Source organism: Gorilla gorilla, chromosome 3 (assembly GCF_029281585.2).
Source record: "Gorilla gorilla gorilla isolate KB3781 chromosome 3, NHGRI_mGorGor1-v2.1_pri, whole genome shotgun sequence".
NCBI classification, from domain to species: Eukaryota; Metazoa; Chordata; class Mammalia; order Primates; family Hominidae; genus Gorilla; species Gorilla gorilla.
In genome coordinates this window covers 151,971,639-152,259,996 of record NC_073227.2, presented here as the reverse complement: position 1 = coordinate 152,259,996, position 288,358 = coordinate 151,971,639, and the positions used below count along the sequence as shown (strand labels likewise).

Here is a 288,358-nt window from a genome sequence, read left to right as displayed (position 1 = left end):
TCCGGAGACCGTCCTGGTAACTGCCCTGGCCAGGACTGGTCTCAGCCCCGACTCTGACGCACGATCACACAGGGCTCCTACTTCGCCAAGTCTCAGGGACCCATCCCCGGGAAACGGTGGCGGTCACTGTGACCCAAGCGGCGGCTGGGGCCTCGCGCATGCGCACTGGCGAGGCCGACTCACCCGCCGCACCCCCCTTGCTTGGCAGAGTCAGGCTGCGGACCCTTTAAAAAATGGCAGCGACACGGCGGCTGCGGGGACTGAGGCGGCGGTGATGGAGGTTGCGGCGGCGGCGGCTGCGGCGCAGCCCCAGACGGCGGGAGGGAAGAGGACAACCAGAGGGGCCTGCGGGAGACCCAGGGTCAGACCCGTAGGAGTCCTGTCGTCAGGACCTCCTTGATCGTTCTTCTGCTTCGGTTCCCGGGGAAGGAGGAGCTTCGGGGTGCCGGCTGGGCTGCGCGGACTCCTCTTGGCATCCGATGATGGATCCCACCGGGCGATCGGCAATGGGGTCACAATGCAGTGAGGCGGAAAGAGTCTCGCCGGGGCACAGAAAGATCCCCAGGGCTGCAAGGTGTGCTGTCGCCTCCAAAGGCACTGACCCATGAGCCCACTGCCTCCCTCCTTCCTGGGTGGAGCAGGGGCCTGCCTTCATCTCCAAGGCCCGGGGGCTCCGGCATCCCGACGCGGCTTCCGGCGACACGGGCAAACAGAGACGGAGGCGAGTCCGAGCTGCAGCCGCTGCGACCACACGTGGCACTGACGTCCCCCAAGAGCACAGGCAGTGAGCGTGTCTTTGAGGCCACAGGGGGCGACGACCAGATGGACAGGGATTTCCAGGAGTGCGCCCGGGAGCCACTGGAGACCTGCCCCACAAAGCGGAGGAAAAGCCAAGCGCTCCTGAAAACCTGCGAGGCAGGGCCTGTGCGCGAGTCCAGGCCACATTCAGGGAGGCGCGTCAGAGGAGCCGAGAGCTTTGGACAAATTACACCCCACCCCGGGGCCGCCACCTCCTAGGTACCCCTGACACAACCTCCCCTGCACCCAGCCAAAACCCAGTCCCGTTGGCTCCCTGACATCTGTGGCAGCCAAAAGATTCACTGCTAGAAGGCACTTTCCCCAGGAGCGGAGGAACCGGTTGGCCCTCAAGGGTCAGACAGGAAGTGCAGGTGGGATGCAACACCGCCTTTCCTAGAAGGCCAATGTCGGGAACGGTGGGCTTGCCTCCCCCTCTTCCTGGACCGAGCGCGCAGCCATCACTTGGGCCATGGAGACCAAGAGAGCTTCCCTGTCCCACACTGGTATGGAAGCCCAGAGATCCAGGATCACCACACCTGCCCAATCATCCAGAAAGAGGTGTGGAGAGGGAGACGATCCCGACACGGACCCCCACGAGGTTTCTCCCTGACGGACTGGGAAGTCTTCTTTGTTGGAGACATTGAGCCAGACTAAGAAACCGCCAGGCTTCTCAGAGACGGGGCAGACACAGCAAGAGGGAGGACAGAGCAGAGGCCAGAGCCCAGGCAGGATATGGGGCCATGCCACCACCACGGGCATCAGGGGAGGAGTGTCAAACGGGTGACTCGGCCACGAACGCCAGCATTTGAGTGACAGGTGCTTGCCCCATCCCCTTGCCGGCTTCCTTCTCTGTTTCTGCGTCGAGCTGTGGCTAGATTTCTCGATGAGGGCAGAGGGCGAGAGGCGTGAGAACCATCTACTTAAAGGTCTGCGGGCACCCTCCTGCGGGTGGACAATGAGCGCCTGGGAGGCCGTTGTCCCTGGTTGGGGAGCGGTCGTCTGGATCTAGCCTAGCAAAGAGGCTGCTCCGGATGGGGAGGGGATGAAAAGCCCTGCGGCTCCGACGCAGATGCCCACGTTGCCCAGGCCTTCACAGACCCCCAAACCGGAACCGCCGGGAAAACGACTGCCAACCGGCCACACGACCCAGGCAGAGACGCGGGGAGAGGCTGACCAGAAGAAAGGCCGACGTGCAAGAAACCCACCATCCGGCGCACAGGGCACACGTGTCCCAAGGCACACGCACACACAGACCGACAGAGAGAGAAAGAGAGTGCGACGGAAAGAGCGAGAAGGGAGAGAGAGAGAGAGAGAGAGAGACGTAAGAGAGAGACAGAAGTGGGCACACAGACACGCACGCGCGGACGCGCACACACACACACAAACACACACGCACACACCCATGACGCACACAGACATACAGCAGGTAACACCCACCCCCAGGCAGCTCCTGAAGTTGCGGGGTTCTGCTCTCCGCGACTATGAGCCACCGCTGAGAGAGCAGCCCACGGGCACACAGGCAGACCTGTCCCCCACATCACAAGGGTGCCACTTTTGGGGAGACTCACCCGCACACCGTCCGCGCACGCCTGAGGCTGGGATCCCGCGCTGCCTCCCCGGCGATCTGTTTGAGGTTTCTTCCTCCTGTGGTTTCTTCCTGCTTGTGGAGCCTCCGCGAATCCCGGCCTCCGGAGACCGTCCTGGTAACTGCCCTGGCCAGGACTGGTCTCAGCCCCGACTCTGACGCACGATCACACAGGGCTCCTACTTCGCCAAGTCTCAGGGACCCATCCCCGGGAAACGGTGGCGGTCACTGTGACCCAAGCGGCGGCTGGGGCCTCGCGCATGCGCACTGGCGAGGCCGACTCACCCGCCGCACCCCCCTTGCTTGGCAGAGTCAGGCTGCGGACCCTTTAAAAAATGGCGGCGACACGGCGGCTGCGGGGACTGAGGCGGCGGTGATGGAGGTTGCGGCGGCGGCGGCTGCGGCGCAGCCCCAGACGGCGGGAGGGAAGAGGACAACCAGAGGGGCCTGCGGGAGACCCAGGGTCGGACCCGTAGGAGTCCTGTCGTCAGGACCTCCTTGATCGTTCTTCTGCTTCGGTTCCCGGGGAAGGAGGAGCTTCGGGGTGCCGGCTGGGCTGCGCGGACTCCTCTTGGCATCCGATGATGGATCCCACCGGGCGATCGGCAATGGGGTCACAATGCAGTGAGGCGGAAAGGGTCTCGCCGGGGCACAGAAAGATCCCCAGGGCCGCAAGGCGTGCTGTCGGCTGCAAAGGCACTGACCCACGAGCCCACTGCCTCCCTCCTTCCTGGGTGGAGCAGGGGCCTGCCTTCATCTCCAAGGCCCGGGGGCTCCGGCATCCCGACGCGGCTTCCGGCGACACGGGCAAAGAGAGACGGAGGCGAGTCCGAGCTGGAGCCGGTGTGTCCACACGTGGCACTGACGTCCCCCAAGAGCACAGACAGTAAGCGTGTGTCTTTGAGGCCATAGGGGGCGACGACGAGACGGACAGGGATTTCCAGGCGTGCGCCCGGTGGCCACTGGAGACCTGCCCCACAAAGCAGAGGAAAAGCCAAGCGCTCCTGAAAACCTGCAAGGGAGGGCCGGTGCGCGAATCCAGGCCACATTCAGGGAGGCCCGCCAGAGGAGCCGAGAGCTTTGGACAAAGTACACCCCACCCCGACGCCGCCACCTCCCAGGTACCCCTGACGCAACCTCCCCTGCACCCAGCCAAACCCAGTCCCGTTGGCTCCCTGACATCTGTGGCAGCCAAAACATTCACTGCTAGAAGCCGCTTTCCCCAGGAGCGGAGGAACCGGTTGGCCCTCAGGGATCAGACAGGAAGTGCAGGTGGGAAGCAACACCGCCTTTCCTAGAAGGCCAATGTCGGGAACGGTGGGCTTGCCTCCCCCTCTTCCTGGACCGAGCGCGCAGCCATCACTTGGGCCATGGAGACCAAGAGAGCTTCCCTGTCCCACACTGGTATGGAAGCCCAGAGATCCAGGATCACCACACCTGCCCAATCATCCAGAAAGAGGTGTGGAGAGGGAGACGATCCTGACACGGACCCCCACGAGGGTGCTCCCTGATGGACTGGGAAGTCTTCTTTGTTGGAGACATTGAGCCAGACTAAGAAACCGCCAGGCTTCTCAGAGGCGGGGCAGACACAGCAAGAGGGAGGACAGAGCAGAGGCCAGAGCCCAGGCAGGATACGGCGCCATGCCACCACCACGGGCATCAGGGGAGGAGTGTCAAACGGGTGACTCGGCCACGAACGCCAGCATTTGAGTGACAGATGCTTGCCCCATCCCCTTGCCGGCTTTCTTCTCCGTTGCTGCGTCGAGCTGTGGCTAGATTTCTCGATGAGGGCAGAGGGCGAGAGGCGTGAGAACCATCTACTTAAAGGTCTGCGGGCACCCTCCTGCGGGTGGACAATGAGCGCCTGGGAGGCCATTGTCCCTGGTTGGGGAGCGGTCGTCTGGATCTAGCCTAGCAAAGAGGCTGCTCCGGATGGGGAGGGGATGAAGAGCCCTGCGGCTCCGACGCAGATGCCCACGTTGCCCAGGCCTTCACAGACCCCCAAACCGGAACCGCCGGGAAAACGACTGCCAACCGGCCACACGACCCAGGCAGAGACGCGGGGAGAGGCTGACCAGAAGAAAGGCCGACGTGCAAGAAGCCCACCCTCCGGCGCACAGGGCACACGTGTCCCAAGGCACACGCACACACAGACCGACAGAAAGAGAAAGAGAGGGCGAAGGAAAGAGTGAGAACGGAGAGAGAGAGAGAGAGAGAGAGAGAGAGAGAGAGAGAGAGACGTAAGAGAGAGACAGAAGTGGGCACACAGACACGCACGCACGGACGCGCACACACACACACACACACACACACACCCATGACGCACACAGACATACAGCAGGTAACACCCACCCCCAGGCAGCTCCTGAAGTTGCGGGGTTCTGCTCTCCGCGACTACGAGCTACCGCTGAGAGAGCAGCCCACGGGCACACAGGCAGACCTGTCCCCCACATCACAAGGGCGCCACTTTTGGGGAGACTCACCCGCACACCGTCCGCGCACGCCTGAGGCTGGGATCCCGCGCTGCCTCCCCGGCGATCTGTCTGAGGTTTTTTCCTCCTGGGGTTTCTTCCTGCTGGTGGAGCCTCCGCGAATCCCGGCCTCCGGAGACCGTCCTGGTAACTGCCCTGGCCAGGACTGGTCTCAGCCCCGACTCTGACGCACGATCACACAGGGCTCCTACTTCGCCAAGTCTCAGGGACCCATCCCCGGGAAACGGTGGCGGTCACTGTGACCCAAGCGGCGGCTGGGGCCTCGCGCATGCGCACTGGCGAGGCCGACTCACCCGCCGCACCCCCCTTGCTTGGCAGAGTCAGGCTGCGGACCCTTTAAAAAATGGCAGCGACACGGCGGCTGCGGGGACTGAGGCGGCGGTGATGGAGGTTGCGGCGGCGGCGGCTGCGGCGCAGCCCCAGACGGCGGGAGGGAAGAGGACAACCAGAGGGGCCTGCGGGAGACCCAGGGTCAGACCCGTAGGAGTCCTGTCGTCAGGACCTCCTTGATCGTTCTTCTGCTTCGGTTCCCGGGGAAGGAGGAGCTTCGGGGTGCCGGCTGGGCTGCGCGGACTCCTCTTGGCATCCGATGATGGATCCCACCGGGCGATCGGCAATGGGGTCACAATGCAGTGAGGCGGAAAGAGTCTCGCCGGGGCACAGAAAGATCCCCAGGGCTGCAAGGTGTGCTGTCGCCTCCAAAGGCACTGACCCATGAGCCCACTGCCTCCCTCCTTCCTGGGTGGAGCAGGGGCCTGCCTTCATCTCCAAGGCCCGGGGGCTCCGGCATCCCGACGCGGCTTCCGGCGACACGGGCAAACAGAGACGGAGGCGAGTCCGAGCTGCAGCCGCTGCGACCACACGTGGCACTGACGTCCCCCAAGAGCACAGGCAGTGAGCGTGTCTTTGAGGCCACAGGGGGCGACGACCAGATGGACAGGGATTTCCAGGAGTGCGCCCGGGAGCCACTGGAGACCTGCCCCACAAAGCGGAGGAAAAGCCAAGCGCTCCTGAAAACCTGCGAGGCAGGGCCTGTGCGCGAGTCCAGGCCACATTCAGGGAGGCGCGTCAGAGGAGCCGAGAGCTTTGGACAAATTACACCCCACCCCGGGGCCGCCACCTCCTAGGTACCCCTGACACAACCTCCCCTGCACCCAGCCAAAACCCAGTCCCGTTGGCTCCCTGACATCTGTGGCAGCCAAAAGATTCACTGCTAGAAGGCACTTTCCCCAGGAGCGGAGGAACCGGTTGGCCCTCAAGGGTCAGACAGGAAGTGCAGGTGGGATGCAACACCGCCTTTCCTAGAAGGCCAATGTCGGGAACGGTGGGCTTGCCTCCCCCTCTTCCTGGACCGAGCGCGCAGCCATCACTTGGGCCATGGAGACCAAGAGAGCTTCCCTGTCCCACACTGGTATGGAAGCCCAGAGATCCAGGATCACCACACCTGCCCAATCATCCAGAAAGAGGTGTGGAGAGGGAGACGATCCCGACACGGACCCCCACGAGGTTTCTCCCTGACGGACTGGGAAGTCTTCTTTGTTGGAGACATTGAGCCAGACTAAGAAACCGCCAGGCTTCTCAGAGACGGGGCAGACACAGCAAGAGGGAGGACAGAGCAGAGGCCAGAGCCCAGGCAGGATATGGGGCCATGCCACCACCACGGGCATCAGGGGAGGAGTGTCAAACGGGTGACTCGGCCACGAACGCCAGCATTTGAGTGACAGGTGCTTGCCCCATCCCCTTGCCGGCTTCCTTCTCTGTTTCTGCGTCGAGCTGTGGCTAGATTTCTCGATGAGGGCAGAGGGCGAGAGGCGTGAGAACCATCTACTTAAAGGTCTGCGGGCACCCTCCTGCGGGTGGACAATGAGCGCCTGGGAGGCCGTTGTCCCTGGTTGGGGAGCGGTCGTCTGGATCTAGCCTAGCAAAGAGGCTGCTCCGGATGGGGAGGGGATGAAAAGCCCTGCGGCTCCGACGCAGATGCCCACGTTGCCCAGGCCTTCACAGACCCCCAAACCGGAACCGCCGGGAAAACGACTGCCAACCGGCCACACGACCCAGGCAGAGACGCGGGGAGAGGCTGACCAGAAGAAAGGCCGACGTGCAAGAAACCCACCATCCGGCGCACAGGGCACACGTGTCCCAAGGCACACGCACACACAGACCGACAGAGAGAGAAAGAGAGTGCGACGGAAAGAGCGAGAAGGGAGAGAGAGAGAGAGAGAGAGAGACGTAAGAGAGAGACAGAAGTGGCCACACAGACACGCACGCGCGGACGTGCACACACACACACAAACACACACGCACACACCCATGACGCACACAGACATACAGCAGGTAACACCCACCCCCAGGCAGCTCCTGAAGTTGCGGGGTTCTGCTCTCCGCGACTACGAGCTACCGCTGAGAGAGCAGCCCACGGGCACACAGGCAGACCTGTCCCCCACATCACAAGGGCGCCACTTTTGGGGAGACTCACCCGCACACCGTCCGCGCACGCCTGAGGCTGGGATCCCGCGCTGCCTCCCCGGCGATCTGTCTGAGGTTTTTTCCTCCGGGGGTTTCTTCCTGCTGGTGGAGCCTCCGTGAATCCCGGCCTCCGGAGACCGTCCTGGTAACTGCCCTGGCCAGGACTGGTCTCAGCCCCGACTCTGACGCACGATCACACAGGGCTCCTACTTCGCCAAGTCTCAGGGACCCATCCCCGGGAAACGGTGGCGGTCACTGTGACCCAAGCGGCGGCTGGGGCCTCGCGCATGCGCACTGGCGAGGCCGACTCACCCGCCGCACCCCCCTTGCTTGGCAGAGTCAGGCTGCGGACCCTTTAAAAAATGGCGGCGACACGGCGGCTGCGGGGACTGAGGCGGCGGTGATGGAGGTTGCGGCGGCGGCGGCTGCGGCGCAGCCCCAGACGGCGGGAGGGAAGAGGACAACCAGAGGGGCCTGCGGGAGACCCAGGGTCGGACCCGTAGGAGTCCTGTCGTCAGGACCTCCTTGATCGTTCTTCTGCTTCGGTTCCCGGGGAAGGAGGAGCTTCGGGGTGCTGGCTGGGCTGCGCGGACTCCTCTTGGCATCCGATGATGGATCCCACCGGGCGATCGGCAATGGGGTCACAATGCAGTGAGGCGGAAAGAGTCTCGCCGGGGCACAGAAAGATCCCCAGGGCTGCAAGGCGTGCTGTCGCCTCCAAAGGCACTGACCCATGAGCCCACTGCCTCCCTCCTTCCTGGGTGGAGCAGGGGCCTGCCTTCATCTCCAAGGCCCGGGAGCTCCGGCATCCCGACACGGCTTCCGGCGACACGGGCAAACAGAGACGGAGGCGAGTCCGAGCTGCAGCCGCTGCGACCACACGTGGCACTGACGTCCCCCAAGAGCACAGGCAGTGAGCGTGTCTTTGAGGCCACAGGGGGCGACGACCAGATGGACAGGGATTTCCAGGCGTGTGCCCGGGAGCCACTGGAAACCTGCCCCACAAAGCGGAGGAAAAGCCAAGCGCTCCTGAAAACCTGCGACGCAGGGCCTGTGCGCGAGTCCAGGCCACATTCAGATAGGCGCGCCAGAGGAGCCGAGAGCTTTGGACAAATTACACCCCACCCCGACGCCGCCACCTCCCAGGTACCCCTGACGCAACCTCCCCTGCACCCAGCCAAACCCAGTCCCGTTGGCTCCCTGACATCTGTGGCAGCCAAAACATTCACTGCTAGAAGCCGCTTTCCCCAGGAGCGGAGGAACCGGTTGGCCCTCAGGGATCAGACAGGAAGTGCAGGTGGGAAGCAACACCGCCTTTCCTAGAAGGCCAATGTCGGGAACGGTGGGCTTGCCTCCCCCTCTTCCTGGACCGAGTGCGCAGCCATCACTTGGGCCATGGAGACCAAGAGAGCTTCCCTGTCCCACACTGGTATGGAAGCCCAGAGATCCAGGATCACCACACCTGCCCAATCATCCAGAAAGAGGTGTGGAGAGGGAGACGATCCTGACACGGACCCCCACGAGGGTGCTCCCTGATGGACTGGGAAGTCTTCTTTGTTGGAGACATTGAGCCAGACTAAGAAACCGCCAGGCTTCTCAGAGGCGGGGCAGACACAGCAAGAGGGAGGACAGAGCAGAGGCCAGAGCCCAGGCAGGATACGGTGCCATGCCACCACCACGGGCATCAGGGGAGGAGTGTCAAACGGGTGACTCGGCCAGGAACGCCAGCATTTGAGTGACAGGTGCTTGCCCCATCCCCTTGCCGGCTTCCTTCTCCGTTCCTGCGTCGAGCTGTGGCTAGATTTCTCGATGAGGGCAGAGGGCGAGAGGCGTGAGAACCATCTACTTAAAGGTCTGCGGGCACCCTCCTGCGGGTGGACAATGAGCGCCTGGGAGGCCGTTGTCCCTGGTTGGGGAGCGGTCGTCTGGATCTAGCCTAGCAAAGAGGCTGCTCCGGATGGGGAGGGGATGAAAAGCCCTGCGGCTCCGACGCAGATGCCCACGTTGCCCAGGCCTTCACAGGCCCCCAAACCGGAACCGCCGGGAAAACGACTGCCAACCGGCCACACGACCCAGGCAGAGACGCGGGGAGAGGCTGACCAGAAGAAAGGCCGACGTGCAAGAAGCCCACCCTCCGGCGCACAGGGCACACGTGTCCCAAGGCACACGCACACACAGACCGTCAGAGAGAGAAAGAGAGGGCGAAGGAAAGAGTGAGAAGGGAGAGAGAGAGAGAGAGAGAGAGAGAGAGAGAGAGACGTAAGAGAGAGACAGAAGTGGGCACACAGACACGCACACGCGGACGCGCACCCACACACACAAACACACACACACACCCATGACGCACACAGACATACAGCAGGTAACACCCACCCCCAGGCAGCTCCTGAAGTTGCGGGGTTCTGCTCTCCGCGACTACGAGCTACCGCTGAGAGAGCAGCCCACGGGCACACAGGCAGACCTGTCCCCCACATCACAAGGGCGCCACTTTTGGGGAGACTCACCCGCACACCGTCCGCGCACGCCTGAAGCTGGGATCCCGCGCTGCCTCCCCGGCGATCTGTCTGAGGTTTCTTCCTCCTGGGGTTTCTTCCTGCTGGTGGAGCCTCCGCGAATCCCGGCCTCCGGAGACCGTCCTGGTAACTGCCCTGGCCAGGACTGGTCTCAGCCCCGACTCTGACGCACGATCACACAGGGCTCCTACTTCGCCAAGTCTCAGGGACCCATCCCCGGGAAACGGTGGCGGTCACTGTGACCCACGCGGCGGCTGGGGCCTCGCGCATGCGCACTGGCGAGGCCGACTCACCCGCCGCACCCCCCTTGCTTGGCAGAGTCAGGCTGCGGACCCTTTAAAAAATGGCGGCGACACGGCGGCTGCGGGGACTGAGGCGGCGGTGATGGAGGTTGCGGCGGCGGCGGCTGCGGCGCAGCCCCAGACGGCGGGTGGGAAGAGGACTACCAGAGGGGCCTGCGGGAGACCCAGGGTCGGACCCGTAGGAGTCCTGTCGTCAGGACCTCCTTGATCGTTCTTCTGCTTTGGTTCCCGGGGAAGGAGGAGCTTCGGGGTGCCGGCTGGGCTGCGCGGACTCCTCTTGGCATCCGATGATGGATCCCACCGTGCGATCGGCAACGGGGTCACAATGCAGTGAGGCGGAAAGGGTCTCGCCGGGGCACAGACAGATCCCCAGGGCCGCAAGGCGTGCTGTCGGCTGCAAAGGCACTGACCCATGAGCCCACTGCCTCCCTCCTTCCTGGGTGGAGCAGGGGCCTGCCTTCATCTCCAAGGCCCGGGGGCTCCGGCATCCCGACGCGGCTTCCGGCGACACGGGCAAAGAGAGACGGAGGCGAGACCGAGCTGGAGCCGGTGTGTCCACACGTGGCACTGACGTCCCCCAAGAGCACAGACAGTGAGCGTGTGTCTTTGAGGCCATAGGGGGCGACGACGAGACGGACAGGGATTTCCAGGCGTGCGCCCGGTGGCCACTGGAGACCTGCCCCACAAAGCAGAGGAAAAGCCAAGCGCTCCTGAAAACCTGCAAGGCAGGGCCGGTGCGCGAATCCAGGCCACATTCAGGGAGGCCCGCCAGAGGAGCTGAGAGCTTTGGACAAAGTACACCCCACCCCGACGCCGCCACCTCCTAGGTACCCCTGACGCAACCTCCCCTACACCCAGCCAAAACCCAGTCCCGTTGGCTCCCTGACATCTGTGGCAGCCAAAACATTCACTGCTAGAAGCCGCTTTCCCCAGGAGCGGAGGAACCGGTTGGCCCTCAAGGGTCAGACAGGAAGTGCAGGTGGGATGCAACACCGCCTTTCCTAGAAGGCCAATGTCGGGAACGGTGGGCTTGCCTCCCCCTCTTCCTGGACCGAGCGCGCAGCCATCACTTGGGCCATGGGGACCAAGAGAGCTTCCCTGTCCCACACTGGTATGGAAGCCCAGAGCTCCAGGATCACCACACCTGCCCAATCATCCAGAAAGAGGTGTGGAGAGGGAGACGATCCTGACACGGACCCCCACGAGGTTTCTCCCTGATGGACTGGGAAGTCTTCTTTGTTGGAGACATTGAGCCAGACTAAGAAACCGCCAGGCTTCTCAGAGGCGGGGCAGACACAGCAAGAGGGAGGACAGAGCAGAGGCCAGAGCCCAGGCAGGATATGGGGCCTTGCCACCACCACGGGCATCAGGGGAGGAGTGTCAAACGGGTGACTCGGCCAGGAACGCCAGCATTTGAGTGACAGGTGCTTGCCCCATCCCCTTGCCGGCTTCCTTCTCTGTTCCTGCGTCGAGCTGTGGCTAGATTTCTCGATGAGGGCAGAGGGCGAGAGGCGTGAGAACCATCTACTTAAAGGTCTGCGGGCTCCCTCCTGCGGGTGGACAATGAGCGCCTGGGAGGCCGTTGTCCCTGGTTGGGGAGCGGTCGTCTGGATCTAGCCTAGCAAAGAGGCTGCTCCGGTTGGGGAGGGGATGAAAAGCCCTGCGGCTCCGACCAAGATGCCCACGTTGCCCAGGCCTTCACAGACCCCCAAACCGGAACCGCCGGGAAAAAGACTGCCAACCGGCCACACGACCCAGGCAGAGACGCGGGGAGAGGCTGACCATAAGAAAGGCCGACGTGCAAGAAGCCCACCCTCCGGCGCACAGGGCACACGTGTCCCAAGGCACACGCACACACAGACCGACAGAGAGAGAAAGAGAGGGCGAAGGAAAGAGTGAGAAGGGAGAGAGCGAGAGAGAGAGAGAGAGAGAGACGTAAGAGAGAGACAGAAGTGGGCACACAGACACGCACGCGCGGACGCGCACACACACACACACACCCATGACGCACACAGACATACAGCAGGTAACACCCACCCCCAGGCAGCTCCTGAAGTTGCGGGGTTCTGCTCTCCGCGACTATGAGCCACCGCTGAGAGAGCAGCCCACGGGCACACAGGCAGACCTGTCCCCCACATCACAAGGGCGCCACTTTTGGGGAGACTCACCCGCACACCGTCCGCGCACGCCTGAGGCTGGGATCCCGCGTTGCCTCCCCGGCGATCTGTCTGAGGTTTCTTCCTCCTGGGGTTTCTTCCTGCTGGTGGAGCCTCCGCGAATCCCGGCCTCCGGAGACCGTCCTGGTAACTGCCCTGGCCAGGACTGGTCTCAGCCCCGACTCTGACGCACGATCACACAGGGCTCCTACTTCGCCAAGTCTCAGGGACCGATCCCCGGGCAACGGTGGCGGCCACTGTGACCCAAGCGGCGGCTGGGGCCTCGCGCATGCGTACTGGCGAGGCCGACTCACCCGCCGCACCCCCCTTGCTTGGCAGAGTCAGGCTGCGGACCCTTTAAAAAATGGCGGCGACACGGCGGCTGCGGGGACTGGGGCGGCGGTGATGGAGGTTGCCGCGGCGGCGGCTGCGGCGCAGCCCCAGACGGCAGGAGGGAAGAGGACAACCTGAGGGGCCTGGGGGAGACCCAGGGTCGGACCCGTAGGAGTCCGGTCGTCAGGACCTCCTTGATCGTTCTTCTGCTTCGGTTCCCGGGGAAGGAGGAGCTTCGGGGTGCCGGCTGGGCTGCGCGGACTCCTCTTGGCATCCGATGATGGATCCCACCAGGCGATCGGCAATGGGGTCACAATGCAGTGAGGCGGAAAGGGTCTCGCCGGGGCACAGACAGATCCCCAGGGCCGCAAGGCGTGCTGCCGGCTGCAAAGGCACTGACCCATGAGCCCACTGCCTCCCTCCTTCCTGGGTGGAGCAGGGGCCTGCCTTCATCTCCAAGGCCCGGGGGCTCCGGCATCCCGACGCGGCTTCCGGCGACACGGGCAAACGTGTCGGAGAGACCGAGGCGAGTCCGAGCTGCAGCCGCTGTGACCACACGTGGCACTGACGTCCCCCAAGAGCACAGACAGTGAGCGTCTCTTTGAGGCCACAGGGGGCGACGACCAGATGGACAGGGATTTCCAGGCGTGCGCCCGGGAGCCACTGGAGACCTGCCCCACAAAGCGGAGGAAAAGCCAAGCGCTCCTGAAAACCTGCGACGCAGGGCCTGTGCGCGAGTCCAGGCCACATTCAGGGAGGCGCGCCAGAGGAGCCGAGAGCTTTGGACAAATTACTCCCCACCCCGGGGCCGCCACCTCCTAGGTACCCCTGACACAACCTCCCCTGCACCCAGCCAAAACCCAGTCCCGTTGGCTCCCTGACATCCGTGGCAGCCAAAAGATTCACTGCTAGAAGGCACTTTCCCCAGGAGCGGAGGAACCGGTTGGCCCTCAAGGGTCAGACAGGAAGTGCAGGTGGGATGCAACACCGCCTTTCCTAGAAGGCCAATGTCGGGAACGGTGGGCTTGCCTCCCCTTCTTCCTGGACCGAGCGCGCAGCCCTCACTTGGGCCATGGAGACCAAGAGAGCTTCCCTGTCCCACACTGGTATGGAAGCCCAGAGCTCCAGGATCACCACACCTGCCCAATCATCCAGAAAGAGGTGTGGAGAGGGAGACGATCCTGACACGGACCCCCACGAGGGTGCTCCCTGATGGACTGGGAAGTCTTCTTTGTTGGAGACATTGAGCCAGACTAAGAAGCCGCCAGGCTTCTCAGAGGCGGGGCAGACACAGCAAGAGGGAGGACAGAGCAGAGGCCAGAGCCCAGGCAGGATACGGCGCATGCCACAACCACGGGCATCAGGGGAGGAGTGTCAAACGGGTGACTCGGCCACGAACGCCAGCATTTGAGTGACTGATGCTTGCCCCATCCCCTTGCCGGCTTCCTTCTCCGTTGCTGCGTCGAGCTGTGGCTAGATTTCTCGATGAGCGCAGAGGGTGAGAGGCGTGAGAACCATCTACTTAAAGGTCTGCGGGCACCCTCCTGCGGGTGGACAATGAGCGCCTGGGAGGCTGTTGTCCCTTTTTGGGGAGCGGTCGTCTGGATCTAGCCTAGCAAAGAGGCTGCTCCGGATGGGGAGGGGATGAAAAGCCCTGCGGCTCCGACGCAGATGCCCACGTTGCCCAGGCCTTCACAGACCCCCAAACCAGAACCGCCGGGAAAACGACTGCCAACCGGCCACACGACCCAGGCAGAGACGCGGGGAGAGGCTGACCAGAAGAAAGGCCGACGTGCAAGAAACCCACCCTCCGGCGCACAGGGCACACGTGTCCCAAGGCACACGCACACACAGACCGACAGAGAGAGAAAGAGAGTGCGACGGAAAGAGCGAGAAGGGAGAGAGAGAGAGAGAGAGAGACGTAAGAAAGAGACAGAAGTGGGCACACAGACACGCACGCGCGGACGCGCACACACACACACACCCATGACGCACACAGACATACAGCAGGTAACACCCACCCCCAGGCAGCTCCTGAAGTTGCGGGGTTCTGCTCTCCGCGACTACGAGCTACCGCTGAGAGAGCAGCCCACGGGCACACAGGCAGACCTGTCCTCCACATCACAAGGGCGCCACTTTTGGGGAGACTCACCCGCACACCGTCCGCGCACGCCTGAGGCTGGGATCCCGCGCTGCCTCCCCGGCGATCTGTCTGAGGTTTCTTCCTCCTGGGGTTTCTTCCTGCTGGTGGAGCCTCCGCGAATCCCGGCCTCCGGAGACCGTCCTGGTAACTGCCCTGGCCAGGACTGGTCTCAGCCCCGACTCTGACGCACGATCACACAGGGCTCCTACTTCGCCAAGTCTCAGGGACCCATCCCCGGGAAACGGTGGCGGTCACTGTGACCCAAGCGGCGGCTGCGGCCTCGCGCATGCGCACTGGCGAGGCCGACTCACCCGCCGCACCCCCCTTGCTTGGCAGAGTCAGGCTGCGGACCCTTTAAAAAATGGCGGCGACACGGCGGCTGCGGGGACTGAGGCGGCGGTGATGGAGGTTGCGGCGGCGGCGGCTGCGGCGCAGCCCCAGACGGCGGGTGGGAAGAGGACTACCAGAGGGGCCTGCGGGAGACCCAGGGTCGGACCCGTAGGAGTCCTGTCGTCAGGACCTCCTTGATCGTTCTTCTGCTTCGGTTCCCGGGGAAGGAGGAGCTTCGGGGTGCCGGCTGGGCTGCGCGGACTCCTCTTGGCATCCGCTGATGGATCCCACCGTGCGATCGGCAATGGGGTCACAATGCAGTGAGGCGGAAAGGGTCTCGCCGGGGCACAGACAGATCCCCAGGGCCGCAAGGCGTGCTGTCGGCTGCAAAGGCACTGACCCATGAGCCTACTGCCTCCCTCCTTCCTGGGTGGAGCAGGGGCCTGCCTTCATCTCCAAGGCCCGGGGGCTCCGGCATCCCGACGCGGCTTCCGGCGACACGGGCAAAGAGAGACGGAGGCGAGTCCGAGCTGGAGCCGGTGTGTCCACACGTGGCACTGACGTCCCCCAAGAGCACAGACAGTGAGCGTGTGTCTTTGAGGCCATAGGGGGCGACGACGAGACGGACAGGGATTTCCTGGCGTGCGCCCGGTGGCCACTGGAGACCTGCCCCACAAAGCAGAGGAAAAGCCAAGCGCTCCTGAAAACCTGCAAGGCAGGGCCGGTGCGCGAATCCAGGCCACATTCAGGGAGGCCCGCCAGAAGAGCTGAGAGCTTTGGACAAAGTACACCCCACCCCGACGCCGCCACCTCCTAGGTACCCCTGACGCAACCTCCCCTGCACCCAGCCAAAACCCAGTCCCGTTGGCTCCCTGACATCTGTGGCAGCCAAAACATTCACTGCTAGAAGCCGCTTTCCCCAGGAGCGGAGGAACCGGTTGGCCCTCAAGGGTCAGACAGGAAGTGCAGGTGGGATGCAACACCGCCTTTCCTAGAAGGCCAATGTCGGGAACGGGCTTGCCTCCCCTTCTTCCTGGACCGAGCGCGCAGCCCTCACTTGGGCCATGGAGACCAAGAGAGCTTCCCTGTCCCACACTGGTATGGAAGCCCAGAGCTCCAGGATCACCACACCTGCCCAATCATCCAGAAAGAGGTGTGGAGAGGGAGACGATCCTGACACGGACCCCCACGAGGGTGCTCCCTGATGGACTGGGAAGTCTTCTTTGTTGGAGACATTGAGCCAGACTAAGAAGCCGCCAGGCTTCTCAGAGGCGGGGCAGACACAGCAAGAGGGAGGACAGAGCAGAGGCCAGAGCCCAGGCAGGATACGGCGCCATGCCACCACCACGGGCATCAGGGGAGGAGTGTCAAACGGGTGACTCGGCCACGAACGCCAGCATTTGAGTGACTGATGCTTGCCCCATCCCCTTGCCGGCTTCCTTCTCCGTTCCTGCGTCGAGCTGTGGCTAGGTTTCTCGATGAGGGCAGAGGGCGATAGGCGTGAGAACCATCTACTTAAAGGTCTGCGGGCACCCTCCTGCGGGTGGACAATGAGCGCCTGGGAGGCTGTTGTCCCTTTTTGGGGAGCGGTCGTCTGGATCTAGCCTAGCAAAGAGGCTGCTCCGGATGGGGAGGGGAAGAAAAGCCCTGCGGCTCCGACTCAGATGCCCACGTTGCCCAGGCCTTCACAGACCCCCAAACCGGAACCGCCGGGAAAACGACTGCCAACCGGCCACACGACCCAGGCAGAGACACGGGGAGAGGCTGACCAGAAGAAAGGCCGACGTGCAAGAAACCCACCCTCCGGCGCACAGGGCACACGTGTCCCAAGGCACATGCACACACAGACGGACAGAGAGAGAAAGAGAGTGCGACGGAAAGAGCGAGAAGGGAGAGAGAGAGAGAGAGAGAGACATAAGAGAGAGACAGAAGTGGGCACACAGACACGCACGCGCGGACGCGCACACACACACACAAACACACACACACACACCCATGACGCACACAGACATGCAGCAGGTAACACCCACCCCCAGGCAGCTCCTGAAGTTGCGGGGTTCTGCTCTCCGCGACTACGAGCTACCGCTGAGAGAGCAGCCCACGGGCACACAGGCAGACCTGTCCTCCACATCACAAGGGCGCCACTTTTGGGGAGACTCACCCGCACACCGTCCGCGCACGCCTGAGGCTGGGATCCCGCGCTGCCTCCCCGGAGATCTGTCTGAGGTGTTTTCCTCCGGGGATTTCTTCCTGCTGGTGGACCCTCCGCAAATCCCGGCCTCCGGAGACCGTTCTGATAACTGCCCTGGCCAGGACTGGTCTCAACCCTGACTCTTAAATATAAGACCTGAAATGACAAAAAAATCTAGAAAAAAATCTAGGAACAGCTCTTCAGGACATTGACATAGGCAGAAAATTGCTGAGTAAAACTGCAAAAGGAAATGCAGCAAAAACAAAAATAGACAAATGGGACTTAAGTAGACTAAAAAGCTTCTGTACAACCAAGTAAATAATCAACAGCATAAATAGATAAATTACATCTATGGTAGAAAGTATTTGCAAACTCTATATCTGACAAAGGACCAATATGCAGAATATAAAAGAAATCAAGCAACTAAAGAAGAAAAACTGAGTAAGTTTACTAAAAAGTAGGCAATGGACATGAACAGAAACTTTTCATAAGAAGACATTCAGGTGACAATAAATATGAAAAAAATGATTAACATCACTAATCAAGAGGAAAATGCAAATTAAAACCACAATAAGATGCGATCTCATACCAGTACAAATGGGTATTAGAAAGTCAAAAAAACTACAGATGTTGCTGAGTATGTGGAGCAAAGAAAATACTTTTTCACCGTGAGTGGGAATGTAAATTAGTATAAACTCTAAAGAAAACAATATGGAGATTTCTCAAAGGGCTAAAAATAGAAATACCATTTCATCCAACAATCCCAGTAGTGTGTATCTACCCACAGGAAAGCAAATCATTACATAAAAAAGACACCTGCACCTGTATGTTTATCACAGTACTATTCATGGTAGCAAAGTCATGGAATCAACCTAAGCGTCCATTAATGGATGACTGAATAAAGAAAATATGTTACATATATGTGTGTGTGTGTGTGTATATATAATATAAAAATATATATTTATTTATGTAAAATAAATATATATTTATTTTTATATTTTATATATAATATAAAAATATACATATATTTTTTCTGTGGAATACTATTCACCTGTAAAAAAGAATGAAATCATGTTTCTTGCAGCAACATTGATAGAACCGGTGGCCATTATCCTAAATAAAATAACTTAGAAGATGAAAAACAAATACTGCATGTCCTCATGAGTGGGAGCTAAACAATGTGGATACATGGGCATACAGAGTAGAACAATAAAAACTGGGCCAGGTGCAGCAACTCATGCCTATGATCTCAGCACTTTGGGAGGCCAAGGTGGGTGGATCACTTGAGGTCAGAAGTTGAAGACCAGCCTGGCCAACATGGTGAAACCCCGTCTCTACTAAAAATACAAAAGTTATCTTGGTGTGGTGGCACATGCCTGTAGTCCCAGCAACTTGGGAGGCTGAGGCACGAGAATCACTTGAACCTGGGAGGTGGAGGTTGCAGTGAGATGAGATCTTGCCACTGCACTTCAGCTGGGCCACAGAGTGAGACACTGTCTTAAAACAAAAAACAAAACAAAACAACAACAACAAATCCTGAAGACTCCAAAACATGGGAGGGTGTAAGAGGAGTGAGGGACGAAAACTCACTTACTGGGTCCAATGTACACTGTTCAGGTAATAAGTACACCAAAAGCCCAGACTTCACTACTAAGCAATATATCTATGTAAGAAAGCTGCACTTTTACCCCCTAAAAGTATAAAAATGAAAAAAGTGTATTTTGTAATTTCTAAATATCTGCGCTTTTCCGATGCTGTCTACTATGGATTTATAGCTTCATTATAATGAATATGATTAGAAATCTCACTGTGTATATTCATGTTTTGAAATTTATTGAGAAATGCAGGTTATTTACCGTGAATTTTGTTTGTAAATATTATGTAATTAGATTTTACCTTTTAATTCAGAATAATAATTCTCACTCTTTAATCTTTAATTGCTTTTTATTTTAATTACAGATATAGGTACATTAAATTTATCTTGCATTTTTTCATATTTTTATCTCATCTAGCTCGTCTATGTCTTTCCTTTCTTGTATTCATTTACATAAGTTTTTAATCAGCAATATTTTTCCTATTCTGATTCAAAAAATAAATGTTTATTTTTTAGTATTTACCCTTGAAACTACAACAAACTTTAAAATTATAATTATCTGAAGTTAATTTTTATTTGTACTATTCTTCAGAATAATCCAGGTGTTTTACAATTCCACATAGGTGATTGTTGATTTATATCTTAATTGTATTTTGTATTTTATTTTGTACCTACAAGATATCATTAATTTTTTATAATTGATCATCATATATATTAGTACATCTTCTTACCATTTTTATACTTGTCAGTTTTGCAATTTCTTTATAAGGTTTTTATATACATTAAAATTTGCTAATACTTCAATGCAAACTTTCAAATTAATACAGTTTTCATTCACTTTTTGAGCATTATAAAACTGAGAACATTGACTTCACTCGGCAAATTTTACTTATTCTTCAGTTGCACATTTCATCTATGCGTCTCTTTCTCTCTCTTCTGGAACACCAAGCATGCAGGACTATTAATTTGAATGTCTATTCTTCATAAACATAAGTGTTTTTTTCCCTATTTTTCATCTGTGTCACTTATTAGCTATCTATGCATATATGTATTTAGATATTTTTGTTTCTATCTAGACATTATCACTTTGTTTTACCAATTTACAAATTCATGGGTAATTTTTTTTTCAACAAAGAATTCATGTGAATCGATTTTATTTTTTACAAGAGCAAACTTTTTAAAGTAGCTAAAATATCCTATTGTTTCTCTTTCCTTATGTTAATTATATTTATTCTATAATTTTATTTTTCATCTATTTTTATAACTTTGTTCTTTCCAGTGTTAGTTATTTGCTTCATCACACTAGGCTGTTCTATTTTGTCTTGTTGGTTTTATGTTGCTGGTTTTTTCAAGGATTTGTTTCCTATTCTGTCACTCCAATTATTGATCATTGAAGGGACTATCCATTCTGAAAAACTTTGCAGAAAAACAAAAATGAAAGACGAATAGTTTAGGGCAAATGTCAGTGTATTTGGAAGCTATCTGTCATAGTTTTAGCATAAATTGTGGCCATTATTTTCATATCTTTGTGAGCCTCTCCCTAACATTGATTTCCCCACCAAATCAGGAAAGATAAACTGAATAAACTTCATTACAGAATTTTTGTACAAACTTTTGTTCTTTAGCAAATTCGATCATTTATAATATGAGTTTAAAACTAGTAACATTTTTCTCTCTCTCTTTTCTTTCTCTTATGTCCTATTGGTCAGTCTATATCTATTTAACTATCTACTCATCTACATATAAATATGTATAGTTTCTAATGTTGAAATCATAAAGATTATTGTTACTTTTGAAAGTATTTTCTAAGATTTGAGAATAAGGCAATGTCCATTTACCTTGCAAAGGTATATTTAGTATGTATTATCATTTATCGCTCATTTTACTATAACGATTATTTTTACTATTTATTCATTTTATGCTCTACCTTTTAATTCATTTATTTATTTTAATTGAAGAAATTCAATAGTTTTAGGAATACCAGTGGTTTGGGGTTACATGGAATAACTGTACATTGATGGAGTCTGGAATTTTAGTGTACCCATCACCCAAATGGTATACATAGAACCAAGAAGGTAATTTTTCATCCCTCAACCTCTTCCCACCCTCCCCACTTCTGAGTCTCCAGTGTTCATTTTATCACTCTGTATGCCTTTGCATACTCATAGATTATCTTCCATTTATAATTGAGAACACATGCAGACCATAATAATTTGTTTTCATATATATCTAGAAGACAGGGCTTAAAGCACCTGTATTTTTAACACCTGGAACAGCCTAATACAAAATACTTTTTGAACTAATCATCCTGTATGCACAGACATTGCTCTTTCTTGCATCCACTGCTATTTCTGTAACCCTCTTGCTATCAGACATTAAATAAGTTAACTAAGCTCTGAACCTTAATTTTTTCATCAATAAGATGGTGATGACAATACATACCCAATTCACTTATTTGAATGTTAAGCAGATAACATTTGCAAAAGAGCATAATAAATGACATAATATAAACATTGGTAAGACATCTTCGTTGTAACAGAAAGAGTGCTGGTAGCAACCTAAGAAGTATTTTTAATTATTTGACAAACATATGCATGTGTACACATATATAGATAACATGTGTAAGTCCAGTATGTGTATATGTATACTAAAACATGTAACTATATAATGGGTGTATGATTAGTACTAGAGTCGGCACTATTTATATTATCTTAAAAATTAATTTACACTCTACTTCAAAAATGAGTTAAAATATAGAGAAAATTACAGATAAACTGAATCAGAAATTATATTAGTTTAATTAAGAGTAGCTTTTTCAAAAAGTACTCAGTGTATGCTACTAGAATATATAGATATATTCTGCCTGGAGTTTACTAAAGATGGGTGAAAACAGATTGAATTGACTAACACTTTGAGTCCTATAACTTGTGTGAAAATTTTCCTCAGAATTATATTTTATATTGTATGTCTATGTAAACTTTATTTTCAGATTTTTACTTTTAATATATAATTTATTTAATATTTCTTTAATTTATAAAGCTACCTGAGACTACAGTTAAAAATATCAGTGAGAAAATTAATTTTTTAAATTTCCAATATATTTACCAATATGACATTATATTAGAAGCTCATCACTATCTTTTTCTTTTTAAGCTGTAGTATTTAACAAAATAAAATGTTAGGCTGTGTATTTTAGAAAATAAAATCAATTAAAGTAAACCATTAATTAAATTCAGTAGATGTGAAATTAGAAATAATAATATGAAGTATTCAGGTGTTGCATGCCCATAGCAGTAATTTGATCTCTTATGAAATTAAATTTATTTAACCAAAAGACCATAGTTAACCATACCACATGATGAAATCAAGAATGAAATTCTAGGCTATTAATAATGAAATGCATGCAATTAAATTTTATTTATTACTGTTATAAAGTTTCAAATTAACCTATTAACCTTTCTTTTATTCATGCCTAATGCATTACTTCAATTATATAAAACAAAACACATTATTGATATTATATTTTGAAATGTATTGCTTGTATGTAAGAAAAGGATTGAACAATTACATTTTAAAACTACTATATAATAATTATTTGTATAATGTCTCTAGGAACACGTAGCAGTGTATCACAAACTGTGGTGGAATTATGATTTCAAAACAAGGGTATTCATTAGAGGGAAATTAAATAGTTGAATGTCGAAAGAAGCAAGAGAAACTCTGTTGAAATGTGCAATATCTACAATGCAGAAAAATTTAAGAAACACTTAATCTCCCTTATCATATGTATGGAAGATGCTGCTACTCAACTGTGGTTTGATGTAATGAAAGGACTTGACCTCACAAGCATCACCTGGTAGAAGTACTAAGACTAGACACAGTAAGAGAGTAATACTATCTTAGTCAAGAACTGTAAAAACTCTGAAATTTTACCCTAATTATAAGCTACCTGCTAGCCTGCCACCATTTTATAAATGCTGAAAGAAGACACAAGATTTCCGAATCAGAGACAAAGGACTTTATAACTCACAAATCAGCGGACAGTACATGTTTTAGGATTTCACTGGCTCCCCTTCACTCTGAAGATTATCCAGGATTATGCAGAGTGGCCCAGTTAGATGCTGGACACACAGTAGGTCTGTGTCTCTGCTGAAGAATCTCTTATAAAGAGGTTGCTAGTGCTCTTTTTGCCTTATACAAAGCCATTATCTTCATTATCCTGATCAGAAAACACAGCTTCCTCTTGCCCTGATATAAGACACTCTTGCTGTCTTCCAAGATTGTTTGCTATACAAACATTCTTAAAAAGATTGTCCGGACCTAAGGCTGTTTATTCCTTAGTGGACATGAAGAAATGCAAAATACCCATGGAGAATTATCTCCCAAGAGCATCCAAGAGCAGGCTGCTCATCAATATATCAAAAAGATGTTTAAATTTCTTCAAGATTTACTAACAGTTTGAAAAAAATAATAAAACAAGTTTACTTATCTTTTGTTTTTATTTTTCAAAAATTATGTTTTATTTTTCTTTCATGTGCTAAAATATTTCCTAAAACAGCAACCTATACTAAAAACAACAAATAGCCATAATTCTATTTGTATTTAGTATTTACATTGTGCCTGTAGTTTTTTTATCTTTTGCAGATCACAGAATATTTTTAAAATTAATACATTTTAATTTTAGAGCAGTTTCATGTTCACAGCAAAATTGAGCAATAAGTACAGAGAGTTCCCATACACCCTCAGACCTAACACACACACAAAACCTTCCCCATTATCAACGTCCCCAACAAGAGGGGTACATTTGTTACAATCTGTGACCCAGCACTGACACTTTATTGTCAACCAAAATCCATAGATTACTACAGGGTCCACTTTTGTATATTCTATGGATTTTGACAATGTATCAATGACATGTATCTACCAAGATATCATAATACAGAATAGTTTCACTGTCAAGCACTCATCTTTTTACTATCTCCATGGTTTTGTCTTTCAGATTGTCATATAGTTGTAATAACATAGGGTGTAGCCTTTTCAGTTTGGTTTCTTTCAATTAGTAATAGGCATTTACAGTTCCTCTATATATTTTCATGGCTTGTTAGCTCATTTATTTTTAGGGCTGAATAATATTCAGTCCTATGAATGTACCAAAGTCGTCGTATGTATTCATTATCGAAAGACAAAACATTTATATACATGTTTGTGTATTTTAGAGAGTCATAGACACAAAATGTATTTCACGCTATCGTTTTTGTAACCACTACCTTCTATCAGTTATTTGAAATAATTTATTCATTAACAGAAGGGAAAAATGAAGAGAATAAAATAATCAAGTCAAAAATAAAGGCTGGAATGAACCCCTTTTGAAAGCAGGGTTTTTACTCGGTTTTTCATTGTTACATCCCACATGCTACAACAGCATCTGAGACATTTTAGGTTCATGCATGCATGCATTTTAGTGAATTGAATTTATTTTCTTAGAATAAAAGAAAGGCATAAGATTAAAATATACAAGTTTCAATGGGACTATGGGAAGCAATGAAGACCTTTTTTCTTTTTTTTTTTGAATGACCTTGCCTGGATATATCCTAAAAAAAAATTCATAATGTTGACGGAAAATAAATAAATATTAAAAGCTTTCAAAAAATTAAAAACAATGTACCACAGAAAAATAAAAAGTGCATTAGCACCAGATATTGTGTCTCAGTGAATAAAATTTCCGTCTAAATATATATTAAGCATTTGTGAAACTGATCACATCGCAAGTGACAAAAATTGTAATAAATTTGATAAAGTAGTGTCTCACACCTGTAATCCCATCACTTTGGGAGACCAAGGCGGGCAGATCACTTGAGGTCAGGAGTTTAAAACCAGCCTGGTCAACATGGTGAAGTCTTGTTTCTACCAAAAAAATACAAAAATTAGCTGGGTGTGGTGGTGCATGCCTGTAGTCCCAGCTAGTTGGGCAGCTGACGTGGGAGAACTGCTTGAACTTGGGAGGCAGAGGCTACAAGTAAGCTGAGAGCACACCACTGCACTCCAGCCTGGGCCACAGAGTGAGATCCTGTCTTAAAAAAAATAAATAAATAAAGTTGATAAAGACAGATTATCTGACTTTATTTAAAAATATATACCTGACACATATGCTAAGCATCATTTCTACCTGACAGATAATTAATAAATAAAAATGTATATATTGCCTTTATCTCATATCTTTCATAGTTGGTTTCTTAAGAAAAATATTCCAAAATTTAAAATTTTATTTTTATTTAAATCATAAAACAGACATTCATTTGCATTCTTTTAATAAACAGCCAAGACATTTCCTTTCAATACAGATGTGCTGAACAGTGCCACATCATCTTACTTCCATCAACAAAACCCATGGAGTTTTACCATTGATTTCTAGCTACAGCTATCATAGGGTGCAACTAGTCATTAATGATACACTTGAAATAATCTTAAGGTAAACATTTAAAAAAATAGATTTTTAACTTACATCTCTTATTCATATTCTAACATTTCGCTGCATCCATTTTACCAAGTTAACTTTCTTGTTTCCAAACTTTTTAATTATCTTTATCACAGAAACAATAACTCTTTTAGTTTTTATATTCATGCAACTCATTGTCTATTGTCCAGCTATTCTCCAGCTTCCTGGGGTCAGATACAATGGCAGATTAGTTCAGTGTTCTATATCCAGTGATTAGCAAAATTATCTTACATAATTAATTCCAAAAATATGTGTTGAATAAATTAATTAGTAAATGTATATATGGCACAAAAAGAACTAGGTTAGAAAAAACCCACCAAACTATTTCTTAAAGAAGAAATAGAACTGAGATTAGTAGAGCTCACAGGAACTTGGAAAGGATCATGAAGCTGTGTAATGCTGTTTAAGAAATGAGGACTCAGAGTCTCACTGATTATATTTGAATTTAGGAACTTCCACCATACTGGAGTTATCTTTTGCAAGCACTCTAACCACATTAGACCCCATTTTCTAATCTATACAGTGGGAATAGTAATAATAGCTAACACATTGAGGTATCTTTTTGGATTAACTGAATGGATTCACTTAAAGAACTAAGTCATGTCTAATGCAGAGTTAAGCACTAAAAATGTTCGCTATTTCTATTTTAAAATTTTCTTTATGTATCTTAATCTTTTAACTAATTTACTTTTATCAGCTTAAAAACATATGACTTGCCAAAAAAGTAAGTGTAAACAAAGAAACTATAGCGTTCTCCAGATTCTATTAGCTAAACGAAATAACTTTAGTTTTATCTATTGTTTTAATAGATTTGCATTTCCTTTAATGATTTTGGATTGCCGAGTGTTTGACATCTATAATTTCCTGTGTTTTGTTTGATTGCTTATTTACATAGATAAGATCCAATATACTTTTTACATATTTTGAGTTTACGTACTCTTTGTACAGAATAAATTAACAACTGTGCCCTCTCTACTTCTTAACTGAGACTACCTTGAGAGAGAAGCATTGTCATGTGTTTCTCCAGCACTTTTCTTTGCTTCTCTAAGGCAGAGGAGACAGCAGACTAGTACAGTGAAGTCCCGTTGATGCTTTTTCTTCAGAACTCTTTAAGGAATATATGCTGATACAAGCATTTTAGGGTAGGTGTTTAGAAAGCTGCTCTACCTTTATTCAACAGAGATAAAAAGTTATCTCAATGTTCCTTAATTAGATAAAAAAAGAAATATTATTTATGCTTTCTCTTTTTATAATATATGGTATAAAAAATTGAGTAGAAACATGTTAGATGGTTTCAGAGTCCATATTCTTCACATATAAGATCATAATCATACAATACTAAACACATGTGAAATTAATTAGAAAATTAACAAATTAAATATATACATAAATATCCAAAGTTTGGGGAATTTAAAAACTATGTCTTATGAACACAGTTTTAGCTCAGACAGTGAGGAGAAAACAAAATAAAAAAAAATTTGTTGTAATGAATATTGGCCTAGATGACATTTTAATAAAAAACTGGCTGCTGGTCAATAGAAAAAATTGGTAACTTTCTCTGCTTGTGGTTGCCAACTGACTCTAACTATGATCTACTTTTGGAAGATTTAAAACATTATAGTATCACTTATAAGAGATCTTTTCAGAGAGTTGATGACATATTTTTATTACACACACTCTTACAGCTTACCAGATATGGCCTGTTCTGCAGTCCTCTGTCATTTCCATATGTTGGCAGGCAAAATGGAAATGAATTTGAACTTTTGTAGTTTTTATGTAGATGAATTGATTGTTTATTTTTTATTTGAGCCATGTTTTTAATTTCAAAATACATTTTCTCATAAAAAATACTTAATGTTTCTCTGAAAACTAGAACATAGAAAGCAGTCAGTAAACATAATAAACCAAAAATGTTTAAACTTCACATTAACATCCCAGGCTAAGAAGTACCAAAATACAGATGCACATGTTAATAGACAAAACACTTGAGGGCAATACAGGATAACATTACATAGAAAGAATATATAATATTTTAAAAGTGTTTACAATGTCTAAGCATGTCTTATACTTATGAAGGATTATAAATGCAATGTTGTTTTTCTCTTATTTCTTCACTCAATGTAGATGTAGACTAAAGATGCACAGTGCAATAGAATAAAATTTCTTATTTTTCATTATATTGTCTTCCCATAATCAGAAGGAATATATATTGTCAGTTAACTGTGGTCAATCAGGTTTCAATAAATATTATGTTATTTAGGGAATTTAACAAGATTGGTAGAATTAAGTTAAATAATAGGAATAACACAATATATACCATGGCCCAGGCGCAATAGCACGCCAGCTAATATAGAGCACTCTAGCACTCTAGTAGTGCTCTATGAATTGGTGCTGTCCAATACAGTATCCATTAGCTACAAGTGGTTACTTACATTTAAATATAAATTAATTATAAATAAATAGCATTTAAAGTTCAGTTTTTTAATAGTTGTAGCCACATTTAAGTGTTTAATAAACACTAGACAGTTCTACATAACAATGCTGGTCTGGATCTTTACCAAAAATCAAACAGTGTGTCTTAATAAAACAATTATTACGTGTTTAATGTTCAAGCTAAAGTAAGTCTAATCAAAGTCCAAAAGGCTTTCTACTGATAAAGCTTTGTCTTCTACTGATAAAGTTGCAACCCTGTTATATTTTAAAAACTAGCATTAACCAAAAAAATTTTGTGAAAGTAGTCAGATAGCTAGACATGAGCAGGAGGGGGATCCTCTGAAAAAAGGGTCTGGAGAATCTCATACGCCTGAGACCACCCAAATCATACATGCTACATATGAGCAGAGATAAGGGGAAATACCTATGCAGAAAGAAACGCCCCTAAGACACCCAGTAATCGCTCACTCTGCAGTTAACCTGTCAGAATATAGCTAGCTACATGCTGATAAGAAGGGAAGAGGGCAAAGGAAAAATGTCTAAGAGATACACAAGTATAATAAGTACAGATTTGACTGCTATTAAACCTACCTGGGAGGGAAGTAATGATCAATGCAGCCATTATGTAGAATTCATATGGGACACCAGGCCCACGCATGTGAACCAACAAATATTAAGAGAGGGGCCCACAAGCCTGGGTGGAAACTAGGCAGGGACTTAGAGCAGAAGCAGAAAAACTAGACAAAGAAAGAAGGCAGAGACTTAAAACAGAGGCAGAACTTCAAGAAAAAAATCCAACGTCATAAAAACCAATGCAGAACTCTCAGGGCTGCTGCTGGGTCATTCTCTCTTTCGACCAGCCTGCTCTGACTGGTCTTTAAGAGTTACTGTCTTTTAAAATAAACCCTGGTAATGCTATTTTTCCAGCTGGGCCAGTTTGGAGCTGTTTTCCAACCAGGTCAGCCTGCTCCTCTCTTGGAGTCTACCCTTAGCTCCTTCATAAACACTTTGCATACATTACTAATTGTCTCTTGGCCAAATCTTTGTCCCAAGTTAGAGAAGAACCGAGGATTCCCACACTTCACAGTAACAGTTTGATTATTGTTTGATTTATAAAATACCCAATATCATGCCAAAAATTTTATCATGTATAAGATTTAAATGGAGTTTTAAATGGGATGCAGTTTTGAATTACACAAAAGAGAAAACCAGCATCTGCATGATAATATATGATATGTTATTTGAAGTCTACCTCTGCTAAGAGCAGACTGTTGAATTTGCCCATAATTATCCAGTGTCTTGTGCTCTTATAATAACTCATGTCATAATATAAAAAATGGAAAGTGAACTACAGTACATTGCATCACCTCACTCATCTCTTGTGCCTCAAGGGGTAGCACCAGAATTAATCATGCTTGGAAAAACAACCACCAGATATTTGGTGAAATATTATTCTGGGTATGCCTGTGATCGTGGTTTTGGATACTATTAACATTTGAATTGGTAGATTGAGTAAAGCAAGTTACCCTTCCTAATGTGAGTGGCTGTCATCCACTCAGTTGAAGGCTTGGATAGAAAAAAAAAAGTTAACCTTTTAAGTTAGAGGAAATTTTCATGCCTACTGAGATGGATCCTTAGTCTTTTCTTGTCTTTGAACTAGAACTAAAACATCAGCTCTTCTTACGTCTTGAGACTATTGGCTTTTCTACTGGAATTTACACTGTCAATTCTCCTGGTTCTAAAGCCTTTGGACTCGGACTGGAACTACACAATAAGTTCTTCTGAGTAATCGGTTTCCTAACTTCAGATCTTAGAACTTCTCAGCCTCCATAAACTTGTGAACCGATTCTTTATGTTGATTCTGTTTCTCTGGAGAACTTTGACTAATATATCCATACTGAGTATTAGGCTTTATTCCATCTGAAAGATAGGTAAGATGTGGAGTTTCTTTAATGGATGTTGTTCTCCTTTCCCATCCAGGCCAGGAGTTGGGGGAAGACTTCCCGGCACTTTCCCTAGTCTTCCCTATAGGTGCTCAGAGAGTTTCTTGGAAGAAAAGACTTTAAGAGGGTATGAACAATCAATATCTTCAGTCCTTAGTGGCCTCACCCTCCCATGGTGGACTACTGTTGACCTTTACTCAATCATTTAAAATTCTAGCTTCATCTTCTTATTGGAATTTATGTCATTTGCCAGTGTCTGTTGCAGTTAAACAATTGTTTGGGTTATGTTACTCTTCTTGAATATTTCATGGACACATCAAATATAATGTGTCCACATGAAAACTATTATTATTTTTTCTATATCCCCACAAATCTCTTCTCAGACTGCTCGTCTCTATCTATGTAAATGTCATCACCCTCACACTTAGGTTCAAATTAAAAATATAAAAATATTCAAGTACTCATGTTTGATGCTTCTCTTTCCTTTAATCCTGTGTTCAAACTCATTGAAAAACATTGTTTTTACTCCAAAATAATTCCATAATCCATCTTATTTCTTTCTTTGGTTTACTCTCCTAGCTTCATTAGTCATCATCCCTTTCCTCCTAAGTCCTCCTTACTTTTGCCTTTATCTGTTAAAATCCTTTCTGCTCTTCAAAACCTGTTATGACATTTCATACCTCTGTCTAGAACTTTTCAAGGACTTTGTCTTGCACTTAAAATAAAATCCAAGTTTTTTATGACGGTCAATTACTACTAAGTCATTTCACATATTTGATCTCTTCTCAACTTATTCTCTTCCACATACCATAAACCATAACTTCTGGCATCTCAGTTTTCTACTTTCCTGCAAGATATCAATAGGATTTCTATTTCTGGGCATTTGCATTTATGTTTCATCTTTTTATCTTTATAAAATCATTTACCCGTATTGTTGGATCTCAAATCAGGTATCTCTTTCAGAAGGTCTTTACTGATAACCATATCGAGTGTTTTGCTTAAATCACAGTTATCTTTTATTATATAATCTATATCTTCATAGCATATGATCCAGTTAAATATCAATATACATTTGCATTTTGTTGTGGTGGTTGTTGTTGTGTTTCTACCTCTGAAACATAGGCTTCATGAAGGAAGGGAATACTGTGTTGCTCTCAAACTGCATTAGCCAATTGATAAATACAGATTAAAGGCATAGAACCGAGTATTGGAAATTAAGTATTCTTTAATACATAATTAGAATATAAAAGAAAATGCAGTATGAGACTCTTCTAAATGCACTTACATTGGCTACTCTGACTACAAGCTAAACATGGAGACATCAAAGGGCCATGTTTTCTGAAGGGAGTTGCAAACAATTGAAGTGTAGACTCCCAGCCACCAATTCAACTTCTCCATTTCCTCACACCTGACTGAAAAGCAGAAAAAAAGAAAAACTGGAGAAGAATTTGAAAATGATATACCAGCACAATGAAGAAGCTTCAATGTAGTTATTTAGAGAAATTGGAGTGCTTGGACAAAGGACAGCCTCACACTCTCAGACTTATAGACTGCTTATGTTAATGATAAGTGAAAGAAAGTGATGACGATGACTATTCGAGCATACAGAAAAAAAGGCTGGGGAAGTAAGTTTGGGAAGATTAATATTTCAAAAGTGGGGAATCATGCATTCCTCCTATTTGGTTTGGCAAGGATGAATAAATTTTCTGGGAATAACCTGACATTCAATGGTGTTTGAGCTCTTAGACACATTCTCCATCCCCCCAAGATGATGTACAAAGAAATTTGTGAGGTGTACTTTTGCAATTGGAGCTAAGAGAGGAGGGGAAGGGCAAGAAGGCATTGAATCAAAGCAGACATTCTTTATTGAGAGACTCTGCCACAAAGAGGTCCCCTTCACAATCCTCTGGAAACTTTATACTTGTAGTACACAAAGCCATCTGGCACACAGCGGGCACCTGACAGAGGTCAGTCTTACATATATAACCAGTGATTGCCATGGGAAAGATTTTTTTTTTTTTAAGCAAGGGGTGCTTTCTTTTTTCCCTTGGCTCCCAACACACTAGAGATGAAATAGGCCAATGGAGTGGGGAGGAACCAATTGCATTAGATCTCCCTACAGTTACTTTGGGGTAATAGCACTAATGCTAATAAAGGAGGGGGATTATTTAATTGAGCATGAGATGGAAGGTTTAATATGACTTTGTTTGATTTATGTACTTGACAGTGGCTTAAAATTATGGAATTTGCTACCCAAGATGATATGAAGGACCGGCAAAGAAAATGTGTTGGAAGGTGTATAAAAACTTAAGTTGGGAAATAATCTAGCCAATTCCCATATGTAGCATAAATCAGCTGTTAAATATAATGATATTTGTACTTAGAATTAAACAAAAATACATATTACATGTAATTAATGGGTCACATCTCTTTATTATTGACTGAATTATTGATTCTGCAAGATTTTGCCACCCTAAAACTGAGGCAATATGATTCCTACTTGTAAGCCCAGCCCTCCTTTTAGCTTCAAGATAAATCCTGATTTTAAGCTGAGATTTTAAAAATGTAACAATTTTGTCACCTACTCTATTTGATAGCTAAGACTTGTCATCTTATGAGACTGAGTCTCTGATTTTGTATTGTTATTTTGTAGTGAGATTATCAGAATCCTTTATTCATATCAAAACCATGCCCTTTTCTTTATCTATTCAAGGCCTTGCATTTGTGATTATTTTAGGAAGAAATATTTGCTTCAATTAAACTCAACTAAAATATCACCTCCTCTTGCTATGCATTAGTTAAAGCTTAGAATAAGAGCACATTCTACTTATTTACCTAGCACTAAGTTTTCACCCCAGGCCACTCCCCAGGGCTCCTATGCATTGTTATGTAGGTTGTATACTGTACAAATATGCTTCCTCTAAGGTTTTTGTCTCTTTATTATACACAATAAAGATCTTATTTTTTTTGAAATTACTTTCCTTGTATTATTGTACTTTAAGTGACTAAATATGGACAAATTTTTTAGACATTATAATATGTTTCTAGCAGTTAGTGGTTCAGTGCCTTATCTGAACAAAATCAATATTTTACAATAATTTTCTATTCGATGAAAATCAAATGTGTTGTTCTAAGAGGGCATGGTTTTGATATGAAAAAGAGATTCTAGTCATCTCACTTTATCTACTTCTTTATCAGCTGAGTAGATAAAGAAGTAGATAAAAACACATCATAATATCAATATATTATTCTACTGTATTGACTTACAAAGGAGGAACAAATTCAAAATCAAGCCCGCAAGTCGATCTAATAATATGTTAAGTAAAATTCTGCTTTTTCAACTGGTATATTGACTGGAAAGTATTTGAAAAAATTGTTTAACTTTTATTTGTCTCCTATAAATTAGATATTTATTTTTATTTATTTATTTTAACTGTTTTTTGGGAAAAGGTGGTTTTTGGTTACATAGACTAAGTTCTCTAGTGGTAATTACTAAGATTTTGGTCCACACATCACCCAGGAAGTGTACACTGTATTGAATACTTATTATTTTATCCTTTGCCCCCCTCCCCCAGATTCTCCCTGCGTCTCCAAAGTCCATTATTCTTATACCTTTGCATTCTCATTGCTTAGCTCCCACTTATAAGTGAGAACATAAGATGTTTGGTTTTCCATTCCTGAGTTACTTAATTTAGAACAATCTCTCTAATTCCTTCCAGGTTGTTGCGGATGTCATGATTGCACTCCTTTTTACAGCTGCATAATGTTTTATGTTGTATATATGCTACATTTTCTTTATCCACTTGGTGGTAGATAGGCATTTAGGCTGGTTCCTGTAAATTGTGCTGCTATTAACATGGGTGTACAAGTGTCTTTTTCATGCAATGACTTCTTTTCTTCTGGGTAGATAGATACCCAGTAATGGGATTGCTGAGTCAAATAGTAGTTCCACTTTTAGTTATTTAAGGAATCTCCATACTGTTTTCCATAGTGGTGTACTAGTTTACATTCCCACCAGCAGTGTAAAAGAAAAAAGTAAATATTATAAAGATCTAATCAGAGATTACTATGTTGTGAATTATTGATCATAACAAATGTACATTTGCTGCTATGAAAATTTTGACAGTACAAAAATTAACTGCTGCTAAAATTTAGTACACTATTACATTATTTATATATTTTAAAGTATAAAATTAAAAACTAAGCTGGTATTTTATTTATCCCCCAAAGTTAGAATTTATCTGAATAAGAAAAAAGAATGGAAAAAGACATTCGAGATGAAAATTAAAGAACAGTATATATCTGCAAGTGTATATTCATTGTAGCACTAGTCACAATAGCAAAGACATGGAATCAACTCAAATGCCCATCAATGATAGACTGGATAAAGAAAATGTGGTATATAAACCATGGAATACTACACAGCAATAAAAAGTATAAGATCATGTTCTTTGCAGAGACATGGATGGAGCTGGAAGCCATTATCCTCACCAAACTAACACAGGAACACGAAAACAAACACTGCATATTCTCACTTATAATTGGGAGCAGAATGATGAAAACATATGGACACAGGGAGGAGAACAACATACACTGGGGCCTGTCGGGGAGGTGAGGGAGGCCATCAGGATAAACAGCTAATGCATGTGGGGGCTTAATACCTAAGTGATGGGTTGATAGGTGCAGCAAACCACCATGGCACACGTTTACCTATGTAACAATCCAGCATGTCCTGCACATATATCCCAGAACTTAAAATAAAATAAAACAAAATTTAAAAAGAATAGTATGTATCATTGAAAACATATTTTAGAGAGAAAATAATATAGTATCAGATGGAGTGGCGGAAAAGACTTTAGAATTAAGATTTTCACCTGATTCTTACAGAAAAATTTTGTTCTCTATCTACTATAATAGGTTTTGAGAAAAACTGGAAGATTTTTAAAAGCGCTAAAAAAAACTTTAAAATAAAACATTGTGGCTGCAAACAATTATTTATTTTTTACAATTTGTCATTTGGATAGTTCTTTGCTCTGCTCCACGTGATGTTAGGGTAGTTCTCCGGGAGCTAGGAAATTCATTTCCAAGATGACTCACTCACATGGCCAGCAGTTGTGCTGAGTGGCTGGACTTAGATGGGACTGTCAATTGAATCATTTACGCAGGGGCTGTGCTTCTCACAGCTTGGTGTCATGGTTGTGAAAGGGAACATCTCAAGGGCAAGCATTTTAAGAAAGAGAAACCAGGTTGGCAAGGTCTAATAAGAGCAAGGACCTGAACTGGCACTCAAGGAAAGTGCTGGTTCCTTGCATTCCATCAGTTGAAATAGCTAATACCAACCTACCATCAATATAGGGAGAGATAAACCCCATCTTTCCATAGGGAGAGTAACAAAGAATGTTTGGTCATTTTTTATTCCTCTGCACTTACTATAATTCCATATATGGTCTAAAATTATATTTCAACATCATTGTTTCCTATATTACTTGAATCAATGCTACCTTTAAAGATAGGTTTAAAAAAATAAAATAATATCATTGTTTTAAATGACTTTTGTAATTTAAAAAACTAATAAATGTCAAAAACAGTAGCTTGTAAAAACTTTTTAAAGTTGAAGGTGACTCAAACATAAGGGATATGAAATTGATGGGGCATCAACATACAAGTAATTCAAAACATTGAGTTTATTTTTCCTAAAATCTAGTATAAGTCTCTTAAAGCATTGCAGCTTATTTTATGTGGTTATTTACTAATCACACTTTTGTAGATTTTATATCATTTCCACTAATCAGTTGCAAGAAGATGTCAATTTAAAATTAATAATGTTTAAATACCATTTAAGTTCTATGATTTCATTCAAAATATAAAATGTAGCTATCGTTTTTATGAAAATTGAAAAAAGAACAAGCAGTCATAACAGATAATTTTCATAAAAGTGTGATATTGATTGGCTTTATAACAAATTAGGATTTTCTAGTAAATTTCAGTTACTAATTAATTTGATTGATACTGGTCTATTATGGTAATACTGATAATGGTCTATTATGGTAAATTCACTAAATGGGTTTGTATACTATACAATGAGTTAGTGGTTGAGGTTATTGTTATTGAGAAGCTAAGTCATATACTTACATTTTTTCTAATTTTATAAAGTATTGTTTTTGTCTAAGTCACACAAACATAGCTTGGTGTTCATATTGCCTTGTTAATCTGCTTTGTTCAACTACATTTATTCATGTTCAATCATTCTTTGAAGAAAAATGAAGCAATACTATTTTTTAACAATAAATTTTTAATGCTAGATGTATTGCAGAGTTGACTGACATGAATATCAACTCCATAAACAATAAAAATGCACAAGAATACACACATTGAAACCACATTATCAGTTTCTATATGACCCATTGGCAAAGCAAATAAAAAAGGTGGTTTCCAATAAAAATGAGGATGGTCACCTTTTTGCATTGTTTACCAAGATGAGTGGCATCAGGAAAGTAATTAGTAAATAGTGGGAATAATTATATCAACCAGCTCAAGGAAGGCAACCTAGGACTAAATTCACTATGGGTGAAAAGGATTATTTAAAAAGTAGTTAACCATCACCTTTATCCTTAACACCTCTAATAGATGTTTGTTTTAGAGGACAACATTTACATTTTCTAGGCTTGTCTGTCTTCATTTCAAACATAAAGGCATTGCTAAGACCTAAGTTGTATCTAAGGCTATGTAAGTGCACAAAATCTATGTTTTTTTAAAAAAAGGAGGAAGGAGGAAGTACACTTATTTAATTCATTTGTTAAACAAAAAGCAAACGAAAAATAGAAAAGACCTAGAGTAGTGTCATGGATTATTCCCTTCAGATAAAGTTTATTTCTCTTTTGTCTCTTTTTAATAGTGGTTGTATGTATTAGTTGTTTCTCATTCTTTTCAACATTTTTATTTTCAGAAACAAATGATCTATCAAATATTAAGTTAAGATTGTAATTCTACTTAATCTTTTGCTCAAGGAAGTGAGCTAGATTATAGTAAAACAATCTCACAGATACATCAGAATTGTATCTTTCCAAATTCATTTTGAAATGTGTTATTTTTAATTAACTGGATATAATATGAAACGAAAGTAAATGTTGTAGAAATACAAGAAAATTATCAGAGAAAAACAACAAATTATGCTGGGGTGATTTTATTTAAGTATATTAAATGAATGACAACACTTATTTGAGGATATTTGAGCTTGGTAGTAACTTAACCATCCTTATCAGAGCCTTCATAGAGACAGCATTGAGATAAATAAGATTTTCAACATAAGAAAAATGGTGTAAATACCAGTCTAGATTTTATGTGCCTTAGATACCGAAATCTTGTTAGCCAAAACAATCTGGTAGTAACAATTAATGAATTCTAAAAAAAGGGAATCCTAGAAAGTTTGACGCCAGAAAATGCTTACTGTGAGCCTCCACTTTTGCTTCTGCCAAGTAATTGGCAAGCTAAACTCTAAACCTTGTCTACAATTAATTATAAGCAATCAAAGTCAGTTTGAATATGACTTTAGTATCATGTAATTTATTGTTGTTACAAATATTTACACTGTATTGTTGTAGTTACATTCAAATAATTTATCTTTTTTATTTAAAAATGTAGAATTATTTTCACAGTGAAACATTTTTCTTCTAATTTGGCTTGATACAAGAAAAATTATGTGCAAGTATCAAGTTTTTTTAAATGAAATTTAAAAATAGGTTACCTATGTTAATTTCTAAAAGTTGTCCCTTCGTTTGAATTTAAATGAACACTGTTTACATGAAATGTTTTCTAAGAAAACATTTCTCTATTGTGGCCATTTTTTTATGTTCATGAGGATGAACGGGAACTTATTATTATAATTTGCACTCCTACCTCTGAGTCACTTTTTGTTACTATGAGAAAACACTTCTGACAGTGGTTCAAAACATTGCTGAGGTATTCAATTATTTCTCTATTGCTCAACATAAAAATGTAGAAAGAATATTCAGGAAAATACATTTTCTGTATTTAATATAAATATACATGTATATATATATTTCTATATTTCTTCTTTTACATAAAGGCAGTTTCAATATTTTCTTTCAGTATTAAATTTTTGGCAGAAACAAATCATCGATTAAATATTTTACTTAACAAATGACAACAATGCAATGTTGATATTAACCTCCAAATAAGCTACTCAACTGATAGACTTTAAATATGTTTTATACTTCAGTATACCAATGCCTTTCCTATATGGGCAGGCATAGATATTATGAAATATGAAGGAAGAATTATCTTATTTATATTACTTGGGATAGTATAGTGCCTTTGGTTCTTCACAACTGTTTACAGAACATGAATAACCTTATACATACACCACTTCTTGTTTCAAATTTGTATAATAGAGGGTCAGATTGCATTGATCCTTTGAAGTTCTCATAGCAGAATTGAGTAAACACTGAGAAAAATCTATTTAAACTTACTAGATATATATTTGATACTTCTGTTTGAATTCCTGACTCTTTTAAATCACAGCTAAAATATGATATTTCATGAAGCTTCCTTAGACTATGCTCTCTGAAGTGGTCTGTCTCTTCCCTGACACCTTTTGGCCCTTATTTTTGGTATTACTTACTTAGAACAGGTTATGTTCAATATAGAATATAATTTATCTATACAACCTTATGAACTCTTTAAGTATCAGAGTTATGATTTATAGTTTCTGTGTGCATGTGTGTGTGTATGTTTGTGTGTGTATTTGCCCTGGCAAGATAGTTACCCCAAAAATGACCACTTCTCTTTTTAGTCTCATTTCAACGCTGTCTTTTACAGGGACTAAAACTTATCAGAATCCTGCAACAGTGGTCCCAAGAAATCCAGAAAAGTTTTATGCTTTTCAAAAAAAATCAAAGAGCATAAAAAGAGCAGAAAAACTGTCCTAAAATGTAGAAGAAATCATTTGAAATAGTAGCGTTATTTATTATTTTTAAATATGTTTCACTGAGGAGAGGTCTGACTTCTCAAGACTGAGGGGGCGGGCATAATTAAAGATAAGGGAATTTGTTCCATCAGGATTTACTATGGTCTGAATATTTGTGTCACCCCAAATTTATTTGTTGAAACCTAATCATCCAGATGATGATATGTGAGGTGAGGCTTTTGGGCGGTGACTAGATCCTGAGTGCAGAGCCCTCATAAATAGAATTAGTAACCATATAAAAGATGTTCCAGAGAGTTGCCTTTCCCCTTTCACCATGTAAGGACACAGACAGAAGTTGCCATGAACCAGGAAGAGGGCTCTCTCATCAGATATTAAATCTGCCTGCATCTTGTTCTTGGATCTCCCGAGTCCAGAACAGTGAGATGTGTATTTAAATAAAAAGATGTAAGGTAAATACTGGCTTAAGGTAGTTTTGTTAGAGCAGCTCAAACGGACTAAGACAGGTGTCTTCGAATACCACCATTTGCTGATATTAAAGGTCATAGGAGGAGACAATTTTCTCCTCTACACTGACTTAAATTTAGAAGAAAGTGTTTTTCTTCTTGTAAAACTAAAAAATGCGTTTTCTATTTAATGTATCATTTATTTATTTGTTTATTTATATTTATTGAGACAGAGTCTCACTGTGTCTCCCAGTCTGGAGTACAGTGGCGTGACCTTGGCTTACTGCAGCCTTGACCTCCCTGGCTCAAGCAATTGTCCTACCTCAGCCTTCCAAGTAGCTGGGACTACAGGTGCACCTCAGCTTGCTGGGCTAATTTTTGTGGTTTTTGTAGAGACTGTGGTCTCACCATATTGCCGAGGCCGGTCTTTAACTCCTAGGCTCAAGCGGTCTTCCTGCCTCGGTCTCCCAAAGTCCTGGGATTATAGGCATGAGCCACCATGCCTGGCCCAATTATTTTACAAAGAAAATGAATTAAGAATATGGTAAGTAGACAGCCGGGTGCAGTGGCTCACGCATGTAATGCCAGCACTTTGGGTGGCCGAGGCGGGTGGATCACGAGGTCAGGAGATCAAGACCATCCTGGCTAACACGGTGAAACCCCATCTCTACTAAAAATACAAAAAATTAGCTGGGCGTGGTGGCGGGCGCCTGTAATCCCAGCTACTCAGGAGACTGAGGCAGGAGAATGGCGTGAACCTGGGAGGCGGAGTTGCAGTGAGCCGAGATCGCGCCACTGCACTCCACCCTCGGGGACAGAGTGAGACACTGCCTCAAAAAAAAAGAATATGGTAAGTACAACAGTAGAAGCACAGGTGATGGCTGACCCGATAAACAATAAATTGTTAAACTGGATTTCTAAATTGGCGTGATACACCAGAACAACCAATTTCTAAAACAACCTAGTCACATTTTCCCCCATTTTATTTTCTTAGGCTTCATTAAACATTAGCAGCTTTTCATGGCTACTGTTGGCAATGCCCTGTTCCAAAAACACTGCCTGTAAGAGATATTACTAGTCGTTATGACGACATAATGTATCCTTGAAAAACAATAACAGAGTGAATGGATGTTAAGTGTTCTCACCACAAAAATGATAACTATGTGAGGTGATGCATTTGTGAATCAGCTGGATTTATTCATTCCACAGTATATGCATACTTCAAACAGTATGCTGTACACAATAAATACATACAATGTTACCTGCCAATTAAAACATTTAAAAATCTTGACACTGTGATAGTCTCTGAGACATGTTATTATTTTTTGCTTGTTTTCACCAAGGTAAACTTTCCTTTACCCAAAACTGTATCCTGGAAATACTACGGAACCAGATCTGAGCTCAAATACTGTTTCTACTTTGTGCTAGTAATTGCTTCTCTCACTTGCCTTTCTTCAAAAAATACAGTATTTATGTGTTAATTATTTATTAAATATTGATTCAACTTATATATAGTAGGCATTTTTTTAATAGGCACCTGGCATTAAAGAAGCTGTACAAATCCCTTATTCTCATGGTACTTAAATTTTAATGAGAGGATAAAAATAAACAAGTAAAGAAAATACACATTTTTTCTCCTACATTCATTTATTCAAAAATTAATTATATTTCTACTCTTTTCCAAGTGCTTCTGGCATTAAAAAACACAGCATACACACAATTACTGCTCTTTAGTGTAAAGACAGAGACAGAGAGACATAAATAAACAATATTCTAGATAATAGTATATGTCGTGAAGAATCATAAAGTTTTGCCAACAACATAGAGAATGGCAAAATTTCTAGGTCAATTGTATCTTTGAAAATCAAGGTTTTAATATTTTACAATATTTAAAATGTTCATTTCAATAAGTTAATCTTTGTACATATGTCATTTCAAGGAGGAGGCTTACAAATGTCTGGAGAAAGTGTTCTAAGCAAAGAAAACAGATACTGAGGCAAGAACAATCTTGTGTTTGTGGAACAGCAGCACACCAGGAAAAAGGTAAAATAAAACTAACACTGGATGGTTCAAAACCACATGCAATGATATTCTGTGTTTTAATATGATCATCAAACTGTTGTATGCACATTGGGATGGCTCTGTGTAAAAGGGTGGAGCATGTGGATTCATCTCAAATGAAATAATAATATGTGAAAGATGGTATGAATCCAATGGCTGAATTTGAATTCTGGCTCTACTATTTACTAGCTGTTTGACCTCTTTAGGCAAGTTACTTAACCTCTCTGTGTCCAAATCCCTCATGTGTAAAATGGGGTAAACAAATACACTTATTTTATCTCAGAAGGTCGTAAGGAGTAGAAAAGATAATACATGTAACATTAATTAGTACAGGGTCTGCCATGGAGTAACTACTCAATAATGATTACTTATTATTAGGATATTAATAGCAGCATAATGATAGTAGGACCCTATACACATTTTTATCCTATATATTTTGTTGTTTTATATTTTTAAAAAATCCAGTTGCTTGGGCTGATTCTGTCCTTTAATGATGTTGCGTTTCTTTATCATCTTCCTAATAAAATACAGTAGGCTGAATGCTTACACAGCAGAAATGTATTTTCTCACAGTTCTGAAGGCTAGAAGTCCAAGATAAGAGTGCCAGCATGGTTCTGGTGAGGGCTCTCTTCCAGGTGTATAGAACCTTACCTTCTCACTGTGTCCACAAGGAAGAGAAAGAGAGAGGGAGAGAAAGAGAGAGACAGAGCAAGAGAGAGAGAGAGAGAGAGAGAGTGATCTGATGTCTTTTCTTATGAGGTCCCCAATGCTATCATGATGGTCTTTCTCAATGCATTTGTGCTGCTATAACAGAATACCTAAGACTGAGTAACTTATAAAGAAAAGAACATTATTTTCCTATTTTCCACAGTGCTGGAGGCTAGGAGGTTCAAGATCAGAGTGCCAGCAGATTCAGTGTCTGGTGAGGGCTGCTGTCTGCTTCCAAGATGGGGCTTGTTGATGCATCCTCTGAAGCTGATTAATGCTGTGTCTTCATATGACAGAAGGAACAGAAGGGGTGATTTTTTTCCCTCAAGTACTTTTACAAGACACTAATCCATTCATGGCTTAATCACCTCCTAAAGGCCTCACTTCTGAATACTCTTGCATTAGGGATTAAGATTCAGCATGAGTCTTGAAGGAAACACAAACATTCAGGTCATAGCAGGGCATCACCCTCCTGACCTCATTTAAATTTAATTACCTCTTAAAAGTCACTTCTGCAAATCCTATGGCATAGGTGTTTAGGACTACAGCCTATATGAATTTGGGGACACAATTTGGTCCATAGCAATTATAAATGTGTTAAAATGAATTATAGGCCCCAATACTGGTTTCTTTGTAATATTATGCATCAACACCCAATGCTCTTCCTTGTTTATTGACTTTGAGCTTGACCACATAAACAACTTTGAACAATACAATTGAGATGATGTTAGTCCAGTAATGCTAGTAAAGATATTGCTGAGAAATGTGACAGAAGATATAAAAATAAATTTAAATCATAGGGCATATTAAGCATATGAGTTCTTCTAAACCAATTAAATGATTTTTTCATTAAAACAATCATCAGTATGATTTATCAGAGTCATTCTAAGAACTGTTGGTGATATGGAAGAAGGATGTGAAAGCAGACTGGGAAACGAGTTCCATTGCAGGGGCATAGATGTAGGAAACATGTATTCTAGGTGTAGATCAGAAAAAAATGGTAAATAGAGAGATTTCAGTAGATGGCTTGGATGGTTTAGTGATTAACCTTTTTTTTGGAAAGGGAGAAGAAGATAATGCAAAAAATTCTCACAAGAATAACTTAATAATAATGTTGTTATTAAAGAAATAGGAGTCAGAAAAAAAGGGCTAGGTTGTGGATATGCAAAATTGTGGCAGAAATGACTGACTTTAAAATTTATATTAGACTATTAATACTGACCAGTATTAAAATATGTCTTAAAATTATAATGTCAAAATAAAATATCATAACACTTCTAATGCACTTAAAAATATTATCCACATAATACAGGAGTCTTTTACAGATGAGAATGCCTAGAAATGTTGTCACTGGGAATAGTCATTAAACTGTTATAAAGGATGGCTGGTCAGGCTCGGTGGTTCATGCCTGCAATCCCAGCACTTTGGGAGGCCAAAATGGGAAGATTGCTTTAGGCCAGGAGCTGGAGATCAGCTGGCAATGTAGTTAAACAGCAATGTGTTGAAGCCCTGTCTACCAAAGCAAAGAAACCGGGGCAAGGTAGTGTAAGCCTATAGTCCTAGCTACTTAGGAGGCTGAGAGGGAAGGATCTCTGGACTCCAGAAATTCAAGATGTACCATTAGCTATGATCATGCCACTGCACTCCAGCCTGGGTGACACAGTGAGAACCTGGATCAAAAAAGAAAAAAAAAGTTGGTGACACAGTTCTAAATTAGACCAGGGGATTAGAAATGTTATTTTGTTACTTAGTGAATTAAGAATAAAGTCTTTAATGATCAAGGTCAATAAATTAAAATAAATAAACAATTATTTCTATATTTCTAGCATGGCTATGTTGCAAGGATTTACAGCTTTAGAATTTGTATGCTTATTTTCATAAGAGTGTCATCGATGGCTTACAGCCTGGAGGATCAGGCCTCTAAAAGCTCAAATCTGGCTTCACTACATACAGATTTTAATTGTTTGGCAAAGAAAAAGGTAATACACACTTCACATATTGTTTGAAGCTAAATTTAGTCTTCACAGGTTTAGAACATTGCATTAGCTCAATAAACTTGAATCAACAATTCATAGTTTTCAATGAAGGCTAAACTACTTGCTCAGAAATCAACATTCCTGGGTAGTTTAATTCTGGATGTGTTTCACTAGTGTTTCTCAAAATATTCATGGGAAAGAGGGGCACAAAAATCATCTAAGCTCCTGAACTGGATACTGCAAAACAAATGAGAATTTTACGTACTACAGGAAGCAATATACTGTGTTACATAAAGTATGAATTTGATAATAATCATAGCTATAGATTTAAAATAGACATGTATTGAACAATTTTACAATGATAGGTAATATGCTAAGCACTTTATTGAAGCACTATTTACTATAGTAAAGACTTGGAACCAACCCAAATACCCATCAATGATAGACTGTATAAAGAAAATGTGGCACATATAAGGCCATGGAATACTATGCAGCCACAAAAAGGAATGAATTCATGTCCTTTGCAGGGACATGGGTGAAGCTGGAAGCCATCATTATCAGCAAACTAACACAGGAACAGAAAATCAAATACTGCATGTTCTCACTCATAAATGGGAGTTGAACAATGACAACACATGGACACAGGGAGGGGAACATCACACACCAGGCCCTCTTGGGGGTGGGAGGCAAGGGGAGGGAGAGCATTAGGATAAATACCTAATGCATGCAGGGCTTAAAACCTAGATGACGTGTTGATAGGTGCAGCAAACCACCATGGAACATGTATTCCTATGTAACAAATCTGCACGTTCTGCACATGTATCCCAGAACTTAAAGTAAAAATAATAATAATAATAAAATTTAAAAATATATATAAACCTAATTTTTATTTTTATTTTATATCTCAAAATGTAAATACTGCTTTTTGCTCCTGTTATAGGGAAACTGAAGCAAACTAAGGCAAGTAACTTGACTGAGGAAGCAGGGGAAAGTGGCAGAGGCAGACATTAACTCAAAAGCTCTGGTTTTATTGTAGTTTTTTTTTTCTCTTTTGAAGGACTACATTGTAGTCATTCTTAACCACTATTCTGTATTGCTATATGTACCTAAATATGACAATTATATGAATAAAATAATTACTTCATTATTTGGTCAGTATATAGAGCTTTAGGAGAGATTTTCTAGGGAAAACCTAAAGCAAATCATTAAAAGAAGAAATAAAATCTTTATTAATTTTATATTGCTTGTTAACTTCAACAATAAATGCTGTGCTATTGAAAGGCAGCAAATGGAAAATGGTGATGCTTCTATTCTAATTTGAAAAGCAATGTACAATGAAAGGCTAATGCAGGCTTTTAAATGATTAGCGACAAGCAAATATATATAGAATATATATGTAATGCAATCAGTGAACATGATAGTAAGAAAATGGCTAAACAATTTACTTTAGAAAGGGTCTAAAAAGAGAGAAATATGCTGCATGTGGAGGGAAAGAAATAGAGGAGAAGGACTCACTAAAAAATAAAAAAGTGATAACACTAGACATGAGACAATTGGTGCGTGAAGAGAAAACAGAGCCTTTATAAATTCTCATTTATTTTTAGGTCATTCAAACAGTATATGTGTGTGTGAAACTTTATATATATTATATATACATATATATAGTATCTACATAAAAATAGAAAATTAGTTCAGGATTTAGAGGTGATAAAGGAAAAACCCTATTACTGAAAAGATAGACACAGGTTTTTAGAAGAAACAAAGATAGTCACATTTCAAAAGGTTTTAAGGAGCAAGATAGAAAGGAGTCCAAGATAGAAAGTGAACACACTGAATGAAATGATCTTAAAATGAATGTGAAAGCCATCTGCACAGTATCTATAAATATCTATATCTTGCTCATTTTTTAGTTGATGTGATAGAATTTTAGGTGTGCATAAATAATAAGCGTGGGTTTATTCTTCATCTACAGCTCAGGCATATCCTTTTCAGATATTTTATTATATTTTTTTCAAAGTTGAAATTGTATATTTTATTCCAAAGCATCTTCAGATACATTCCATCTGGATATTATTTAAAGACTACCCAAGGTATTCATGAAGGTAAATAGTATTTACTGATATCTGCTAATAAAATTATAAAAATAAGTATTAATATTTTAGTACATGTCCATCTCTTTAATGCCAATTCCCATTAAATGGTTTTCCATAAAAACAGTCCATTTCTCTACCCTTTAGAATATATTTTATATTTGTGATGTTAAAAATTTAATAGATTGTTACAGCAATTTAGGCTTATGGAAATACTGAACAAAGTGCAGAGTTACCCTTATTCCCATATACCTCTTGCCTATGTCTCACAGACAATTTCTTCTAGTTTGAACATCTTGCATGAATGTGGTACATTTTTTACAATTGAAGAATCCAGCGAATAACACATTGTTATTCACTAAGTCGTCAGGTTACTTTAGAATTCTTTTTATTGTGCAGTTCTATGGGTTTTGACAATGCATAACTTCATGTATCCATCGTATCATGCAGAATAATTTCATTTCCTCAAAACTCCCATATGGCCTATCTATTCATCCTCCTCCTCCTTGCCCCAGAACTCCTGGAAATTAGTGATCTTTTTATTTTCTGTTTGTTTTTTTCTATTTCCAGGATGTCATGTAGATTAAATAATATAGTACGTAGTCTTTTCAAATTGGCTTTTTTCTTCTTCACTTAACAATATATCCCATGGCTCTTCCATGTCTTTACATGGCTCATGGGTGATGTTTTGGGTTTTTTTTTTTTTTAGTAGAAAAATTTAATACTAGAGAAATTCATTCACTTCAGTAACTTTTCTCCTCAGAGATGGACGGAACCACATTTTTCTCGTAGAAAATAAAAAAAAAACTTAAACTATATTTTGACTTTTGAAAGTTAAATTATACCATTGCATACTCTTTGAGCAACTTATATATGTTGAAGGGAGTGGAATTATCAAGTATTTCAGGATCATGATGTAAAATTGTCAGCATTTGGTTTATTAGACATTGATTGTTATTTTATTAGAAATTGTTAACTTAATCTCAGAGATTGTTTATCATTTATAATTATATTTTAAGATATAGAGTAAAATTCATGTTTTTGATGGTGTACAAACATACATATCTTCCTTGATACATGTGGCTCTCCTTGATTTGTTTTCATTCCTATATGCTGTCCCATTTTATTCATGTAACCCTAAATCTATTCTCTTTTAATTGATTTTTTACTGTTGTTTGCCTTCTTTTCATTACAATGAATAAACATATATATGCTTTATTGTTAAAATGTGAATATATCTCCTGGAGTTCAATTGATTTGCCAGACTTTTCTATATTTTTTTCAACTGGATGAGTATAAATGATATTTTATCATGATTGAAATTTGTACATAGCTTTTTATTAGTGATGTTAATAATAAGTTCTTACATGTATTGGCAATTTGAATTTCCTCTTTTGCCAATTTTTGGCTCTTACAGGAATTTTTAATATGTGTTTTCTGCAATAATCCATTGTTCTTTTGAGATTTTATCAAGTTGAGGAATTCTCTTCCACTTCTAGTTTGCTAAAAGTCTTTTAAAAACATATTGAATGCCTTTGCTAGATTTGCTTTGCAATGTATATGAGACATAGAGGTAGGTAATTATCTGTGTGATCAGCTTAAAATTTCTATTTCATACATTTTAAATCTGGTTTTGTTGCAAGGTTATACAGCATCTCCCCCAAAATTGAAGAAAATCTTCTATCTTTCTATTCCCAGATTTTCTTTTCCAATAGTAATTCTTTGAATGTTTGGAAATCTGCCCTGTAAGATATTTTAGCCAGTTTTCTGTAAGTTTTTCTAATACATTTAGTTACTTTTATAGTTACATTTATTTTGCAATTTTCTACTTATTCTCCCCACTTTGATAAATGTTTTTCTATAAAATCAACAATTTTGTTTTCCATTTGTTTCCATTGTATAGCATACAGTTTTCACCTAAAGTCCTTTGTGCTTTTACTTATGCCCATTTTTACTCATGCCCATTTTTACTCCTATATTATTTATTTATGCCTTTATTTTTTCTCTTGTCTGCTTATTTTTGCTTTTCATAGACAGCTATCATTCTGTTGTTTTTATTTTATTATATTGTTATTTTCTATTGGTTTCTTTGTATTATTTTTCATTTGCCATTATTCCTACCATCCTCCTAATGAATTCATGGAAATTACAAAGCCTTAGCACTGACAACATTTCAACTTTTTTTTCTTTTCTAGTGTTTGAATTTCACCTTATGTTTCAACCTCTAAAGTATTAATTATTTTTGTTATTATATTCAGTGGTCACTTATATGAATGAATCAGTTTATTTCCTTTTAGTGATAGCTGTTGTTTGGGGTGGGGGTGGAGAGAAACTCCAAATTATAAGATTTTCTGACATTATTGGTGTAAATACGCACAACATGGCCAACTTTAAGCTCCAGATGCTTTAACAATTGCTTAGCAAAAGTCCTGGAAATAATATGTTCTTGCAAGATGATGTGAGCAAGATCTTGCACAGTAGTCTTTGCTATCTATTCATTTATTTTTTCCTTCTAGAAACAATTTTCTCTTTGAACTAAAATCTTTAATATTAAATATCTTTACTATAATCTTTAATATTTAATATTTGGTCATAGATATAAATTTGTGAGGCTAGATATGGTTATTTCCATTATTTATAAGTAAATAAAGATGTCTGAAACATAAATAATATGATCCATATCTTGAAGTTAAAAATCATAGAGCTGAGTCTTAAAGCAAAGTTTTGATTTCCATCCTGTTTTTTTTTTTAACCACATGTCATAGTCTGAAAGATTGCATCCACAAAATTTGCATGTTGAAACCTAATCACAAGTGATTAGATTAGGAGTAGTGTTTTTGTGCAGTAAGTAGGTCATGGGGACAGTGCCTTCATATACGGAATTATAAAAGCCTTTATAAAAGGGGCTTCAGAGAGAGACCGCTTGCCCCTTCTGCTATGTGAGAAAACAGCAAGAAGGTACTATCTATTAACCAATAACTGGGGTCTTCACCAGACAGTGAATCTGCTGGCACCTTGGTTTTGGACTTTCCAGCTTCCAAAATTATGTAAAATAAATTTCTGTTGTTTATAAGCTGCCCAGTCTATGTTATTTTGTTATAGCAGCCTGAATGAACTGAGACACCATATTCACTTTTCTGACACGTGATTATACCTTGCATAAATAGATTTACCTAACTAGGTCCCAATCCTTACCTACCAAATATCTGTCACCAAGCATTGCTTTGAATAATTGCAATTCCAATCTGCTAAGATTATAATACAGTGTAGTAATTACTGTTTTATATGCAAATGTTTCCACTTTTATTCACTTGAAAAGCCTGTTTCATATTTAATCAGCCTGGCCATTGTTAAATATCATAAATAAAGTTAGACTTATTTACTCATCACACTCTTAATGGTATCAATATTCCAGAAGATAATAGAGTCATTATTGTCATTGACACCAATTCATCCTTATTAAACACCCACTGAGTGCCTGTTACTAAACAGAACGCAGAATAGAAGGTACTCAGTGAAAAGTATGAATAAGTTAAAATTTTAGTTCATACAATCAAGCATTATAAAGTGATATGCAGTATCATAATAAAAAGTGCCACACTCAACTTAGGTCTCGAATTGAATGTGAAATAGTTTGAAAATTGCAAGTATTTTTCTAGTGGCTTTTTTTTTTTTTTTTGAGACAGAGTCTCGCTCTGTCGCCTAGGCCAGAGTGCACTGGCGCAGTCTCAGCTCACTGCAACCTCCACCTCCCGGGTTCACGCCATTCTCCTGCCTCAGCCTCCCGAGTAGCTGGGACTACAGGCACCCGCCACCATGCCCGGCTAATTTTTTGTATTTTTAGTAGAGACAGGATTTCACCGTGTTAGCCAGGATGGTCTCGATCTCCTGACCTCGTGATCCACCCGCCTCGGCCTCCCAAAGTGCTGGGATTACAGCACCGTGAGCCACCGCGCCCGGCCAGCCACTCCTTCTTACTATGTGATATTGACACTCCTCCATGGGGAGGTAGGGACTTCTCCTCCCTTTGAGTGTGGGCTGGGCTTAGTGACTTGCTACTATTGAAGAGAATGTGGTGGGATTCCAGGCCCTTCAAGGGATGTTGGCCATCTTGTGAGCAAACTCAGAAACCTGAAGCGACAAACGTAGGTGTTCTGCTTAACCACCCCAAATAAATTCCGTATCAACCTCTAAGCACGTGAGTGAGCTAGTGTTCGCATGTCAGCTCCCAGTCTTTGATCTGTACAAAGGAGTAGGTAATGCAGCAGAGAAAACCACCCCTACTGTACCATCTGAATTTCTGACCTTCAGCTTAGTAAATGTAGTATCACTTTCTTACACAGATATTTGAAGTAATTTTTTATGCATTAGTAACTGGAATAAATAGCTTTAAAAATTATTCTGTCCTCTGCATGGCGTGGTGGCTCACGCCTGTAATCCCAGAACTTTTGGAGGCCGAGGCAGGTGGATCAAGACCAGCCTGGCCAGGATGGTGAAACCCCATCTCTACTAAAAATACAAAAAATTAGCTGGTCACTGTTGCATGCGCCTGTAATTCCAGCTACTCAGGAGGCTGAGGCAGGAGAATCGCTTGAACTCGGAGCGCAGAGGTTGCAGTGAACCGAGATCATGCCACTGCACTCTTGCACTCCAGCCTGGGTGACAGAGTGAGACTCTGTCTCAAAAAAAACAAGAAAAAAAATTCTGTCCTCATGTGGTATGTTTTCACGAACTGTTTTGGTTATTGGTTTTTTGCTTGTTAGTTTTATATTTCCATTTATATACATGTATGTGCTATTTGTCATGGTGTTTATAATCTTTTGATTGTTCCATAAGATTACTTCATATACTTTTGGAATATATTTAAACCTCTATTTCTTGGTTAATGTCAGACTGTGCTGATAGAAACACTGATATAAAAAAATGAGGGAAGGAACACATATTTTTCCCATTGTTATTATTCATGCTTCCTCTCTTGATTTAGGTTATTTATATTATTAATTTAAAATATTCAAATAATTTTTTATAATGTTTCATAAAACTTTGAAATAAAATTTAACTTATTTGCATACTTAATTTTCTATACATTTCTGCCTTATATAATTAAGGAAATTAATACACCTATACCTCCTCCTATCTATTATAATTATTTCATAATGTTTGGCCATTTTTGCATTCAGAACTTTATCATGTTTGATATCATATTTTTTGCATATCCTTATAATACTTGATACCACATTTTTGCATACATATGTTCAATTTTTCCACTAGTGATATTGCAAAATAGCCATTGTGACACATAGCTGCCACATTTATTTCTTGGTTTTGTTAATTCTATTCTGCAATATTTTCTCCCTGAGTAAGGCTATGTATGTATTTTTCATGTTCATAAATAGCTGCATATTCTCTATATTTGAATCACTAGGTAGCTGTAGATAAATATCATAAATCATATTTCCATTACCTAAGACTGTTTTAGGACATTTCTGTTATCCTAAGCAACTGGATACTGACAGTGTAACTTCATCCAGCAGCCACTATCCTCACTCCCACTCTAACCTAGCCCACACCTAAACCTCATAGGAAATGGAAATTTTAGGCCTGGATAACAGAGTGTTTCTATTTTCTAAATACATAACTAGGATATGTTTTGTGTAGATAGTCAAATTATTTTGGAATAATAAAGTGAGATATTTCAGAAAATAATGTCAATACATTCTTCAAGGAAAATAAATCTCTTTTTCAGTATTTTATTTTCCATTCATTAGGTAGTAATTTTGATTTTGTATAAACCAACCTCTCATTGTGTTCTCACCACATTTTACGTCCTTTTTTTTATTAAACTAATCTTTGGTAATTTGGCTGCAGTCTTCTTGATAATCTTAAACCTTTTCCTCATCTAATAAACAGTGCTATGTATATATACACACGACATGTATATGTTATATATATACACAATATATAATATATATATATTTTATATGTATATATACACACGTACTCGTCTACTCACAGGTAAAGTGATATTTTTGATGTCTGAGTTATATTTTTCCTAAATTTGTTGTTAAGGAAATTTGATCTCAATTTAATCTAATTATATTATTTTAATATTTTCTTTCACGCTAGTTTTATTATACTTTGATCATTTAATTTTTTATAATATAAATGACTTTTATATTATTACTTCCAGCTTGGATTATCACAAAATATTATGTAGAAGAAGTAATACTTATTTGTGCTATTTGAAATGAATAGAAATTGAAAATAGAAATGAGGAACTTTTTCTTATACTTATTTCTATAACTTTTTCTTATAGTTATTCACAGAAAAGAAAAATAAAATATGGCAAATACTTAGGAAATCAATGAGTCAAGTAGGAGTAATGAAAAATTGAATAGCATCATATGATAATAGTGTAGAGTTTACGAAGGGACTCCATGGAAGTAGGTTTGAAGTTGTTGACAGAGATTGTGGATGTTTTTGAATACATATTAATTTGTTTTTATTTTAGCATGTATGTATAAGAAACTCAATAACGGTTTATAAAGAAAAAGTTACATTACTAGATCAATTGTTTACAGATAATATCAGATAGTAAATGTAATATACACATTGACAGAAAGAGAGGAAAATAGATTCAAAGTAATATCAGCATTCCAGTTTTTTCTAAGTTAAACAAAATGAGGGTCAAAATATTAAAATAACTGCAAATATAATAAAGAGAAAGTTAAGAGAGATAGAGGTAAAAGTTAATGGGATTTGACAAGCTTTTTGTTAAAGAAATTAGATTTTTTTTTAAGTGATACACATTTGAACAGTGGATTTGGGGTAATTTAATCAATTATATCTTCCCCTGTGCTGATTCTTATTAAATTTCTCCTTTTAAAAGACACCACATTTTATCTCAGTATCCTCATGTGAAATAGAAAAAATAATATTATAACTCATAAGGTTTTGGATAAAACCCCAAAGAGCTGGTGAAGAGATGTAATCAGAATCAGAATGTATTAGCAGAGTGCCTAGCATGAACGAAGTGACCAGTAAAGTCCATCGTGCTTTTACTTTTATTTATTTCTTCACATGCAGTCTTTTTCTGTTTTTTGTTTTGTTTTGTTTTGTTTTTTTATGGAATTTCACTCTGTTGCCCAGGCTGGAGTGCAGTGGCACAATCTAGGCTCACTGCAACCTCCGCCTCCTGGGTTCAAGTGGTTCTCCTGCCTCAGCCTCCCGAGTAGTTGGGATTACAGGTGCCCGTCACCACGCCTGGCTACTTTTTGTATTTTTAGTAGAGACGGGGGGTTTCACCATGTTGGCCGGGCTGGTTTTGAATTGCTGACCTCAGGTGATCCGCCCACCTCTGCCTCCCAAAGTGCTGGGATTACAGGCATGAGTCACCGCACCAGGCCCAGGCAGTCTTTTTCTATCCTGACTATACACAAAATACAGCATTAATTAAGCATCGCTTATTTCAGTTTATGCTGTATTCAAACTAAGAGTTAACAGTTGGAAACAATGTTATGAAAAAATACACAGCTTCTCGCCATATTAAAAGTAAAATTAATTGTAGAAAAGTGAAAGTGTATTATAAATGGATGATGTGCATTCTAAGACTCTCCTTCCATATTATAAAAAGATGGGAATGGTCTAATTGATTTCAGTTATTCCTGGTAGCATTAAATTCTATTATATTCTGATGGCAGTACATAAGCCATTAGAATAAAACACAACTAACCTCTCTAAATCGTTTGACTTCTTGTAAAGAATTTCTAAATGCATGAGCGTATAATGTGTCTGTTTCCTAAAGTGTCAATGTTAACACTTTAACTTTCAGTACCAAAGAATATGTATACTACTATTCTGGATGGCAGGAAACAAGATTAAGCATGTTTATTTTAAAAGCCTATTGAGTATTGAAGGGAAAAAAGCTTTGCCATAAGTAGAATCAATTTGAGTTTCTTTATATACTGAGCATTACATTTTAGTCACAGGGACGTTTGCATAATTTTCTTGTGCTAATATATTGTAAAATGAAAGGCATAGCATTGTTTATACAAAGCCTTAAAAGCCACAAACAGCATTTATGTGGCTAACAAAAGGTTCTTTCTTTCCATGAAACATTTGAAATTTTCAAGAGTATACAAAGTTAAAGTTAATATAAAGAGTTTCTATTTACCATATTATTTTACCCTTCTGTTATGATGCTTCCATGAACTGTCATAATGTGAGAAGCAAAGAAGGTAATTACTGAAAAATGATTGAAATTCTAGATTTCATGCCAGTATAAATGGTGTCAGGTACATATGCTTAAACTTACTCCAAAGACTTAAGTTTAAATAGATTTATTCTCATTTTTTAATGAGAATTTATAACTCACAATTTAGCATTTTGTCTTTATAATTTATGTAAAATAATGTAGTAAGAATGGTAGGTGAGCTGAAATGTAGGTCAAGCAATAATTCAAATGAGGAGAGTTCTGAAAAATTACAAAATCAATGATTAAGGTAGAGATAAAATTATTTGTCAAAGGAACTTCAAAGATGGATTATCTTTGCTCAAGCTCTCTTTCTCTGTTGCAATAGAAGAAAATTTCTATTAATTAATCATGTCAATAAATCTTTCAATTAATCATGTCAAAATTTATTCTTAATTTTTTCACTAAACATATAAAAGGTAGTATCTTTCAAAACTATAAAAATAAGTCAGCATTGTTCAGTGAAGTATTCTGATTTTGTTTTGATTTTTATTACAGTGATTTTTGACATGTTCAATAATTTAATTTTGGGAATACATGTTCATAAAATCTTTCATAAGAGACTACAATCATGGAGGATACATCTTATTTTAATTAATAGAACAAGACTCCATCTAAGTGGATAATTTTAATATATAGGAAACATTTTCCTCTAGCAAGTACCTGGTTATTTGTATTTTCTTTTCATCATTATTATTAAACAAAATAAAATCAACAACATTTATTAAATGCTTATTTTATTATAGCACTCTCTTAAGAAGTTGAATAAAGTAAAGGAAATATATATGATTCTTGTTCAATTTTAAAAGTTTAATATAAGCAACACTTATAAAACTGCATGCATATATATATATATATAAAAAAAATGAAAAGTTAGCATTGCCCTAAATATTTATATTACATGCCAGCAGTTAAATCAATATTATTTTAAGGGAATAGGTTGGAAGCCAGGCAGCTTGGTGCCTGTTGCTATATCCATCTTACTTTGAGATATAGGATATTGTTTGAACTTTGTTAGGAAAGAATGCTTCAACTTTATTGTCAATAACATAAACTCAATATTTTTCCAGTGATCAAGTCTACTGTTCATCTGACTTGAACATATCTTTGTTCTTTTATTTTTTAATTTTAAAACAAAATCATTTTAATTAAAAATTAATAAATAAATAAAATAAATATTTTAATTATAAATTAATAAACTATCTCAATTTTAGTCATAATTTGCATTTTCCACTAACACACACTTGTCTGATATTGTGAAAGTATTCCTCAACATTTGATACAATTACTACTTTTGACTTCTGACTTAAAATGCCTGCTATGATTGCCTACTTCTCCCATGGTATAGCTGTTTCTTCTCAAGAATGCTGGATGGTTTATGGTATGTTTGGTTTCAGAAAAGATAGGCTCAAAATTATGTAACTTTTACTCACAGGGTCCAAAGTTTTGTTGCTGAAGAACTATGAATCAGACAAGTGTTCTATCAGGAGCAGTTTAGGCAACAATATGTTTAGCGAAAAGGATATTTAGGGTGACAAAATATATACATAATACAGTAATGAATTAAAATTACTTTTTTGTTGCATGATCACATAGAATATTGTGATAGTAATCTCATAGTCTCAATTATGAAAAAATATACTTTTAATATATAGTAATTTATTATAAACTGTTATTTTTCACTTTCTTTTTAAAATAAATGTGATATTATTAAATTGTATTGTCTTCCTTCAGTCATACATAAATTATTAATATTTTTGTTTAGAATTTAACAGTACACCAGAGGTTCATGGGGTCTGTGAGCTCACTCAAAAAGTCCCTCGAATTGCACATTGTCAAAGTATAGGAATTATGAGATTCCCTCCCAGAAGTGAATCCATAGAATTCAATATATTTTGAAAAAGGTCCTGCATTAAAAATTAAATTGAGAACCTTGCTTAAAAAAGTTGCAAGCCAAAGTTTGACATCTAAACCCTGAAACAAGGAGAATATTGCAATATAAGTAAATATTGCTATCTCTGAATTATTTAAAATGAAATTAGAAATACAATAAAAAGGAAGAAAATACCAAAAAGGAGATCTAAAAGATACATAACAAAATTAGGACTGCTATATTAGCACGTGTATTTGACAAAATAGTATTTCAGGAGAAGAGCATACAAGCTATAAAAAGGGAAATTTGAAAATGAACAAACAGTCCAATGTGTGAATAGCGAAATTAGTTCAAAATGTATTGGGTCAAAACCTACAAAATGAATAATAATAAATGTAATCTTATTTCCACATAACAGAATTTGCATATTATTTTAAAGCCATATAGAAAATTTATGTAAATACTGACAGGATATTAGACCACAAAGAAGTAAAACAAATTTCAAAGGATTGATATAAAACATGTTCTCAGAATTTGACAAAATAAAATGTAAATGATAAAAACAGAAAAATAGCTAATATTACCGTATATTTGGAAAATAAAAACATGTCATTTGATAAAGTATCAGTGAAAAGAGAAATCACAATATTACACTGAATGTTATGATATATTTTCAACTAAATTTCCAAAAGTACACCTTAATATTTTAAGGATACAGATAGAGTATCCCTCAGAAAAAAATGTAAAGGCAATTATTAGGAAACAAAATGATTAAAAATAAATTAAAGTTTCAAGCAGAAGCTGCGAAAAAAACTAAAGCAAATATAGATATCTAGATAAGTAAAAAGAATTGAAAGCAATTTTAGTTAACTGCTTAAAACATAAAAAGGAAACAAGAGAAATGATCAATAGAACCAAAAGTGTGTCTTTTGCAATGATTAATAAATAGCAATCTGGCAAGTAGGCTTGCATCAAAGAAAGAACAAGGAAACAATTCTAGGAATGATACTGGGTATATAATTGTGGTAACTATGTTTCTAAGGTCAGTTGGAAAGAAGAGAATGATGGGGATGATTAAATGAGAATTCCACTTCCAGGTATATACCCAAAAGAATTAGAAGCAGGGTCCTGAAAAGATATTTGTACACCCATGCACATCACAACATTATTCACAAGAGCTAAAATGTGGAAGTAACCCAAGTGTTTAGAGATGAACGAATGGATAGGCCAAAATAGTATATCCATATAGTAGAATACAATTCAGCCTTAAAAAGGAAGGGCAGGCCAGGCGTGGTGGCTCACGCCTATAATCCCAGCATTTGGGAGGCCGAGGCAGGCAGATCACGAGGTCAAGAGATGGAGACCATCCTGGCCAACATGGTGAAACCCCATCTTTACTAAAAATACAAAAATTTGCTGGGCATGGTGGCGCACACCTGTAGTCCCAGCTACTCGGGAGGTGATTGTGCCACTGCACTCCAGTCTGGCGACAGAGCAAGACTCTGCTTCAAAAAAAAAAAAAAAAAAGAAATGAAAAAAAAAGGAAGAATATTATGGCATGTATTACAACATGGATTAATCTTGAGAACATTGTGATAAGTAAAATAAGCCTATCACAATAAGACAAATACTGTGTGATTCCGTATACACAAAGTATCTAGAGTTGTCAAAATTATAAGGTAGAAAGTAGAATAGTGGTTGCTAGCAGATGTGGGGAGGGAAAATGGAGAGTTATTGTTGAATGGGTATAGAATGTTTCAGTTTTGAAAGATGAAAACAGCTCTGGAGATGGAGTGTGTATATGGTTGCACAACAACATGAATGTACTTAATACCATTAAACTATTCAAACTGAACAATTAAAACCGTTAAGATGGTAAATTTTATATGATATGTATTTTACCACATTAAAAAAATGAAAGAAGAAAAGAGATAGCTGAAGAAGTGAGGAAGTGTATTGGGAGTATTGCAGGGACAGGAGGTTAGGTCAGGGGCTGTAATTATAAACAGGAATGCCTCTTGGAGAAGATTACATGATAAAACAAAACCTGATGAAGGGGAGGTTAGCATTTCATAGGTTACAAGAATTTTGACTTTTTCTCTGCGCAGGAAGGAATTGGAGGGTTTTGAAGTTACAGTACTCATTTAAGGTTTTAATGGGATAATTCTGAGTACTGACAAGCTAAAAAGAAGGGAGTGGTTAAGTAGGAAGCTAGTGCCTTCATCCCATGTGACAGTTGCTAGTGGAGTATATCAGGTTGGTAGTGGTACAGATGGTCTGATAGTTGATTTGTGGAAATATTTGAAAGGTGTTGATCTAAAATTTCTAGGAATTATATAATGTTAAGTAATTAAGGTGTTTCTACTTTAATAATATTTCACATTAAGAAAATATGAACTTTAACTAATTGCTTATAAGTAACAGGAAACTTCTTAATAAGCATATTGACTGTTATGCTCTGACACTGTACATTTATTATGTATAGGAAACCTGAAGTTTCAAAAGTTTAGGAATGTGGCTATATTTTAATATATGTTCAAATATAACCAAACTCAAAAATGTAGAATTGCTGCTATCATGTCATTAGATTCAAATTATCCTATAACCCATGAAGATAGCATAGCATGCCTGTAGCAGTATGAGTTCAAATGATTAATTTGTATATAAAAATACTAAGATGCCTCATTAGGTTTTGTGACTATAATTGCTATCAGTGTAACTTGAGTAAGTACAGACAAAAGGGGGATTTAAGACATTTTAGATAGAAATGCCTCAGGGAAATGTTTACATATAGTATTAGGCACCTACGAAACTATAAATTCAGGTCTGACAATTAAATAAAAAGAATGTTATATTTAAAATAAATAATGCAAAGGACTTTAAATCAGCATTATGTTAAATATTATTGCTAAACACTGATCAAATCAAAGCAAAAAAATAGACATATAGCTTTCTTGATCCATTTGTTTTTCTTTTTTATGTTTAAGAACAAAATAAAGCAAACACATGGTGGGTGGGAGTAGTGGTTATCAATTCTTCTTAAAGCATATTAAATGGTAAATTGTTGCAAAGTTTATATACTAACATAACTTTGATGAAACTTAACACTATAAAATAAGCACAAAAATAATTTCTTGTGGATGATTTGTGTGTATGTAAATATATAGCATTTTTCTAGAAACTTGAAAAAAAATTTTAGAGGTGAGGATCTTACCATGTTTCCCAGAGTGGGTTTAAACTCCTGGGCTCAAGTAGTCCTCCCACATAGATGGAACTACAGGCACACATCATCATGCCCACTTATTATAGTTTTATCTAGAAATCTTGACATCAACACACATAAAAACATTCTGCTACTTCATTTTCAAGTATGCTCTTTGTATTTCTTTGTGAAGATTGAAGATCATTAATGAAATACAGTTGGTACAATTGTGTTACTCTGAAATAATATAAACAACAACTGAGTAATAAAATTGTCACATATATTATAGGAATGTGTAATTGTGAATTCAGGTCAATACGTTCTGTAAAATTGTGCCATATTTTAAAATGTGCTTTACCAGTCAGCTTGGAAAGCTTTTACCTTTCTTATGTTTGTTTTTATAAAGTAATGTATCAAATTAAGGGTTTTATAATGACATCTGACACAATGGTATAAAGACAGATGTTTTAAAAAAAGTCAATCTTAAATTCGAAATGCCAAATATTGGGTATACACAAAACCCATGTGTAAGTAACTGAGTTAAAAATTTGTGAAAGTCGTCCGGGAGGGAGGTGGGGGGTCAGCCCCCCCACCGGCCAGCCGCCCCGTCCAGGAGGTGAGGGGCGCCTCTGCCCGGCCACCCCTACTGGGAAGTGAGGAGCCCCTCTGCCCGGCCACCACCCCGTCTGGGAGGTGTACCCAACAGCTCATTGAGAACGGGCCATGATGACAATGGCGGTTTTATGGAATAGAAAAGGGGGAAAGGTGGGGAAAAGATTGAGAAATCGGATGGTTGCTGTGTCTGTATAGAAAGAAGTAGACATGGGAGACTTTTCATTTTGTTCTGTACTAAGAAAAATTCTTCTGCCTTGGGATCCTGTTGATCTATGACCTTACCCCCAACCCTGTGCTCTCTGAAACATGTGCTGTGTCCACTCAGGGTTAAATGGATTAAGGGCGGTGCAAGATGTGCTTTGTTAAACAGATGCTTGAAGGCAGCATGCTCGTTAAGAGTCATCACCACTCCCTAATCTCAAGTACCCAGGGACACAAACACTGCGGAAGGCCGCAGGGTCCTCTGCCTAGGAAAACCAGAGACCTTTGTTCACTTGTTTATCTGCTGACCTTCCCTCCACTATTGTCCTATGACCCTGCCAAATCCCCCTCTGCGAGAAACACCCAAGAATGATCAATTAAAAAAAATAAAAATAAAAATAAATAAAAATTAGTGAAAGTGTAACAGCTATGTAGAAATACTTTTTACATGAAATGACCCTTAAAGTTGGTAATATAATAAACAGAATACTCTTAAAGTTCATAGTTTTTGACTAATTAAAATTAAAGGTCGTAATTTTTTGACTAATTAAAAACATAGGCCTGCGTAACCTTATATTACCCTGGTTAAAGATAATTATGCAATCAGAAAATGCAAAGAATGACTATTTTTTCCAAAGCTGTATCACAGCTGAGTTGTTTATTGGTGTTCTGTTAATAACTCTAATTCATGTAGTCTATGACCACAGTCATTTTTATTTTTAAAAAGTACACTGAATGCAATTACATGAAAAAAAAAATTCTTTGGAGGATATCCTACATCTGGAAAGTCTACATTTTAAAATTATTTCCCCCTGATTTATATAATTTGAGCTACTTTTGTATCAAGGTTTTAGGGAAAAAATACTAAATAATATAACTTTTCTAACATAAAATATTCTTAAAATTAGAAGGGTTTGTTTCCAATTTATTTGTAATTTGTAGCACAATTTGAAACATACAATCATTTTCATTTATTACTATCTAATAGCTTACATGCAATTAATTCCTAAATGACAATTTTTAAATGAGCACACCATTATCTAGCAACTTTTGAAAGGTGGCACTCCATCTAGATAAACTGCTGAGAAGGGGGAAAATAATTCAGAATTTTTTTTTTCTGTTTGATCAGTTAATATTTGTTCAGTGAAATATTACTCTCTAGGAAGCACACCTTTCCTTTCTTCATGTAGAGTTAATAGTATTTTATTTTGTCTAGTATATAGCACTTTTTGATATTGAAATGATGTAATGACCGTGTGTGCATTAAAAATATATATCACTATATTGGTAGGGAACTATTTAGATAATAAAAAAAATTCTCGCTGAAAACTTAGTACCTCTCCCAAAGTTTTGAATTAATTTTTTTTAATTTTATGTAAACCTTTTGTGTGATTCTAGCTCGCAAGATAAAGATTCCTAGAGCTGTGAAGGAGGGCGTATGTATATTTTTTCACTACTGATTTAGTTTCCAGACTATTTTAGAAACTTAATAAATATTTTTGAATAAATGAATAGTTATTACTTCATAAAAATTAGGATGTGGGAAAATTAGCATAGTTTTTCAATTATAAATATAGGGAATATCATTGAGAACTGTTACTAGATTAACTTCATCAATCACATTTTAATAATCTGTACTACTCAAAAGTACTTACATTTTTTTACATCTACCCTTCAGTAAAGTCCAAAGAACAAAATAGCTTCAATTTACAAGTGTTTTTTTAAAATATTAATAGTATAAATTATAAATACTAAAACTTACAGAAGAGATTGTTTGATTCACATTTTTTTGTTAAAATAATTTTTCAAATACATATAGGAATTTTTAAATGTATGTTATTTGGAAAGATGATTAGGAAAACTATTTAGTTCTAAAGAAGTGCTATCATAGATTACTCCTTAAACTGAGCTTAAAAATGATTGAGATACTGAATATGATGATAGTAACTGGAATTCTTTTATATGGGTAACATTTTATGAGAAAATAAAATTGAAAGGTAAATTACTGTACCATCTTTCCCTAATATATCTTTTATTCAGAATGCCTAAGGCTTAAACCCTGAAGAAAAAAAATAAAGCATCAAATAGTAGGGAAGAGTTCGGTGTTCTTTTTGCAACTGCATGTTGTGTGAAGAAGAAAAATAATTCAGGATTTCTTGAGCCTTGTGTTTTCCTCTTAAAAATGTTTTAAATGTCCTAATTTGCTTACAGTATTTGTTAATAAATTATTCACTATATGCTTTTGTATATTATGTTTATAGGCATTTCTTTTGTAGGCAGTGATTTGCATTGGCTACAACTAGTAATTAGTTAATAGCATGGTGACTTTCACTGTTCAAGTGTAAGGCAACCTCAAAGAGAGTGGCTGGCCTATGATTTAAGTAATCTATTCCTATCTTAGCTCATTTACCTGATGTCTGATGCTAAGTCAAGCAAAAAAAATTGGTTATGCTCTTGTAATGGCTAAACATGGCTGGCGTACTTAAGTATCTCATGGACTGAGAATATTCTTTTTAATCTATGTATCTATCTGTCTGTCTATCTATCTACCTATCTATCTATCTATCACCTATCATAATAGGTGTCCCTATCATAAGGGACAACATAATCATATCTTCCTCTTCAATAAACCATTATGTCAACTCCCTTTCCCTATCTCTGAGTGTCTTATTAGTTTATTTTTAGAAGTACTCATTTTTAAATACATAAATAATGTTTACTCACAGAGACTCTTGTATTTAAATTTGATTAAATATCAAACGTTATTCTACATGTTGTATTCCTTTTAAATAGTATAACTCTAGGATGATTAATTATCCTCATTCTGTCTAAAAATATATGTAAAGGTATAAAATTTAAGTAGTGAGATTAGCTATAATAATATAGCAGAAGAACACCATAGAATTATAAAGTCATTTTATACATTCTGGGTACAACATCTGTAGGATGGGAAAGTAATTGTTTATATTCTTTCTAGAAAAGTGTTCAAAAATAATAACAAACTCACTGGACATTGTTCATTTCTGATATTGTTTGTTCCTATTTAGAAGTTATTTAAGTTTCATTCCAACCACCAAATGTCTAATAGTGTATGTTACAAAACCATGAGTAAATTGTTGTAATAATTTTTGTAGAGAAAACTGTGATGTCTAATATGTACAGCACCAATTTAATATTAGTTTTTCTACAGGAAAAAATCAGTGTCTATTGAAAAATTACAGATTAGTGGGTGAGAAATGTATGGATTTATTTTTTCATTAAGGACATTAATATGTAAAAGTAGTGGATTAATCCATTTAAATAAATACATTTTGATAAAAGTAGAAATAATACTTTTATTATACTTTGATCTAAACAATTTGAATACACACAAATAAACATTTGATTGATTCTGAATGGGAATAATGAGATTCCCATTATGGGATTCATGAGATGATATTGGGAGACAGGACCATGTGGTGATTCAAAGTTTCTAGGCTCATACAATGTTTTCCTTTAGCTTCATTATTTTTTTCCTAGCTGTGAGATCTCGAGTTCTAAGGTTTGGTTTTCTCATATATAAAAATGAAAATGCAATCAGCTCAAATGGAGTAGTAGTAAGATTCAAATTAAACAATCCAATAATAGCTTTGTGTCAGTGCCTAGCATAGAGACCTCAAAACACTATCAACTATGGTGATTATATAAATAAGAATAATTAGAATTACTGTGGGTATGCAATCCATTTCCTTAAATACTATACATAAGCATGTATACTGAATGAGAGGTATACATATAATTATGTATATGTATACCTTCTAGAGCTTCTCTTCTAGCTCCATATTCAAATATCTCAGGTTAATCTAAAAAAAAACAGAGGTATTTTATATCCCACATGTATTTAAGTTCCTACATATATTTTATATATCCTATAAAATATATCCTATGTATACTAATATCCTACATATATTTTATATCTCTATAAAATATATATATATATTTTATATACTACATATATTTTTTTAACAAAACTTACAGAAGAACCAAATGAATCCCAATTTTTTTAGGATTGGATGTAAAACATCTCTTAATAAACATGCTTATTTTTAATTTGATGCACTCTCATTTAGCAAATGTTACTTTACAATGATTTTATGCTTAGTGTTGGTCATTTGAATAATATATATGCATACATATATAGAGAGAGAAAGAGAGCAAGTGCACAGCTGCATACACGTTTACTACCAGTCTGAATACATCTTTTTGTTATTCACTAAAAAAGAATTAAAATAAATTTTAAAAGTTTGGGGAATCAAAGTTAACATTACACAAGCATGTTTGTTTCCTGTCCTTTCTTTATGATTTTATAATAATTATAATATTATAATATTTAGGCTTTTTATCATTTTTTATGGTAATTGATCTTCTAAGATGTCTAATTGTTTAGGCCTGGGCTCTTCACAATTCTGATAATGTATATTTAGGAAAGTTCTTAAGGTTCTGTTCATTGCTAGTCCATGTGAACTTAAGGAGAAAATGTAGAGTGGCTCATGCACCACAGAGGAAAAATGGTCATATCCGCAAGAAGGTAAACCTGCACAAGGTGTTGGAACTCAAGCAGAGTGAAGACGGTGATTCCCTGCAGGGGAAATCTGACCTGAGATGTCAGCACATAAGCAAGATGTGGAAGACATACACCAGAAACATGGTCCAGAACACAGTGTCAGAACCCAAATGACTTAACAAAGACCCTCTTCAAAGAGGAGAGTCTAGCTTGTGGTTTTGGAAACAAACAGAATTAAAAGTATCTGTTTAAATTACAAGATTCCCTTGTTCTTGAGACTATATCTCTGCAAGGCACCCAGTCAGTTTCAGTATACTGTATTCCAAAGTTGTTAACATTATTTCTTCATGGAGAAAAGTCACCAATTCGATATTAGTCTACGGTTCGATTTTCTATTATTTAATTTTAGCATATATTTATTTCAGGCTCTATAATTATTTTATTTTTATTGTACTAATATTTACTGGGTTCAAAGTTTTAACACTATGTGGAAATTTATACTTAGTGAAATCTTTCTGCCGTCTCATCACATTTTCACCTCCTCTCTGAATTTCATTTCTCTGATAGATACAAAAATAGTTGTCAAATTTTGGTTTATTTTTCTTATATCTTTGTGTAAGAACCAAGCCATCACTTCAAAGCTCTTTACATGTTGGAGCTGAAACAGGAAGTTGTAATTTGCTTTTAGCCAACAGAATGTGGCACAGTGATTGATAGAACGTTACTTCCATGATAACATGATATACAATTTCACTTCTATCTTACTAATTAACTCCATCTTTGCTGTGGCCACTCCCTTTGCTTGCACACTTTGATGAAGCTAGGGGCTATATTCGAGAGGTCCAAATGACTAAGAACTCAGGCCTTCAGCCAACAGCTGGCAAGAAACCAAGTCTCTCAATCCTACCAGCTGCCAGGAATTAAATCCTGCTAACAACCATGTTAGTTTGGAAGGGGTAAGAGTCTCCCAAGTCTAATTTTGCGTAAAAACCCAGTACTGTTCTATCTCCTCATGATAGCCTTGTGATAGACCCTGAAGCAGAGGATACAGTTAAGCCATAACTGGATTTCTGATGCAGAGAAGCTATGAGAGAATCATGTGTGCTGGTTTTTAGCTGCTGAGTTTGTTCTACTATATTATGCAGCAATAGATCACTTACATAAATATCATTTGGTAGAATGTTCACTACTTATAAAGGTGTGTCACTTATTTTCCAGATTTTAAGGAGTCCTCAGAGCTTAAAGATCAGCAGAAATCCAAATATATTCAAGAGAAAACTAATTTGGGGGTTTCTCCTATCAGCTATTAGTACAAATCATGTCTAAGAGATAAAACTAAGAGTTTTATTCTCTTGTGCTGAGGTGATGGCAGGAAAGAGCATAATTGCATCACACTCTGGGATCAACATCCATTTATGATCACCTTATTTATCTGATATGATATCTCACTATTTCCAGTAATTAGCTGTTTAAATCACACTGTCTTCTGTCTCCTCTTACCCCATGAGTGTGCTTTTATAGCTCAGCAAAGATGTTATCATCTACAGAACAGTTTATAATAGCAACCTTCGTAATACTTTTACTTTGCCCCACCTCAGACAGATGTCATGGGATTTGACTTGTAAAAAATCATGGGACATGCAAATGTACGAAAGACAATTATTAGAAAATCGATTGAGACCATAGTAATAGGTTAAATTTTTCTATATTTTAAAATTTTAATAACACAAAAAGCTAAAGACTTAAGAATTATTTGAAAAAGTCAACATCAACTACTGATTAAAAAATAAATCCTCAAATAAGTCTCCCTCTCCCTCTGCCTCTCTCTTTTCCTTCTTGTTTCCCTCCATTCGTCTTGTCCATCTTTTTCCTTTGGACTTTCCATTACTCTTCACTTGCTCTCGTTCTCTAGCTCTCATTCCTCCGTCTTTCCACTGATAAACCTAAACTGAAATCTAAACATTGAAAAAACAGAAGCATAAATCAGTATTAAATCAAATTTAAACAAGCAGGTTCAAAATCACTAACATTATTTAACATATTTTTCTGGAGTTAGCAGTAAATTCAATCATTCAACAGAAAGAAATCAATTAAAAATTATAGAAATGATACAAATTTATCATCATTTTATATAATGTGATTTAGTAGTTGGAAAATCAATACTAAAATCAAATGAAAAAATTAATGCATGCAATAACAATGTGTGTATGACTAGTTATAGGAATTTATATATAAATAACAATAGCTTTTCTCTGTATTAACAATAATCATCTCCAATATTTTACAAAAGAAAACAATCTTAGTTATAATAGCAGTAAAAATGATAAAATTAATTACACACACAAGAAAGTCCTCCAAGAAATAATAAGAACTTTAGCAGAAAAGCCTTACAATTCTATGTGTTTAAACAAATTAAAAGGATTTAAGTATGTTAAAGAATGTGAAATGATTCTCTACAGGAAAAAGTCAATACTGTAAATATGTCAATTCTCATACTGATCAATTTACTTACAAACTTTTTAGAATACAGAAAATCATATTAAGTAGCTCATATAAAACAAAGTACAGAAAAAGATAATAAGATAAAAAAGTAATAATTTTGGTTACTGGCACTGAAATAGGAATTGTTTAAGGAAATAGGATAATGCATAGAGCAATTCAAATAGATGTAAAAATCTAGTCTACTATAGAAGTGGCAATATGAGGAAAAAATAAAAAAGTAAATCAGTCACATTTTGACAAATTACCAACTATTTGAAAAATAAAGGTTTGGAAATCTTCCTCATTCTAAACGTAAAAATTAATTCTAAATTTATCCAGTAGTTCATTAATTTTAAAGAAGTAAAATTAAATATTCAGGTTCGGTGGCACTTACCTGTAGTCCCAGTTACTTGGGACGCTGAGGCAGGAGAAGCTCTTGAGCCCAGGATGTAGAGGTTGTAGCGTGCTATGATCATTTGTCAGAATCACCATTACACTCCAGCCTAGGCAACAAAGTGAGACCCCCATATCTAAAGACAAACAACAACAACAGAAAAACCCCACCAAAAACAAAATTACCAAAAATGTAAAATTAACGAAAAGCATTGGAATTATTTTTGTAATTTTAATTTTAGAGTGGAGAATTTTATTAAATAGACAATTCACAAAAGAAACATCAGAAAATAGTTAAAAAAAGACCCTCAGCTTAGTTACTAACAAGAAATTATAAGTTAAACAACTAAATATCATGTTAGTTAATCTTTGCAAATACCTCAAAAAAAACTGGATGGCATGTACAATTGGGTTTGACTATAGATAGGCAGCCACCCTTAAACACTGCTTATATAAACTTAAGGGACTTCAATTTAATATTTACCAAATTTTAAAAATTCTGTCTTTTGACTTATTTCCACTCAAAAAAACTATCCTAAAGTAATATTCACACACGCACACACATACACACACACACACAGACATATAAAATCCTGGTCTTTAGAAACAATCTAAATACTTACAAGTTGAGAGCTGTCAAGAAAGGGGTCACTGATGAGATGTTATTTAAGTAGAGTGAAGTTATTTAAGTGAGTGTTATTTATTAGAAGTGAAGGAATAGAGCACACAGGTATCTGCAAAGAGAATTACAAGTTCAAAGGCTGTGAAGCAGAAGTATGCTTGATAAGTTCGGAAAACATCTTGGAGTCCAATATGGTTGGATCATACTCACCAGGGAAGAGATTATTAAGAACAGGGGGGTGGTAGAGGGATTCCACATCATAAGAATCTTTTAAAGACCACTTTACTTTTACTCTGAGAGAAAATACTAATGACCTAAGTGTTTTGATTAACAATGTTAAGATATACCATTAAATACTCTTTCATGTCAGACAAAATTATGTTTTTGGACTTTATTTTATGGGTTTAGATATCTGGAGAAAAAAATTTAAATAATTTTAAACAAATGGTTTAGGTTAGCATTATATTATTTTTGGTTACTTTTAAATTGCTAACAAAGATTGTATATAAGCATTAGTCTGTGAAGACAGGATATATACAGGAAAAATTAATTTAATTACTTTAAATTTTAACACAATTACCTACTACTCAACTTATCCATTTCACTCTATAATCAAAACTTAATAAGTTAATGCAAAATTGTGACTGATACAGTGTTTTGGTGCCCTAATAAATAAGCACAATGTATGCTGGGCAACTGGTCAACTGTATCCCCCATAATCTGGCTGTGGATATACAGTAGATGCTCAATAAATGTTGATGAGCTATAATTTATGGAGTAATGTTAAGATATGTATGAGGAAAATAAAGTACTTCTCAGACAGGCATACTTGGGCACAGTGATTTATCAATTTCAGTTATAAAGAGCCAATGTTGTTTGGATATGTTTTCCTTATCACTATTCACAGAGAAGAAACAGAAAACCAAGGAAAGACAAACCACTGAAATTTAAGTTCTTGATCAGATGATGATTTCCATGAGCAAGAAACATCCTACATAAAAAAACTCTCTTATGAAGTATTTGTATTTTTCATTGAAGACAAAACATTTCATCCAATAAGTGAAATCTTGAGATAACTGGGAGATTTAATAAACTGGTATAAATTAATGTCAATTAAGCAATAATTAAAGTCAGAGGATGGTTTTCTTGTTTTATTTATTAGAGATGAGTTCTCACTCTGTCATTCAGGCTGGAGTGCAGTAGTGTGATCACAGCTTATAGCAGCCTTGAACTCCTGGGTTCAAGGAACCTTCCTTATTCAATCTCCCAAGTAACTGGGATTTTTTGTTTGTTTGTTTTATCTCTGTAAGAGTGTATAAGGTAAAAGGCAGTGTGTTACTATGGTGAACTGGAACATTTCTCTTGATAACTCTGTCACAGACAAGCCTTTTTTGTGATTACAACACTTTTCGTTTTATTTTTGGGATTTTACCTTATTATTTTTACTATGTTATCACACTGTGTGATAAATAAAATGTAATTGATTCATAAAATCAATATAATCAATGCATATTAACTATCAACATTTCTAAATCATGAGAATATAGCAAATAATTCTGAAATTGTTACGGTACATAGAGCAACCTAGAAGACTATGTAACTGGAAATATTTCTTTGCACTTAAACTGTATGATCCTCTTAATGATGTTTATTGTTAATTTAAGAAACTTATAAAGTTCTTCTGATCCATGAGCATAGAATATCAGAATATCTTTCCATTTATTTGTATCCTCTTTGATTTTTTTTTCTTTCCTTTTATTCCTTTCTTTTTTTTTTAGACGAAGTTTTGCTCTTGTTGCCCAGGCTGGAGTGCAATGGCGTGATCTTGGCTCACTGCAACCTCTGCCTCCCGGTTTCAACTGATTCTCTTACCTCAGCCTCCTGAGTAGCTGGGATTACAGGCACCCACCAAAACGCCCAGCTTCTTTTTGTATTTTTAGTAGAGATAGGGTTTCACCATGTTGACCAGGCTCGTCTCAAACTGCTGACCTCAGGTGATCCACCCACCTCAGCCTCCCAAAGTGCTGGGATTACAGGTGTGAACCACCGCTCCTGGCCCAATATTTTTAAATAGTTTTAAGCACACAGACTTTTCACCTCCTTGGTTAAATTTATTCCTAAGTATTTTATTTTACTTTTTGGTGCTGTCATAAATGGGACTGTTATCTTGATTTCTCTTTTGGCTAGGTTGTTATTTGTGTATAAAAATGGCATGGGTTTGTTGTATGTTGGTTTTATATTCTGCAGCTTTGCCAAATTTATGTAGTAGATCTAACAGTTTTTCTGTAAAGTCTTCGGGAATTTACTACATAAATTTGGCTCATATCATCTGCAAGTAGAGATTATTTTACTTTTTCTTTTCAGATTTGGACACCTTTTCTTCTTCTTTGTCTAAATGCCCTGTTGGTACTCCCAGTACTGTTGTGAACAGAAGTGATGAGAGTGGTCATCTTTGCCTTGTGACATTTTTTAAATTATCATTATGAAAAAATTTTTCCTATATCTTTAAAAATATTTTTGGTTATTATACAATGTTTGGAGCAGGATCTAAAACAGCTGTATGTTTAAACCTTTTCCTGCTGATAAATCAACAAAATGAAGAATTTTATTGTCACTTTTGTTAATACTGCTTCATTTAATTTGATTTATTATTACTTTCTTTAAAGAGTTTATGTGTGTCTCAGTATTATTAACATCATGTTTGCTAATTGTTCTAGATTTCTTAGCCATTACTATTTCATTTTGTTTAGTTGCAAATGAACCCTGTTGCAAATGGCCAAAAATATGGCCAATTACCAAATAACTCAAAAATCCTCATTTTAATGGCTACGTAGTAACTACATTGTGACACCTCTAATAATATGTTAGATCTAGGTTTAATTTGGTGCATGATTTGATGTATGTTTCGTGGAGCACACCTCTAACCGCATCTACTTTGGTGAGATAATCTTCTAATCACATCGACAATTTTAAAAACATAATATTCAAAATAAGAAAGTTATTGAAGTGAAATATCTGGTAAAAATATTCAGCTTATAATAACTAATGATTATTGTTGGACTGGTCAGATAACTTTGAAATTTACAAGATCATAAGATAGCACAGATTAAGTCCAAATGTGTTATTGTCTGAGGATGTATTTTTTAAAATCTGTGAACTCCACACAAATGGTAATCATGTATTTGACATATGGGTGTATGCAAGGACTTTGACAACATATTCATTCCTATCTGAGCTTTTAATGATAAAAAATGATGTAAAAAGGAAAAGAGAAATGTGAATTCAGCAAAGCCAAATGATTTTTGAAACTCACTTGATACATGCACATGTAATCAGAAAATAAACATTAATCTAACAGGTATATATTTGCATAGAAACATGTATTTCTTAATTAAAATATAAAATTCATATCTTTATAGTGTTTTGAGACTACTCCCATTTTCTAAATAACATTTTTCTTATTTGGTGAAATACAACTTTATTATAGTAGCATGTTTGGCTCTTTAAATATGAATAACATTTGACTACAATCAAATGAAAACTTGTTTTACCTATTTTTATTATTTAAAGTATATAAAACTTGTTTTATCTACTTTTATCTACTAGAGCCCATTGTGGGATCTTGTGGGAAAATATGTTACTTAGTATTTTGGACTTTGGGTTTTTGTTTTATTTTCCTAACCTTTTATTGAGATCTTAAGAGACATGCATAAAAATATACAAATTAAATATCTATTTTTTAAGAATTTTCCTCCAAAGTAAACACACCTATGTAATCAGAACACAGAAAACAAACAAACAAACAAACAAACAAAAACTTCACAAGAATCGAGAGCCTCTCCAAAACACCCTTTCAGGTATTTCTCCCACCAGTGGTAACCACCATTTTGACTCTTAGCAGTATTGATGAACTTTTCTTATTTAGAAACTTTCTAGAAATGTAGTCATATAGTATGTATTTTTTGTGTGTCTGATTCTCTAAGTATTGTTTATGATAATCATCCATGTTGCTATGTGCTGTAGTTGTCTATCATCATTATTATATGATATGGCATTATATAAATATGCCACAACACATTTATCGATTCTAGTCTTGATGGACATTTGGAATAGTTTCTAGTGGTGCTTTAAATACATAAATACTAAAGGAGTCTCATATTTACATCTGCAACTAAGTACTTGTCTATGGCAGTGAGGGTGTCAGACAAATTTCTGTAGGACCTATACTTGCTAAAGCCCACTAAACAAAGACCATTAGCAACATACCTGCAGTTGAACAGAGTTGGATATATTGGTTTTTTGTAGCAGTGGAGAATGAAAACCAGGAGATCCATGAGGTAGATCATGGAGGAGTCAGTGAAAGATACTTACAGAATATGGAGGACTTACCTTGGTTACAAGATTTGTCAGAATATGTCAACCAAACAAGTTACTCAAAGAAGCAGTTTTCTTATTTTCAAAAATATACTTCTGTATAGAGTTAATGTTAGTTCACTGTATTAATGGTTTCTTCTTGATATATGTAAATCTAAATACACTGTTGTTGAGTTTGAACTTAGTTTGTGTCCTAGATATTGATTTAGTATAATGCTTTCTTATTTTGTAAGTAACAGTAGCATTTGGAAAATTGTGGTTTCTGTTTCAGTTTTTAGTTTTCTGCTCACAGCCTTGCTTCTAGTAGGTTTTTTTGTTTTGTTTTTTGACAGTCTTGCTCCATCTCCCAGGTTGGAGTGCGGTGCCGCTGTCTTGGTCCAAGCGATTCTCCTGCCTCAGTCTCCTGGGTATCTGGGATTACAGGCACACACCACCATGCCCGGCTAGTTTTTTGTATTTTTAGTAGAGATGAGGTTTCGCCATGTTTCCCAGGCTAGTCTCAAACTCCTGAGCTCAGGAAATCCACCCGCCTCGGCCTCCCAGAGTGCCAGGATTACAGGTGTGAGCCACTGCGCCCAGCAGGTCAGTTTTCAACTTTGCTGATTTTTATGCCTTGGGAAGAAAATTGAAGCAGAGGTCAGTAGGCCGTAACTACTCAGTAATTTCCTGCTGCTGTAACTATTTTATTTTAATTTAATTTTTTTATTAAATCAAATACTTCTATAGACATTACTCCCAATACACTTATTTATAATTTGTAACGATAAATCTGTAGATCCTATTCAGAGAAAATAGAAATAAAAACAGGTGAAACATTATCATTTTAAACTTTTTCAAATCATGTTTCAGTTCAAAAGTTTGGAAATAATTATTTCTGGGCCAACTAGTTTACCAAAAGAGTAATTACTACCACCTACAAGAGTATAGACTCCAAATGAAGTGATTGTAGAACAATTATATATAGTGCTTCTTTGGAACACCCTCTACTGCTTCTCCATAGAAATTCTGTTGGATAATAGTACAGAGAAAGATATTTACCAAAAAAAAAAACTATTATATCTAATACAAGGTACTAAACAACGTGATGGTCTTCACCAACAATTGTACTTCGTGAAGATCTTTCCTTTCTGTATTAACCATAGACGTGGGGACAAATCTTTATTCTAATCAATATGGGAAAACTAGTATTTTCAGGCAGTCAGGGTGAAGAAATCTCCTGCTAATGCAGCTCTAAAAATATAACAATGCTACCAATTGTAGATATTAAATAGGAAAAACTGGTAAATAAGAGGATGTGATTAGTTATCAAGAGTTCAAACAAGTAGTGGCTAATATCCTCATTGGTTTCCAGAAGAATTTAATTATGTCCTACCTAAATGTTTCACAGTCTACAGTTGTGTTTCCACAATTCTCACAAGTGCTTGAGCCGAAAACCTTCAACAATGTTTTGACAACAATTACCACATCCTGTAATTAGTTCATATGAGGCAGTGGGCTTATTAGCAAAAAAAGGTGACAATTCAATTCTGAAGGGGTCTACCTGTCTAAGGGCTTAGCAGGCACTGAAGCCCCTGTGCAAATTAGAAACCTACAAATCAAAACCACAATGAGATATCAATGCACACACTTGGATTACTAATATAAACTTAAAAAGGTAAGTGTTGGTGAGGATATGAAGAAATAGAAACCCTGTACAGTTGTACACTGTTGCTAGAAATAAATTGTGTAGCCATAATAAAAAACAATGTGGTAGTTTCTCAAAAAACTAAAAATAAAATTGCCATAAATTCCACTTTTGGATCTATATCCAAAAGAAGTAGAAACAGATCTTGAAAAGATATCTGGACTCCCAAGGTCATTGCAGAATTACACATAATAGCCAATATACGGAAGCAACCTAAATGTCCATTGGCAAATGAATGGATAAAAAATGTGGTACACATACAATAGAATATTATTCAGCCTTTCAAAAAAAAGGAAATTCTTCCATTTATGAAAAGATGGATGAACCTGAAGGACAGTATCTTAAGTGAAATGAACCAGTAACCGAAGGAAAAATACTGCATGATTCACCTGTATGAGCTATCTAAAACAGTCAATCTCATAGAAGTGGAGATTAGAATGGTAGTTCCCAGGGGCTTAGGGAAGGGGAAAATAGATAGTTGCTATTTAGTATGTATAAAGTTTCAATTACATAAGATGAATAAGTTCTGCAGCTCTCCTGTGCAACATTGTGCCTTTAGCTAATAATACTGTATTGTGCATTTAAAAAATAAGAGGTCTTAAGTGTCATTTTCACAACAAAAATAAATGGAGAAAAAAGTAAAGGCCTTCATTTCTCAAAGTATTCTTGCCTTTAACTAGCACTCATGGTTTGGAGAATGGAGAACTTTTCCCTCCACTGCTGGCCATTCATTGTACAAATGCCAAACTTCACAATCTAGGCAACAATACAGCATCCACTCTTGCAGCCAATCCTGTTGGTTTTGTCTTCAAAATCTATTAAAATTATGACTACTCCTTATCTTCTCCATTGCAATCATCATGTGTCAAGCAACTGACATCATCTTTCACCTAGATTTACACTATTCCTCACCACTTGTCTTCCTGCTCTTGCTGTTGTACCCTTACCTGTTCTTCACACAGCAATTTATTATCTCAGTTCTTTTTAAGACCCTCCATTATCTTTCTGTATTCCTTAGAATGAAATGCAAACACTTATAGTAATCAAAAAGGGTTTAATTGAATCTCTTTAATAATCTTCAAAAATATCAACTATAATTTGATTCAGACTTGAATACTTAATATCATCACAGTTTTTAAATGGTAAACTGAGTTTCAAAAGCGTTGAGCTACTTGCCTAAGAGCACACTGTTTAAGGCAGAGTAGAAAGTCAACTCTGTGTCATTCTGAATTAACATGCTCATGAGGATTATAAAGAACCTTCTAGTAAACTAGTCAACATGTTCTTTCCTGATTAGTCCTTACATGTTATTTGACGTGGTAGATGCTGCCTTTCTTCTTGAAACACGTCCACCTCATCAGCATATAATTAGGAGCTGAAAATGAAAGATCCTAAAACTGCTTAATTTTCCAAATACTCTCTTACTTTCTCTGGCATTCTAATTATGGACACTATCTAATATTTTATGGATAATAGATTCACACTCTCTTTTGAATTTAAAATATCCTAATGTGTTTTCTGGTCCAATTTCCAAATTATATAAATACAGATGAAACTGGAACATACTTTTCCCCAGATCTCCACATTTCCTCTCCTTTCCTTAGTGGATGGAGGTGTTTCAACCCAGCCAATGCTGGTGCTCCCCTTAGGAAACCCTTTCCTAGTGAGACTCTCCACTTCTGGATGTAGGAATGGAAGGTTATAGGATCAAAGGGCCCTTCCCCTTTACATGTTTAGAAGAGGAAAGAAGATCTTAAGTCTTCAGAAACCTGCACTGTCCTGCACTGTCTTTAATGTTCCTTGTGTCTTACAATCAAATAACGATTCACAAATGGACAGTTCTGACTTCTCATTCAAGTACAAATATATATCTTCAATTGCACATTTAGTCTTGGATTACTGGCATATATTCTATTTCAATATGTGAATGCAGCTTCATAGTTTTCATTAGTCATTTATAGAAATTTCCCTTCCTAGTTTTCATTTGCCTTTTAATAGGAAAAAAAATACTTTCCTGAATGTACACACTAGACACCTCAGAGGATTTTTTAAAATCTCTTTAATTTTTACCCATCCACCATTCAACAACTTCTTTTCGGATAAGGTTTATACTTTTATTTATACTTTTATTTACTCACTAATGCTTTTCTTGAAACGCAATGTACTAGTACTCTTTTTTTTTCAATAATATTTACAGGTAATAACAAAAGATAGATAATTTAAAAAATGCTACTTAAGACATGCAAAGTAGATTTGATAGAAATAAAAATATTTAACCCATCCAAAAAAAGACAAGCAGAAGGTAATTGATCTCAAATAATAGCTATCATGATTGGCAGATTTCTTGCCCAACTGTTTCAAAGCCTTAGGGAAGACAAAGGAAAACCAGATAACCAGGAGAATTGGAAAGAATAGATTCAGGTAAGTGAGCTGACTCCCATGATACCTGACCTAGGATAAAGGTCATATCCCCCTTATTGGGTATATAGAGTGGTAATGCCATATATAGCTAATGATATTCAGGTTGGATATTATTGATAAATTAATTACCCTGCTGCTTTTTATAGGATCTAGGAGAAAGAAAAAAACAGTTTGCAGAAGCTATATGCATTCTAAACAGAAGATATAAGTCTAAATCAGGGCAAGCAACAGCCTACATTATTCTAGTTACAACTGAATTTTCAGCTTAGCATGCCTCTAAAACAACTTTCAAGTATATATGTATCAGCTGTCAATTTTTCTCATTAGTTTCTCTCAAGTCAGTGTATCATCTGTCATATTACACGTTTAACTTTATTTTATGTTTTTAAAATGTAGCTTATTCTATTGTCAGCCTTCTTACACTACCTGCTATTCTTCCTTTAAACAGGAATATCCTTTGTAATACAATGTTTATAATCTAAACCACTAATTTTACCTGTCAATTATACAATATATTACATAGTTGATTATTTCATATACACTTATGCTTTTTACTATAATAAGAGGACTGGTGATAGAAAATATCTCTTATTCTTATTTTATAACTCTTCATCTTAAAATTAAAGTCAATTAAAAGATAAGTTATTTTAATTGTTTGGTAGTTTTTCAAATGTCCACTGTCCATTTCAGCATACAAAAGAAATATCTGAGTACTCATTTTGTTAACCTTCTACTTGAGTGCACAATTAATGTGCATTCTAAGAAGAAAACTTGAAAGTATTACAGATGCATCTTCTCTCAACACTGTAACACTGAGAAAGTGATTTAATATTCTTTTTTCTTTTTCTTAATCGGAGTCTCGCTCTGTCGCCCAGGCTGGAGTGCAGTGGCGCGATCTCGGCTCACTGCCAGCTCCACTTCCTGGGATCACGCCATTCTCCCGCCTCAGCCTCCCGAGTAGCTAGGACTACAGGCGCCCGCCACCACGCCAGCTAATTTTTTTGTACTTTTAGTAGAGACGGGGTTTCACCGTGTTAGCCAGGATGGTCTCGATCTCCTGACATCGTGATCCACCCTCCTCGGCCTCCCAAAGTGCTGGGATTATAGGCTTGAGCCACCGCGCCCGGCCGGTATTCTTAACACATGACAGTTTTAGAATTCAATGACTCATTTTTTATGTAGCTAGATACTATTTTAAAGCATAGTCCTGAAAGCAGAATAAATTAGGTGATGATTTTATTCATATGTAAAACGAGCATCAGATTTCACAAGAAATAAAAAACTGTTTTCTCTTTAGTGATATACCATTCATAATTTTTTTAATTGTGTAATTCGAGCTTCTATAAATATGTATTTGATAGCTTATTTTACATAAAAACATTTTTGGATCATTGAAGGTATAGCCACTTTGCGTGGATAAATATCCTGGCTATTTTTCAGGAAAAAATAAATCTAATAAAATGTATAAACATGACTATTTCATTAGATGCTTAGTGTGCAGCTGTAGTAAAATTGTTGCATAAGATTACATGCATTGTTCATTTTCATAAATCATCAACCTAGTTAAATCAATGTTTGCCAACTATAAAAGGTGACTTTTATGCACTGTTAGGTGAAGGGATTATAAAAATTATATATAGCACTAAATTAAGTTGAGCTATGTACTTTACAGGTGAAGATCCAACTATTATCCTCTTATTTAAAGAAAGCAACATTTTAATATTAATTTATGTTCAATTTTATAATACTAAATATTATAGTAAAGTGTCACAACATTGTAAAAGCACAAAATTTTATTAACCATTATGAAAATAAAAGCTCTAGAAAAAAGAGATTTAGATATATAGAGAGTGAGAGGCAGAGAAACAAGGAACAATGATTGAAAGAATTCATGCAGAAGTCAGTCTGCCTTTTCTGGACATATAATTGAGACTTAAAACATCCAAGTTTGATGTAGCTACCAGTAGTCAGTTTCTATAAAAGCATTCAGGAGCTACCAACTCTACGTATTTACTTTTACTCTACTATTAAACTCTGACTATGTTGAGGAAGCAGTCAAATTGGAGTCTTGTGGAGCAATCATCACTACAATTAGATGTTTCATGTTGCATCTTATTTCAAATCAAATCAAATATTTTCCGAAGGATTCATAAAGTTGGTCTATTTTATATGTCTGTGGAAAATAACTAAGCACAAACTATAATTTAAATGACAACATTAGTACAAGATACTGTTATTTGAATGTGTTTTACCTGATATATATATACGTATATTTCATTACAAGTACGTAACTTTGAATGCTTTTCATGTTGGCCAACTGTTTAATGGATGATCTGCATCCTTTGGATAATGAAAGGATAGAAGCTTTAACTTGTCATGCTGTAAATTTTGTTCCCTGCATAATTAATTCAGATATGGATATTAAGCATATTTCAGTAGCCAGGCATTGAATATAAGCACAGATGGAATTTCTTCTTCTAACAGAGAACACACTTCAGTTAATACTAAATTTGACATTGTGTACACCTGAGGACCTTCAATAGACAACTAATTTAGAAAGCTGATTTTCTGAAGACAAACTAGAGAGTAAATTATTAAAGCAATTATCTGTAAATGAGAAGAGAGAAATCTTAAATCACTTTTATCTAAATCTCAAGTGGTTAATACATGACTCTGCATGAATCAAAAAAGATTCTTTGGATTTCCAAGCTGACTTCATCTGGAAAACTGAATTTGCCCTTCAAACATATGTTTTGGAATACAGAGAACAACAACAAAACCCAAAATATCTTTTGCACTTTTTACATTTAGTGAATATTATTACTTTGATAGTAAAAGTACATAAAAGTACATGGAAAAATAACAGTTTGAAAATGATGCAAAGCAAGTTAGAATACAAAGGTGTTATGAATTTTGCACCTGTTCTAATTTGCTCTATAACATACAACTGATAATTTTTAATTGATTTAATTCTGACTTTCTTTTGAATACGGTCCAGATTTGATTTTTAAAGCTTTAATGAAAATTGTTAAATGACTGTAATTATGTTTCAGATTACCTGGTTAGCTCATGGCTTTTATAAGCCTAAATACGACCTGAAGTCTCAAAGAAATTACACAATTTCCCCTAAAGTATAATTTTTTGACACCAATACATGTATTTGTAATAAGTATTTTTGTGTGCATTTCTAAGAGAGACAAGATTAATACATGTGGATTTTCTTGCCACATGAGGGTGAAATGGGGAAAGATTTAGAGAGGAGTTGAAGTTGGGGAAGAAGGGATGAAAACGATTTAAGAAGGGCTTTATCTTTTAACGTGCAAGGGTTTTCAAGATTTTATTGAGTGTTGGATAAGCAATCGTTGTTGATGGACTTTTAAAAATAAGAGCACTAAGGTGAGATTAAAGTAAAAGTAGTTCCTCCTAGATTGACACTAAATGGTGCCCCTGGAAACATAGCCAACAACTTGTAGAACAACATACAAAAGAGAAATTGTTGCCATTTTAAATTATTTTACTGGGATTCTCCTAGAGATAACATTTCGATACGTATTTCCCATATTTAGAAATAGTACCAATAATATAATAAATTATCTTGGGCTTAATAATATTGATGGGTAACATACACATAATGAAGTACATAAACTATAAGGGTACAACTTAATGAATGTAAGAAAGTGACCAGACTCATTAAACAAGACATTACCATCAAACTAGAAACTGCCTTACTTTTTCCCATTTACCATCGTAATTTTCCTCTTGAGAAGTGAACTCAATCCTGACTTGCAAAATCAGATTAGTTTTGCTCACCTCGTAAATTTATGTAATGGAAATGGCTATGGTTTAAACGTTTGTCTTCTCCAAACCTCATGTTGAAACTTAATCCCCTATGTGGTAGTAGTGACAGGTGAGGCCTTTAAGAGATGAGTGGATAATAAGGGTCCTTGCCCACCTGAATGGATTAATTCATTTGTGAATAAATGGATTAACAGGTTACTGTGGAAGTAGAAGTAGTGGCTTTATAAGAAGAGCAAGGGAGACTTAAGCTATAGTAGTATGCTCATCCCCTTAGGAATATGATGCCGCACACTGAATAGGGACACTGCAGAGGGTCTCTGCCAGTAAGAAGGCCCTGGCCAGATGCAGCCTGTCCACCCTGGACTTCTCTGCTTTTATGCTAGTAAGAAAAATACTCTTTTCTAAAATAAATTACCCAGTTTTAGGTATTCCAGTATAAGCAACAGAAAAAGGATTAATTATGAAAATATGTTTGTTTATGTTAGCTTACTATTCTCTGTATAATTTATCATACATTTTGGAAATTATCCATCATTATTTCTTCAAGTAGTTTCTGTCTCATATCTTTTTCATTTAATCTGGGACCTTGATATCATTGCTCCTTCACTTACTAGATCCTATTTACTGTGTATGCTATTTTTAAAATTGATTTTATTGTTGTTTTGCTAATCCCCAGAATGTATTTTTTCTTGTCATCTATCTTCCAGTCCACTAATTTTCTGTTCAGCTTTTAAAAATCTGCCATAAAACTCACCCATTGAATCTGGATTTTAGTTATTTTATTTTCAGTTTTGGAGTTTCCATGTAACTATTGTTTTATACTCTCTGTTGAAAAATTTACCTTGACATTTATCAAATTGAACACACCAATACAATTCTTTCAAATTTTATTTCTGTTAAATACATATATGAATATATCTTTGGGGTGTTTTTTTCACTTGCTTTAGTGTCAAGTCCTATGTATTCACATATGTTTTATATAAATTACCAGATATTTTGTGTGAAAATATAGTGATAATTTGAGGTTTTGATTAATGTTATTTTATACAAAGATGGTAAAGATTCATTAATTTTAGATTCATAGGCTAGGAACATATGACCTCAATCTAGGAATTGAACTAGTTTTGCATCTTAGTTTAACTCTTCATGAAGTATTGTCTCATTCTAGTATACCTTTATGCTAGTGTGATTTTCTTTATATTTCCCACTTTAAACATTGTTTTATGGCCTCTCCTCTTTGAAAGATACTAAACTTTGGTTTTGTTCATTGCTTAGTAAGACTTCTAAGAGGCCTCTGTAGCTCTGTAGACTTTTACTAACAGGTTTTTTTATTTGGCATACCAACCTTTTAGTTACTTTTCAAAAATTTAATCATGTCACAAGGAGTTAGCAGTGCCAAATATGGGATTTACCTCTCTTGACTTCCTATTTTCCTTTATCTTGGTCATTCGAGTTTTCATTATTTCAAAGTTCTCTCACAATGAAACAGATATTTTTTGCTACTCTTTTCAGATGTTAAATTTGTTCTTATGGGTGGTCTTAGTTCTAAACAATATTTATTAAAAACAGAACTGCCACATTATAATATTTTGATCAGTAAGGAAGTGAGATTGGTGATTTGCATGCTTTATATTGAATTATCTTCCAAAGAACCGTCCTAGTTATGTAATATTCAATATTATTGATTGTCATTTTTACGTTATCTAGGATTTCTTAAATTAGAGCAAATCCTGCTTTTACATAATTGAATGGAATCCTACAGACATGACTACATGCAAATGCATGGCACCGCTTCACTCTGGGTTTCTACTGAATGCAGTTTAGTCAATATTTATCATCAAAATAGACTTTAACAGAAACCAACTAAAAATTGATTTTATAAAGATATCGGTAATATTTTTAAATTTTACTTTCAGTTAAGTAATCACAATGCCAAAACTTACATTTCAAAGAAAGTTTGATATATTTCTAACTAGAAATTATGAAAAGTAATTAGAAGGTACCAATTTTCTTAAGCAGAGCAAGAGAGAAGTAAAAAATTAAGGAGGTAACAAAATATTGTCATAAAAAAAGACAGGGTTAGCAGTACCAAACCAATACAAAAATTGGACAGTTACTAAAAACATCGAGTTTTGTATTAAATTATAATGATTCCCAGGTAACACTTTTTAAGCAACAGTACTATAGATATAGACAGTGATGCTTGAAACTAAGGATTAAAGATAGTATGTATAGAAACTCTCTTTGTTTATAAATTCAGTGTGACTAGGGTTTGTGTGTGTGCATGTGTTTTGCAAAAGGCTATATAAACATTACCAACTGCTTACACGCTCCCATTTGTAGAACTTGTCTTACTATCCGTACCACATAAAACTGTAAAGACTGTATTAAGTCAGAGTTCTCCAGAGAAAAAGACCAATAGCATGTATACATAAGGAGGGATTTATTTTAAGGGATTGTCTTATGTGATTGTGGAGGATGGCAAGTCTGAAATCTGTAGGACATCTAGCATTCTGTAGACCCAGAGAACAGTTTATGTTGTAACTCAAGTCTAAAAGCAATCTCAAGGCAGAATTCCCTCTTCCTTAGATGACTTCAGTCTTTTCTCTTTAGGCTTTAAATTGATTGGAGGAGGCACATTAATATTATGGAGGGCAATCTGCTTTACTCAAAGTCTCTTGGTTTAAGTGTTAGTCTCAGCTAAAAACAAAACAAAAAACAAAACCTTCATAGCTACTTCTAGACTGGTGTTTGACCAGTGAGAACCATGGCATAGCCAAATTGACATATACAATTAACCATCACAATGAGCTAGCATTTACTAATTCAGTACATTACATATACAAAATGTTGAGCTTTTTTTTCTTTATTAAGTAATGGAAGTCATGATAGCAAGTTCAGACTGTCCAATAAAATTATAATGTCTAGTATTCAGAGTAGTTTGAGAAATAGGAATATATTCAAATTTATGATCATGATGTTCCTAGATCTCAGCTGAGTGGAAAAAATAGAAGGGACCTGATATGTCTCTACCACCACGGTAAAGATAAAATAGAAACCATTCAAAGTGTATATTTTTCTATTTGATGCTGAAAGGTGACAAACAGGGTTTCAGGAAGATAAACATGCCCAGTCAGATACTGATTATTTTAAGACATTTGCTCCCATGAAGGAAATCTAATTTTTAAAATTGGAATTATTCAGTTAAAAAAGCATATTAACAAATAAAAATGTACAGAATCAAATTTTTTATTCAAATATTCCATACTGAAATTTCCCCTACTCATGAAAATTTATTTGTAATTTTCAAATCAATACTTTCCAGGACATTTGCAGTCATTTGCAAACATGTGAAGAGAGAGAACTATTTGAGTCACCTGACATGCATGTTCCCAGTTGAATTTGAACCGTGATGGCACTGCCTTCTTGTTTCAGCTGTCATACTATAAACAAGTGTCGTTGCCATTGCCTATTTAATTTCATGTTTTTCAAATTTTTGTCCTTTTGTTGGTAAGGTTTTTGTCCTTTTACTACTGAAAATGATCCCCAAGTATGATAAAGTGCTGTCAATTGTTTCTACACACAATTGGGAGAGATTGGGGAGGTCTTCACTCTATGCTAATTCTTGGTTTCCAAGGTTTTCCACAATAATTTTAAATTTATTTACAACCTGTATTGGTTTGGGTTTTCCAGAGGAAAAAACAAATCAATTTTGTGTTTGTCTGTGTGTGTGTGTGTATGATTTATTATAAAAAATTGGCTCACGCAATTATAGAGGCTGAGAAATCCCACTGGCTTCTATTTGAAAGCTGGAGACCCAGGAAAGCTGATGGTGCAGCTTTAGTTGGAATCTAAAGGCCTGAGAAACAGGAGAACCAATGGTACAAGCTCTAATCCAACTTGAAGGCCTGAGTGCCAGTTGTTTAAGTCCCAGTCTGAAATCAGGAGAAGACTGATGTCACAGCTGAAGCAGTGAGGCTGAGAAAGATTACTCTTCCTCCCTCTGCCTTTTTGTTCTATTTAGGCCCTCAATGGATTGAAAGATGCCCACCCACATTGGATAGTTTGATCATCACTCAATCTATTGATTCAAATGCTAATCTTTTCCGGAAACATCCTCACAGATACATCCAGAAATAATGTGTAACTAAATATCTGGGTGCCCTGCGGCCCAGTCCAGTTGATACACAAAATTAACTATATATACTCCATAGAACAATTCGTGGGCTTGTCCATTCCCCTTTTTAAGTTGGGTTCTCTTTGAAAACAGATTTAGACATACAACATACTGTTGGAGAGTTAATGCCTGTGAAAAGGAAAGGGAGGGAGAAGAATCAGACAGGGCTAAACATATAACTTTGACATAGATAGGACCGTTAATCCACAGGGGAGCTTTGGAGCAAAAATTGCCCATGTGAAGTGTGCCAAGTAGAATGGGAAGGAATAGACCATTATACCATTGCTCTGCTTAGTCATTGGCTGGGAGCCTTCCTGAAAAGAGAGTGTTCTCAGTTATCACCACCTTGTCATTCATTGGCTGGGGGACACCTTGAGAATAGCATAACCTTGGCTTAAAAGTTGAGAAAATACTAACAAAGAGAAGAAAGCTGCCAACTAACCACACTGTAGGCAATGGAAAAATAAAGATTTCTTGAAGGAGGATGTGAGGGACACATAACCTATCTGCCACAACCCATTGCAGGACATTACTTCAAGTTATTATTAGGAGAATCAAAATAAATAAAGTATGATGGTATTTATAAACTGTGAGCCACTCTAAAGGCAATATTATTAACAATACCTCTTCTCCTTACCAATTCCTGCCTTCTTGCCTTTTTCTTTATTATGTTTATATTACAGAATTAACTCTATAGTATGTCCAAATCAATGTAAAGCTTAATTTAGTTATGTTATATTTTTACTTCTGTTCTTTGAGTTTCTATGATTTTGACATAGTAACTTACACAAACTTTACTTAGTGGACAGGAAAACTTAACTCAGTTTCTATAAAGTATTTCATTTACTATCAGGAGCTATTTTAGGCCCTGGGAGAACCTGCTTTATCTTTGTTATTTTCATTCTTTTCTAAGTAAACAGAGGCAAGTATTGTTATCACATCTTGGAAACAGGAAAATTGAGCCCTGAAAGGGTAATGGCTTGCCAAGGTCACTTTAACTTAAAAACACTGCTGAATCCATATTTCATGTGTAAAATAAAGATTATTTTTGGAAAAATATTTCAACATAATCATATAGTTGGGTATTTGCAAAAGGTTACAATCTTTAAAAATCAACAGGAGCATAAGCTATTTCACGGCACCTAGGCAATCAATGATAATGAGTATTATGTAGATTTATGTGCAACAATGAGCCAGCCAGGCAAGGTTTTGAATACATGAACGTATATTATAATTTCTTATTTCCATTTTTACCACAAACTCTTTCGTAAAGATAAGAACCTCCTCCCTTATTGTAACTCAGTCCTACTTTAATGGCATAAATTACATTGCTTAGACAAAACTCTAAAAAATATAACTACTAACTGTAATATTGAGAATCAAGCTCCATTAGCCAATTTCATAAAAGAGGAATCTATCTAACATTTTCCAGAAGAAAATTATTTTTATTTCCAAGCAAATTATACTAGTTTGTAAATTATGTTGCATTCATGATTGCCCTATCTTTAGCATAATTTGTAGTATTTATATCTTAAAGTTTATGTTTTATGTAGACATTTAGATAAGCTAAAATAATCACAAACAAATATAGCATTTTTCTGATGTTTCATATTATTTAAACATATCCTTTTGGAAATTATTTTTTCCATTAATTTTTTAAGTATTTCTCGCTATAACATGTGAAGTTTGAAAAATATTCACATTATTTTTTAATTGATTTATACCTGCTAAGGAGACATATGAAATAATTTCTGGTCTTGAAATACATGTATTTTGTGGAAAACTGTTAACTGTAGAGAATTAAAGCTATTTAATGTTGTGTTTCTATGTAATGGCTATGTGATGTTACTAAAAGCAAAGTATCTCTTTTTATGCCAGCTTTATTGACTTTGCAAATGTAATGCACTGATTTTTACTGCCTCATGTGGAAGCACTTAAAGGGCACACTGGGTCATTTACAATACACTTTACAAGAATATATTATTTTAATGATCAAGCAGTTATCCTCCTTTAACAGTATTCTTTCTTACTTTATTTCAAGATTCTTAAGAATTGCATTATTAGAATTAGAATAAAGGGACAGTTTATTATACTTTATTTTAAGATTCTTAAGAATTACATTATTAGAATTAGAATAAAGGGACAGTTTATTATAAGAAAAAAACTGAATATTTTCCCTTCAAGAGGCATTAAGTTAAAAAAAATCAAATATACTAGTAAACAAAGAAAATAATTCAAATTTTTATTTTAATGTAATTGCACATTTTTTCCCTATATCATGTAGGTGTCTTTAATATTTTATAAATCTTTGCAAGTGTAATCTAGTGCTCTTTCATGAATTGTGGTGAGTTAATATGATCTAATATAAAATAGAATTTATTAATTTTAGCTTCAATACAAGTGGTTTACTTTAGTTCCAACACTTCCATTGTGACCAAAACACTGAAGTATTAGTGTATGGCTTTTTAAAACTTCACTTGTTGAAAGCAGGTAGTTTACAACAATGCTAAATGTTAAATTATGTTTTTTAAGCAAGAAAAAAAAATAGTTGAGGTGATGGATATCTCATTTACCCTAAGATGATTATTATCCATTGTATGCCTGTATCAAAAACAGCTCATGTATCACATAAATATATATATCTACTACATACCCACACAAATTGAAAATTAAAACTTAAAGAAAACAAATTACAAATGTCCTGTATTTCAAAACTTATATAATTTAGATTGTAGCTCAAACTTCTTTAGATAGTGTATTCTGCATGTAGCTAAATGCTGTCTACATGGTCTATGCAAAAATATTTTTAAATTTAATGTATAAGAAGACAACTGCATTAACAAGACATTCAATCAAAAACTTTAGTATAAAATAAACGTTGACCTTAAAACTGAGGAAATTTTAGCATTCTGAATTTGCCCAATTATGTGAATTATGAGTGGAAAGTGTGGTTCACACAAATATGCCTTCTACAGAGCCAGCAAACAAAGCCTAATCATAGTAACAAGTAGATTTGCTGACCTTAGTGGCCTAATTAACAGCTGACCCTGTGCCTTATTAAGTGTTGTCAGAAAATTAAGGGCTTTTTTTCCCTAGATAAGTGTAATTGAGGATGATAAATTTTATTCTTACATAATAAAATGTCTAATTTAGTAACATTGCCTTGAATAGGTATAAATTTATTTAATTTCAAAACAAAACCAATTAAATGGAAAATTCGTAAGCGTGCATTTTCCCTCTTGTTTCTAATACAGTATCCTTTTTCTCTTATTTAATTAATTTCTTATGGTTTCAAATAAAATCCTTCTTTGCTTTCTTTCCCACTAATCAGAGAGCTTGAAATTCAAATGCATTTTGGAAGCACAACGGACAACTCTGCTGGGGCAAAGCTTGTGCTTCAGGCTTATTTTTCTGCTCCTCCCAAGAATTTAATTAACTAATTAGCTTACTCAGGTGTAAGCAACAGATGCGTCACATCTGCCCATAATTTGTGACTAGCCGGGAGCACTTTCTTACCCCACTTCAGACTGAAGAACTGCACTTGAATTGGCTTTTTTGTGCCCACGTTTCCCAATCCATATAGAAGCTAATATATCGATCCTTACATTATTTCCCCCCAAGGAAATCAATGTATTGTGCCTCTTTTGATTATGCTGTATGATCAATTATTGTACCTCTCTTTCTCTTTCTGTCTGGCTTCTTAGCTTCCCCCATGTCTATATAATACTTGCATTTAAAGAACAAGTCATTTTTGTTCGAGTAGTTTGGCTTTTATAGCCCAGATATTTTCTCCATAGTTATTAGAATATGTGTTGAATGTTTTCTCCTACCACAAAGAAATACCTATTTATTATTTACACTACTTAGTGTCTTAGCAGCAAGCAACAAATATGACTGGCTGATTTTAATTTAGAAAATATCTTATGAACTTTGATCAGCTTAGAGAATTATCCAGAAGATTGGAGGCAATCTTTGGGAAATAAAAAAAACAAAAAGAAGGTCACAACGTTAGAAAAGACAAAATACATCAGAAAATATTGTGAGGAAAATTGAATGCGTATATACACACACACAGAGGTCAATAAAAAGCATGTGGTCTAGGAATAATTTCATTGTAGTTAGAATTTCTTCTCCATAAGACACTTTAACATACAGTGCTATGTATATTTCATGTTGCAGTGCTAATATATACAGTTAATATATAGCTAATATATAGAAATACATAATATAATTCACATTTATACACACATGCTCACATACACACACAAAGATATACATCCATGAAACTAAGATCCAGTAGAAAGCAAAAATAATAATTTTCAGTTGTCTTATTTAAATGAATAGGAATGTACTGTTCACTGTGATCCACATATACACTTTAAGTACAGATTTATACTGTACTTAATTTTAAAAATTTTTTTAAATTTTTTAAAAATTAAGCTGGTCTCAAACTCTTGATCTCAGGTGATCCACCCACCTCAGCCTCCCAAAGTGCTGGGATTACAATATGTCTCAGAGTCAACTGCATAGTTCATATTAACATCATCTTTTTGTTGAGCTCAAATCTCTTTATTATTTGTAAATTGTATTCTAGCTTTTTTAAGTGAAAACTCTAAACCCTTTGTCAGCAACTTCTTCTTCTTCTTTTTTTTTTTTTTTTTTGAGATGGAATCTCACTCTGTTGCCCAGGCTGGAGTGCAGTGGCATGATCTCAGCTCACTGCAACCTCTGGCTATCATGTGCAAGCAAATCTCCTGCCCCAGCCTCCCGAGTACCTGGGATTACAGGTGTTCACCACCACGCCTGGCTAATTTTTGTATTTTTATTAGAGTCAAGGCTTCACCATGTTTGCCAGGCTGGTCTCAAACTCTTGATCTCAGGTGATCCACCCGCCTCAGCCTCCCAAAGTGCTGGGATTACAGGCATAAGCCACCACGCCCAGACGTAAGCAACTTCTTAAAGATGAAAGGAGCAATAATTAGACCCATTCAAGCTTTATAATGCCACATTTGGACCACTAACTAAGGGTCTTCAAGCTTTTCAGTTATGCTTTTGTTAAGTATTTTGTTTGTTATATTTCAAAAATATTGCTTTTCAGTTTTTTAAACTGAGGAAAAATTCAAAATTATTTTTGAGCTGGAATAGTTAAATTTTGTTAAGAATTAAATAATTCTTATTCATGCACTAAGAATATTCCTCTTTCCTACAGTATCAGCTTAGTTAGTATTTTGTTTGATGGTACTAGAATATAAACAATTTCCACATATTGTACAAAAATTGCATCAACTAAATAACTTGTGAATTTTGCTACACATTTGGGGATTAAATATAAAACATTTATTTATGCAGATATGAAACAATTTAATAATTTGAAAGTAGAAAAATTATCTGTGCTAGTTAATCTTATATGTCAACTTGACCAGACTAAGCAATACCCAGATAGCTGGTAAACATTATTTCTGTGTGTGTCTGTTAGGGTGTTTCCAGAAGAGATTAACATTCGAATCAGTATACTGAGTAAAGAAGATCTGCCTTCACTAATGTGGACAGGCATCATCCAATTTGTTGAGGGCTTTCATAGAACAAATAAGCAGAGGATGAGCTTTTTCTTTCTCTCTTCTTAAGCTAGAACATGCATCTTCCCCTACCCTTGGATATTGGAGTTTCTGATGCTTGGGCCTTCCACTAAATCACATAAGAATATATACCTATATTTATCCTATTGGTGTTTTTTCCTCTGGACAATCCTAACCAATACATCATCTGAAAATAATATGATTTTAATTGTGTCATATATTGTGTAGTACAAATATGTATGTTTGTACATATATTTATGTTGTATTCACTTTTTTTTTGCTTTTAAAATACATATTGAAATTGCATAAATACTGAAAAATATTCAGGAATAGTTTCTTAAAAGAGAGATGCCAAACTTTAATACTAAATTAATACTGACAAGGATAGATAGGGTATATATGAAACAGTAAGAATCTTCCTCAGACTGAGCTCCTCCTCCCTCCACTCTTGTGTTTATATTCCAGCCTGTGTAGTTTTTCCATTCTTTATCCAAACATTTTCTGTTCCTTATGCCTGAGTCTGAGTGGGAAGGCTGGCTGTTTTACTAGTTCAATATACACATTAGCTTATAAAATATATACTTCTCCCTACCTCTTATAAATGAAATGGAGCTATAAACCTGAATTAGGAAAAGATTTAAAGCTTCATCATCTGAGTAGTGCAGACAATTTTGTGATGTGATTTGCAGATTTCTTTTCTGTGTAAGAAAATGTGTGCTGAGATCTTAAGATGCTGATGAAAACCTTCTTCATTGACTGTGCATCAAAGCTGAACATTGTTACAGCAGCAATATTATGTAGTTATCAACTATTGCTCTTCAGAAATTTCTATCTTTGAAGAAGTATTTTTTAAGTCTCTAAAAATGTCAGGTTGAGATAACATGTTTAAATGTCTGTTTTCTAATTTAAAAAGTTCTAAGATACGATTTTTAATATATCAATAGTTTCATGTATGTGTACTGGCTTACCAAACTGTAATTTTATGAAGAACAGCAACCAGTCTTAAATAATTTTTCTCCATTACAGATTGCTCACTGTAATAATTCAAATGCATACAAATCAATATATAATTAATTAGGTTTTAAATATTTCCAAATGTAACTAAACTAAAAGAATGAATTTTTGAAATTAGTGACACATTTTTTGTGTGAAAAACTGACTAAATTTTTGCTTTCCCAAAACTGATTATAGTATTTGTAGTTATACCTTAGATCTTTATCTTTGTGATGTGTCAGCTTTTATAAAGCTAAATGTACTTAATACATATAAAACTTAATAAAAATTACTGTTTTGTTCACTAACATTTTATAACTAATTAAATAAAGTAGAGCAACATAAAATTTTTATTTTACATAATCCAATTTTAAAGATAAATTCACACTTTTATTCTCTGAGCACAGTTTAGAAAAATAATCATATATTAATAATATGATTAATATGTTATTGATATGTTTTAATCATGTCTGCAAAGTAAAACTGTTTTACTTTCCTGCTTTACTATCAAATTTTATTTGACAGAGCATCTTTTAAATAATCTTTTTTACTATGCATTAAAGTGTGAATGTTGTGACATAATTTTAACATTTTTGGACATTAATATAAAAAGAAAACCATAACTGAAAGTATGCAATGATAAACACAAACAGACACACACACACACCTCAACAACAAAATTGAGCATGCTGAGAACTTACTATATGTATTTCTTTCTGAGATACTAATAGTCTAATTGTAAAGATTAAAAATATACTTTAAAAAGACACAATAAATGTTATATTTTTTCATGAACTTTGATCTATTTACTGATAGTAATATTCTTAAAAATTATAATTTTGGGCATAGAGCATAGACTTGCTAATTCTAAGCAGAAAACCAGCAATAAAACAAAATATGAAAGTCTGAAATTACCACTCCCCCATTGTTCCTTGTGTTGTTTTGAGTAAACAGTTATTTAATTTCCATAAAAAAAGTTGATATCTTCCAGGAAGCTAAAGTAGAAATCAGAAAATAAAATAATCCTGTATGCTACAATAAATATTACAATTATTAAGAGTTTTTTTGTGCCAAAGCCATTTGTTCAGTGTAAATATATATGCAAATATATCTATGTAGGTCTTCAGTAATAATAATAAATAAATATTACCAATGGTAAATGAATATTGATTATGATCCTTTCTACCTAAAGATTACATATGGACAAACTGTATCATCATACAATTTTTTGTTATTTTTAAAAGATTTTGTTTTATTATCTTTTGTTAAAAGATAATGGTATCTGTGTAAAATTACAATTTTATTGTTTACAGGTAAGATAGCTTAATGTTCAGAAGATTAAATAATTATAAATCTGTGACAATTCCACTAAATGAATTGAAGTCATCATTAAAATACCACAGGCTTCTGATGCCACAAAATTTGAATTCATAGATTCAATTCCTCTGCATTGGGCATACTCTCATTTTATAGAAAAGTTAATTCTTTCTGCCAGGACCATTGGGATAACTCAAAATTTCATTGACTTTGCATTACCTGTATATAACCCTAAGGAGTTTTTCCAGAGTGTTCTCTTTTCTTAAAACTGAGACAAGCATATTTGTATTACAAATCACCCAACACAAAATGTACAATAACATACCTCAATATTTTATTAAAAATATTAAATTTCCCATCGGCACCTGAGTTACAGTAAGTCTTTTGTGGCTGGGTAATTCCCTTTGCTTATTTAAAGAATACAAGTGCGGAATTTGAAAATATTCCAATGGAAGAAGCATAAAAAGTTTGTTTTAGTAAGTATTAAAATAATAACTATTCAACCAAAGACTTCAGGATGAAATAAATCCTCCTTTAGATAAAAATATATATTTCTTTATGATCTCATAAACTGATATATTGTGTAGGAAGAGGGAAAAGAGAAATAACTTTTCTCTTAATAGGAAAATTGAAAATTGTTTTAAAGAAAATATCCTATAACCTTTAATATTAATCTACTTTACCTATTTTTCCAAAAGTTCAGAGAAAAAAAACTATTTCACTATGTATTAATGAATTTAACATTTATTGTGTCAGCAGATATGAATTCTTAGGAGTTTTTTAGGTAAAGGAAACAGCCAATTAAATCAGCAATTTCTGCTTTTTAGAAATTTCATCCAGAGAAAATAGAATATTGTTAATGAATAAATAAATATGTAACATAATGTCAATTTTTAATAGGTTTGATGAAGAAAAACATTCACTAAGTGGATTGAGTGCTGGTTTAGACAGAAAAAGAGTTATCTGACCTAATTGAATCAAACACAGGATCAAGCCATGTACCTCTGGCGTATTCCAGGAAGCTGGGACCTACGAGGCATTTCAAGATTCCTGGGCATCATATTTGCCTGGAGAATTTAAAGGCCAATGTGTCAGGGGATAATGAGTGGAAGAGCGGTAATACACCAAATTAGAGAGGCAGCCAAAGGACAGGTCTTGCAGCAACTTCCAGGCCAAAAACAACAACAACGAAAAATAGAGTTTCAGTCAAAGTGGAAGAAAAAGACATTTAAAAAATGAAAGCAGATAAGTGACACTATAATTAAGGAAAAAAATATTTTCTTTATTCTATGAATAAATGATTTGGAGGTCAGATGGGAAAATAGGCAAAAGTAGAAGCAAGGAATCATGGATAATTATTTTGGTAGCCCAGGTGGGAGATCTTAGTTTGGGTGGGGATTATTAACTACGTTTAGAATGAGGTTATAGCTGTAAGATACATCTAAAATAATTTTTAAATGATGGAGCATGAGTTTGAGAAAGAGAGAGGATCAACAGGTGATGACTGGAAAATAAGAGTATACTATGCTTTTGAAAGTTTCCCTAAAATATTTTTAAGACAGTAATTCTCAAGACATAAGTGTGGGGAAGAAGCATGTTCTGGTTTGAGTGAGTCACACATAATGAAGAATTATCTTTTGCCTTGGATAAATTACTAGAACCAAAAATTTAACTCTATCTCTGGATCAAAATGTATTTTTAAGCAGTTTAAATATTTACTGGAAATTCCAGAGTTATAACTAACATGCAAATTATTTTAAAAATATTTAATAATAATTGTTCACTATTTTGGAAAAAGCATACCATCGAAAACAATACTACTTACGGCCAATTAGGGTCGCAGATACAATAGATGTGTATCAGTCTGTATTTGAATGCATGCTTACAAAAATGTACTAGAAGGTTTGAAACTACAACAGATTTAAAACTAAATATTATAATATTTGACACACAAAATGAAGATCTTCTTGAATTTTCCAAAAGAGGTTATATTTTTTAATATATGTCATTTCACATAATTTACAATTTTAGTAATGTCAAATATGTTCTAAAGTTATATATTGAAATTATTTAATTTTTTATTATCGTGATAAATAAATCTTTGCCTTCCCCAAAGTAAGATACTTTCCAATATCTTCCTCTCAAAACATCACCATTTTTTCTAATACATTCAGAACTGTTTTACTAGATTTGACTTTTACCATTTGCCACCTATGTTTACTTTCTAAACTGGTTTCTTTATTCTCTGTCCTTCCATTTGTATATTTTCTATTATCTACCTTCAATTTCAATAATTTAATATTTATTCTCTAATCTTCCATTTACTGAATTTTGATCTTCAAATATGTATTTTTTTACATCTAGAACTTTTATTTGATACTTTCAACACATTCCTATACTCAATGATTTTCTCCCTACTTTTATCTGGTTTTGTAAGTGATATCAATTTTTATAATATATTAATTGCATTTTAAAGTATTTGGTGCTGACTTACATAATTGGATCATGTGCAGATCTATTTTCAGGTTTTTTTTTTAAGTCCTGTTAGTTTATCATTATATGACCCTGTTTGTTGGCATGTTGAGTGATTCTTTTGTTTTCCATTTTTTTGTTTGTTTGTTTGTTTTTTGTCTTAGAGACAGAGTCTCAGTCTGTCACCCAGGCTGCAGTGCACTGGCACAATCATAGCATACTGTAGCCTCAACTTCTAGGGGCTCATGTGATCCTCCCAACCTGGTCTCCTTAGTAGCTGGGACTACTGGCGCAATCCACCATATCCAGCTAATTTTTGTACTTCTTGTAGAGTCAGGGATGGAGGGTGCTGGGGGTGAGGGGCGTGGGTCTCGATATATTGCTCAGACTAGTCTTGAACTCCCTGACCTCAAGCAGTTCTGCTGCTTCAGTCATCCAAAGTGCTGGGATTACAGGCATGAGCCACCACACCTAACCATGTTGAGCAATTTTTATTTTTATTTTGTGTCAGTCTGTTTTTGTTTTGTTTTGTTTCTATAAATCCATAGGTTTCAGGTGAAATGATCCTCCTCCAGAGATGCTTCTTTATTTTCTTTACTAAAGAGAAATATTCGTGAGCTCGTTTCCTTAAGCTAATTAGTCACAGAAATGAGGGAAGTCTGGATTAATCTCAGCCTTCCAGCTGAAATCCTAGTGTATTAACATGGGCCAGTCTTCTGGAGATGTACTGAATTCTAATCTTTATCTCTTAAGTGCCGCAAGACTGCCAAAATTCTCCTCAGCTTAGCTTTTAGACATCTATGCTGCACAGAATGCAGAATTCAGAATGTTTTGAATATAAAGTACTTTAACTCTGCAGGACTTCAAAAATTTCTTTTTTCTGTGCTGCTACAGGAATGAGTCACTGCCTAGATAAAGTCCAAAATCTTAGCCTCTTGTGAACACCCAAAATTGAAAAAGCAAAGCAAGCAGGGACCATCAGGTTGCAGATAATTAGCTCACCACTCTAATGTTCTTCCTTATTCAGCATCCTAAACCTTTTCACTTTTTACTTTTATGATTTTGCTGTTTCTAATGCCCATAAGCAATTTATATTGGTATTGCGTATTTTATGTTTTTTCTTTTTTTTTTTTTTTTTTGCTTTTTTGGATGTTTTGATTGTTTGTTTAAGCATTTTTTTTTTTTGTCAGAGGTACAATGATATGGTTTGGCTCTGTGTCCCCACCAAAGTGTCACTGTTGAATTATAATCCCCAATGCTGGGGAAGAAACCTGGTGGGAGGTGATTGGATCATGGGGGCGGATTTCTCCCTTGCTGTTTTGCTGATAGAGTTTGCATGAGATCTGACTGTTTAAAATTGTATAGCACTTTCCCCTTCACTCTCTCTCTCTCCTGGTCTACCATGGTAAGATGTGCTTGCTTCCCCTTTGCCCTTCCTCCATGATTGTAAGTTTCCTGAGGCCTCCCCAACCATGCTTCCTCTACAGCCTGTGGAACTGTGAGTCAGTTAAACCTCTTTTCTTAATAAATTACTTAGTCATAAGTAGTTATTTATAGCACTGTGAGAATAGATTAATAGAGAAAATTGGTACCAGAGAAGAGGGGCATTACTATGAAGATATCTTAAGATATGGAAGCAGCTTTGGAACTGGCTAACAGACAGAAGTTGGAATAGTTTGGAGGGCTCAGAAGACAGAAAGATAAGGAAAAGTTTGGAACTTCCTAGAGACTTAATTGTTTTAACCAAAATGCTGATAGTGATATGGACAGTGAAATTCAGGCTGAGGTGGTCTCAGATGGAGATGAGGAACTTATTGGAAACTTGAGTAATGTTTTATCAAAGAGACTGGTGGCATCATGCCCCTGCCCTAGAGATCTGTGGAACTTTGAACTTGAAAGAAATGATTTATGGTGTCTGGTGAAAGAAATTTCTAAGCAGCAAAACATTCAAGAAGTGACCTGGCTTCTTCTAAGAGCACATACTTATATGTATGAACAAAAAGATTATCTGAAACTGGAACTTATATTTAAAAGGGAATCAGAGCACAAAATTTGGAAAATTTACAACCTGACCATGTGGTAAAAAATAAAAACCCATTTACTGGGGAGAAATTCAAGCCAGCTGCACACATTTGCATAAGTAAAGAGGAACTGAATGTTAATGGACAAGACAATGGGGTAAAAGCCTCCAATATATTTCAGAGACCTTTGTAGCAGTCCCTCCCATCACAGGCCCAGAGGCCTAGTGGGGAAAAATAGTTCCATGGGCCAGGCCCAGGGCCCCACTGGTGCAGCCTTGGGACATTGTGCCCTGCATCTCAGTGCTCCAGCTGTAGCCATGGCTAAAAGGAGCCAAGGTGCAGCTAGGGCTGTTGCTTCAGAGGGTGCAAGCCCTAAGCCTTGGCAACTTCCATGTGGTGTTGGGCCTGCAAGTGTGCAGAAGAGTTGAGGTTTGGGAGCCTCTGCCTAGATTTTAGAAGATGTATGGAAATACCTGAATGTCCAGGCAGAAGTCTACTGCAGGGGCAGAGCCCTCATAGAGAAGCTCAACTAGCAAAGTGCAAAGGGGAAATGTGGGGTTGCAGCCCCCACACAGAGTCCCAACTGGGGCACTGCCTAGTGGTCATGCAAGAAGAGGTCCACCACCCTCCAGACCTGAGAATGGTAGAAACACTGACAGCTTTCTTGCAGGCACTCAATGCCAACCCATGAAAGCAGCTGCAGGGGCTGTACCCTGCAGAGCCACAGAGGCTGAGCTGTCCAAGGCCTTGGGAGCCCACCTCTTGTATCAGTGTGTCCTGGATGTGAAACATGGAGTCAAAGGAGATTATTTTGAAGCTTTAAGATTTAATGACTTCCCTGCTGGGTTTCAGACTTGCATGGGGCCTGTAGCCCCTTTGTTTTGTATTATTTCTGCATTTGGAATGGGAGCATTTGCCCAATGCTGTACCTCCATTGCATCTTGTAAGTAATTCATTTGCTTTTTTATTTTACAGACTCATAGACGGAAGATACTTGACTTTTCTCAGATGAGACTTTGGACTGTGAATTAATGCTGAAATGTGTTAATACTCTAGGGGACTTTTGGGAAGGCATGATTGATTTTGAAAATTGAGAAGGACATGAGATTTGGGAAAGGCCAGGGGCAAAACAGTGTGATTTGGCTCTGTGTTCCCACCCAAATCTCATGTTGAATTGTAATCCCCAGTGTTGAGGAGAAACCTGGTGGGAAGCAATTGGATCATGGGTGTAGATTTCCCTCTTGCTGCTCTGTGATGGAGTTCTCACCTGATCTGGTTGTTTAAATGTGCGTAGCATTTCCTCCTTCACTGTCTCTCTCCTGGTCCACCAGGGTAATGTGTGCTTGTTTCCTCTTTGCCTTTCTGCCATGATTATAAGTTTTCTGAGGGCTCCCCAACCATGCTTCCTGTACAGCCTGTGCAACTGTGAATGAGTTAAACCTGTTTTCTTCATAAAGTATCCAGTCTCAGGTAGTTCTTTATAGCAGTGTAAAAATGAATTAATACAGGCACTCTCCTGGCAGGGAAGAATTAAACATGCCCAGGCATAGTTCTTCAAGTTACAACATAAATTTGCTGCATTACAAGAATGTATTTCTCAGTAGACAAAATTTGTCATGAAAACATATAAATATTGCATTGTATTTTATGAAACGACTCTTCAATTTAAACATAAAAAGGGATACTTAGCCAAAATTTTGTGTAAAATTAACATTCCAGGAAAGTGAACTTTTTTTGTTCTACCTATCTCTACTCATCAAACCATTGACTAGTAACTAGAATATACACTATTTTAAAGAGCCCAAAGTGTTAATAGACATTGAACATAATTTAATATGTATAAAAATGGGGTAAACATTTGTATTTTAAATATACTAAGATGGTAAAATAATAAAGTAAAATTCTGACTAGAAAATCCCAAGCAGATATCTCATCTGTGATCAAAACAGGTTTTGCCCATTTTTCCTAGGAAACAAATCTGTCCTTTTTTCTTTTTCTTTTAGTTATTTTGCTCAAAAAATAATTACATGTTTAATTACATATTATAATTTTTTCAGTGAAAGGGAATGTTAATAGATAATGTATAGTTGGAGTAAATTATAAGATAAATAAATACATTAATTGTACCATAATAAACATATATCAGAGAGACAGTTTAATTTAAGGTCTGCAACTTTAGTTGATACTAACCTTTAGCTTCTATATGTGTCAAATGTATCATTTTACAAACACTCATAATAAATACTGTGTTTCAAAAAGACGTTTCTCACTATCTTTTGGAATGCAAAATGAAAAGTAGAATTGATTTTTTAAATGACATAACTATCATATAATGGAATTACTATTATCAGAATCATAAAAACACTCTCCCTCTCTTTTTCTAATGGCTCTCCAAAGATGTTTATCTCCTAATTCTTAGAACCTTAGAATAAATTAGGTTAAGATGGCAAAAAAAAAGATGTTGTTGCTGAAGGAATTAAAATTGCTAATCAGTAGATCTTAAAATATGATTATTTTGGGTTACCTGTGTGGGCCCATTTTCATCACAAATGTCTTTACATGTTCAAGAGAGAGGCAGAAGAAGTCAGAAGCAGATGTGTCTATGGAAAAAAGACACAGAAAAATGCATCATTGCTGCCTTTGAAGAGGGAAGAAGGCAATCATAAGCCAAAAAAATCTGGACGGCCTCTAGAAGCTGAAAAAAAAAAAAAAAAAAACAAGGAAAGGAATTCTCCCCTGGAGCCTCCAGAATGGGTATAGCCCTTCTGACATCTTGATATTAGTCCAATGAGGCTCATGTTGTGCTTCCAACCTACAAAACTATAAGGTTAAAAAAAGTATGTTATTTTAAGGCACCAATTTTGTGGAAATTTATAGTAGGAGCAATAGAAAAGGAATACATTATAAAATACCAGCGTAATCATTAAAACATCTCTATTGTTCACCCTTGTAAAAAGATTTGTACAGAAAGTTGCTTTGTTTCTTAAACTAATTTATGTAAATGTTCTTTCTGTCAGAAAAAGTAATTTTGAATTTGTATATACATAGAGGAGTATAAATGATATAAAAATATGTAAATAATAGTATTACTAATATTTATTAAGTCATTGATATATGTTACACTGTTTATTTAAAGTTAATTATTATCTAATGTAAACCTCACAACAACTCTCTGAAAAGGATACTCTTTTTATCTCTATTTTATAGGTAAGGAAATAGAGTCTGAGAAGAGCTAAACTGCCCAAGTGACTTGTCCAGTGTCACAGAATTGCCAATTACAGAGTCACTACTGGAAGCTAATGTATACTAGCCTGTACATTCTTGGGTCTACACTAGAAGTAACAAGTAAGTCATAACCACTTTTTAGAGTCAGAATTGAATATTTTTAGAATATGAAATGACTCTACAAATGTTAACGTGTGGAACTTATAAAATTTTCTTTTGTGGAAGAATCCTGATAAATTACATTTGAGAGCCATTGTTGAATATCTACTCTTTCTAAAAACTCAGTCAGGCTTGGTGGCTCATGCCTGTAATTCCAGCAGTTTGGGAGGCCAAGGCCAGTGGATCACAAGGTCAGGAGATCGAGACCACCCCGGCTAACACGATGAAACCCTGTCTCTACTAAAAATACAAAAAATAAGCCAGGCATGGTGGCAGGTCAGGAGGCTGAGGCAGGAGAATGGCGTGAACCCAGGAGACGGAGCTTGCAGTGAGCCGAGATTGCATCACTGCACTCCAGCCTGGGCAACAGAGCGAGACTCCACAAAAAAAAAAACCAAAAAAACGAACAAAAAAAACTCTTCTGCAATGTTGTAATAGCTCCTTCTAAGAAGCCCAGCTATTCAATTTTATTGGTTATTCAGAGGAAGAAAAATCAGAATTGGAAACAAGTCTGAAGGACAGTGTATTATTCTGTTCTTGTATTGCTATAAATAAATACCTAAGACTGGGTAATTAATAAAAGAGATTTAATTGGCTCACAGTTCTGCAAGCTGTACAAGAGCATGATGCTAGTATGTCCAGAATTGGTGGGTTCTTGGTCTCACTAACTTCAAGAATGAAGCTGCGGACCCTCGTGGTGAGTGTTACAGTTCTTGAAGATGGCGTGTCCGGAGTTTGTTCCTTCTGATGTTCAGACATGTTCAGAGTTTCTTCCTTCTGGTGGGTTCATGGTCTTGCTGGCTTCAGGAGTGAAGCTGCAGACCTTCACAGCGACTGTTACAGCTCATACAGGCAGTGCGGACCCAAAGAGTGAGCAACAGCAAGATTTACTGCAAAGAGCAAAAGAACAAAGCTTCCACAGTGTGGAAGGGCACCCGAGCGGGTTACCACTGCTGGCTCGGGCAGCCTGCTTTTATTCCCTTATCTGACCCTACCCACATCCTGATGATTGGCCCATTTTACAGAGAGCTGATTGGTCCGTTTTGACAGGGTGCTGACTGGTGCATTTACAATCCCTCAGCTAGACACAGAGTGCTGATTGGTGTATTTACAATCCTCTAGCTAGAGGTAAAAGTTCTCCAAGTCCCCACTAGATTAGCTAGACACAGAGCACAGACTGGTGCATTTACAAACCTTGAGCAGACACAGAGTGCTGATTGGTGCATTTACAATCCTCTAGCTAGATGTTAAAGTTCTCCAAGTCCGCACAAGATTAGCTAGATACAGAGTGCTGACTGGTGCGTGCATGAACCCCAGGCTAGACCCAGAGTGCTGATTGGTGCATATACAATCCTCCAACTAGGCATATAAGTTCTCCAAGTCCCCACCCAACTCAGGAGCCCAGCTGGTTTCGCCTAGTCGATCCCATGCCAGGGCCTTGGCCAGAGCTGCCTGCTGGCGGAGCTGCCAGACAGTCTCACGCCGCGCGCCTGCACTCCTCAGCCCTTGGGCGGTTGATGGGACCAGTCCCACGGAGCAGGAGGTGGCACCCCTTGGGGAGGCTCAGGCCATGCAAGAGCCTACCGCGGGTGTGGGGGTCTCAGGTATGGCGGGCTGCAGGTCCTGAGCCCTGCCCCATGGGGAGGCAGCTGAGGCCTGGGAAGAATTTGAGTGTGGCGTGGGCAGGCCAGCAGTGCTGGGGGACCCAGCGCCCCCTCCACAGCTACTGGCCCTGTGCTAAGTCCCTCACTGCCTGGGGCCAGCGGCATTGGCTGCCACTCACAGTGCCCGGCCCGCCGGGAACTCACATTCCACACTCGGCTCCACGCCAACCAGCCCAGAGAGCGGCTCCTACAGTGCAGCGGCAGGCTGAAGGGCTTCTCAAGTGTGGCCAGAGTGGACGCCGAGGCCGAGGAGGCTCTGAGAGCCAGTGAGGGATGCTAGCACATTGTCACCTCTCACTGGCATCTGCTTAGGTTCAGAGGAGGCCTTGAGAAGGCAGAAGGCAATCATGGCAGAAGGCAAAGGAGGAGCTGGGCATCTCTCATGATGGGAGAAGAAACAAGAGAAAGGGGAAAGGTGTTATACACTTTTAAATGACCAGATCTCACAAGAACTCACTGACTATCATGAGAACAGTACCATGTGGTTGATGCTAAACCATTCATGAGAAACTACTCACCTGATCCAGTCACCTCCTACCAGGTCCCACCTCCAACACTGGAGATTACAATTTGACATGAGATTTGGTGGAGACACAGAGCTCAACTATAACAGACAGGTGTTTCTCATTATAGCTAAAAAGTATCTCTCTTTTTTTTTTGGTAGGTTATTGGGGTTGGTGGCTCAATTTTTAGATATACCAATATCAAGTTTATATCTTCTCAAATAGGCTGCCAGTTGAGTTTTTAATCAACAAAAACAAGTGGTGTTTCTCATTATTTTCCTTGTTCTTTCACCTGAACACTGCAAGAGCCTCTTAACTGGCCTCCCTCCTTACCTCCTCACTGATAATCCCCTCCACACACAAACACCTCGGACCCTCTCACAGGTTGTCACAGAAGTTTTCTTAAAATGTAAATTAAATCAAGTAATGGACTTCCTTAAAAGCTTCTCCTCGTGACTTCCTTGTGTAATTTGAGCACAAATGTAACATGCCTTTCTGAGGCTATGTAAACTGGTCCACAGCAGTCTTCCTGAGCTCTTCACAAACCATTATCTCCCTCCCTGGCTATGTTCCAGCCCAAATACACCCCATTAGCTTGATTTTCCTTGTTTCTTTTCTGGCCACTGTGTGGCTCTTATCTCTTCCTGCAAAGTGGTTTCCTGAATCTCCCTTACATTCTCTTTTATTCTATTTATGCTCATTACACAATGTATTGAGAAGTGACATTATTTTCTTTATTTTCCTTCTCTTCTGAGTATTAGAATGATTTTTATTAACCACAACAATAGGTTTGTCTAACATGTGTTTAAAAAAATATTTGTCAAATTAATGATTACTCCCTCTTGATTCATTTCAGTGGCCTGGGGCAGCAATGCCTCAAGCTCTTTCTTAGAGATGCACATTAAACACAAGTTATTTACTCGAAAACTTGTACCTATATAAATAAAACAAAACAAAGAAACACATTCATAGCTAGATCTAATCTATATTCTTCATATTTTCGTTCGGTCTTATTAATTTAGTGTTATGAACTATGCTCTTAGAAAATACAATAATAGTTGAATGACATGATTATACATTGCGTATAAATATATTATGCTATCATGCAAAAAATGCACATTATCATTTAAAAATCCATGAAAGGAATAGACAAATAAGTATTGCTCTAGCATTATTTTCATGTCTGCAGAAAAAATGTTACATTTTTGTCATTATAGTTTAAAAAATCTGATTTACCAAAGCAATATCTTGTATTCTATTATCGTTATTATAAACTTGAGCATTAAAATGAAAATGAAGTTTATCAGAAAAATATAGTACTACATATATAATATATTATTTCATTTGGAAAATCTGAATTTTGCACCATCTCAGTATCAGTATTTCTATACTGATAGTCCTCCTATTTTACTGGGTAAGCAGTGTAAAAATAATTCTCATTTAAAATCCATGAGGGCTTAAATTCAAACCCTGGCTATGAAATTGCTTCAATATTAAGACAAGCTCCAGGGATGGGTTTTAAATTTCAATCTTTTAAGAAATTTTATGTGTCTTCGATGAGCAATTTCTCATGTTCATTCCAATGAACAATGTCAGGGTGATCAAAAACAAGAATTTCAATTCCAAACATATCCCTAGAGGTGGCATCAATATAAAAGCAATTTTTATCTGGACATGTTTTGAATTTTCACTACTTCGAGGGATTTTTGGTATTGCTTTATTGATGGTGAAGAGCACAGCAATAGTTATTTTGATAGTAAGGCAGATTAATATATTATGCCACATTGTATTTATATGCCATTCTCATTCAGAAAACATGATTTTCAGATTTGTCTTATCTGTTCATCATCAGTTTATCACTACATAATCTAATACCTGTTCCAGCTGCTGTTTTACATTATTTGTCGCCTATAGTTCATGATGCTTTTTTATTGTGTATTTATACTGTTGTGATGACTTAATGTATATTAACTTACTTAATTCTCCCAGGAACTCAATAAAGAACCAAGATATGGAGAGAACACAGAGAAACTTCCCCTTGACCAAAGAGCCAGTCAGAGTTAGAACCAAGGTTTTAAGCTAATAGCCTCCATCTGGAGTTTGTGCTCCTAATGATTAATGGACACTTTCTAAAAAATGTTCCTTGGTAACTAATTTGGTGAATGAATATGAGTAACTTTATATTATGTTTATAAAATAAAGCAAGACATTATGAGTTTTGTTATTTACAAATTTTAAAGAATATTATTGTATATTTATTTTAAGTACTTTTTATCGCATTCGTTTTCTGTATCTATGACATACTTAATGTTAGTATATTGAGTTAAAGAGTACAAAAAAGTTAAGTTTTTCTTTTTGCTTGAATACGCAAAAATTAATAGAAAAAATCAAAGATAGTTCCAAATTTGCTTCTAGGGGCTTAAAATAATTTATTTTGCTTATTTTTAAAATTCTATGCAGACTAATTCTGATAGAGTTTTAAATGAAAATAAAGTCTCAATTAGATGATAGATGTTAGATAGACAGCTTAATAGATTGGACAAGAAGTGGGAGAAGCATAGGACTTTCAAAAGAGAAGACATGCATGCAAAGATCAAAACCAGAAACGAGCAAGCAAAAGAGAGCTAGTCACTTTTTGCTTGATTACAGTCAACATTTGTAAATCATGAGATCACATGATGATGAACAAGAATGTAGTCAGCTTTGTTTACCTTTGAGTTTAGTCATATTTAGCTATAATTTTATTAGAGAAAATAAATTACATTACAGTCACCTATTTTAGGAAACTGAAACTTAAGAAGGGGGAGCAGATACAAGGTAGGTGAAAGAGACAGAACTGTGATTTACCAATACGTGTAGGACATGTTATAAATGACAGCAAATGAGAGTGTTGAAATTGGAAAGTCCCCCAGTTTTGGCATAACTTGTTTCAGTTAAAACTTGGATAGATTCTTATCTTCAAAATTTTACAGGTATCCAGATATCATCAGATTGTTAATAGAAATGGATGGAGACAGAGAGATGAGATGAAAAAGAAAGAGAGAGGGGAGAGAGGGAGGTGAGAAAGAAGGAGGAGAGGAGTAAAGAGAGAGAAAGAGACAGGAGAAACAGAGATAAGAGAGATAGAGAGAAAGGAGAGAGGAGAGGTAGAGATATACAGATATAAAGAGGGAGATAGCTAGAGAGAGCTAGAGAGGGATTAGTGAGATAGATGAGTGATTGATAAGAGAGAGAGATTTCGTGAACATTACCAGGAAAATTTATGGAAAAAATTGCCATGCATTTTACTGTCTGTTATGCAAAAGCTGGAAGAATATTTTCTCAACGCTTACATCCAACTTACATGCTGACCCTTCTCCAAGTACAGATGGTAAAAATTTCATGAGACGTTGTTATAGTCGTATGACATAGAAAGCTGAAGTAATGCTTATGATTTAAAGATCATAACATGAAAGGAACCAGACTATATTTAATTTTTTTATTAGTGTGAAAAAATTTGTATTATCATTGCAGATGTATTAGATTTTTATTACTGTGCTAACAAATTACTACGAACTTATTAGTTTAAACACATACAAATGTATTGTTTTGTATTTCTACAGCTCAGAAATCTCATGAGGTTTTCATTGAGCTGAAGTCAAAGTGTCAGCTGGGCTGCATTCCTTTTAGAGTCTGTAGGGAAAAATCTGTTCCCTGGCCCTTTTCAAATTCTAGTGGCCACCCACATTTCTTGACTATCTCCTTGGATCCTCAAAGCCTGCAACTTTGCTTCTCTCTGACCATTCTTTCCTTCTGACCACAGCCAGGAAAGAGTCTCAGGTTTTACTGATCTATGCGATTGGATTTGTCTATCCAGATAATCCAGGATTAAATTAGAATCTCAAGGTGTTAACTGAATCATTCATAAAAAGTCCTTTTTCACTTATAAGATAACATATTGAAAAGTACTGAGAATTAGTATGCAGACATCCTTGAAAACTATTATTCTGCCACCACAAGAGTACCCACATTTTGAGAAATTTTTGACAATTTTTTTATGATAAATCATTTTATCAAAAGCCTTAAGAACAGACTTTCTTTATACCTTTTAGATATCTTGGGCATGTCAAGTCACACTAACAACTTTTTAAATACATTTTTTTTTGAAAACCTACTGTGGGCAATACACTTAGTATTTAACCAAAAATACAGACAGATTAAGACAAAGGAGTGCTAAAATTTAAAATAGGCAGTTACTTTAAACTGTAATTACATAAGAAAATATGTTATTACTTAACACAAATCATAATTACACTATTATAGGAATTCTGACAAAAAATATACAATTAGATTGTGATAATATGAGAACTTAAGGTACAAGTATGATTCAAAATAGGTCTTGAAGTGTAAGTAAGGACTAGGGAGGAGTGACAAAAAAAATTGGAAAAATATAAGGCAGCATCCAACAGTGGAGTTTTATACACAGAGAGGTCTTCCAAATAAGATGAATGAAAGGCAGACCTGAAAGTGTGCACCCAGTATGAGAGAGTGTCACCTTAATGACACTTAACCAGTCAAGCTATAGGACTTAAATGTGAGCCACTCCCCTTTTATTATTGTGTTTGAATATTTCTTCTGCTATTACTTTTCTCTTCATGTAATACTTGAGTTTATAGATTTACCTGATCAAGTTATCTCTAATTTAGAGGTATAATAAGAGAACCTATTAATTTTAGAGCAAATTTCATCTCTTCCTTTTCAATACAATGTGCCCAAACTCTTGTTAAGGCTACATCATTTTAATCTCTTAAGTAATGGCACGATATTTTAGTTTACATTTTAGCACCATCTAGCAATCTCTTCTTTGTTATGAAGTCACAACTATTTGCAAAAGGAATCATAAATGTTGCCTTTAACCCTTAGTCTTTCAGAACTTTGTATAACTGTAGTACCTGTATATGCTTACAGCATCACTGCCTCTCCTTGGTGCCCTGGTTTGTTTGTTTGTTTATTTATTTATTTATGTATTTATTGAGACGGAGTCTCACTCTATTGCCCAGGCTGGAGTGCAGTGGCGTGATCTTGGCTCACTGCAACCACTGCCTCCTGGGTTCGAGCGATTCCCCTGTCTCATTCTCCTGAGTGGCTGGGATTATAGACACCACCACGACTGGCTAATTTTTGTATTTTTAGTAGAGATGGGTTTCACCATATTGGCCAGGCTGGTCTCGAACTCCTGACCTCCTGATCCATCCACCTCTGCCTCCCAAAGTGCTGGGATTACAGGCATGAGCCACCACGCCTGGTCGCCATTATTTGTTTTTAAACGAACCAGCAGTTGTCAGTTGTGGTTAGCATGTGCTCCTTCAGGATGAAGGCAATTAATGGGAGTTTGCATTGCATTGTGGGTGAGCCTATGTACTCTGTAGTCAGCCTGCCCAGGTTTGATGTTAGTTACATGATCCAGAGGTCAACTTGTGTGACCTCTCGGTGCTGCATTTTCCTCAGCTATAAAAAGTGTATAGTAATAATAATGAATGACCTCTTATATTTGTCATGTGGAATATATGAGTTAATATTTATCAAGCACCTAGTTTCTGATACATAACAGATTCTACATAATTTAAATAAAACAAACCTGACAATGTTATTCAATGAGAAGTTTCTTTCCAATTTGTCAATTTAACATTTGCATAATTAATTTTTTAATGTATTATAAAGATGTAATTAGTATATCTAATATAGCATCTGATTCGTAGAAGGTATTCAATACATTGGATGTGTTACTATTCTTGATATTATTATGAGACACTTTAATTTTCATTTCTGTAAATCAATAAATTTCATGCAAGAAAACTTAATCAAATATGACACAAATTAATATATGTTTAAAATAATCACACCTTCAAAGAGAAAAATGTGCACAATGCTTCAGAAAGAAGGAAGAGAAAAAAGCATGTGCAAAAGGGGTTGTAATAAAGAAGAAAGTTGGGATGTCTGAAAAGAACGACATACTCATTTCATGCTCACCCAATATTGAACAAAGGAAGTCAAATGACTGAGCAACATACACAAAATGATCATTTTGACTATGGCACAACGACAAAACATTTAATGCTTTGAATAATGGGAATTGTTTTTTATCTCAAAGTTAATTAGGAAAGAATCCCTTGCATAATGGAAAAGAGTATCTATCTTTTTTTTTTTTTTTTGAGACAGTCTTGCTCTGTCGCCCGGACTGGAGTGCAGTGGCACAATCTCAGCTCACCGCAACCTCCGTCTCCTGGATTCAAGTGATTTGCCTTCTTCAGCCTCCCGAGCAGGTGGGATTACAGGCACCCGCCACCACGTCCGGCTAATTTTTGTATTTTCAGTAGAGACGTGGTTTCCCCATTTTGGCCAGGCTGGTCTTAAACCCCTGACCTCAGGTGATCTGCCTGCCTTGGTCTCCCAAAGTGCTGGGATTACAGGCGTGAGCCACACTATCTCTTTCTATCAAAGCATGAGTCAGGAAGTTTTCAGAATGAAAAATGTAGAAAATCCTGGAGGGTCCAACCATAGCAGTAGTTCGAGTCTGGTGGGCAGCGAGGACACGAATTACACAGAGACCATCAGAAGAAAGGCATTTTTTTTAAAAAAAGATTATGTTAATAGGCAACATATTTAAATAAACTATGCAGCAAATAACTAATAACATGCTATGGTATAAGTAAGATACCCTGTGATATATGTTGCAACTGTTTAACACTGGGACATGGCATCTTTCTGTTCGAAAAACCACACTTTCATGTATAAACGTCTTCGGAACTAGAGGCCAAAATACTTAAACAAATTGACATATCTACTTGCTAAAAACCTGACAAAGAGATTATAATGATAAATCTAATTAACTTATTATTTTTTAAAAAGTAATAGTAACAACAACTAAGCAAGTTCAATAGGGGATACATTCTCTCAGAAAAGTTTTGAAATTTCCATTCATATTTAGAATGAATGCATCATAGGAGTCTTTCAATGCTTCAGGAAGAAACTTTACTAAATTCCTAAATTCAAAATCTCAGTGATTTCCAGTGTATACTTTTTCATGAAAAAAGTATACTTTTTTATGAAAAAAGTATACTTTTTTCATGAAAAAGTATACAGTGATTTCCAGTGTATACTAATTTATGAAAATCAAGTATTTCTATCATTTAGTAATAAAATTGTTTCTCGTGTAAATGGACAACATACAAAAAAGTTTGAGAATTACTTTCCTAGATGTTCAAAAAAATTATGTAGTGAACACTTGATTGTAATTTTATCTCCTTCCATTCTACTTTAATCAAGAAAGGGACAAAACAGGTGCGATTTACCAGCTCTGAGAAAGTTTTTAAACCTAGTTGGAGTGACCGATCTTTATAATATGATGCCTGGCTAAATGACATTGAGTTTCATTATATTCTTATATTCCTGAGTACAGGAAGGAAGTAATTTGTCTTTGATGCAGAATAGAAAGCAAAGAGCTCATTTGGGCATTGTAGAGAAAACCAAAAAAGGAAGGGGCTGACCTGGTGAAAATTATGTATTCATGGAATATATTACACTAAATTGTTCTGTTTCTAAATGCAACCCTATGATCTTTAAATTGAGTATCTAAGTTGGCAATAGTGAATTTTTTCTGCACATGGACTACAGCATTGCATCTTTACTTGCTTTGTTAATAATATACATTATTCACTTTTCAAACGCAAGCCATTTGGGAAAATAAAAAATAATAATTAAAATGGAAACAAAAACCTAGGCAATATTTTCTTCAGGTAGTTATTTATATAAGTAGACTTTTATCAGACTTTTTTCCTTACAAAATTACAATGCCTCCACCAGGTGAGACAAGCCTGGGCAACATGGCGAAACCCTGTCTCTACAAAAAGTACAAAAATTAGCTGGGTGTGGTGGTGCCTGCCTCTAGTCCCAGCTACTCAGGAGGCTGAGGTGGGAGGATGGCTTGAGCCCGGAAGGCAGAGGTTGCAGTGAGCTGAGATCATGCCACTGCACTCCTGTCTGGGTGATAGAGCCAGACCTTCTCTCAAAAAAAAAAAAAAAGAAAGAAAAGAAAATGCCTAAAGACCACTGTTGTTTTTGTCATGGTATCCTTAATAGCTAAGCAGGCTGAATCTTTTAATTGTTTTTTTTCTTTTTAGTGCCAGGAGAAAAATTATAATTGCTATTTTTTTAATTTCATCTTTTAAATTAAATTAAAGGTCATTTAAAATGTATATGCCAAGTAATATTTAAAATTGTGTCCTATAATAGAATTATATATTAGTATAGTTTGTGTTAAAAATCATATATATTCATATATTATTTGTGGGTGCACATATTTAGAGACAAATACATGGATTGATACAGCTTATATATACATATTTGTATACACACAAAGTTGTATGCATATATACAAATATATGCACATGTACAAACACATATACACACTGATACATTTTAACACAATTACTGCTACATGTGAATAGGTGGGAATAAGAATTCCTCTTGACTAGATCATGATGAATATAATTTACAATTTTACTTGCACTAAATACATTCCATTTGCTATGATTAGTGCAAAAGGAAGTGATGAGTAATGTGAACCCATTCCTAACAAAATATAAATAATCAGTGAATTCTCTACTCATAATGTCTCATCAGCTTCATGTGAATTAATAAGATAAAGCAGAATTATTGTCATATACTTTTACTGATAATATAGAATTTTAAATAACACTTCTTGAGGTATAAAAGTTTATACTTCCTCTGATTATGACAAAATAAATGTGTGAGTATATTTTTACATTTCTGGATATGTTCCTGAGAGAAGATAGTGCTAAGAAAAATTGCTGCCAACCACTATGTGCATGATTTGCAAACCTACCTGGAGAAATCAGTGAAAACAATCCTTTGTATTATGTATAAAGCCAAGCTAAGGTTGGAGACTAGAAATGAAGTCAGAAAGTATGTGTGGCCTAAATCCTCATCATCTTAAACCCCTCTTTCTTAGTAATTATTTTTCTATACATTAAAATGCTGGACAAAAAAAAAATAGATACTGCTTTCTTTCTCCTCACAACTGAAAACTCTGTTTCCAAAGACAGCGGTATAACCATTCCTCTTGCTAAGAATAAAGTAGTTTTAAATACAAATTTATAAATATCACAAAAAAGTGAGAGAAAATATGCCCATAAAATGTTTTTTATATTTTTAAGTAGTAGATAATTATCTATTGTATTGGAATGGATTCTATGGAAAGAGAAACAGTCATTTAGAATGTATAACATGCTCATTTATTCACAAAATGTTATTAAGTGGAGCGTCTGTTAAGTTTTGGGGAAATAACATCAAACAAAACACACATAATCTCTACTTACATGGATATCAAATTTGAAAAAAGATGAAGATAAATAAAATCACTATTATATTTGAAGCAGATTATATATGTGTGTGTATACACTCACACACACACACATATAAATGTATGCATACACACATCATACCAGACTTCTGGATCAGATATAACTTTTATGATCAAAATTGTCAAGGGTCTGAATATATATCTACATATAGGCATTTGGTGTTTATAGGCACACACACACACACAAATACACATATATGCAAATACATGACTTCTAGATAAAGAAAAAATATTTACTTAGAAAGCATCTTGTATTTATTTTGCTTTGAGCCTTAACTAAAAAGAAAAATAATTAGATTAATTTTAAATATAAATAATATCTTCATTCTAACATATATTATTCTAATATGTTAATTCTCTCTTAAGATTCTTATTCATTTTGCAAAATATTGTAGTACAATACTAGTAAAATGGTAATTACAAGAGGTTGGGGGTGGGGGATATAGGTAGCTGTTCAATAGGTATAATGTTACCATTATATAAAATAAGCAAGTTCCAGGGATCTGCTATAAAACATAATGCCTATAGTTTAACAATAAGGTATTGTGTACTTCAAAATTTATTAAGAGGGTAGATCTTATGTTAACTGTTCTTACCCCCAAAAAACAAAAACAAACAAATGAACAAAGGAACACAAAGAAACTTTAAAAAGTGATGTGTTTATTATGTGGACAGTGGTGACGGTAATACAAGTGCATACGTATGTCCAAACTCACCAAGCTGCATACATTAAATATGTACAGTCTTTTGTATACCAATTTTACCTCAATGAAGCTGGATAAAAACAAAATACAATTAAAATGTAAATTACATAGCAAGTAAACTTTGGCAAAAAATCTTAAAATCACATATGCTCTTGAAAACATTAATTTTTCCAAAAACCTCTCTGTCTCCTAAAATAATTCATTTACATTGTAAAATAGCAAAATAGCCACATTTTTTTCTTTATGAGTAGACACCCACTTTTAAAAGTTAGCATCAGATAAACTTATAATGTTCTCTATTTCAATATTTTCTAGTTTCTAGTATTATTTAGTCCTCATATAACCTATTGACCTTTACCTATCATAGACATTCAGAAATAAAATAAATGTCTAATTTTTTTCTTTTTTTTTTTTTTTTTTTGAGACAGTACAGTTCTGTCACCCAATCTGGAGTGCAGCGGCATGATCTTGGCTCACTGCAACCTCCGCCTCCCAGGTTCAAGCAATTCTCCTGTCTCAGTCTCCCGAGTAGCTGAGACAGCGGGCACCCACCACCGTGCCCGGCTAATGTTTCTATTTTTAGTAGAGATGGGGTTTCATCATATTGGTCAGGCTGGTCTTGAACTCCTGACCTCAGGTGATCCACTCGCCTTGGCCTCCCAAAGTACTGAGATTACAGGCACGAGCCACCACGCCTGGCTCATAAACGTCTAATCTTCTTTAGCTACATTAATGAAGGTACAAGTAAGCTATCAGATTTAGTACTTTTAATTAACTTAACATCTCTTTAATAAGCATAGTCTTATGCTATTTGATGCTGTAATCGAATTTTAAAAATTACATGGGATTCTTAAAACGCTGGTCATTATAATTATAAACACGTTTTGATGAGATTATGACAGTATCTATATAAAAATTATCCCTCTTTTATATATCCTGGCACTCTGAAATATAACAGTAAAATTTTCCAGTAAAGATGATATGAAATTCACACATGTACTTATAATTTAAAATGCAAATAATGTAAATAGTTTTGCAGGATTCATAGAAATATTTGTTTAATTTATTATAATCAAGGCATTGTGCTTGAAGTTCTGCTTTCAGAATTATCCAGTGAAAGTCTCCCAAAAAATTGATAAAATTTGAAAATTAGATTATGGAGTACATCATGTATAAGAGCTTTCTCTATCACTCTTATGTTTTCGTCCATACCAAATAAAACAATTTATGCATGTACAATTTAAATTTAGATTGAAATCTAATTCAAGCATATTTTAGGTTCATTATAAATAAAATCCTAATTAAAATTCGCAAAAAGCCAGACTTTCTGTTAAAAACGTAGTTACAAAATAAATTTTTTATTTGTAAACTCCTGTCTTTCTATGTAAATGTCTTTTATATTATGCTTTTTCCCACATTCTAATTTCTGTTAAAATTACATTACAAAAATTACTTCATGTTTTTGAATTCTTGTATATATCTACATCTCCAATTTATGGGGTAAATTCACTGAGTTAGACATCTTCTGTTTCCCCTGAAAACTCAATAGTGTTCTAAAAGGTTTGCAATGTTAATTAGTTTTGTAAGGTAAAATTTAGCTCCCAATTATTTGTACTAATGTAGGAAGCAGATATGAATAACCCTGAATCAATTCGTGTTCATCCACAGAGAGTGTTTGAATTTATATTTGAATGTGGAAGTGTTGAAGATCTGAAAACTCATTTAATATAAAGTAACAACACGAACAAGAACATGATTAGAAGTTGCTAAAAAGTTGTCAAATGTCATCATGTTTCTCCCATACACAACTACTTGTTGAAATCTGCTCTCAGCAGGAAACACTTTGTTCTCTCAATTTTTGTTGTAATGTTTTCTTGAAGCAGAGGGTCTCTTAAGTAGTTGTGATTTCTACTTCCTCTTTGCATCCAAAGAAAACTTTTTTTTTTTTTGAGATGGAGTTTCGCTGTTGTTGCCCAGGCTGAAGTGCAATGGCGTGATCTCTGCTCACCGCAACCTCCGCCTCCTGGGTTCAAGCAATTCTCCTGCCTCAGCCTCCCGTGTAGCTGGGATTACAGGCATGCGCCACCACGCCCAGCTAATTTAGTATTTTTAGTAGAGACAGGGTTTCTCCATGTTGGTCAGGCTGGTCCCAAGCTCCCAACCTCTGGTGATCTGCCCGCCTCGGCCTCCCAAAGTGCTGGGATTACAGGCATGAGCCACCACACTTGGCCCCAAAGAAAACTTTTAAACTGCATATATTCAAAAGCAAATAGAGGAATTTGAGGTGTCTACAAATGAAGTATTAATTAGAATAGAACCCTGGAAGCAATTGCAATGGAGAAATAAACAATGCACTATAACAAACCATTTTTATAAAACCTGGGGTGACAATATCCAGAGTAGTAACAAATGTGAAAGTATAAAAAGGTTTCCAGGAAAGCATATCCCGCAACTTTAGAGACATGGAAGTACATACCAATTAACATTAAGAATACATATGTTAATTAAGAAAAGCAGAAAAATACAGGGAAGGGATATAAATACTCATTTCTATAATAAAATTACCTAGTAGAACATAATGCCTTAAAATGCTTCAGAATGCAAATCAAACCTAAAATGTTAAATAAGAAAAAATAAAACTAATTACAGCAATAAAATCCAATCTGGACTAGAATCAGAAAGACAAGATTCTTAGCAAGTTTACGTGGCAAATAGTCAAGTACTTAATTGTCCAAATAGTACTAACTCTTATTTATTTAAAAAATATATATATTATAAATGTATGAATCTTAAATATACAATATTCATAATGTATTAATGTAAAAATATTAGAACCATAACTCACTAACCACAAGTTAGGAATCAACAAGATCTCAATTATTTTTGTTCTCTTTTGACTTGTTTAAAATTTCCATTCCATGGAATCTCTTCTGCCTCCTGCTCTCTTATTTTCTCCTTCATTTATTGTCTGTGGAATAGGTGGTTTTTCCAAGGCTAAACCCATTGCATTTATTTTAGGTGGCCATCTTTAGTGTTTCAGAGAAGCTTTAGCTATCCTTTCTAACGTCTTCTTCAAAGCAATCTCTACAATGGAAATCATCAATTAATTTTTTAAATTACTGAAGTTATGTAAATGATTGACTCTTCCTTTTTGATATTCTCTTACATTTCTAGTGCTCAGAAATCCCCTGCCACGCACTAAAAAAGTGACCAAAAATGTTCATGGATTTGAATGTTCTTATTCCATTGCATTTTTAGGAACTTTTACCATTGTGTTGGTCACTTTAAAAAAGGTAATCTATAGGAGATCTCTGGAGGTTACTAGAGTCCAATAGAAACATAATTCTTACAACGAGTTACTTTAAAAGTTAAAGTAAAGCCACAGGCACAATCAGATTTGGATTAACCTTGGGGCTGAAAAACATGCAGCAGCATCTCTGCCAGCAGGGGTCTTCACTTCAGTTGCTTTTTCTGCTTTGAAAATACATGGAATGCTGATTTCTCAAGGAAGATGGTTGGCCATAACAATCAAACTGTAAGCAGAGTATAAAATGCTCCCCTACTAAAAACACTATTCAATCTGAGCTGTTAGTATAGCTTAGTTACCCTTTAATATTTCTTGAGCGAACCCAGTTTTTCATTTTTCAGTGGCCAGATTTTTCATTAATAATTTAAATAATTTTATTATTTTAAGTTTTTGAATTTATAAGAGGCTTTCTGAGAGTAATATAGATAGCAGGACCTCAAAATAATAGAGACATTGTCTAGTATTTAATTGTAAGCTGCAATTGGGTGCAGTCATTACAATGAGTGGCAAGTAAAGAGCGGTAGTCATGCAGCTATGGGTGTCTAATACACTAGACATATAGAAATGCTTAATATGAAATGGATTGATTTGTGGCAACATAGATGTTCACACAACAAGGTGTAGAACTAAAAGCAATTAAAGGTAGATGACCAAGAGGTTAAAAGCAGCTACTCCAACAAAAAGTCATGATTCTGTGCATATGTTCTGAACCTGAGCCAGTTTTCAGATGTGAAATATTTTGTCTGAAAAAGAAGACATTCCCATGAAAATGAATGCTGGGTTTCTATGGCAATAATGAGTTCCCAAGTCCTTTTTTAAATGGACCTATGGTCATTTACTCAATTACACAGAGAAGATGATATATGAAAATAAAGACCTCTTGATGCAGAGTTTGGGTTCACACTGATACCTGACGTCTGAGCACTCTGATGAGTCCCCTTTCAGAAGGAGCATGTGTTCAAAAGGTTAAAAAAAAAAAAAGAGAAGATTTCCTAGCCCACGTGTGCTTCATAGATGGCCCACTTAGACTATAGGACAAATGCTATTATAAGGTGGAGGAGACGAAGAAAGGGCCCTAGAAAGTATTCTACCTTGGCCAAAAAAGTAAATAAAAAATAATACTACATTCTTGGAAAGGTGGTAGAGATTAATACCACCCCTAGAAACTTAAAAGAGGGTTCCCATCTTTTTCCCATTTATTTTTACCGCTTAGCTGTAAAAAAAAAAAAAAAAGTATATCTTGGAGTATTACAGTAGACGGTAGACTACTGGAAACTCAATGAAGTAGTAGCCCTAGTTCCAGCTGTTTGTCATGTGTTATCTTTGTTAAATTAATATTGCTTCAATCTTTTGCATGTCCTTTTGTGAGCAGATATGTTCTTTTCCATCTCTATTAGAAATGAGGACCAGAAATAGCTTATACTCACATGGTTTGGTTAACAGTATATATACTTAGAGTTTTTCTGCAAGGATTTTGTTTAGAGTTTTTCTGCAAGGCTTTTGACTCCCCACACCCTCTGTCGCTATGTATTCTGGAGGAACTTGAACCACCTGGGCATTATACAGAACATCATACTATATTATTATATCCTCCAGTATAACTACTCCATCATGTTATTTGGACTTAACAATGTCAAGGACATTGGAGACTATGATAAGACACATAAGCTCCAGAAGGTGGGAGATAAAAACCAAAAATACATTAGGTGCCCACCACATCAGCGAATGTTGTGGAGAATGATCTACAAAATATAGACGTATTGGGACAACCCATGGAAAGCACAAATTATTGCATTGTACATTTTCTGTCACTAGGAACAAAGCAAAATGACTCTTTGGGTTCGGAAGACAGCATGCTCTATCTACACTTGTAAGCTAATTTACCGATTAAGAAGAAATTCAGGTAGCTTTGATTTTTGGTCTAGAGTAGGAAATTTTTCTTATGCATTCCTAGGCTGCAGGGCCAAATTGGCAGAAATCTCATGAATTTTATGTCAATCTTCAAGAAGAGAATATCAATCATATCTAGGATTTTGAAGTAAAGACCTGTTACCTGGAACAGTTAATTGTACAGCATTGCAAAAACAGCTCCTTGTGTACTTCTGCACTCTGACAGCGATGAAGAACCTAGCCATGGGACATCAAGTAACCTTGCAGCCACAACTACCCAGAGTGAGCTGGGTCTTGTCATACCTACTAAATAGGAATATTGGGTGGCCCCTACAGTAATCTATCATAAAGCAGGCAGGGTACAAATGAGTTCAGGCACAAATAAGCCCAAATAACAGAAATATGTGATAAACTCTTTATTTTTGTGTGTGTGTTAAACATTCAGTTATCTTTTAAGGGATTTAAATAAAAAACTGTATATATTCCATCATTTATTAATAGTTATTATTCTCCATGTTCTTTATTTCTATGTGGAGATACAGATTTCCATATGATATCTTTTTCCTTCCACCTAAATCATTTTCTTTAAAATTTCTAGAGCTAATTTCCCATTATTGAGGCAATACTCTGTTTTATACTCTATGCACAACGAAAAGTGAGGTTTTTCAGTCAAACTCTGGAGAATAGCCACTATTCCTGGCCCTTTGAACGTCAAGCACTGGCATTTGGGTAGTTCTTTTCCTGCTGCCAGGCCGTTTCCTCACAGCATTTGCTGAACAGAACTCAGCTGAATACTTAAGGGGATCCTTTGCATATACCTGAATTTCTCTCTCACTGTGCAGCTTTCTCCTCCCTGTTTTGCAAGTAGCCGCCTTGGTCTCTGCACTCTCAGCTCAGTCTGCTCTATTCAGGCAGTCTGCCTGGTTGCCCATTCCTGCTCCATGGCCTGAAAACCATCACAAGGCAGTAAACTGAAGCAGTGGAAGGGTTATTCTCATGTGTTGCCTGCTTCTCAGGATAATTGCTGTTTGTCAGCTTATATACAGAGTCATGAAACATTGCTTCACATATTTTGTATTTTTTTTTTCAGGTGAGAGGGCAAATCCTGCCCGTTTTTCCATCCATCATAGCTGAAAGTAAAAGTACATATGCTAGAATTTTGAACTGAATTGCTTTTAAACTATAGAACAATTTATGAAGAATTCTTACATTAACAATTAAAACTCTTCCTCATGATAGAAGTTGCTTTCTTTATTTTGTTTTTTTAACTTCTCTTTCATCAATGTTTATAATTTCCAGTATACAGATATCATATGGGATATTATATGCTATTATTGCATTAGTTAGGACTTCAAGTATGATGTTGAAAACCAGCAGTGAGGAACTTGATTTTTTTTTTTTTTTTTCTGAGAAGAAATAGAAAAGGTCAAACTAGGGAAAGTGCTCAAAAGACAGTCTACTGGACACGACCTATGACATGTCTTATTTAATTCTACTTTCCTTGCTTCTTCATGCTAAAAAACAAAACAAAACAAGCAACGAAAACAGAAATAAGGATGTTTTTACTACTGTACGGCATTGCTTTTTTGCCTTTCAGGTTGCATGAAATACTTTAAACACTGATTTAATCTTTATATTTGATATAGCAAGGTATTCCTGGTTGGCATCTTCTAACATCCTTTTGGACTTTTACTTCATTTAGTTGCATTTACACATTGTTTTGAGATAACCTCTGCTACTAGTTGTGTTAAGGATAGGCTTTGTGTTTTTGTTTGTTTTGTTCCTCATTCTTCTAGTGTTTATTCTGAGAAGAGAGAAAGTACTGATATTTATAATCTGGATTTTAAAACTGAAGTCAAAGTGAATATTACAAAATATTGAATTTTCTTCAACATCTAGTTTTTTCTTCCTTGTTCTTGTTAGGTAAGAATCAGAGAATAAATGCTTCCATTTTCCATACCAATTATGTTACCTGTATTTCCATTACACCTTTATTTATTGTGTACTGTCTCTGATCTTTAATATAATCAGTATATACTATGCTATCCACTACTTCAACCACAGTCTTCTCAATACTTTCAACTTCCTTAGGACACTGTCCTACCTTTTGCTTTGGCCTTATTATATCAATCCTTGGATGATTCAACTACTCTCACTCTGCATCCTCCTCACCACAGAACACTAAACATTCTTGAATTTGGACTGAAAGTAAGCTAGCATTTTACATCACAACGGATTTATTCAACATGTGCATCAATCCTTTGATATTTGCTTGGTCTTATCTGTCCTAGACCAAGTAGGAACAATGACAAACTTCAATACTTTTGTTTTAATCCTTCGGTGCTATTATTTCACCTGTCACTTTCTGCATCCAATCTTCTCTCTTTCCTCTCTCTCTCTCTCTCTCTCTCTCTCACACACACACACACACACATAGTAGATTGTAGTTGAAATCCTACTATTCCATTAAAACTATAAACTCAATTGCATTTACATCCTCCCTCTTGTTAGGAAGGAATAAATGTGGCTTCTAATTTTATACATTTGCCTATGTTCTGAATCATCACACCACACTGTTATGAACTAGGCTCTCATTTAAGTTTCCATTATTTTTAATGTGATTTCTTGTGTATATATTCCTTTTTTATTTTAAGGAAATTCTCAAACATACACAAATTAGGGAGATTAGTACACTGAACTCCAGTATTTAATTTCTTAAGATATTTGCCATATTTTCTTTATCGTTTTTCTTTTTTTCTTAGCTGAATTTTTAATATAAATATCAGACATCATGTCATTAAATACTACTTATGCAGTCCTTCAGTATATATATCTAAAAATATGAATTTTCTACAAAGCTACAATAATATTATCATACTTAATAAAATTAATAATAATGTGGTTTCCTCTCTTATTTATATTCAAATATCTTCCACTTTATTAAAAATGCCTTTTAGGCTATTTTTTTTTCCTCTTTAAGATCAAAACAAAGACTGCATATTGCAGTTGTTTGTTAGATCCCATACCTCCTTTTAACTGGGAGAGCTCTTTCTCTCCGCTATTTTGCTATTGAAAAAACATGCTCCTTCAAAACGTATTTTCAAGTCTGTATTAAATAAATATATTGTAGAGTATAATTTTAAATTTTTTTTATGACTTTAATTTTGGCTGGCAGTGACTTCTGTCATATGTGTATTGGATCTCCTTTGTCTGACTCCTATATAACTTTATCTTGAATACTTTTGTAGTGATTTTGATTCCTTTTGTTTTACTATTCCATTTGACATCATATACTTTTTATAGGTTGTATTCTGTGTTGTCGAGTTGCTGTTGTATACCTGCCAATTTAAGGGATTTTTTTTTCACTACTGTTTTCAGAGATTTGGTTAAGGGAAATTTTAACTGACTTGTGTCATGAATTTAGGATAATTATATGCCTACCTGATTATATATTAGAGATTTTTATATTCTGTTCCTTGAAATTATTCAAATGCAAAATAATATCATTTTTCTGTGACATTACATAGCAAAAATTTGCCAATTCTCTTGAAAGTTCTACTATGTCACTTATTATCCTTACTAGACTGTAAATATTAGGAGGAAAGGAACTGTGTCTGCTACATCTTTGTATACCAACACGCTCATGGCCCAATGTATTGAATTGAAAATTGTTTGTTAAATAAAGCTATAGTGGGTTAGTGAATAGCTTAAGAGTGACAATATTACTGTACATGCCCCAAATTTACTAAACAAATAACTTTATATAACAACAGTTTTAGAAGTTATTTATTCGAAATTTAGTACTTTACCGTAGATTTGTATTATCTGTGGTCATTAGAGCCTCAGGTTAGTCAGCTGTCCTGGTTAAAAATCTCCAATGACATAAAAGAAAGTACAAATTTATTAACCTGGCTTGTAAAGTTCTAAAGGATTTGGCCACAAACCACCTGTCTGATATCTTTTTATACTGCTCTCCCACTTACTTATTACTTTTATTGCTCTGTTTGTTGAATCTGCCAAATTCTTTGCTGATGTAGCCAAATATACATTCTACTATATGGATTGTTTTTTCCTCTACTGCTATATTACTAGACCTTTTTTGTCATTTTTTTTTTCATTTGTCACAGCCTGAGGGAGAACTTCTTTAATCACTAAAGGAAAACCAACCACCAGGCCACTATGGCTCACATCTCCCTATATTAATCCTCTGCTTAACACTAATCATTTCCTGCAACTTGTCTGTTTGCTTATTTGATGTTTTCATTCACACATCCATTTCAATATGAAATGTTTGAAAGCAGGAACATCTTTGAGGTTCAATACTGACTGTAGCATAAGGAACAATTTTTAGATATGTAGTAGGTATGTAAAAGAAATTTCTTGAATGACTGATTTTTAAAATCTTGTTTGAGAAAATAGTATTCATGGAATCTTGATGAAAGGCTATTTAATCCATTAATTTCTCTGGATATTCATAATCTATCTCCAACCTAAGCAAATCCCTCAGTCAACTCCATGATCAGAATTATACTGATGCTATATAGAAGTGCTTTAATTAAACCACACATTGCACTTTCCCTTTAGTTAAGAAATATAGTCCAGGCTCAGTGGCTCAAGCCTGTATTCCAAACAATTTAGGGGGCCAAGTTGACTGGATCACTTGAGCCTAGGAGTTTGAGACCAGCCTGGGAAATATGGCAAAACCCTATCTCAACTGAAAGTACAAAAATTAGCTGGACAGGATGGCACGTGCCTGAAGTCCCAGCTATTCAGGTAGTCGTGGTAGGAGGATAGCTTAAGCCCAGGAGGCTGAGGCTGCAGTGATCCATGATCATACCACTGCACTCCAGCCTGGACAGCACAGCAAGACCCTGTCTCAAAAGAAAAAAAAGAAAAAGTATATAGGAAGCCCTCCATATATGTGGGTCTATGGATTTAATAAACCATGGATTGAAAATATTAGGGAGAAAAAAATGAAAGTTGCATCTGTACTGAACACGTACAGACAGATTTCTATAGCCTTATCTCTAAACAATACAGTACAACAACTTTTTACATAGCATTTACATTGTATTAGTTATTATAAGTAATCTAGAAATATTTTACAGTACACATGAGGATTCGCATAGGTTATATACACACACTACACTATTTTATACAAAGGACTTCAGCATCTGTGGGTTTTCGTATTTGCAGGGTTGTCTGAATCCAATCCCTCACAGATACTGAAAGGTGACTATATTATGAGAAATAATCCATGGAGTTTTATTTATTGGAAGGATGTGGTTGAGAATATAATTTACTGCATTGTACAATTTCTTTTTTATAGAGGCTCTGAGGAGGATTTTTTCACCCTCTTATTTTAATACCAAAAGTAGTTGTTTTCTCCAGGAAAAAAAAAATAGTTATAGTAACTGTTTGTATTAGGTGGAGTTCTCTAGAGGGACAGAACAAATAGGACATATTTATATATGAAAGGGAGTTTATTAAGGAGAAGTGATTTGCAAGGTAAAGCCCCACGATAGGCCATCTGCAAGTTGAGGAGCAAGGAAGCCAGTAGTGGATCAGTTTGAATTCCAAAACCTAAGAAGTAGGGAAGCCAACAGTGCAGCATTCAGTCTGTGGCCAAAGGCCCAAGAGCCACAGGCAAACCAGTAGTGTAAGTACAGGAGTCAAAAAGCCAAAGAATTTGGAGTCTGATGATGGAGGGTAGGAAGTATCCAGCACAGGAGAAAGAGGAAGACTAGAAGACTCAGTAAGTCTGCTCATTCCAGCTTCTTCTGCCTGCTTTTGCTACTCGTGCTGGCAGCTGAAGGGATAATGCCCACCAAGATTAAGGATGGGTCTACCTCTCCCAATCCACTGACTCAAATGTTAATCTCCTCTAGTAACATTCTCGCAGACACACCAAGAAAAAACACTTTTCATCTTTCATTCCAATCAAGTTGACACTTAATATTAACCATCACAAGTCTACCACTTGTCAACTTATACCCACATACATCTCCAAATAAAGACAATAATAAGGTCATAATTACATCTAACATAATACAGCTATCCTTCGTACAACTGGAAGCACACTAATTTTTAACCTAAATGCTATTACATAAAGTTAACAACACTTAAATGCTGATATGGAGTCGATAAATCTTATGTCACATAATAAAGAGAAAGGAAAGGAAATAAAATGAAGATATTTTCTTAGTACAAGTGTATACATGCACAAACATACTCTTAATAAAATCAGGAGGAGGTATTTATGACATTCTTCATTTCTGCAACTGGTCAGGTGATCATAGTTGGTATTGATAACTACCTTCTTCTATTACCCATTCTGCATTCCCTTTACCTTCAGCAAACATCTCAGATGATCATGTTTTTTTACCTGGTAAATTGACTCAAACCTTATTCCTGAGGGGGCTGAACCATTTGCAGTCCTGCCTGGACTGGGTTGTTGTGGTTTCCCATTGACCTTAATCACGGGGCATGGTAATACTAAGAGACACCCTGAGGGATCTCTTGTGTTTCACACACACCCTTCCTTACCTCTACTGTGGAGTCATAGACTGATTTCATCTTGATAGTACAGGTCAATCACTCCAGACAACACTGTAACTCCCTTCTTGGCCTGTTGACTCAGAGGTAGGAGAAGCCCAAAGTGGCCAGGTGGCATCTTAACTTCCAGTTTACTGGAATTATTGTTGCGTCTCCTGGTGGCAAAGTTCCTCACTCTGGAACTAAGATCTCTAAACCAGGAGAACATAATGTCACAGGAACAGAACCAAAAATTTTGTTGCAGGGGGCAGTCATTTGGGGTGATGGTGAGTGGTGCCACTTGTACTTCCACCCCTTGATTTCTGGACCCATGAATCCTAGCTATGGGAGAAACAGTACCATATATTGGGCACTGATTCAGAGTATACATGGCCTTCTGGAGAACTTTACCGCAGCCCTTCAAAGTATTGTCACCTAGTTGGTAGTGTAATTGTGACTTCAAAAGCCCATTCCATCATTCTATCAATGCAGCTTCTCCAGGATGATGGGGAACGTTGATAAGACCAGTGAATTTCATTGGCATGAGTTCGCTCCCTCACTTCTTTAGCCATAAAGTGAGTGCCTTTTTCAGAGGCAATTCAGTGTGGAATATTATGATAGTGGATAAGACATTCTGTGAGTCCACAGACGATAGTCTTGGCAGAAAAACTGCAGGCAGGATAGGCAAATCCATATCTGGAGTAAGTGTCTATTCCAGTGAGAACGAAGTGCTGCCCTTTTCATGATGGAAGAGGTCCAATATAATCAACCTACCACCAAGTAGCTGGCTGATCACCCCGAGAAATGGTGCCATATCGAGTGCTCAGTGTTGATCTCTGCTGTTGGCAAATTGGGCACTCATTAGTGGCCTTAGCCAGGTCAGCCTCGGTGAGTGAAAGTCCATGTTGCTGAACCCATGCCTAACCTCCATCCCTGCCACCATGGCCACTTTTTTCATAGCCCCATTGTGCAATGACAGGAGTGGCTGGGAAAAGAGTCTGAGTGGTATCCACAGAATGAGACATCTTATCCACTTGATTATTAAAATCTTCCTCTGATGAGGTAACTCTTTGGTAAGCACTCACATGGGGTAAAAATATCTTCACAGTTTTTGACCACTCAGAGAGATCCATCCACATACCTCTTCCTCAAATTTCTTTGGCATTAATTTTCCAATCATGCTTCTTCCAAGTCCCTGAACTTCCAGCCAAACCATTGGCTACAGCCCGTTAACATATAGTCACACCTCTGGCCATTTCTCCTTCCATGCAAAGCGCACAGCCAAGTGCACTGCTCAAAGTTCTGCCCACTGGAAGATTTCCCTTCACCACTGTCCTTCAGGGATGTCCTGGAAAAGGGCTACAGTGCTACAGCTGTCCACTTTCAGGTGGTGCCTGCATATCACGCAGAACCACCTGTAAACCAGGCCCTAGTCTTCCCTTCCTCTGCCAAGTGTTTATAGGGCACTCCCCAGGAGGCCATGTGTATAGGCTAGGGGAGTGAATGCAGAGTGGCAAGAGTGGAGACCATGGGCATTTAAGCCACTTCCTCATGTAACTTACTTGTGCCTTCAGGACCTTCTCAAGCCTGTCACGTATATACCACTTCCATTTAATGGTGGAATGCTGTTGTGCATGCCCCACTTTATGGCTAGATGGGTCAGAAAGCACCCAGTTCATGATAGGCAGTTCAGGTCACATGGTGACTTGATGACCCATAGTCAAATGTTCAGTTTATACCAAAGCCCAATAACAAACAGAGAGCTGTCTCTCAAAAGAAGAGTAGTTATCTGCAGAAGATGGCAGGGCCTTGCTCCAAAATCCTAGAGGCCTCCGCTGTGATTTACCAGTTGGGGCCTGCCAAAGGCTCCAAACAGCATCCCTATCTGCCACTGACACCTCAACCACCATTGGTTCTTGTATTAGTTCATTCTCACACTGCTAATAAAGACATACCCTAGGTGATTTATAAAGGAAAGTTTAATTGAATCACAGTTCATCAGGACTGGGAAGGTCTCCGGAAACTTGCAAGCATAGTAAAAGTGGAAGCAAACACATCCTTGTTCACATGGTGGCAGCAAGGAGAAGAATGAGTAAAAAGGAGAAAAGCCCCTTATGAAACCATCAGATCTCATGAGTTCTCACTCACTATCATGAGAACAGCATGAGGGTTACTGCCTTCCTGATTCAATTACCTCCCACCAGGTCCCTCCCATGACATGTGGGGATTATGGGAACTACAATTTAAGATGAGATTTGGGTGTGGGCACAGCAAAACCATATCAGATCTGCTGGGTCAAATAGTCAAGGTAGTAGAGCACCTTGCATGGCAGCCTGGACCTCTTGTAGAGCCTTCTCCTGTTCTGGAGCCAACGCAAAACGGCAGCCTTTTGGGACACTCAATAAATGGGCTGGAGTAACACACCCAAATTAGGAATGTGTTGCCGCCAAAAACCAAATAAGCCCGCTAGGGGTTGTGCTTTTTATTTTATTTTATTTTTTTTGGTTGTAGGAGGTGCCAAATGCAGTAACTTTTCCTTCACCTTAGAAGGAATGTCTCAACAGACCCCACACCACTGGAAATTTCACTTAGGTAGAATTTTAGTAAGATTTATTCCCCATCATCTAGCATGCAAATGTATCAGCGATAGGTTTAGTGTGTTTGCTACTTCTTGCTCACTGGGTCCAGTCAGCATAATGTTATCGATATGGTTTCGCTGTGTTCCCACCTAAATCTCATCTTGAATTGTAGTTCCCATAACCCCCACGTGTCGTGGGAGGGACCTGGCAGGGGGTAATTGAATCGTGGGGGTGGATATTCTTATGCTGTTCTTGTGATGTGAGTGAGCTCTCATTAGATCTGAGGGATTATAAGGGGTTTTCCCCCTTTTTACTCCTTCTTCTCCTTGCTGCCGCCATGTGAAAAATGATGGTTGCCTTCCCTTTCACCATGATGGTAAGTTTCCTGAGGCCTCCTCAGCCATGATGAACTATGAGTCAATTAAACCTTTTTCCTTTATAAAGTACCCAGTCTCATGTATGTCTTCATTAGCAGCATGAGAAAAAACTAATACAGTAAATTGGTCCACAGAGAGCGAGGTGCTGCTATAAAGATCCCTGAAAATGTGGAAGTGACTTTAGAACTGGGTAACAGGCAGAGACTGGAACAATTTGGAGGGCTCAGAAAAAGACAGGAAAACAGATGAAAGTTTGGAACTTCCTAGAGGCTTGGAGGGCTCAGAAGGCATGAAGATGTGAGAAAGTATGGAACTTCCTTGAGACTTGTTGAATGGCTTTGACCAAATTGTTGATAGTGATATGGACAATGAAGTCCAGGCTGAGGAAGTCTCAGAGGGAGAAGGGGAAATTGTTGAGAACTGGAGTAAAGGTCACTCATGCTATGCAAAGAGACTGGTAGCATTTGGTCCCCGTCCCAGAGATTTGAGGAAATTTGCACTTCAGAGAGATGATTTAGGGTATCTGGTGAAATAAATTTCTAAGCAGAAAAGCATTCAAGAAGAAGCAGGGCATAAAAGTTTGGAAAATTTGCAGCCTGACAATGTGATAGGAAAGAAAACCTCATTTTCTGGGTAGAAATCCAAGCCCACTGCAGAAATTTCATAATTAACAAAGAGTTGGATCTTAATCACCAAGACAATGGGGAAAATATCTCCAGGGAATGTCAGAGACCTTTGTGGCAACCCCTCCCATCAGTGGCCCAGAGTCCTGGGAGGGAAAAATAGTTTGCTGGGCCAGATCCAGTGCCCCCCTGCTGTGTGCAGACTTGGGACATGGTGCTCTGTGTCCCAGCTGCTCCAGCCATGGCTAAAAGGGGCTAAGGTACAACTCAGGCCATTGCTTCAGAGGGTACAAGCCCCAAGCCTTGGCAGCTTACACATGATGTTGGGCCTGTAGGTGCACCAAAGCCAAGAATTAAGGTTTGGGAATCTCCGCCTACATTTAGAAGGATGTATGGAAACACCTGGGTGTCCAGTCAGAAGTTTGCTGCAGGGGCAGAGCCTTCATGGATAACCTCTGCTAGGATAGTAAGGAAGGGAAATGTGGGGTTGGAGCCCCTACACAGAGTCCCCACTGGGGAACTGCCTAGTGGAGTTGTGAAAAGAGGGCCACTGTCCTTCAGACCCCAAAATTGTAGATCCACTGACAGCTTGCCCCTGGAAAAGCCACAGAGACTCAACATTAGCCCATGAAAGCAGCCAGGAAGGGGGATGTACTCTGCAAAGCCACGGAGGTGGAGCTACCCAAGGCCCTGGAAGCCCACCTCTTGCATCAGTGTGACCTGGATGTGAGACATGGAGTCAAAGAGGATTATTTTGGAACTTCAAGGTTTAATTACTTCCCTTTTGGATTTTGGACTTGCGTGGGGCCTGCAGCCCCTTTGTTTTATCCAATTTCTACCATTTGAAGTGGGTGTATTTATCCAATGCCTGTGCCCTCATGGTATCTCAGAAGTAACTAAATTGCTTTTGATTTTATAGACTCATAGGCAGAAGGGACTTGTCTTGTCTCAGATGAGATCTTGAACTTGGACTTGGACATTTAGGTTAAAGCTGGAATGAGTTAACACTTTGGGGGACTGTTGGAGAGGCATGATTGTGTTTTGAAATGTGAGGACATAAGATTTGGGAGCAGCCAAGGAACTGAATAATATGGTTTATTTGTGTCCCTACCAAATTTCATCTTAAATTGAAATTCCCATAATCCCATGTTTCATGGGAGGGACCCAGTAGGGGGGTAATTGAATCATGGGGGCAGTTACCCTCATGCTGTTCTCATGATAGTGAGTAAGTTCTCATGAGATCTGATGGTTTTATAAGGAGCTTTTCCCCTTTTACTCAGCACTTCTTCCTGCCACCATGTGAAGAAGGACATGTTTGCTTCCCCTTCCACCATAATTGTAAGTTTGCCTCCCCAGCCATGCTGAGCTGTGAGTCAATTAAACCTCTTTCCTATATAAATTACTCAGTTTGGGGTATGTCTGTACTGGCAGCATGAGAATGGACTAATATTGTTATCAATGTAATGGACAAGTGTGATATCTTGTGGAAGAGAAAAGCAATCAAGGTCTCTTCGAATACAATTATGACACACAGCTGGAGAGGTGATATACCCGTGAGGTAGTGTAACCGGGGGGTCCTTGCTCCCAGAGCTCCCAAGATGGTGGTGGCCACTTCCAAGATGGTGGTAAGCCTCATATTCTCTGACCTGGGGTTCTTGGCCTCACAGATTCCAAGGAATGGAATCTTGGGCCATGTGGTGAGTGTTATAGCTCCATTAGAAGCCGTGGGTCATGGAAGAGAACCGTGGAACCCAGTGACTAGTGTTCAGCTCAATTAGGATGAACCCAGGCACTTAGCCATTCAGGAACAATGGCAACAAGCCTTTAGCCCTATCGGGAGTGGCAATGAGTGCCTCGCTGGATGAGGAGCACAGCAGACACCCTGCCGGATCCAGAGGGATGGAAGTCAGAGGCGAGTCTGCGATGGCGGCAAACAGCAGTGATGGATGGCGAGCAAAAGCTCAGCTTGAGCCGTAACAAACACAGACCAGAAGAGTGCAGTTGCAAGATTTAATAGAGTGAAAACGGAGCTCCCATACAAAGGGACAGGACCCAAAGAGGGTAGCCATTTCTGGCTCAAATGCCTTGGTTTATATCCCTATCATTGTGCCTCCTTCTGTGCTCTCAGGCAATAGATGATTGGTTATTTCTTTATCTCCTGTTTTTGCCTAATTAGCTTTTTAGTGAGCTCTCTTTACTGATTGGTCGGGTATGAGCTAAGTTGCAAGCCCCGTGTTTAAAGGTAGATGCTGCCACCTTCCCATCTAGGCTTAGGGATTCTTAGTCGGCCCAGGAAATCCAGCTAGTCCTGTCTCTCAGTAGGACAGTGGTTTATTGCTGGCCTTACCAGCTGAAGGCAAATTGCTTCTGGTGGGCCTTTTGGACAGGAATTGAGAAAAAGCCATTTGCCAAATCAATGGCTGCATACCTGGTACCAGGAGATGTGTTAATTTGCTCAAGCAATGAAACCATATCTGGTACAGCAGCTGCAATTGGAGTCACCACTTTGTTAGGCTTATAATAATCCACTGTCATTCTCCAAAATCCATCTGTCTTCTGCACAGGCCACATAGGAGAGTTTAATAAGGATGTGGTGGGAATCAGCACCCCTGTGTCCTTCAAGTCCTTGATGGTTGCACTAATCTCTGCAGTGCCTCCAGGGATGTGATATTATTTTCGATTCACAATATTTCTATGTAGAGGCAGCGCTAATGGTTTCTATATGGCCTTTCCCGCCATTATAGCCATCATTCTACCAGTTAGGGAGCCAATGTGGGGGTTCTGTCAGCTGCTAAGTATGTCTACGCCAATTATGGATTCTGGCACTGGGGAAATGACCACAGAATGAGTCCGGGGACACACTAGACCCACTGTTAAGTCAGTCCTGAGCTAAAACTCCATTAATTACTTGACCTCCATGAACTCCTACTTTAAGTGGATGACCACAATGTCATTTTGTGTCCCCTGGAATCAATGTCAGCTCAGAGCCAGTGTCTAGTAGTCCCTGAAAGGTCTGATCATTTCCCTTTCCCCAAAGCACAGTTACCCTGGTAAAAGGCCAGAGGTCTCTTTGGGGAAGGATGGGAGAAATATTAACAATAAATTGTAGGCAGTATAGTGTGGTCATTCCTCAAGGGGACGTGGCCATCCCTTCATTCAAGGGGTTCTGGTTTTGTAAACTGGTTCAAGTCTGGAAATTATTGAGGAGCTATGACTCTCTATTTTTATAATTCAAGTTAGTCTTTTGTCCATAGACCTGGAAGTTTTCTGATTATATAAATTGAGTAAGAATGCAGTAGACTTTCTATCAAGTAACACTGTGATTAATTAGCCAATGCCAGAGCTCTACACAAGTCAAACTATTCTGATTACTGCTTTGCCTTTGCTGTTTACCATAGTAACTATGCCCACCTTGCCTTTGACGATCGAGTGCTGCCACTAGGCCCCTGCCAACTTGGGATCTAACTATTCCCATTGCATTTAAATTTTGTGATTGAGTGACTGTGGTTCCCACTGTAAGATCTGGCATACAGAGAACAGCAATCACAGAACCCTTTAAGGATGCATGTGCTACCCTCATAAATCTATTTTTCAAGGTATTGGTGAAACATACGTCTTCTGGACCTTCCCAGTTGGGATGAGTAGGTCTAAAGTGACTAAGCCACTCCACCATCCCAGTGTCCCTAAGCCTTTGGATTCCTTCCTCTACATTAAACCAAGGGAGATCCGGCATTTTGAGCTCACTCACAGTGGGTCATCTTTTGATCCATATTGTAGCTAACCAAGCAAATGAACTATTAGAAGATTTGTTAAGTCCCTGAGCAACAGTATTAAGTGCAGAATCCCTGCTAAGTGGGTCCATATCAATTAATTGAACCTGATTTAACTTTATGTTCCTTCCACTATTACCCCACACCCTTAATATCCATTTCCATACCTGTTCTCTAGATTTCTGCTTACATAAATTTGAAAACTCAAACAGTTCTTTTAGAGTGTAGTGCTTCTCCTCATGAGTCACACTCTGACCCTCACCTCTAGGGGCCTGCCAAAACTTGAGTCTAGTTATAGGTCTAGAAGCAAACAGGGGTGTTGGGGTTGGGTTCTGAAGAGAATCAGCATTGTCTTGCATGGCAACTGCCTCAAGAGAGGCCATCTCTGTTGCCTCAGGCAGTGCATAGTTAATCTCCTCACACAAAAATGGAAAGGCCAATGGCGATGGCAACGTGGTGGGAGAGGGGATGTTGCCACAATTGGGGGTGGGGAGTCTGTTTCCTCTGACAAAAAAGCCTCATCAGAATTTAAGAGCTCAGTGTCCCAGGCTTCATTAGGGTCCTCCCACACATCCCCATTCCAAGATTCAGGGTCCCATTCTTTTCCAATCAATGCCCTCAGTTTAACAGTAGACACCGGTAAGGCTGTGTCTGCGCCTTTCATTGCAGGCCAGCCACTCACATAATAAGAGCTTGTGTCTGATTTTTCACAATTTCAGCCCTTTCTCTACATGAGATAAGACTCTCACTTGGGTCATCTTAGAATATTTGAGGCTCAGTGTGTATTTCTGGAGCCAAGAGTTAGAATCGCTGAGTTTATAATTTTCTTCCATCACTTTTTCCAGTGAACTTAGGAGCAACTAGCCAACTTCATTATATTCCTTGGTTCTTCATATATGGTCAAAGATATTATGTATAGAGTCACTAAACTCCTTGCCTTTCAAGAGCAGTCAATCAGGAGTATCACGTGCATTTATCTGGCAAAACTTTCTCAACCATTCACATCAAGGACTATCAGTGTTCTCCATACCATTAATAGAGTTCTTAGCATTTTGGGGCCTAACCAGATTGAGCAACCAACTCCAAAAAGCCCAAAACCAACTAAAGAAATCCATCCTTAAAATTCTGTTCCTCTAGAATCACTCTCAGTACAAAAATCTGTATTATTCAGGGTTTTCTAGAGGGACAGAATAAATAGGTCATATGTATATAGGAAAGGGAGTTTTTTAAGGAGAAGTCACTCACACAATCACAAGGGAGAGTCCCACGATAGACTGTTTGCAAACTCAGAAGCAAAGAAGCCTGTTGTGGATAAGTCCAAGTCCCAAAACCTCCAAAGTAGGGAAGCCAACCACGCATTCTTCAATCTGTGGCCAAAGGCCCGAGAGCCCATGGCAAATGACTAGTGTTAGCCCAAGAGTCCAAAAGCCGAAGAAGTCTGATAATGGAGGGCAGGAAGTATCTAGCACGGGAGAAAGGTGAAGGCCAGAAGACTCAGCAAGTCTGCTCCTTCCACCTTCTTCTGCTTGTTTTCTCTAGCCATGCTGGTAGTTGAGAGGATGGTGCTCACCCAGATTAATGGTGGGTCTGCCTCTCCCAGTTCACTTACTCAAATGTTAATCTACTCTAGCAACGCTCTCACAGACACACCCAGAAACAATACTTTGCATTCTTCAACCCAAACAAGTTGACAATATTAACCATCACATTATTTATCACATAATATTTTTCTCATAATATGATATCTAAAATCATAATTCTAAAGCATCAAGTGTGTATTGTGTATATTTTTTGTAAAATAATCTTATTGCTTGGTAATTCCTTTTTATCTTTTCCAGTTATTTTAAAAATATTTTCAACAATTTTAATGAAATCTTCCAAATATCCTGTTTCAGGATAGTCCATGTGCATATTTTAACAATGCTGAGGACACAATTAACTTGAATATGTTAATTCAAGGGCCACATGCATGGCCCTTGTCATGTGCCTACTTAAAGTAAGTGAAAGTGGCATTGAAATAAAAAAAATAGATAACAGAAGGGTGAACAGATATTTTTAGTATATGTAGTACTTAAATTAGTTGAAATTGTCACGTGTTACTTATCTTAAAATACTGCAATATTACATTGTTATTTTTCCATTATAACTCTGAATATTTTGCTTCTATTGTCAAGGTAAGCAAAATCATAATTGCTACCAGGTTGACAGGTTGCACATTAGCCTGTAGAGGAAATTTAAGTTTCTTTCAGTTATGAAATTAAGAAATTCTATTATCACTCTGTTAGCTTATATACTTAAGTTAAAGACAGTTAAGACTTTATATATGTTATAATAATGCCATTTTAAATTTGGCAATTTTACTAGAAAAAAATATCATTAACAGACTTACTAAGGCATGCTTTTGCCTTTCATTAACAACAACACAAATGGTGTTTTAAAATGACCCTTCTACAATTGAGGCAATATCTGATCATAAATATTTTAGAACTCACGAATAATGGTATATTGCTTATTTATTTGCTTTCTAAAAGCATCCATGAAGTTTGCTTCTAATCAATCTTTCATTAGAACAGTTCTATTCACTTAATAAAATCATTCAAAATTATCAAATTTTGGATTTAAAATGGGAATATTTTGTAAAAAATCTACATCTAAAAATCCTTATTTTTTATGGCCCTTTGGTTTACTATTACGTTATGTATATCACATTTACTTTGAGAATAACAATGAACTGTCTCTTACACATATTTAACCTCTGTGGCTAACAAATTGTACCACTCAATCTTAGAAAAACAGTGATTTCAAGGGATGATGCTATACTCCACATACAAAATAGGATTTCTCATAAGGATGATTTTCTAGGGTGCGTTTTAAAAGAATAAAACAAACCAGAAAACACATTTTCCTTCTGTGGTCATGTGGTTATTCAACAAGTCAATAAAAACAAATATTAAATTTGTCTGTCTTGTGAATTGCAATATGTCATTTCTATCACAGTTCTTGAAATTTTTGCTAAAGTGCCCAGTATTTTCTTAAATGAAGAATATTAAAAATACAAATGTAAGATATTGTCTTTAAAGACAATCTTCTCTCACATAATTCTAAGTGTCTAAACTAGATTTGGGCTTTAGTTCATGAATGGACAAAATTTTATGTTTTGCCTGGTATACCACTTGGCAGGTATAAATGAAGATGTGAAGTTTATTATCATTGTTGTTCATGTAAATTGTGTGTAATTTACATTTTTTTTTTCTTTGTAGCTATCAACTAGTCCTTGAAAATAAGCTGAGTTGTTCTGATTATGAGCTGCCAGGCTATTTGATTTCTTTTCAGTAATTTCAAAATTGATGTTTAACTTCCTATGAAGCAATCTTCAAAATTTGTTCTCTGTTGATCCACATACTTTAAACTTTTAAAATTTGTTTGAATATTTTCAGCACTGATTTTCTTATAAAAAATTTTCTGTTTTTATTATTACAATGAGAGAAACAGATTTTTAGTGTCACGGCCTTTTCTCACTTCCTTAGGAAGCTACCAAATATGGGCTTTACTAAAATGTTTTAGAAACTAAGTTTTTACAACATGAGGACTATAGTTAACAATGATGTATTACATTCAGAATTTTTGCAAAATGAGTAGATTAAGGCTTCTCCTCCCACAGGGGTAATAATAGGTAATTATGTGAGATGATGTGTATGTTAATCTGTTCCACTGTGGTAACCATTTTACTCTATGCAATATGCACGTATCTTAGACCATTATGTTATATACCTTAAATACATACAATAAAATATATTTTTAAAAAACATTAAAAACTTTTCATTTATATTTTATTCTGACAAATACACTTCCTTGATCCTTTGCCTGAGTTGTATCTTTAAACTGATAACTATCTGTTATTTCAGTAATCAAAGTGTAGCATCCATGACTTTAAATAAACTCATGTAATTTAATAATATCACTTAACATATGTATATGTGTGCAGCTCCTGAAAATTTTTTCTCATTGTTCGTAACCAAATTACATAGCAGAATTTGCAACATTAAGAGGCAATGTTCTCCACTAAGATAAGTCCTAACTGTTAAGATTTCACCTTGCTAAGAAAATGACAAAATAGGTTGCAATTTTAAGCCTATCAATGCTACCTTCTTCCATTGCATAAATTGCTTACTTTATTTTCCAGAATTTAAAGTATTTAAAGATGAGTGTAATGTGTACTTTGTTCTCTCTCTAGTTTAAATGGGTGAAATTATTTTATTCCAAACAAGTAGGCCTAAAACTGAAATTCTTAATTTAGAGTTCTAAGTCAGAGGTCTTTGAAACTGGAGTACATCTTTATTGTTATCATCTCCAATGGAAATTTATTATTTATTTTAACTAGAGTATACACATTTGAATTAGCTAGCTATTTTTGCATAGCAATTACGCTATAATTTGGCATCTGAAACAATAAACATTTATTATCTTTGGTGTCTTTTAGTCATGAATCTAGGCTAGGCATCTCAGCTGAGTGTTTTAGATGCAGGTCTGAGCCAGGACTCGAATTACGTCAAGGCTTAATGCCAGGAGTATCTCCTTCCAAACTCATCCACTTGTCTATAGCAAGCCTCAGAAAGTCTACTTCCAAGATCATGACTTGAGTATCTGCCCAGTGCTGCTTCTTGACAAGGCATCTGGCTTTTCCCAGAGGAAATAATCCAAAAGAGAGCAAGAGAACATGTCAAAACAGTGAGAGAGAAACTAAGACAGAAGCTACAGCCTTTTTATAACCTATCAAAGAAAAGACATTTCAGCACATTGGTGGTACTCTATTTGTTAGAAGCAAGTTACTCAATTCAACTCTCACTCAAGGGGCATTATACAAAGATGTGAATAACAGGAGATGAAATCATGGCTCAGAGGTACATTTTAGAGGCTACCTTCTGTGGCAATAAGTCATGGTAACTTTAACTGCATCTCTGCCTTTGTTAACGATAGAAATAAGATGTATTTTTAGTTCACATTATAATTATTGGAAAGTCTCAACACATTGTTTATATTTATCAGAACCTTAAAATTATGACATCTAGAACTCATTATATAACATTTTAATACTTTAATAAATAAATATAAAAATGTAAAACTATTACTATGTGAAAACTTGTTCAATATTTCAATAATTGTATTTTAATATTACTGGTCTTCATGAATCTTATATACTTAAATTTATTATTTTAAGAAGGGTTTCAAAGGCTTTGTCTGATACAAAAAAGACTATAGTACATTAGAGACCACTCGTTTAAAGAAAATCAAGTAATAGATTAAACAGTCACTCATGTTCAATGGTATAAGAGAAGAAGTAAGGGCACAAATCTCCCGACTCCATCAGCTAACATCCACCTCAAGCCAGATAATAAAAGCAATAGGATTCCCAGGCAAAGAGAAACACATTAAACTAGAATGAAAATAAAAACATGATCAAACAATTTTATTACTTTCTAGATTTTTAGGGTTTGGCAATCTGGTAGCTTAATTATGTACACAAAACTAATTAATATGTACTTGAGCATTGATCATTATTTTATATTTTAAAGATGTCAATTTATTTTAATATTTCTTTAAGAACAGAGGCATACAGGGTAATAAAAATAAAATTTGAAACTATAACTTATGTATCACAAAACTGCCTCCCCTCCCTGGACATATCCACTACTAATAACTGATCCATGTCCTTTGTAGGTCCTCACACACAATTATATTATAGTGTTGTTTTTTTATTTTATTTTTTTACATCCACAGGACCAAATGATAAATACTTTGATAATCCCTTCCTGATCAAAAAAAAAATCATGAAAATCATTTCAGGTCAGTGTTTTAATTTTTCAATTGATTTGATTTCAGAGAATGTCATGGTAAGAATAGTCTGTTTTTGATATTACATTATTTGGGTGAATGCTGTGGCAGGAATGCTACAATATTGATACATCATTTATTAATATTTATCTCATTCATGAGTATTTAGGTTTTACATTTTCCCTATTATGATAAATAATATAGAAAGTATCCTCATCCACATAACTTTGTGTATGTGAGAAATTATTTCTGTAGGATTGATTACTAGCAGTAGAATTGCAGGGGTACACAATTTGAAAATGTTGTTATAATTGCAAATATGCCTTCCAAAAATGTATGGCCAACTTACATTTCTATCCCCTGTGTATAAAAACACCGTATTCACTGCTCACTTTAATGGTATAAAGTAATTTTTGTCTTCTGATTTATATAAAACTATGTCTCATTATGTCATTTGTATTCATGGGTGTGTGTGTGTGTGTGTATATATATATACACACATATACACACACATATATATACGTGTATATATATGCACGTATATATATACATATATGTGTGTATATATATATATTTTGTCCAAATCTGCCATTTGTCTCTTACCTTTATTACAAACACATTTGTTCCATACAGATGCTTTTTTTTTACTTTACATAATCTAAGAAATTTTGTACATAGAAAAAGTTTTCACAAAATAATATTATAGTATGTATTTTATATATTGTTTTATAATAGTTTTATAATAGTTCAAGACAACTATTTCTTAAACCAGTCTGGAAATGATATTGTATACAGTGTGCAGTATGAATATTGGTTTCCTTCTTTGACAAAATATTATCCAAATATGCTAATATTGTTTATTGAATAGTGTCTCCATTCCCATTGATTTAATATGCAATATATAACTTAACGTGTATTTTGTAATGTTTCATTATAATCTGTAATTGGACATGAATGTATATGTTTATAATATAATTTAGCATTTGTTAGGATCATCACAGAGGTAATTTTTTTCAAATTTCTTTAATTGTACTTGCATAATTTCTCTTCCAGATAAACTTTTAAAAACAGATTGTGCTAGTCTATACAAAATTATTTTAATTTATGTTTTAAATGATTTTCATTTCTATATTAATATGGTGAGAATTAGTGTTTTCGCATTGATGACCACTAAACATATCTAAATCTATTTGGGGTTTCTTGATCCTTCAGCAAATTTTTTATGTCTTTTCATGTAGCCCTAATAAATTACATGGTAATTTTTAGTTATGGTTGGGATATTTTTACTATGATATCTCTAGTTGATCATTACTAGTTAATAATATGATTTTTAAAACAATTGGTATTATATGTAGCTCACACTGCCCAATGCTCATTGTGAGACACTTCTAAATGCATGTATTAAACAGCTATAGCTTTTTTTTTTTTTTTTTTTTGAGACAGAGTCTCACTATGTCACCTAAGCTGGAGTGCAGTGGCATGATCTCGGCTCACTGCAACCTCTGCCTTCTGGGTTCAAGCGATCCTCCTGCCTCAGCCTCCCAAGTATCTGGGACTACAGGTGCATGCCACCAAGCCCGGCTAATTATTTGTATTTTTAGTAGAGACGGGATTTCACTGTGTTAGCCAGGATGGTCTCGATCTCCTGAACTCGTGATCCACCCGCCTCGGCCTCCCAAAGTGCTGGGATTGCAGGAGTGAGCCACTGCACCCGGCCAGCTACAACTTTTGTTTATAGTGTTTTAAAATTAAAACATGTAGCTGACTTCTATTAGTATTTCTTCTAATAGTCTTTCATCATTAAACTGCATGTTACACATTAAAAAATCTGAAGGCAGAAAAAAAAATTATGGTTTAATATTTTCTGGCTTAAAATATTGTCATGTTTCATAAATCATGCAGAACTAAAATGTGCAAATAACATATTTTACCATTTATAATATAAAGCTTTTCGTATGCTTTACAAATAAAGCTTGTTATTGCAGTCATATAGAGTGCTAAGTAGATTTTTTAAATTTAATTTTAACAACTATTTAGAAGATAAAAAATGCCTTTGAAAGAGCCAAGATGGCCAACTAGATGCAGCCAGTAGGAACTTTTCCCATTAAGAAAGACCAGACCATCAAGTAGAGCAGCAGACTACACAGATTTTCTGAAAGAAGGCATTGAGAGTCGATAGATGCAGGTCGCAGGCCACAGGACTGAAAGGGAAACAGTCTGGACACCTTGCATGGGATTGCTGAGGATCAGAATGTGTTCCTGGATTTAAGTGGCTCCTATGAAAAGGGTGAGAGAAACAGGCCTGGAGTGGTCTACCCTCACCGAGGACCTCCACGATCTGGGCTGTGGGAGACCCCATGACCCTTACGGACATTTTAGTTAGCAGGAAGAACTGCTTGGAGAGTTGGCAGAGCTAGAACTCCAGTCTGTACAGAGTCCACAGGGTTTGGTATGGAAGTGGCTGCAGTGGACCACAGCCATGAGTGACCATCCCCCAAGCCTTGTTTTGTTTATTTTCAGTAGTTTAGCCTTTGTTAGCTGCTGCACCTGGACAGAGTAGGGCTGCCTTGCTAGTGGGACAGAGCCCGTGGATTCTGAATGCACCCCTGTCTGTGGGGCTTTCCCAGGGTCCCGAACTGGTCACGCCCACTTGCAACACAGCTTCAGCTGCCTTACAGAATGATTACCATTGGCCACACTTATAGATCTTTCACCAGCAGTTCCCACCTTCCCATCAGAGCACTTTTGCAGACAGACTCCTGCCAGTACACACCCAATCAGAGCCTCCCCCATCTACCACCCTGCCACATACACACACCCACATCCCTCCCCCAGCATCCCCCAGGGCCCCCACCTGAACATTTTGCTGGCAGCCTCCATGGGAGTGTTATTGCCAGCAGATTGGTAACACCTCAGCTCCCCAAGTACAGCAGGTATTTGACCTCAAGAGGCCAGAGAAGAAAGCCATGGGCCTAATCCCAGCATACCAGAGAAAGAGCACACAATTCAGGAGTGTTGAGATGAGCCTTGGTTCCCTGAAAGCATTTAGAAATAAAGTCAATTGACTAAACCCAACTTATGCCACAGTCAAACCCTCAAGGGCATCACAAAATATAAAAGCAAAAAGCCCTATTCAAAAGACAACAACTCCAAAGATTAAAGAAACATCAATTCACACAGATGAGAAAGAGCCGATGTAAGAATTCTGACAACTCTAAAAGCCAGATGACTACATTCTTAACTCCAAGTGACTACACTAACTCCCCAGGAATGCTTCCTAACTGACTGAAATAGCTGAAATGTCAGACACAGAACTTAGAAACTGGATGGCAAGGAACCTCAATGAAATACAGGAGAAACTTGAAGCCCAATTGAAGGAAACAAAATGATGACAAAAATTTTTTAAAAATTTCAAAAAATGAGCAAAATCACTAAGAATTGGCATTGTTTGAAGAGACCAAACCCGTGATTCACTGGCATTCCTGAAAGAAATGGAAAGTGAGCAAACAACTTAGAAAACATATTTGAGAACACTGTCCATAAAAATTTTCCCAACTTTGCCAGAAAGGTTGACATGCAAACTCAGGAAATTCAGAGAATCCCTGTAAGATACTATTCAAGATGACCATCCCCAAGATACATGGTCATCAGATTCTCCAATGTCAGTATGAAAAGAAAAAAAGTCTTAAAGGGAGCTAGGGCAAGTCATATGCAAGGGGAACTCTATTAAACTAACAGTGAACCTCTCAGCAGAAACCTTATAAGCCAGAAAAGATTTAGGGCCTGTATTCAGCAAACTTAAAAAATGAATTCCAACTAAGAATTTCATATCCAGCCAAACCAAACTCTATAAACAGAGAAATAAACACTTTTTGGATAAACAGATGCAAAAATGCAAAGGGAATTTGTTATCACAAGACCTTGCTTATAAGACATCCTTAAGGGAGTGCTAAACATGGAAATGAAAGACCAATACCTGCCACCACAAAAACACACTTACATACATAGCCTAGCGACACTACAAAACAACTATACAATGAAGTCTGCAAAATAACTAGCTAGCAATATGATGACAGGGTCAAATCCACACGTCAATATTGACCTTGAATGTAAATGAGCTAAACACTCCACTGGAAAGGCACAGAGTGGCAAGTTGGATAAAAAATTGTGTGTTGCCTTGAGACACCCATCGCAGATGCAATGACTCCCAGAGGCTCAAAGTATAGAGTTGGAAAAAAATCTATTAGGCAAACAAAAAACAGAAAAGAGTAGAGGTTGCTATCCTTATATCAGAACAAACTAACTTTAAACCAACAAAGATAGAATTGTACTAAGAGAGACAGGCATGGTGGCTCACACCTGTAATCCCAGCACTTTAGGAGGGTGAGATGAGTGAATCTTTTAAGCCCAGCAATTCGAGACCAATCTGGACAACATGGTAAAACTTCATCTTTACAAAAAATACAAAAATTAGCTGCTCATGGTGGTGTGTGCCTATAGTCCCAGCTATTCAAAAAGCTGAGGTGTGGGGATTGATTGAGCCCAGGAAGTAGAGGCTGCAGTGAACCATGATCAGGCCACTGCCCTTCAGCCTAATCAACAGAGCAGGACAAAAAAAAAAAACAAACAAAAAAAAAAGAGAGATGAGATGGGGAGGACAAAGAAGGTCACTACATAATAATAAAGGGTTCAGAAAACTGAACTCTCCTAAATACATATGCACCCAATATTGGAGCACTCAGACTCATAAAACAAATTCTTAGAAACTTACAAGGAGACTCAGATAACCACACAATGACAGCGGGAGACTTAGAGATTCCCTGACAGTGTTAAACAGATCATCAAAGCAAAAACTTAGCAAAGATGTTCAGGACCTGAACTCGACACTATCAAATAGACCTAACAGACACCTAGAGAATACCCTACCCAACAAGAGAATACCCAACAAGAGAATAAACATTTTTCTCATCTGCACATGGCACATGCTCTGAGATTAAACACACACTCAGCCATAAAGCAGATCTCACCAAATTCAAAACAATGGAAATTGTGTCAACCACACTTTCAGACCAGATCACAATAAAAATATAAGCCAATTCCAAGGAGGCGCTCTCAAAACCATACAATTACATTAAAATTAAATAACTTGCTCCTGAATTTCTTTTAGGTAAAGAATGAAATAAAAGCAGAAATCAAAAAAAAGTTTGATACAAATGAAAACATAGATATATCAGAATTTCTGGGACACTGCTAAAACAGTGTTAAAGGAAAGTTTATAGTGCTAAACACTTACATCAGAAAGTTAGAAAGATCTCAAACTAACAACCTAACATCATACCTAGAGGAACTAGAAAAATAGGGCAAACAAATCCCAAAGCTATCAGAAGAAAAAAAAATAACCATAATGAAACCTGATCTGAAAAAAATTGAGTACAAAAATCCATATAAAAGATAATGAAACCAAAAAGTTCCCTCTTAGAAAGACTATATAAGACTGATAGACTGCTAAACAATATTATTAAAGAAGAAAAGCAAGATCCACACAAGCAAAACCAGAAATGACAAAAGTGACATTTCCATTGACCCCACAGAAATACAAAATACCATCACAGGCTATTACAAACACATCTATGCACACAAACTAGAAAACCTAGAAGAAATGGATACTTTTCTGTAAACATACAACCTCTCAAGATAGAAACAAGAAGAAATTGAAATCTTGAAGGGAGCAGTAACAATTTCCAAAATTTAATCAGTAATAAAAAACCTACCAACCAGAAAAAGCTCTGGACCAGACAGAACCACAGTTAAATTCTACCAGACATACAAAGGATTGCTGGTACCATTTGTACTAAAATGATTCCAAACAATAAAGGAGGAACCCATTATATGAAACCAGCGTCATTCTGATACCAAAACCTGGCAGACACACAGAAAAAAAGAAAACTTCAGGCCAATATCTCATGTAATTTAGATCTGTGTCCTCAACTAAATCTTCTGTCAAATTATAATGCCCAGTGTTGGAGGTGGGGCCTGGCGGGAGGTGCTTGGATCATGGGGATGAATTTCTCATGAATGATCCCTTGGTGCTATTCTCATAATAATGAGTTTTTATGAAATCTGATTGTTTAAAAGTTTGTAGCACCTTCCCCACTGTGCTCCTGCTCCTGCTCCTGCTCCTGTCATGTATGATGTGCTGGCTCCTGCTTCACCTTCTGCCATGAGTAAAAGCTTTCTGAGGCCTCCACAGAAGCAGAAGCTGCTATTCTTCCTGTACAGCCTGCATAACTGTGAGCAAATTAAGCCTCTTTCTTCTATAAATTACCCAGTCTCAGGTATTTCTTTATAGCAATGTGAAAACACACTATACGATATTCCTGATGAACATGTAAACAAAAATTGTCAACAAAATCCTAGTAAATAAAATCCATCAGCATATTAAAAAATTAATCTATCAAAATCAAGTAGGCTTTATTTCTGAGATGGAAGGTTAGTTCAACAGATGCAAATCAATAAATGTGATTCATCATATAAACAGAACTAAAAAGAACAACCGAATGTTTATTTCAACAGATGCAGAGGAGGCTTTAGATAAAATTCAATATCTCTTCATGTTAAAAATCCTCAACAAACTAGGCCTGGTAAAAACATATCTCAAAATTATAAGAGCCATCCATGACAAACCCACAGCAAACATCATCACATTAAGTGGGCAAAAGCTCAACACATTCCCCTGGAGAGCTGGAAGAAGACAGGATGCCCACTCCCACCATTCCTATTCAGCATAGTATTAGAAGTCCTAGTCAGAGCAATCAGGCAAGAGAAAGAAAAGAAAGGCATCCAAGTAGGAAGAAAGGAAGTCAAACTATCTCTCTTTGCAGATGATATGATTACACGTAATACTTAGAAAACCCCATAGTCTCTGCCCAAAGGTTCCGAGAACTGATTAAAAAAAAAAAAAAAAGGAAAAGAAAAGAAAAGAAAAAAAGCTTCAGTATGTTTTCAGGATACAATATCAATGAAAAAAATCTGTATCATTTCTACACACGAATAATGTCCAAGCCAAGAATGTAATCCAATTCACAAAGTCCACAAAAAAGAATAAAGTATCCAGGAATGTCACTAACCAATGATTTCTATAACAAGAATTATAAAACACTGTTGAAAAAAATCCAAGAAGACACAAACAAATGGAACAAAACATTCCATACTCATGGATTGGAAGAACCAATATTGGTGAAATGGCCATACTGCCCAAAGCAATTTACGGATTTAATACTATTCTTACCAAACTACAAATGGCAGTTCTCACAGAATTAGAAACAAAAATAAAAATTAACATAGAACAAAAAAAGAGCCCAAATATACAAAGGAATCCAAAGTGAAAAAAACAAAATTGGAGGAATCACATTACCCAACTTCCAACTCTAAGGCCACAGTAACCAAAACCCCATGGTATTGGAACCAAAACAGACACACAGACCAATGGAAGAGGATAGAGAACCCAGAAATAAAGCCACACACCTACTGACATCTGTTCTTTGACAAAGCTGACAAAAATAAGCAACAGGGAAGGGAATCCTTATTCCATAAATGGTGCTTGGATAACTGGCCAACCATATGAAGAAGAAGATTGATATTGGACCCCTTTATTTTACCATAAACAAAAATCAACTCAAAATGGTTTAAAGACTTAGACATAAGACCCAAAACTTTACAAACTCTAAAAGAACATCTAGAAAATACCATTCTGGACACAGGGCTTGGCCAAGATTTTATGACAAATTCTTGAAAAGTAATTGCAACAAAAACAAATTTGACAAGAGACTTCTAATTAAACTAAAGAGCTTCCGCACAGTGAAATAAACTACCAAAAGAGTAAAGAGACAACCTACAGAATGGGAGAAAATATTTCAAACTATGCATCTGACAAATGTCTAATGTTTGGAATTTTAAGAAACATAAACAAATTAACAAGCCAAAAACAACTCCATTAAAAATGGGCAAAGTACATGAAGAGACATTTTTCAAAAGAAGATATCCATGTGGCCAACAAGTGTATGCAAAAATGCTCCACATCACTAATCATCAGAGAAATGCAAATCAAAACCATTGGTAATGGTTTGGAATCAAGACTACCCTACACCAGTCAAAATGGCTATTATTAAAAGTAAAAAAGTAACAGGTGTCGGTGAGGTTACAGAGATAAGAGAATGATTATACAATGTTGGTGGGACTTTAAATTCATATCAGCCGCTGTTGGAAGCAGTGTGGATATATCTCAAAGAGCTTATAACTACCATTTGACCCAGCAATCCCATTACTGCATATATACTCAAAAGCATATAAATCATTTTTCCAAAAAGACACATGCATGTGTATGTTTATTGTAGCAGTATTTACAATAGCAAAGACATTGATTCAACCTGCATGCCCATCAAAGGTGGATGGGATAAAGAAATTGTGGTATAAATACACCATAAAATACCATGCAGCCATTAAAAAAAAAATAAAATCATGTCCTTTGTAGCACCGTGGATGGAGCTGGAGGCCATTATCTCAAGTGAAATGAAGCAGAATCAGAAAACCAAATACCACATGTTCTCACTTATAAGTAGGAGCTGAACATTGAGTACACATGGACACAAAGACGGGAACAATAGATACCGGGGACTTCTTAAAGCAGGTAGATGGGAGGAGGGTGAGGCTCAAAAAAAACTACCTATTGGGTATTATGCTCACTACCTGGATGACAAAATCATCTGTACACCAAACTCCAGCCACATGCTATTTACCCATATAACAAACCTGCACATATAAGCCCTGAACCTAAAATAAAAGTTGAAAGAAAAGTCTCCTATTTTGATACGGGATTTGGCTAATCTACCTTTTTAAATGTATATGCCTTATACATTTTCAAACTGTGTTCCTGGGTGTCTAAAGATACATATCTCATATATTCTGATGGTTGATGCTTATTTTATTTTCTATTTTTTTAAAAATGAATATCTTATTCTTTTGTAATAGCACCTTTCCCTCAAAGTGTATACTTTGCATATTACTAGTACCCAAAATGTGTGCAATTGGATCCTTCAGAAAACATACATTGAAACAAATTTAGCAATGGAAACATTCATTGTGGAGTAAACTCAAAAAAAGTAGGAGGTGGCGGGTCGGGGGATTGGGCACCAGAACTAAACGTGGAAAACTGTGAGAACAAGATGCAGATCTATGAAAGTTTTACTAGGCCACTAGGGAAACCAGAGCACAGATTACTCAGTACAGAGCCCCAAACTGGGACTCTCTATGCGTATTTATTTTGCTAAACGAGTATTTAATGATTTTGAAATAATTTCTAGATTGTAGTTATGTCATCTGTAGTTTTTTTTTTTTTTTTCACCAAATAGTGAAGGCCAGTGTTTTAACATGTCATAGGTTTAAAAACTACATACTGATTCTGCCAGGAGTTGAGCCAATCCTTCTCTTTTATGATGTCTGAGCCCAAATGACAGAACATGTCTCCCAGTATCTGACCTCTATTTCTGTAAATAATTCTGCTGCTGCATTGTTGTGAAAAAGCAACAGAGGTCTTTCCCTTTGGGTAAGAGAGAGTAGACATACTGCTCCCATCAAGTCCAACTAAAAACTCTGGAAATCACATTTATTTTAAACAAATAATGGTTGAAAGACTCTCTTAGAAAGAAGAAGAAAATAAGTAGGCCAAGTAGGGTACAAGGGCTTTTAGCAGAAAAGAGATAGCAGAAATAAGGTGGCAACACTCCTCCTCCTTCCTGAATGGTGTCAAAGAAAGTCAGTTAAAACCGATGGTTTAAATAATATGTAAATACTTATAAAATTGTATGCAAAGAATTGACTTTCAACCTTAAATTATTTCTATAGCAAGAATGAAAAAGACATCAAACTGAATGAATAAACAATTTCAATAGATGCAAACACCGAGGTGAGAGAAGTGGAAAAAAGTCTGAGAAAGATTGTAAATCAGCTATCGTAAAAATACTTTAATGAACTATTATGAACATATAGAAATCAAATAATTTATTTTAAAAAATATTAGCACAGAAATAGAAAGTCTCAGTAGAAAAATAAAAGAGATGGTGAAGAACCAAATAGAAATTATAAAACTGAAAATTATTATAGGCAAGTAAAATACATCCAGTGGATAAACTCAAAAGCAGAATGGTGGGACAGAGGAAAAAAACTGAACTGAAATATAGAAAAAAATTTAACCTAAACAGAAAAGAAAAATAGACCAAAAAATAAATGACAGAGCCTCATTAACCTGTGGGGCTATAACAAAAATTTTACCATTTGTGTAATGAGTCATCCACAACTAATAATAAAATTTATACTGTAGTAAATTATTTGCTATAAAATATATGTGCTATAAAGTGCTGAGAGTTAATTAAGGATTATCCTTGAAAAAAAAAGAATGATTATAAGGTACTATTTATCTTTATCTTGTGCTGTCTTCAATTGCATTCATCAGTTGGCATGTGGATTGCATAATAACTTGGCAGACAACCACCTTCTGAATCAGAAGTTTTGAATTTTCAGACTTTTGGCTTAATTGCCTGTTCCACCAGCCTAATATTTAAGCCAGTCACTGTGTTATATCCTGTTATTAGAAAAAACTGTTGCAATCTATAGTACCTTGTGGCTTTTCATGTTGATGAGCAAAATGAATGAAAATACTAACAAAATGGGAACTTTTGGGTTTTCTTTACCTTCCCTTAAAATAATCGGTTTTATTTAAAAAGGAAAAAAAAAAAGAACAGCATAAGTGTCTTCCTGCTTTCCTTTTCAAATTTAAAATAAGTTAGAAATAAAAGGGAAATGGGTTTTTAGAGGGATGTTAACTTTTCTAGAGTTGCCTACATTGAAATGATAGAAAAAAATGTTAAAATAAATACAGTGTAGATTTGTTTTCTTTTGGTTTCTTTTTTTTTGCAATTCAGCTTAGTTCTTGTAAACAATAGTGAAATCATAAGAAAGCAGGTGACAATACTGCATATTACTAAAAAATGAAATAACTGAAATAAAACAATTATTATTGCCTATCACTAGAATATAACTTTATATGTAACATAATGCTTTATTATATTCCCTAAGGGCCTCTGGTATTAATAAGAGTGGTTGGTCTTTCTTAAAGTTGTTAAAACTAAGTTTAGATAAATGTTAGCAATTTGAGTTTTCTTTTAAAATTGAACTTGGAGACATCACTCAATTGACCCTACATAATGACAAATATCCGGATTTTGAGAGCAGAATTCCTATATATTTCTATAAAATCTGGACAAAGAGGCTTGTGTTATATAAATTAATGTACAGTTAACCCTTAAATAACACAAGTTTGAACTGAGCAGGTCCACATATACATGAACTTTTTTCAATAAATATATTGAATAATTCTTTGGAGATTTGTGACAATTTGAAAAAACTCACAGATGAAACACATAGCCTAGAAATACAAAAATAAAAAAGAAATAAATAGATACGCCATGAAAACATAAAATATATGTAGATACTATATTTTATCTATACTATGAAATATACACAAAGCTATTACAAAAATTTAAAATTTATCAAAAATCACGAATACACTTGTAGAACATACATGGTGCCATAGAACATTTATAGAACATAAATGTAAATAAATGTAAAGATGTCAAGTAAAGTAGAAGTGCATAAAATTAACTGTGGTACACACTGTAGTACCATAATCGTTTCACAGTCAACTCCTGTTGCTATTGCAGTGAGGTCAAATGTTGCGAGTATCTGCTTAAAATGCTATGTGACTAATCATCTCCACATGAGCAGTTGGTCTCTCCAGTAAACTGCATATCACGGTGAAAAGTGATCTTGACATATTCTTTTTTGTGTTTAGTGGAATATCATAAACCTTGAATATCATGATGACACTGTTGCCAGACTTTTCCTTAGTTGAGCTAAAGATGGGGTTCTTTGTCCCATGGCCACAAAATTCAGGCTCACAGACAATTGAATAGTAAGAAGGTTTTACTGAGTGAAAAGGGGGAAACAGGGACTCCAGCTGGTTTTTGAACACTCAGAGAGGTCCATGCACATACCTCTTCCCCAAATTTTTTTGTCACCAATTTTCTAATCATGCTTCTTCCAAGTCCCTGAACATCCAGCCAGACCACTTGCTACAGCCCCGGAATCAGTATATAATTACACATCTGGCCATTTCTCCTTCCATCCAAATTGCACAACCAGGTGCACTGCTCAAAGTTCTGCCCACTGGGAAGATTTCCCTTCACCACTGTCCTTCAGGGATGTCCTAGAAAGGAGCTGTAGTGCTGCAGCTGTCCACTTTCAGGTGGTGCCTGCATATCATGCAGAACCATCTGTGAACCACACCCTAGTCTTCCCTTCCTCTGTCAACTGATCATAGGGAACTACCCATGAGGCCATCAGTTCAGGCTGGGGAAGAGAAGGCAGGGTGGTGGGAGTGGAGACCATAGGCATCTGAGCCACTTCTTCATGTAACTTATTTGTGACTTCAGGATCTGCTAGAGCCCGATCACATATATACCACTTCCATTTGATGATGAAGTGCTGCTGTGCACCACCCACTTTATGGCTAGATGGGTCAGAAAGCACCCAGTTCATGATAGGCAGTTCAAGTCACATGGTGACTTGAGGACCCATAGTCAAGCATTCAGTTTCCACCAAAGTCCAGTAACAGGCCAAGTGTTGTCTCTCAAAAGGAGAGTAGTTATCTGCAGAATATGGCAGGGCCTTTCTCAAAAATCCTAGAGGCCTCTACTGTGATTTACCTGTTGGGTCCTGCCAAAGGCTCCAAATAGTATTCCTATCTGCCACTGACACCTCAAACACCATTGGATCTGTTGGGTTATATGACCCAAGTGGCAGAGCAGCTTGCACAGTAGCCTGGACCTGTTGCAGAGCCTTCTCCTGTTCTGGATCCCACTCAAAACTGACAGCCTTTCGGGTCACTAGATATATGAGCCACAGTAACACACACAAATGAAGAATGTGTTTCCTCCAAAATCTCAAAAGACCCACTAGGCCTTGTGTCTCTTTCTTGATTGCAGGAGGAACCAAATGCAGCATTTTGTACTTTATCTTAGATGGAATATCTCAACAGGCCTCATACTACTGGACCTCTATAAATTTTACTGAGGTAGAAGGTCCCTGAATTTTAGTCAGATTTATTATCAGCATGTCATCAATTTAATGGACCAGTGTGATATTTTGTGGAAGCAAAAAGTGATTAACTTCTCTCCTAATAAGATTATGACAGAAGCTGGAAAGTTGCTATACCCCTGAGGTAGGACAATGAAGGTATATTGCTGGCCTTGCCAGCTGAAGGCAAATTGCCTCTGGTGGGCCTTATGGACAGGAATGGAAAAAAAGGTATTTGCCAAGTCAATTGCTGCATACCAGATACCAGGAGATGTGTTAATTTGCTCAAGCAATGAAACCACATCTGGTATAGCAGCTGCAGTTAGAGTCGCCACTTGGTTAAGCTTACAGTAATCCACTGTCATTCTCCAAGATCCATCTGTCTTCTGCACAGGCCAAATAGAAGTGTTAAATGGGGATGTGGTGGGAATCACCACCCATGTGTCTTTCAAGTTCTTCATGGTGACACTAACCTCCACAGTCCCTCCAGGGATATGATATTATTTTTGATTTACTATTTTTCTAGGTAGAGGCAGCTCTAATGGCTTTCATTTACCCTTTCCCACCATCATAGCCCTCACCCTACCAGTCAGGGAGCCAACGTGGTGGTTCTGCCAGCTACTAAGTATGTCTATGCCTATTATGCATTCTGGCACTGGGTAAATGACAACAGGATGAGTCCAGGGACATACTGGACCCACTGTAAATCAGACCTGGGCTGAAACTCCATTAATTGCCTAACCTCCATAAACCCCTACATTAACTGGAGAACCATATGACAGTTTGGGTGTCCTGGAATCAACATCAGCTCAGAGCTGATGTTCAGTAGTCCTTGAAATGTCGGATCATTTCTCTTTCCCCAATACACATTTACCCTGGCAAAATGTCAGAGTCTCTTTGGGGAAGGGTGGGAGAAAGATTCACTGCATAAGTTGTCGGTAATGTGGTGGAGTCCTTCCTCAAGGGTACCTGGCATCTCCTTCATTCTAGGTGTCTGAGTCTGTAAACTGGTTGAAGTCTGGAAATTGATTGAGGGGCCATGATTCTCTGGTTTTATAACTCAAATTATTCTTTCATCCATTCAACCCAGAAGTTTTCTCCTTATATAAATTAAGTAGGAATGCAGTAGGCTTCCTATCAATTTCACTTCTAGGAACACAGTGATTAATTAGCCAATGCCAGAGCTCTACACAAGTCAGACTATTCTGATTGCCGCTTTGCCTCTGCTGTCCATTAAGATAGCTACATCCACCTTGCCTTTGACTGGTGAGTGCTGCCACTTGGCCCCTGCCACCTCGGGATCCAATATGCCGGTTGTATTTAAATTTTGTAGTTGAGCGACCATGATTCCTACTGTTAGATCTGACACACAGAAAAGAGCAATTACAGGGCTTTTCAAAGTGCAGGTGCTGACCTCACAAATCTATTTCTCAAGGCATTGGTCGAGGTTATATCTTCTGGCCCCTCCCAGCTGGATGAGTAGGTCTAAAGTAACTAATCCACTGCACCATCCAATCTCCCTAAACTTTTGGATCCCTTCCTCTACATTAAACTAAGGGAGATCAGGCATTTCCAGCTCACTCACAGTGGGCCATCTTTAAATCCATATTTCAGCTAACGAAGCAAATAAACTATTAGAAGCTTTTTTAACTCCCCAAGCTGCAACATTAAATGCAGAGTTCCTACTTAGTGGGCCCAAATCAACAAATTCAGCCTGATCCAACTCTAGGTTCCTTCCACCATTATCTGATACCCTTAATATCCATTCCCATGCCTGTTCTCCAGATTGCTGTTTATAAAAATTAGAGAACTCAAGCAGTTCTTTTTGAGTGTAGTGCACCTCCTCATGGATCACACTATCAAATTCACCTTCAGGGGCCCGCCAGGACTTTAGTTATAGGTCTAGAAGCAAACAGGGGTATTGGCTCCTGAGAAGAATCAATATTATCTTGCCTGGCAACTGCCTCGAGGAGGCCATCACTATAGCCTCAGATAGTGCAGGATTTTTCTCCTTAGACAAAGGTGAAAAGTCTGATGACAGCATGGGTGGGGGAGGGGATGTTGCCACTATTAGGGATGAGGAAGCTGTTCCTTCTGGCAAAAAAAGTTCATCGGAGTTTACAAACTCAGTGTCTCCAGCTTCATCAGGGTCCTCCCTCACGTCCCCATTCCAAGTTGCAGGGTCCCATTCCTTTCCAATCAATGTCTTCCCTTTAACAGTAGACACCTGGAGAGGCTGGGAATGCACCTTTCGTTGCAGGTCAGCCACTCACATGACAAGAGCTTGTGTCTGTTTTTCCACAATTTCAGCTTTTTCTCTACAGGAGATAGGACTGTCACTTAGGGCAATCTTAGCAGATTTGAGGCTCAGTATCTGATTCTGAAGCTGGGAGACAGAATCCCTGAGTTCATTATTTTCTTTCATCACTTTGTCCACTGAACTTAGGAGCAACCAATCAGCTTCATTACGTTCCTTTGTTCTCCACAGCTGGTCAAAGGTATTATGTATAAAGTCACTAAACTCCTTGCTTCTCATGAACAGTGAATCAGGAGTGTCAAATGCATTTATTTTGCATAACTTTCTAAACAGTTCATGCCAAGGACTATCAGAGTTCATGCTATTAGAAGTAGAGTTCTTAGCATTTTGGGGTCTAATTATATTAAGCAGCCAACTCCAGAAACTCCAAAACCAACGAAAGAACTCCATCCTTAATATTCAGTTCCTCTCGAACCACTCCTGGTACCAAAATCTGTATTGGTCAGGTTCTCTTAGAAGGACAAAACTAATAGTATATATATATATAGTATATAGTATATATATATATATATACACACACACACATATATATATCAGTATATATACACTAATATGTATACTAATAGTATATATTATATATACCAAGATATATAATAGTATAAGTATACTGATAAATATATATATTTATAACTATAAAGTTTATTAAGTATTAACTTACACAATCACAAGGTCCCACAATAGGCTGTCTTGAAGCTGAGGAGCCAGGAGAGCCAGTCAGAGTCCCAGACTGAAGAACTTGGGGTCTGATGTTCGAGGGCAGGAAACATCCAGCATGGGAGAAAGATGTTGGCTGGTTGACTAGGCCCATTTCTCCTTTTTACATTTTTCTGCCTGCTTTATATTTGCTGGAAGCTGATTAGATTGTGCCCACCAGATTAAGGTGGATCTGCCTTCCCCAGCCCACTGACTCAAAGGTTAATCTTTCTTGGCAACACCCACAAGACACAACCAGGATTATTACTTTGTTTCTCTCAATAGAATCAAGTTGACAGTCAGTATTAACCATCACACCCTCCTACCTGGCTGTCTCAATACCTATACAAAGTGCCACTAGTGATGCTGGAAGAGCTCCCAAGCAGAGAAGAGTCATAACATTACAAGAATAAAATGGAATTACTTAACATAAACTGTAGATTGAGGTCTGCAGCTGTGGTCATCCACCATTTCAGACAGATGATTCATCTTGCAAACGAATGACTTTAACTTATCTGATAAATAGAGTATAATATTATAAATATATTTTTCTTGCTTACGATTTTCTTAATATCATTTGCTTTTCTCTAGCTTGTTTCATTGTAAGAATACAATATATAATACCTATAGCAAACAAAGTATGTGTTAATTAATGGTTTATGTTATCAGTAAGACTTCCAGTCAAAAGTAGGTTATTAATTTTTAAGTTTTGGGTAAGTCAAAAGTTATATGTTAATTTTCAATTGCAGAAGGGCCAGAGCTCCTAACCTCTGTGTTGGTCAAGGGTTGATTCTGGTAACTCACCCTGGTGATGCTGGGGCTTTCTAGCTGATATGATTTGGCACTGTGTCCCCACTCAAATCTTACTTTGTAGTTCCCATAATTCCCACATGTTTTAGGAGGGACTTGGTGGGAGATGACTGAATCATGTGAGCTGGTCTTTCCCAAGCTGTTCTCATGATAGTGAATGGCTCTCATGAGAACTGATGGTTTTAAAAGTGGGAGTTTCTCTGCACAAGCTCTCTCTTTGCCTGCTGCCATCCAAGTAAGACGTGACATGCTCCTCCTTGCCTTCCTCCATGATTGCGAGGCCTCCCCAGCCACGTGGAACTGTGAGTCCAGTAAACCTTTTCATTTTTTAAGTTGCCCAGTGTTTATCATCAGCGTGAAAATAGACTAATACACTAGCTTTATGCAAAGGCAAGATCTGCATTCATTAAGCAGAAAAATGACAGTACTGACCAACATGTAAGTATATAATAAGTATATAATAAGAATAGAGATTAATGAAGCTTTTTGTCTTTAGACCTTTTTTAAACAGTTATCATCTGTATATTTCATATTTTATAACACTATAGCTAGTTGACATTGACTTAACTCCAGATTATAATTATTTATATTATAAATTGGGTATATATATATATATCATTAATCTATATTCATTCTAGAAACAATGTCATATATTATTATTATATTTTGTTAATGTTATTTTATATTATTATAATCTCTTTCTACATAGCAAAGTCTGTCATATTACATTGTAAGTCATTTCCCTTACTACGTACAGCATCCTGTCATGCCAAAAATGCATAAATTGAGAACATTTTATTGCTTCTCTATCCTCTTAATAAATTTATCATGTTTTAAATACATGTGAAAAAATACTACACACATACACAGAGATATATGTTATACATTCTTTAAAAGTTGTATACAATAAATAATAAATGAAACATTTTATTAATAGCCATGGATAATTATTTCATATTCAGTGTAGTTATTAGTTTTAAAATAGCTATTGGATTAAAAACAAATGCTTTCATATTTAAAAGAAGACAGAATAGCACCAATTTAAAATACAAAGATACTGTAGAGACAGCTGTTCCATACTTCATGTACCAGGTGCATAAACAATAAACCTTTCCCGTTATAATTAAAATTGCAATAAATCCTTTTTAAGAACATTGAATATTACACAAAGTATTTCCTACTCAATTATATTTTATAATTTTTATTCTATTTCAATATCATATTCCCTTTTTGTTTTAACATTAATTTATAGACAGAATAATTTTAAAGTTTATGTTTAAATCATAATTTTTTAAAATATAACGTTAATTAAACCAGAAAAATTCAATGGGAACATTATGTTACTTATTCATCTAGAATGCTTAATTATTGAATGTTTCACAATCCTGTTAATGAAAATTTGCTTGAGGAAGACAATTTTGTAGGCTGGCAAAATACTTATACTTACTACAGACAATATACAATACGTAATTTAACTACTGCTGTGTAAATTAACAGCATGCAATTCAAACTAAACCATAACCATATATAATTCAGGAGTAAGAACTCATTACTTTGCAAACATACTTAATTATAATTAATTTATTCATTCTTCCCATACTCCCTAAAATCTGGATCTACGATAGTGCCTGGATGTAAATTTCTCATAAGAATTCTAAGAAAAAACATACAGATACAGAGAATCTTCAGCTATGTAAAATATGGGTTCCTTGAGCATTAAAATAACATTTTTATCTTTTTATTCTACTTGTCCTACCTAGTTTAGGTTATGCTAAACTATACTATGGTAGAAAATAAACTTCAGTATATCAAAACCAAAATATTAATAATAATATGGGACCTCACAAGAGGTCTTAGATATCTGGCCTTTGACCATCCCTTGTATCTATACTTCTCTAAACAAAACTCAGTCTCATAGCCTTATCTGTTAGTAAAGCTGGAATATATTGTCTATACTCCTGCCTGTAAATAAAATAAAATCAATATAGTGAATTCATAGCATTGTCTGTATTGCATTGTCAAACTTTCAAATAGACTTGTTTAACTAACTGTACCAAATTGCTTATTAATTTTTTTGTAGTTGTTATACATTTGGTAGCGTGCTGGAATTTAAATTCTTCATCATTGTCTATCAGGCCTATTTAAAATACTCCAGATATGCTACTGTAGTTATGATATAATTATTTGTCCCTATGTAGTGATAAGTAACCTATCTTTATTTTCAGGCAAGTAATAACCCAATCCTGCATCTAGATCTATGTAGCTAAAAGACTATTAATTATGTCTATTTGTAGGGTAAATTTTCTAAGTGAACTTGTCTTCTACTTCCTTTTGGAAAAAAAATTATATATTTTATATTGTTTATGCACTCACATAAATTTATTCATTATTAAACATTGATGATAAATCCAATAGTAGTGTGTATATCTCCTCTATGAGACTATGAGCTCCCAGGTCCTTGAGAAAGATACTCCTGGGTTCTAAACTTGACAAGAGTCTTTCCAGGAAATGTGTATACACTTCACAGGAGGCAGAGGAAGAATTTGCAATTACAAGTCTTCTAAAGTAAATGCTCTAAGATAAAAGAGGTCAAGGGCCTATAGTGAGAAAGAAACCTACACTTTAGTCAACCCATGAAGCCACCTTGATCACTAAATATATCCCAATCACATTCTCTCTTAATAGTCTTCTTTAATTAAATTCTATGTTAAATTAATTCTACCATGTTAAAAGCAATTTAATCTGTCAGGCCTCTGAGCCCAAGCTAAGCCATCATATCCCCTGTGACCTGCACGTACACATCCAGATGGCCAGTTCCTGCCTTAACTGATGACATTCCACCACAAAAGAAGTGAAAATGGCCTGTTCCTGCCTTAACTGATGACATTGTCTTGTGTTGTGAAATTCCTTCTCCTGGCTCATCCTGGCTCAAAAGCTCCTCTACTGAGCACCTTGTGACCCCCACTCTGCCCACCAGAGAACACCCCCCCCTTTGACTGTAATTTTCCTTTACCTACCCAAATCCTGTAAAATGGCCCCATCCCTATCTCCCTTCGCTGACTCTCTTTTTGGACTCAGCCCACGTGCACCCAGGTGAAATAAACAGTTTTATTGCTCACACAAAGCCTGTTTGGTGGTCTCTTCACATGGACGCACATGAAATTTTGTGCCGTGACTCAGATTGGGGGACCTCCCTTGGGAGATCAATCCCCCATCCTCCTGCTCTTTGCTCCATGAGAAAGATCCACCTACGACCTCAGGTCCTCAGACGAACCAGCCCAAGAAACATCTCAACAATTTCAAATCCAGTAAGCGGCCTCTTCTTATTCCCTTCTCCAACCTCTCTCACCGTCCCTCAACCACTTTCTCCTTTCCACTCTTCAATCTCTCCCTTCTCTTAATTTCAATTCCTTTCATTTTCTGGTAGAGACAAAGGAGACACGTTTTATCCGTGGGCCCAAAACTCCGGTGCCGGTCACAGACTAGGGAAGGCAGGCTTCCCTTGGTGTTTAATCATTGCAGGGATGCCTCTCTGAATATTCACCCAGGTTTCAGAGGTGTCAGACCATGCAGGGACGCCTGCCTTGGTCCTTCACCCTTAGCTGCAAGTCCCGCTTTTCTGAGGAAGGGGCAAGTACCCCAACCACTTCTCTCCATGTCTCTACTCCTTCTCCACCTTTCTAGGGGGCAAGAAACCCCAACCCCTTCTCCTTCACCCTGAGTGACAAGTTCCCCTTTTCTAGGGTAGGCGGAGGTACCCCAACCTCGTATCTCTGTGCCCCAATCCCTTATTTCCACACCCTGACCTCTTATCTCTGTACCAAATCCATTATTTCCACACCAACCTCTTATATCTCTGTGCCCCATCCCTTATTTCTGCACCCTGACCTCTTATCTCTGTGCCCCAACCCCTTACTTCCATGACCCAACCCCTTTCCCACTTTTCTGGGAGGTAAGAACTCCCGAACCCCTTCCCTCCATGTCTCTACTCTCTCTTTTCTCTAGGCTTGCTTCCTTCACTATGGACAACTTTCCACCCTCCATTCCTCCTTCTTCTCCCTTAGCCTGTGTCTTCAAAAACATAAAACCTCTTCAACTCTCACCTGACCTAAAATCTAAGTGTCTTATTTTCTTCTGCAATGCTGCTTGACCCCAATACAAACTCGACAGTAGTTCCAAATAGCCGGAAAATGGCACTTTCAATTTTTCCATCCTACAAGATCTAAATAATTCTTGTCATAAAATGGGCAAATAGTCTGAGGTGCCTGACGTCCAGGCATTCTTTCACACATCAGTCCGTCTCTAGTCTCTGTTCCCAATGCAACTCATCCCAAATCTTCCTTCTTTCCCTCCCACCTGTCCCCTCAGTCCCAACCCCAAGCGTCAATGAGTCTTTCTAATCTTCCTTTTCTACAGACCCATCTGACCTCTCCTCTCCTCCCCAGGCTGCTCCTCGCCAGGCCCAGCTAGGTCCCAATTCTTCCTCAGCCTCCGCTCTTCCACCCTATAATCCTTTTATCACCTCCTCTCCTCACACCTGGTCCAGCTTACAGTTTCGGCCCATGACTAGCCCTCCCCCACCTGCCCAGCAATTTACTCTTAAGTGACTGGAGCTAAAGGCATAGTCAAGGTTAATGCTCCTTTTTCTTTATCCCAAATCAGATATTTAGGCTCTTTTTCATCAAATATAAAAATCCAGCCCAGTTCATGACTCGCTTGGCAGCAACCCTGAGACACTTTACAGCCCTAGACCCTAAAAGGTCAAAAGGCCGTCTTATTCTCAAAATACATTTTATTACCCAATCTGCTCCCGACATTAAATAAAACTCCAAAAATTAAATTCCGGCCCTCAAACCCCACAAAAGGATTTAATTAACCTCACCTTCAAGGTGTACAGTAATCGAAAAAACTTGCAATTCCTTGCCTCCACTGTGAGACAAACCCCAGCCACATCTCCAGCACAAAAGAACTTCCAAATGCCTGAACCACAGTGGCCAGGTGTTCCTCCAGAACCTCCTCCCCCAGGAGCTTGCTACAAGTGCCAGAAATCTGGCCACCAGGCCAAGGAATGCCTGCAGCCCAGGATTCCTCCTAAGCTGCGTCCCATCTGTGTGGGACCCCACTGGAAATCGGACTGTCCAACTCACCTGGCAGCACTCCCAGAGCCCCTGGAACTCTGGCCCAAGGCTCTCTGACTCCTTCCCAGATCTTCTTGGCTTAGCAGCTGAAGACTGACGCTGCCCGATCACCTCGGAAGCCCCCTAGACCATCACGGACACCGAGTTTCAGGTAACTCTCACAGTAGAAGGTAAGTCCGTCCCCTTCTTAATCAATATGGAGGCTACCCACTCCACATTAACTTATATTCAAGGGCCTGTTTCCCTTGCCTCCATAACTGTTGTGGGTATTGACAGCCAGGCTTCTAAACCTCTTAAAACCCCCCAACTCTGGTGCCAACTTAGACAATACTCTTTTAAGCACTCCTTTGTAGTTATACCCACCTGCCCAGTTCCCTTATTAGGCTGAGACACTTTAACTAAATTATCTGCTTCCCTGATTAGTCCTGGATTACAGCTACATCTCATTGCCGCCCTTCTTCCCAATCCAAAGCTTCCTTTGCGTTCTCCTCTTGTATTCCCCCACCTTAACCCACAAGTATAAGATACCTCTACTCCCTCCTTGGTGACCGATCATGCACGCCTTACCATCTTATTAAAACCTAATCACCCTTACACCGCTCAATGCCAATATCCCATCCCACAGCATGCTTTGAAAGGATTAAAGCCTGCTATCACTCTCCTGCTACAGCATGGCCTTTTAAAGCCTATAAACTCTCCTTACAATTCCCCCATTTTTCCTGTCCTAAAACCAGGCAAGCCTTACAAGTTAGTTCAGGATCTATGCCTATCAACCAGATTGTTTTGCCTATCCACCCCATGGTGCCAAACCCATATACTCTCCTATCTTCAATACCTCCCTCCACAATCCATTATTCTGTTCTGGATCTCAAACATGCTTTCTTTACTATTCCTTTGCACCCGTCATCCCAGCCTCTCTTCACTTTCACTTGGACTGACCCTGACACCCATCAGGCTCAACAGATTACCTGGGCTGTACTGCCGCAAAGCTTCACAGACAGCCCCCATTACTTCAGTCAAGTCCAAATTTCTTCCTTATCTGTTACCTATCTCAGCAAAATTCTCATAAAAACACATGTGCTCTCCCTGCTGATGATGTCTGATTAATCTCCCAAACCTCAATCCCTTACAAAACAACTCCTTTCCTTCCTAGGCATGGTTAGTGCGGTCAGAATTCTTACACAAGAGCCAGGACGGCACCCTGTAGCCTTTCTGTCCAAACAACTTGACCTTACTGTTTTAGCCTAGCCATCATGTCTCCGTGCAGTGGCTGCTGCTGCCCTAATTCTTCTAGAGGCCCTCAAAATCACAAACTATGCTCAACTTACTGTCTACATTTCTCATAACTTCCAAAATCTATTTTCTTCGTCATACCTGATGCATATACTTTCTGTGCCCCGGCTCCTTCAGCTGTACTCACTCTTTGTTAAGTCCCACAATTACCATTGTTCCTGGCCCAGACTTCAATCTGGCCTCCCACATTATTCCTGATACCACACCTGACCCTCATGACTGTATCTCTCTGATCCACCCGACATTCACCCCATTTCCCCATATTTCCTTCTTTCCTGTTCCTCACCCTGATCACACTTGATTTATTGATGACAGTTCCGCCAGACCTAATCACCACAACCAGCAAAGGCAGGCTATGCTATAGTACAAGCCACTAGCCCGCCTCTTAGAACCTCTCATTTTCTTTCTATCATGGAAATCTATCCTCAGGGAAATAACTTCTCAGTGTTCCATCTGCTATTCTACTACTCCTCAAGGATTATTCAGGCCCCCTCCCTTCCCTACACATCAAGCTCAAGGATTTGCCCCCACCCAGGACTGGCAGATTAGCTTTACTCAACATGCCCCAAGTCAGATAACTAAAATACCTCTTAGTCTAGATAGACACTTTCCCTGGATAGGTACAGGCCTTTCCTACAGGGTCTGAGAAGTCTACGGCAGTCATTTCTTCCCTTCTTTCAGACACGAGTCCTCAGTTTAGCGTTCCCACCTCTATGCAGTCTGATAAGAGATCAGCCTTTATTAGTCAAATCAGCCAAGCAGCTTTTCAGGCTGTTAGTATTCAGTGAATCCCTTAGGGTCTTCCGTCTTCAGGAAAAGTAGAACGGACTAAAGGTCTTTTAAAAACACACCTCACCAAGCTCAGCCACCAACTTAGAAAGGACTGGACAATACTTTTACCACTTTCCCTTCTCAGAAGTCAGACCTGTCCTCAGAATGCTACAGGGTACAGCCCATTTGAGCTCCCTTATAGATGCTCCTTTCTATTAGGTACCAGTCTCATTCCAGACACCAGACCAACTTGGATCGGGCCCCAAAAAACTTGTCATCCCTACTGTCTTCTGTCTAGTCATACTCCTATTCACTGCCCTCAACTACTCATACATGCCCTGCTCTTGTTTACACTGCCAGTTTACACTGTTTCTCCAAGCCAGCACAGCTGATACCTCTTGGTGCTATCCCCAAACCACCACTCTTAACTCTTAAAGTAAATAAATAATCTTTACTGGCAAGGCTATGCTGAACCTCGTTAGGCACTCTCTAATTAGATGTCATAGGTCCTCCCAATTCTTAGTCCTTTAATACCTGTTTTTCTCCTTCTCTTATTCCGTTTAGTTTTTCAATTCATACAAAACTGTGTCCAGGCCATCACCAATAATTCTAAATGACAAATGTTTCTTCTAACAACCCCACAATTTCACCCCTTACCACAAAATCTTCCTTCAGCTTAATCTCTCCCACTCTAGGTTCCCACGCCACCCCTAATCCCGCTTGAAGCAGCCCTGAGAAACATCACCCATTATCTCTCCATACCACCCCCAAAAAATTTTCACCATCCCAACACTTTACCACTATTTTGTTTTATTTTTCTTATTAATATAAGAAGACAGGAATGTCAGGCCTCTGAGCCCAAGCTAAGCCATCATATCCCCTGTGACCTGCACATACACATCCAGATGGCTGGTTCCTGCCTTAACTGATGACATTCCACCACAAAAGAAGTGAAAATGGCCTGTTCCTGCCTTAACTGATGACATTGTCTTGTGAAATTCCTTCTCCTGGCTCATCCTGGGTCAAAAGCTCCCCCACTGAGTACCTTGTGACCCCCACTCTGCCGGCCAGAGAACAACCCCCCTTTGACTGTAATTTTCCTTTACCTACCCAAATCCTATAAAACGGCCCCACCCCTATCTCCCTTCACTGACTCTCTTTTTGGACTCAGCCCACCTGCACCCAGCTGAAATAAACAGCTTTATTGCTCACACAAAGCATGTTTGGTGGTCTCTTCACAAGGACGCACATGAAATAATCCATCTTCTTTCTATCCTCACTGCCAAATACACACACACACATGCACACAAACCTATACATACATACACAAGTATATTCATATACACAAACATTCTTGTTTTTCTAAAGCAATTGAAATATGTTTTCTAAATCGATTTTAAATATTACATATGTACATAAATATCATAGGTAAAGTAAAATTATTTTACGGTTTTATGGTAAATTTGTTTTATACAAGTGACTTAAAATAATTTTATGTTGAGAAAAAACTACTTTCTCCAATTGAACATTTCATCTTGGACTAAATTAGCCATCACTCACTAAAATATGCTATTTTTTATAAGTAGAGTAACATTTGTCCTTATGAACAAACTTGCAGAAAAAATAATATTTTGCTATATAGACTTTGCTTATGTATAAAAAGACTTTAAGGGAAAATGAAAATGACTTTCTTTCCATTTCCTTGTACAGAATAATAGCACAATTGACACGAGTGAAATGTTATAGAAACAGACACATTTTGTTTGGAGACAAGTATGAAATATTTCAACCTTAAAGGTGGACTTTTTAGAAAATGGTGAACAGAGTAAAAACAACAGTGTTAATGGGATCATCTATATTGTTAACGTAAATTGTATTGCCATAGAATTGTTCCATCTTTTTCTAAACAAAATCAAGAGCATTTTATCATAACAAAAGTCTATTCTTTTCCAACTCAGTAGGAAATAGCCAGTAGTGGAATTCTCGTTAAAATGCACATGATAAAATATTCAGCTCAGATGTGTCTTGTAAATGTGCAGGTTAAAAGAAACTTTTTTATAAATGAGCTGACCTTCAAAACAGTAATATCACACCTAAAACAAATGCCTGCTATTTGTGTGCCATGGGACTTTGATATATATAAGTAAAGAGATAAAACATATATTAGCACTATGTGGGAAAGTACCATCTTTGAAATAAAATAAATCTCCAACTTTATAAAAATACCTGGACAAATAACTTTTCATCGATGAGTCACCAGCATCCAGGTCTTCAGAGTAATAGTATTATCCCTCCTTTTTATGACTCCAATAGTTGAACCTGCCACAGACATCTATCTAGTTTCCTGAATAGTCTTATCAGTAATGTATTAACTAGACCTTATATCATAAGTCAAGACAAAACGTCAGTGAGATAGTGAAATACAGTCAGTTTATCAGCATTGATGTCATGTTAGTTGTGACTCAGCTCTACAAGGCTGATCATGTTAAGAAGATAAATGTACTTAGATTGTATTAGCAGCTGTGGAAGATAAGTCAGAGCAAGGTGACTATGAGTAGTATGTAGAGAAGTGAAAAATATCCACAGAGTAATACCAAAGTAGCAACTAAGAGCTTGTAGATATTCCTGGTCAAATTACTGAAAATGTTCTCATATAACACCTTTTACTTTTTCTTTCTATATTTTAATACATTGGCAGTGCTAAATTAAAACCAAGAATAAAAAATTGCAACCTGGCAAGTACACTGTTCTTTATTTTATGGAATATGATAAGATTTACAGTCTACAATCTGAAGCAATAGAAGGAAAAAAGAAAGCTTCTTCTAATGTATAAGAGTTACTCCAGTTACTACATGAAACTCTAATAACAATTCAACTTTTTCATAATTCAAATGGTTTTCAATTCTCGCATCTTTCAATGTGTGTTGTGTTGGAAAAAAATTCTTTAAACAACAATTAAAAGCAGTTTTTTTCTGTATTCCTGATAAAATAAAACTATTATCTAATGATCTGTAGATCTGTAATGCATGCTGATGAAACTATATTAAATGTCTCACTTCTTTTTTAACTTTAATTAAACAAAATTATAGAGTTGTTTGTTTTTGTGTAGGAACTTCTACTGAACATATGAGAGATTTATTCCTGTTTTTCTGTGGAAAATAAATCCATTTTTTACTGTGTGATATTTTATTGAATAAATATATCACAATTCATTTCACTTTAACATTTTTTGTTATTACAAAGAGAAAATTTTTGAATGTGCTTATACTCAATAATATAATGAGTATTCTTTTATATGTCTTTTTGTAAAAATATGCTTGCATGTAAGATAAAGATGTCAACCTTAAATGATGAGATCCAGAAAATATAATTAAGTACAGAGTCTTTTCACGATCAAAGTTTGAGAATGGAACTCAGGAAATACGGACTCCAAAGTGTCGGCTTTCCAAAATGCAGAAGCTAAAGTATTACTTGTATAGACAGAAACACAGAAGTTCAACAGGGTTGCAACATTTTCCATGTAAGGCCAGTACATCCATTACAGCAATTGATCGGTTACCGCTTGCTATGTTCCAAGGAAGATTGCTTTAAAATTCTGTCTGGAGAAGCAATGGTTTTTATGGGCCTTATCTCTGGTGCCATTTGGTCTTTTCTAATAATTTACAGGAAAAAATAAAGAGACTTAATCTAAAAAGAAAGAAGCAGAAGTTGCAAATGCATGCTACATCATTCAAACCACATAGTCACATTCATCTCAAAGCTTAAGTAATTTAGATTTCCAACAGCTTTAAGCTTGAATTATGTAATTTCATATTTCTTTTTTTCCATCAAGATGTTCCAAAGAAAGCATGGTAGATAAACTCAAACAGTTTGGTTCCCTATAAGTTCAGGAACTTAGGCCAGTGTTGCTAGAAAAGCTCACTCCTAGGAAGTCATGCTTCATTGATGAGCAATTTACCAAGTTATAAAGCTGATGGGGTATAGCCCAAATTTAGAGCAAGGTGAAGAAGGTGACATTGTGACTTCAGTCAGGCTTCACAGTTGCATCTTCAATTAATGCAATTTTTTGAACAACCTTTAGTTTTGTCAGTTGTGTGTTCACTCCATTGCCAACAAATGCTGCACCAGGAGTAAAGACAAAAACAAGACAAAATGCTACAAATGATTATTATTCCTAGTTTTTTCCATCAGGTTTCCCAAGATCCAAATCAGCTTCTTATCCAATAATCCAGAGGGGATATTAAATCTGAAAGGTTAGTTACTTGGTTTTCCATATCAGCCATTAATGTAAATATGTTATCTAGTTCATCTGGGATATAGACACAACACTCAGTTTTTATGATAGTGCAAGTTCCCCCTTTCAATGCAGTGAGTATATCTAAAGCTATATGGTTCTGCAATACAGCAATTCTCATAAGAGCAACTTCACTGTTTAATAATAAGATCCAGGTGACTACCATTTACCACCTTTTATCGTGTAATTGGTTAAAGCCTCTACATGCCAAATGACAACCTCAGTACCCAGTTGTGGCAGAAAGATGGAAGCTAAATGATTATACCAATGAAATAGGGAATGAGCCAAAGAAGACTATAAATAAGAAAAATTTTCAGGCTGTGAAAGAGTATGAACTATTTAACCTTGTACCCAGCTGTAACCCAAAGAACACTGTCCTAAACATCCTTGGGGTAACTGTAGCCATTAATTGGTGCCTCATTGTCAAGTTATTCCATTTGGAGCTAGCCAATAAATACTGGCCACTGTGTTCATTCAGTGACATGTCAATCAGTACTTTGTAAGATAAGGGTGTGGACACATCATTTCTTGGGTATCCATCCCATATCTTCAGTGTTACTGAACTATGTGTCTTTGGTGTGATTCTTTTCTTTTTTCTCAACATAAAGCTGACTAAGTTGACCAAAAGAAGGGGTAAGCTATACAGAGATGTCTCAAATTTGTGTTGTACCATCCTAGAATTAAGTTGTCTTATTTCTCAATTGAGGCAACGGTAGTATTAAAGCAAAAAAATGATTTCATCTACCAAAAAGCTCTTCCCATGCCCTTTGCTTTGTAAAGTATTATTAATAGACCAGTTACGTATGTCATCCTTAGTCATACTAATGTTAGCACCAATGATTTTTCTTGAGAAATACAGATATATTTCTGATATTTTATCCAATATTTTCCTTAGAAAGGAGATACCCACTGTGATAGGTAAGAACCACCAGAAAAAGGTATGAGGTCACATATCCAACAAGTGTTTTTTTGTAATCTATCAGCATAGTTTTGACTCCATTGCAAAAGAGGTTAGATTCATAGGCAATAGCTTTGGTAGTAGCAATAAAGCATAATATCTAGGGTTGAAAAGAAAGATATTTAGTGGGAACTTGCAAAGGAAGACTTTTAATGATTAATCTATTAATCTATTAATCATTAATCTATTAATGATTGTTAATATTAAGCATTAGTTTAGACACAGGTCTGGTTTGGTGTTTTGAGAAAGCTAACTGCATCTGATATATTTTTCTCATCTTTGTTGGTTCTAGATAGTTTCAATTTTTAAATCACTGGTTTAAGGTAAGGTAGAAATTAGTAAAGTGACTTTCTTTAAATGAGTGACATGTATCTAAAAATCTATTACTTTTAACTTAGCAGCACACAGGTTAGTTAGGAGCACTTGATAAGGTCCCTTCCATTTTGGTTAAATGAAGTCCTTTAAAAGAATGCCATTTTCAACAGACAAATCTCCTGTTGATGTCCATGGTCCTTGTGTTGTCTCCTTGGAGCTCACTGTGGAAAGAGTGTTTTACTATTAATAAATTACAATTTTTAATTAGTTTCCTTATGAGGCTGCTGCAATAATACAACATATCCCCCTTTGATATCACAGATTTACAATTACCTGAAAATAATTTCATAGGTCTGCCTGTGATAATTTCAAATAGAGAGAGCCAGTGTTTATGAATAGGGAAAGAGGTGGATCTTAGGATAAGAACAAGCAACCAATGAAAGAGCTTTTGGCCAAGGGATTTTAAAAGTCTCAGTTATTTTTGCCAAACGAATTTTGATTATTTTGCTTGTGTGTTCCACTAACCCAGGTGACTGGCAGTAATATGCACAATAGAAATGTTGGAGAGTGAGCCAGATTTTATATATGGACTAGATTATTTGTCTGGTGAAATGAGTCACTGTGAATGTCTAGAGGAACTCCACATATCAGAATATTTTTCCCAAAGATAATTTTATTTACTCCTAAGTCTGTTGCTCTTCTGCACAGAAATGCTTTTACCCAATGAGAAAACATATAAATCATCACTAGAATGTACTCGTACCCTTGTAACATAAATAGTTGGATAAAATATAATTGTCACGCTTTGAAGGGGCCTTCAGGTAAAGAAAAATGACTTTGAGTACTACGTAAATATTTCCCCAGAGTATAGTTTTGGCAGAAGTGACGGTGATTGCATACATTATGAGCAATAATTGGAGAAATTTTCAATAATATTGTTTTCTCCAAGTAATCACTTCACCAGGGCTCCATTGAATTAAACCAGGTACATAAGCTAGGAAAGATAACTGTAATTTTGTTGGAAGTATGAGTAGACCATTTGGTGCATACCACAGTCCAGTCATAGAGGAGTTATTTACCCTTCTATTCACCAATTTTCTTGTTCTATTCTTAGGACTTTGGATTGAAATAATTGTATATCAAAATCAAGTACTTCCTTGAAAACAAAAATGGGTTGACTTTCTTGCTCAGATACATTAAGGGAGCCCTTTTTGCCATATTATTTGATAATTGCTGTCCTTTGCTATCTGTAGTGTCTGACTTTCAGTGGTCTGGAATCTTGATAATAGCTAATGCTTTTGGCAATAATATGGCTTCCAGAAATTCTGAAACAAAGTGTCCATTTTTTAGACTGATAGGAAATGTTCAAAATTCTCTTTTTTTCCATAACATTCCAAAGTCATCAGCTACTCTGAAAGCATATGTGCTATTTCTATAAATATTAGCAGTTGTTCCTTTTGACAATTGACAAGCTCTAATTAATGCTATTAACTCAGCTTGTTGAGCCAAGTTTGCTTCTGGAAGATATGCACTTTCTGTATTCTCAGTTAAAGATCCTATAACATAACCTGCATGATAAATTCCAGAATCATCAAGTATGATTTATCTGTACACAAAACAACATTAGCATTAGTAAGGAGAGTTTTTTTGCAGGACCATCGTAGGAGAAAGTAGCTGGTTGGTTAAGATTAGGAAATTGTGTGGCTTTTCATCTAAGAAGAAGGGGCAGAAGAGCAGCAAGATTTAGTTTTTGCATCTAGAAATTGTAATATGGAAAGAAAAAAAAACTTCATAAAAAGCCTGTCTACTGATTGAATTTATTTAATACATATAGGTAGTAAAATATCATGTATATAAACATATAGACAGAAGCAAATTCTACAGTGCTGTAACATTCTTCTTCAAACAGTTTCTTTGCCCATTTTATTCTATCAATCTCTTCCTCATCTGTTCCATTGCTCTAAATAATTGTTAGCTGGTTAGGCAACTCTAAATTTGTACTTCCAAAGACATGACTCTTAAGTAAAAATTTACATCCCAAAGATGTAGAACTTACATTTAAACACCGTATTTGCTTAAACAAAGAAGAGAATAGATAAAGGCTTAGTAAAGACAGCATTGCCAGTAAAAGTATCTTTAACAAAGATAAGATTTGTTATGTAAACTTTAAGCCAATGTTTTCCTCATCTCAAAAATTTCTAGTGGCTTAAATACAGAGAGGAAGATGCCATTATAAATGGAGATTTCCTTTGTAGATGTAAATTTATTTTACAAAAAATTTAAAAATAGCCAGCTTAATGCCAATAAGTCATATTTTGGAAACCAATCTAGTTAGGTAGGCAGTCTTTTCAACTTCACTTGTTTCTTGACTCTATTACTGACTTCCGGATGGAGTCCCTTAATGTATAGGACAAAGAAAGCATGCAGTTTTTAAGGCCTTAATATTTAAATATGTGAAAAGTAGGCGTAGGTGAAAAACAAAACACTTAGATCAACCCCAATTGAGAATCCCACTTTTTCATTGAATTTTTTGATCCCAGAAAGAGGGAAACATCATGAGTCTGCAACACTGCCACAGTGCAGCTCATTGCAAGGACATTCCCCCCCAAGGCTGGTGGGCAACCCAACACCAATAAGCCCATTCTGTGATCAGTCCATCCCACTTGGAATTCTTATCCCTCAGTGGTGAGTGTTTCATAGCCTCCAGGGCTCCAAGTCACACTTTTCTTACCTATACTCACAAATAAATGAGTGGCTCCCTGCAGTAATAGCCATTCCTCATAAGCTCTGTCGGTCACATCCAAAACTTCAGTTAGCACTCACCAATGAGTTTTTGGCCATTGCACATTAAAAGGTCATGTGCTTTCATGGTACAAAGTGATCCCTGGCACTCCCCCAAACCAAAGAAATCCCAGAAAGAGAGCAGAGCTTTAAATCTGATTCTTCCCATTGAGGAACTAAGTGGCTAAGTTGGCTGGACTTCCAGGCCCAATAGGGACTTCCCTAAGGGGACTTTCCCCTAAGCCAAAATGAGTCATAGCTGCAAGCTAAGGGATTGAAACTTCAACCAATCAAAAGGGACTTTCCCCTAAGCCAAAATGAGTTATAGCTGCAAACTAAGGGAATGAAACTTCAACCAATCATATAGGGAGTTTAAGCTCTACCTGCAGCCTGATGTTTTTAACCAGTCAGGTCCACCAACCCACAAGGGAATAGAAAATAAGCTAGTCCTATAGAACAGAGAAAGGAAAACGAGAGGAATCATGAGGGGATATAAGCATAAGACATCCAAGCCAGAAACGCAACCCTTCCGGTCCCCTTCCTCATCGGGGAAGCTTTACTTTCGCTTTCGCTTTCCCTTTAATAAATCTTGCCGCCCCACACTCTTTGGGTCCGCACCTTTCTCTAATCAAGCAGTAACACTTCATTCCTTGAAGCCAGTGAGACCACGAACTCTTCGATCGAGAAAAACCTTCCATCAGAGGAAGGCTTCTCGTTTCACCATTTTCATGCGCGTCTGTGTGAAGAGACCACCAAACAGGCTTTGTGTGAGCAATAAAGCTGTTTATTTCACCTGGGTGCAGGTGGGCTGAGTCCGAAAAGAGAGTCAGCCAAGGGAGATAGGGATGGGGCCGTTTTATAGGATTTGGGTAGGTAAAGGAAAATTACAGTCAAAGTGGGGGTTGTCCTCTGGCCGGCAGAGTGGGGGTCACAAGGTACTCAGTAGGGGAGCTTTGGAGCCAGGATGAGCCAGGAGAAGGAATTTCACAAGACAATGTCATCAGTTAAGGCAGGAACAGGCCATTTTCACTTCTTTTGTGGTGGAATGTCATCAGTTAAGGCAGGAACTGGCCATCTGGATGTGTACGTGCAGGTCACAGGGGATATGATGGCTTAGCTTGGGCTCAGAGGCCTGACAACCATGACTCTTGGAACACTACAAAAGGAGCAGAAAATTCTAAAAGTAGAGTGTGTGGTTCCTTTTTATGTGTTCTTGAAGGTATAACAGGGCTGTGAGAAGTCTCCTGTAAATGCTCTTCATGTTGTATCAAAGACGACAAAAAGAAGGAAAAGAGTGGCAGGAAATGGAAGAATAAGTCACAGAGGAGCCAAACTGGGGAGATTTTAAGGTCTCCACAAGACCAAACTTTTTTTGATACTCCAGGATGTCAAAGAATGACTGTTATTAATTGCACGTAGATTCTGTACAAATCTTCACTATTCCTATACAACTTGGTTTTCTTACAAGAAGGAGTAAAGTGTTACATGCTCTTGTACAAGAAGTAAGTAATCTTTTATGTATTCCAAAACTATAGTTCTTATTCCCTCCAAGGTCCTTGATACTGGAATATATTGCTTAAAGTTTGAAAGACATTTCGATGGACCTACTTCAATTTTGATTGAGATAGCTGAGATAAGTTTTCCAATATTGGTGGATGATTTTGACCACAATTGATCAGAAACCACTTTTGACAGGTTTGTAATTCTTCATTATTTAACAATTCAGTATTTCCATGGCGATAAGAATTGCAATATATGAATTAAAAGAATCAGAGTTTGAACAAAAATTATATCTAATAATTCAATTTTATCTTCTAATGCTAAATACATCCCCCCCTTCTTAGAAAATAAGATATGGGCATTATGTAATTCTGAAAGTCTCTCCCTGTCAAATGGATGGGGGCTGAGGGAATCAAGAGAAAAACATGTGTTCCTTGTATAAAACCTAATTGGAAACTATAAGACTTATTTGCTGATATAAAAGTATGTGTTTCACCTACCATCTGTATCGTTTTTTCAATTCAAGGAATGGTCCTTGTAATAATGTGGGATTCATTGCTAATAATGTAGCTCAGTGTCAGTAAGAGCTTGTTTGTTCTCAATTTAAAATAATTTGAATTTATCCTAAAGTATTAGTGTTGCTGAAGTAGATAGCTAGTCAGACATGAGCAGGGCAGGACAAAACCCCCAAATCCCCCCCCCCCCACAGTAGAAATGTCAGGCAACTATCAGGTGGTGGTCAGGCAGTTGTTTTACATCGCTCTAAAATAATAATTTGTCACAGCTGGTGCCAGAAAAAGGCCGCCTCCCAATAGATAGAAAAAAACCTGAAAGTAGTTAGTGATCAGCAGCTTCCCAATAAGATCTTAAGAGTTGGGTAAGTGGGCTCAAGCATGCACACTAAGAGGCAAAATAGTGAAGTTTAACCAGTAAATGGCGTTCTAGAAATATTTGAGTGGTAAGAACACCTCAAGTGAGAGTGTGTACACCACCAGTAAACAAACTGTGCATGTGGCGCCTCTCAAGTGCTGGCAGGCCACTCACTTCACATGTGGACAGCCCACTCCAAAGGAAGAATCAGGGAAGAAGGGATGCAAGACCCCAGAAGTATAGCAACGTATAAAAGTGTAAGTCAAAGGTCAAACTATGCACTTATCTTTCAAGTCGCCAGCTTTGTCCTCTTCCAAGTTTACTTCCTTTTGTTCTCGCTCTAAAGCTTTTTGTTAAACTTACACTCCTGTTCTAAAACTTGTCTTAGTTACTCTGCCTTATGCCTTTTGGTCAAATTCTTGTCCACAGTTTTTTACATTCACTGAGAAGCAGAGAATTGGGTTAGTTTTTGAGTTTAAGGAGTCATTTAGGGGTTATAAATTGGCTGAACAATTGTTTTAGTTGTAAACTCAAGACTTACTTGCTTTTCTTCTCTTTTTTTTCCTTTTCTTTTCTTCCTTGGTTAGAATGCATGAATTTGGTCAGCAAAATTAACTAGATCATGAGATTAAGAGGTAGCCCAACTGGGGGATTGTCTCTTTATTATACTTGCCAATTTATCATTGAATCCATTTATAACGCTTGAGTTAGGGAGTGTATTATTTTGGTGATTAACATATCTTTCTCCTAACAGGCCTGAATATTGTTACTTTTTTTTTTTTCCAAATCTTTCATGGTATAACATTAGGAGCTCATTAGTGTTTTTGTTGGCATTGTTGTATTTTGTTCTTATCAAACACCTTTTGGAAAACTAAGGTAATATTGTTTCGTAAAGCTTTAGCAGTAGTATTTTATTCATAATCGGCTTCAGAAATGTATGAAAGTCTTCTAAAAATTGCTCCAGTTTTCCTTTGCTATCCAATATTTGGCTTTACTTTCTAAAACAACCCTGTAGACCAGTTGTTATAAATCAGATAACCTGAAATTATAAGCTCAGATGTTTAATTTGAGTATTCTGTTAAATCCAATAGGGCTCTTAAGAAGTTCAGTCAAGGAATTCTTTAATTATAGTTTTAAGTTTGACCTCTGACTGTGGTTGACAAACTGAGACAGATTCTTCTCTACTGGATACAGATACAGAGTGTTCCCAAAATGGAATCAGAACAGCAGAAAAAGGTTAAGGAAAAGGAGGAGGATGTAAGTCTAGGCTAGAAAGTTCTGACGATGTGTGCTAATGAAAAGGAAGGGCTGAAGCAGGAGGAGAAATTTCAGAATCTTTTTCCAATTCAGAAATTATCTTAGACTTTTTTTTTTTGTTTTACTCCTACAAATAAGTTTATTAGAACCTCTTTTAGAGACTTCTAAGTACCAGTCACATTCACTTTTCTAGTTATTTTATTTTAGAGCTAGCTTTGTCTAATTAAGCATGCAGGTAATTTCGTTTAGGTGTTTCAAATGTGCCCTATTTTGGTCATTGTAATTTGGTGTCATCATATGTGTGACACATTTTCTAAATATTTTCATGAAGAGGCACCATAAGTATTAAACAATGAATGAAACTGGTGTTTCTAGTGGTAGATTGCTCCTTAAAAATGAAGACTTGGTTTTAGATACATGACTGCCCCTAATTTAGATTTTTCTCTAAAAAAACTTAATGGAAAGTATTTTGAGTCAAGTGTACTACCTGTGGGAACATTTCCTTGAGGTGTCACTCTGGAGTCAATTGTTCCCTTTCTTGTGTCTCAGTGATCCCAAGAGACTTGGGTGCTTAAGGCACTAGGTGGCCATTTTTTAATGTGTACACACTGGATTAAGCAAGAGTCCTTGTATGTTCTTCTCAAGGGATTCCCTATGAGACAATTTAACATGATGAGAAATACACTCTGACATACCTGAAAGACCCTAGTCACCTATGGTGCCTTCTGGTCAGAATAATAATAAAAAGTATTAAAAAACTTTGTTTCTTATTTTATCCCCATAGGAAGCCTTTTATAATTTTGGTCACTCAAGAGGGAGGTTTAGATTTGACAACCAAACAAAGCTTCAGAATCTGGCCAGTTTTAAAGATTACGAATTTTGCTTAAACTACAAAGATTCACTTTTTACTTTCAAAGAAAAGCTATTTTCTTCCTGACCAAAATTTTGAATGAGAGAAAAGGCTATAGAAACCCTAATGAATAATTAAAAACAAAACTTTTACCTCAGAGAAAAGTGAAAGTCACAAGTTTTTGGTCAGCAAAATCTCTAGAAAATAACAAATGAAGCTTCTACCTAGCAGTAGAGCTTCAATTCCAACTTTGTTGAGTTAGGAAGTCTATATCTTGAATAAAGTCCGAACCTCAACCAAGCTGGGAGGTTCAGCCCTCAAAAAGGCCCTTACCAGATATTGCCCACGGATTCCAGTGAGGTTGGGTGAGTGAAAGTCATTTTGCTGGTATCAGACCTCTGGTTGTTGGCCAAGATTTGAGTATCACTGGAGGTCCATTTTGGGTTCCTTCTTGCTCACCAAAATGTCACCGTAAATTAGATTAAGAAAATGTGATTAAGTTTAGAGTTTATCTCAATGCAAAGCTTTAAGATAGGCACCCAGGAAACACCGGCTTCAAGTAAATGTGGTCAGCATCCCAAAATGGTAAAGCTAAGGTTTCACGCACACAGGCAGAAACAGAAATGTCTAATAGGGTTGCAATAAAGTGAGTGAATATGTTAAGGCAATTTGATTGGTTATAGCTTGCTACATTCCAAGAAAGATTGCTTTAATATTTGTGAGGAGGGGTAATGGCTTTTAGGGGTCTTTTCTCTGGTAGCCTTTAGTCTTCCCTAATAATTTACAGAACAAAAATGAGATAGAGGTTTCATCTGCAATTGGAGAAACAGAAGTTACAGATGCATCCTATGTGACTTACGCCAAGAAATCACATTCCTCTCAGGGCTCAAATAATTCAAAGTTCCAATAACATTAAGTTTGAATTATTTAATTTCACAAGGCTATGTAAAGATAGTGGAATTGTTTTGTCATCAGAAATTGTTTTATTCTATTTTAGTAGATCTTCCCAGTTTTTCTAAGTGGTACCAATTTACCCACATTTGTACAAGCAATGTATGAGAGTTCCAATTGCTACAGAACTTTGCCAACGCACGTTACTATCAATGTTTCTTATGTTAGCCATTCTGATGAGTGTATAATGCCTATATTACTTAGTACTTTTCTTGATTAATAATAGGGTATTGTACTTATGTGTGTTTTTATTGAATATCTGAATATATTTTATGAAGTTATCCTCAAGTTTAATTCTTCATTTTTCATTTGTATTATGTCTCTTTCTTATTAATTAGTGTCTTTTCTTATAGATTTATATATTCTGGGAGAATATTTGCAAGACCTTAATGAGTTGTATTTATTGCAAATAATTCATCTGTTCTTTGAATTTACATTTGTATTGGTATTCTTTATGAACAAAGTTCTTAATTTTCATGTAAAATAATGTTATAGTAATTAATTCCATATTTATATCCATAATTTTTATTAATTAACTTTTAACAGGTTTTATACTACTTTTCTGTGTATAGTGTTTGGTAGGGGGTCACAGACAATTTTCTTCTATTTCAGTATACACTTCACACCTTCATTTATTTAAAGATGATCCTTTTGTAATGTAAACCTTGCTGTAAATCAAGATCATATTTATTACGTAGGTGTAGTTTTGGTCTATTTATTCTGTTATACTGCTCCATTTGTCTTTCTTCATGCCAGTATTATATTGTCCTATTTTCTATGTTTGTCCTAATTACAATCAATGTTGATAACTGATCTATTAATTATGTTTACCAATATTTTGTCTGTTTTCAAGAATGTCCCAGTGATTCTTAGTCATTTATTTTGTTACCATAAATATTATATGATCAGTTTTTATTTCAAATTCAGAATTCTGGTAATGTTGTATTTGGGAATACATGGAATTTTTAGATCAATTTGGAGAGCATTCACATCTTTACCTCTCTCTGTCCATGATGTTAGTATACACCTCAATTTATTTAAATCTTCTTGAAGGTCTCCTAATTCTTTATCATTTTCTTGGTATAGGTCTTGCACATATTTGGTTGGGTTTTATATCAGTTAGCTTTGGTTTAAATAAAACATCCCAAAATTTATCAAAATAAAAAAGCATACAATTTTTTAGGCCATAATTATATGCATTGACAAATGGGCTGAATCTCATTGGGGTGGTTCTACTGGTGTGGGTCTTGCTTAGCTCATTCTGGTTGGATTCCCTCTGGGTTTGTGATAAGCAGCTGGGAAAGCTTGGAACTGACTTCTCTAAGACACTTGGGTAAGATGACTCTTCTAGCTACATGTGGTTTATAATCATTAGGAGGCTAGTATAGACCTTTTCATATGGTAAAGGTGGACAAAGACCCAAATGAGTCTGTAAAGCCTTGAAAAACTCTTGATATTTACACTCTGAACTTGAATAATGTCACTTAATTGGACAAATGTAGTCATTGGGCCTAGTCAGAATCATACTGTGAAGAAAAATACCCTTTCAAGGCAAAATCTGATAATAATTTTATTCTTGTATCCTGTAATCATGAAAAATTTACTTACTGATAACATTATATAGATTTCCTTTTTTTTGGATTTTGTCTACATACATATATATCATCTCTAAGAAATGACAAATTTATTTTTTTCTTACCCATCCTTATTGCTTTTACTTTTTTTCTTACAACAATCTATACTACAATGTTTACAAGTTAATAATGCTAATCCCTTTCCTGTTTCTGTTTTCATAAGGTTTTCAGTATTATGCATTTAATTATAATGATGTATTTGTGTGTTCTCACTCTGCTAATAAAGACATACCCAAGCCGGGGTAATTTGTAAAGAAAAGAGGTTTAATTGACTCACACTTGCGCAGTGCGGGGGAGGCCACAGAAAACTTACAATCATGGCAGAAGGGAAAACAAACACGTTATTCTTCACATGGTGGCAGGAAGGAGAAGTGCTGAGCAAAAGGGGAAAAGCCCCTTATAAAACTATCAGATCTTGTGAGGACTCACTCACTATCACAAGAACAGCATGAAGGTAACTGCCCCCATGATTAAATTATTTCCCACCAGGTGCCTCCCACCCCCAACACATGGGGATTACAAAAACTACAATTTAAGATGAGATTTGGGTGGGGACACAGCCAGACCATATCAGATGCATTATTATTAACTAAAGACAATACTTTATTGAAATGTTTTAATTTTATACCCAATATGTTCTTGGGAGGAACACTACAGAATTCAAGTAATATTTCATCCTATCATATGAAGCAAACATATTTTCAACATAAGTTAATAGTGTTAATGTTAAGCCTGGTCACCAGGGTGACACAGTGTTTGCCAGACTTCCACACCAGAAATTTAATTCCCCTGCCCCCATCTTTCATACTGTATGATTTGAAAGTATTCACTATTTGCAGCCCGTATATAAGGAAGAAGAGAATTATGCTCCATCTTCCTGAGGGTAAATTAACTATATACATTATTGGAATTACTTTACATCAGTGATTTGTTTATTTTCTTTCACTTATTATTCTATTCAATTATGTATTTGTATCAGTATTTATGCATGAATTTTTACTTTGAGTTATAATAAAATACTACTTTTTTTTTTTACTCTAATTTTTTCAGCTTTAGCCTTTGGGAGCTATTTCAGAAGGCTCCTGTGTATTTGTGACATACCTCATGATTGGCACTTTTGGAAGTCTTCTTTTGATGCACTAAAGGATGCTCGAGATTTATGTCATCTATTTTCTGTTTCCATCCTAGACACAGTGATTTATCCGAAGAGCACTGACTCCTTTTACTTGAAAATGGCATTAGAAGTCAAGATCTGAATGTTATCTGTGCTTATTAACCCTGGAGTATTTTGAATCTAGAGTCTCTCAGATGGCAGAACAAGCGTATATACATATGTATACTAACATATGCACACAAAATATCTGTACATAATTCTATACATATTCTTTTGTATCTATATCAAGTTAAACATAAATTTATATAGATAGTTCCAATATTAATAAATTAGCACATTGATCATTCTAGTCTTGTCCTTACTTGTTTAGCCTCAGACTCCCACAGTGAAAAACATGGATGGTATTCATCATTTACTTATTCTATTCTAGTATACAAGGTTAGTGGCTTCAGAATTATTAAACAATACTCTGTAAGAAACAAATTTATAATGTAGGATACAGTGATTATATGACGTTCTTTTTACCTTTAGTTTTATAGTCTAAACATTTTCAAAATTACTTAGGCCTGCACTTTCTCCATCACCACTTTTAGTGAATTTATTTCATACTTGTGTAACACATTTTTTATCATTATTTATAGTCCATTTGGAATTACTGAATTACCCTAAATATTTTTTAAATATTTGTATACATTAAGAATACTCCTTGTGATGAAAAGTTTTGTGAGTTTTGACAGATGTACAACATAATTTATCCACCGTTATGGTGTCTTACAGAATAGTTTTCACTGCTCTTACATATCCTGTGTTCTTCTCCTATTCAGTCTTCTTTTCTGAAACCTTTGGCAAACACTAATCTGTTTACTATCTCTATAGTTTTTATTTTTTCTAGAATGTCATATAATTGGACTCATACAGTATGTAGACTTTTCAGGCTGGCTTTTTTAACTTAACAGTTTGCCTTAAGATTCTTCCACATTCTTGCAGAGCTTTATAGCTCTTTCTTTTCAATCACTAAATAGTATTCCATTGAATGAAAATCCCACAGTTTGTTTATTCATCTATTGAAATACATAGGTGTTTCTTTCAGTTAGGGGCCATTAAGAAAAAGAGACTATAAACATTTATATGCAGGTTTTTTTGTGGACATATGTTCTCAGATTGATTGAATAAATACTTATAAGCTCAATTTCTAGATCACATGGTAAGGATATAATTAGCTTTGTAATAAACTGTTGAACTATTTTCCAGACTGACTGTACTATTTTCCATTTCTGTCAACGATGGATGAGAGTTCCTGTTGCTCAACATCTTCAGCATTTGATATCATTGGCTTTATTGTATTTTAGTTATTCTAAAAAGCATGTGGTGACATTTCATTGTTTTATTTTGTTTGTTTTTGTTTTTGTTTTGTTTTATTCTTATTTTTTGAGACAGAGTCTCACTCTGTCACCCAGGCTGGAGTTCAGTGGCATGGTCTCTGCTCACTGCAACCTCCACTTCCCAGGTTCAAGCAATTCTCATGCCTAAGCCTCCCAAGTAGCTTGGATTACAGGCATGTTCCACCATGGCTGGCTAATTTTTTTGTATTTTTAGTAGACATGGGGTTTCAACACATTGGCCAGGCTGGTCTTGAATGCCTGATCTCAAGTGATCCACCTGCCTCGGCCTCCCAAAGTGCTGGGATTACAGATGTGAGCCACCACACCTGGTCATTGTTGTTTTAATTTGCATTTTTGCTAACAACAAATGATTTTGTTTATCTTTATAGATGACTCTTGCCATCTGTTCAGATTTTTTTTAATATTTAAGAAATTGGGTCATTGGTTTTCATTATTGCTGAGGGTTAAGAGTTCTTTGTATATTTTGGTTATAAGTCCTTTATCTAATATGTGTTCTCAACAGACGGTTTAGTAAACGTGAATTATTGTCCACCAAGGAAATTCATAAGAGATTCACTGCCCAGCGTGTTTCTGTTAGGGCTGGTCATGTAGGTACCTTCTGCTAGCTTATATCAAATTTCTAGACTCCCAGAAAGAAAGCAAGTGTTAGGCATAAACCACATTGTTTCTACAAACAGTTTAGTCAAAATAAGCCATTTTTATTAGGTAACAATGTAAAGACCCCCAAATCCAAATCCAAGTTCTCAAGTACCAAATTAACTTTATATGCATATCTTTCTAAAAATAGCAATATCAGACTTGCTATATTGTTTGTTCTGACACTTTAGAATTTTAAATTTCAATTATATTAGTTTAAAATACTCAATTTTATTTTTTACTTTTTTTTAATTTTCAAAATAATTTCAAGTACTATTTTAGATTCAGGTGGTACATGTGCAGGTTTGTTACATAGATACATTGCATGATGTTGTGGATTGAAGTACAAATGATCCTGTTACCCAGGTAGCAAGCATAGTACCCAATAGTTAGTCAACTATTATTCTCCCTTCCCCCTTTAGCAATCCCCAGTGTCTATTGTTGCCATCTTTATGTCCATGAGTACCCAATGTTTAGCTCCCACCTATTAGCGAGAACGTGTGGTATTTGGTTTTATGTTTCTAAATTGTCAGGATAATGGCATCTAGCCACATCCATGTTTCTTCAAAGTACATGATTTTGTTCCTTTTTTATGGCTGTGTAATATTCCATGGTGTATATGTGCCATATTATTTTTCTAACCCACTACTGATGGGCAACCAGGTTGATTCCATGTCTTTGCTATTGTAAATAGTGCTACAATGAGCATATGCATGCATATGTCTTTTCAGTAGAACAATTGATATTCTTTTGAATATATGTCCACTAATGAGATTTCTGGGCCAAATGGTAGTTCTAAGTTCTTTGAGAAATATTCGCACTGTTTTCCAGTGGCTGAACTAATTTACATTTCCACCAACAGCATTTAAGCATTCCCTTTTCTTAGCAGCCTCCTCAGCATTTGTTGTTTTGTACTTTTTAAAATAGCCATTCTGAGTGGTATGATATCTCATTGTGGTTTTGATTTGCATTTCTCTGATGATTAGTGATGTGCATTTTTTTTATGTGTTCATTGGCCGCTTGTATGTGTTCTTTTGAGAAGTGTCTGTTCATGTTTTTTTTTGCCCACATTTTAATATGATTATTTATTTTTTGCTTGTTGAATTGTGTAAGTTCTTTATAGATTCTGGATATTGGATCTTTGTTTGATGCAGAGTTTGTGAATATTTTCTCCCATCTTGTGGTTCTTCTGTTTACTCTGTTGATACTTTCTTTTGCTGTGGGGAAGTTATTTAGCTTAATTTGGTCCCAGTTGTCAATTTTTGTTTTTGTGGCAATTGCATTTGAGGACTTAACCATAAATCATTTCACAAGACTGATGTCCAGAATAGTGCTTCCTAGATTTTCTTCTAGAATTCTTATAGTTTGAGCTCTTAAATATTTAATCCACATCCAACTTGAGTTAATTTTTGTACATGATGAAAGGGAAGAGTACAGGTTTATTCTTCTGCATATGGCTAGCCAGGATCTCAGCATCATTTATTGAGTAGTGATTCCCTTCCCTATTGCTTATTTTTGTTAATTTTGTCAAAGATCAGATGGCTATAGATGTGTAGTTTTATTTTGAGGTTTTCTATTTGGTTCCTTTGGTCATTGTGCCTATTTTTGTTGGTATCAGTACCATGATGTTTTGATGAATGTAGTCTTACAGTGTAATTTGAAGTCGAGTAATGTGATGCCCCAGCTTTGTTCTTTTTGCTTAGGATTGCTTTTTCTATTACTGTTTTTGTACCTTAGTCTGAATGTTTTATTTTGTCATTAATATCTTAAAAATAATAATTGTAGATGTTATAAGGCTCATAACTTTAAGTTCTATGTCTGCATTTCTTGATATTTACTTTATGTATTTTAAATTTTTCTCTTAGTTTTGTCAATTTTTGTCTTTTCTTCACTCCACCATTTGTTATTGAGTGACATATTTCACATTTTAAAATTGGGAGGTAATTTAATTCTCTAGAGGAAGGAATATTCTCTCAAAGAAAATTTACTTTGATTCTGTCAAATAACCTAGGAACACTTTCAATCTAGATGTTATTCTTTGTTATGTCTGGTTTATTTTCAATTCACCTTTAATAGTTTCTTAACTGAAAGCTTAGAGTGTTTCCTTAGGAACATCTCCCTCAGATGTTGAGTTTCTTCCCAGAGTAATCTACCTATCCATCAGCAATTCCTGCTCAGTTTCTCAGCCTCTCATTTGCTTTCAAATAGAAAATGTCCTTTAGAAGAAAAACATTGCCAAATATTGGCTTGACTCTCTTTTCCTTAAAATCCAGTTTTGCAAGTGTTTCCTAGTTTGATAGTTCTAATGTCTTTAGTAGATATTTTTTAAATTTTAATGGCATTGTTTATTGTATTAGTTCTTAGAAATACACTGCTATAAAAAAATGCAAAGACTAAAAGAATGAATATCATTTGAGGTCAAAATATAAAACAAAATGGACATGCCTGTTTACATGAATAAAATTAAGATGTTTATATCAACTTTTACAATGTAAAAAGGATAACAAATGAAGTATTCCAGAAAAGGAGATGTACTCAACTTAGGAATATTGTGAAAATGCAAATAGTGTTGATAATTCATTAGGCTTTATAACCAGAAATAGAAGGCAATACACTTATTTGAACTCTGCATCAATGAAGTAAAATCTTTATTCCTTCTGTTCACTTTATTTACACATCTAAAATCAGCACATTTTGTTCTATGTAATTATTCAAATAAGATTAAGGCTTATCCTCTTTCAACACTTTTTGAGTCAAAAACTGATTTTGTATGTCTACTGCTTCCTTGTGTAAGTGGCATCATTTTCAAGTGTAGAAATAAACCCTTTTTTTCCCTCTTGAAGAAGCAATAATTTGCCAGGGCTATCATAATCCTCAAGAACTGTAAGACAGTACATTAAACAATAGAAATGTACTGTCTTTTAATTCTTTTATATATATATTTATTATACTTTAAGTTCTAGGGTACATGTGCACAACATGCAGGTTTGTTAAATATGTATACATGTGCCATGTTGGTGTGCTGCACCCATTAACTCATCATTTACATTAGGTATATCTCCTAATGCTATCCCTCCCCATTCCCCCTACCCCACAACAGGCCCCGGTGTGTGATGTTCCCCTTCCTGTGTCCAAGTGTTCTCATTGTTCAGTTCCCACCTATGAGTGAGAACATGCGGTGTTTGGTTTTTTGTCTTTGCAACAGTTTGCTGAGAATGATGGTTTCCAGCTTCATCCATGTCCCTACAAAGGACATGAACTCATCATTTTTATGGCTGCATAGTATCCCATGGTGTATATGTGCCACATTTTCTTAATCCAGTCCATCATTGGTAGACATTTGGGTTCATTCCAAGTCTTTGCTATTGTGAGTAGTGCTGCAGTAAACATATGTGTGCATGTGTCTTTATAGCAGCATGATTTATATTCCTTTGGGTATATACCCAGTACTGGGATGGCAGGTCAAATGGTATTTCTAGTTCCAGATCCTTGAGGAATTGTCACACTGACTTCCACAATGGTTGAACTAGTTTACAGTCCCACCAACAGTGTTAAAGTGTTCCTATTTCCCACATCCTCTCCAGCACATGTTGTTTCCTGACTTTTTAATGATCTCCATTCTAACTGGTGTAAGATGATATCTCATTGTGGTTTTGATTTGCATTTCTCTGATGGCCGGTGATGATGAGCATTTTTTCATGTGTCTTTTGGCTGCATAAATGTCTTCTTTCGAGAAGTGTCTGTTCATATCCTTCACCCACTTGTTTATGGGTTTGTTTGTTTTTTTCTTGTAAATTTGTTTGAGTTCTTTGTAGATTCTGGATATTAGCCCTTTGTCAGATGAATAGATTGCAAAAATTTTCACCCATCCTGTAGGTTGCCCATTCATTCTGATGGTAGTTTCTTTTGCCATGCAGATGCTCTTTAGTTTAATTAGATCCCATTTGTCAATTTTGGCTTTTGTTGCCATTGCTTTTGGTGTTTTAGACATGAAGTCCTTGCCCATGCCTATGTCCTGAATGGTATTGCCTAGGTTTTTTTCTAGGGTTTTTATAGTTTTAGGTCTAACATTTAAGTCTTTAACCCATCTTGAATTAATTTTCGTATAAGGTGTAAGGAAGGGACCCAGTTTCAGCTTTCTACCTATAGCTAGCCAGTTTTCCCAGCACCATTTGTTAAATAGGGAATCCTTTCCCCATTTCTTGTTTTTGTCAGGTTTGTCAAAGATCAGATAGTTGTAGATGTGTGGCGTTATTTCTGAGGGCTCTGTTCTGTTCTGTTGGTCTATATCTCTGTTTTTGTACCAGTACCATGCTGTTTTGGTTACTGTAGCCTTGTAGTGTAGTTTGAAGTCAGGTAGCATGATGCCTCCAGCTTTGTTCTTTTGGCTTAGGATTAACTTGGCAATGTGGGCTCTTTTTTGGTTCCATATGAATTTTAAAGTAGTATTTTCCAATTCTGTGAAGAAAGTAATTGGTAGCTTGATGGGGATGGCATTGAATCTATAAATTACCTTGGGCAGTATGGCCATTTTCACGATATTGATTCTTCCTATCCATGAGCATGGAATGTTCTTCGATTTTATATTTTTATGTATTTTTAGCTTTGCAACTTCTTCTTAGTGCAATGATATGAAATCAAGTCTGCTTTTCTCTTAAGCTTAGGTATTATTGGCAGATTTTTAACCATTAGAATTATACTTACTGTTATTATTGGCATCCCAAATTCTTGGATTGCTGTTTATTTATAATAATATTTGATTGTTTTCCTAATTAAGTAAATTTCCAGCTTCCTTTTTATTCTTTAACAGTCAATTTGTTTCTTATGTTTCTCATGTTTACTTTAGTATAAGTCTCTGATGCTTCTTATATCTTCATTTTTATACACCACTTTGGACTAACTTTCCACTCAGTCTTGCCATGTTCCTTTATATTGAATCAAAGTTTGGATTTACTGTTAGTAATTTGTTTCTTATTCTCTTTTTTAGTGTTAGCATTATACAATTGTGTTTCTGAAATACTGATGTGAAGTTACATTTATTTCATCTAAGATTTATATATGTATATTGGCCTCCCAGGAAAGGAGTTTGCTTCCTTCAGACCTCAATGGAATTTAGCTAAGTTTCAGTTCTTAAGACAAACAATACTGACATTTTAAGACTTGTCTTCTACACCCTCAGTCACTAATCATTGACATGAAGCTGACAGGAGCCAGGGTTTCAGTATATTTTATTACTATTTTAAGTCAGTCTCTAGTTACATGGAGTGAAAGGCAATTGATTCCTTAATCATACAGCTTTAAAATTCCAAGTCTAGGGGAAATGATCCTCTTCTGCATTCTCACACTAAGATCTACCAGTTTGCTGTGATCCTATGACAGATAAAACAATGAGGAAATGTTTATTTGAATTTTTCCCAATAATAATGCCAAGCTGATATAATAAATAAACCACATGGTCATTTTCTAGTATTTACACTATCATAGAGCTTCTTATATTTTATTCATAGGATATAATGTCTTGGCTACAGTGTGAAGGGCTTGAATATATGAATATCTCATGTACAGTAATACAACATATGCATTCTTGAAGATTACCTTAGAGTTTAATTTATTTTTACTTTTTATTACTTGTAAATATTTATTAGTAAATGGATGATTTAGAAAATATAAGTAGTTCAAGGTGAGTACTGTTTTACATTTTCTGATCCTGCTTCAGGACATGGATGGATGCCACAATAACATAATCATGACTGTCAGGAATTTTTCCAGACATTAATAATAAGTGACACAGAAAGTCACAGACGGTACTGGTCATCAGTTTAGTCCAAATTTGATCAAAAGCTGAAGTAAGGAGGGGGAGAGGAGACAAAAACAGTTTCTAAAATAACCCCTTTTATACACATATGCATGTTTCTGTGATAAAATAGAAAGCTTTCATTCACTTAAAAGTACAGTATATTTTGATTAAAAATTGCCTGATGTTAAATATTTCAGAAGAATTATATGTAAATATTTCAGCACCATCTAAACTTTTCAATTTCTAATGTAATAACATATTTAGGAACTTGGTTCTTAAAACACTTTAATTAGCTAACAAAGGAAGCAGAAAAGGAAACTAATATGCTATGAACTTGGAACTATAACAGATAGTTTTCATACTATTTTGCGTTTGTACATTTAAAGACAGATTTGGTGCACCCATCACCTGAGCAGTGTACAGTGTCATATTGTGGACACATATATGTATATGTCATATATGTCATACATATATACGTAAATGTCATATACATGTATACGTAAATGTCATATACATGTATACGTAAATGTCATATACATATATACGTAAATGTCATATACATATATACGTATATGTCATATACATATATACGTAAATGTCATATACATATATACGTAAATGTCATATACATATATACGTATATGTATATGTCATACATATATACATATATACATGTATGACATACATATATATGTATATGACATATACACATATATGACATTCTGGAAAAGGCAAAACAAAGAAGAGTAAAAAGCTCAGTGGTTGCAGGGGTTATGGTAGAGGCAAGGATGAACAGGAAGAGCACAGAGGATTTTTAAGACAGGGAGACCCTTCTATATGATACTACAATGGTGGATACAATAATTATGCATTAAAACTCATAGAATATACAACACAAAGAATGAACCCTAATTAAACTATGGACTTGGGGTAATAATGATGTGTCAATATAGTTTGACAAAAATTGTAGCAAATCTACCACTCAAGTGCAGGACAGGAAATCTGTCCCTACTGCAGGAGATTGTGCCTGGGGTACATGAAGACTTTGTACTTTCTGCTCAATTTTGCTGTGAACCTAAAACTACTCCAAAAAATTTATTAATGAAAAAAATTCATGACATTTAATTTGATGGAGAGAATGTAAAACAGTATTTAACCAACTCACACTCCTGCTGATTTACATGGTAATAATTACTGAAGCTAAAGAAAGTCAGTGAGTACCTCCAGGAATGAAATAAACTATGAGAGATTGTGTTTAAGGAACAAGCTAGGTTTCCATGTCATAACTTCAGAAATAGAATAATACTTTGGATAATATATCATAAGCACAGGAAAAGTCAATTCTCCCTCAAACTGGCTAGGTTTTCTTGATAAGTAATATATATATGGAAAAGAAAAACTCCTTGGTTAAACTTTAAAATAATAATTATATAGAATGATAGATAAAATAAACAGGAAAATATGAGAAATGAAAAATAAGTTTGATAGTTATTATGTAATTGCATGAACTATTCATATGTTCTCTTGAAAGAATGATAGCTAACTAGTAACTTAATACATACTATTTTTTTTTTTTTAATTTCAGACATGATGCTAAGTACTTTACATTCAATTCACAATTTTTCCTTACAAACAAGCAGTATCAGCATCAAGGGCCAGCATTGTCATCAACAGGGAGTGTGTCAAAAATACACAATTTCAGTCCTTATTCCAGATCTACTGAACCAGAATGTGCACTTAAAGTCCTTCGGTGATGTTTTTTCATATTAATGTTTGAGAATACTACCTTATAGCTACAGATCTTTTCCCAGGATCACCCAGATAGTAGAGCAGAAAATCAATTTAACTGTGTAAGCTTCTCAACCAAATTCTATTGTCTATGTCACATAGATGTTAAATACAAACACAGAGGAATCACTACATTTCAAGATTGAAATACGTGTGATGCTTTTCTACATGTTTTTCCAGAGAATAGACCGAGTCAGATGAGAATCAATGTCAGTATGAATTATTATTCTATCGTAATGTTGATGGAATCTTATGATTGAAAAGACAATTGCCTCAAAAGATTTTTAAAAATCAAACTACCCTTGGTAACTTGTCTTTCCCAATCTCCTGGGAGGGCAAAATTATCAATTCAGAAATCTAAAAATGATTGAAATAATACGTGGAGAACCCCCTGACATATCGGGAAAATGTGTTCAAAATGGTACAATGTAGACACATTATATTTTCATTTTCTTTCTTTTTCAGCATTGACTGAATGCTAAAATTAGGTTCTTGTACTTACAGAAATAAAATGCCTTCTCTAGTATGTAAATAGATAATGTATCTATTGAATTTTTTCATTCTCTTAGGTCCTACCCTAATGAATGCCAGTAGATAATTATTATTTTTTCAGAAAAAATGAAAATAATCTAATCTACATTCTATTTTGAATCTTGGATGTGATATATGAATGGTGTATCTGGGAGACATTGGTTGAAACAATTAAAAGTAGATAAGAAATGTAATTTTAAAAATAATTGTTTGAGGCATAGGTGCTTTTGTATGTCTCTAGCTGGACTATATTTAGATTTCTGATAGTTACAAGGGATATTGTTATGTTAATATTAGTAAAATTGTATTGAATCTATGTGCACATCATATGCTTTAAAAGAGACCATCTGCTCTTTACATTGTGTTATTACAACATTTACACATAGCTCGGAAAATAACCATACAAGATTGAAATCTTAAAACACCCATAAAAATTAATTGATTTTTCTTTACTACCATTCTGAGCTCATTACCTTACTGGTATGGATATATATTATACTGCATTATACTTTTTCCATCTCATTACTCTTTTTTGGCACTGTAAAATTAGAACATTCTAAAAGTAAGTTTCTAGGATTTAAAACTGTGACAGCCCACTTTTATAAAAATGTGACAAAAAATAATTTTTTTGAACTTATAAAGGATTCAGAGTTATCTAAATCATGTAAACAAGTTACATTCATTCTTCAATACATTCATAATCTAAAAGATACTAGTTACATAGTTTTCTAATATTAATTAATTTTTTAAAATATTAAGGATAAAAATCTCTGTATTTCCAAATCTAATATATGTCAATACACATTTTATTATATACTTTATATGCTCTAATTTTGATTTATTTAAAATACATGAAAAGCTAAAGGCTGCCACTTATAAATTTTAAAAGCAAAATGGGAGTCATCTTACTTCCTCCCTGTCTCTGGTTCACTAATGTGGTTCCTTTCATTGTTCAGGCTCATCAATATAAGTTGACTGAGATCACACTGATCTTTACATTTATAAATGAATTCAATGTTTATTCCACAGACATTGGAAAACTTAATACTGTCCCAAGACTTTTTGCTATTGCTAGAGTTTTATATTCTCATGTTCATCTCTGCCTATGAGTTTAGAGACCCCATTGTCCTTCTGCTTTCTGCTTCAGTGTCAAACTAGTTGCCATTCATTAATTATAACCCTAATTAATTTTACCTAAGCCTCATGTAGCTAAGAAGTGACTCGTTACACAAAACTTAAAGTTTGAGTATTAGACATACTGTTTTCAACAAAGTTCAACAATGTTAAAGTGTAATTTGGCATGTTCTGCCTACCATATTTTTAAAATTAAATTAATTTTTTAAAATTAATTGACACATAATAATTGTACATATTTATGGGGTACAAGTTATATTTCAATATATGTATACAGTGTGTAGTAAAGCAAATCAAAGTATTTTGGATAGCCATCACCTCAAACATTTATCATTTCTTTTTGTTGGGAACAATCACGTTTCTCTCTTCTAGCTATTTTGAAATATACAATAAATTGTTGTTACCTGTAGTAAATTTACCGAGCTATAGAACACTAGAACTTATTCCTTTTATCTAATTTTATGTTTGTACCCAGCAATCAATATCTTAATCACTCTCCCAACTGTTCCCAGGCTCTGGTAACCACTATTCTACTTTCTACCTCCATGAGGTCAACTTTTCTAGCTCCCACATATGAGTGAGAAACATTTAGTATTTGTCTTTCTGTGCCTAGTTTATTTCACTTAACATAATGTCTTGCAGGCTCATCCATGTTGCCAGGAATGACAGGATTTCATTCCTTCTTATGGCTGAATAATATTTCCTTGTGGATATATAGTATATTTTCTTTATCCATTTAACAGCTGATGGACGCTTAAGTTGATTCCGTGTCTTGGCTATTGTGAGTAGTGCTGCAATAAACATGAAGGTATAGGTAGCTCTTCAACACACTGATTTTTTTGGGTATAAATCTAGTAGTGGCAATGCTGGATTATATAGTATTTCTATGTTTAGTTTTTTGAGGAATCCCCATACTACTTTCTGTAATGAGTGTACAGTGTATAAGAGTTCCCCTTTCTTCACATCCTCACCAGCATGTGTTACTTTTTCTTTTTTGTAATATCCATTCTAACTGGAGTAAGAATATGCCTACCACATATTTTATCCTTATCCTTCTTTTTTCCTTCTGTTTATGTATTCAATATTTATATCAATATATACTTATAAATATTTTATTTTCTAAGTTAAAATTTAATACCAACATTATTTGTTGCCCAAATTGATTCAGCCTTGGTTGTTAGGACCATTATAAGTCTGATTGGCTCCTGTGTTCTTTCAAAATGCTCCCACCTTCTTTTGAACATCTTCTTACTTTCCCACACCACCAGACATATATGGCTTACCTAGGATTTTCTCTGTCTCAGCCCTGGAATCAACTACTTCTTTTTTTAATAAACTTTTTTTTTTTAAAGAGAATTTCAGTAGGTTTTTGGGGAAAAGCTTGTGTTTGGTTACATGGATAAGTTCTTTAGTGGTGATATCCAAGATTTTGGTGCACCCATCACCTGAGCAGTGTATAGTGTACCCAATGTGTCATCTTTTATACCTCATTTACCTCCCTCCCTTCCCACCAAGTCCCCAATGTCCATTGTATCATTCTTATGGCTTCGTGTCCTCATAGCTTAGCTCCCACTTATAAGTGAGAACATATGATATTTGGTTTTCCATTCCAGAGTTATTACACTTAGAGTAATGGTCTCCAATTCCATCCAGCTTGCTGGGAATACCATTATTTTGTTTCTTTTTATGGCTGAGTAGTATTTCATAGTATATACATATCACATTTTCTTCATCCACTCATTCATTGATTGGCATTTGGGAGGGTTCCATATTTTTTCAATTGCTAATTGTGCTGCTATAAATATGCGTGTGCAAGGGTCTTCTTCAAATAATAACTTCTTTTGCTCTGGGTAGATACACAGGAATGAGCTTGCTGGATCAAATAGTAGATCTACTTTTGGTTTTTTAAGGAATCTCCACACTGTTTTCTATAATGGTTGTACCACTTTACATTCCCACCAGCAGTGTAAAAGTGTGCCTTTTTCTCCAAATCCATGCCAACATCTATTTTTTTTTTTTTTAATTTTTAAGTTATGGCCATTCTTGCAGGAGTAAAGTGTTAGTGCACTGTGGTTTTGATTTGTGTTTCCCTGATAATTAGTGATGTTGAGCATTTTCTTTTTTTTACGTTTGGTGGCCATTTGTATATCTTCTTTTGAGAATTGTCTATTCATGTCCTTAACCTACTTTTTGATGGCATTGTTTGTTTTTTTTCTTGCTGATTTGTTTGAGTTCCTTATAAATTCTAGGTATTAGTCCTTTGTTGGATGCATATTTTGCAAAGATTTTTCTCCCACTCTGTGGGTTTTCTGTTTACTCTGCTAATTATGTCTTTTGCTTTGCAGAAGCTTTTTTGTTTAATTAAATCCCATCTATCTTTTTTGTTTGTTTGTTTCATTTGCTTTAGGGTTCTTGGTCATGAAGTCTTTGCCTCGGCCAGTGTCTAGAAGGGTGTTTCCGATGTTATCTTCTAGATTTTTTGTGGTTTTTGTCTTAGACTTAAACCTTTGATCCATCTTGAGTGGATTTTTGTATAAGGTGAGACATGAGGATTCAGTTTCATTCTTATACATGCGGCTTGCCAATTAATTATCCCAGCACCTTTGTTGAATAGGGTATCCTTTCCCCACTTTATGTTTTGGTTTGCTTTGTCGAAGATCAGTTGACTGTAAGTGTTTTCCTTTTTTTCCTCAGTTCTCTATTCTGCTCCATGGGTCTATGTGCCCAATATTATACCAGTACCATGCTGTTTCCATGACTATAGTCTTGTGTTATAGTTTGAAGTTGGGTAATGTAATGCCTCCAGATTTGTTATTTTTGCTTAATATTGCTTTGGCTAGCTGGGCCCTTTTTTGGTTCTACATGAATTTTAGGATGTTTATTTCTAGTTCTGTGAGGCATGATGGTAGAATTTTGATGTGAATTTCATTGAGTTTGTAAATTGCTTTTGGCAGTATGGTCATTTGCACAATATTGATTCTACATGATATGGTTTGGCTGTGTCCCCACTCAAATCTCATCATGAATTCCCACGTACTGTGAGAGGGACCTGATGGGAGGAAATTGAATCATGCGGACAGGTCTTTCTCATACTGTTCTCGTAAAGCTGAATAAGTCTCACAAGATCTAATGGTTTTGAAAAATGGGAATCTCTCTGCACAAGATCTCACTCTTTGCCTGCTGCCATCAATGTAAAATGTGACTTGCTCCTCCTTGCCTTCCACCATGATTGTAAGGCTTCTCCAGCCATGTGGAACTGTAAGTACAATTAAATCTTTTTCTTTTCTAAATTGCCCAGTCTTGAGTATGTTTTTATCAGCAGTGTGAAAACAGACTAATATACTACCCATCCATGAGCACAGGATGTGTTTCCATTTGTTTGTGTCATCTATGATTTCTTTTAGCAATGTTTTGTAGTTTTCCTTGTAGTGGTCCTTCACCTCCTTGGTTAGGTATATTCCTAAGTATTTTATTTTTTTCCAGCTATTTTAAAAGGGGTGAAGTTCTTGATTTAATTCTCAGCTTGGTTATTGTTGGTGTATAGCAGTGCTACTGATTTGCATACATTGGTTTTGTATCCTGTAACGTGGCTGAATTTATTTATCAGTTCTAGGAGCTTTCTGGATGAGTCTTTAGGGTTTTCTATTTATATGATCATATTATCAGTGAACAGTGACAGTTTGGCTTCCTCTTTACAGATTTGGATGCCCTTGATTTCTTTCTCTTGTCTGATTGCTCTGACTGTGACTTCCAGTAGTATGCTGAATAGAAGTGGTGAAAGTTTTCATCCTTTTCTGTTCCAGTTCTCAGGGGGAATGCTTTCAAGTTTTCCCTGTTCACTCTAATATTGGCTGTGGGTTTGTCGTACATGTCTTTTATTACCTTAAGGTATATCCTTTCTACACCAATTTTTCTGAGGGTTTTAGTCATAAAGGACTGCTGGAGTTTGTCAAAAGGTTTTCTGTATTTATTGAGATAATCATGTAAGTTTTGTTTTTAATTCTGTTAATGTGATGTATCACATTTATTGACTTGTGTATGTTAAGCCATCCCTGCATCGCTGGTATGAAACCAACAAGATCATGGTGAATTACCTTTTTTATATGCTGTTGGATTTGGTTGGCTAGTATTTTGTTGAGGATTTTTGCATCTATATTCATCAGAAATATTGGTCTGTAGTTTTCCTTTTTTGTTGTGTCCTTTTTTGGTTTTAGTATTAGGGTGATACTGGCTTCATAGAATGATTTAGGAAGAATCCCCTCTTTATCTTTTGGAATAGTTTTAATATAATTAATATCAATTCTTCTTTGAAAGTCTGATAGAATTTAGCTGTGAATCCATCTGGTCCTGGACTTTTTTTTTGTTGACATTTTCTTTTATTACCATTTCATTCTTGCTGCTTGTTATTGGTCTGTTTAGAGTTTCAATTTATTCCTCGTTTAATCTAGGAAAATTGTATATTTCCAGGAATTTATCCATCTTCTCTAGGTTTTCTAGTTTGTGCATGTAAAGGTATTCGTAGTAGCCTTGAATGATCTTTTGCATTTCTGTGGCATTAGTTGTAATATCTCCTATTTCGTGTCTAACTGAGATTATTTGGATCTTCTCTCTTCTTTTCTTGGTTAATTTCACTAATGAAATTTCAATTTTGTTTATCTTTTCAAAGAACCAGCTTTTCATTTCATTTATCTTTTATAGATTTTTGTGTTTTTTTATTTTAATTTCATTTAATTCTGCTCTGATCTGGGTTATTGCTTTTCTTTGGCTGGATTTGGGTGTGGTTTGTTCCTGTTTCTCTAGTTCTTTGAGGTGTGACTTTAGATTGCTATCTGTGTTCTTTCAGACTTTTTGATGTAGGCCTTTAATGCTATGAACTTTCCTCTGAGCATCACTTTTGCTGTATCCCAGAGGTTTTGATAGGTTGTGTCACTGTTATCATTCAGTTCAAAGAATTTTTTAATTTCCATCTTGATTTCATTGTTGACCCAACAATCATTCAGAAGCAGACTATTTAATTTTCATGTATTTGCATGGCTTTGAGGGTGTACTAGTCCATTTTCACACTGCTGATAAAGACATACCCAAGGCTGGGCAATTTACAAAAGAAAGAGGTTAAATTGACTCAGTTCCACATGACTGGGGAGGCTTCATAATCATGGTGAAAGGTGAAAGGCACGTCTCACATGGTAGTAGACAAGGGAAGAGAAATTGTGCAGGGAAATTCCCCTTTATAAAACCATCAGATGTCATGAGAGTTATTCACTATCACAAGAATAGCATGGAAAAACCCACCCCCATGATTCAGTTGTCTCCCACCAGGTTCCTCCTACAATATGTGGGAACTACGGGAGCTATAATTCAAGATGAGATTGGGTGGGAACACATTAAACCATATTGTTCTGTCCTGGCCCCTCCCAAATCTCATGTCCTCACATTTCAAAACCAATCATGCCTTCCCAACAGTCCCCCAAAGTTTTAACTCATTTCAGCATTAACTTAAAAGTCCACAATCTAAAGTCTCATCCAAGTAAGCCAAGACCCTTCCACCTATGAGCATGTAAAATCAAAAGCAAGTTAGTTTCTTCCTAGATACAATGAGCATATAAGAATTGGGTAAGTACAGCCATTTGAAATGGGATAATTTGGCCAAAACAAAGGGGCTAAAGGCCCCATGCAAGTCTGAAATCTAGCAGGGTGGTCAAATTTTAAAGCTCTAAAATTATCTCCTTTGACTCCATGTCCCATATCCAGGTCCTGCTAATGTAAGTGGTGTATTCCCATGATCTTGGGGACCTCTGTCCCTGTGGATTTGAAGGGTGCAGCCTCCCTGCATCTTTCACAGATTGGCACTGAGTTTCTGCAGCTTTTCCAGGTGTACAGAGCAGACTGATCTGCCATTCTGGGGTCTAGAAAATGGTGGTTCTCTTCTCACAGACTTCACTAAATAGCATCTCAGTGGGGACTCTGTGTGGGTGTGCCCACCCCACATGTTTCTTCTGCACTGCCCTAGCAGAGGTTACCCATGAGTGCCCTGCCCCTGCAGCAAATATCTGCTTGGGCATACAGGCATTTCCAAACAGCCTCTGAAATCTAGGCACGGGTTTCCAAACCTCAATTCTTGACTTCTGCATACTGGCAGGCTCAACACCACAAGGAATCTGCCAAGGCTTTGGGCTTACACCCTCTGAAGCCATGGCCCAAGCTGTACCTTGGCCCCTTTCAGTCACTGCAAGTCACCAAGTCCCTAGACTGCACACAGCAGAGGGACCCTGGGCCTTGCCCATGAAACCATTTTTTCCTTTTAGGCCTCCAGGTCTGTGATGAGAGGGACTGCTGTGAAGGTCTCTGACATGCCCTGGAGACATTTTCCCCATTTTCCTGATGATTACCATTCAGCTCCTCAGTACTTATGCCAATTTCTGCAGCAGGCTTGAATTTCTCCACAGAAATCAGGTTTTTCTTTTCTATCGCATTGTCAGGCTCCACATTTTTGAAAATTTTATGCTATGTTTTCCTTTTGAAACTGAATGTCTTTAGTAGCAGCCAAGTCACCTCTTGAATGCTTTGCTGCTTAAAAATTTCTTAAACCAGACACCCTAAATCATCTTTCTCAAGTTCAAAGTTCCACAAATCTCTACAGCAGGGGCAAAATTCTGCCAGTCTCCTTGCTGAAACATAACAAGAGTCACTTTTGCTCCAGTTTCCAAAACATTCCTCATTTCTATCTGAGACCAACTCAGCCAGGATTTCATTGTCCATACCATTATCACCAGTTTTGTCAAAGCCATTCAACAAGTCTCTAGGGAGTTCCAAACTTTCCCACATTTTTCTGTCTTTTTCTGAGTCCTCCAAACTGTTCTAACCTCTGCCTGTTACCCAGTTCCAAAGCTGCTTCCACATTTTTGAGCAACTATCTTTTCAGTGGTGCTTCACTCTATGGGTACCAACTTACTGTATTTGTTCATTTTCATTCTGTTGATGAAGACATACCTGAGACTGGGCAATTTACAAAAGAAAGAGGTTTAATGGACTCACAGTTCCATGAGGCTGAGGAGGCCTCACAGTCATGGAAGAAGGTGAAAGGCATATCTCATATGGTGGCAGACAAGAGAAGAGAACTTGTTCAGGGCAACTTTCCTTTTAAAAACCATCAGATCCTGTGAGAGTTAATCACTATCATGAGAATAGCATGGGAAAGACCCACCCCCATGATTCAGTTATCTCCCACTGGGTCCCTCCCACAACATGTGGGAATTATGGGAGCTACAATTCAAAATGAGATTTGGGTGGGGACAAAGCCCAACCATATCAGATGGTTTCTTTTGGAGTTTATTTCCAATTTTATTTCCCTATGGTCTTGATAGAATTTTATTTTCTTTAAATTTATTGAGACTTATTTTGTGGCCTATTATATGGTCTATCTTGGAGAATATTCCATATGCCGATGAATAGAATGTATATTCTGCAGTTGCTGTAATTATTTGTCAAGTTTATTTGTTATATGGTATAGTTTAAGTCCATTGTTGCTGTGTTGACTTTCTGTTGTGATAAATTGTCTAATGCTGTCAGTGGAATATTAAAGTACCCCACAATTATTGTGTTGTCATCTATCTCATTTCTTAGGTCTGGTAGTAATTGTTTTATAAATTTGGAAGCTCCGGTGTTAGGTGCATATATATTTAGGATTGTGATATTTTTCTGTTGGACTAGTTCTTTTATCATTGTATAATGTCCTTCTCTGCCTTTTTCAACTGTTGTTGCTTTAAAGTCTGATAGAAGAATAGCTATTCCTGTTCACTTTTAGTGTCCATTTGCATGGAATATAATTTTCCACCCCTTTAGGTTAAGTTTATGTAAGTTCTTATGTGTTAGGTGAGTCTCCTGAAGGCAACGGATACTTGGTTCCTGAATTCTTACACACTCTGACATTCTGTATCTTTTCCGTGGAGCATTTAGGCCATTTACATTCACCATTAGTATTTAGATTTGAGGTACTAGTCTATTCATTTTGCTATTTGTTTCTTGAACACTTTGTGTATTTTTTGAATTTAATTTATTGTGTTTTGTTTTATAGATCTGGTGAGATTTATGCTTTAAGGAGGCACTATTTTGGTGTATTTTGAGGTTTTTGTTTCAAGATTTAGAAGTTTTTATTTATTTATTTATTTATTTATTTTTATTTTTTTGTTCTTGTAATGCTGGCATGGTACTGGCAAATTCTCTCAGCATTTGTTTTCTGAAAAAGATTCTATCTTTCCTTCATTTATAAAGATTAGTTTTGCCTGATAGAAAATTCTCGGCTGATAATTGTTTTGTTTAAGGGGGCTAAGAATAGGACCCCAATCCCTTTAGGCTCATAGGATTTCTGCAGAAAAATCTACCTTTAATTTGATTGGTTTTCTTTTGTAAGATACCTGATGCTTTTGCCTCACAGCTCTTAAGATTCTTTTCTTTGTCTTGATTTTAAATAACCTGGTAAGTATGTGCCTAGGTGACGATCTTTTTGTGATGAATTTCCTGGGTGATCTTTGGGCTTCTTGTACTTGGATGACTAGATCTCAAGCAAGGCCAGGGAATTTTTCTTCAATTATTCCCTAAAATAAGTTTTCCTAATAAATTTCTCTTCTTCTGCAGGAATACAAATTATTTTTATGTTTGGTTATTTAACATAATCCCAAACTTCTTGGAGACTGTGTTCTTTTTATATTATTCTTTTTTCTTTGTCATTGTTGGATTGGGTAAAGTCAAAAGTCTTGTCTTCAAACTCTGAAGTCTTTCTTATACCTGTTCAATTTGATTGCTGTAACTTTCCACTGTATTTTGCATTTCTCTAAGTATGTCTTTTATTTCCAGAAGTTGTGATTGTTTTTTATTTACGCTATCAATATCTCTGGACTTTTTTTTATCTATATCCTGTATTATTTTTAAAGTTTATTTTTTAGATTTCACCTTTCTCTGGTGTCTCCTTGAGTAGCTTAATAGTCAATCTTCTGATTTTTTTTTTTTTTTCCTGGAAATTCAGAGATTTCTACTTGGTTTGGATCCATTGTTGGAGAGCTAGTGTGGTCTTCGGGGTGTTAAAGAAACTTGCTTTGCCATATTACCAGAATTCTTCTTCTGGTTTCTTCTCATTTTGGTAGACTATTTCAGAAGAAAGATCTATGACTCAAGGGCTACTGTTCAGATCATTTTGTCACACTGGGTGATCCCTTGATGTGGTGCTTTCCCCGTTCACCTAGGATTGGGGCTTCCTAATTGCTGAACTGTAGTGATTATTATTGCTCTTCTGGGTCTAGCCACTCAGAGGAGCTATATGGCTCTGGGCTGGTACTGGGAAGTGTCTCCACAGAGTCCTGTGACCTGATCCATCTTCAGGTCTTTCAGCTGTGGATACCAGCACCTGCTCCAGTAGAGGTAGCAGGGGAGTGAAGTGGACTTCATGAAGGTCATTCGTTGTAGTTTTGTTTACTTTACTGATTTTCATGAATTCTTGTTGTACTAGCAGTGAAGTTGTCATGCGGACACATCAGGAACTCTGGTTAGCCAGGATGTTACAGGCGGTGGAATTAGCTGTTATTTTTTCCTTTCTTACAGCAGGGTTGCCTTTTATGAGCTGCTGTAATGGCTTGAGTTGGTAGGCCTCCAGCCAAGAGGTGGTGCTTTCAAGAAAGCATCAGCTATGGTAGTATGGGGGGATAAAATATTGCGCTAATGTCACCTGGATAAGTGTTTGGGTTTCACAGGTGATGGGCAGAAACGTAGAGTGTCCCACGAGATTATATATTTTGTCTTTGGATACCAGCCCAGGTAGAGAAAGGACATCAAGTGGGGACAGGATTAGGCAGATGTAAGCCCAGAATCTCCTTGAGAGGCGCTTGCTGTGGCCACTGTGGGGATTATGGGGGTGAGATTATCAGGCTAATGGTGTTGTCTTCCTAGTGGTATAATGGCTGCCTCTCCTTCTTCATATAGGCCACCAGAGAAGTGGGGGAAAGCGGTCAGTGACAGATCTCACCCAGCTTCCATGTTTTTTTTATTTTCCTGGTATGTTCCCTTGATAGTTCTTAGAGCAAAAGTTCATGACATGAGTCTCCACATGTTGTTCTGTCTGAGTGGGAGCTTCAAGTTTGTTCTGCCTCCTATCTGCCATTTTTCTTTTTCAATTACTCTATCCTTTTCTCTAAATAAGATTTTCTCAATTTAGTGCTATTGATATTATGGGCTAAATATTTTGTTTGTCTTTCACATTTCAAATATAATTAACACGATTACGTTACCCTGATACCAAAGCCAGTCAAGGACACCACAAGAAAAGAAAATTGCAGACCAGTATCACTAATAAATACAGATGCAAAAATCCTCAACAAAACCACTAGGAAATTAATGTATACAGCACATTAAGTGCGATACTACCTGATTTTAAAAGATAAAATTTGTATATTAATGCAAAGTAGTACATAAGCTATAGTTTGTTGTAGTGAATGATAAATCTTTGTAGTAAAAATAATTTAGAAAATAAACCCATATCTTTCAGAATTTTACTTGTTTTATAGAAAAAAATAATATAAAATATTTAATATATGCTTTATACACATAATATTTACAAAATACATATGTATGTGTATACATATATATTGAATGGCTTGAACTCCTGGGTGATGAAGCAACCCTATTGTCTCAGCCTCTTGAGTATTTGGGACTATAGGCTCACACTCCCACCACTAGCTAATCTTTTTAATTGTTTTGGTTTTTGTTTTTGTAGAGATGGGGTCTTGCTTTGTTGCTCAGGCTGGTCTCCAACTCCTGGCTTCAAGCAATCCACCAATGTAGGCCTTCCAAAGTGCTGGGATTACAGACATCAGCTACTGTACCCAGCCATAAAACCTTTAGAATCAGTTTGTCAGTATCCAAAAAGTAACATGCTAGGATTTTGGATAGAATTGTGTTCAAACTATAATCAAGTTGGAAAAAAACTGACATTTTGATACTCACTTTGGTATCCATGAACATGTAATATGTATTTATTTATTGAGATTTTTTCTTTCTTTTATCAGAATTTTGCATTTTTCTTCATACAGCTCTTATACATTATGTTGTGAATTATTACCTAAGAATTTACAAGTTCGTGCTAATGTAAATAATACTAGTTTGTAATTGTAGCTATTTTTCTGTTATTGGTTTCTAGTTTAATTCTATTGTGCTCTGCAAACACACTTTATATGATTTCTTTCTTTTTTTTAAATTCTGAAAGTTTTGTTTATGTATCAGAGTATCATCTATTAACATCTTGGTGAATTCTACATGTGTTCTTGAGAAGAATATGTACTTTTAAATTATTGGATCTTATATTCTATAAATGTTGATTAGTTCTAGTGGATTGGTGGTGTTATTTAGTTCTACTATAGCTTTACTGATTTTCTTTATGCTTGATATGACAGCATTGATTGGAGAGTGTTAAAATCTTCAACTATAATAATATATTTGTCTATTCCTTCCAGCAGTTCTATTAGTTTTTGTCTCACATATTTTGACACTCTGTTCTTAGATGTGTACACACTAGGACTGCTACATTTTTTGGAGAACTGATCCCTTTATCATTAAGTAATGCCCTTCTTTACACCTGGTAATTACCTTGCTCTTAAGAGCTCTTTGACTAAAATTAATGTAGCTCTTTTGCTATTTTTGGATTAATGTTTGCATAGTATATCTTTCTGATTTATTTACTTTTAAACTATCAAAGATTTTATGTTTAAAGTGGGTATCTGGTAGACAAAATACATCTGGGTATTGTTTTGTTGTTTGTTTTTATTTTTGTTTTTGAATCAAAATATTCTTTCAGTCTCTGCCTTTTTATCAGTTGATGTGGAGGAAAATAATCTACACTCTTATAATTAAATTTTAATGCTTTTAGGCCTTAAAAGACCTGAGTGTCTATGAGTGTCTATGATCACTTCATAAGTGATTTTTAGCCCTTCCTTTTCTTCCTTTATGTAAGGCAGGAAGACTAGATGGTGCTGAATAGTCTAATTGTTCTATCTAATTGATAATGTTATTACCAAATGGCTACTTTTTTTCTTTCTATGCCTGGAGCAAGGGGGAATGTTTCTTTATCTTCCTCTTTAAGATGCTAATGTAGTTTTGGAGGCAAAACCCATAGAGGTGGGGTGTTCCCTTAAGTCTAGTCTCTAAGTGTTTTTTCACTGGCAAGCTAATTCACACTCAGCCTCTGGCAATTGATTAAAATTACCTTTTAAATGCTCTTACTAATATATGGCTAAAGAGGATTTGGGTGAACTACCTCAGGTTTGACTGTATTTGTTTTCCTCTCCAAATTTCAGGGAGGCAGTTTGGGCTGTAATGGTATTTCTCTGATAATTCTAAAAAAGGACACAGATTATTTTATCTTTTTTTTTTTTTTTGAGATGGAGTCTTATACTGTGGCCCAAGATGGAGGGCAGTGGTGCCATCTCAGTTCACTGCAACCTCTGTCTCCCGGGTTCAAGCAATTATTTCACCTCAGCCTCCTGGGTAGCTAGGATTACAGGTGTGTGCCACCACACCCAACTAATTCTTGTATTTTTAGTAGAGTCGAGGTTCCAACATGTTGGCCATACTGGTCCTTGAACTCCTAACCTCAAGTGATCCACCTGCCTTGGCCTCCCAAAGGGCTGAAATTACAGGAATGAGCCACTGTGCCTGGTCCACTTTTTATCTTATATGACAGGAATGATAACTTCCAAGATCTTTGCACACAGGAGCTAAAACTGGAAGTGTGTGTGTATGTTTTAATGAGATTGAGAGGACGTGCCAGTAATGCTTCCTGGGTCAAGTAGGGGCTCAGAAAGCTGTAAAACTCAGTCATTTCCTGCATCAGGACTTCCTTCCATCCTGGATGAATAATATTCAAGATATATGATTAAAATATTCCTAATTTAGCATATGCAGTATGCTTCATATGCACCAGGATCTGTGCATGTGTTTTCTTCCCCAAGAAAGCTATAAACAACGAAAATTTTGCTGTAAGTTTCCCTGTGTCCTCCTTTCCTCTCCCCCTTCCCCCTCCCCCAAAACTAAAATAAAAAGAATGTTAACTGCTAGTTTTTCTGTGACCAGTGGACCTTATCTATCTTCCCAATTCCAATTCCTTGTGAACATACTTTGTAAAGTCCTGTAAGATACTGTCTCTTTTGCCATGCTACTGCAAGGTCATGAAGTAAATAAAACCTAAGTTGTAATTCCGGTTTTCCTCAAGATCTAAGACATGTTACAAATAGTTAATTGCCTTTGTTGCTCGCTCTGGTAAAATCTTCCCACCGCGCGTATTTCCCGCCTTAAAGAGCTTAAAAGGCAATCGTATAATCTAACTCTGGCTACCCGTTCGGGACCCCTTCTATATTGTGGAAGCTTTGTACTTTCACTCTGCTCAATAAAGCCTACAGCTTTTTGTCTCTCTCGGTCCGTATCTCTGCCACTCGCCACAGTCAGCCGCCACACCAATTCTTTGGCGTGGCTAGGCAAGAACCTTAGGCATTACAAGATGACTTATTTAAAAGACTATTTATTTTTAACAGAGTTGGCCATAATTTGATTTTCTGTGTAAGATATAGAACATTATTTGGTAACACCAGCATTCAATCATGTATATAGCATTATTTAATGTCAGTAGTGTTTCAGTATACTGAATTTAGAATCAGATGAGCATAGGTTTAAGTACTGCCCTTACCATATATATCTAGGTTTGATCTTACTACTTATCTGAGTTACAATGCCCCATTTGTAAACTCAGAAAACAATAACCTTTACTTAATAAGATGCTTACTATTTAATAAGCAACTGAACAGCTCCTTATTGGATCAATTTTTTTTTTCAGAAATTGTAATTAAAATCCTGACAGATTAAGCAGCCCAGGATTATTATATCTAATAAAAGTTAGAGTGACAAGCCACCTCTCCTGCTTCATAGCAGTGTGCTTCATATTTCATCACATATTAGTATTTGTACCCAAACCTCTATTTATTGAAATACTTCAACTACTCCTTGTTTTCCTTTTTTTTCTTATTTCTTCTAAAACAAACACACAAACAAACAAAACACAAAGGGGTAAATGTGCAGAACATGCAGGTTTGTTACGTAGGTATACATGTGCCATGGTGGTTTGCTGCACTTATTGACCTATCTTCTAAGTTTCCTCCCGTCATTCCCCACACCCAACAGGCCCTGGTTTGTGTTGTTCCCCTCTCTGTGTCCATGTGTTCTCAAAGTTCAACTCACACTGATGAGTGAGAACATGTAATGTTTGGTTTTCTGTTCCTTTGTTAGTTTGCTGAGGATAATTGCTTCCAACTTCATCCATGTTCCTGCAAAGGACATGAACTTATTCCTTTTTGTGGCTGCATAGTATTCCATGGTATATATGTACCACATTTTTTTTATCCAGTCTATCATTGATGGACATTTAGGTGTTTCCATGTCTTTGCTATTGTAAATAGTGCTGTGATAAACATATGTGTGCATGCATCTTTATAGTAAAAAATTTCTTTGGGTATATACTCAGTAATGGGATTGCTGGGTCAAATGGTATTTCTGATTCTAGATCCTTGAGGAATCACCATACTGTCTTCCACAGTAGTTGAACTAATTTACATTCCCACCAACAGTGTAAAAGCATTCCTATTTCTCCATAGCCTTACCAGCATCTGTTGTTTCCTGACTTATTAATAATCACCATTCTGACTGGCATGAGATGGTATCTCATTGTGGTTTTGATTTGCATTTCTCTGATGATCAGTAATGTTGAGCTTTTTTTTTCATATGTTTGTTGGCTGAATAAATGTCATCTTTTGAGAAGTGTCTGTTCATATTATTTGCCCACTTTTTGAAGGGGTTGTTTGTTTTTTTTTGTACGTATGTGCTAGTTCCTTATAAATTCTGAATATTAGACCTTTGTCAGGTGGGTAGATTGCAAAAATTTTCTCCCATTTTGTAGGTTTGCTCTTCACACTGATGATAGTTTCTTCTGCTGTGCAGAAGCTCTTTAGTTTAACTAGATCCCATTTGTCAATTTTGGCTTTTGTTGCAATTGCTTTTGGTGTTTTAGTCATGAAATCTTTGCCCATGCCTATGTCCTGTATGGTATCGCCTAGGTTTTTTTCTAGGGTTTTATAGTTTTATAGCCTATGTAGGCTTTTTTAGTTTTGGGGGTTAAATTTAAGTCTTTAATCCATCTTGAGTTAATTTTTGTATAAGGTGTAAGGAAGAGGCCAAGTTTCAGTTTTCTGCATATGACTAGCCAGTTTTCCCAGCACCATTTACTGAAAAGGAGATCCTTTCTCCATTGTTTGTTTTTGCCAGGTTTGTCGAAGATCAGATGGTTGTAGATGTGTAGTTTTATTTCTGAGATCTCTCTTCTCTTCCATTGCTCTATATGTCTGTTTTGCTACCAGTACCATGCTATTTTGGCTACTGTAGCCTTGTATCGTTTGAAGTCAGGTAGTGTGATGCCTCTGGCTTTGATTTTTTTTTTGCTTAGGATTGTCTTGGCTACATGGGGTCTTCTTTGATTTCATATGAAACGTGTAATACTTTTTCATAATTCTGTGAAGAATGTCATTGGTAGTTTGATGGGAATAGCATTGAATCTGTAAATTACTTTGGACAGCATTGCCATTTTCATGATATTAATTCTTCATATCCACGAGGAAGGAATGTTTTTTCATTTGATTGTGTCCTCTCTTATTTCCTTGAGCAGTGGTTTGTAATTCCTCTTGAAAAGGTTCTTCACATTAGCTGTATTCCTCGTTAGCTGTATTCCTCGTTAGCTGTATTCCTAGGAATTTTATTTTCTTTGTAGTGATTATGAATATGAGTTTATTCATAATTTGGATCTCTGCTTGCCTGTTTTGGTGTAAATAAATGCTTATAATTTTTTCACATTGATTTTGTATCCTGAGACTTTGCTGAAGCTGCTTATCAGTTGAACAATGTTTTGGGCTGAGATTATGGGGTTTTCTAAATATAAAATCATGTCATCTGCAAATAGACACAACTTGACTTCCTCTTTCCTTATTTTAATACCCTTTTTTTCTTTCTCTTGTCTGATTGCCCTGGCCAGAACTTCCAATATTATGTTGAATAGGAGTGGTGAGAGAGGGCATCCTTGTCTTGTACCCGTTTTCAAAAGGAATGCTTCCAGCTTTTGCCCATTCAATATGATATTGGCTGTGGGTTTGTCATAAATAGCTCTTATTATTTTGAGATATGTTCCATCAATACCTAGTTTATTGAGAGTTTTAACATGAAGAGATGTCGAATTTCATCAAATGCCTTTTCTGCATTTATTGAGATAATGATGTGTTTTTATCACTGGTTCTGCTTATGTGATTTATTATGTTTACTGATTTCCATATGTTGAACCAGCTTTGCATCCCAGTGATGATAACAGCTTGATTATGGTGAATAAGTTTCTTGATGTGCTGCTGAATTTGTTTGCCAGTATTTTATTGAGGATTTTTGCATTGATGTTCATCAGAGATATTGGCTGGAATTTTTCTTTTTTTGTGGTATCTCTTCCCAGTTTTGGTGTCAGGATGATGTTGGCTTCATAAAATGAGTTAGGTAGGAGTCCCTCCTTTTCAATGGTTTGGAATAGTTTCAGAAGGAATGGTACCAACTCTTCATATTTCTGGTAGAATTTAGTTGTGAATTCATCTGGTCCTGGGCTTTTTTTGGCTGGTAGGCTATTAATTACTGCCTCAATTTCAGAACTTGTTATTGGTCTATTCAGGGATTCTAATTCTTCCTGATTTAGTCTTGGTAGGGTGTATGCATCCAGGAATTTATCCATTTCTTCTAGATTTTCTAGTTATTCATGTAGAGGTGTTTATAGCATTCTCTGATGGTGGTTTGTATTTCTGTGGGGTCAGTGGTGATATATCCTTTACCATTTTTTGTTATGTCTATTTGATTCTTCTCTCTCTTCTTCTTTATTAGTCTAATTAGTGGTCTACATATTTTGTTATTTTTTTCAAAAACTAGCTCTTGTATTCGTTAATTTTTTGGAAGCTTTTTCGTGTCTCTATCTCCTTCAATTCTTCTCTGATCTTAGTTATTTCTTGTTTTCTGCTAGCTCTTGGATTAGTTTGCTCTTGTCTCTCTAGCTTTTTTAATTGTGATAATAGGGTGTCAATCTGAGATCTTTCCAGCTTTCTGATGTGGGCATTTAATGCTGTAATTTTTTCTCTTAACACTGTTTTAGTTGTGTCCCAGAGATTCTGGTATGTTGTGTCTTTGTTCTCATTGGTTTCAAATAACTTACTGATTTCTGCCTTAATTTCATTATTTACCCAGGAATCATTCAGGAGCAGATTGTTCTATTTCCATGTAGTTGTGTGATTTTGAGTAAGTTTCTTAATCCTGAGTTCTAATTTGATTGCACCGTGGTCTGAGAGACTGTTTGTTTTGATTTCAGATCTTTTGCATTTGCTGAGGAGTGTTTTACTTCCAATTATGTGGCGATTTTAGAATAAGTGCCATGTGGCACTGAGACGGATGTATATTCTGTTGATTTGGGGTAGAGAGTTATGTAGATGTCTACTAGGTCCACTTAATTCAGGGCTGAGTTCAAGTGCTGAATATTCCTGTTAATTTTCTGTCTTGTTGATCTGTCTAATACAAACAGTGGGGTGTTAAAGTTTTCCACTATTATTGCGTGGGAATCTAAGTCTCTTTGTAGGTCTCTAAGAACTTGTTTTATAAATCTGGGTGCTCCTGTATTGGGTGCATATGTATTTAGAATAGTTAGCTCTTCTTGTTGAATTGTTCCCTTTACTATTATGCAATGCCCCTCTTTTTCTTTTTTGATCTTTGTTGGTTTAAAGTCTGTTATGTCAGAGACTAAGATTGAAACCCCTGCTTTCTTTCTTTTTTTTTTTTCTTTCCATTTTCTTGGTAAGTTTTCCTCCATCCCTTTATTTTGAGCCTGTGTTTGTCTTTGCACATAAGATGTGTCTTCTGAATATAGCACACCAATGAGTCTTGACTCCTTATCCAATTTGCCAATCCGTGTATTTTAATTGGGGCATTTAGCCCATTTCCATTTAAGGTTAGTATTGTTATGTGTTAATTTGATCCTATCATGATGCTATTTGGTTATTTTGCACACTAGCTGTTGCAGTTTCTTCATAGTGCCATTGGTCTTTATATTTTGATGTGTTTTTGCAGTGCTGGCTGGTACTAGTTTTTCCTTTCCATATTTAGTGCTTCTTTCAGGAGTTCTTGCAGGGCAAGCCTGTTCATAACAAAATTCTTCAGCATTTGCTTGTCTGAAAAGAATTTTATTTCCCCTTCACTTACAAAGCTTAATTTAGCTGGATATGACATTCTGGGTTGAAAATTCTTTTCTTTAAGAATGTCGAATATTGGTCCCCAATCTCTTCTGGCTTGTAGAGTTTCTGCTGAGAGGTCCACTGTTAGTCTGGTGGGCTTCCCTTTGCAGGTGACCTGGCCTTTCTCTCCGGATGCCCTTAACAGTTTTTTTGTTTATTTGTTTGTTTTTTTCATTTCAACCTTGGAGAATCTGATGATTATTTGTCTTGCCTTTTATCTTCTTGTGGAGTATCTTAATGGTGTTCTCTGTATTTCCTGAATTTGCACGTTGGCCTGTCTTGCTACGTTGGGGAAGTTTTCCTGGATAATATTCTGACGTGTGTTTTCCAGCTTATTTCCATTCTCCCCATCTCCTGGTACTCCAATCAATTGTAGGTTTGGTATTTTTATGAAGTCTCATATTTCTTGGTGGCTTTGTTCATTCCTTTTCATCCTTTTTTTCTCTATTTTTGTCTGTATGTCCTATGTCAGTAAGGTAGTTTTCAAACTGTGATATCCTTTGCTCCATGAAGTCCTTGTGCTGTGTATTTCAGCTCCATCAGGTCATTATGTTCCTCTCTAAACTGGTTATTTCTGTTAGCAATTCCTGTAACCTTTTATTAAGGTTCTTAGCTTCTTTGCATTGGGTTAGAACATGGTCCTTTAGCTCATTGTAGTTTTTTATTACCCATCTTCTGAAGCCTACTTCTGTGAATTTGTTCATCTGATCGTCTGTCCAGTTCTGCACCCTTCATGGAGAGATGACGTGATCATTTGGAGGAGAGGAGGCACTCTGGTCTTTTTGGTTTTCAGCATTTTCTTATTCTTTTTCATCTTTTTGAGATTGTCTAGTTTCAGTGTTTGGGGCTGCTGACTCTTGGATGCGGTTTTTGTGGTGGCCTTTTTGTTGTTGTTGTTGTTGTTGTTGATGCCATTGTTGTCACTTTCTGCTTGTTTGTTTTCTGTCAGTAGTCAGGTCCCTCTTCTGTAGGGCTGCTGCAGTTTGTTGCGGGTTCACTTCAGGCCCTATTCATCTGATTTGCTCCCATGCCTGGAGATGTCATTTAGGGAGGCTAGATAACAGCAAAGATGGGTGCCTACTGCTTCTTCTGGGACCTCTGACCTTGAGGGGCACCAATCTGATGCCAGTAGGATTGCTCCTGTATAGGTTGTCTCACAACCCCTGTTGGACGGTCTCACCCAGTTGGGTGGCATGGGGAACAGGACCCATTTAATGAAGCACTTTCTCCCTCAGTGGAGGGGGTGTGCTTCACTGGGGGAAAACCCACTCATCTGGGCTGCCCAGATTCCTCAGAACTACCAGGAATAGAGGCTAAGTCTGCTGGTCTGCAGAGACTGAGGCCATCCCTCCCGCTAGGGGCTCAGGCCCAGGGAGATCTGATTTCCGTCCCTGAGTCTTTTGGAATTCCTGCAGGGAAGCTCCACCCACTGAGGAAAGATGGGTCAGGGTTACACCTGAAGAGGCACTCTGGCCGCAGACTGCCACAGGTGCTGTGTTGGACTGTGGGGACAAGTCTTGGGACCAAGCTGTCTAGCCTCCCTGGCTCCAGGAGGTAAAAAGTGAAGTCTGGAGCTATAGAAGTGGGTGCTGCCCTTCCCCCACCCAGGGACTTTAGCGTGTTAGGCAGCTGTGAGTCCCTGTGCTGGCTCCTGCCCCTCCTCTAAGGAGCTCAAATGGCTTAGACAGCAGGCAGCCACAGCCAGTGCTAGTTGCCCCTCCCCCAGGGATTTGGTAGGCTTAAGCAGATTCCAGCTGAGGCTGTAAGATTCTGGCTGTTCCAGGGTTGGGACGCTAGACCCTGGTGGCATGGGTTCACTAGTGGTATCTTCCAATCCATGGGTTGCACAGTTAACGTGGAAAAAGCACAGTTTCTCTGGCTGGGGAGCATGCTCATTCACCAACTCCCTTGGCTGGGGGGCAGGGTTCCCCTGCCCCTAGTGGCTCTCAGGTGGGCCACCACACCACACTGTTCTTTCTTCTCTCTGTGGGTCACACCAGCTTTCTAGTCAATTTTGATGTGACAACCTGGATACCTTGGTTGCTGGTGAAGGATTCACATGATTATTATGATTTTTTACTATGGGAGCCTCCAAATGCTGTTGCTTCTAGTCAGCCATCTTGGCCCCGCCTCTCCTTGTTTTTCTTTCAGTCACCTTTCCACCTGCTCAGTATTTTCTCCCTTCATTTTTTACTCTCCTTAAATTTGGTTGAAACACTACATTGAGGATTATAGGTTCTAGAATTCTGAATGGCTACCAAGAAGTTAAATGATTAAATCTAAAGTTGCAAGACAAAACTTGATCAATGAAAAATGGGACAAAGTAACAGACATAAACTGTTTTTTTTTGGCTTCTGTAAAGTACTCTGAGTTTCCATTCTTGTATCTTTTTTGAGACATACCATATGCTGTGTGCAAAGCGCTGCTGAATAAGTCATTGTGTCTTCTTGCTTAGGATGTAATGCATCATGTCAGATATTTTATTGCCTCAGCTCAACTTTTCCTTCAATCTCAGTGTCTTAAAATTATACTCCCAAAATATTAGAATATTAATTATATTATTAATCTTATTTTTGGAGGACTTAGAATCAGATAATTGGTGGTGAAACAGTTTTAGAAAATAGAACCTCCAGTTGGGTTTTCATAGATACATTTCTTATCTATCTGCAAGTGACAGAGACCAAATAGCTGTTGGTAAATTGGATGATAGTTACTCCCACATTTAGTAGTATTAAAATTACTTAAATTTTCATCAAGTGGCCCAGATATTTAAGTATGCATTCTATCTTCTTAGCAATACTAACTCCCCCTCAAATCTCATCTATGTCTTTTGGAAAGTTACTTCCACCAACTGAGATTGAAGGAGACAACTTAGTCCTAGTTTACAAATTGGTACACAGAGTATTTTGGCTCAATCTGAAATGGATCTGTTGCCAAGTAACAGTGTCCCTCAGGAATGGTCCTAGAGAAGAGTGGTGAATGGAAGTTTTCCCAGTAGTCAGACCTATGATCAGTATAATTCATAATCTACTTTGTATATAAAAAAGTGTACTGATAATAATCTACAATGACTTGAAAAAATTAATAAATGACTTGGAAAGTGGGTCACAAGCCTGCATACAGCAATTCCTAGAAAATTGATAAGGAAGTCTGACAAAAATATAAGTGGCTGGATTTCTGGAAACGAGTTCAGAGCATTTACATATTTTTGTCTTGTCTGTCTGTTGAGTACTCTAAGGGGCAAAGCTTATGTTGGATGCCAGAAAATCTTCTCCTCTGATACAGGGCTCGTACAATCAGCCCACAAACAAAAGTGGGCAATGTTTGAGCTCAACAACACGGGCTTCTCCTCAGTACGGCTTTCTCTTTACTTCCATCACTGAGTACTAACCTGTCAGCAGCATAGACTAGGGTTGACACACTTCCATGGGAAGACTAGCCAGTAACTCAGCAGTGAATAAATGATATCGGAATGCCTTTAACTTTTGATTGGGCAGTAGTACTTTCTTATTACACCAGGTATATACTCTGAATGTATACCAGGTATACACTCTGAATAAGTTTGCCTTTACTGATCATAATGTCTCTACCAGTACAATGATCTGTGGGCTTACAGGATGCCTTATTTTATGACATCATTTCATAGAGCATTGGCTTGAACCAGTGGGTTGATCTTACAGTAAAGAAGAGGCACCAAGATGTTCAGGTCATAGGACACATTGATTTTACCATGTACCCCATCAACTAGAAGCAATTGACTAACTTGTTATTTAAAACAGACATTTAAAGTACCTTCATCTCGGCCGGGCGCGGTGGCTCACGCCTGTAATCCCAGCACTTTGGGAGGCCCAGGCGGGCGGATCACGAGGTCAGGAGATCGAGACTATCCTGGCTAACAGGGTGAAACCCCATCTCTACTAAAAATACAAAAAAATTAGCCGGGCGTGGTGGCCGGCACCTGTAGTCCCAGCTACTCAGGAGGCTGAGGCAGGAGGATGGCGTGAACCCGGAAGGCGGAGCTTGCAGTGAGCCGACATTGCGCCACTGCACTCCAGCCTGGGTGACAGAGCGAGAGAGACTCCGTCTCAAAAAAAAAAAAAGAAAAAAAGTAACTTCATCTCTTGGTGAAGCTAGTGTATGCCCTCCAGGATTCAGAGCATCTCTTGAATGAATAGCTGATTCACAGGACATTGTCTCTGTGTCCAAAACATGTGAATCTCAGGGTAAAGTTAGCAATGGCCCTTCCTTTAGTCACTTGCATTTGTGTTTACTACTTCTTCTAATTTGGACTCTGGCATGTTTGGGGGAACATTTTCTTCAATGGGCACAATAAGGCTTCATTTAAACTTGTTTTGTGACTACCAACTGGCTTTTAGTGATACATTTTCTTTGATGAAGAAGTCACAGAGAGTTATTGGTTAGAATGGCTTAGCCTGATTACCACAAAGATTTTGGGGTGCTATAACATATTAGGAGCAGTGATGAATATGGAAGCCAGAGGATTTACTGGGCAAAACTCCATACTCAGTAATGTCAACGGGGAACTACAACACACATAACCAAGCCACATCAGAACAATAGAGTGCTTTACCATCAAGAATGAGAAGAATCTAGAATAAGTTTTAAAGGCAGGAGATAAGAATTATCTGTAAATGGCTCAGGGTCAGCTCCAGCAGTGGCAACTATAAATTGGTGTACTAAAAAATAATTATTTTATCATTTTTATAATAGTAATCAGCTATAATCTTCTGGAAGACTCCTGTATAGTCCTCCAGGTGATTATAGCTGATTACTGTTATAAAAAGAATGCTAATTCTACTTGTTTTTTTCTCTTCAAAAATGAGTTAGAGAAACTGTTCTCACACTGATATTGGAGTCTCAGTATTTTTTTAAATTGAAACAAGATACAGTGGAAGAACACAGTTGGATCCAAATGCTATTAGAAAAGCAAACTATATTCTCTTCTATGGTCTCCTTTGATTATCAGTTTTTTCTTTTGGTCAGTGCTTCATTTTCACTGGGTGACAGCTCCACTTTTGAGCTTGATGAAATAACACATCATCAGAATTAGGAGGTTTCCAGAGTGTCCAGTTAGAGGCTTAATAGATGCAACCCCCAATTCCTGAGATCCAAATGGCTTTATTAAGTAGTAGCCAGTGAGGCAAGTCACGAAATATGACTCATTAGAATCCTTCATCATTTTTATTTTTATTTTAATTCTCACTGCCTTGAATGTGCCTTTCTCAAACAGTGTTAGCAACCTTATTTTCACTTCATGTTCTGCGTCAAGCTGAAACAATAAAGATTCACAAGTTAAAAAACAGTTTTTAATGTAACTTATATGAATGCATTTTTTGTTGTTCTTTTTGGTTTTTATCCTTTTGTTTCCCTATACCTGGCTCTCAGAGATATGTAAGCACTTTAAGGCAGAGTTTGTCTTGCAATTCTGTGTACTTGATTTTCAGAATGTACTTTTATAGAAAAAAAAATCTATAAGCAAACTATTTGGCAGTCATACATATAAAAGATTTTTAATCATACTATGTGTGCATCAGCCACTTGTGCATGAAAAAATAAAACACTTGCATGTATCAAAGAACAAATATATACATATCCAAACTTAAATAGGAAAGTGGTTGACTAATAATCACGCTCCTCATTGGTATAAGTGAAACTAAACAATTATAAATACACTTATATACTCATAATACATTTGCCCTCTCTCAATAGGTTACTCAATTTCACTTTCTGAAATATAAAAAATACCTAGTAATATTATACTTAAAATAATAAGCTCAGCAACTTTGTTGTTTAAAACATGTAAACAATAAGTATAATAATATATGTATAAACAAATCTATTTTATGCCTTTTTTCCTGGTGTAAGAAAATCTTCAATGAGCTATCATGATCTCTCAAAACCTGTGTTATGTCCTCCTCAGTTGTTGCAAAATAATAAAATTATGAAAGTACTGGTTATGGATAGAATTAGGTTTGTTTTTAATTTCAATTATTTTTTACTTTATACTATTTCTGTATTCCTAAACAAGTTAGTTAACCTCCCCAAGTGACTTAGTCACCTGAAGAACAGAGATGTTATTAATATTCTCACTGTATGGTTGAGTCAATTCACAGATTTTTTTTTTTCAAAATTACTCTCTTCCCAAAGTTCCCGTGAAACCACACTGTTGTGACAATGTGTTTATACTAAAACAAATATTTTTATTTTTCTAGATTAGCAAATCTACTCTTGGAACAGAGTGCACTTTTGCATAGAATATATTTACTTCATAAAATTACAAAAGAGCATTAAAGGTGTTAAAATATTTAAATTTTTAGAATGCTTTAAATAGAATACTTGTTATTATACAAATATTAAATTATGCTGTATTTTTGAACAAATTAAATCAATGAACTCTGAAACAAAAATAAGAACAATTTCTGACCTTCAGATCTTCTGCATAAATAACATAAACAAACAGAGAAAAACTGCCTACTTTAGACTTAGGAAACATCTGCATATATGTCATGGTGGTGCTATTTTGTTTGTGTCAAAGTAAAGGCTTTAATGGTGAAATGGCTACGTCAACATTTGAAGGTAGGTACTTTTCTATGCAAAATTTTCATTTAGAAGTCTTTATGCATAATGCTATTTACCTGCCAATTTATTTTACTTAAGACATAATTTATTGTCCCTTTTTATAACTATAACCTTGTGATCTGTCAGCATACCTGAAAATACAGACGAGAGCCAGGTTCCGTTATTCATTGATGGTTCCCAATAAATGATGTCAAACATTAATTACATTAGCTAGCTTTGGTCCCTGCTCATAACATGTTCTGTCAATCATGGCATTCACTGTTGATTTCATGTTGTACCTCTTGAAAGCCATTACTACCTAATAGCTTTACCTTTTTACTATAAATAACACATCTGGAACATCTCACTGAACTCCCTGCACATGATTTTCAGATTCTAGGCTGCCAGATCACTGAAAAAATAATTTCTCAGAAAATGTTTATTTGATTAACGTTTTACCTTTCTTTAAAATTTCCTTATATCAAATAAATTACTATCATAATCTATACTTTCTATATGGCACTATCAAAACATGACTTAAATATAAAAATATAATATAAATATATAATATTTATATGAATAATATAAAAGAATGTAAAAGAAAAAATATAATTAAAATATAATGGGATAAGTGCAACATTTAAAATCCTAAAAAGTAACAATCTTCAAACATATTTAATATAAATCTTATGAGTTTATTTTCCATTTAAAATAATTTTGAGTAAGTCATCCTATAAATACTACATGATTATATTTCTATTAACTTATCCCTAATTTATGTGTTTCCTTAACGGTAATTCTTTGTTCATAAAGTTGCTGCTTTTTGCTAAAGTTATTATTAGGTAGTTTATGGTTTGTATTATTTTTGTAAATAATACATGCTTATTTCTGATTAACATATTTTTTATAGTCTACATGGGAATACAATTGGTTTTAGTACTGGCTTTTTCTAGGGAAGTTTTCCTGAACTCAGTTATAATATCTAGTTATTATTCCACAGTTTCTTATGGATTTTTCTATATAGTTATCTAAATTACAGATAGTGAATATTTGGTTTCATCTTCTTGATTTATGCCTTTTATTTTTTCATTTCTCAGTTCTGACTATACCTTCTGCTAAATGTTGACTACAGCAAGTGATTCATGGCCACAGTGCTCCTGATTCAACAGTGATATTTTTAATATTTTTTAATGTTAACAATGCTAAAGCACACGCCAGCCAACAAACAAAATGGAGTACTTGTGGCTAACGGAGGTTCTTAAAGTTAAAACAGAGCCAGGTGGTCATGTTTCAGGGAGAGTAGTCACATGTTCTCAAAGATGTTGTCACTGTATGATGAGACCTTACTTTTTTTTTTTTTTTTTTTTTTTAAGACAGAGTCTTGCTCTGTTGCCCAGGCTGGAGTGCAGCGGTGTGATCTTGTCTCACTGCAAGCTCCGCCTCCCAGATTCACGCCATTCTCCTGCCTCAGCCTCCCCAGTAGCTGGGACTACAGGTGCCCGCCACTACGCCCGGCTAATTTTTTTGTATTTTTTAGTAGAGATGGGGTTTCACCATGTTAGCCAGGATGGTCTCAATCTCCTGACCTCATGATATGCCCACCTCGGCCTCCCAAAGTGCTGGGATTACCGGCATGAGCCACCGTGCCCAGCCAAGACCTTCCTTTCTATAAAGAATCCAAACCAGTTCCTGTTATGCTTTGAGAAAAAAAAAAAAAAATCTGATACGAATTTCTGGTTTTGGGCTTGGGAACCAACCAATCAGTGCTCACTTGCCCCAGCCAATCAGAACTCAGCTCTATCAACCAATCAGAACTTAGTGTCAGTTTGAATCCTTCATTTGGATAAACAAATGTTATTGGAAACCTGGGATGTAACTGTGGCTATAAAACCTGAACCCTCTATTTTTCCTCTGAGACAGACCTTCATTTTACACTAAAGACTACCTTTCCCCTGGTTTTCAAACTGTTCACTGGAATACAATGTATTCCTTCCAAATTCCTTTTAAGAGAATGTTTTGCTCACAACAATATATTCTTTGTTTACCATAATGTTGTTGGTTTACCATCATGTTTCTTGTGATAATTTCTAACATATCAGTCATTATATTAATTAAGGTAGTTTTTATTCCTAGTTTGCTTAATGCTTTTGCCAGAATTTTCTGGCAAATGTAGAATGTGTACTTACTGAGCATCTCTTTCTTTAAGCCGTGTTTTCATGAATTTAAAATGATAATCATGACTCATACTATTTATTGGAATGGTTGAATACCAATCTTCCTTTTTCTAACAAAAGGAAACTGAGGAACAATTATCAAAAACAACTTGTAGCCTCATCAGTAATTCTAACACTCACAGTACCTTGTAAATTTAATAAATTTTACTGTTACTTTGGCAGTTCTTTACAATGTTATTTTTAAAAAGAAAATTTTATAAGAATTAGTTTATTTAAAACACATTAAAACTATATTTGAAACGTAATCAATATTTGGAAAAATATTTGCATAGTTTATATCTGATGAAGCTTTAATATTCAGAATATCTGTAACTTCTACAACTTAACAAAAATATAACCCATTTTAAAAAAAAGCAAATGAATTATTTCTTCAAAACTGTATTAAAATAGGTAATTTGCATATAAAAAGATGTTTAACATAATTAGCCATCAGAGTAATGCAAACCAAAGTCACAATGAGATATTACATCGCATGTACTAGGATGTTGGCAATAATAATAATAATAATGGAAATTAATAATTGTTGGCAAAAATTTGAAGAGACCAGAACCCTTGTTCATTGCTGGTAGGAATGTAAAATGGTGTAGCCAGTATAGAAAACAGTTTGGAAATTACTCAAAAAATTAAGCATGGAATTACCATATGATCTAGAAATTTCAATTCTAGGTATATACCTCCTAAAATTAAAAAAAAATGGGGGTTTAAGCAGACTCTTATACATAAATGTTTATTGTGAAATTATTCAAAATATACAAAAGGTAAAAAGCACACATGTCCATCAACAGATTAATAACTAAATAAAATGTAGTATTCACACACACTGGACAATTATTTAGCCAAAAAAAGTTAAAGTTTTCATGCATGGTATAATACAGATGGACTTCTAAGACAATATTTATAGTAAAATCAGCCACACCAAAAGGACAAATAGGGCACAAAATATCTAGAAGAGGCAAATCCATAAAGACAAAAAGTAGATTAAAGATTTCTAGGGTCAAAAGAAAGATACTGGAAAGTTATTGTTTAAGAGGTGCCTAGTTTCTGGAAATATTTGGAAATAGTTATATATATATATATATCCACAATATATATAGTAGTGTGTGTGTGTGTGTGTGTGTACACATATATATATGGCCACAATAAAAAATCTATATGCAAAACACATGTGCCAATTAATGGTGATTTGTGTTTACTGATTCTAAATGCTTACACGTTAGAGGAACTGGAGGAAGTCAATTTGAACCTAATATGTAATGAATCAAATAATTTCATTTGGGAAGACAATGGTTAAAAAACATCATTTAATGCTGGAAATGTGACAGAATATTCACAGTTGCTATATTTTTGTTACATTTTAAACCAATTTTAAAATTCCATTTTTGTTGTTTCAAATGTAGATACAAAAATAATAGTGGATAAAGTTGAATAATTAAAAATCAATTTTTGGCTTGTAGTCTTGACTTTGCATTAATTGTGAGATCGTCTTTAAGTTATTAAAGTGCTTGCAACCTCTTTTTTTCATATCTGTAAAATGAGAGCTTTCTAAAAGCTTATCTTTTAAAAGCTTATCTTTTAGGGGATCCATAACCTCAAATATGATTATATGAATAGAATTATTATGTTTATCTTGACAAGTTGATATAAAAGTTATTTAAAATGTGAACTATTATCTAGAAAAAAATGGTTACACCAGAAATCATTTTTATGATTGTTTTAATAATGCCAGTTTCATGCTTTATTAGAATATTTGAGTAAAAATATTTAACCACTGAATAAGCAAAACACAGGAAAATTAGCATGTGTGATATGTAATCCCCAAAATGTACAGTTTTAGTCACATTGTGAATCAAAATTTCTTGACATGTCTTAAGAATGTAATAATAATAATAATAATAAGGGAAGCTCTATCTTCTTTCAGCCCATAAATAGAACCAGAACTATCAGATTTTTTGGATGGCTGGTTGGCTATAAATTGGTTCAGTGGCCTTCACAAAAAGGTTGACTTCCTTTCTCAGAATCTCAGATACTCAGAAAAACTTCTATAATTATGGCAATAAGTATTATTCTTCTTTATAAGAACAGTCAACTTATATTCATTTCTTAATATTGAATTAAATACTAAGAAAATTCTATATATTGAAGGGTTTCAAATAAATTCGTACAAATATAAAGTTTATAAATAGCATTTACAAAATCAGAGAATAAGTAAGAAATTTAATCTACCTTGACATTAAAAAGTATAATTGTCATAGAAGTTCTTTTATGTATCAGTTAAGTATCAAGAGATTTTGTAGTGCTATGTTTTAGCATATAAATTTGTATAGACCATGCTCAAGTATTTTCTTAATAATACTGTTTTACATTATATTATTTCCAGTTAAACTATCCTATTTACTATCACATATGTATTATCACAATATTTAAAATTGCTTTGGAGGAGCCTTATTAGAGATTGTATAGGTAGGTAATTATTCTGCATAGTCAGTAATAAATAAAATCTAAAATGTGAGGCTAAATCTTTATTTCAATTACCTTTTAAATAAACACATGTATTTGATATTTAGTTTTCAGGCTTTCTGATCCAGATTTTCTGCCTCATTTTCTCTATTGTATCACTCTAGTTATAATCCTTTGCACTATCATAGATAGTGGTCACAACCTGTTGTGAGAAGCCTTCTTTACTCATAGGTTTTCATTATGGAGGTAAGAGTTAATGGCAGCAGACAGGACTCCCTGCAACAATCTGGGTCACTTACATTTTCCAGATCAGTGACTTCTCTACTCAGAATAGTCTCAAATTACAACCATGAATACACGCACACACTCTAACCTTTCACTTTGTTCAAGAGTTAATCTAAAAAGTATGCTATGCCTAAATGGAAGATTTAAAAAAAAAAGAAAACAAGAGTAATAGGATGGAGAGAAATATTTGTAAGTAATAGGCATACCTCAGAGATACTGTGGGTTTCATTCAGAACAAAACAATAAGACCAATAGCACAGTAAAGTGAGTCATATTAAGTCATATTAAAACTATTTTGTAGTCTATTTGGTGTGCTATAGCATCACGTCTAAAAAATGTACATATCTTAGTTAAAAATATTTTAGTTTTAAACAATGGTAATGATCATCACAGCCTTTGGTAAATTGTATTCTTTTTGATGGTGGAGGGTCTTGCTTTCCAGTTGATGACTGCTGATTTATCAGGACAGTGGTTGCTGAAGGTTAGGGTGGCTGTGGGAACCTCGCAAAATAATAAACAAATCTGCCACATAAATTGATTCTTTCCTTCACAAAATATTTTTCTGTAGCATGTAAAGCTGTTTCATAGCATTTTACACACAGATCTTTCAAAATTGGAGTCAGTTCCTTCAAACTCTGCTGCTGCTTTATCAACTAAGTGTATGTAACATTTCAAATCCTTCGTTGTCAGTTCAACAATGTTCATAGCTTTTTCAACACGAGTTGATTTCATTGAAAGAAATCACTTTCTTTGCTCATCCTTAAGAAGCCACTCTTCACTTATTATTATGAGATTTCAGTAATTCAGTCACATCTTGAAGCCCTACTTGTAATTCTAGCTATCTTGTTATTTCTACCATATCAAGCAGTTACATTTCTATCTCCTCCAATAAATTATAAATATTCTTAATGGGATCTAGAATAGTGAATCTTTTCCAGAAGGTTTTCATTGACTTTGTTTGGGTCCACCAGATGAATCAATCTCAATGGCAGCTGTAGCTCTTAAAAATCTATTTCTTAAATAATGAGACTTGAAAGTTGAAATCACTCTGTGATCCATGGGCTGAAGAACGGATGTGATGTTATGCATAAAAACAACATGAATCTTCTGATACATCTCCATTAGAACTCTTGGGTGACTAGGTTCATTGTTAATGAGCATTACATTTTGAAATAAATATGGTTTTTTTTCTGAGCATTAGTTCTCAACAGTGGGCTTAAAATATTCAGTTAACCATACTATAAACAGATGTGCTGTCATCCCGGCTTTATAATTACATTTATAGAGTACAAGCAGAGTATATTTAGCATACTTCCTAAGGGCCCTAAAATGTTTAAATAGTAAGTAAGCATTGGCTTCAACTTAAAGTCACCAGATGCATTAACCTTTAAGAGAGGTGAGGGTCAGCTTGTCATTTGAAGCTTTGAATCCAGGCATTGACTTCTCCTCTTCAGCTATGAAAGTCCTAGATGACATCTTCTTATATAAGTCTGTTTTGTTCCTATTTGTCTTCAGTTAAATTGAAAACCTGCTGTTTAGCATATCCACCTTCATCAACGATCTTAGCTAGATTTTCTGGATAACTAGCTGTGGTTTCTACATTAGCACTTGCTGCTTTACCTTGCACTCAAGTCCCAAAAATGACTTCTTTTCTTAAACCTCATGAATCAGTATCTGCTAGCTTCAAACTTTTCTTCGGCAGCTTCCTCACCTCTCTCCGCCTTTATAGACTTGAAGAGAATAGGGGTCTTGCTTTGGATTTGGTTTCGGTTTAAGAGAATGTTGTGACTGATTTAACCTTCCATCCAAACTGCTAAAACCTTCTCCATATCAGCAATAAGGCTGGTTTGCTTCCTTATCATCTGTGTGTTCACTGGAGTAGCTTTTTAAATTTCTTTCAAGAACTTTTCTTTGCTTTCGCAACTTGGCTAACTGTTTGGCACAAGAGGCCTAGCATTTAGCTTATCTTAGCTTTCCACATGGCTTCCTCATTAAACTTAATCATTTCTAGCTTTTCATTTAAAGTGAGAGACATGGGACTCTTCCTTTCAGCTGAACACTTAGAGGCTGTTGTAGGATTATTAATTGGCCTAATTTTAATATTGTTATGCTCCAGGGAATAAGGAAGCCTGAGGAAGGAGAGAAATGGGGAAATGGCTGGCAGGTGGAGCAGTCAGAACACACACAACATATATTGATTAACTTTGCCGTCTTTCTGGCATGGTTTGAGGTGTACCAAAATAATTACAATAGTAACATCATGATCTCTAATCACTGGTCACCATAACAAATATAACAACAAAAAAGCTTATAATATTGCAAGACTTACTCAAGTGTCACAAAAAGCATGAAGTGAACACATGATGTCGGAAAAATGGTGCCAATAGATTTGCTGAAGGCAGGGCTGCCACAAACCTTCAATTTGCAAAAAAATGCAATCTCTACAAAGCACAATATATTGAGGTGTACCTTTAATTGGAATTATTTACATGTTTTTCCATTGAGAGATATTGTATATTTCTCTAAGCTTTATTTTGAATATATTATATTATGATTATATTATATATATTTTGAATATATTATAGTTTTCTATTATTCTTTATGTGAGACTTTTTTATTTCTTGGTAAGTTTATTACTATGATATATATTGTAATCCTTTTAATATTACTAATGGCATTGGACATATTTTCAAAATCATTATCTTTTAGTTAAAACAATGTAATTTTTATTTATTTTTTAATAATCACATTAATAAATTTTTTCACTATCCTAGAAGTCATTATTATTATAGTTTAAAAATTATATCATCTTGAAATTATGTCATCTATTTTCAAAGATTAGATGTCTATTCTATTCAATACCTATTTTAATTGTAACAAAAGGTAAATAATAAAAATGGCACATCATCTTATATTAATATAAGAATTTCCATATAGTTCAAACATTTACTAATTAATTCACTAAACTTCTATATGATTCTGCTATTCAAATACAGATAATCTCCTATAATTGTTTCTGGATTTATTTTTTTCACATTTAGCCTGATACAGAAATTTTTGATGTTACATGTGTTTAATATAAGAATATTTGAATCATTTCTTCTAAGTTATTTTATTTATTTGAAAATAAGACATTTAAAAAATTACTATATGTTTAAAAATGTTTTTAGAACAATTTGTTTACAATTATCTGTAAACCATATTTTTAATTTCAGATTTTAGACAATTTTTATTTGAAAAGTTTGATTCTTCTTTTGCAACTACCAATATTATTGATGTCTGTAAGAAAAAGTTGATGTTTGAAAAAAAAGCACTTTTTAACATTGCTGTCAATCATATTATGTTGTATTTGGTCATCAAATATATGTTTCATTTATGAAATTACACTAACAGTTGCTTTTAGCTTATTTCTTATAATTGAGCAATTAAACAACTAATCTTTGTGTACAATTCGGAGTTGATAGATTAAATAATTAATAACATTATTATAAAGAGAAATAGAAATAACTATGAAATTCTACCAGATAATTTCTCTGAATTGTCATTACAAAATCCAATTAGAATTCTGCAAGTGAAATGATTTAGCAGCAGAACCAGTTTTAGTATGAAATAGTATATCACTAATTGAAAGTGAATTGGACCATATATTCCAATTACTATCTTTCATACTATAGAGGATATACTGGTGTGTTATGAAGTATAACATTAAAACTTCATTAAATCAGGCTTAAAATCTATTAAAGTATAAGTATGTATGCATTTGTCCTAGTCTTACCAACCATCGCAATATTTTTATATCATTAATCTTCTGTGGAATTCTAAAGCAGGGAAATTTAATAAACTTAGGCATTTCTTAGATATGAACTCTTATCTTTTTTCCTAAATTAAAATATATTTGCTTCTTTAATTGTAATTAAAAATTATGAATATGTGGTTATTGTATAAAAGAATTTTGTTCAATTATAAAATGTATAAAAATATCAAGATCACTCAATACTAACACAGAAACATAATAAAATCATACTATTTTGTGTTGATGTGCATAATTTTAACTTTAATGTGTGTGTGTGTACACATGTATTTGTGTGTAGCTATGATTAGATGAAAAACAAAATCAATTTATCAATTGTGCATGTTGGATTATAATCTATTATGCACTCACAGACTTTAATGACTATTAGTAGAGATTTATTTCATTCTTGATATATATAGTGTTTCATAACTCATCCATAACCTACATATACATAACTTAGATATTTTTGCTATTTAAGCAATAGCAAGGCTAATGTCCAATATGTACTTTCACATATTTAGTAGATTTTTTCCACAGCAAAAATTAATCAAGTGAAATTACTATGTGTATTAGTTTCTTAGAGTTACTGTTACTTCAAACTGAGTGGCTTAAAACAATATAAATTTATTCTCTCACAGTTCTGGGACAAGAAGTCAGAAATTAAGATAATGGCTGGGCCATACTCTCTTTGGGGACTGTAGGAGAGGATACTTCCTTGCCTCTTCCAGATTCTGGTAGTCAAGGCATTCCTTAGATTGTTCCTTGGTTTGGATATCAGTACCATATTCCCAGGATATAAATGATTGGAACAAATCACATCACTGGAGCTACCATAACCCCAAACAGGAAAATATTGGGGCTGTTCATCACTAACCAACAACACTTCTTCAAGAAGATCCTGTCTCCAAAGTGTAGAAAGAAGTCCAGTGTCATAAAGATGACCAAGGTGGATGTTTTCTCTGAAAGTAGAAACTGATCCTTAGTCCCACCATCTTTATATACACCCGAGAGATACACCTTTAGCCTAAGAAATTTTGGTGGCCCCTTCAAAATCTTAGTTCAGAACATGAAGAAATCAAAGGTTTTTGTGATACATTCATCACAGCCTGTGAGGTCTAACAACCTTGGAGGAGAAAGATGAAAGCGGTATGGGGCGGCATGTCTATATCTACAAGGAAGGAGTTATGCAGAATGTTAAAAAAAAAAGAGAATACATAGGGCCTTGTGTCTGATGGCATCTGTGGTTTGTCTGTTTGTTTAGAACAGAAGAGTTTAGTTTAGTCAATTGTGTTACCCTCACTCTCCTGGCATTAGGAGGCAGTAGGCAGAGGAAGAAGAAATGATGGGTGGAAAGAGAAGGATGCTTGGACTCCAATACTCCTCTCCTCTTCCTGGCTAGAAAAAGATGATGGAGACGAGACCAGCAGCAGCAGCAGCTATTTTTTTCATCAATAAATATACTTCATTACTGAGCCAGCAGAAAAGTGTGCGAAGAGGACCTGGGATGGGAAGGAAGGGAGAGAAGCACGGTGCAAGACCCCCACCACTATTCTCACCCCTTCTGTCTTAAAACTATGAAGAAACTTTTAACATGGCCCCCCTGTCTCTGGGGCTTCTTTGAAGCTGCACCGAAGGGGACACCTGGCAGAGAGACAAGGCTGAGGCGACAGAGGGAAAAAGAGGGAGGAAGGGAAAGAGAGAGGGAGAGAGGAAAAGGAAGAGGAAGAAAGGGTGAGGCCTCAAAACCTGCCATTATTATTATGCTTCATCATCTTACAATCTAAAATTTCCACATTGTAACCTCACGTTAGTTTGTACTTCTTTAAATATTAGTAAGAATAAATCTATTTCTGCTTATTTATTGGACAGTTTTTGTGATTTTTTTCTGAACATACATTAACTTCCTCCCCCTTTGAGTTATTCATTTTCTATATTGAATTGTTTCCACATTATTAGTGAGTTCCTATCACTTATAATACAAACACTTTTCATACCTTTCTATTTTATTAATTTCATTTTTGTATTCATTTTTATTTTACCCTCCTTGAGTTGTAATTTTAGTTTACTTTCATCTGTCCATCCCTCTGTATGTTCCTTTATGGTTTCTATATTTAGTGTCATGAAGCTATATCCATATGCCCAAAGTAAATTAAATAGGTGCCTTAATTTTTTTGTTCCTCATAATTATATTTTAATGGGACTTTTAATTTAAATTTGGTATTGCAAAATCCATAACAATTTATCCAATATTTTAGGATATTTTTATTCATTTTAAACTTCATTATATAATAGACACCATATTATGTATGCCTACTATATAATAAAGCATATCTTGTTATTTATTAAACTGCCTATTTGATAGATTATAAGAATGTAAGTTGCAAACTGATGTGTGTGAGTGATATGTGTTACAACTGAATTATTTCCAAGCATTAACTTTATTTTTGTTTCGGTTCTGCTAAACAGTATACATGACACCATAACTAATATTAATGGAAACACAATGCAAATGAAAACATAGTTAATTAATACTTTTGAATGTTAATAATAACAATACATTAAAGCTTAAGTCTCTTTTATTTATAAGACCCTAAATAGGACATTTGCATGTATTATCCCATTTGATCATCACCCTATTCCTGTATTTTCTTAGCTCCATTTACAAACGTGTAAATGTTTTCTCAGAACATTACAATAACTCAATTAATGTTACAGATTTGGAACATACAGAAAATGTATTCCATAACCAAAAATTTTAAAGACTACTCTGTGTTGCTTATATGGTAGGAGTTAAAATCTTGTTCTCAACAATAAGAAAGAGTTGGGCTGAATTTTATTTATATCACATGTTAGCATAGATAATGCTGCTAATTTTCTTAAATTGGGTAATTATAAAACCACAAAAAATAAACTGAGGAAGTTTATTCAGTGGTGTAGAGTAAACCAGCCATAAATTGAACTTGAGTAGGCATTTTATAGTAAGTTAATATCTCTTTATTAATAGCACATTTATGTTTTAATTTTATAGGTTATTTTAAAATACTCAACACTAGAGTTTTCTATAAGGATATTTCATTTTACCAAGTCCTGCAGTTTATGTCTACACCATTTTCATAATATGTGTCACTAAAAGTAATAACAGAAAAAATATTATACTTGGAAGTTCTAATAATGGCAACAGCTTTCCAACACATATCACAAAAGAGTAAAATTTGTCACAAATATTCATAGTACATATGATCCCTCCAGCTAATTTTTAAAAATATTTTGGAATACTTCCTTTATTAAAATTCAAAATGATAAAATTACTTTAAAAGTTATTAAAATGACAAAAATATTATTTTTAAATTGAATGGCTTTATTTTCAGGAGATAGAATATTTTCAAATAAAGTTGTGAGCATATTAACAGCACATTAATCACAGTTATTTGAAAACCCTGGCTAAGGTATATATGATTACCAGATGATATTATATGTATTTTATGTATATATAATATATATACACAAATATACACACATATATAGTATATATGTACTATATATATAATCACACTCATTCACATATGTACATACCTGTATATTTGCAAGGATATTTTTTTCTTCTGTATTAATTACCTACTGTTTATGCACTAATTGAAAATATTTTTATCATCAACATTTTATTCCTTATAATAGGAAGTTAGACACAAAAAGTTAGAAAACAATCTTTATTCTTAGGCCTCATTTATATGTAAGTCTTAAGAGAACATAGGAGAGATTTAAGGTAACTTTAAAAGCAATTAACACTTCTCTCCTTTTCTGAAGTTGAATATGGATGTTAATCATGAGAGAAAGGGTAAGGAGAGAGGAGGAAGGGTAGGGTTAGGAAGCAATATTACTTTGTTTTAAATATTTAGATGATACTTCTAGTAATGTCAATCTATTTTTAATACTAATTTTGGAAACTGTGAATTTTTTTTCTATATATGTCTAAAACTAATTTGTACTTTTATCTGTTAATACAGGATACTAGATAAAACACAAATTAAAAATTAATATATTTTGTTCCAAAGAAATTTATCTAATAAATTATAAAAACAATGCAGTTTTATATAGGGCAAATAAATTCAAGAGATAACATTTAATATATATTCTGCTACCAGTGAAATGACTTCTTTAAAGCTTTGATTTCTGGTTATTGAACCTCTTTCTGTTTTAACATGTTGTGACTATGGTTGTCTATCAGTTACCTCCTAGTATCTGTTTACCTGATCTTCTATAGTAAAAGAAACCTTAAATGTATCCATTGGGCTCCAGTCTAGCCTGAAGAATCATTTCCCAACTTCTGCATCAGTGTGTGGCTGTATCACTAACAACTGGTCAAGGGATATAAAAGAAAGCACTATGGGCAACTTCTGGAAAGAGTCCCTAAAGAACAGGGTATGACCTTTCCCTGCTCCTTCTTCCTTTTTAGGTGGGTAATATTAAAGCAAATATTGGCAAATGCAGCATGACAGAAACTTGTGTAATGGATGATCTCATGTCTCAACACCAAGGATTGCTCTAAATTAATGTGTGTGAGAGAGAAATAAACTTCTCTTTTGATTGAACAACTGTTATTTTGGGCTTTATGTTACAAGCAGCTGCACAAAAGTATAACTAACAGTTATATTTTCATCACCATTTAATTCTAATTGTGTGTATGTGTATGAACACATATTTCCATTAGTCTTTATTATTTTACTCTTTTATATATATATATATACATGTTTTCAGTTTTCATATATGAGTAATTTGGTAGGGAGTAATAATATTTCTGATATCCTATAACAACAACGTAGTTAGGAAATGTTTTCTATATTATATTAATTATTTGATATTTGTTAAAAAATTTTATGGCCTAGTTGTTCAATGTTTGTAATTACCCCATGTGTGTTTGAAAATATATATTACATGATTATTTTAGATAGGCATATATATATATCAATTTGACGAATAGTCATGTTATTTGCATGTTCTGTATTCTAGTTAAAAATGAAAAATATCTCTTTTTCTTTTTCCTTTTTTTTCTTTTTTTGAGACAGGGTCTCACTCTGTCACCCAGGCTGGGATGCAGTGTCGCAATGTTGGCTCACTGCAGCCTCCTGCCTACCATGCTCAAGACATTCTCCCACCTGCCTCAGCCTCCCAAGTAGCTGGCACTACAAGTGGGCAACATCAAGCCCAGCTAATTCTTTTGTATTTTTGGTAGAGACAGAGTTTCACCTTGTTGCCCAGGCTGTTCTTGAACTCCTGAGCTCAGGTAATCCACCCACCTTGACCTCCCAAAGTGTTGGGATTACAGGCATGAGCCACCACACCTGTAAAAAAAACTCTTGTTAATGTGGAAATATCTCTAAAAACTGTGTTTAAAATTTCCCACTGCTTGGGGATTTTTAAATTTTTTCTTATTGTTTCTTTTTTCTTTTTTTGCATGTTACAAAGGTAGTTTATGTTATTAGGCAGATATAATTTTGTAATTTTATAGTTTACTAGTGAATTATTTACTCTATTATCTCAAAACACTTTTTATATGAAGTAATTTACTTTGTATTTGCTTTTTATTCTTGTTGACAGTGTAGCTAAATCATGTTTCTTTGGTTATTTGTCTCATATGGTTTTATCAGTTCTTTTACTTTTATTCTTGTTGCATCATTATGCTTTACTCTGCCTTTTGTAAACTGTGAGTTGTTCATGTCTTTTAATCCAGATTGTTATTGCTGGCATTTTAATTCATTTATCTTTATTGTGATTATTTTAGATTGAGTCCTGTCACGTTATTTTGTACTTATTAAGCATTTTTCTTTGCTTTTGACACATTTTTTCCCTTTTGTTTTTTCTTTGTCTTTGTCTTTTTTTTAATTTATAGCGTTCTCTTTCTGTTAATTTCTTATACTTGTTAGAAAGTTATGCATTATATTTCTTTTGTTTTTCATAGTAGCCCAACTATTTTAACCTGTATGAAATACTCCTAATATTGCCCATTAGTTAAATAAATCAAGGCTATGCCTGTTAGTTAAATAATTCAAGGTTTTATATGCTTTAAATTTGATTATATCTGTTTTTCTTACAGTTTTGTATGCCTCCCAAATTATCATAATTAATATTTATTTACATTTATGCATATGTTTATCAATATTTATGTGATTTTTTTTTTGAGACGGAGTCTCACTCTGTCACCCAGGCTGGAGTGCAGTGGCGAGAGTTCCACTCACTGCAACCTCTGCCTCCTAGGTTCAAGCAATTCTCCTGCCTCAGCCTCCTGAGTAGCTGGGATTACAGGTGCCCACCACCATGCTGGGCTAATTTTTGTATTTTTAGTAGAGATGAGGTTTCACCATGTTGGCCAGGCTAGTCTCGAACTTGTGACCTCAGGTGATCCACCTGCCTCAGCCTCCCAAAGTGTTGGGATTACAGGCATGAGCCACCATGCCCGTCTATGTGATCTTTTCAACCCATTCCTGTGTTCAATTTTCTATTAACCGCTACACACACACACACACACACACACACACATAGACACACACACTTAATATTAATTTTTCAGTGGCTTTATAAAGTTGTTCCCAGACTTTACTCTCTGCCTATATATCAAACATAAGGTAGGTTTCATTGCCTGTCCCAAAATTGTTTTATAAACCTAACTCCTTATATATGACAATATATGCTCACATCTGGTACTAACACCCTCTTCTTCAGAGCTCGCATTTCAGTTTGCAATTTTAAAAAATTTGGTTTACAGACCCTCTTGGTTGAGCCTTCCTTATAGATTTTGAATTATTTCATTTTAACCAGGTTTTCTTGTTCTATTTAGTAGAAAGGACCAAGTGTCACCTTATACTACTGTTTTCTCCAAACTACAAGATCTCTTCTATTTTTTTCTTTTGTAAAATAATTCAGTATTTGTCCTAACATTTTTCTAATGATATAATGCAAAAGCTGGAAAATTTTTCTGTAAAGATCCAGACATCAAGTATTATAGGCTGTACAGGCTATGTGGTCCCTGTTGCACTGTTGCACCACTCAACTCTGCAACTGTGGTACAAAAGCAGCCATAGACAATATATAAATAAATAGATGTGGATGTTTTTCAATATAATTGATTTATAAAAATAAGCGATATAGTTAATTTGGCCTGGAATCTGTAATAGTTTGCTGACCTCTGATATAATACATTTACAGATTCTAAGATGCATTATAAAAATGACTAATTATTCTTATCTTCCCCTTGAAATGTCCTCTAATTACCTTACCTACTTCCCCTTGAAATGTCTTCTAATTACCTTACCTACTTTAAAACTGAAGTCTATGTCACTCATATTGTGTTATATCGTGCTCTGAATTTACATATATTGTACTTCTGAATGAAAAATACCAAATGATTTTATTATTGTTTTAATGCTCATGTGGTGTTTTGCATAGAATTGGGATTCATATTATTGATGAATAATAATTGAAGTAGACTATATTAGCTACATACATATATTATGCTAATTATGCTCCAATCATACAGCTCTACAGCAATTTTACTAAAAGTTCCACAGTCATTTATAGAATGCCCAGGACTGACTTGCGTATCTGTACATATTTTCAATTTAAAAAGAAGGCTCACGTCAATAAGCATGAATTTAGAAAGCAGACTAAGTTGTGTGTGGACCTAATTTAGGTACACAAGGAAACAACTAAATTTAATCCTTGAAATCTTAAGACCCAAGAACAACGTCTAAAGCATCCACCTCACTGTTTTAGTATTAATTGTTTTATTATTAGTATTGACATGAAAGCAGTATAGCACCTAACATATATGTTAAGACAGAACACTTTACTTTCAATTTAATATGTGGTGTTTATGAGATTGAATACTTCTGTGGAATACACATGAAGCCATTTATTTGCATCTATTCATTTTGGTGAGAGTAAGGTGGGGAGGCAGATGAAGTAGGGAGAATGGTGTCATCTTTTTCTTTTCTTTCTTTTTTTTTTTTTTTTTTTTTTTTGAGATAGAGTCTCACACTGTTGCCCTGGCTGGAGTGCAATGGCATGATCCCGGTTCACTGCAACCTCCACATCCCAGGTTCACACGATTTTCCTGCCATAGCTTCCCAAGTAGCTGGGATTACAGGTGTATACCACCACACCCCGCTAATTTTTTTTGTATTTTTAGTAGAGATGGGGTTTCACTATGTTGGTCAGACTGGTCTCGAACTCCTGACCTCATGATTCACCCGCCTTGGCCTCCCAAAGTGCTGGGATTACAGACGTGAGCCACCATGCCCAGCCCATCTTTTTCTTAAGAATCAATCATATGAAGTGAAATGATTCATTTTCATCAATTTTTTTTGGTCATTTATGATATATGATGATATTCTTAAATAAAATCCTTAGGCCTCAAAGCATTTCACAGTATCTGTCTCTGAATGTTATCACATAGTGTATTTCTGAATTGTAAGGAGTGAACATCTCCAATTCAGTATGGTTTTATGCACTGTGTGGATAGTAATTGGTTCTCAAAGTAATCTCTGGAAATATTTCTAATTTTTCTTACTGAAATAGTAATGAATAAGCTAGATATTAAATATCTCTAAAGGGAGAATGGGGAACTCGCCTAGTAAATGTCCCTTATAATAAAGAAATAAGTGCTGAGTAAATAATTTAACATTTAACCTCATTGAAGACATCTTTCTCTGGATTACTGTGACTACTTGAGATAATTATATTTTCACATTGTGTTGTGTCTGTTTAACCTTTAGTGGTTTTCTTTAAAGGCCTTCCAAAGCCTATGCATATAGTCCTGTTAATATTGATTGTAATTTAAAAAGCAATGTAAATGTCGAAATGTCTACATGCAAAAACAACAGCAACAACAACTACTTATTTTATCCTATGAATTACACAGATTTAATAGCTACATAACATTGTCTAATAACCAATAGCTATATAATAACTTTATCTAATAACCAATACTGCTTTTTTTTGTATTTTTGTGTTCACTCACAATTATAAAACATATAGATAAAATGTTCACTCAATAATTACATCAAACATTCTTTGGGCACAAGATACTCTAGAAATGTGATAGTAGATAGCTATCTTTAGAAAAATAGCAAGAAAATAGAAAATAAGACAGAAGTAGATTTGTTTTTAGTTGTTTTTCTAATAACTTCTTAGAAATAAAAATATGTATAATTTGTTTAAAATTATTTACTATGTATATTTTATAACATAAGACTTATGGTTATCTGAATAAGTTATTATTGTTATGCTTCAACAGATATGAATAGAACTAAAACATTGACAAAAAAGAAATATTTCTTCTCATTCTTTATATGTGTCCATCTTTATATAATGAAAATAATCAATGGAAATAAGTCTACTTAAGAGAGAATTTAAAACCTTTACTAAAAAACTTCAATTGTCCATGTTTATTTCTTTTCCATTTATAAAATATATAGTGGGTTTGAGCAATAGTTTGTGCTAAAATATGTAATCTACAAACCTGCAAATAATGTGTTTAATGGTTTATGTAAACATACTAACAGTGAGCTTATATATGAATAAATTATTTGTGCATTTTATTTGATGTCAAGCAAAAACATGGCAAAATAGAATCTCAAATATATTTGCAGGAGTCAAAAAATGTGGAGAAAAAAAGCAGTAAAGAAGACAACTACTGAAAAGAAAAAATCATTTTCTGACATTTATAATGCTCAGTAGACTAAGTCAAGTTAATGTTATTAGCCTCAGAAAATTGACTAAGCCAGCTAAGTTAAATAGTGGACATTAATGAAATAAATGCACAATAAAATAAAAATTTTATAGGAAAATGGTAGTTTTTAAATGAGGCAATTCTATTTAATGTATAACTATTGTACAAACCAGCCAGTTTAATGAGTTCCTTCTAAGAGAAATAAAATATGAGAAAATATTTGGTGAGAAAAAGTTGGTTATTTTATATAAAAAACTCAGAGAGTAGCTTAGCATTTGATCTCCCAAGACATGAAAATGAAAGACTATTCATAGCAAAACATATATATAATTAGTAGGAAACTATAAATTATGAAATATAGGAAAAAGACGCCAAAGCATAAATGCTGATTCTATGTAATTCAAAGAGTGAATAAAGTTTAATGAAGGGTCCCTTGTCCTGCCTCATTTCTGTGCCAGAATGTGTAAACTTCTGTATATCATAAAAATATAACACAATATTATAAAATTGAATATATGAAATAAATATCAGAATATTATTAAATTTTTGCCATTAGACTAGACCCACAATCATTTTGAAGATACAAACAGCCACATTTTCATTTAGTGTAAATGAATGGTTTCAGTTCAAGCATAAATTCCTGCTGTGAGAATAACTAAGGTCTTATATCCTGCTATTTTATTAAAGCCAAGTTAAACTTGGAATCAGTTTTACAAAAAGAAATTTTTCTTATTATTCCATCAAGCCGAAATGCTGCATTCTTATATGATGATGTGGCTTAGCATGCACAAGTTCTGCAATGAGGCAAATGAGGCTAATCTCTACCTTTTGCAGAGAAAAAAAATAAACCAAGTTTTGTTGCGTTTAGTGCATCTGAAGTAACCAGACTTTTCATGATCTTTGTTAATATTATTTTGAATTGGTTTCTGACCACTTGTTTTTATATGTATATATATTTATATAATTATATCTAAAACTAATATATGTGTGTATTTTTATATATATATACATGTAGACATTTCTCAAGCTTGACACTCTATCCATTTTTAAAATTTTTTTCTTTATCATTTTTAGGGCTTCAATTGCTTTGTAATTTTTAACCTATTAAAAGACAAGATAATACAAAACTTGATAAGTCTTTTAAAAATATTATATTTTAATACAAGGGTATGTGCCAGCAAAGCAGCAATTAATGGCATGGGATGAGGCAAGGCGCTTTTGTAGATATCAAGAGGACAGAACATCTGGGCAGGCACAGGACATAATAAATAAGAGAGGATATAAAACTCATCCTCCTTAGTTGCACAGAAAAATGTCCAATCCTTCATGGCATGCTCCACAGAGTGGAAAAGTACACAGCCTAATTCAGTTGAATGAGGCTTACTCTCAGAGTAAAAAAAGAACAAACCCCAGAGTATGCCTAAATGCATCTCTTATCTGTATGTAATTATTTTTGGATAGTATAAACACATGAAATTTACATTATTCCAGCAAAACAATTAGAATTTATTTCTTAATCTACATTTTAAATCAGAAATTGATTCTTGCCAGTTCTTTCTTCATAATAATTACCCTTTTATTTAACTTAACTAGCCACCAGCCTAATTCTGAATATTATTAACTTCTGATATTACTCAATGGCCTATAAATACTCTTTCTTATTCTAGCCCTTTCAATTTTTTTAAAAAATTACATATTCTGCCAAGGGATAAATCAGAATAAAATTAAGTATTGACTATGCCAACTTCTTTCTTTCAAAATTTTACTGGCTTTCCACCAAACTACAAAACAATTATTTTGACATACATTTCAGACACTCTGCAGTCTAATTATATATTCAGCCTTATTACCCCTTTTTTATCTAGATGACTTATTGGTTCCAGCCATATTTAAAAGTAGTTGAGCTATTTGTTGGTTGATTAAGTTGTTGGTTGCATACCAATAGAATTAGAATAATTCCCTCAAAATGTCAATATTTTATCCTTTATTACAAAAGAGTTGGCTACATAATAAAATTCTTATTAATTAAAAGTCAATTCCAAAGGCATGTAAAACATAAGGAAAGTGCATTAAAACCAACTGGCTTCTATTCAGGTAAAATATTTATTATAATTTTGACACAATTTAAGCAATATTGGAACTATCAGTTGTATACTTTGCAAATATCTAGTTAATTACATAGCATGCAATATAATGTAATATTAGATTTTCTGCTTATAATAATCCATATATAAAAACATACAAAATAGCAATAAATCAAAGATAATTAATCCTCTAATACCTATCAAGTGATTTAAGATATGTTCATTAAATTAATGTATTTTGGAAGAATGCATAAGAAAAAAAAGTTATGAAAATCATAGCATATGCTAAAATTAACCAAAGTAAGTTGGGGGAAAAATCTCTAACAAAATGTAAACACTAGAATTGATAATCAGTTGCTTGAAATATTATTGAAATGCTAAGAAAATCTTTTGAGACTTAGAAATACAGAAAAATACATTTTTTCATAAAATTACAATGCAGTAGTAGGTCACTAAAATATGAGCCATTTATTATACAATGATTAGCATCAATTAACTTTTCAGTTATAATTATAGCATTACCTAAAATTACAAGATATAATACCTTTAACAACAAACTACTTAAGAATCATTCACGTCTTTAATTTGAGGAATTTCACATTGAATAAGAGGAACTCAGAGAATAACAGGGAAAACCTTATTATTTTCCCCTTTACTTGTTCAGAAATGTTCTTCTATGAAGCTAGATGTCTAATTCTCCAGTACCTGGATGAGATTCAAGACAGGTCTCATGACTTAACTCTTCAGTAAGATAATGACAACCCTCTAATGACTTAAAGTCATTAAATTTTCATTAAATAGCCAATCTAATTAAACAGTCAAAACTCTGTACTTCCTTTGAAAACAAAACATAATTCTGTAGGTCAGAATTAACCCTGAAAGCCTTTCATGGAAATGAGGAATGGGGCTGGCTTCCTCAAATTTGTGCTTTGTACTTCTAGGCCTTTCTCATGCCAAATGTCCTTACTGACCCCTCAGATCAAAGCCAGAAAAGGAAGGAGGATTTAAAAAACAATATATGCCTACGTTAGGGGTCCTGTAATTAATTTGAGCTTGACAGGTGTTTAAAACTATTCTCTTCTGGGACACCTTTCAGAGGCCATTGAGGATCCCCAACATTTGACTTCTTCAGACAGGTGCTTTCTCTTTTGGGATGTGAATATATATGCCCAAATTATTTTTGCTGAATTCCCCTTACCTCTCCAGGCAAATGTCATCTGAATTAACACCAGGGTGATTCCGTTATGCGGTGTAGTGAAATTATAGGACTTTTATGTTGCTGTAAATGAGTTTGCAGCTACAACCCACAGGCCACTTTACTCAGTTTCTTGACTGAAGTTTCTTAAGCATAATTTTTATAGTAGTCCATTGTGCTTCTCAAACTCCAGAAAACCCATATTAAGTTTTCTAAGGAGTCTCCATGACTAAAAATATCCATTCCAGGCTTCTTCTATGTATCAGTGAAATTGACACTCATAACACATATTGGTAATTATTTCCAGTTCAATTTTCTTCTTAATTCCTTGCTTCTCTCTCAGATATTTTAACTTATTTTTAAAAAGTCTCGAACTATTGGTGGTTTTATTTGTCTCTGATTTGACTCTTGGTTACTTCCTTTTCTTATCATGAGGAAGTGATCTAGAACCTTATTATCAAAAATGAGAGTAGTTGTCACCTCACATTTTTGGACCTTAGCAAAAACTGACATAGGCCCAATTTAACAACTGTACATATATTTACTCATTCCCTTAGTTATAAATTGGTTTTGTTTTTATTCTTTTGCATTCGGTTGGATTACAAAAACTGGTCACATAATATGACCTTCATTTAAAGCCTCTCAAATTGGAGGTTTTTGTACATCTTAAAAAAAAAAAACTAGTGAAAATTGGAAAGTATAACAGCTTGTAAAAACTGCTGATGAAACAATTGATTTCCTTTAAATAATTTTGATCCCTAAAAGGATATATATTGAAACTGTAATATTGTGTGGTATGCCAAAATTATATAAACTCTAAAATGAGTAATGACTAGACACATATTCAATTATAATAGAAAAGTTTACATAATTGGATGACCTTATATGAAAAAGATATAGATCACTGGACCAAGTACTTGACTTTGATGTCTAAACCAATAAAATGTTTTAACAGATTGATATACACACAAAGAAGGGAATCTGATACTGCTGCTTTATAAAATATCAGCTTATTTTACTCTTACCTATAAATAAAATTATTTTTCCTATGAATAACTGCCAAATTCATGAAGCATTTTTGATAATTCATTGTCTTCAGAGAGTTAGAAGTAAATATATCAAATGCAATTTTTCTCTTATCCCTTTTACATTTCCTTTAGAGGATAATATTTGGTGCAGGAATCGTTTTAAAATTTGAAAATGACTGCCCTGCCCACAAAACTAAGAGAAATTTGACTCCACTGAGTCACTGCCATATTGGATAGAAATGATAGCTAATTATTAAGAATAATTTTAATTAGAACTTCGGTCAAATTAGCTACTTTTATTGTATTATAGGTGCTGTTTCTGTCTTCTTATAGAGTGAAAGAAAGCAGATGGTTTATTCATTATGCTAAGGGTGTAGAGCACTGAAGAGCTTGGGAGATAAGGGGAAATAACCATTAGTTTGACGCATGCACTGTATATTGTATATGATAGCTACACTGTCTAAAGAAGACTGCAGGTCCCATTGAACCACATCCACTACCACTGTATGAAACACATGTTAGAGCAAAAGGAAAGCATCTTCCCTAAAATAATTCAAAACACAGATAATCTAGGATAGAAATAAAGGCTGCTAATTAGATGAAAGAGATTTTATTTTACAGCTCAAGACAATTTGGGGCCGGGCGCGGTGGCTCACGCCTGTAATCCCAGTACTGTGGTAGGCCAAGGTGGGTGGATCACCTGAGGTCAGGAATTTGAGACAAGCCTGGCCAACATGGAGAAACCCTGTCTCTACTAAAAATAGAAAAATTAGCTGGGCGAGGTGGCCGGCGTCTGTAATCTCAGCTGCTAGGGAGGCTGAGGCAGGAGAATTGCCTGAACCCACGAGGCGGAGGTTGCAGTGGTCGGAGATTGCGCCATTGCACTCCAGCCTGGTGACAGAGCGAGACTCAGTCTCAAAATAAAAAAAAAGACGATTTGTTACATTTTGAGCAAATAGGTGTTCATCAGATTAAATGACTGAAAAAATTCTCTTACATTAAAACTAATGTAAGAAAAAAGGAAATAGAGATAAGTATCAACTTCGTACAAGGGACGCCCACCTCAACACAAAGGACCTATTAGAATTACGGATGGACACAGAGAAATTATTGAATAAATTTTTAAATTAAATCTCTAACATTTTAGCACATGCTTACGTGGCAATAGTTTGATAAAACACAGAAGATTCTTCAACAGTAATATAGTATGGGGGAGAAAGTGGAGGGTGAATGATCTACATGATCTTTTTCCATTCCAAGCTAGAATGACCCAAGCAACGTATTAGTTAATGTATTATGTATACATATTTGTGCAAAAACTTCTTCAATGTCTATGTTATAGAAAAGCAAAATATTAAACTATCTTTTAGAATTTTTGTAATGTTAATTAAAGTTATAATGCATTATGATCACCACTCAAAGTGAAAAATCTATTTGATCAGAAAAAAAAAAAGAGAAGGGCAAATGAGATAGGGTTCAGAATGTGAACTCAGATTCTTTTCATGTGAGAAAGTCTAAAGATTTTATTGACCGTTTTCCTGAAAGTGTGATATCTCAACCATATCTGTAATAAAAATCTCTCCAAACAGCAATTCAACATGTCTTAGATATGAACACTCAGAAACTTTAAAAGTAAACTATGATTTAGGTTTCCAGCATATGATCAGTCTGAATATATAATCCTGACTATATTTTGATGCAATAGTGTTTTAAACTTAAAAATAAAAAATACTGATACTATATAATTAATGCACATGTCAGGCTTCATCTGATATCTGTAATATGGGAATTTATGGCTCAATAGAACCTTTCCATGTTTAATTATGAGATTTTTAAATTTTTTTTTTGCAGGCAATTTTTAGTATAATCTATCCTCTAAAATCAAGTAAATCAAATTTAGAATGTAGTAATCTGTACTTTTATTGAATATATTATGTCACATACATTTTAGGAAAAGGCAATATGTCTATACATGCCCACATTCTTACATATGTATGATTATCTATAGCTAATCACATATGTTTACATAAATGTACCTGTGTGTATCTACATATGTTGATATGTAAGCAGACATAGATATAGATATGTAATTCTTTGTACATTTATTCTAAAAATTTAAAAGATTACTCAATAAGTGTATTATATTTCAAAACTGCAGCTCTCCAAAATCCCATAATATATTTTTTAACGTTATAAAAACAAAATATTTTAACTTGACAATATAGCAACTGTTTCTTAATACATGCAATAATTATTAAGATAGGTAAGAGAAAAGCTTCAGAAGATGAATAGAAATTGGGAAATGGAAGTTAATAATTGAAAAATAAATATTTTTAAAACACCAAAAATGTTGTATCTTGGAAATAAAAATATACAAGAATAAGAACATGTCATATTAGTAATAGCCCTGGCTGTAGTTTACTATGAACAGTATAGAAAATGAAAATTTCACAGGGCATATTTATATGGCAGGATATGTACAAAGATATATAAGACCCAGCTGTTTTTAAAAGAAGGAAAAAAAAAACAGTCAGTATGGAAGGCGTCAGTTTATGTACTGTATGTCTTGTAAGTCTTACAATTTTTTTTTGCTGTGGATATGTTTTTGACTGTTGAGAAAGATCCATAGAGAACTGAAAACACAGAAAGAAAAAAGCTATTCCCTGGTATCAAAAAACTACACATTTCTCCCAATAAACTGTTACCAGAATAATTCAAGATAAAGGTTAGTCTAACACATAGGTTCCCGGAAGATTGGATTTGATCGTTTTTCTTGATTGTCACTTGGGATAATTTTGAAGGTATATAAAATCTGAAATAGGGAATCATATATATCATTTCCCATTCATAAGGTAAAGTTCAAGATTAAATTTAAATGCTTCAAGTAAAATATAGAGAAGCTTAGTTTCAAATCTAACAAATAAACCATATCCAAGTTATAAAAGTGTAATAGGTAAGGAAGAATTCAAAGACAGAGAATACAGGACTTCACTGGGGAGCAAAATCATAAAGAGGTATGAGATTTTAGAGAGCTCTATCTTATGTCAAAAAGGCAGTCTCCAAGAGAAAGACCATTAGTAATTAAAGCACGTTGGAGTAGCAGCTTTAAAATATCCATTGCTGCTTAAATTGTGTCAGTCGAGCTCACGTGATTAAATCTGTGTATCATAGTTATATTTATAGTAATCCAGTCTATAGGTAAAAGGGACCAAAAATACTTTTATTAGAAGTGAAGAAAAATGCATAATTTATAGAAATAAGTCCTCAAATATTTTATAGTAGTAGACAGCAATTATTTCTTGATCTATGAAGTCCTGAAAAGTTAAAAAAGAAATAGGAAACTGTTTGCTGACAAAGGGAATTGAGATTAGCAAAGACCACTGGAATACTGAGCAGTTGGGTCAGGAGAATAGAAGCTCAGTGAATCCTATGGGAAAAGCTCTCTGGAGAACTAATGAGTTGCAAATTCACTTAAGGAAAACCTAAATTTGCATGTTAGATTTAAAAAAATTCCCTGAAATGTACATCCTTAAGAGTGGTAGTCAATGTGACTTGAATGGAAAGAGAAAAATAAAAAAGACAAGTCCCCGAATTCGAGTGCTCAATATGCAAAGCAAAAATTTTCAAAGCAGGAGTTAAGTGGGCTGCTAAAAGTGAGGTTTCTCGGTATTTTTTATTTCTTTTTTGGTTAGGTTTCTCCAAGTACTGATCACTTCATGCCGCATTTGTTTTCATTCTTCTCTACCCCTTTAACAATATAGGAAAAATCACTCCAGTGCAAAAGGAAAAAAATTTAGGAACCCGTTTTCTTCTCCCAAAGACTTAATAAGAGCAGAAAAAGGTAAAGGGAGCACAGGTGATGACTGAAACTTTAGAGAGAAAAGAAACGTAATGCACAAAATTCTTCATGTGGAAAAAGCAGGAGTCTTCTGTCCCAAAGATGAGGAACTACTGGTTTTAGGAATCATCAGAAAGCCATTGAAAACACTGTATTATAAAAGTTTTAAATTAAAAGGGTCTGTCTCTTTGGGACACCTGCAAGCCTTCTGAAAAACAACTGGGGTAATTGGCTCCCTAGTGTGTGGTTCACATAAGCAGGGAAACAGTTACTGGCGATCAGGGTAGAACTGAATGAGGATGGATGTCCTAGAAACCTAGAAAACCTACGCTTCTCCACACCTATAATAAGTCTAAGTGGCCTATGTGTTTTTAAACAGATCTTTTTTTTTTTTTTTTTTTTTTTTGTTAAGCAAGCCTCTTAATATGTTAACATTTTCTCACTTTAGGGGGAGAGAAATTTCTTCTATTAGGTTAGGCAAACCAGGAGTGCTAGAAAGGGGAAAAATGCCATATAAAATTGATGATGACCAGTAATATCTTTAAAATATATTTATGCAAGTTTCAAATTTTAAATAAAGGACACAAACTCAATCTGCAAAAGGTTTTGACTATGAGAAATTTCAGATGGAAACTTAGTAAATCAACAGAAAGTAAATAATTAGTATGAAATCTTAATTATGATATGAAGAATAGTTTGAGGCATGGGATTAATTGGGTAGCAGAGGAATGTGTTATAGGAATACATGGGTATATTTTAATTATAAAGTATTAATATTTATAATCCAACCTAATGATACAAGGTCACAAATTAGAATAAAAATGAATGCATAATTTTTGTGGAAAATTTTGCCTTTGAGTCATAAAATTCATATTTATATTATATGTTTTGATTCCAAATATGAAAAAGAGATAGAACATTTATTTTGTGTTAGTATTGCTCTTCCAGAAACCACCAGCAAGTACTAAAAAAAATCATATACTTCTGTGTTATTGCGTCTCTCTATGTTCTCATACCAGTAACTGAAAATCATGAGATTTTTGAGATAGGTCAATTGCAACAGAAAGAATAATAATTGGCTCTATCAGCTTGAGGCATCATCTGATATGGTGTCTACTGAGAGGTACAGTTACCTAGATACTTACTAAAGATCACTGTTACATATATTTTGACTAAGTAGAATGTTTATGTGGAAACTGTTTGGAATCTGATTAGTCTATAATCTGTGGAATAAAGTGGATAAAAGCTAAAATAGAGAATCTTTATTGTCAAAGCACCTAGCATTCAGGAAAGTTAGGTTTTTATTAACAATCAAACCCTCTTAAAGGATCTTATGTCTGAGGACAATTAGCCATTCATTAATTCTTATTCCTAACAAACATGCATCTAGGGTATTCTAAATGCAGGTGCTGTGCAAGTTTATGGCTACAAGAGGACAACATCCCCATCCTCAGGGAATTCAGTCCATGGATGGTGATAAGAGAAACACAAACGAACTAAAATAGACTAAAAATATAATGTGTTAAATACACTAACAATTCCAATCTTAACAGTTTTCCTTTCACCTTTCATGTATAGATCTTTTGGTATTATATTTCAATTTTTAAATAATTAAAACATTAAAACCTGATGACTTTCCTACATAATGAAGCCATTTCCTTCCTTCTCCCAGCATAAATCACAATCACAGCACTCTCTTCTTAAAATGTACAGGACTTACCATATTTGAAATTATTGTACTTATTTTCCTTCTCACTTGATTTCCAAACTAGATTGTATAACCAAGAATGAAAATGGAAACTCTTATTTATTATGTTCATTGCTTTATTATTCTAGAAGACAACATAATCTAAATATTATAGGTTTAAGAAGATTAATTTTCCTTTCTGATTATTATGTTTTTTCTACTGTCTGGAAGGAGTAGAATTTCAAAATATAGGGTCAATTATCCCAATTTCAAAATGCTATTAATAATTATTTACTGCTTCTGAATAAAATTAAAAATATGAGTTTTATATTCTTTTTAAAGATCCATTAGTAATCACTATGTTACTAAACTTTTTTAATTAAAAGAAATATGCCACCCATCAGAACAGTATCTGTTCAGACATACTTAAAGTAACAATATTCATTTTTCAAACAATTACTTAAAGATGAATGTGTATAATTCAAAAATCTAACATTTTGGTTATTTATAATAAAATGTTTGATTTATTATAGTACCAAACTGTATTTAGTATAATTATGTTTGATTTTCTAAGTGGAAGAGATATATGTATTTGTACCACACAAGTAATAAGCAGTTCTTACTCAACTGAGTTATTTAAATTCTAAAGGCCAGAGGGATCTATTGTTTCTTATATATGTATATAATTTTTATTATATGCTACTAGAAGTTATGTGCATTTAAAATGAATTAATTAAACTCTAAAAGTCTAATTTAATCCTGAATAAAGTATGATATATGTTGCCAGGAAAAGGGGAATTAATCAAAATGCCTAATTTTAATTTATCAAAAATAATTTAACATGCATTGGAGATAATAAGAAAATGTTATAATCTTTGCACGCTGCCACTGAGAGATTCTTAAATATACCCTATTTTTATATAAATTAAAAGCTTTATGAATGAGGTGGGTTTTTTTACCCATCTTATTAAATGAAGAAAAGATATAAAACACCTCAATCAACCTTCAAACTATTACCATAAAGAAAGTGAGCTGTGGTATTAATAGACATAATTATTCCTGTTATAATAATTTTATTTTTCTTTAAAGCATAGAACTTGTGTGCCTACTAGAAAAATCAAGAACATTCTCCAGTGAGACAAGTAATATATATTTACAATGCAAATTTTTACATTAAACGACTTAGATTTATGATAATGAGTCAATTACAAACTGTTTGAATATTAAAATATTACTCAAAGCTAAGGATAAAATGTCCATTACCCTTTTACTCCCTCAATATTTATCATCTGTCACTAGAAGATAGAGAGAAAAACAGTATGTAAAAACTCATTCTAGAATTTTTATAGATTTAGAATTCTACCTGTTTCTCAAAAAAATGTGATATTTTAAGAAAATTGTTTTTCATTAAAGTCTATCTTGAATAACTTATGCTGACTTTATGTGCTTTGAATATTTTTTTAATATTTTCAAGGCCACAAAAATAATTCTACAAGAAAATTTTATTTTTGTGCTTACGCTTTGTTTAAAAAATGTCAACTGTAGCTAAACAATTCACCTTTCTTTTTATTTTATTATTTTTTATATATATTTTTTATTATACTTAAAGTTTTAGGGTACATGTGCACAACGTGCAGGTTAGTTACATATGTATACATGTGCCACGTTGGTGTGCTGCACCCATTAACTCATCATTTAACCTTAAGTATATCTCCTAATGCTATCCCTCCTCCCTCTCCCCACCCCACAACAGGCCCTGGTGTGTGATATTCCCCTTCCTGTGTCCATGTGTTCTCATTGTTCAGTTCCCACCTATGAGTGAGAACATGAGGTGTTTGGTTTTTTGTCCTTGCGACAGTTTGCTGAGAATGATAGTTTCCAGCTTTATCCATGTCCCTACAAAGGACATGAACTCATCATTTTTTATGGCTGCATAGTATTCCATGATGTATATGTGCCACATTTTCTCAATCCAGTCTATCATTGTTGGACATTTGGGTTGGTTCCAAGTCTTTGCTATGGTGAAGAGTGCCGCAATAAACATACGTGTGCATGTGTCTTTATAACAGCATGATTTAGAGTCCTTTGGGTATATACCCAGTAATGGGATGGCTGGGTCAAATGGTATTTCTAGTTCTAGATCCCTGAGGAATTACCACACTGACTTCCACAATGGTTGAGCTAGTTTACAGTCCCACCAACAGTGTAAAAGTGTTCCTATTTCTCCACATCCTCTCCAGCACCTGTTGTTCCCTGACTTTCTAATGATCACCATTCTAACTGGTGTGAGATGGTATCTCATTGTGGTTTTGATTTGCATTTCTCTGATGGCCAGTAATGATGAGCATTTTTTTCATGTGTCTTTTGGCTGCATAAATGTCTTCTTTGGAGAAGTGTCTGTTCATATCCTTTGCCCACTTGTTGATGAGGTTGTTTGATTTTTTCTTGTAAATTTGTTTGAGTTCTTTGTAGATTCTGGATATTAGCCCTTTGTCAGACAAGTAAATTGCAAACATTTTCTCCCATTCTGTAGGTTGCCTGTTCACTCATGGTAGTTTCTTTTGCTGTGCAGAAGCTCTTTAGTTTAATTAGATCCCATTTGTCAGTTTTGGCTTTTGTTGCCATTGCTTTTGGTGTTTTAGACATGAAGTCCTTGCCCATGTGTATGTCCTCAATGGTATTGCCTAGGTTTTCTTCTAGGGTTTTTATGGGTTCAGGTCTAACATTTAAGTCTTTAATCCATCTTGAATTAATTTTTGTATAAGGTGTAAGGAAGGGATCCAGTTTCAGTTTTGTACATATGGCTAGCCAGTTTTCCCAGCACCATTTATTAAATAGGGAATCCTTTCCCCATTTCTTGTTTTTGTCAGGTTTGTCAAAGATCAGATAGTTGTAGATATGTGGCATTATTTCTGAGGGCTCTGTTCTGTTCCATCGGTCTATATCTCTGTTTTGGTACCAGTACCATGCTGTTTTGGTTACTGTAGCCTTGTAGTATAGTTTAAAGTCAGGTAGCGTGATGCCTCCAGCTTTGTTCTTTTGCCTTAGGATTGACCTGGCAATGTGGGCTCTTTTTTGGTTCCATATGAAAGTAGTTTTTTCCAATTCTGTGAAGAAAGTTATTGGTAGCTTGATGGGGATGGCACTGAATCTATAAATTACCTCGGGCAGTATGGCCATTTTCACAATATTGATTATTCCTACCCATGAGCATGGAATGTTCTTCCATTTGTTTGTATCCTCTTTTACTTCATTGAGCAGTGGTTTGTAGTTCTCCTTGAAGCGGTCCTTCACATCCCTTGTAAGTTGGATTCCTAGGTATTTTATTCTCTTTGAAGCAATTGTGAATGAGAGTTCACTCATGATTTGGCTCTCTGTTTGTCTGTTATTGGTGTATAAGAATGCTTGTGATGTTTGCACATTGATTTTGTATCCTGAGATTTTGCTGAAGTTGTCTATCAGCTTAAGGAGATTTTGGGCTGAGACGATGGGGTTTTCTAGATATACAATCAGGGATGCCCTCCCTCACCACTCCTATTCAACATAGTGTTGAAAGTTCTGGCCAGGGCAATCAGGCAGGAGAAGGAAATAGAGGGTATTCAATTAGGAAAAGAGGAAGTCAGATTGTCCCTGTTTGCAGACGACATGATTTTATATCTAGAAAATCCCAATTTACCTTTCAAATTAATTTTCAAAAAACAGAAATTTAAAGATTAATTTAAATATGATATTGCATCATATTTTTTGAATTAATAGAATATATTAATTGTCAAAAAGCTAGGATATATGCATAATCAAAGTGAAAAAAATCTGTAATTTCATGACCATGATAAAATACTGGCAACATTTTGGTAAAAAATATTTTCCTATATCATTCTATGTTTAAGTAAATAAATGTTTTTTCTATATAGTAATTTGATTTTGATGCTTAGGTAATTTTGCAGCCTGCTATTCTTAATTTTAGCTTATTTAATTATCCATTCTTTTTTTCATTTTGTAAGGTTCAGTTAGGTTGCAAGGGCTAGGCATAGCATTTACTGAGTGCTAAACGTATGCCAGTCACTCTTTATCCAGCTGCAGATACAGCAGTGAATAAGAGAAACAGTTTCTGCCCTTGCCAAGTTTATTTTACCATAAGGAAGATTGGCAATAAACACATAAAGAGATAATGAAAAAATCAAATAGTAAAAGGAGTTATACAGCACACAATATGAAATAAAGAATGTAATTTTCTATAGGATGGTGAGGAAAGACATTTCTGAAAGGGTGACTTTTAAGTAGAAACATAAATAAAATGTAGAAGCTATGGGGATATCGGAGTTATCTAACTATCCTAGGCAAAAGTATTCTAAATGAAGATTACAGCAAATTCAAAGTTTCTGATGTTAGAATATGCTTGCCATATTCTACGTAAAGTAAGAAGACTGGTGTGGTAGGAACATTGTTTAGTTAGTTTGGAGAGGTGTCCAGAAACAAAACATGCTGATCTTTGTATCCTTAGGTAAATCTTTGAATCATACTGTAAATTTGATGGAAATCTAGAGATAAGGTTTTGATATACCTTGAACGAAGCAAACCGTGTGTGACTATCCTATCACATCATCCTCTCTACCTGAAGAAATCTACCCTGAATCTTCATCTCCTTGCTTTTTCTCAAAAGCAGTGTCATCCAATAGAAACATAGTGAAAGTCAAATACATAATTTTGGGGGTAGCCAGAAAGAGCAAAAATTATTTTAAAATATATTTTATTAGTCCAATATGTGCAAAATATTATCACTTCAATATTTTAAAATATTAGTGAAATATTCTATATTTTTTCAATTAGAGATTTTTTAAATTTAATTATCAAGCAATTAGCAAATCATGCCCTAACAATTTTTAAAACTGCACATTGCATATTAATTAAGCAATCCAAAGGGTCAGTCCTATTTTGTTTTACCTACATGATCTCTGTAATTATATAGTTCTGTCACTTAAAATACTGAGTTTGATTTTAGTTTTTAAATCTTAAAAATCTTTCATAGTAAATATATTATCTACGAAATTTCTGAGAATGTTGTTTTTCAGAATGTGGTAATACATATATATAACTATAATTGTGATTCTAAAGCTGGTTTTCTACAGCATTATATATGTACATGTAAAAAATTATATGATTTTGTGATAATATAGTTCTCAAAATGTTTATTTTAAAAGTGCATCTTAAGAGTAAATAAAAACATTTAATGTTTGTATTTTTGTACTTGTCATTTTAACTCTTTTTACACTACATACTCACCTCACTGGTACTTTAGCAGATAGTGAGCCATTGATATTGAATGTATAGTTTATAGTTATAGCACATCTCAATTGAGACTTGTCACATTTCATGTGCTCAAGAGTTTCATGTGGCTAGTGGCTATGATATTGGAGAGCTTGCCTTTATAGTCTTATTCAATATCGATGTATTTCTAAAAACAATACATTTTTTACATGTATGTTTTTGAACTTTAGAAAAGTGGCAATATATTTGATGCCTTTTGAAAATTTAAAAGTTGTAGTTTCTTTATGAAGCAGTGTAGTGTTGACATCTTGCTGGAGTGAGAATATTTTATTTAAATGATAAAAATCAACAAATGACAACTTGAGTGGCATTTGGTGAAATTTCATTGAAGTTTCACATGTAGTATGCAGATGTTCTTTGGATTCTATGCCTCTTAACGTTCACACATATTATATATTCTTTCTTACAGATATCAGCTATCTCCTAGTAAAAACATGAAAGATAATAAAGAGAAGCAAGAACCACAGAAGAAATTCTTTGTAGTAGTGTTAATGGCAGAGACAATAGTCCCCATATACTTCTTTCTAGGGCAGCTAGGACAGCAGTGTCATAGTCAACTTCATTGTCCATCACAGGTGAATTTGGGGGTACCATTGGTGGTATTTCAGGTTCTGCAATGGCAGCATCAGTACCTTCAGAGGACAGGTTCCAAGGGCAGAGTGAGATTGATCCAGCTGTGTATCAGTGAAACCTGGTCACAGTGCCATCCCAGTGGCTTTTTAAGTTATTAAATGTCCTCCTAACATTTTTCCCTACATATTTTAAAACAAGACTTTAAAAAATTCTTTACATTGGCTAACTAAAGAAGATAATACAATTAACAAAACAGAACTATTGAAAACTATAAGGTAAATATAATGTTGAATATAATCAAAGCATTATAAGCTAAAATTAATGGAAGCGTGATGGAACAAAATCAAGATGAGATAAAATGCAAAACTTAAAAGCTCAAAAATTATTGCATTAAATAAAGTAAAATAGTAAGTGGCACTTACCAATGAAGAGATATCCCTCTTTTCTGGTTTTGAGTTCTAACAAATAGTTTAAAATATTGAAACCTAATATAATAAATATTTTTCAAAAAAATAGAAGGGAGAAGAGTATTTAATTCTATAAGGCAAATAGAGACTTCTAGCAAAACCGGATGAAGTATAAGAAATAGGAAGGAGGTATTATTGTTAGATTTTATTTATTTTTAAAAATGTACACAAATGCAAATCTTCTGAATTATTTACCTAACTACTTTCAATGATAAATTTAAAAACAGTATGTCAGAATCAAGCAATTCATATTCTACTAGGTAATTGTAGTTCAAAAATCATTAATAAAATTAATACAGCATAATTCATTACAATGCTGGACAAAAATATATATATACACACAATCTTATACAATTGTGTATATAGATACAAATCTATCATTATTAATTTATTTTATACACACAAACACATATATATATTGTTAGCAAATCACTGTATTCTCTTTTTCTTTTTCCTTCAGTCACTCTCCCTATGTCATCACCTTGATCTCTGTGGTCACCTCGCTACTTAACCATTTGTATCTAAGACTTTCTGACAGGTTCTGCTTTCAAGGGATACCAAACTTAAAGAGTTGTTATTAGGAGAGGTTGAAGTAAGTAGACTCATGTAATTGAGATGAGGAGGAGAAGATCTCTCAATGGCTACATGGCAAGAAGGATACAATGCTGATGGCAAGTAGATTGGTGGTAATCTCTGTCATATTATTGCATTTCAATAACTAAGAATTTCACCTTTAGTGAACTTGAACTAAGTACAAATGAAAAGGAGGGACTGGAGTTATATAGGAATTGCAGCACATATTTCTTGAGATGTGGAGCATCCCCAAACTGGAAACATCAGCCATGCTGAGAAATTTGTTCATATGCCATTTCTTAGATGTATTTTAGACCTACTAAATGAGAAACTGAGGTTCAGGGCCCAGAAATCTGTATTTTAATTAGTTTTTTAGGAGACACTGATGCTCACTAATTTTTGAGCATCAATGCTCTAGTACTTAAATGATTTGGGAATGATAATGATCATAAAAATTGTCTAGTCAATGGCACTCATTAAATGCCTTTTAAGTCTTAAAGAAACAGAATTATAGGCTCAGGGTGGCTATCTCTCACTCTGGATATGTTAGGAAAGCCAATGTTATCTATGACTGGATTTATATGTCAAAGTCAATGCCCTGATTAGAAAAGAGTGTGTCCAGGGACCCAGATGAGGACATTTCGATGCACATGAAAACCTTTAACACCAGATTGCCCTAACACCCCTGGGCCAGCATATGTCACCCTTTTTATTAGAAAGAGAAATCTTTGTCTAGAGACCATGCAAAAAACAAAACAACAACAAAACCTCGTTTTATGAGGATACCTTGTAATGATTATCCTCCTCAGTATACTCCTTACCTCTCCTAATTGTTTTCACAGCATTAACAAAAGTGAGGTGACAGAATAGTCTAAGTTGGGTCAGATAGTCTTTTCTCTGGGAAGAAGTAATTTACTCATTATATTAATTACAGTAATTAAATGTACAGATGAATAGTACAGGTAAAAATGGATCTTGAGGGTATTGAACCCTCAAAGAGTAGAATACAAGACTTTATAGAGAAGAGGTTATTGAAATGTAAGCATGACATGGGAGTCACAATATTCTTGGAAGATGGTTCTTTGAAACCATGACATGTTAATATGCTAAAGAAATGAAATAAAACTCCCAAAACTGCCCTGCCGAGTATGACGAAGACTTTATAATGCACAGGTGTATGGTATGGTTAAAATGAATTTATTGGAGAAACTCAGAGAATCTACAAACCAAGGATGTTTTCCAGGTTAGCTAAGAGGGCATTAACTTTATTATTATAAAAAGGAATGTACTTGTAAGGTTGCACTACCATATATGATTAGCTAAATGGTTAATTTTCTCAGAAGGGCAACTTTAACATTAATAGCCATGTAACTGGGCTTTTCCATGTTAATGGGAAGGAGATGATTCTTGAATAACAAAGGTCAGATATTGACATGTAACCCTCAAATGCAAGGCAAAAATAATTAGTTAAATGTACAATAAATACTAAGTTGCAGCCAAAGTCTCTATATTTACAGGGATCTATATTTACAGGAACCTATAGTAGTAGCTAATAAACCACAGTGTTCCCAAGAGTGAGATAAGTAGCAAGTGACCTAGTTGCTACTAAACTCTTATAACAAGAAAACCAAATGAAGTAAAAATCTGTTGAGTAGAAGGCTCATATCAGGTGTCAAATGGCATATCGTGATTTAACACCCTGTTTACACATCTGAGCACTTCTTAAATCCAGAGTCTATAGACATGAAGGCTGGATTTCCCTAAAATGACCCTGAAACAGCACTGCAAATATGGGAGTAAATATTTCCTCAATTCTTCCTAAGGGTTTGTGGTCATTTACATGGTAGTGGAGAGAGAAAACAACTAAGCCTTTTCAGCGTTGTCCAACAGAAGCTCCGAGATGAAACTGATACCTGAAAAAAGGAATGGGCTTCTTTGTAGGCAGGAGGCATATGGAAACCAGGTGATAAATAGAGTCTTGGGTTACCTCTGTCTTTTAGTAAATAAAACACCCACAAGCTCATACTTTTTTCAATATATAATTAGAATAGGTACATCTAGTAATTTATAACTCTCACTTTGGTCCACTGACCTTTAATTTAAGAGCCATTAATGAACAGAAGAGTGAAGCTGAGAGCCTTTAAAACTGAAAACCTCTATCCTCTTTACCTCTAAAGATGAGGATAAAAGAGTAGTGGTGCTCATTGTTTCCTCATTTATTTCAGATCTCTACTCCCATTCAAAGTGGTAAATTACTCCAGAAAACTTAACCAAATCGTTGTCCCAATTATAGGTTGACTAAGCAGTAGTTCCCATGACAACTTGTATGGTGTCTGCACTGGGGGGAAAAATACAGTCTCTGAAATTTTTTATGAGGTTATTGATCTAGAAAATGCATTAGTTGCAATCCCTGTCATTGGAGAAAATAAAATTCAGTCCCTATGCACATATGAACAGCAGTTCACATTAAATATTTTACACCAGAGTTATGTTAACTGTCTTGCTCTGTTGCAATACATCTTGAAAGGACCTTGATCATCTTGACATTCCATGTAATTCACAGTCATCCACTGTAATGCTCCACAATATCATTCTAATTATACCTAAAGAACAGGAAGTAACAAGTACACTAGATGCCCTAACAAGAAATACGCATGCCAGGAAATAAAAGATAGACCCCACAAAGGTTCAGCCTGCCCATGCTGAAATGTGTAAGACTTCAGTAATTAGAGATATTAATTAGAAGTGCTAAGAATGTCTCTTCAAGGCAAAGGGCAACATTACTGAATGTTGCCTTTTCTATCACTGAGAATGAGGCAGAATTATGGTACTCCTCTTTAGTATTTGGAGACAACATGTACTATATCAGAAAGCTACCATAATTAATTTTAAATGTCAATTTGACTGGACCACAGGGTGCCCTGATATTTGGTTAAACATTATTTCTGTGTATATATTGATATTCAGGGCTATCAAGTAGTTATTATAATGTACTTCATTTTACAGATGAAGAAATGGGACTTTGTAATTTCAAACTAAGCTCCAGAGTTGTGCTCATAAATCATTACACTGTGCTACTTCTGTTTGTATACTTCATATTATATTTTGGTGTACAAGCAATATATATTTCTTACACATGCATATGTGCATGAGAACAATTCCATAAGAATATACGCTAACTTGTTAGGAAAAACTATCTCTGACAAATGGGATCCAGGTTGTGCTGGTATCATTTCAATAATCATTCCTGGGAAGAAATTTTATTATTTAGAATAAAATACTCATTATATTACATTTAATTATAATAAAATCACTCAAAAAAAAAGCTACAGTAAACATTATAACACCAGCCTGGGAACCATAGCGAGACCCCAGTCTCTAAAAAAATTCAAAAAATTACCCATGCATGGTGGCATGTGCCTGTAGTTCCAGACACTCAGGAAGTTGAGGTAGGAGGATCACTTGAGCCCAGGAGTTTGAGACTGTAGTGAGCTATGATTGCACCACTGCGCTTCAGCCTGCAATCTCTTATACATAAATGCATACATACACACACACACACGCACACATAAAATAATTTTTCAAATCAGCAAATGTAAAAGTGTAATCAACAATTCAAGAGAAAACAATTATGTAAGAAAGGTTACCTAAGAAACACAGAACATTAAATTAGTTATAAATAATATTTAACTACTTATAATGGCATACATAGTGAAAAGTAATATTATAAAAATATATCTATAACAATATTGGATCCATAGGTGAGAAGAGTATGTTTATGTGTATGTGTGTAGAGAGACAGAAACTTGTAAAAGGTTTAAATATTCATGTTTCATCGTTGGTAGTGAGGAGAAAATCTTACATGGAAATATCAAAAAATAGAAAAATAACCTCATTAAATTCTGAAAAATGTCTATAGTTTCAAAATCCAAAAGCTTGTTGGGAGCTACAATCTGTATTATTAAGGTTATTAAGGATGTATTATAGTACTAGCAGTTGTTCTATTTGTCTATGGAATGTACATAAGACATGGATTTCTTCTCATGAGAACATATACGGCTACACCTACTACTGAGTGGTTCATTTTCAATATTTGATATCAAACGTGAGCCCAGATATGGCATCATTTCTTAGGTGGATCAGCCAGATATTAGGTAACAAGTTGATTACATTGGGTCAATTCCGTCATGGAAAAGGGTAGCATTTTTCTTCATACTAATAGGCACTTATTTTGAATATTGAAATATCTTTCCTATTCATAAATCTTCCAACAAAACCATCATATTTAATGTCTTATTCTTCATCATGGTGTGGAAAATTTTCCATAGCATTACTTCCTGCTAAAGAACTCATTTTATAGAAAGCATGGAAATGGCCTCATACTTATGAACGTTTCTTGTTTTACCATATTTCCTTCACACTGAAACAGCTGCCCTGATGAAACAACTGAAGGGACTTTTAGAGATGCCCTTAAGCCATCAGCTAGAAACACCTTGTGTGGCTGCAGTATAGCCTCATAACAGGGTATATACAGATATTCTCTAAATCATGGACCTATATACAGTCATGTGTTTTCTTTGTTTTTTGTTTGTTTGTTTGTTTGTTTTCTTTTTGAGACGGAGTCTTGCTCTGTTGCCCAGGCTGGAATGCAATGACTCGGTCTTGGCTCACTGCAAGCTCCGCCTCCTGGGTTCATGCCATTCTCCTGCCTCAGCCTCCTGAGTAGCTGGAACTACAGGCACACCCCACCACGCCTGGCTAATTTTTGCATTTTTAGTAGAGATGGGGTTTCACCATGTTGGTCAGCTGGTCTCAAACTCCTGACCTCAAGTGATTCACCCACCTCGGCCTCCCAAAGTGCTGGGATTACAGGCGTGAGCCATGGTGCCCAGCCCAGTCATGTGTTTTCTATATTTAGAATTCTTAAGTCTGGAATTAAGGGGTGGAGTTATAGGTACATCAGCTAATTCTTTCTGCTATTATTACTCAAGATAATTTATTAGTGGAATATTTGTTTTCAGTCACCCCAGTTTTGGGCCTGGTTGGTCTAGAGACCTTGGTTCTCAATGTGTCACCAGGAGACATAGCATCTGTTCTATTAAAATGACAGTTCAGACTATTGTCTGTCTACATCAGCTCCTCATGTCAGTGAACTAACAGACAAACAATAGGGTTACTTACTGATTAGGGCTATTTATCTTAATAATCAAGGTAAAATTGGGTTGCTGTTACATAATGAAGATAAAGAATAGGATATCTGTAATGCATGGACTCTCCCAGGCAACCTTTCAGTTTAGCCATGTACTTTGATAAAATTCAATGTAAAACTAAAAAAATCCAATGTGGGTAGGAGAGTTTAGGACCTGATCATTTTTTTTTTTAAAAAAAGGAGCGAATTACAAGACAGTAAATTACTACTTTTCTAAATTTTTGCTGAGAAAATAAAGGGACTATGGAAGGGGTTGTGGAAGTTATAAATACTAGCTATGCCCATGTAACCCATGGCCAAAACAAAGACTTTAATAAAGTATTTCTTTCTTATCTTGGTATAAATATGTGTTTATATGTCAACCAATTATTTTCTCCTTCACCATTCCTATGTAATCTAATACAATGTAATAGTGGTCTAACTTACATTTCAGTATTTAAGTTGCAGAATGTCAAAGGTTGTTTATGACCCAGTTAGAAGAATAATGGCCATCACTCAAAGATAAATGGATAGGTTGATGGATAAGATAGAGGTAATATATGACATATATTTTAGAGAACGGGTTATATTTTAAGTTGTATGAAAGATAGTTGCATTATGTTAAGTGAAAGCATGCTTTTGCTTCTGATTTTTTTAAAAAAGTTAAATACATTTAAAAGAAGTATACATGGATACTAAGTTGACAGAGGATACATTTTGGTGATTCTGTAGTGTCAACATAGGAATGTGGAAAGAAGTTTCTTAGAGTTTCATTTCTGCCAGATTACAGGCTGAATTTCCCTTCTGCATGATTACAGGTTAGGTTGCATATGTAAAATAGAGGTAATATATGATATACATTTTAGAAAGAGAGTTATATTTTAAGTTGCATGAAAGATAGTTACATCATGTTAAGTGAAAGCATAGTTTTGCTTCTGACTTATTTAAAAAGTTGAACACATTTAGAAGAATATACATGGACTAAGTTGACAAAGGATAAATTTTGGTGATTTTGTAGTGTCAACTTAGCAATGTGGAAAGAAGTTCCTCAGAATTTCCATTCTGCAAAATTACAGGCTGAATTTCCTTTCTGCATGATTACAGGCTAGGTTGGGGGCAAGTGGTATGTCAGTGCTATTTTGAAAGGTGGAACTGAAGCAGCAGTCATTTTACTCTCAGAGTTGGTGTAGAGCATCAGGTGCCATTGCAGATGACTCAGGGCACTGATATGCTGGCATATCTTGTTGGTTTGGGGCAGCAGCCAGACCTACAGCTCTTCCAGCTCCCTTAGATTTTCTCATTAAGCTTCTTCAAGTTCTGATTCAGGTAAATGTGTAGCTCTATGGTGAAAGGTGCCAGTTTCTTCTGGAGGTAATGTGCATTAATTAGGTTGGAGTTGTTGAATGTTAAATGTAGATTTTATTTTGTCCTGTGTGTTTCAGTTTGTTCTTTTGGGATCCAATTCGTCCTCAGAGGTTTCAGTTTGTAGACACTCTCTTTTGATTCATGCCTGTCTTTGCTTCCCAACTGCTGCCCCTGGGGACCTAGCATTTTTACTCACCACCAGAGTCAGAAAATAATTATCTATACATTGCTTATCCAACTCCACAATTGAGTCAGATCTAAATCTAAAGAATCTGCCAGGGTGTTACCACCCAGATCCAAACCATCATTTGTTACTTGAATTGTCGTAGTCTCCTAATTTTTGTCCCTGCTTCTATTGTTTGCTCTTTTAATGTTTATTAATAAAATAATGTATGTGATGTAGTTAAAATGAAAATCAGATTATATCACTTCTCTATTAAAAGTATTGCAATAGAATCTCATTTTACAAATGTATGTTTCCTTTAACAATCGTTAAGTTTCTTTGAGACAAAATTTAAAAAAAATTTTGTCTTATTATTTTCCCCATAACGTATTCACTCTGTTCACTTTGGGCACATTAATTTTCTTACAGTTTATCATGCATGCTCCCAACTGTACCATACCATCTTTGCGCAAACATTATCTTTTCAGTGAGTACTACTCAGACCACTTAGTATCACAACCTGTCTTTATCTTGTTCAATGATCAATACATAAAATCACTTTTCTCCAGATTTTGTATTAACCTTTAATATTGTTACAGCTTGAGTATCCCTTATTCAAAGTGCTTGGAACCAGAGGATTTTGGCCTATTTGCATAACATAATGAGATATCTTCAGGTTGGAACCCAAGTCTAAACATAAAATTTATGTTTTATATAAACCTTATACACATAGGCTGAAAGTAATTTTAGGCAATATTTTAAATAAATTTGTTCATGAAACAAAGTTTTAACTGTATATTGACTATAACTTGCCACTTCAGATTTGGTATGGAACCTTCCACCTTGCCAATGTCATGTTGGCATTCTAAAAGTTCTGAATGTTGGATCACTTTAGATTTCAGATTTTTAGATTCGAAATCCTCAATCTGTATAATGTTACAAATGTCAGTAATCTCATAAATATCTGATATTTTCTTCATTTATATCTTTATCATATGTCATCTATGTAAAGAAACATCTTTTAGTGGGGAATATAATTAATTAAACTGAGAAAAAGTCTCAGTGAATTGTTACATTATTTATTTTGGTCTCTGTATTAGTTCCCTAAGGCTTCCATAACAAAGAATCATAAACTGGGTATCTTAGAGTAAAATTTTTTTGTCTAACAGCTGTGGATGCTAGACGTCCAAAATCGTGGTTTTAGAAAAACGATGTTCCCTCTGAAAACTGAAGGGCAACCATTTTTTGACTCTTCCTAGCTTCTGTTGGTTTTCTAGCAATATTTACCATTTCTTGGGTTATAGAGGCATCCCTCCAATCCTTGGCATGACATTCTCCCTGTGTTCTCTCACATTGTCTTTTTCTGCGGATGTCTGTTTCTATGTCTAAATTTCCCCCTTTTATAAAGACACAAGTTATATTGGACTAAGGTGCATCTTAATTACCTTATTTTAACTCGAATGCCTCAATAAAGAACTATTTCCAAATAATGTCACAATCTTAAATACTGAGGAGTTACATATTTAACATATTATCTTGGGGTACAAAATGCAACCCATAATAGTGTCCATGTTAATTGATCATGTTTAACTCCAAAAGTATATACAAAATGTGTTTTTAAAAAGAGAGAGTGAGAAAGAAAAAATCTATTCTACTTTAGTAGATATAATACCTACTGGGATGCATCAACCAGATCCCTCTTCAAGCCTTATTGCTTCAGCTACTGAGTGTTACCTGCAGATAGCTAGCACTTTGCTCTCAGACTTCTTGCAGAATTGCTTTAGGTAAAGTGAGTTGTCTCATCTAAGATCACACTCCCCTACAAGAACAGCTCAAAACTAGTGACTAATTTTGATACAAGGGTTTAAATGCCCAATCCTTTTGTTAAAACTCAGAATAATTCAAATTTACAAAACTTCCTATGGGGCTATGTGAGACCTTCATTGAAAGTGCATTGTAGCCCAAGTTCTCTGTTGGCCTAATACAGCTTTATAACCTCCCTTTCAGTAAGTAAAGATCCTGAGAGCACTTCTTATATTTTCTACATGCTGCTAATCTCCATCTCAGGTGCTACTTCAAAGAGATTTTTAGAATATACTTCCTGAGGAATTCAACATATGGCATCTATTATCAGTATTGGTGTGAGAAAGCAGACACTAACGTAAGTTTTTGGATAAACTGCTATTTAGCTGGAAATGATCACTAGTACAAGGCACTAGTACAATCACTAGTACAAGGAAAAGCAAAGGAAGCTCCTGGCAATAGGTAATGGTGACATTTTAACATTTTCTGTGGTGGTACACTGGAGTGATATGCCAGTAGAAGGAAATTAACTAGTAGGTACAAAATATAAAATCTTGTGTTTTTTGGTTTGTTTTGTTTTGTTTTTAGAATAAGAGAGAATTAGTAACTATGAGGAATTTGGAATTGAGTTGATGTTCCTAATCATAATTTATGCTTTAAAACATAAAAGAATGAGAGTGATTAACAAACAACTCCTTACATAAAAGTCAGAGGCCGTCTTGTTTAGTATAGAAAAAGACTTAAATTCTGTACCCAGAAGGAAGAAAAAGCTGAGGACTTGTAACTTATTAGAGTAGCAGAGTTTCAAAGAAAGTTGCTCTATCAAATTATGAAGATCAGCTGTCTCAAGATCAGGTCCCTAGCTGGGCCAGAATGGGTTTGTGACACACGGAATGCAAATAATTGGGCTGATGTGCCCCATAACCATGCATTTCCAGATTTTCCTCAACTCTCTGAGCCTGCAATAGGGTCTCATGTCTCCCCATTAGGAGTTGGTACCTCTCGTAAGAGAGAGACAGAAGTGGGCACACAGAAACGCACGCGCGCACGCACGCACACAGACACACACACACACCCATGACGCACACAGATATACAGCAGGTAACACCCACCCCCAGGCAGCCCCTGAAGCTGCCGGCTTCTGCTCTCCGCGACTACGAAGCCACCGGTGAGACAGCAGCCCACGGAGACACAGGCAGACCTGTCCTTGACATCACAAGGGTGCCACTTTTGGGGAGACTCACCAGCACACCGTCCGCGCACGCCTGAGGCTGGGATCCCGCGCTGCCTCCCCGGAGATCTGTCTGAGGTTTCTTCCTCCTGTGGTTTCTTCCTGCTGGCGGACCCTCCGCGAATCGCAGCCTCCGGAGACCGTTCTGGTAACTGCCCTGGCCAGGACTAGTCTCAGCCCTGACTCTGACACACGATCACACAGGGCTCCTACTTCGCCAAGTCTCAGGGACCCATCCCCGGGCAACGGTGGCGGTCACTGTGACCAAAGCGGAGGCTCGGGCCGCGCGCATGCGCACTGGCGAGGCCGACTCACCCGCCCCACCCCACCACCCCTTCCTCGGCAGAGTCAGGCTGCGGACCCTTTAAAAAATGGCGGCGAGGCCGCGGCTGCGGGGACTGGGGCGGCGGTGCTGGAGGTTGCGGCGGCCGCGGCTGGGGCGCAGCCCGGGACGGCGGGTGGGAAGAGGACTACCAGAGGGGCCTGCGGGAGACCCAGGATCGGACCCATAGGAGTCCTGTCGTCAGGACCTCCTTGATCGCTCTTCTGCTTCGGTTCCGGGTGAAGGAGGAGCTTCGGGGTGCTGGCTGGGCTGCGCGGACTCCTCTTGGGATCCGATGATGGATCCCACCGGGTGATCGGGAATGGGGTTACAATGCAGTGAGGCGGAAAGGGTCTCGCCGGGGCACGGAAAGATCCCCAGGGCCGGAAGGCGTGCTGTCGTCTGCAACGGCACTGACCCATGAGCCCACTGCCTCCCTCCTTCCTGGGTGGAGCGGGGGCCTGCCTTCATCTCCAAGGCCCGGGGGCTCCGGCATCCCGACGCGGCTTCCGGCGACACGGGCAAAGACAGACAGAGGCGAGTCCGAGCTGGAGCCCGTGTGACCACACGTGGCACTGACGTCCCCCTAGAGCACATGGAGTGAGCGTGTGTCTTTGAGGCCGTAGGGGGCGACGACGAGACGGATGGTGATGTCCAGGCGTGCGCCCGGGGACCACCGGAGACCCGCCCCACAAAGCGGAGGAAAAGCCAAGCACACCTGCAAACCTGCGAGACAGGGCCTGCGCGCGAGTCCAGGCCACATTCAGGGAGGCCCGCCAGAGGAGCCGAGAGCTTTGGACCAAGTACACCCCACCCCCACGCCACCACCGCCTAGGTACCCCTGACGCAACCTCCCCTACACCCAGCCAAAACCCAGTCCCGTTGGCTCCCTGACATCCCTGGCAGCCAAAAGATTCAGTGCCAGAAGGCGCTTTCCGCAGGAGCGGAGGAACCGGTTGGCCCTCAAGGATCAGACACGAAATGCAGGTGGGATGCAACACCGCCTTTCCTGGAAGGCCAATGTGGGGAACGGTGGGCTTGCCTCCCCCCCTTCCTGGACCGAGCCCGCAGCCATCACTTGGGCCATGGACACCAAGAGAGATTCCCTGTCCCACAGAGGTATGGAAGCCCAGAGCTCCAGGAACACCACACCTGCCCAATCATCCAGAAAGAGGTGTGGAGAGGGAAACGATCATGACACGGACGCCCACGGGGTTTCTCCCTGATGGACTGGGAAGTCTTCTTTGTTGAAGACATGGAGCCAGACTAAGAAGCCGCCAGGCTTCTCAGAGACAGGGCAGACACAGCAAGAGGGAGGACAGAGCCCAGGCAGGATACGGGGCCATGCCACCACCACGGGCATGCGGGGAGGAGTGTCAAACGGGTGACTCGGCCAGGAAGGCCAGCCTTTGAGTGACAGAGATGCTTGCCCCATCCCCTTGCCGGCTTCCTTCTCCGTCCCTGCGTCGAGCTGTGGCTACATTTCTCCATGAGGGAGAGGGCGAGAGGCGTGAGAACCATATTCTTGAAGGTCTGCGGGCACCCTCCTGCGGGTGGACAGTGAGCGCCTGGGAGGCCGTTGTCCTTCGTTGGGGAGCGGTCGTCTGGATCTAGCCTAGCAAAGGGGCTGCTCCGGATGGGGTGGGGGCGAAAACCCCTGCGGTTCCGACGCAGATGCCGGCGTTGCCCAGGCCTTCACAGACCCCCAAACTGGAACCGCCGGGAAACCGATTGCCAACCGGCCACACGACCCAGGCAGAGACGCGGGGAGAGGCTGACCAGAAGAAAGGCCGACCTGCAAGAAACCCACCCTCCGGCGCACAGGGAACATGTGTCCCAAGGCACACGCACACACTGACGGACAGAGATAGAGAGGGCGACGGAAAGAGCGAGGAGGGAGAGAGAGAGAGAGAGAGAGAGACGTAAGAGAGAGACAGAAGTGGGCACACAGACAAGCACGCGCGCACGCACGCACACAGACACACACAGACACACAGACACACACACACACACACACACCCATGAGGCACACAGACATACAGCAGGTAACACCCACCCCCAGGCAGCCCCTGAAGCTGCCGGCTTCTGCTCTCCGCGACTGCGAAGCCACCGGTGAGACGGCAGCCCACGGACACACAGGCAGACCTGTCCTTGACATCACAAGGGTGCCACTTTTGGGGAGACTCACCCACAAACCGTCCGCGCACGCCTGAGGCTGGGATCCCGCGCTGACTCCCCGGAGATCTGTCTGAGGTTTCTTCCTCCTGGGGTTTCTTCCTGCTGGCGGACCCTCCGCGAATCGCGGCCTCCGGAGACCGTTCTGGTAACTGCCCTGGCCAGGACTGGTCTCAGCCCCGACTCTGACACACGATCACACAGGGCTCCTACTTTGCCAAGTCTCAGGGACCCATCCCCGGGCAACGGTGGCGGTCACTGTGACCAAAGCGGCGGCTCGGGCCTCGCGCATGCGCACTGGCGAGGCCGACTCACCCGCCCCACCCCACCACCCCTTCCTCGGCAGAGTCAGGCTGCGGACCCTTTAAAAAATGGCGGCGACGCCGCGGCTGCGGGGACTGGGGCGGCGGTGCTGGAGGTTGCGGCGGCGACGGCTGCGGCGCAGCCCGGGACGGCGGGTGGGAAGAGGACTACCAGAGGGGCCTGCGGGAGACCCAGGGTCGGACCCATAGGAGTCCTGTCGTCAGGACCTCCTTGATCGCTCTTCTGCTTCGGTTCCCGGTGAAGGAGGAGCTTCGGGGTGCTGGCTGGGCTGCGCGGACTCCTCTTGGGATCCGATGATGGATCCCACCGGGTGATCGGGAATGGGGTTACAATGCAGCGAGGCGGAAAGGGTCTCGCCGGGGCACGGAAAGATCCCCAGGGCCGCAAGGCGTGCTGTCGTCTGCAACGGCACTGACCCATGAGCCCACTGCCTCCCTCCTTCCTGGGTGGAGCGGGGGCCTGCCTTCATCTCCAAGGCCCGGGGGCTCCGGCATCCCGACGCGGCTTCCGGCGACACGGGCAAAGACAGACAGAGGCGAGTCCGAGCTGGAGCCCGTGTGACCACACGTGGCACTGACGTCCCCCTAGAGCACATGCAGTGAGCGTGTGTCTTTGAGGCCATAGGGGGCGACGACGAGACGGACGGTGATGTCCAGGCATGCGCCCGGGGACCACCGGAGACCTGCCCCACAAAGCGGAGGAAAAGCCAAGCGCACCTGCAAACCTGCGAGACAGGGCCTGCGTGCGAGTCCAGGCCACATTCAGGGAGGCCCGCCAGAGGAGCCGAGAGCTTTGGACCAAGTACACCCCACCCCCACGCCGCCACCGCCTAGGTACCCCTGACGCAACCTCCCCTACACCCAGCCAAAACCCAGTCCCGTTGGCTCCCTGACATCCGTGGCAGCCAAAAGATTCGGTACCAGAAGGCGCTTTCTCCAGGAGCGGAGGAACCGGTTGGCCCTCAAGGATCAGACAGAAAATGCAGGTGGGATGCAACACCGCCTTTCCTGGAAGGCCAATGTGGGGAACGGTGGGCTTGCCTCCCCCCCTTCCTGGACCGAGCGCGCAGCCATCACTTGGGCCATGGAGACCAAGAGAGCTTCCCTGTCCCACACTGCTATGGAAGCCCAGAGCTCCAGAAACACCACACCTGCCCAATCATCCAGAAAGAGGTGTGGAGAGGGAAACGATCATGACACCGACGCCCACGGGGTTTCTCCCTGATGGACTGGGAAGTCTTCTTTGTTGAAGACATGGAGCCAGACTAAGAAGCCGCCAGGCTTCTCAGAGACAGGGCAGACACAGCAAGAGGGAGGACAGAGCGGAGGCCAGAGCCCAGGCAGGATACGGGGCCATGCCACCACCACGGGCATGCGGGGAGGAGTGTCAAACGGGTGACTCGGCCAGGAAGGCCAGCCTTTGAGTGACAGAGATGCTTCCCCATCCCCTTGCCGGCTTCCTTCTCCGTCCCTGCATCGAGCTGTGGCTACATTTCTCCATGAGGGAGAGGGCGAGAGGCGTGAGAACCATATTCTTGAAGGTCTGCGGGCACCCTCCTGCGGGTGGACAGTGAGCGCCTGGGAGGCCGTTGTCCTTGGTTGGGGAGCGGTCGTCTGGATCTAGCCTAGGAAAGAGGCTGCTCCGGATGGGGTGGGGACGAAAACCCCTGCGGTTCCGACGCAGTTGCCCGCGTTGCCCAGGCCTTCACAGACACCCAAACTGGAACCGCCAGGAAACCGATTGCCAACCGACCACACGACCCAGGCAGAGACGCGGGGAGAGGCTGACCAGAAGAAAGGCCGACCTGCAAGAAACCCACCCTCCGGCGCACAGGGCACATGTGTCCCAAGGCACACGCACACACTGACGGACAGAGATAGAGAGGGCTACGGAAAGAGCAAGGAGGGAGAGAGAGAGAGAGACGTAAGACAGAGACAGAAGTGGGCACACACACACGCACGCGTGCACGCACGCACACAGACACACACAGACATACACACACACACACACACACACACACACACACACACACACAGACACCCATGACGCACACAGACATACAGCAGGTAACACCCACCCCCAGGCAGCCCCTGAAGCTGCCGGCTTCTGCTCTCCGCGACTGCGAAGCCACCGGTGAGACGGCAGCCCACGGACACACAGGCAGACCTGTCCTTGACATCACAAGGGTGCCACTTTTGCGGAGACTCACCCACACACCGTCCGCGCACGCCTGAGGCTGGGATCTCGCGCTGACTCCCCGGAGATCTGTCTGAGGTTTCTTCCTCCTGGGGTTTCTTCCTGCTGGCGGACCCTCCGCGAATCGCGGCCTCCGGAGACCGTTCTGGTAACTGCCCTGGCCAGGACTGGTCTCAGCCCCGACTCTGACGCACGATCACACAGGGCTCCTACTTCGCCAAGTCTCAGGGACCCATCCCCGGGCAACGGTGGCGGTCACTGTGACCAAAGCGGCGGCTCGGGCCTCGCGCATGCGCACTGGCGAGGCCGACTCACCCGCCCCACCCCACCACCCCTTCCTCGGCAGAGTCAGGCTGCGGACCCTTTAAAAAATGGCGGCGACGCCGCGGCTGCGGGGACTGGGGCGGCGGTGCTGGAGGTTGCGGCGGCGACGGCTGCGGCGCAGCCCGGGACGGCGGGTGGGAAGAGGACTACCAGAGGGGCCTGCGGGAGACCCAGGGTCGGACCCATAGGAGTCCTGTCGTCAGGACCTCCTTGATCGCTCTTCTGCTTCGGTTCCCGGTGAAGGAGGAGCTTCGGGGTGCTGGCTGGGCTGCGCGGACTCCTCTTGGGATCCGATGATGGATCCCACCGGGTGATCGGGAATGGGGTTACAATGCAGTGAGGCGGAAAGAGTCTCGCCGGGGCACGGAAAGATCCCCAGGGCCGCAAGGCGTGCTGTCGTCTGCAACGGCACTGACCCATGAGCCCACTGCCTCCCTCCTTCCTGGGTGGAGCGGGGGCCTGCCTTCATCTCCAAGGCCCGGGGGCTCCGGCATCCCGACGCGGCTTCCGGCGACACGGGCAAAGACAGACAGAGGCGAGTCCGAGCTGGAGCCCGTGTGACCACACGTGTCACTGACGTCCCCCTAGAGCACATGCAGTGAGCGTGTGTCTTTGAGGCCATAGGGGGCGACGACGAGACGGATGGTGATGTCCAGGCGTGCGCCCGGGGACCACCGGAGACCTGCCCCACAAAGCGGAGGAAAAGCCAAGCGCACCTGCAAACCTGCGAGACAGGGCCTGCGCGCGAGTCCAGGCCACATTCAGGGAGGCCCGCCAGAGGAGCCGAGAGCTTTGGACCAAGTACACCCCACCCCCACGCCGCCACCGCCTAGGTACCCCTGACGCAACCTCCCCTACACCCAGCCAAAACCCAGTCCCGTTGGCTCCCTGACATCCATGGCAGCCAAAAGATTCGGTACCAGAAGGCGCTTTCCCCAGGAGCGGAGGAACCGGTTGGCCCTCAAGGATCAGACAGAAAATGCAGGTGGGATGCAACACCGCCTTTCCTGGAAGGCCAATGTGGGGAACGGTGGGCTTGCCTCCCCCCCTTCCTGGACCGAGCCCGCAGCCATCACTTGGGCCATGGACACCAAGAGAGCTTCCCTGTCCCACACTGCTATGGAAGCCCAGAGCTCCAGGAACACCACACCTGCCCAATCATCCAGAAAGAGGTGTGGAGAGGGAAACGATCATGACACGGACGCCCACGGGGTTTCTCCCTGATGGACTGGGAAGTCTTCTTTGTTGAAGACATGGAGCCAGACTAAGAAGCCGCCAGGCTTCTCAGAGACAGGGCAGACACAGCAAGAGGGAGGACAGAGCCCAGGCAGGATACGGGGCCATGCCACCACCACGGGCATGCGGGGAGGAGTGTCAAACGGGTGACTCGGCCAGGAAGGCCAGCCTTTGAGTGACAGAGATGCTTGCCCCATCCCCTTGCCGGCTTCCTTCTCCGTCCCTGCGTCGAGCTGTGGCTACATTTCTCCATGAGGGAGAGGGCGAGAGGCGTGAGTACCATATTCTTGAAGGTCTGCGGGCACCCTCCTGCGGGTGGACAGTGAGCGCCTGGGAGGCCGTTGTCCTTCGTTGGGGAGCGGTCGTCTGGATCTAGCCTAGCAAAGGGGCTGCTCCGGATGGGGTGGGGGCGAAAACCCCTGCGGTTCCGACGCAGATGCCGGCGTTGCCCAGGCCTTCACAGACCCCCAAACTGGAACCGCCGGGAAACCGATTGCCAACCGGCCACACGACCCAGGCAGAGACGCGGGGAGAGGCTGACCAGAAGAAAGGCCGACCTGCAAGAAACCCACCCTCCGGCGCACAGGGAACATGTGTCCCAAGGCACACGCACACACTGACGGACAGAGATAGAGAGGGCGACGGAAAGAGCGAGGAGGGAGAGAGAGAGAGAGAGAGAGAGACGTAAGAGAGAGACAGAAGTGGGCACACAGACAAGCACGCGCGCACGCACGCACACAGACACACACAGACACACAGACACACACACACACACACACACACCCATGAGGCACACAGACATACAGCAGGTAACACCCACCCCCAGGCAGCCCCTGAAGCTGCCGGCTTCTGCTCTCCGCGACTGCGAAGCCACCGGTGAGACGGCAGCCCACGGACACACAGGCAGACCTGTCCTTGACATCACAAGGGTGCCACTTTTGGGGAGACTCACCCACACACCGTCCGCGCACGCCTGAGGCTGGGATCCCGCGCTGACTCCCCGGAGATCTGTCTGAGGTTTCTTCCTCCTGGGGTTTCTTCCTGCTGGCGGACCCTCCGCGAATCGCGGCCTCCGGAGACCGTTCTGGTAACTGCCCTGGCCAGGACTGGTCTCAGCCCCGACTCTGACGCACGATCACACATGGCTCCTACTTCGCCAAGTCTCAGGGACCCATCCCCGGGCAACGGTGGCAGTCACTGTGACCAAAGCGGCGGCTAGGGCCTCGCGCATGCGCACTGGCGAGGCCGACTCACCCGCCCCACCCCACCACCCCTTCCTCGGCAGACTCAGGCTGCGGACCCTTTAAAAAATGGCGGCGACGTCGCGGCTGCGGGGACTGGGGCGGCGGTGCTGGAGGTTGCGGCGGCGACGGCTGCGGCGCAGCCCGGGACGGCGGGTGGGAAGAGGACTACCAGAGGGGCCTGCGGGAGACCCAGGGTCGGACCCATAGGAGTCCTGCCGTCAGGACCTCCTTGATCGCTCTTCTGCTTCGGTTCCCGGTGAAGGAGGACCTTCGGGGTGCTGCCTGGGCTGCGCGGACTCCTCTTGGGATCCGATGATGGATCCCACCGGGTGATCGGGAATGGGGTTACAATGCAGCGAGGCGGAAAGGGTCTCGCCGGGGCACGGAAAGATCCCCAGGGCCGCAAGGCGTGCTGTCGTCTGCAACGGCACTGACCCATGAGCCCACTGCCTCCCTCCTTCCTGGGTGGAGCGGGGGCCTGCCTTCATCTCCAAGGCCCGGGGGCTCCGGCATCCCGACGCGGCTTCCGGCGACACGGGCAAAGACAGACAGAGGCGAGTCCGAGCTGGAGCCCGTGTGACCACACGTGTCACTGACGTCCCCCTAGAGCACATGCAGTGAGCGTGTGTCTTTGAGGCCGTAGGGGGCGACGACGAGACGGATGGTGATGTCCAGGCGTGCGCCCGGGGACCACCGGAGACCTGCCCCACAAAGCGGAGGAAAAGCCAAGCGCACCTGCAAACCTGCGAGACAGGGCCTGCGTGCGAGTCCAGGCCACATTCAGGGAGGCCCGCCAGAGGAGCCGAGAGCTTTGGACCAAGTACACCCCACCCCCACGCCACCACCGCCTAGGTACCCCTGACGCAAACTCCCCTACACCCAGCCAAAACCCAGTCCCGTTGGCTCCCTGACATCCGTGGCAGCCAAAAGATTCGGTACCAGAAGGCGCTTTCCCCAGGAGCGGAGGAACCGGTTGGCCCTCAAGGATCAGACAGAAAATGCAGGTGGGATGCAACACCGCCTTTCCTGGAAGGCCAATGTGGGGAACGGTGGGCTTGCCTCCCCCCCTTCCTGGACCGAGCGCGCAGCCATCACTTGGGCCATGGAGACCAAGAGAGCTTCCCTGTCCCACACTGCTATGGAAGCCCAGAGCTCCAGGAACACCACACCTGCCCAATCATCCAGAAAGAGGTGTGGAGAGGGAAACGATCATGACACGGACGCCCACGGGGTTTCTCCCTGATGGACTGGGAAGTCTTCTTTGTTGAAGACATGGAGCCAGACTAAGAAGCCGCCAGGCTTCTCAGAGACAGGGCAGACACAGCAAGAGGGAGGACAGAGCAGAGGCCAGAGCCCAGGCAGGATACGGGGCCATGCCACCACCACGGGCATGCGGGGAGGAGTGTCAAACGGGTGACTCGGCCAGGAAGGCCAGCCTTTGAGTGACAGAGATGCTTGCCCCATCCCCTTGCCGGCTTCCTTCTCCGTCCCTGCGTCGAGCTGTGGCTACATTTCTCCATGAGGGAGAGGGCGAGAGGCGTGAGAACCATATTCTTGAAGGTCTGCGGGCACCCTCCTGCGGGTGGACAGTGAGCGCCTGGGAGGCCGTTGTCCTTGGTTGGGGAGCGGTCGTCTGGATCTAGCCCAGCAAAGAGGCTGCTCCGGATGGGGTGGGGACGAAAACCGCTGCGGTTCTGACACAGATGCCCGCGTTGCCCACGCCTTCACAGACCCCCAAACTGGAACCGCCGGGAAACCGATTGCCAACCGGCCACACGACCCAGGCAGAGACGCGGGGAGAGGCTGACCAGAAGAAAGGCCGACCTGCAAGAAACCCACCCTCCGGCGCACAGGGAACATGTGTCCCAAGGCACACGCACACACTGACGGACAGAGATAGAGAGGGCGACGGAAAGAGCGACGAGGGAGAGAGAGAGACAGAGAGAGACGTAAGAGAGAGACAGAAGTGGGCACACAGACACGCACGCGTGCATGCACGCACACAGACACACAAAGACACACACACACACACACACACACACCCATGAGGCACACAGACATACAGCAGGTAACACCCACCACCAGGCAGCCCCTGAAGCTGCCGGCTTCTGCTCTCCGCGACTGCGAAGCCACCGGTGAGACGGCAGCCCACGGACACACAGGCAGACCTGTCCTTGACATCACAAGGGTGCCACTTTTGCGGAGACTCACCCACACACCGTCCGCGCACGCCTGAGGCTGGGATCCCGCGCTGACTCCCCGGAGATCTGTCTGAGGTTTCTTCCTCCTGGGGTTTCTTCCTGCTGGCGGACCCTCCGCGAATCGCGGCCTCCGGAGACCGTTCTGTTAACTGCCCTGGCCAGGACTGGTCTCAGCCCCGACTCTGACACACGATCACACAGGGCTCCTACTTTGCCAAGTCTCAGGGACCCATCCCCGGGCAACGGTGGCGGTCACTGTGACCAAAGCGGCGGCTCGGGCCTCGCGCATGCGCACTGGCGAGGCCGACTCACCCGCCCCACCCCACCACCCCTTCCTCGGCAGAGTCAGGCTGCGGACCCTTTAAAAAATGGCGGCGACGCCGCGCTGCGGGGACTGGGGCGGCGGTGCTGGAGGTTGCGGCGGCGACGGCTGCGGCGCAGCCCGGGACGGCGGGTGGGAAGAGGACTACCAGAGGGGCCTGCGGGAGACCCAGGGTCGGACCCATAGGAGTCCTGTCGTCAGGACCTCCTTGATCGCTCTTCTGCTTCGGTTCCCGGTGAAGGAGGAGCTTCGGGGTGCTGGCTGGGCTGCGCGGACTCCTCTTGGGATCCGATGATGGATCCCACCGGGTGATCGGGAATGGGGTTACAATGCAGCGAGGCGGAAAGGGTCTCGCCGGGGCACGGAAAGATCCCCAGGGCCGCAAGGCGTGCTGTCGTCTGCAACGGCACTGACCCATGAGCCCACTGCCTCCCTCCTTCCTGGGTGGAGCGGGGGCCTGCCTTCATCTCCAAGGCCCGGGGGCTCCGGCATCCCGACGCGGCTTCCGGCGACACGGGCAAAGACAGACAGAGGCGAGTCCGAGCTGGAGCCCGTGTGACCACACGTGGCACTGACGTCCCCCTAGAGCACATGCAGTGAGCGTGTGTCTTTGAGGCCATAGGGGGCGACGACGAGACGGACGGTGATGTCCAGGCGTGCGCCCGGGGACCACCGGAGACCTGCCCCACAAAGCGGAGGAAAAGCCAAGCGCACCTGCAAACCTGCGAGACAGGGCCTGCGTGCGAGTCCAGGCCACATTCAGGGAGGCCCGCCAGAGGAGCCGAGAGCTTTGGACCAAGTACACCCCACCCCCACGCCGCCACCGCCTAGGTACCCCTGACGCAACCTCCCCTACACCCAGCCAAAACCCAGTCCCGTTGGCTCCCTGACATCCGTGGCAGCCAAAAGATTCGGTACCAGAAGGCGCTTTCTCCAGGAGCGGAGGAACCGGTTGGCCCTCAAGGATCAGACAGAAAATGCAGGTGGGATGCAACACCGCCTTTCCTGGAAGGCCAATGTGGGGAACGGTGGGCTTGCCTCCCCCCCTTCCTGGACCGAGCGCGCAGCCATCACTTGGGCCATGGAGACCAAGAGAGCTTCCCTGTCCCACACTGCTATGGAAGCCCAGAGCTCCAGAAACACCACACCTGCCCAATCATCCAGAAAGAGGTGTGGAGAGGGAAACGATCATGACACCGACGCCCACGGGGTTTCTCCCTGATGGACTGGGAAGTCTTCTTTGTTGAAGACATGGAGCCAGACTAAGAAGCCGCCAGGCTTCTCAGAGACAGGGCAGACACAGCAAGAGGGAGGACAGAGCGGAGGCCAGAGCCCAGGCAGGATACGGGGCCATGCCACCACCACGGGCATGCGGGGAGGAGTGTCAAACGGGTGACTCGGCCAGGAAGGCCAGCCTTTGAGTGACAGAGATGCTTCCCCATCCCCTTGCCGGCTTCCTTCTCCGTCCCTGCGTCGAGCTGTGGCTACATTTCTCCATGAGGGAGAGGGCGAGAGGCGTGAGAACCATATTCTTGAAGGTCTGCGGGCACCCTCCTGCGGGTGGACAGTGAGCGCCTGGGAGGCCGTTGTCCTTGGTTGGGGAGCGGTCGTCTGGATCTAGCCTAGGAAAGAGGCTGCTCCGGATGGGGTGGGGACGAAAACCCCTGCGGTTCCGACGCAGTTGCCCGCGTTGCCCAGGCCTTCACAGACCCCCAAACTGGAACCGCCGGGAAACCGATTGCCAACCGACCACACGACCCAGGCAGAGACGCGGGGAGAGGCTGACCAGAAGAAAGGCCGACCTGCAAGAAACCCACCCTCCGGCGCACAGGGCACATGTGTCCCAAGGCACACGCACACACTGACGGACAGAGATAGAGAGGGCTACGGAAAGAGCAAGGAGGGAGAGAGAGAGAGAGACGTAAGACAGAGACAGAAGTGGGCACACACACACGCACGCGTGCACGCACGCACACAGACACACACAGACATACACACACACACACACACACACACACACACACACACACACACAGACACCCATGACGCACACAGACATACAGCAGGTAACACCCACCCCCAGGCAGCCCCTGAAGCTGCCGGCTTCTGCTCTCCGCGACTGCGAAGCCACCGGTGAGACGGCAGCCCACGGACACACAGGCAGACCTGTCCTTGACATCACAAGGGTGCCACTTTTGCGGAGACTCACCCACACACCGTCCGCGCACGCCTGAGGCTGGGATCTCGCGCTGACTCCCCGGAGATCTGTCTGAGGTTTCTTCCTCCTGGGGTTTCTTCCTGCTGGCAGACCCTCCGCGAATCGCGGCCTCCGGAGACCGTTCTGGTAACTGCCCTGGCCAGGACTGGTCTCAGCCCCGACTCTGACGCACGATCACACAGGGCTCCGACTTCGCCAAGTCTCAGGGACCCATCCCCGGGCAACGGTGGCGGTCACTGTGACCAAAGCGGCGGCTCGGGCCTCGCGCATACGCACTGGCGAGGCCGACTCACCCGCCCCACCCCACCACCCCTTCCTCGGCAGAGTCAGGCTGCGGACCCTTTAAAAAATGGCGGCGACGCCGCGGCTGCGGGGACTGGGGCGGCGGTGCTGGAGGTTGCGGCGGCGACGGCTGCGGCGCAGCCCGGGACGGCGGGTGGGAAGAGGACTACCAGAGGGGCCTGCGGGAGACCCAGGGTCGGACCCATAGGAGTCCTGTCGTCAGGACCTCCTTGATCGCTCTTCTGCTTCGGTTCCCGGTGAAGGAGGAGCTTCGGGGTGCTGGCTGGGCTGCGCGGACTCCTCTTGGGATCCGATGATGGATCCCACCGGGTGATCGGGAATGGGGTTACAATGCAGTGAGGCGGAAAGAGTCTCGCCGGGGCACGGAAAGATCCCCAGGGCCGCAAGGCGTGCTGTCGTCTGCAACGGCACTGACCCATGAGCCCACTGCCTCCCTCCTTCCTGGGTGGAGCGGGGGCCTGCCTTCATCTCCAAGGCCCGGGGGCTCCGGCATCCTGACGCGGCTTCCGGCGACACGGGCAAAGACAGACAGAGGCGAGTCCGAGCTGGAGCCCGTGTGACCACACGTGTCACTGACGTCCCCCTAGAGCACATGCAGTGAGCGTGTGTCTTTGAGGCCATAGGGGGCGACGACGAGACGGATGGTGATGTCCAGGCGTGCGCCCGGGGACCACCGGAGACCTGCCCCACAAAGCGGAGGAAAAGCCAAGCGCACCTGCAAACCTGCGAGACAGGGCCTGCGCGCGAGTCCAGGCCACATTCAGGGAGGCCCGCCAGAGGAGCCGAGAGCTTTGGACCAAGTACACCCCACCCCCACGCCGCCACCGCCTAGGTACCCCTGACGCAACCTCCCCTACACCCAGCCAAAACCCAGTCCCGTTGGCTCCCTGACATCCATGGCAGCCAAAAGATTCGGTACCAGAAGGCGCTTTCCCCAGGAGTGGAGGAACCGGTTGGCCCTCAAGGATCAGACAGAAAATGCAGGTGGGATGCAACACCGCCTTTCCTGGAAGGCCAATGTGGGGAACGGTGGGCTTGCCTCCCCCCCTTCCTGGACCGAGCCCGCAGCCATCACTTGGGCCATGGACACCAAGAGAGCTTCCCTGTCCCACACTGCTATGGAAGCCCAGAGCTCCAGGAACACCACACCTGCCCAATCATCCAGAAAGAGGTGTGGAGAGGGAAACGATCATGACACGGACGCCCACGGGGTTTCTCCCTGATGGACTGGGAAGTCTTCTTTGTTGAAGACATGGAGCCAGACTAAGAAGCCGCCAGGCTTCTCAGAGACAGGGCAGACACAGCAAGAGGGAGGACAGAGCCCAGGCAGGATACGGGGCCATGCCACCACCACGGGCATGCGGGGAGGAGTGTCAAACGGGTGACTCGGCCAGGAAGGCCAGCCTTTGAGTGACAGAGATGCTTGCCCCATCCCCTTGCCGGCTTCCTTCTCCGTCCCTGCGTCGAGCTGTGGCTACATTTCTCCATGAGGGAGAGGGCGAGAGGCGTGAGAACCATATTCTTGAAGGTCTGCGGGCACCCTCCTGCGGGTGGACAGTGAGCGCCTGGGAGGCCGTTGTCCTTCGTTGGGGAGCGGTCGTCTGGATCTAGCCTAGCAAAGGGGCTGCTCCGGATGGGGTGGGGGCGAAAACCCCTGCGGTTCCGACGCAGATGCCGGCGTTGCCCAGGCCTTCACAGACCCCCAAACTGGAACCGCCGGGAAACCGATTGCCAACCGGCCACACGACCCAGGCAGAGACGCGGGGAGAGGCTGACCAGAAGAAAGGCCGACCTGCAAGAAACCCACCCTCCGGCGCACAGGGAACATGTGTCCCAAGGCACACGCACACACTGACGGACAGAGATAGAGAGGGCGACGGAAAGAGCGAGGAGGGAGAGAGAGAGAGAGAGAGAGAGACGTAAGAGAGAGACAGAAGTGGGCACACAGACAAGCACGCGCGCACGCACGCACACAGACACACACAGACACACAGACACACACACACACACACACACCCATGAGGCACACAGACATACAGCAGGTAACACCCACCCCCAGGCAGCCCCTGAAGCTGCCGGCTTCTGCTCTCCGCGACTGCGAAGCCACCGGTGAGACGGCAGCCCACGGACACACAGGCAGACCTGTCCTTGACATCACAAGGGTGCCACTTTTGGGGAGACTCACCCACAAACCGTCCGCGCACGCCTGAGGCTGGGATCCCGCGCTGACTCCCCGGAGATCTGTCTGAGGTTTCTTCCTCCTGGGGTTTCTTCCTGCTGGCGGACCCTCCGCGAATCGCGGCCTCCGGAGACCGTTCTGGTAACTGCCCTGGCCAGGACTGGTCTCAGCCCCGACTCTGACACACGATCACACAGGGCTCCTACTTTGCCAAGTCTCAGGGACCCATCCCCGGGCAACGGTGGCGGTCACTGTGACCAAAGCGGCGGCTCGGGCCTCGCGCATGCGCACTGGCGAGGCCGACTCACCCGCCCCACCCCACCACCCCTTCCTCGGCAGAGTCAGGCTGCGGACCCTTTAAAAAATGGCGGCGACGCCGCGGCTGCGGGGACTGGGGCGGCGGTGCTGGAGGTTGCGGCGGCGACGGCTGCGGCGCAGCCCGGGACGGCGGGTGGGAAGAGGACTACCAGAGGGGCCTGCGGGAGACCCAGGGTCGGACCCATAGGAGTCCTGTCGTCAGGACCTCCTTGATCGCTCTTCTGCTTCGGTTCCCGGTGAAGGAGGAGCTTCGGGGTGCTGGCTGGGCTGCGCGGACTCCTCTTGGGATCCGATGATGGATCCCACCGGGTGATCGGGAATGGGGTTACAATGCAGCGAGGCGGAAAGGGTCTCGCCGGGGCACGGAAAGATCCCCAGGGCCGCAAGGCGTGCTGTCGTCTGCAACGGCACTGACCCATGAGCCCACTGCCTCCCTCCTTCCTGGGTGGAGCGGGGGCCTGCCTTCATCTCCAAGGCCCGGGGGCTCCGGCATCCCGACGCGGCTTCCGGCGACACGGGCAAAGACAGACAGAGGCGAGTCCGAGCTGGAGCCCGTGTGACCACACGTGGCACTGACGTCCCCCTAGAGCACATGCAGTGAGCGTGTGTCTTTGAGGCCATAGGGGGCGACGACGAGACGGACGGTGATGTCCAGGCGTGCGCCCGGGGACCACCGGAGACCTGCCCCACAAAGCGGAGGAAAAGCCAAGCGCACCTGCAAACCTGCGAGACAGGGCCTGCGTGCGAGTCCAGGCCACATTCAGGGAGGCCCGCCAGAGGAGCCGAGAGCTTTGGACCAAGTACACCCCACCCCCACGCCGCCACCGCCTAGGTACCCCTGACGCAACCTCCCCTACACCCAGCCAAAACCCAGTCCCGTTGGCTCCCTGACATCCGTGGCAGCCAAAAGATTCGGTACCAGAAGGCGCTTTCTCCAGGAGCGGAGGAACCGGTTGGCCCTCAAGGATCAGACAGAAAATGCAGGTGGGATGCAACACCGCCTTTCCTGGAAGGCCAATGTGGGGAACGGTGGGCTTGCCTCCCCCCCTTCCTGGACCGAGCGCGCAGCCATCACTTGGGCCATGGAGACCAAGAGAGCTTCCCTGTCCCACACTGCTATGGAAGCCCAGAGCTCCAGAAACACCACACCTGCCCAATCATCCAGAAAGAGGTGTGGAGAGGGAAACGATCATGACACCGACGCCCACGGGGTTTCTCCCTGATGGACTGGGAAGTCTTCTTTGTTGAAGACATGGAGCCAGACTAAGAAGCCGCCAGGCTTCTCAGAGACAGGGCAGACACAGCAAGAGGGAGGACAGAGCGGAGGCCAGAGCCCAGGCAGGATACGGGGCCATGCCACCACCACGGGCATGCGGGGAGGAGTGTCAAACGGGTGACTCGGCCAGGAAGGCCAGCCTTTGAGTGACAGAGATGCTTCCCCATCCCCTTGCCGGCTTCCTTCTCCGTCCCTGCGTCGAGCTGTGGCTACATTTCTCCATGAGGGAGAGGGCGAGAGGCGTGAGAACCATATTCTTGAAGGTCTGCGGGCACCCTCCTGCGGGTGGACAGTGAGCGCCTGGGAGGCCGTTGTCCTTGGTTGGGGAGCGGTCGTCTGGATCTAGCCTAGGAAAGAGGCTGCTCCGGATGGGGTGGGGACGAAAACCCCTGCGGTTCCGACGCAGTTGCCCGCGTTGCCCAGGCCTTCACAGACCCCCAAACTGGAACCGCCGGGAAACCGATTGCCAACCGGCCACACGACCCAGGCAGAGACGCGGGGAGAGGCTGACCAGAAGAAAGGCCGACCTGCAAGAAACCCACCCTCCGGCGCACAGGGAACATGTGTCCCAAGGCACACGCACACACTGACGGACAGAGATAGAGAGGGCGACGGAAAGAGCGAGGAGGGAGAGAGAGAGAGAGAGAGAGAGACGTAAGAGAGAGACAGAAGTGGGCACACAGACAAGCACGCGCGCACGCACGCACACAGACACACACAGACACACAGACACACACACACACACACACACCCATGAGGCACACAGACATACAGCAGGTAACACCCACCCCCAGGCAGCCCCTGAAGCTGCCGGCTTCTGCTCTCCGCGACTGCGAAGCCACCGGTGAGACGGCAGCCCACGGACACACAGGCAGACCTGTCCTTGACATCACAAGGGTGCCACTTTTGGGGAGACTCACCCACAAACCGTCCGCGCACGCCTGAGGCTGGGATCCCGCGCTGACTCCCCGGAGATCTGTCTGAGGTTTCTTCCTCCTGGGGTTTCTTCCTGCTGGCGGACCCTCCGCGAATCGCGGCCTCCGGAGACCGTTCTGGTAACTGCCCTGGCCAGGACTGGTCTCAGCCCCGACTCTGACACACGATCACACAGGGCTCCTACTTTGCCAAGTCTCAGGGACCCATCCCCGGGCAACGGTGGCGGTCACTGTGACCAAAGCGGCGGCTCGGGCCTCGCGCATGCGCACTGGCGAGGCCGACTCACCCGCCCCACCCCACCACCCCTTCCTCGGCAGAGTCAGGCTGCGGACCCTTTAAAAAATGGCGGCGACGCCGCGGCTGCGGGGACTGGGGCGGCGGTGCTGGAGGTTGCGGCGGCGACGGCTGCGGCGCAGCCCGGGACGGCGGGTGGGAAGAGGACTACCAGAGGGGCCTGCGGGAGACCCAGGGTCGGACCCATAGGAGTCCTGTCGTCAGGACCTCCTTGATCGCTCTTCTGCTTCGGTTCCCGGTGAAGGAGGAGCTTCGGGGTGCTGGCTGGGCTGCGCGGACTCCTCTTGGGATCCGATGATGGATCCCACCGGGTGATCGGGAATGGGGTTACAATGCAGCGAGGCGGAAAGGGTCTCGCCGGGGCACGGAAAGATCCCCAGGGCCGCAAGGCGTGCTGTCGTCTGCAACGGCACTGACCCATGAGCCCACTGCCTCCCTCCTTCCTGGGTGGAGCGGGGGCCTGCCTTCATCTCCAAGGCCCGGGGGCTCCGGCATCCCGACGCGGCTTCCGGCGACACGGGCAAAGACAGACAGAGGCGAGTCCGAGCTGGAGCCCGTGTGACCACACGTGGCACTGACGTCCCCCTAGAGCACATGCAGTGAGCGTGTGTCTTTGAGGCCATAGGGGGCGACGACGAGACGGACGGTGATGTCCAGGCGTGCGCCCGGGGACCACCGGAGACCTGCCCCACAAAGCGGAGGAAAAGCCAAGCGCACCTGCAAACCTGCGAGACAGGGCCTGCGTGCGAGTCCAGGCCACATTCAGGGAGGCCCGCCAGAGGAGCCGAGAGCTTTGGACCAAGTACACCCCACCCCCACGCCGCCACCGCCTAGGTACCCCTGACGCAACCTCCCCTACACCCAGCCAAAACCCAGTCCCGTTGGCTCCCTGACATCCGTGGCAGCCAAAAGATTCGGTACCAGAAGGCGCTTTCTCCAGGAGCGGAGGAACCGGTTGGCCCTCAAGGATCAGACAGAAAATGCAGGTGGGATGCAACACCGCCTTTCCTGGAAGGCCAATGTGGGGAACGGTGGGCTTGCCTCCCCCCCTTCCTGGACCCAGCGCGCAGCCATCACTTGGGCCATGGAGACCAAGAGAGCTTCCCTGTCCCACACTGCTATGGAAGCCCAGAGCTCCAGAAACACCACACCTGCCCAATCATCCAGAAAGAGGTGTGGAGAGGGAAACGATCATGACACCGACGCCCACGGGGTTTCTCCCTGATGGACTGGGAAGTCTTCTTTGTTGAAGACATGGAGCCAGACTAAGAAGCCGCCAGGCTTCTCAGAGACAGGGCAGACACAGCAAGAGGGAGGACAGAGCGGAGGCCAGAGCCCAGGCAGGATACGGGGCCATGCCACCACCACGGGCATGCGGGGAGGAGTGTCAAACGGGTGACTCGGCCAGGAAGGCCAGCCTTTGAGTGACAGAGATGCTTCCCCATCCCCTTGCCGGCTTCCTTCTCCGTCCCTGCGTCGAGCTGTGGCTACATTTCTCCATGAGGGAGAGGGCGAGAGGCGTGAGAACCATATTCTTGAAGGTCTGCGGGCACCCTCCTGCGGGTGGACAGTGAGCGCCTGGGAGGCCGTTGTCCTTGGTTGGGGAGCGGTCGTCTGGATCTAGCCTAGGAAAGAGGCTGCTCCGGATGGGGTGGGGACGAAAACCCCTGCGGTTCCGACGCAGTTGCCCGCGTTGCCCAGGCCTTCACAGACCCCCAAACTGGAACCGCCGGGAAACCGATTGCCAACCGACCACACGACCCAGGCAGAGACGCGGGGAGAGGCTGACCAGAAGAAAGGCCGACCTGCAAGAAACCCACCCTCCGGCGCACAGGGAACATGTGTCCCAAGGCACACGCACACACTGACGGACAGAGATAGAGAGGGCTACGGAAAGAGCAAGGAGGGAGAGAGAGAAAGAGACGTAAGACAGAGACAGAAGTGGGCACACACACACGCACGCGTGCACGCACGCACACAGACACACACAGACATACACACACACACACACACACACACACACACACACACACACAGACACCCATGACGCACACAGACATACAGCAGGTAACACCCACCCCCAGGCAGCCCCTGAAGCTGCCGGCTTCTGCTCTCCGCGACTGCGAAGCCACCGGTGAGACGGCAGCCCACGGACACACAGGCAGACCTGTCCTTGACATCACAAGGGTGCCACTTTTGCGGAGACTCACCCACACACCGTCCGCGCACGCCTGAGGCTGGGATCTCGCGCTGACTCCCCGGAGATCTGTCTGAGGTTTCTTCCTCCTGGGGTTTCTTCCTGCTGGCGGACCCTCCGCGAATCGCGGCCTCCGGAGACCGTTCTGGTAACTGCCCTGGCCAGGACTGGTCTCAGCCCCGACTCTGACGCACGATCACACAGGGCTCCTACTTCGCCAAGTCTCAGGGACCCATCCCCGGGCAACGGTGGCGGTCACTGTGACCAAAGCGGCGGCTCGGGCCTCGCGCATGCGCACTGGCGAGGCCGACTCACCCGCCCCACCCCACCACCCCTTCCTCGGCAGAGTCAGGCTGCGGACCCTTTAAAAAATGGCGGCGACGCCGCGGCTGCGGGGACTGGGGCGGCGGTGCTGGAGGTTGCGGCGGCGACGGCTGCGGCGCAGCCCGGGACGGCGGGTGGGAAGAGGACTACCAGAGGGGCCTGCGGGAGACCCAGGGTCGGACCCATAGGAGTCCTGTCGTCAGGACCTCCTTGATCGCTCTTCTGCTTCGGTTCCCGGTGAAGGAGGAGCTTCGGGGTGCTGGCTGGGCTGCGCGGACTCCTCTTGGGATCCGATGATGGATCCCACCGGGTGATCGGGAATGGGGTTACAATGCAGTGAGGCGGAAAGAGTCTCGCCGGGGCACGGAAAGATCCCCAGGGCCGCAAGGCGTGCTGTCGTCTGCAACGGCACTGACCCATGAGCCCACTGCCTCCCTCCTTCCTGGGTGGAGCGGGGGCCTGCCTTCATCTCCAAGGCCCGGGGGCTCCGGCATCCCGACGCGGCTTCCGGCGACACGGGCAAAGACAGACAGAGGCGAGTCCGAGCTGGAGCCCGTGTGACCACACGTGTCACTGACGTCCCCCTAGAGCACATGCAGTGAGCGTGTGTCTTTGAGGCCATAGGGGGCGACGACGAGACGGATGGTGATGTCCAGGCGTGCGCCCGGGGACCACCGGAGACCTGCCCCACAAAGCGGAGGAAAAGCCAAGCGCACCTGCAAACCTGCGAGACAGGGCCTGCGCGCGAGTCCAGGCCACATTCAGGGAGGCCCGCCAGAGGAGCCGAGAGCTTTGGACCAAGTACACCCCACCCCCACGCCGCCACCGCCTAGGTACCCCTGACGCAACCTCCCCTACACCCAGCCAAAACCCAGTCCCGTTGGCTCCCTGACATCCATGGCAGCCAAAAGATTCGGTACCAGAAGGCGCTTTCCCCAGGAGCGGAGGAACCGGTTGGCCCTCAAGGATCAGACAGAAAATGCAGGTGGGATGCAACACCGCCTTTCCTGGAAGGCCAATGTGGGGAACGGTGGGCTTGCCTCCCCCCCTTCCTGGACCGAGCCCGCAGCCATCACTTGGGCCATGGACACCAAGAGAGCTTCCCTGTCCCACACTGCTATGGAAGCCCAGAGCTCCAGGAACACCACACCTGCCCAATCATCCAGAAAGAGGTGTGGAGAGGGAAACGATCATGACACGGACGCCCACGGGGTTTCTCCCTGATGGACTGGGAAGTCTTCTTTGTTGAAGACATGGAGCCAGACTAAGAAGCCGCCAGGCTTCTCAGAGACAGGGCAGACACAGCAAGAGGGAGGACAGAGCCCAGGCAGGATACGGGGCCATGCCACCACCACGGGCATGCGGGGAGGAGTGTCAAACGGGTGACTCGGCCAGGAAGGCCAGCCTTTGAGTGACAGAGATGCTTGCCCCATCCCCTTGCCGGCTTCCTTCTCCGTCCCTGCGTCGAGCTGTGGCTACATTTCTCCATGAGGGAGAGGGCGAGAGGCGTGAGAACCATATTCTTGAAGGTCTGCGGGCACCCTCCTGCGGGTGGACAGTGAGCGCCTGGGAGGCCGTTGTCCTTCGTTGGGGAGCGGTCGTCTGGATCTAGCCTAGCAAAGGGGCTGCTCCGGATGGGGTGGGGGCGAAAACCCCTGCGGTTCCGACGCAGATGCCGGCGTTGCCCAGGCCTTCACAGACCCCCAAACTGGAACCGCCGGGAAACCGATTGCCAACCGGCCACACGACCCAGGCAGAGACGCGGGGAGAGGCTGACCAGAAGAAAGGCCGACCTGCAAGAAACCCACCCTCCGGCGCACAGGGAACATGTGTCCCAAGGCACACGCACACACTGACGGACAGAGATAGAGAGGGCGACGGAAAGAGCGAGGAGGGAGAGAGAGAGAGAGAGAGAGAGACGTAAGAGAGAGACAGAAGTGGGCACACAGACAAGCACGCGCGCACGCACGCACACAGACACACACAGACACACAGACACACACACACACACACACACCCATGAGGCACACAGACATACAGCAGGTAACACCCACCCCCAGGCAGCCCCTGAAGCTGCCGGCTTCTGCTCTCCGCGACTGCGAAGCCACCGGTGAGACGGCAGCCCACGGACACACAGGCAGACCTGTCCTTGACATCACAAGGGTGCCACTTTTGGGGAGACTCACCCACAAACCGTCCGCGCACGCCTGAGGCTGGGATCCCGCGCTGACTCCCCGGAGATCTGTCTGAGGTTTCTTCCTCCTGGGGTTTCTTCCTGCTGGCGGACCCTCCGCGAATCGCGGCCTCCGGAGACCGTTCTGGTAACTGCCCTGGCCAGGACTGGTCTCAGCCCCGACTCTGACACACGATCACACAGGGCTCCTACTTTGCCAAGTCTCAGGGACCCATCCCCGGGCAACGGTGGCGGTCACTGTGACCAAAGCGGCGGCTCGGGCCTCGCGCATGCGCACTGGCGAGGCCGACTCACCCGCCCCACCCCACCACCCCTTCCTCGGCAGAGTCAGGCTGCGGACCCTTTAAAAAATGGCGGCGACGCCGCGGCTGCGGGGACTGGGGCGGCGGTGCTGGAGGTTGCGGCGGCGACGGCTGCGGCGCAGCCCGGGACGGCGGGTGGGAAGAGGACTACCAGAGGGGCCTGCGGGAGACCCAGGGTCGGACCCATAGGAGTCCTGTCGTCAGGACCTCCTTGATCGCTCTTCTGCTTCGGTTCCCGGTGAAGGAGGAGCTTCGGGGTGCTGGCTGGGCTGCGCGGACTCCTCTTGGGATCCGATGATGGATCCCACCGGGTGATCGGGAATGGGGTTACAATGCAGCGAGGCGGAAAGGGTCTCGCCGGGGCACGGAAAGATCCCCAGGGCCGCAAGGCGTGCTGTCGTCTGCAACGGCACTGACCCATGAGCCCACTGCCTCCCTCCTTCCTGGGTGGAGCGGGGGCCTGCCTTCATCTCCAAGGCCCGGGGGCTCCGGCATCCCGACGCGGCTTCCGGCGACACGGGCAAAGACAGACAGAGGCGAGTCCGAGCTGGAGCCCGTGTGACCACACGTGGCACTGACGTCCCCCTAGAGCACATGCAGTGAGCGTGTGTCTTTGAGGCCATAGGGGGCGACGACGAGACGGACGGTGATGTCCAGGCGTGCGCCCGGGGACCACCGGAGACCTGCCCCACAAAGCGGAGGAAAAGCCAAGCGCACCTGCAAACCTGCGAGACAGGGCCTGCGTGCGAGTCCAGGCCACATTCAGGGAGGCCCGCCAGAGGAGCCGAGAGCTTTGGACCAAGTACACCCCACCCCCACGCCGCCACCGCCTAGGTACCCCTGACGCAACCTCCCCTACACCCAGCCAAAACCCAGTCCCGTTGGCTCCCTGACATCCGTGGCAGCCAAAAGATTCGGTACCAGAAGGCGCTTTCTCCAGGAGCGGAGGAACCGGTTGGCCCTCAAGGATCAGACAGAAAATGCAGGTGGGATGCAACACCGCCTTTCCTGGAAGGCCAATGTGGGGAACGGTGGGCTTGCCTCCCCCCCTTCCTGGACCCAGCGCGCAGCCATCACTTGGGCCATGGAGACCAAGAGAGCTTCCCTGTCCCACACTGCTATGGAAGCCCAGAGCTCCAGAAACACCACACCTGCCCAATCATCCAGAAAGAGGTGTGGAGAGGGAAACGATCATGATACCGACGCCCACGGGGTTTCTCCCTGATGGACTGGGAAGTCTTCTTTGTTGAAGACATGGAGCCAGACTAAGAAGCCGCCAGGCTTCTCAGAGACAGGGCAGACACAGCAAGAGGGAGGACAGAGCGGAGGCCAGAGCCCAGGCAGGATACGGGGCCATGCCACCACCACGGGCATGCGGGGAGGAGTGTCAAACGGGTGACTCGGCCAGGAAGGCCAGCCTTTGAGTGACAGAGATGCTTCCCCATCCCCTTGCCGGCTTCCTTCTCCGTCCCTGCGTCGAGCTGTGGCTACATTTCTCCATGAGGGAGAGGGCGAGAGGCGTGAGAACCATATTCTTGAAGGTCTGCGGGCACCCTCCTGCGGGTGGACAGTGAGCGCCTGGGAGGCCGTTGTCCTTGGTTGGGGAGCGGTCGTCTGGATCTAGCCTAGGAAAGAGGCTGCTCCGGATGGGGTGGGGACGAAAACCCCTGCGGTTCCGACGCAGTTGCCCGCGTTGCCCAGGCCTTCACAGACCCCCAAACTGGAACCGCCGGGAAACCGATTGCCAACCGGCCACACGACCCAGGCAGAGACGCGGGGAGAGGCTGACCAGAAGAAAGGCCGACCTGCAAGAAACCCACCCTCCGGCGCACAGGGAACATGTGTCCCAAGGCACACGCACACACTGACGGACAGAGATAGAGAGGGCGACGGAAAGAGCGAGGAGGGAGAGAGAGAGAGAGAGAGAGAGACGTAAGAGAGAGACAGAAGCGGGCACACAGACAAGCACGCGCGCACGCACGCACACAGACACACACAGACACACAGACACACACACACACACACACACCCATGAGGCACACAGACATACAGCAGGTAACACCCACCCCCAGGCAGCCCCTGAAGCTGCCGGCTTCTGCTCTCCGCGACTGCGAAGCCACCGGTGAGACGGCAGCCCACGGACACACAGGCAGACCTGTCCTTGACATCACAAGGGTGCCACTTTTGGGGAGACTCACCCACAAACCGTCCGCGCACGCCTGAGGCTGGGATCCCGCGCTGACTCCCCGGAGATCTGTCTGAGGTTTCTTCCTCCTGGGGTTTCTTCCTGCTGGCGGACCCTCCGCGAATCGCGGCCTCCGGAGACCGTTCTGGTAACTGCCCTGGCCAGGACTGGTCTCAGCCCCGACTCTGACACACGATCACACAGGGCTCCTACTTTGCCAAGTCTCAGGGACCCATCCCCGGGCAACGGTGGCGGTCACTGTGACCAAAGCGGCGGCTCGGGCCTCGCGCATGCGCACTGGCGAGGCCGACTCACCCGCCCCACCCCACCACCCCTTCCTCGGCAGAGTCAGGCTGCGGACCCTTTAAAAAATGGCGGCGACGCCGCGGCTGCGGGGACTGGGGCGGCGGTGCTGGAGGTTGCGGCGGCGACGGCTGCGGCGCAGCCCGGGACGGCGGGTGGGAAGAGGACTACCAGAGGGGCCTGCGGGAGACCCAGGGTCGGACCCATAGGAGTCCTGTCGTCAGGACCTCCTTGATCGCTCTTCTGCTTCGGTTCCCGGTGAAGGAGGAGCTTCGGGGTGCTGGCTGGGCTGCGCGGACTCCTCTTGGGATCCGATGATGGATCCCACCGGGTGATCGGGAATGGGGTTACAATGCAGCGAGGCGGAAAGGGTCTCGCCGGGGCACGGAAAGATCCCCAGGGCCGCAAGGCGTGCTGTCGTCTGCAACGGCACTGACCCATGAGCCCACTGCCTCCCTCCTTCCTGGGTGGAGCGGGGGCCTGCCTTCATCTCCAAGGCCCGGGGGCTCCGGCATCCCGACGCGGCTTCCGGCGACACGGGCAAAGACAGACAGAGGCGAGTCCGAGCTGGAGCCCGTGTGACCACACGTGGCACTGACGTCCCCCTAGAGCACATGCAGTGAGCGTGTGTCTTTGAGGCCATAGGGGGCGACGACGAGACGGACGGTGATGTCCAGGCGTGCGCCCGGGGACCACCGGAGACCTGCCCCACAAAGCGGAGGAAAAGCCAAGCGCACCTGCAAACCTGCGAGACAGGGCCTGCGTGCGAGTCCAGGCCACATTCAGGGAGGCCCGCCAGAGGAGCCGAGAGCTTTGGACCAAGTACACCCCACCCCCACGCCGCCACCGCCTAGGTACCCCTGACGCAACCTCCCCTACACCCAGCCAAAACCCAGTCCCGTTGGCTCCCTGACATCCGTGGCAGCCAAAAGATTCGGTACCAGAAGGCGCTTTCTCCAGGAGCGGAGGAACCGGTTGGCCCTCAAGGATCAGACAGAAAATGCAGGTGGGATGCAACACCGCCTTTCCTGGAAGGCCAATGTGGGGAACGGTGGGCTTGCCTCCCCCCCTTCCTGGACCCAGCGCGCAGCCATCACTTGGGCCATGGAGACCAAGAGAGCTTCCCTGTCCCACACTGCTATGGAAGCCCAGAGCTCCAGAAACACCACACCTGCCCAATCATCCAGAAAGAGGTGTGGAGAGGGAAACGATCATGACACCGACGCCCACGGGGTTTCTCCCTGATGGACTGGGAAGTCTTCTTTGTTGAAGACATGGAGCCAGACTAAGAAGCCGCCAGGCTTCTCAGAGACAGGGCAGACACAGCAAGAGGGAGGACAGAGCGGAGGCCAGAGCCCAGGCAGGATACGGGGCCATGCCACCACCACGGGCATGCGGGGAGGAGTGTCAAACGGGTGACTCGGCCAGGAAGGCCAGCCTTTGAGTGACAGAGATGCTTCCCCATCCCCTTGCCGGCTTCCTTCTCCGTCCCTGCGTCGAGCTGTGGCTACATTTCTCCATGAGGGAGAGGGCGAGAGGCGTGAGAACCATATTCTTGAAGGTCTGCGGGCACCCTCCTGCGGGTGGACAGTGAGCGCCTGGGAGGCCGTTGTCCTTGGTTGGGGAGCGGTCGTCTGGATCTAGCCTAGGAAAGAGGCTGCTCCGGATGGGGTGGGGACGAAAACCCCTGCGGTTCCGACGCAGTTGCCCGCGTTGCCCAGGCCTTCACAGACCCCCAAACTGGAACCGCCGGGAAACCGATTGCCAACCGACCACACGACCCAGGCAGAGACGCGGGGAGAGGCTGACCAGAAGAAAGGCCGACCTGCAAGAAACCCACCCTCCGGCGCACAGGGAACATGTGTCCCAAGGCACACGCACACACTGACGGACAGAGATAGAGAGGGCTACGGAAAGAGCAAGGAGGGAGAGAGAGAGAGAGACGTAAGACAGAGACAGAAGTGGGCACACACACACGCACGCGTGCACGCACGCACACAGACACACACAGACATACACACACACACACACACACACACACACACACAGACACCCATGACGCACACAGACATACAGCAGGTAACACCCACCCCCAGGCAGCCCCTGAAGCTGCCGGCTTCTGCTCTCCGCGACTGCGAAGCCACCGGTGAGACGGCAGCCCACGGACACACAGGCAGACCTGTCCTTGACATCACAAGGGTGCCACTTTTGCGGAGACTCACCCACACACCGTCCGCGCACGCCTGAGGCTGGGATCTCGCGCTGACTCCCCGGAGATCTGTCTGAGGTTTCTTCCTCCTGGGGTTTCTTCCTGCTGGCGGACCCTCCGCGAATCGCGGCCTCCGGAGACCGTTCTGGTAACTGCCCTGGCCAGGACTGGTCTCAGCCCCGACTCTGACGCACGATCACACAGGGCTCCTACTTCGCCAAGTCTCAGGGACCCATCCCCGGGCAACGGTGGCGGTCACTGTGACCAAAGCGGCGGCTCGGGCCTCGCGCATGCGCACTGGCGAGGCCGACTCACCCGCCCCACCCCACCACCCCTTCCTCGGCAGAGTCAGGCTGCGGACCCTTTAAAAAATGGCGGCGACGCCGCGGCTGCGGGGACTGGGGCGGCGGTGCTGGAGGTTGCGGCGGCGACGGCTGCGGCGCAGCCCGGGACGGCGGGTGGGAAGAGGACTACCAGAGGGGCCTGCGGGAGACCCAGGGTCGGACCCATAGGAGTCCTGTCGTCAGGACCTCCTTGATCGCTCTTCTGCTTCGGTTCCCGGTGAAGGAGGAGCTTCGGGGTGCTGGCTGGGCTGCGCGGACTCCTCTTGGGATCCGATGATGGATCCCACCGGGTGATCGGGAATGGGGTTACAATGCAGTGAGGCGGAAAGAGTCTCGCCGGGGCACGGAAAGATCCCCAGGGCCGCAAGGCGTGCTGTCGTCTGCAACGGCACTGACCCATGAGCCCACTGCCTCCCTCCTTCCTGGGTGGAGCGGGGGCCTGCCTTCATCTCCAAGGCCCGGGGGCTCCGGCATCCCGACGCGGCTTCCGGCGACACGGGCAAAGACAGACAGAGGCGAGTCCGAGCTGGAGCCCGTGTGACCACACGTGTCACTGACGTCCCCCTAGAGCACATGCAGTGAGCGTGTGTCTTTGAGGCCATAGGGGGCGACGACGAGACGGATGGTGATGTCCAGGCGTGCGCCCGGGGACCACCGGAGACCTGCCCCACAAAGCGGAGGAAAAGCCAAGCGCACCTGCAAACCTGCGAGACAGGGCCTGCGCGCGAGTCCAGGCCACATTCAGGGAGGCCCGCCAGAGGAGCCGAGAGCTTTGGACCAAGTACACCCCACCCCCACGCCGCCACCGCCTAGGTACCCCTGACGCAACCTC

General features: G+C 39.2%; 1 long non-coding RNA gene across 3 annotated transcripts; it reads right to left on the bottom strand.

The window, feature by feature from the left end:
- Positions 1-66,493: 66,493 nt before the first annotated feature.
- Positions 66,494-259,823, bottom strand: LOC129533050 (uncharacterized). Of its 3 annotated transcripts, none has more exons than XR_010133504.1 (5): positions 259,614-259,823; positions 72,571-73,167; positions 68,183-68,293; positions 67,561-67,669; positions 66,494-66,640 (listed from the first exon to the last, which is right to left on the bottom strand). It is a non-coding gene; the product is annotated as an uncharacterized lncRNA (long non-coding RNA). The 3 variants fall into 3 exon arrangements; XR_010133503.1 differs by lacking the exon at positions 259,614-259,823 and adding an exon at positions 174,971-175,102; XR_010133505.1 differs by lacking the exons at positions 68,183-68,293; positions 259,614-259,823 and adding an exon at positions 174,971-175,102.
- Between the last annotated feature and the right edge of the window lie 28,535 nt (positions 259,824-288,358).